The sequence below is a fragment of the Theropithecus gelada genome, chromosome 10 (assembly GCF_003255815.1).
Source record: "Theropithecus gelada isolate Dixy chromosome 10, Tgel_1.0, whole genome shotgun sequence".
In the NCBI taxonomy this organism is placed as follows: domain Eukaryota; kingdom Metazoa; phylum Chordata; class Mammalia; order Primates; family Cercopithecidae; genus Theropithecus; species Theropithecus gelada.
Genome location: NC_037678.1, coordinates 77,149,600 through 77,406,470, shown reverse-complemented (window position 1 = coordinate 77,406,470; position 256,871 = coordinate 77,149,600). Strand labels below are relative to the sequence as shown.

Sequence of the window (256,871 nt, the reverse complement as noted above, 5' to 3'; positions counted from 1 at the left end):
GCCAGGATGGTCTCGATCTCCTGACCTCGTGATCCGCCCGTCTCGGCCTCCCAAAGTGCTGGGATTACAGGCTTGAGCCACCGCGCCCGGCTCAACTCTCATTATTGTGGCAATCAGAGAATTCCTTCTGCTTTGATTTAAAGTTCATATACATAATTTTTTCCATGAGTTTGGAGAGCCAACATTAACCTGAAAATGAGCTAAATTGACTTTTTGATTTAAGAAAACCATAAAAGAAAAGCATTTTTCTTTATCTGTTAATTGTTCATAAGATTTATCTAGTTATCCATTAATTAATGTTATCAGCGTGCTCCTCCATTTTTCAAAACCGAACCAAATCTGAGGGGCTTATATTCAAAGTCTTTATTTCAGATACACACCTGATGTTTATCTAACAGATGCCTCAGAACTCAGTTTTTTCCCTGATCTTTGTCCTTCAGGCTGCGAAGTTGTGCCCGATGTAAATGTAGCAGGGAGAAAATTTGGAATCAAGTTACTAATCCCTGTTGCCGATGGTATGAATGAAATGTATTTGAGATGTGACCATGTGAGTAAAACCCGAAGAATGTTAAGTCACTTCACCTCTACTAAGCCTAAGAGCAAAACCTAAAAATGTTTTCACAAATTTAGAGCACTATTGTGTCAGTCAGCTACTGCTTTATAACAAACAATCACAATGTAACAAAATCACAATGACATTCAACAGTAAACATTCGCCATGCAGTGGCTCATGCCTGTAGTCTCAGCACTTTGAGAGGCCAAGGCGGGCAGATCACCTGTGGTCAGGAGTTCGAGACCAGCCTGGCCAACATGGTGAAACCCCATCTCTACTAAAAATACAAAAATTAGCCGGGCATGGTGGCAGATGCCTGTAATCCCAGCTACTTGGGAGGCTGAGGCAGGAGAATTGCTTGAACCTGGGAGGCAGAAGTTCCAGTGGTAGCTGGGTATGGCAGCATGCATCTGTAGTCCCAGCTGTTTGGGAGGCTGAGGCAGGAGAATCACTTGAACCCAGGATGCAGAGTTTGCAGTGAGCCAAGATGGCACCACTACACTCCAGCCTGGGTGACAGAGCGAGACTCTGTCCCCCCCAAAAAATAAAAACAATAAACATTGTTTTCTGAAAGATGTGCTGAAAGGTAGGCTGGGGATTGGATGATCCAGGGTGGTGTCAGCTCGTCATATGGGTTTGGAGACACAGGTTTGGCAGGACTGTGCCTCTGGTTGAGCTGATTTTATTTATTCTGGGTCCCAGGTTGCCTGGGGAAGATCTCCTCTTGATGAGGGCAGATGTGTGAGAGGGCACATGGCAACACATGCACCTCCTAAAGCTTAGGCGTGAAGTTGGCACACTGTCACTTCCACCCACATTCCATTAGCCAAAGCAGAGGACATGACTAGCCGGCAGTCAAGGGATGGGAATTGCACTGTCCCTGGTGGGAGGAACTGTAAAATTATATAGCGAAGGTTGTGGATGGCAGTGCAGGTGTGTATTAGTCCATTCTCACATTGCCATAAAGAACTAACTGAGACTGGGGGAGAAAAGAGGTTTAATTGAGTCCTAGTTCCACAGGCTATACAGGAGGCATGGCTGGGGATGCCTCAGGAAACTTACAATCTTAGAAGGTGAAGGGGAAGCAAGCACATCTTCACATTGTGACAGGAGAGGGAGAGAGTGAAGGGGGAAGTGCCACACACTTTGAAACCATCAGATCTCATGAGAACTCATTCAATATCACGAGAACAGCAAGAGGTAAATCCGCCCCCATGATCCAATCACTTCCCACCAGGTCCCTCCCCCAAAACTGGGAATTACAATTCAACATGAGATTTGGATGGGGACACAGAACCAAACCATATCAGCGGCAGTAAAGATTGAGGCCAGTAATTCAATGTTCCTCACCCACTGTCGCACTGAAGAACGCCCGTCTTTAACTGCATCCCCTGCACTTCTGAGGACCACTCCTGTTTACTCCCTGAAGTCAGAAATAAAACACAGACATTAAACAACAATAGAAGCCACCACTGACTTGTTAAGATCCCATAATGGCCATGATTCTAACCTTAGACTCTAACCTTAGAGTTAGAGTCTTTACCAAGGACAGACAAGGGTACAAATAATATAGGAAATCAGCTAATTTTTTTCATCATTTTCTTTTGTCATAGAGATCAGATGTGATATGAAAATGGAAATACATATCAAGGAAAGTTCTCTGATAGTTTACAGTTTCACCACCTATCTGTGCCCCATGGCACTTCTTTGTGTCCTTGGATCTTTTTTTTTTTTTCTTTTTTTTTTTTTGAGATGGAGTCTCGCTCTGAAACCAGGCTGGAGTGCAGTGGTGCGATCTCGGCTCACTGCAACCTCCACCTCCTGGGTTCAAGCGATTCTCCTGCCTCAGCCTCTCGAGTAGCTGGGACTACAAGTGCCCACCACCACGCCTGGCTAATTTTTTGTATTTTTTAGTAGTGACGGGGTTTCACCATGTTAACCAGGATGGTCTTGATCTCCTGATGTCGTGATCCACCTGCCTTGGCCTCCCAAAGTGCTGGAATTACAAGTGTAAGCCACCACGCCCAGCATTTTTTTTTTTTTTTTTTTGAAGACAAACTATTGTTCTGTCGCCCAGGCTTGATTGCATTGGTGCAATCTCTGCTAACTGCAACCTCCATCCCCTGAGTTCAAGGGATTCTCCTGCTTCAGCCTCCTGAGTAGCTGGGATTACAAGCATCTGTCACTACGCACAGCTAATTTTTGTATTTTTACTAGACACAGGGTTTCACCATGTTGGCCAGGCTGGTCTCAAACTCCTGACCTCAAGTGATCCACCTACCTCAACCTCCCAAAGTTCTAGGATTACAGGCATGAACCACCACACCCGGCCCTTGGATCATCTTTAAGTGCAAAATTCCCTGCATGCAATTTATCAGAGTTGACATTCCTATCCTCTAGCCTCCCAGCATCTAGAAACTCAAGGCAGGACTCAAAAGCTACTGTCAGGTGTTACATTAGGTGATGAGCAGTCACTCAAAACGTGTGCCACTTCACTTCTTGCTTGGAAGGTGATGGTTTTGCAATGTAACGGGGAAGAAAGCCCAAGTCCGCCTCTGTGTGCAGCAGGGGGCTTTGCACTTGAGCGTGCTTCTCAACCTTCTGCTGTTTGCTGCAGGAGAATCAATACGCCCAATGGATGGCTGCCTGCATGTTGGCATCAAAGGGCAAAACCATGGCAGACAGCTCCTACCAGCCAGAGGTCCTCAACATCCTTTCCTTTCTGAGGATGAAAAACAGGAACTCTGCATCTCAGGTGGCTTCCAGTCTCGAAAACATGGATATGAACCCAGAATGTTTTGTGTCACCACGATGTGCAAAAAAACACAAATCTAAACAGGTACTGTTCATCGTGTTAGGGCAATTGTTTGCAGTAAATTCTTTATGCCAACAAAAATAAAAGGAGGATTTCCGGCTGGGCATGGTGGCTCACGCCTGTAATCCCAGCACTTGGGAGGCCAAGTTGGGTGGATCACTTGAAGTCAGGAGTTTGAGACCAGCCTGGCCAACATGGTAAAATCTCTATCCTGAACATACAAAATTAGTGAGATGTGGTGGTGCACACCTGTATTCCCAGCTACTTGGGAGGCTAAGGCAGGAGAATTGCTCTAGCCCAGGAGGTGGAGGCTGCAGTGAGCTGGGATTGCACCACTGCACTCTAGCCAGGGTGACAAAGTAAGACTCTGTCTCCAAAAAAAAAAAAAAAAAAAGAGTAATTCCATCTGATTAAGAGTATCATCATGAAAAAAATCAGTTGATGGTGACATTTGACTACGTCCAGAATATTAGATGATGTTATGAAATTATTGTTAATTTTGTTAGAGGTGACTGTACTGCTGACTAAACATGCAGGTATTCCCAGATTGAACTTAATGCTTTAGTTCTCACAAATTAATAATTAAAATTATGCTTCTATAGGAGTGGGTGAAAAGTTGCACAGATGAGCTGATTCATGTAGAACCATTGTCTGTGGCCACTCCATGGACCTCAGAAAGAGGGACCCCAGAGCTCTCCAACTGCACCAACTTTAGAAGTTTATGTGTCGGGTGATCCTTTTCCTGCTTCTCCCATTGATTGTTGTATCTTGTAGAAAAAGGGAGAGAACGAATGGATGAGAATGGATTGTCTTTGTAGAGCCGCAGTCGGGCCTTAGTGTATTGTTCTTACGGGGTATCCGGAGCTAACAGGGTGATTACAGAGCAGTCGGTGCCTGTGAGGAGAGGCTGATGTCTGTTTCTGTTCAGCTGGCTGCCCGGATCCTGGAGGCGCACCAGAACGTGGCCCAGATGCCCCTGGTCGAAGCCAAGTTGCGGTTCATCCAGGCGTGGCAGTCACTGCCTGAGTTCGGCCTCACCTACTACCTTGTCAGGTGATTACAATGTTCACTTGTTTCTCACACTTTCCATTCAATTTTAAGTGGCTTTTGGGGAGCCCCAGTTTTCTCATTTAGTGTAGAATACAGAACGCTTTTTATTTGAGAATATTGCCCTTTTACAAATAGCCCTGATACTTTGGGCTGCTCATAAACATTTTCCATACCTTCTAAGTGCCAACACCCCTGAAACTCAGCTAGATGTGGGAAAGGAAATTTTAAAAGTAGGTTCTTTTAGGATAACTACATTTCCAAAACCAGACGGTAAACATCACATATTGGTTTTATAAAATCTGTAACTTTTCTTTTCTTTTCCCCCAAGAGATCAGGGTTGGGGGTGTCTCACTTTGCCGCCCAGGCTGGTCTCGAACTCCTGATCTCAATCAGTCCTCCCACCTCAGCCTCCCAAAGCGCTGAGTTTACAGGCATGAGCCACCACACCTGGCTCTGACTTTCTTTCATGTCAGCTTTCTCATTTTTGTGTCTCATACTGTGTCTCGTAGTGTGGCTTTGCAGAATTTTTAGGTTTTTAGAGAGGCCCCAGCAAGCTCTGTCTTATTTCTACCCAGCTTTATCAGGTAGCAACCCTGTTCCCCCTGGTCTCTGAAGATTTCTGGATCTGAAGGATGCATACGAGGCCCATCTATTGCCCCCAGAAAGATAGCTTAAGTGACTTGTCCAAGTTCACCCCCTAGTCCAGGGCACACCTTGGCATAAAGCCCTGTGTCCTCATTTGTTATCCCTGCCCAGCACTACGGCTCTGCCCCACTGTATACAATGCATGGTTTCCCAAAACATATCCACCAGCATGCTTGTAAATCAGATTACATTTTTCAGTTCAGTAAAGAAGACAGATGCTTAAGCAAAATCTACACCCAATCCTGCAGTACAGCAAATACCGTCACTTTCTCGTCTTATAATTTGCGGGTGGGAAAATTGGTTTGTATTTTTAAGTGTTGACAGTTTTTGTTTTCTTGACCCTTTCCAAAGACTCCATTTCTCCATTACTTCTAACAGGGGAGTCTATTCAGAATTTCCAGCCGGGCGCGGCAGCTCACGCCTGTAATCCTAGCACTTTGGGAGGCCAAAGTGAGCAGATTGCCTGAGCTCAAGAGTTCAAGACCACCCGGGGCAACATGGCGAAACCCCATCTCTACTAAAAACACAAACAAATTAGCTGGGCGTGGTGGTGTGCAGCTGTAGTCCCAGCTACTCAGGAGGCTGAGGCACTAGAATGACTTGAACCTGGGAGGTGGAGGTTGCAGTAAGCTGAGATCGTGCCACTGTACTCCAGCCTAGGTGACACAGTGAGACTGTCTCTAAAACAAAAACAAAACAACAAAAAAAAATGGACTTTCCTATTCACTGAAATATCTCATTTAACATCAGTCCCCAATGTTTGTCCCAAACAAGCAACTCCTTCTGCTTTACTTACTCCAACAAAGGAGTGAGGACTGGCAGAGTTATACTGGATCCCCACTATGTGTGTGCATACATGTCCATGTGCAGACACACACACACACACACACACACACCCCTACCTGTAACCCTGAAGTCAAGCCCGCATAGTGAAAACCACAAAAATACTTAAACTGACCAGGCCCAGCTTTCAGTCGCACCTCTGCCTTTGCTAGTTCTGTGGCCTAGGCATTTTTGTTGCCCTCCCCAAGCCGCAGCTTCTCCATGTGTTCGATGGGCATTCCGAACCTACTGTGTTGAGAGAATCCAGTGCAGCCTGCAAGCAAAGTGCCTGATACGTGGTGAAGCGTGGTGTGGGCCTGAACAAGTTTCTGGTGACAACTCCTCCTTTACCAGCTATTTCCCCTCTGCGCCTCCCTCTATCTCTAACACCTGTTTATGGAGGTGAGGCTTTGAGGCAGCAGCCCCGGGTATGGCAAAGATCTGCTTTTTCCAAGGCCAGAGTCAAAGGCTGGAGCAGCCCTGCTATGTATAAGATGGCTGGCAGAATCAGGATCTGCTGACACCCGAGAGACCTAGGTCTTTGCTTCACCGCTCCCTGGATAATGGAGAGCAGCCCAGGGAATTCCCATAGGTTAGAGAGAAGCAGGTGGAGTAAGAAGTGGGTTAACTTCTGATATTAAGCATTAAGGTGGTGAAATGAAGGAAAAAAGTGGAGTAAATTTTAATCAAGGGTGACATGCAGAAGATAAGAATGGTGTGAAAAGTGACATATTCAGCTAGGATTTTTTTTAATTATGCTTTTCTGTCTCCTGCAACATCAATTTTCACATCAGTATCCCCTTCTTGCATCCCCCTCCAGCTGCCGTCCCCATTCACTGCCCTACTTTACAGTAAAACTTCTTGAATGTATTGTACTTACCCACTACCTCCAATTCCTTTCTTCCATTCTCTCAATCATGGCTCACTATAACCTCAAACTCCTGGGCTCACGTGATCCTCTCACCTCAGCCTCCCAAGCAGCTGTGACTTGTGAGCCACCACACCTAGCTAACTTTCTTTTAGGAGATGGGATCTCACTGTGTTCCCCAGGCTGCTCTCAATCTCTCGGCCTCAAGTAATCCTCTTGCCTCGGCCTCCCAGAGTGCTGGGATCTCAGGTGTGAACCACCGCACCCAGCCAGGCCTCAGTTCTTAAAGCATTCTTGGTCTTCCTGCCTCGACCCTGGTTCCCCTAAGTTTTCAAGTTAGCAGCCACAGGGATCCTTTTAAAATCTTAAATCAGATTTTGTGAAGTCTCTGCTCAAAACCATCTGGGACAGGTGTGGTGCCTCATGCCTGTAATCCCAGCACTTTGGGAGGCAAAGGCAGGAGGACTGCCTGAATTCAGGAGTTCAAGACTACCCTGGGCAACATAACAAGACCCTGTCTCTAAAACACACACACACACACACACACACACACACGAAATCCGAAGGATTTCTTATCTCACTCAGAGTAAAAGCCAGATCCTTACAGTGGCTTACAAGACCTTTGCTCTTGAACTCACATTTCTCTCCCCTCCTTCACTGTGTCAGCCACATGGGCCTCCTGGCTGGTCCTTAAGCACATTAAAAAAAAAATTTTTTTTTTAAGTGGCTGTGCCCTCTGCCTGGAATACTCTTTCCCCAGATATCCACGTGTCTCACATTCTCATGCATATCCATTTTTTGATCAAATGTCACCTTTTCACGGACCTTGCTGTTTTAAACTGTAGCCACCTCATTGCCAGTATTCCCTGTAGCCCTTCCAACTTTATTTTCCTTCATCTTATCTGGCATATGTACCTCCTACTTATGATCTTCTCCCTCCCACAGTCAGAAATTTTCCATCCATTTAGTTCACTACGATATCTCCCATGCCTAGAAGAGTGCCCCACACAGAGTCAGTAACCAGTAATCATTTTGAATGAATGTATTTGATTCCGTCTTATTTTATTTTTCTCTGATGTCAGTTTTACTTAAAGACCATCTGCAGGATAGCCTTCATTCTTTTTTCATGTTCTCTATGTCCCAATAAAAATGCCCCCCTGCAGAAAGTTAATTCTTCATTTTCCATTCCTCTGAAATGATTTAGAAACACTGGTAGTATTTTTAAGAAGTTACATGTGAATGAACATTGTATTATAGGAAGCAGTTGCTTCTCTTAACTAATATTATGATTCTTTTCAGATTTAAAGGAAGCAAAAAAGATGACATTCTGGGAGTTTCTTATAACAGGTTGATTAAAATTGATGCAGCCACCGGTATTCCAGTGACAACGTGGAGATTCACAAATATCAAACAGTGGAATGTAAACTGGGAAACCCGTCAGGTAAAGTGAAAGTTTTTGCTCTTCAGTGTTGAGCCTATAAATGTGTGTTCCCTCAGAATTGCAGATTATTCTGATTTTTGAAAGGTATTCTTCTATTTCAGCTAAGAAACCACAAGCATGTGGTAATTGTCTGCTAAAATAACCATATGCAATTCTGGGCAGCTTCCTAACAAGCACAGGCCAAATGCTCTTGCATTAGCACTGCAAGTTGGTGTAGTCTCCACGCAGACTGTCAATACAGACAGGTTCTAAAATTACTGAGCAGTTTCATTAATTTTCATTGACTCAGCGTAGGATTATATAGGATTTACGTTGATAATTACTTACCAGAAACTACTGGAGATGTAACTGCTACGCAAAATAAATCCAAAAAAGCCCTCATCTGACTGGCTGCCAAGAAACCCGATTGAGGACTTGAAGATTCAATTGCTCACCTGGAGAGCATTCCAGGCTCAAAAGGGAAAAACTGCTGAAGAAGCAAATGAGGTCCATAGTGATGACTGAGAAAAGCTTCACCTCTTAAAACCAGGAGCCCTCAAACCCTTAGCCTGTGTTACAGCCTCCCATCATCTCCCATCCTAGGAGCTAAGTTCAGGAGCTATCGTGGAAAATTCTAGATGAAGTTAGAGGCACCTTAGCATCCTGCCGCTAATTTAAAACATTCTGCCCAGTGCTTTGGGAGGCCAAGGTGGGAGGATCACTTGAGGCCGGGAGTTCAAGACCAGCCTGGGCAACATATTGAGACCCTGTCTCTACAGAAAATTAAAAAATAAAAAATAAAAAAGGCGAACTAGCCAGGTGTGACGGCGTGCACCTGTAGTTTCAGCTACTCAGCCAGGGAGGATCACTTGAGGTTCGAGGTTACAGTGAGCTATGATTGTGCCATTGCACTCCAGCCTGGGTAACAAAGCGAGACCCTGTTTCATTCATTCTTGAATTAATTAAAACATTCCAATGGTGCTGATATAGACTCAATCTTCCCTCATTCCTTTGGCATTCTTGTTTTCCAATAGAAAGTAGAGGGATGGTAAGAGACTCACACATTTGTTAAGAACCCTGACTTCCTCTCAGCAGTATTGATAACCATCTGGGTGCTTATTTGTAAAATCAAGTTCAGAGATTAGATGACCTCTAAGGCAGTAGCTCTAAAGCCTTGATGCAAATAAGGATCACCTGGGGAGCTTTAAAATACCACTGCCCAGAACACACCCAAGGCCAGTTAAATCTGAATCTCTGGGAGGAGGAGCGAGGTATTAATAATTTTTAAAGGTCCACAGGTGATTTCAATGGGCAGCCAAGGTTGAGAACCAGCAAAGTCTCTAAGTCTTTCTTCTAGTGCTTAGAGTTTATGACTTTCAGCTAGGGAAGGGTTCAGGGCAGTGGCTATAAGAAAATTCAGGCAGACTTTTATTATTCATTAAAGAGCCTGCAGGCCGGTGCAGTGGCTCACGCCTGTAATCCCAACACTTTGGGAGTCTGAGGCGTGGATCACTTGAGGTCAGGAGTTCAAGACCAGCCTGGCCAACATGGTGAAACTGAGTCTCTACTGAAAATGCAAAAATTAGCCAGGAGTGGTGGCACACACCTGTAATCCCAACTACTTGGGAGGCTGAGGCATGAGAATCACTTGAACCTGGAAGGCAGAGGTTGCAGTGGCCTGAGATCGTGCCACTGTACTCCAGCCTACGTGACAGAGAGAGACTCCGTCTCAAAAATAAATAAATAAAAATAAAGTGCCTGCGAAGCACCCTGCTCCCCAACATAGGGAGTGCTTGGGCAAAATCCTTATATCTAAACTGTAGACAGAAAATGTGTTGGGAGTTTTTTAAACCAGATGTGCAGCAAAGTCGATGCCACCAGAGGGCGCAAAGAGAGCAAAGATGTTTTCTGGAAGTGTTTAATGGAAGTGATGGTTTTCTGTGCGTTTTAGGGGGATAGCCATCTGTCATCCACCTCAGCAGCCCTCAGCTCCAGGGGCCAGTCCAACAAAGCGCCTCTTTCTTATCATTCCTTGTCAGAGTTTAAGCTTCTCTGTGCCTTCCTCTTCCAGGTGGTCATCGAGTTTGACCAAAACGTCTTTACTGCATTCACCTGCCTGAGTGCAGATTGCAAGATTGTGCATGAGTACATTGGCGGCTACATTTTCTTGTCTACCCGCTCCAAGGACCAGAATGAAACACTCGACGAGGACTTGTTCCACAAATTGACCGGCGGTCAGGATTGAAGCAAGCATGCGTGCTCGGCTCACACCAACAGGGCAAGCCAAAGGCGCCCCTCCCCAGAGGGATGGGATCCATAACTTGCCCAGCATGTAGATACTGGACTAACAGACAACATACGTTCGCCACTGGTCACCCAGGTCCTCACCTCATTCAAACCCACTGCTGGCACATCCCTTTCCTTACTTTGCCCTGTGCTACCAGCCATGGAAGGAGCCTCTCTTGTTTTTTCTAGAAAATGGGTGAGCAGGAGAAAAGGAGGTGCCCTAAGGTTGCTCTAAGGCCCAGTATGGGGTTACAGTTCTGTGACTTGCAGAACCTGCCAGGTGGATGGCTACAAGTATCCTTGTCCTGATCTGTCTCATTACTAAGTCAGTGGAGAAGACAGAAAGGTAAAAATCACGTGAAGAAAGAACAACTCTTATTTCACAAACTCAGGTATGAAACTAAATGCCTGTCCTTCATGAAACTGCTTTTAGCTCTTGTCTTTTCAAAATGGCAAAGGGAGTTCCTACACACACTTTTTCCCTGGAGGCGAAGGTCTAGGGGTAGAAAGGGGAGGGGTGGGGCTACCAGGTAGCAGTTGACGACCCAAGGTCAGAGCAGTGGCCCTCAGTGTCGTCTGTCCACAGTGATACCTGCCAGGATGACCGCTGACCCACATCTGGTCTTAGTCATTGGTCTCCTCAGGTTTCTTGGGCCACCTGCAATCCCCATTCCATTCCTACAGATCTCTCAGCCACCTGTAAGTCCTTTGTGAAGACGTGGGTGACACAGGGGGACAGGAAAACCTATTTCTCAACCCAGATCCATGTCTCAACTGCTTCTACTCTGGGTTGGGATTCAGGAAGACAGGCACAGTCCTCTCTGTCCATAGAAACACCTGTCAGCGTCAAGGATTCCAGTCAGGTCTCTATCCCAACTGGTCAGGGAGAGAAGGGCAGACCTATTCTCAAAGACCACCATGTCCAAGGTCTGACGGGAAGCGTCCCTCCTACTGCTGGTCTGTGTTCTCCTGGATTTGGGATCTGTGTTGGTATGACTCCTGGCCTTTTCTCTAAAGGCCTTTGGCTTTTGTAAATCATGAGCCAATAATAGACTTTTTTCTCCCCCTCTGTGTTTTGCTGTGTCATTTCTGCCTTGAGACAGCGCTTGCCTTAAGCGAGTGAGCCAATTAACAGCTGCCTGAATTGTCATTTTCCATTTTGGTTTGTTAGAGGTGGGAGGGGTGGGTTTTGAGGTTAAAAGCAATACCAGAAGTACAGGGAAATATCAGACAATATTTGATTATTTTTTCATAGATGTTCAGCCACACAAAGAACTTGGGTTGCAAGGATAAGGCAAAAGCTCCAATCCCATTTTTCAGTTCTCCAGAGTTCCGAGGCCCACGAGCGTCAGTTGTTGCTTTATTTTCCAGCAAAGCCCTCTGAGAAATGAGACCTCAGCAATTCCGGGAGCCACATAGAGACAGACTTGGCAAGGGACCCTCTGGTTCTGAGCCAGTAGCTGCCATCTGGAAATTCCTCTTTTAGCCTCTCCTTAGAGGTGAATGTGAATGAAGCCTCCCAGGAACCCGCTGAATTTCTGAGGCCTTGCTTAAAGCTCGGAAGTGGTTTAGGCATTTGGAAAATCTGGTTCACATCATAAAGAACTTGATTTGAAATGTTTTCTATAGAAACAAGTGCTGAGTGTACTGTGTTATACTTGGTGTTGGTCATTTCTCAGTCCTATTTCTCAGTTCTATTATTTTAGAACCTAGTCAGTTCTTTAAGATTATAACCGGCCCTACATTAAAATAATGCTTCTTGATGTCAGATTTTACCTGTTTGCTGCTGAGAACATCTCTGCCTAATTTACCAAAGCCAGACCTTCCATTCAACGCGCTTCCTTAGCTTTCATAGTTGTCTGACATTTCCATGAAAACAAAGGAACTAACTGGTTTTAACCAAACTTTGTTTGGTTACAATTTTCAGGGGAGCATTTCTTCTGTGACACATAGCAACATCCCAAAGAAATAAACAAGCGTGACAAAAAAAAAAAAAAAAAAAACAACCCTCAATGCTACTGTTCCAAAGAGCAACTTAACGGTTTTTTTAATATTGAGTGCAAAAGGTCACCCAGCTTCCTATGATGAAATTTTAAATTAATGGGCACCTTTCAACATCATTTGCTTCCTTATCTACACTTGACTCAGAAATCTACATTTTTTAATTCTTTTATATGACTTTTAAGTAAAAGATTTATATGGACTTGAGTACGGTCCTGTTGTGTCCTCTCCAACCTACTGTCTCCAAAAAGGTGACTGTTTCCTCTATTATGAAAAGGGATTGCAACTCTGAGGTCTAACATGTGTCTCTCCTCACAGCGCCAAGATTCCAGGTCATTCCCTCCCGTGGTGTGGGGAGTGGCAGATTCCGGGGGTCCTCAGAGGGCCACTTAGAAACCTCACTTACCCGCTGGTTTCAACTCCTTTCTCACTGACTTGGTCACAGATTTCCTGGCATATCTTGCCTTATCGTGAGCGCTTTTGTCTCCTTCCAGATCCATATTAAAACACACACACACACACACACACACACACACCAGCAAGCAAAGAAATATCCCCAGCAGCAATAGAACAGCAGAAGCCTCTGATTCTGATGGCTGAATGTTGAGGGCACTTTGCTTTAGTGACATGCAGTTTATAGATATCCCTTTGTGCAATTCTCATGTCAGCCCATAGAGGGTAGAAATGGCTTCCTTTACAAAGGAGAAAGGCTCAGAAGGTGAACTTGCCCAGGGTCACACCGCCTCATAATGAGCAGTGTTTGTCTTGACTCCAGAAGCTACTAAGCTTAACCCGGCAAACCCCACCCTTCCTTCCCCAGCCTTGCCCAGCCTTGAAATGCCCCTTACCCCAGCTCCAGAGCAGGCGTTCCCAAGCTCAGGCTCACACCGGTAAAAGAGAACCAAGGGCATTAACAGCAGTTAGCTGTGGGAGGAGAGGCTAGACCGAAAATGTCTGGGAGCCAGAGAAATGAGGTGCTTAGAGTGTTGGGGGTTTTTTCTTTGTTTTGTTTTTTGTTTTCATTTTTTGAGATGGAGTTTCGCTCTTGTTGCCCAGGCTGGAGAGCAGTGGCATGATCTTGGCTCACTGCAACCTCCACCTCCCGGGTTCAAGCGATTCTCCTGCCTCAGCCTCCCAAATAGCTGGAACTATAGGCATGCACCACCACACCTGGCTAATTTTGTATATTTTTTAGTAGAGGCGGGATTTCTCCATGTTGGTCAGGCTAGTCTCAAACTCCTGACCCCAGGTGATCCGCCCACCTCAGCCTCCCAAAGTGCTGTGATTACAAGGCGTGAGCCACCACACTTAATTCTGGGAAAGTTTCATTTTTAGTCCCAAGGTCAGAAAAGTAAGCAAATGAGGAAGCTTTAATTTGAAAACTCATTTAATACAGGAAGTCAAGATATTTTGTAATATCTGTCTTTTAAAATCACTTAAAAATTTTTTTTTAACTCACAAGGTTTCCTTTTTTGGGACTGGGCATAGTGGCTCACCTTGTAATCCCAGCACTTTGGGAGACCAAGACAGAGGCTCACCTGAGCCCAGGAGTTCAAGAACAGCTTGGGCAACATGGCAAGACCACATCTCTACAAAGACTTTAAAATTAGCTGGGCATGGTGGCACATGCCTGTAGCCCCAGCTACTTGGGACGCTGAGATGAGAGGATCCCTTGAGCCCCAGGAGTTCAAGGTGGCAGTGAGCTATGATCATGCCATCACACTCCAGCCTCAGTGACCCTGTCTCAAAAAAAAAAAAAAAAAAAATTGGCGTCTACATTTAATATCTCTATATTCATTTTTATTATTTTCTCACATAGCGTGACTTTCCTGCCTCCTCCTCTTCCATCCCTGTCACCCCAGAATCTCTCAGTGGTAGGAGAAAGAAGGGGAGCATTCCTCTTTGTTATTTCACCCATCTTTCCTTCTCATGCACCCTACATCCAAGGACTCTTGAAGTCCGGGAAATCATAACTGGAAAATCTGAAAAGGTGAAGCCCTTGGCCCTCACTTGCATTAAAGTTTTTCCAATTCCTTGAACCTCACTGGAGTTGTGTGGAAATATTGAGTGCTATCAGAAAGAGGGGAGGCCGGGCGCAGTGGTTCATGCCTGTAATCCCAGCACTTTAGGAGGCTGAGGCGAGCGGATCACCTGAGGTCAGGAGTTCTAGACCAGCCTGACCAACATGGAGAAACCCCGTCTCTACTAAAAATACAAAATTAGCCAGGCATGCCCATAATCCCAGCTACTCGGGAGGCTGAGGCAGGAGAATCACTTGAACCCGGGAGGCAGAGGTTACAGTGAGCCGAGATCGCACCATCGCACTCCAGCCTGGGTAAAAGAGCAAGACTCCATCTCAAAAAATAAAATAAAAATAAATAAATAAATAAATATAGAAAAGAAAAAGCTACCCTGACATTTGCCCACATATTTCATGTTGCATCAAGACTCAGTGATTGGCCGGGTGGGGTGGCTCACATCTGTAATCCCAGCATTTGGGGAAGCCAAGGCGGGAGGATTGCTTGAGCCTAGGAGTTCAAGACCAGCCTGGGCAAAACCAAGACCCTGTCTCTATTTAAAATAATCATGATAATTTTTGTAAAGGCTCAGTTATCTCAGAGGAGTCCCAATTTTTTAAAAACCTGAATGAGAATGCTCCCGACACCTGTGGGGAAGATACTTTCCGCTATAACCATTTACCCCCTTTCTCCAACTCACTGTGTGAGTTCCAAAAACACCCATAATTCCCCATGTGCCTCAGTATCTTCAGTCATTACAGAGGAAAAAATCCTATAACCACTTCTCCCCAGCCACTGCAAATGACATACGCTGTGTGGGGTCTTAACAGGAGAGTGTCTCTCTTCTTCACCCCTGGAAGTTGGGCAGGGAGGCCTCTGGCTGCTCTCTGACATACCTCGGATGGAAAAGTGGACCGTGGAGAGAAGGCAGAGACCTGTGTAAGAGAAGCAGAGGACCTGGAGGAGGGAGGGCCCAATGCCCCAAGCCTGTGCCCTCTGACTCAAGAGATGTGTTGATGGACATAAATGGGTCCAGTAACAGGGAAGGCAAATGAGGTTCAAAAATATAGACACCTATGACTGCACCACTGGACTCCAGCCTGGGCAACAAAGCACGACTCTGTCTCTAAAAATAAAACTTTTAAATAAGTATATAAATATATACTTATAAAGATTTATATATATATGTCTTTAAGGAATATATACTTATAAAGATATATATATATGTCTTTAAGGAATATATACTTATAAAGATATATATATATATGTCTTTAAGGAAAGAGTAAGACTTGCAACAAGGCCTGGGGTCAGGGCTCAGTGCATAGGCTCTATAGGCTCTATTGCTGGTGATGGGGTAGCTGGTTTGGGCCCAGCCCCTGGCTGGTAGGGGAGGCTATTGGAAGAGACCAAAGACCACTTCCAGGCAGTGCTACAGAGGTCAGGAGGCAGAACTAACGGTGAGATATTCTGGGAACCCAGGAGGGTTGGGGATGAAGGTCTGACCAGGTGCTTACAAAGGGGCCCTGAATCTCTGTGCTACCAACTTAATTTCCTGAAATGCTACTACAGAACCAACATTACTGGTATCTAGCCCAGCCCATGTGATCCAATGTTATTTTTTTTTAAAAAAAAAAGAAAAATGTAGCAGAACCACTGCTTCCTTTCTAGGAGTTACAGACATCCAACTTCAAAATGGAAACACCCTCATTACTACTGAGGGTGAGACACCAAGCATTAAACCCACGCGGACTGCAACTCAAAGTGTGGTCCTTGGCCCTGCAGCACTTGTTAGAAACGCAGAATCTCACAGGGCCAGGACTAGGGTGGCACAGGTGAGCACCCCAGGCACAGCATTTAAAGAGGCCCTCACTGTCAGAGTCATACAGGGCACCTCCTCAGCTCACCCTAGTCCTAGCACCAAGGTCCACCCAGACCTTTCTGAGTCAGAGTCTGCGTTTTAACAAGACTCTCAGCGATATGTATGCCCAGAGAAGTTTAAGAAGCTCTGGCCTTAGAGATGTAGCATGGATTTGGCAGGGAGGATGCCAGACACCAGAGGAATTGTCAAGAAAGAGTATAGATGCCATAAATTCTGCCAGCCAGTGTACTGAGTTAATGGTGTCCCCCCAAATTCACATCTACACAAAACCTGTGAATGTGACCTTATTTGAAAATAGGGTCTTTGCAGATGTAATCAAGTAAAGATAAGGTCATACTGGATCAGGGTGAGTCCTAAATTCAATATGACTGGCTTCCTTAAAAAAAGGAAAAGATAGGCTGGGCGCGGTGGCTCACGCCTATAATCCCAGCACTTTGGGAGGCCGAGGTACGCGGAGCACCTGAGGTCAGGAGTTCGAGGCCAGCCTGATCAACATGGTGAAACCCCATCTCTACTAAAAATACAAAAATTAGCCAGGCGTGGTGTTGGGCGCCTGTAATCCCAGCTACTGGGAGGCTGAGGCAGGGGAATCGCTTGAACCTGGGAGGCAGAGGTTGCAGTGAGCCAAGACCGTGCCATTGCACTCCAGCCTGGGTGACAAGAGCAAAACTCCGTCTAAAAAAAAAAAAAAAAAGGAAAAGAGGTACAGAGCAGGAAAGGCCATGTGATGATGGAGACAGAGACGGGGTGATGCAGGTGCAGGTCAAGGAGTCCCAAAGACTGCCAGCAAACACCAGAAGCCAGGAAGAGGCAAGGAAGAATTCCTCCCTGCGCCCTTCAGAGACAGCATGGCCCTGCCGCCATCTTGATTTTGGACTTCTAGGCTCCAGAACTGTGAGAGAATAAATGTCTGTTTCAAGCCACAAGGCTTATGGGAATTTGTTACACCAGTTCTAGGAAAATAATGCAGCCAGAATCTTCACATCTTTAAAAATGGGGATGCCGCCTTTCCACTCTGTCACTGGAAGGAATATGTGAGAGAATGATGCAAATATGCTTTTAAAACCATAATATGCAATACAAATGTAAAGTGTTATTTTTAACAACATATTTTTAATTAGAAAAGTACTTTATCAGCTTATTTTCAAATAAGTGTGATGGTTTGTGTGACAGTTTGGATCGCTGTTGAGCAAATATTTGCTCCCCTCTCCTCTTCCACTGTGGGTAGCATGTACTACCTGCCCGCTTGCTGTTGGGCTTGGCTGTTTGACTTCCTTTGGCCAATGGGATGTTAGTGGGCGTGATGTGAGCAGGGGCCTCCACTGTGCTTTTGCAATCTTTTCGTACTCCTGCCTCCACTGTGAGAACAGCATTCCCCAGGTCATCGCCTGAGCCACTGAATGGAATCCATGCAGCAGATCTAAATGGAGTCCACAGCCTGGAGCCAAGCCAAGCTAGATCAGTTGGCCCACAGACAATTTGTGTGGGAACAAATTCTCGTTATTGTAAGCCACTGAGTTCTGGAGTAGTGTGTTAAGCAGCATCATTGTGGAATAGCTGACTAATGCAGGATGAGATATCCCCAAAAAGGAGAATAAGAAATCGATCCCATTCTAGCATAGCAGTATCCTAAGACACAGGTGATGGCATTTCAGAGGATGTCTTTCTCATCTTTATACCATCCTGTCTCCTATTTTTGTGTTTGTATTTGAATAAGCTATGTATTAAGCCATTTGAAATTCATGGAAATTGGCCAGGCACAGTGGCGCACACCTGTAATACCAGCACTTTGGGAGGCCAAGGCAGGTGGATCACTTGAGGTCAGGAGTTCGAGACCAGCCTGACCAACATGGAGAAACCCCATCTCTACTAAAAATACAAAAATTAGCCGGGTGAGGTAGAGCGTGCCTGTGATCCCAGCTACTTAGGAGGCTGAAACAGGAGAATCACTTGAACCCGGGAGGCAGAGGTTGCAGTGAGCTGAGATCACGCCATTGTACTTCTCCATCAATTACCGTCCATCTGCACCACAATCAGGTCAAGATATATCCCCCACTCAGGTGTAATAATCTGGGACCTTTGTACCATGCATGTGTTTTCTTCAGAGACTCCGGTGTCTCTCTGCCAACACAACCCCATTATTCCGGCCAGGCCATGAAGTTAAGTAATTTGCCAAATTTCAGCGTGGGTTGACAGATTGCCATAGCAGTCAAATAGGCCCCAGGAGCAACAGGGATACCAAAAGGGTAAGCGGCTTTGCAAACCAATGATAGAGCAAGTGAAATTAGCTCCCACCTCTCCAAAAAGCAGTCTCAACAATAATATAGCAAACATTTACATGGCTAAAAGAATTAGAAAGCTCATGTGTATTAAGGGCTACCACTTTTTTCTCCTATGAGTTCTCTCAATTCATCCCCTAGGTGAGGTAAGTATTATCAGCCCACTGTACAAAGTAGGAAACATGCAGTGGTACACCAGTAAATGTTTACAACTCTGTGGGCTGGGGGAACACTGATTTGCCAATTCCCATGGTGTAAAGATTCCCACCACAGCCAACATGATGTCAGTGGACACAGAGTTGGGAAGAGATGCAAACATCCGTCTCTCCAGTGGGGATAAACCAGCTCCAGCACACATTGGAACTGTGCACAGAGAGGTCAAGCAATTTGTCAAAGTCACTCAGCTAGTATGTGGGAATCAAGGATTTGTATGAAAATCTTCTGACTTGAGCGTGCTCCTCAGCACTACTCTTAATTTCCCATGAGAATGGCAAGGCCTCCCAAGCCAAGGACCCTAGATAACCTTTACTCGTGACAATGTCCTTGAGTTGGTTTTTCTCAGAACATGTTTGAGAAAGACCTACAGAACTCCACAGACACTTTTTTCTTCCAATTACTTTACACTAGGTTTCAAATGCCAAAATAGTGAAAATTTCTGCCAAAAATTTCTCCGATTCCCACTGGGTTGGTCCTCTCTGACATTTGCTTGCAAATCTGGGTGAAAGGTGGAGTTAAGAAGGGGAGGGACGAGTTCTGCCTTTTACCCGACAGAGACAACAGACAACACCAAACCAGAGACCTTTCCACCCCTACAACTGGTTGGCCCAACTCTTACTCGTGCATGGCAATCGTTGGTGCCAAGGCCCACCAGAGAGAGGTGACTTTTCCTTAGGGACTGAGATCTGCTTCCAGAGGCTGCATGAAATGCTTTTACCCTGACCTTTTCCTCCTTTTATAAGGTTCTTTTAATCAGGTAGACATCAGGAGAGCAAACAGGCAGCCAACACTTGGCAAGAAGCTGCTGAATCCATTGCATGTAACTCAAGCAAAGTTCACCCTTTTAAGATAAGGGGCTGCACACGTTACTGTGTGTGGGGGTAAGAAACATACGTGGGCACAGTTGGTCAGATATGAGACCACAGGGATTTGTGAGGCCCGCCCTTAGTATTTGTGATTTTGGTTTTTGTTTTTTTTTGTTTTGTTTGAGATGGAGTCTCACTCTGTCACCCAGGCTGGAGTGGAGTAGTGCCATCTCAGCTCACTGCAACCTCCACCTCCTAGGCTCAAGCGATCCTCCCACCTCAGCCTCCCAAGTAACTGAGACCACAGGCACTCACCACCACACCCGGCTAATTTTTTGTATTTTTGGTAGAGACAGGGTTTTGCCATGTTACCCAGGCTGGTCTTGAACTCCTGAGCTCAGGCGATCCACTGGCCTCAGCCTCCCAAGGTGCTAGGATTACAGGCATGAGCCACCACACCTGGCCATTTATATACGGCATGAGCCAATATGCCATACCTAAAATCAGCTGCCTCAGAACTAAAATGAGCAGATTGCAATTGTGGCCAACACCATTTTTACCCAAAACCATCTTCCCATCTTCCTTGCTAACAGAACTTGATTTGGGCTGAATCAATGTGTCCAGATCAGTGATCTATACTGGTCTATACCAATTATCACAATCGTATTCCCTAACTTATCAGTTTCCTTTGCAGGTTGGTGGGGCCGGGGAGGGGCCGTGGGATCCAATTCTGACCAATGAGGCCTAAGGGGAAGTACACTGTGGAGATTTCTTGGAAAGCTTTTTCTATTCTAACAAAAGGGAAAGTCAGCTGGCTTCACCCTTCACCTTCCTGTTCTTCCTGCCTTGAATGTGGATGTGACTTTTTGTTATGTAAGAAAAATAAACGAATGTATTTAAGCCATTGTTAGGTGGGGTTTCTGTACCTTATAGCTGAGTCGTCATGCTATTTCTAACTGGTCGTCATGAGCAATGAAACAAATGAATTTTAGAGTAATGGAGCAGAGATTGACCCTACANGTCATGAGCAATGAAACAAATGAATTTTAGAGTAATGGAGCAGAGATTGACCCTACAATCTTTAGTTTGACTAATTGAATGAATGGAAACCCAATTGGTAGATAAATATAAAGAGTGTCAGAAGGAGGAGAGGTCAGAGGACATAAATAAGTTTTATTTGGGTGACTCTAAGACCTCAGTCATGCCTGACGTAATGGGATTCTGTGACGTATGTGTGGACCTTTGCAATGGAGCTGCTCAGAACATCCTTGGAACCCCTCTTTGGAAATTCTCAGCAAAGCCTGATTCACCTTCTCTATAATTTCCTCACTGTTAATGATTTTTCAGTACTTTCATAAGGGTTTGATTTTTTGAAATATCTGAGACTAAGTAAGGTGAATTGTGAGATTAGGATAAATAAAATATTTGGGTGAGTGATTTAACAAATAAACATAATCCTGATAATTGTGGAGTGTGTGTGTGCGTGCGTGTATCAGAAACTCCTCCTGAAAGCAATTCCGGAACACGAATTACAAACATGTTTTTAACACTGGAGGCATCATGTGCAAGAAGATTTCACCTACTAAGCAATTTTGCTGAACACTAACTTTTGCCAGATAATCTTTTTTATCTCCCTTAAGAGTTGGCAATCCAAACATTCTCTCAAGTAAAACAAGCAAGTATTCTCCATGTTCTCAATACTCCTCCCTCAAAAATGGTCTCAGAGTTCTAATCTTGGGTCCTTTATCAGATTTGCTTTATGAAATTGAATATAATTTCTGCAGCAATAAAATGGAAATAATAGCATTTGCCTCCCTCCTAAAAGAAGTGTGGTGAACAAGAGTTGGTCAGCAACACCTAGAATGTGGAGTATGTCTCATGGGTTCCATAAATACTTGACATAATTAATAATTGCTAGTAAAGAGATTGTGTTAATATATTATTAAGGATTAATAATCATGTATTATAATCATTTCAGAAATGACAAAATGTCATCACTATTAAAATCTGCTTCAAAAAAATACCTAATGTTCCAATTCTCCGAGATTACTGTCCTACCCTCTTTTCTTCTCAACCCTTCACATCCACCCATCAGCTGTTGAGCTCACCTGCACAGTATCGAGCAGCGTGAAGTCATCCTATGGGAACAGCCTCATCTTTTCACAGTGCACCTGTCCTCACCATATCTTATTTCCTCCTGTCCCAGTGAGGAGTGCCTTCGGAGTATTGTCCCCTTGTGGCCTCTGAAGGACTTTATTTCTGCAGCTTCCTCTTCTCTCTTCTGCATCATTCACCTCTCCCCGCTCCCTGGTGCCTTCTTATCTAATTTGTAAACATGTTCTGTATCTGTGGGGGGTTTAAGCACAGCTGCAAATTCCTTGACAGTCTTCTCATCAAGAGGGAGGATCTGGCCAGGCACGGTGGCTCACTCCTGTAAAGCCAGCACTTTGGGAAGCCGAGGTGGGTGGATCACTTGAGTTCAGGAGTTCGAGACCAGCCTCGCCAACATGGCAAAACCCTGTCTCTACTAAAAATACAAAAAATTAGTTGGGCATGGTGGCGTGCACGTGTAATCCCAGCTACTAGGAAGGTTTAGGTGGGAGAATCATTTGAACCCGGGAAGCGGAGGTTGCAGTGAGCTGAGATTGCATCCCCATTAAGGTGCTAGGCATGTGAGTGAAGCCACCTTGAGCCCTCAAAACCAGCCCTTTCAACAGCTGAATACCACCAATGACCCCAGTCCATGCCGCATGGAGCAAAACGATGCACTCCAGCCTGGGTGACAAAGCAAGACTTTGTCAAAAAAAAAAAAAAAAAAGGCGGTATCTATGTCCCCACTAATTAAATCTGGGTGGGTTTGTGGCGAGAATGACCAACAGAGTACAGCACAAGGGATACTATGTGACCTCCACCCATAGGTCATGAAAGGCCAAGCAGCGTCTGTCCCGTTTGCTGGAGCTCCCTTGCAGAGCCCTGAGGCCACTTTGCAAGAACTTCAGTTACCCTGGGGCCACCATGCTAGAGAAGTCACATGTCTGCACTCCAGTCAATAGTCCTGGTGGAGCCTAGCCTTCTGGTCATCCCCATCAAGGTGCCAGGCATGTGAGTGAAGCCACCTTGAGCCCTCAAAACCAGCCCTTTCAACAGCTGACTACCACCAATGACCCCAGTCCATGCTGCATGGAGCAAAACAATCATCTAGGGGGTCGCTAACCAAATTCCTAACCCACAAAATCATGGAATCGAACACAGCAGGTCCTCAAATCATATTGTTTTATTCAATATCATTTTCTTATAATGTCGATGAGAAAACAAAATTGGTCCACTGTCTCTGTGAAGTTTGCAGGTTGTCCCCAGGTCTACCTGGATTTTCTCCAGACATTCTGGTTTCCTTCCACATCTCAAAGCTGTGCATATTGAGTTCATTGGTGTGTCTACATGGTTCAAGGTTGAGTGAGCATGTATGTGTGTGTGAGTGCACCCTGCAATGGGATGGCATCCTGCCCAGGGCTGGTTCCAGCCTTGCACCCTGAGTTGCTAGGATAGGCTCCGGCCACCTGCTACCCTGAACTGGAATAAGCAGGTAAATAATTATCTTACTTGTTTTTATTAATCTTTCTTAAATATAAAATATATGTATAACTCACATTTATTTTATTTTATTTATTATTTTGAAATGGAGTCTCGCCCTGTCACCCGGGCTGGAGTGCAATGGCACAATCTTGGCTCACTGCAACCTCCGCCTCCCAGGTTCAAGTGATTCTCCTGCCTCAGCCTCCCAAGTAGCCAGGATTACAGGTGCATGCCACCACGCCCAGGTAATTTCTTGTATTTTTAGTAGAGACGGAGTTTCACTATGTTGACCGGGCTGGTCTCAAACTCCTGACCTCGTGATCTGCCCGCCTCGGCCTCCCAAAGTGCTGGAATTACAGGCGTGAGCCACCACACCGGGCCATTTATTTGAATATTTAACATTAGAAGTGTTTTGGTCTTTATTTATACATTTGGTGACCACAGGAACTTAACTCTTGTTTATATCAATTCACCTATAGTAAAATTGGTTTCATTACACACGGCTTCATTTAAAGTCACAGTTTCCAAGAACCTATCAACAACGTTAAGTGACGACGTACTGAATAATGACTTGTTTAAAGCCACTACGTTTTGGGATACTTGTTAGCAAGAAATAACCACAACAATGTCCCCCACCTTAAGCAGTTTTTAAACTCTACCATGTCCTATTTTTCTGCTCCATCTCACCGCAGAACTTCTCCAGGGAGTTAAGAAGGCTAACACACTTTCCCGTGTTCTAACTCACTCCCCTCCTGCTTCAGTCTCAACCCCTCAGGAGACCCTGCCCTTGTCCAGGTCATAAATGTCTCCTCTTATTTAGTCTCTAAAAACCTGATCAGCTATGCTCTCCTCAGTGAAACACAGGCCTCTCCCCTTTCACGATACCAAACTCTCCTGAGTTTTCTTCCACCTCCCTGACTGCTCCTTCTCATCCCCCTCAGCTCATTCCTCCCCCTCTGCCCACCTTTAAAGGATAGAATGATAGCTTAATCTCCTTCTCTTCTGTCTCTATTCACGTTCCCTAGATGACCTCAACCCGTCTATTGGCTCTAAGCACCACCTCACGCTGATGCCTCCCAAATGTAGTCCCAGCTCTCCCCTGAATTCCAGAACTGGAAGGCCGATTGTCTCTTCAACATTTCCTTTGGAGACCTGACAGACATCTCAAAACTTCACATGGCCAAAACGAGCCTGTGGCTTCCCTACCCCTCATAGGTTGCTCTCTCGGATTCCTCTATCCCAGGAAATGGCATCTCAATCCAGCCAGTTCTCAGCCAAAAGCCCGAGGATCCTCCTTCATGCCTTCTTTCCTCTCATCCCTCATGTATTAGTTTCTTGCAGCTGCTTTAACAAATTATCACAAATTTGGTGGCTGAAACCAACCCACAATATTTGATATGGTTTGGATTTGTGTCCCCATCCGAATCCCATGTTAAGTTGTAATCCTCAATATTGGAGGTGGGACCTGGTGGGAGGTGATTGGATCATGGGGGCGGATTTCCCCCTTTGGTGCTGTTCTCACGATCGAGTTCTCACGAGATCTGGTTGTTTGGACGTGTGCGGCACCTCCACACTCTCTCGCGTCCTCCTTCTCCAGCTTTGTGAAGATGCTTGCTCCGCCTTTGCCTTCCGCTTTGAGTAAAAGCTCCCTGAGGCCTCTTCAGTCATGCTTCCTGTACAGCCTGTGGAACCATAAGCCAACTAAACCTCTTTTCTTTGTAAATTACCCAGTCTCAGGTATGTCTTTATAGCAGTGTGAGAATGAACCAACACAATACTGTTCAGCCGTAAAAAGGAATAACATCTTGATACGTGCTGCAACATGGATCAACCCTGAAAATTATGCTTAGTCAAGCCAGAGACCAAAGGACAAATATTGTATGATACTACTTATAGGAGGTACTTAGAATAGGCAAATATAGAGACAGAAAGTAGAACAGAGGTTACCATGGGTTGGGGGAAAGAAGGAGTTATTTTTTCATGGGTACAGAGTTTTTGTTGGGGCTGATGAAAATGTTTCAGGTATAGATAGTGGTGATGGTTACCTAATATCATGATGAATATATTTAATGCCACTGGAGTGCACACCTGGCAGATGGTTTAAATAATAAATATTATGTCATATACATTTTACCACAATAAAAGTAACAACAACATACACATTCATCGTCTCAAAGTTCTGGAGGGGAGAATCCTGAAATCAGTTTCACTGGGCCAAAGTCAACGTGTCACCAGGGCCACACATCCTCCAGAGGACCCCATCCACTTCCTTGCTTTTTCCAGTTTGAGAACGGCATTCCTTGCATTCCGTGGTCCCTTTCTCTATCTTCAAAGTCATCCATGTAGCGTCTTCCTTTGATTTTTGTTGTTGTTGTTGTTTTACTTTTCTGAGAAAGGGTCTCGCACCATCACCCAGGCTGGGAGTGCAGTGCAATCACAGTTTGCTGCAGCCTCAACCTCCCACCTCAGCCTCCCAAGTAGCTGGAACCACAGGCATTTACCACCATGCCTGGCTAATTTTTGAATTTTTTATACAGACAGGGTCTCTCTCTGTTACCCAGGCTGGTCTTAAACTCCTGGACTCAAGCGATCCTCCCACCTTAGCCTCCCAAAGTATTGGGATTGCAGGCATGAGCCACCATGCCCGGCCTTCCTTCTGTCTTCACATTGCCTTCTCTTGTAGTAAGATCTCCCTCTTCCTCCCTCTTATAAGAATAGTAGTGATTACAGGACAGACGGGGTGGCTCACACCTATAATCCCAGCACTTTGGGAGGCTGATACGGGCGGATCACCTGAGGTCTCGACACCAGCCTGATCAACATGGAGAAACCCTGTCTCTATTAAAAATACAAAATTAGCTGGGCGTGGTGGTGCATGCCTGTAATCCCAGCCACTCCGGAGGCTGAGGCAGGAGAATCGCTTGAACCTGGAAGGTGGAGGTTATGGTGAGCCGAGATTGCACCGTTGCACTCCAGCCTGGGCAACAAGAGCAAAATATTGTCTCAAAAAAAAAAAAAAAAGAAGAGGACAGTAGTGATTACATTCAGGGCCCACAGGGATAATCCAGGATAATCACCTCATTCAGGGTCTTTAATCATATATGCAAAGTTCCTTTTGCTATATAACATTTACATGTTCCAGGGGCTAACACATGGATATCTTTGGGGATTATTTATTCAGCCTAACATACCTCACTTCCAATTCACCAATGGATCCTATTGGTTCTACTTTCAAACTGTATTTCATATCTGTGTACTTGTCTTCGCTGTTACTGTTATTACTCTCAGGGCAACATCACCACCTCCCCATGGGCATTTTCAGCAACCTAAAACCACTAAGGTTTATTTCTCATACTATATATGCATTGTGATCAGCCCTGGGGGAGCTCGGGTCTTCCTTGGGATCCAGGCTGATGGAGCAGCCACCATCAAATAGTGGCGACTGGCATGCCAGTGAGGCACAAAGAGCTCTGGAGGGCCTCATACTAACAACTGGATGGCATTGTCTGGAAGTGACACACATCGCTTCCTGTTGCAAATCATTGGCTAGAACAAAACATGGAAACGTGGCCCCACCCAACCACAAAGGGCCAGGCAATACAATCCTACCAGTAGCCAAAACAGGGAAAACCTGAACTATATGCTCAATAGCCTTAATGACTACCACAGAGCCTTTCACAAAATGATCCCAAATAACCTTTCCAATCTCTCCTCCCTACACTCCTCCTCCATGGCCCCTACCATCCTTCCGCCCTCCCACCATATTGAGCTACCTGTTTGCTCAACACACCATGCCTTGTCAAGCCTCCATTTCTTTCACATACTGAGCCCTCTGCCTGGGATGCTGTTAAGACGTAACCATTATTCTGACCATTGATTTGTTTTGCCTGTTCTTGAATGTCATAAAAATAAACCCGAATAGTATGTACTCTTTTGTGTTTGGCTATGAGAGTCATCTGTGTTGTTAAGTATGGCAGAGTTCATTCTTTTTTGTGGCTGCATAGTAACCCGTTGTATGGCTATACCATGATTTACGTATCAGTTTTTCTATTGATAGCCTTTTGGGTTGTTTCCATTTTGGAACATTTACAAAGTTGCTATAGACATTCTTTTGGTAGCTATACACACTCATTTCTCTTGAGTGTAAACCCAGGAGTGTAATTGCTGAGTAATCGGTTAGACATATGCTTAGCATTCGTGGAATCTGCCAAGCAGTTTTCCAAAGTAGCTATACCATTTGACATTCCCACCAGCAGTGTATGAGTTCTAGCCAGGCATCATTTGAGCCTAGGAGTTTGAGCTTAGCCTGGACAGCATAGTGAGCCCCCACCTCAAAAAAAAGTTACATTTGCTCCACACTCTTGGCAACACTGGATATTGTCAATCTTTTGAATTTTGGCCATTCTGGTGGGTGTACAATAGTATCTCATTGTGGTTTAAATTTGCATTTCCATGATAAATATGATGTTGAGCACATGCTCCTATACTTATTGAACAGCATGTATTTTTTCATTCAACAAATGTTACTGAACATCATGCTGCATCTGCACGTTTCTATAGCAATGGGGAATAAATAACACTCGAGCTCCACAAGATTCCAAATCATTGCTTTGTTTGTCAAGCACTTTTATTTTTGAAAGAATTTTCCTTAACATATTAGAAATCTAAATAAATGCACAGATAAACCCTGACTGCTTTTCTGAGGAAAATTCCAAATAAGGGAATGTAACTGATCAGAAACAGGAGAAGGACAGGGCACAGTCACAGTCATTCATTCAGTAAATATATATTTCTCTCTCTCTCTCTCTCTCTCTTTATTCCTGTATGAGATGGAGTTTCGCTCCTGTTTCCCAGGCTGGAGTGCAACAGTGCAATCTCAGCTCACTGCAACCTCTGCCTCCTGGGTTCAAGCAATTCTCCTTCCTCAGCCTCCTGAGTAGCTGGGATTACAGGCACATGCCACCACACCCAGCTAATTGTTTATATTTTAGTAGAGATGAGGTTTCACCATGTTGGCCAGGCTGGTCTCCAACTCCTGGCCTCAGGTGATCTGCCTGCCTTGGCCTCCCAAAGTGCTAGGATTGCAGGTGTGAGTCACCATGCCCAGCCCAGTAAATCTCTCTTAAGCATCTGTTACATGCAGGTGCTGCCAGATACTCAGATACAGCAGTGAACAAGCTGGACACACTTCCAGGACGAACAGAGCTCACAATTCAACTTTTTGTGATGTGATAGCGTGCTCACACTCTGCACAATTTCTTTCTCTCTTCCACCCCTTCTAGGCTGGGAACTGCTTGAGGGCAGGGTCCAAGCCTTGTTCATCTCTGAGCCCCCGTGTTATATAGTGAGCACCTGGGTGACTTATTAGCATGGTCTCAAGATACATGTGCTGAACTGCTAAGCCAATTCATTTACTTTACAAATGAAAAATATGAGATAGACAGAAGCTTAAGAACATAGACACTGTACCCAGAAAGATGGTAGTGGTGTTGGAATGAGAATCCAGCATCTTGTGTCCCAGTTAAGGTCCTTTTCCCTTAGTATGCTGCCTCTGGCTGTGGTAAATTCCAGAATATAATTTGTAAATGTTCCTATCCACTGTCCCATCCCACTTCCTACAGTCACATGCAAAATAAAGTGGCAGGTTAGAGTCTGACCTCACATTTCTGTTTGAATCTTTTCCACTATGGATTTTAAAAGGATCTCAAAGGGTATTTTCTAAAATTCTAAGCATTCTATCCATCCTCATGCTGAAACCTGACTTGGTGAGTGACGCTTCAAAAAGAAAAGAAACATGAGTCTCAACCCATTACTACTTTATTTCCTCCGGATCATTTCCTCACAGGCAGGTCAGCCACGTCAGTGAGCCCACTCAGATGTCTTGGTTTCTACCCCTTGGAAGCTTCTTCTCTACATTCCATTTCGGGAGAGCTGGCTCTTCCCGGAGACTTGACAACCTGGTACCGTCTCCTCCCACAATCACCCTCCCATTCTTCTGGCTTATCTCTGGTGTCAGAGAAGAATGTAATCTTTAGGCTTGTACATTCTGACTCCCGTATTTTGAGGAAAACCTCTCAGCGTAGCTGACTGGCATCTGGAGGGCAGGGCAAGGCAGGGGCAGCTGGCCGAGCAGTCACCTGTCACCTGGGTCAGCCCTCATCACCCCATTGCAGGCTGCAAGAGTTGTAAAGAGAGCTGGACAGGACCCACTCAGAAGATACCAATTCTGGGTCTCTGGGGCAGTCTGTATTGGGAGTATTTATTCCTGGAGTTCTGAGGGTAGGATGGGAACAGCTGGAGTCAGAGCCCTTGAAACTACTCAGTGGCTTGATGCTTACCAGGTGTGTTTACTTAGCCATACCTTCAGGGAAAGACTCACATTGCTAATATCAGGGCAGGTGAGACCTGGTCAGCTGTGCAAATAAGCCCAGAGCCAGAGTGGAACAGTGAGAATTAGATCACCCTTCCTTTTCACTGGGTGATTAGGAACTCAACACTGTGTGACCTCAGACAAGCCAATTTCCCCCTCTGGGGCTCATTTTCTCCTGAAATGGACACGGAGGGAAGGGACCAGACAAGTTCTAAAGTTCCTTCTAAGGCCAAAGATCCATGACTCTGATTTTTATCTAAAACCATAAAAGTGTGGCCAAGTATATAATTACTGGCTCTTTCCCGCCCTCCCCCCACCCCCAGCCCCGGCTGCTGTAGGTTTACTGTCAGTCTAACCTTGTAATCTTCTTCCAAGAGATTTTTTTTCTCTCAAAGATCCTAACAGTGTAGGGAATCTGAATTGGAAGGTTTTCTGGGACTCAGTTTTCTTCCTCCACTTCTGCTCACTCCTCCGTCTCAACTCTCACCTTCGCCCTTCTCAATGCTGGGATGCTGGAGGACTTGAGCTGCGAATTTCAGGAACTTGAATTTGATTTTTACTGTTTTGAGTCCTGCCCCATCCACTCCTGGGCGCTGTGGAGAACACCATGATCCTCCATGTACACTGTCGTGCCTTTTCCCATTCATTGGTCAGAACATTTCACCTGTGTGCCAGACGCCACCCTAGGAACCGGGGCTAGGAAATAAATCATGTGACCCAGTTATCAGGAAGTTTAGTCCTAAATTACAGAAAAGCCATGTCACTCTGCTTGATGGCAGGTAGCCAGTGTTCCCTAGGAAAAAACACCAAGGCAGGCACTTAATTTGCTTGGGGGCATCCGCTTGGGTGAAATCTTGAAGGGTGCTATAGCAGGTGCTGTCAGTGCCCTGCCTATTCCCTTAGCTCTCCGTGGAGTTGCTTGATCTGTGTGCCAGGAAGTTAAAGCCACAGGAAGATCCCTCAAACCAACAAAAAGCAGAAGCTGGCGGAAAGAGATCCCCTCTTCCTTGTTGCCACTTGATGGAACAATCCTGAGGTATACTCTGTACAGTCTCGCAGAGGCCCCCAACAAGATGGAGCCCCAGCAGTCCACAGCAGTCTCTGCTCATCAACACATCATCAGCACCTTTCCTTCCCTGTCTCATGTCCTTATTCCATCTCCGTACTCCTTGAGATGGGCTCCCAAATAAATTACCTGCATGGCACCCGGGTCTGTATCTTAGGGTCTCCTTTCAAGGGGACCCACACTAGTAATCAAATAAATTAGCTGAAATGGAGACTAAGGCAATCTAGGGGGGCATCCAGGCAGAGGAACAGCTACAGTAAAGCCAGGGAGGGCAAGCATGGCACAGCACTTGGTGCGGCAATTGAAGGATGCATATTTGTTGGTTCACAGGATTGTGATGCAAGACCTTAGCATTCTTCTCTGGAGAGGACAAACACTTTAGTCCTCTTGTCCTGACCTCCAAGAAGTGCTAGAAGAGGAGAAAAGGCTGGAAAAGAGGGCTGAGCTTCCCTGAGAGGTGCCTGGTGGGCCCTACCCAGTCATCCTCCTCAGTCTTGGGTCCACAGTGACCCAAGAAGTCAGCTCTGTGTATTTTGAGAATGAGCTGCTCAACTATGGAAGGAAATTTCCCAGTGTCTTGGCTTCTCACACAATTTGGGTCTAAGTATTTGGAAAAGATTCTCTTGTGCTTAAGGGCATATTATAGTATCAGATGCTGAGGTCTATGGACGGCAATATAAGACAGTGGTTTGGCTGGGCACGGTGGTTCATGCCTGTAATCCCAGCACTTTGGGAGGCCAAGGTGGGTGGATCACTTGAGGCCAGGAGTTCAAGACCAGCCTGGTCAACATGGTGAACTCCTGTCCCTACTAAAAATACCCCCCAAAAATTAGGCAGGCATGATGACGCATGCCTGCAATCCCAGCTACTTGGGAGGCTGAGGCATGAGAATCGGTTGAACCTGGGAGGTGGAGGTTGCAGTGAGCCACGACTGTGCCACTGCACTCCAGCCTGGGTGACAGAGGGAGACTGTCTCAAAAAAAAAAAAAAAAAAAAAAGACAGTGGTTCAATCACATAGCTCACTCTATATGTTCTCCAGAATCTAGAGCACAAAAACCTTTGCGAGCCTCAGTTTCTTCACCTGTAATATAAGTATAATAGTAAGTCCCTGGGGAGGATTAGATGAGACCATGCATATGGCATTAGGCTCTGACTACAGTAAGTGCTCAATTTTTAAAAAGGGGATGATGATGCACACAGAGGGTACTACCTACTGAGGCAAGGTCAACCCTCTGTCCCAGAAAGACCGATAAGCAAACCCTGGCATGCAGGCTCTGCCATCAGCCTCCCCAGCTCAGAAGCTGAACGGGGCAGCCTGCCAAGGATGGGTGTGCTAGGGTTGGGTACAACCAGGGCAACAGGGCAGTCCAGAGGGCCAACCTCAGGTCAGCCTGGCCAGGCCAGGCCCTTGCCACCAGTGGCAAACTGGCCAGCAAGCAGCAGTGGCAAGAAGTTGGCTCAGAGGGCCTGGGCCACACAGATTGGGCCACTCCAGGCAACCACAGGATGATGCCTTCAGGGGGATTCCTCAGCCAGGGCCACTCCAGAACCCTCGCCTATTGGTACACAGAGGAGTAACACCCTGACATGGCTCCCCAAGGTCCTGTTTTATAGGCCTCCGTGGTGAACCAGCTTCCTTCCTCCTCAGGGTCTCTGTTCAATCCAGGCATGTTTCCATGGATTAGGCTCCCTCTCATCTGGGAAAGCCCTGCCTGGACTCCCCAAACCCCTGCTGGCCTCAGCGTGGTCAATCACCTTACATGGGTGGACCTGGCTGGTTTAACTCTGAGGGAAACATGATGTTCTAATTCTTTTTGTTTGTTTGTTTGTTTGATAGAAACAAGGTCTTGCTATCGCCCTGACCTGTCTTGAACTCCTGCCCTCCTCCCTCAGTCTCCCAACATGCTGGGATTACAGACGTAAGCCGCCATGCCTAGCTTAATGTTTTAATTCTTGGGCATGGAGCTCTCCATGCAAAGGCAAAGAGGAAGCAGGCTGCCCACTGGTCTGCATGCTGACTCCACCTCTAAGTTGAACCCACTTCTTCCTGACTTCTTCCTACCTGGCCTCCTGTGTCTCCATGGCATGTATTTCTACCTCTGGGGCCTGGGCCCAGGCTCCCTGGGAGGTGACTGCATGAGCCTCAGGCTGGGGAGCACAGAGCGGCCTCTGCCTGCCCTGCGGAGGAGCAATGCTTCTGAGCAGCAGGGTCCTAGCTGGCACTGAGACCGAAGGATCTTCTTCAGGCTGTGGGTGGAGAAGGCCTCAATGGAGATCCTCAGGAACTTCCAATTAACCAATCAACCCTAATAGGCAAGTTTCTGAGGTATCCTGGAGTTCCTCAGGGCTGTCCAGATAAGGACTGACAGGAGGAAAAATACGTAAAGTTCTGGTCTCAGTGTCTGTCACACAAAGCTGCGGCTCGTAAACCCTGATGAACTCTCAGACCCGGCTAGGGGGGTTTGGGGGAGGATGCAGATCGAAGGCCCTCAGAGGAAATGACCAGGCTCTGCCTTGGGACTTTGGGGGAGAGAAGTGCTGTCTGCTCTAAACAAAAGTGCTCTAAACAAAGCTCACTCAAGCATCACATCTTTGGGAGACCTGGGGCTGGTAATCAGGACCCAACCCCCCAGGCATGGAGCGGGAATGTTCTTTCTGGGTTTCCGCCCTCTGTTTATTCTCATTCCTTGTAAGAGACAAACGTCCACACTGTCACTGAGTGAGGTCCCAGAGCCACCAAACAGACTGTCCGCGGGGCCTCCTGGGTCTGGTTTGAGCCTGCTCCTGCCCCAGACCCTTCTGAGGATCCTCTCTTCTGTCACTTTTTCCTGGAAATCCCTGCAAGCTTCCTCTAGACTCGGATGCCTTCCCTCTGGGAGAAGTGGCTTGCTCCCCTCGCTGGCTCGCCATTTAGCCTCCAGCCATCCCAGGAAATGGGAGCCACCAGCAGGAAGGATCAAATTCCTGAGAGGTGACAGCGCTGCTCTGCCTCACTGCACTCCACTAGCCCTCATCGCTGACTCTTTTCATTTCTCCAGCCTGGGAAAGGTGGTGTTCGGAGAGGTGAAGATGGGGAGGGCTAGGGGGAGGTGCCAGGCCTGGAAAGGGGCAGGCGCGGGCCCTAGCGGGAGAGGAGGGAGCTGAGCAATGAGGGTGTTGGCTAAAAACAACAGTGTCTTGATGGGAAAGGAGGAGCAATGGGGAAGACTGGAGTGTCTCAGGCCCTCTCAGTGGATGGGTGTTGTGGGAGAGAGGAGGCTGGGAGACAGATCTCCCTCTGGAGTTCAGCGCTGAGTTGCTGTCCAAATCAGTGGTCCTTGGAATCTATAAAACAAAACTGAGGACTTCAGAGGTGCATCCAGAGGAGCCACACTCCAAAAGGACCACTTCCAGGTAAGCATGACACACTGCTGGATGCACACGCTCCTGGCTTCAGGTTCCAGGATCTTTCTCACCGCCTTCATCCCCAGCTAGCAATAGGGAGACCCTTCCCCTGGCCCCTGCGTGGTGGCTGGGAGATCTACTGGTCAGCACAGAGAGCTGGGAAAGGAATACACATCTGCAGTCATGAGGGATATCGAGCAGTGACCTCATGGCCAGGGCCTGGTTAACAGTATCTTTGCCACTCCCAAGCTAGCCCATGGCTGCTGGATCTTCCTCCAGCTTGATCTCCTAGCTGACCTGTGCAACCCTAAGTACTCCAGAAATTCCACAACTAGCAGCTGTCAGCCATTCCTCCTGGGCAGGGCTAATACTGGGGCGTCTGGTTTTGTTGGAACCCACATGGGACCAGGAAATGTTTGACTCCAGGGTTCACAGGGCTTTGTTCTGCTGCTGAAGGCAACCCCGGGCATGCCCCCAAGAAACGCACTCCAGGACTTATTTTAGGCAAACTAGGATTCCCCTGTGGCTGGGCAGGTCTAACGGGGAAAAGCGGGGTAACCGAGAGTCGTGGAACTGACAAAATCTTCCTAGAGTACCTGTTTCTATCCCAGCAGAGGTTCTTTCTAACTGAGGGCATTCACGTGTATGGAGCAGTGACTGTTTACCTGGGGAGAGTCTGCAGCAATAAAGGGGACATCCCTTTCCTGTAGAAGCTCACAGGATGGGGGTACAAAAACGGAGGGAGTTATTGAGAGATTCAGGCCCAGACTGGACAGATGAGGAAGGCGTCCCTCTCACAAGAAGAGGGAAAGGCGTCCCTGAGGGGAGGAAGAACAGGGGGTACCACGGTGCTCCTGGGGGAGACGATAGGGCAAAAGCAGATAGGGGCGAGGTCACTGCACACCAGGCGACTCTGGGAACGTCTCCCTGCCCTTCAGGGAACATCCAGGGCCTGTGCGTCTCCTCAGAGCCCTGCAGGTGGGTTTGGGACGCGCATCTGCCCCTTTGTTCGGAGGTTCCTGTGGATTTGATGGGCATCCTGCTGTTCTCTCTCCAGACGCCATGCGGCAAACCCTGCTGCTGCTGCTGCTGATGGTGCTGCGCCCCAGCTGGGCAGATCTTCTCCAGAAGGTCCCGCTCTTCCGGGTCACTCAGCAGGGCCCCTGGGGGAGCAGTGGCAGCAACGCCACCGACTCGCCCTGCGAGGGGCTGCCCGCCGCGGGTGCGACGGCCTTGACCCTGGCAAACCGCAACCTGGAGCGCCTGCCCGGCTGCCTACCGCGCACACTGCGCAGCCTCAACGCCAGCCACAACCTGCTGCGCGCACTGAGCGCATCCGAACTCGGCCACCTGGAGCAGCTGCAGGTGCTGACCCTGAGCCACAACCGCATCGCCGAGCTGCGCTGGGGCCCGGGCGGGCCGGCGGGGCTGCACACCCTGGACCTCAACTACAACCAGCTGGCCGCTCTGACGCCGTGTGCCGGTCCCGCACTGAGCAGCCTCCGCGCCCTGGCGCTCGCCGGGAATCCGCTGCAGGCGCTACAGCCCCGGGCCTTCGCCTGCTTCCCTGCGCTGCAGCTCCTCAACCTCTCCTGCACCGCGCTGGGTCGCGGCGCACAGGGAGGCATCGCCGAGGCGGCGTTCGCTGGAGAGGATGGCGCGCCCCTGGCCACGCTCGAAGTCCTGGATCTCAGCGGCACGTTCCTCGAGCGGGGTGAGTCCGGGCGCCCCGCATTTTCAGGAGACCTGAGCGCAGAGCCAGGCTGCGCGTGCGCTCCTGAGGGCAGGGCTGCATTCTTCCTCGAGGGGTGACCCAGGTGCCCAGCTCGCAGCAGGGTTCAAAAAAACACCAGTTACATTTTTCGAGCAAGCGGGCCCAGTTTGAAGCGCCACACAGGAGTCACTTTCTTGAATCCTAAGAGATGGGAACTGTTACCATCTTCGTTTTACATATGAGGGAACCAAAGCACAGAAAGGTGAAACTTGGTCACACATTAAGCAAATCTGAACTCAGGCATTCTGGGTCCAGAGCCCAAAACTTTAACCACTCTGTTCTACTGCTTCCCAGCATGACTGGATAAGTGTTTGTGGAATGGGGAAGTGAGTGCATGCTTTGGGGCTGATGAATGGAAAAACTGAGCCGCAAACATGCAGTTAGCTGAAGTGACTGAGGCTTCCGGGATGAATTCACTGATTTCTCTACCTGGTTGGGCAAAATAGTTTCTGTGAATGTTGAATCACTCAAACAAGCCACAGGAGAGTGGCGAGGATAACCGGTCTCCTGTTCCTGGTGTTCTTTGATTCACAAGGTTGGTTTTACTATTTTTTAAAAAACACTTCACTTATCTACAACCACCTGTTTCATCAAAGACAAAGAGGAAAAACAGCTAGAATGGGGAATACCGAAGGGAAGGGGCACGTTCTCCATGTATCGGGAGAGCCGCAAAATTAGGTTTCTGGGGCCGCCTCGCCTCCTTAATTACATTCCACAGAAGTTCCCCCACTCCTGACAGACATCAGAGCAAAGTCTGGTTATTTTTTGTGTGGACTTTAATGAGAAGGTGAGGCAGCAACAGACTTGGAGACAGTGTCCTGGGTTCAACCTTGTCTCTGCCCCTTTCCAGCTATGTGGCCTTAGGCCAATCAATCCCCTCTCTGGCCTTGGCCGACTCAGATTGGAAGAAAGGAAGGACTGGTTATCCCCGAGCACCCTTCCAGCTCAAATGGCCACAATTCTGAGATTCCCAGAGCTGCTAACTGTGCCCATGCTCAGCAATGACCTTCACCATTCACCTTGCCACTCTCGTTCTTTCCTTCATGCCGTGCTGGCCTCCTGGGTTGGTGCGTTCTGGAGTGGTGGGCAGTTTCCCTTCTGTGTTTCAGTTGAGTCAGGGTGGATCAGAGACCTGCCGAAGCTCACATCCCTCTACCTGAGGAAGATGCCTCGGCTGACGACCCTGGAGGGGGACATTTTCAAGATGACTCCCAACCTGCAGCAGCTGGACTGTCAGGACTCCCCAGCACTTGCTTCTGTCGCCACGCACATCTTTCAAGACACTCCACATCTACAGGTCCTTCTGTTCCAGAAGTAAGTGCTTCTGAGGCACATCTTAATCACATGACTGATTTTTGCCCATTACGCTATGTTGAATTTTATAGAACAAACCAGACCATAATTTTTCTTCCACTGCTCTTCCGAATCTTCTCTGGGGCTTTGTTTTCCCCCACCCTTTGGGTGATATCTTGGGTAGGTCCCAGATAGTCCACCCGCCCATCTAACCTTGCAACTCAGTCCGGTTCAGAGTAGTATTAGAATGCCAAACTCCTATGCCTTTAAAGTTTATTTTAAGCCCACACTTAGAAATGTACAGTGGGAAGAGGTGAGGAGGACCTCAGGTCTACTCTCTGTCTGGATCTGCTTTCTTCCCCACATGTCATGCAAGTTCAGTCCCTTCCAGAATTTGAGTGGGTCTGGGGATGAAAGTATTGATATTGTTAGAAAATCCCTTGGAAGTCTAGGGGCAGGCCCTGTTAGTCCTGTTTTACTCAATGCAGTCACTAAAGATGGAATTATTCTTCTAAAAGGATGAACAACTTTTCAAAGCAAAGGCAGAACCATTCACTCATTCTTTCCTTTATTCAATAAATAGCTATTGAGCACACAATGTTGTGAGGGGAAATGCTTTGTATCTCTGGCTCAGACTCCTTTGAGCTCGATAAAAACCCAAGAACTGTGTAAAGTGCCAGGATACAAATATCAAGTAGTTTCTTTATCTGTAAAATAGAGCTATGACAATAAAACCTCGCTTTGGGGTTTTTCATGAGAAAAAAGCGTATGGTTTATGTAGACCACTTAGCTCAGTGCCTGGCTTATGATATTTGTCCTCTAAAATTAGTGAAGATAATGGTGGTGGTGATAATGGAGATGCTGATGGTGATGACAGTGATGGTGATGGTGTTGATGCTGATTGATGTCAGTGATGGGGATGACATTGGTAGTGATGGTGATGGTGATGATGATGGGTGATGGTGCTAATTATAATGGTGAGGATAGTGATGATTGTATGATAAAATAGTGGTGGTGAGGCCAGGCATGATGGCTCATGCCTGTAACCCCAGCACGTTGGGAGGCCGAGGTGGGTGGATCACCTGAGGTCAGGAGTTTGAGACCAGCCTGGCCAACATGGTGAAACCCCATCTCTACTAAAAGAAATACAAAATTAGCTGGGCGTAGTGGCACGTGCCTGTAGTCCCAGCTACTTGGGAGGCTGAGGCAGGATAATCGCTTGAACCTGGGAAGTGGAGGTTGCAGTGAGCTGAGATTGCACCATTGCACTCCAGCCTGGGCTTGGCCTTGTGATTTGCTTGGGCCAGTGGGTCATTAGTAAATGTGATGTAAGAAGCTAGGAAAGCAATTGAGCACTGAGACCCACCCTCTCCTGCTGTTGGGGATCCCTCCACTACCGTGTGGATAAGCCCAGGTTAGCCTCCTGGGTGACGACAGACACATAGAGAGCAGTCCCAGCACACCTGGTTGAGCCTTATCCATGAGGCCATCCTAGATCATCTGGCCCCAGCTGAGCTAATCCAGACCACATGAACCACTGAGCTAACCCACAGAATCATGCCAAAGAATAAATATTTATTGTTTTAAGTTACTAAGTTTGGGGGTTATTCTCTACTTATCAAGAGTTCACTGATGCACTTAAATGAGGCATCTTCCAAAGGACTGGCGTTGAGTGTCACCAGCCATAGTGCAATAACACTGGTCCATAATAACAATATCTGCTTGTATTTAGAGATTTGCATTTACAAACACTTTTATCATCATGTACTCTTTTTTGTTTCTGTTTGTTTGTTTGTTTTGTTTTGTTTTTTGAGACAGGGTCTCACTCTCCTGCCTATCCTGGAGGGTAATGGTGTGATCTTGGCTCACCGCAACCTCTGCCTCCCAGGCTCAAGTGATTCTCCTGCCTCAGCCTCCCGAGTAGCTGCGATTATAGGTCCACCACTACTGCCCGACTAATTTTTGTATTTGTGGTACAGACAGAGTTTCACCATGTTGGCCAGGCTGGTCTCGAACTCCTAACCTCAAATAATCCACCTGCCTCGGCCTCCCGAAGTGCTAGGATTACAGGTGTGAGCCACCGTGCCCAGCCAACACACACTCTTTTTGATACAACCATCGGTCATGGGAATATTGTCCCCAGTTGATATGAAGTATAATATTTCCTGTTAGGCTGGTATCTCCGTTTTACAACAGAGGACAAAAAAATGAAGTTCGAGGTCATTAAGAGTTTTGCCCAAAGCAGTATTCTCCAACCCCTATCAGAATGCTTCTGATACCGTGGGCATGGTTCTGACACCATGCCTCTCTGGGAATATCTTTGATCCAATTGTAAAAACCTGACTTAATTCATTTTTTTGTGTGTATTTCAGCTGCAACTTGAGTTCCTTCCCTCCTTGGACCCTGGATTCCTCCCAGGTCCTATCGATCAACCTTTTTGGCAACCCCCTCACTTGTAGCTGTGACTTGTCTTGGCTCCTCATGGATGCAAAGAGAACTGTCCTAAGCAGGTAACACATTTACAAAGCAGATGGCTGAGGGGTGAGGCTCAGCCTTCAGGAGCTGAAGTTCTCCAGCTTAAATCTTGCTCACGTGACTGTGCTTGGCACTTTGGCCATGTTGGGCTGGGCAGCCTTCCCCATGTAGTCACACTCAGGGATCCAGGTGATGGAAGCTACCTCCATTCCAGCCAGCCAGAAGGGGCAAAGAACATGGAGGAGCAGACATGGGAGGTTTTTAGTGAGCCAGGCTGGGAGGTGATACTCCTCACTTCCACTCACATTCATTGGCCAGGAGCCACACCTACCTGCAAGGGAGGCTGGGAAGTGTGGTCTGGTTTAACCACTGGGTTCTACTGAATCCGCAAGATGGAACCTGGCCTCCTGCTCCCGGGTTATCCAGTCCTAGGCCCATGGGCTTACAGAGCTCTTCTGGGAAATTCCTATGAAGGCTATTGGCTAGAAGAGCTGTTTTTGCAGTGGGGAGTCACATTTAGGCTGGCCACCAGGAGACAGTGGGAGCTGGGGGGCTGGGAACACCCCCAGTCCTGAGCACTTTCAAACCAGTTCCACCAGGTAAACACTACACCTTGGGAGGCAACCCTCCATCACCACCATTCTGCAGAATTATTTCTGTTTGTTTGGAGACAGGGTCTTGCTCTTTTGTCCAGGCTGGAGTGCAGTGGTACGATCATGTCTCATTACAGCCTCAACCTCCTGGGCTCAGCAATCATCCTACCTCAGCTTCTAGAGTAGCTGGGACCCCAGGTGCAAGCCACCACACCAGGCTAATTTTTTAAAATCTTTTTGTAGAGATGGAGTCTCATCATGTTACCCAGGCTGGTCTCAAACTCCCGGACTCAAGGGATCCTCCCATCTGGGCCTCCCAAAGAGTTGGGATTCCAGGCATGAACCACCAGGCCCAGCCAATATTCTTTTCTCATCTCCCACCTAAGCTGAGCTGTGAAGTGGGGCTCAGTCTGCCCCCCAACCCCACATTCCCTCCAAAGAAAAGCACTTAGGCCCTTTGCAGTCGAGGGTCTCATCACGGTATTAATGATGAAGCTGAGAGTACAGGCTCTGAAGCCAGAGAGTCCAGCTTCATCCTACTTACTACTATTTTATTACATTTTTTTTAGAGACAAGGTCTTGCTCTATAACCCAAGCTGGAGTGCAGTGGCATGATCACGGCTCACTGCAGCCTCAGACTCCTGGGCTCAAGCAATCCTCCTGCCTCACCCTCCCAAGTAGCTGGGACCACAGCCATGCACCACCATACCTGGCTAAGTTTTTGTTTGTTTGTTTTGTTTTGTTTGTTTTGGTAGAGACGAGGTCTCACTATGTTGACCAGGCTGGTCTCCAACTCCTAGCCTTAAGTAATCCTCCTACCTGGGCCTCCCAAAGTGTTGGGACTCCAGGCATGAGCCACTGTACCTGGCCTACTTACTACTGTTGATGTGAGCTGAGTTATTTCATCTCTCTGAGTTACTTCGGCCTCTACCTTCTCATCTGTAAAATGGGGTAATAGAGTCTACTGCATAAGTAGTGCAGACTAAATTAGTTGACACAGTAGAGTGTGAAGAATAGCCCCTAGCACGTGGGAAGCATCAGAAATGGTAGCTAGTATGAGTACTTTTTTTTTTTGTTTTGAGACAGTCTCCCTCTGTTGCCAAGGCTGGAGTGCAGTGGCACAATCTCTGCTCACTGCAGCCTCCGCCTCCCAGGTTCAAGCGATTCTCCTGCCTCAGCCTCCAGAGTAGCTGGAACTACAGACATCCGCCACCATGCCCGGCTAATTTTTGTATTTTTAGTAGAGACAGGGTTTCATCTTGTCAGCCAGGATGGTCTCGATCTCCTGACCTTGTGATCCGCCCACCTCAGCCTCCCAAAGTGCTGAGATTACAAGCCTGAGCCACCACGCCAGGCCCGAATGTTTTTTGTTGTTGTTGTTGTTGTTTTAGACGGAGTCTCGCTCTGTCACCCAGGCTGGAGTGCAGTGGTGTGATCTTGGCTCACTGCAAGCTCTGCCTCCCGGGTTCACGCCATTCTCCTGCCTCAGCCTCCTGAGTAGCTGGGACTACAGGTGCCCGCCACCACGCTTGGCTAATTTTTTGTATTTTTAGTAGAGATGGGGTTTCACCGTGTTAGCCAGGATAGTCTCGGTCTCCTGACCTCATGATCGGCTCGCCTCGGCCTCCCAAAGTGCTGGGATTACAGGCGTGAGCCATCGCACCCGGCCGACTATGGTTTTTATTACTAGTGCTCTCTTGCCAGGAAGCAGACAGGTGAGAACAAAATGGCAAATGACAGTCAGAGAATCTGGACTCCTTCTCACAGTGCTTGCCTGGGGATAGGCTCTGCCATTGCTAGCTATGGTGTCTTGGCCAATTAGTTCCTCCTTCTACACTTCAGTTTCCTTCTCTGCCCAATGGGAGTGAGGACAGGAGCTTCCTCCAAAGTTTCCCCAGAATCAATTAGGTGATGTGTGCAGCGTGTGTGCCCTGGGGTGCCTGGCAGAGATGCGTTGATGGGCTTGGCAGGGGGTGACGTTGGCAGTGAGGATTCAAAGCTCTGCCCAGAAGCGTCCCTGAAGCCAGACGTCTTCTAACTGGTTGGCCTCCCCTCCAGGGCAGCAGACACTGTGTGCACGCCAGCTGCGGGATCCAGCGGCCCCTTCTCAGCCTCCCTGTCACTCTCCCAGCTGCCTGGAGTGTGCCAGTCCGACCAAAGCACTACTCTCCGAGCTTCACACCCACCCGGCTTCAACCACTCCACCTACGCACAAGGTCCCACCGTGGCGCCCAGCGCCGCCCCTGCTACCCGGCCTGAGGGAGACCAGCAGAGTGTCTCCAAGGCCCCTAACGTGGGCTCCCGCACGAGAGCTGCATGGCCGCACAGCGATGCACAGGAGGGAACTGCCTCTTCCACGACCAACTCTGTAGCAGGTCACAGCAACTCCAGCGTTTTCCCCAGGGCTGCCAGCGCCACCACATCCCAGCACAGAGGAGAACATGCCCCCGGGCTTGTCGTTGAGCCTAGTATCTCAGCTGCCTCCACCCCACTGGAGAGCAAGCTCCTGGACCCCTTCCCTACCTCGTGGACCCGCATAAGCTCGCCTCAGCCCGGCCAGAGGACACACGCCACACCCCAAACCCCCAACCCTAGTCCTTCTGAGGGCGGGATTCCAGTCTTGCTGCTGGACGACTACAGTGAGGAGGAGGAGGGGAGGAAGGAGGAGGTTGGAATGCCTCACCAGGATGTCCCCTGTGATTACCATCCCTGCAAGCACCTACAGACCCCGTGCGCTGAGCTGCAGAGGCAGTCGCGGTGCCGTTGCCCTGGCCTCAGTGGAGAAGACACCATCCCAGACCCTCCCAGGCTGCAGGGGGTGACGGAGACTACGGACACGTCGGCGCTGGTCCACTGGTGTGCCCCCAACTCGGTAGTGCACGGGTACCAGATCCGCTACTCTGCGGAGGGCTGGGTGGGGAACCAGTCAGTGGTGGGGGTCATCTACGCCACGGCCCGGCAGCACCCTCTGTACGGGCTGTCGCCGGGCACCACCTACCGCGTGTGCGTGCTGGCGGCCAACAGGGCAGGCCTGAGCCAGCCGCGGTCCTCGGGCTGGAGGAGCCCATGCGCCGCCTTCACCACCAAGCCCAGCTTCGCGCTCCTGCTCTCCGGGCTGTGCGCAGCCAGCGGCCTGCTGCTTGCCAGCACCTTAGTGCTGTCCGCGTGTCTCTGCAGGCGGGGCCAGACGCTACGCCTGCAGCGCTGCGACACGCACCTAGTGGCCTGCAAAAACCCGGCCTTTGATTACCCGCTGGAGCTCCAGACCGTCAGTTAGCCCAGCTTCTGGGCAAACGCCTCTAACCGAACTGGATCTGAGAGCAGAAAGGTACAGAAGGTCAAAAACGACCCCATCTGCTCCTAGGGTTTCTAATTCCCGTGAAGCCAGAATGCCTTGGGCACACACGGAACTTGCCACACTGAGTGTCTCAGTCCAAGGAACAACTGCCCTCCCTTCCTTCTACTTTACTCTCTGTTCCCAGACACCTGATGGTCAATGCCAGATCGCTCCCCACTGCCGTCACACCTTCTTGTGTGTTGTTTCGTTTGGGGTTTTCAGCAGTCAGTGCCCTTCTATACAGTAGAATAGTGTATGGAAGTAGGAAGGGATGAAACAGGGAAATTGCATAACCCAGACTCTTTGATCGTTAGAAATCACATCCTCAGGTCTTTCCAGCGGAAGCTCCTTCATGGTCAAGCTCTAAGGCATAATGAGCTCTGTTATTCAAGAAATCAATTCCAGTGGATTTCCAGTTCCAATTCCTGAGAACCGGGGTTAGGGGGAGAGCTAATTAATGGTTGCTTCGTAAGGCCTTCTGGGTTTATTAGTTCCATTTCAGGACACGACAAGAAAATACACTTCCAGCTTTACAGTTAAAACCAGTTTTCTGGGAACATTTGTCAAACACAGGGAAAAGCTGTCCTTTTTAGTGTTTACTTATTTCACCTAAGACTAAGTGGACAAATGAATTATAAATTCATTTTTTAGGAAGCATAATAAACTTTGGAAATCTTTTTTCTTAATTAGAGGGGAGAAATGAGCTAAAGAGAACCCAAGACTCTAGCTAGAAGCCCAAGTGTTTCTCTGCCCTAAGTGCATCAAACAACGCCTTAAAATCTGTCTTCATGTGGGAGGCATCTACTCTGCCCTCTACTTTTTCACTTTTATACAAACTCAGGGGAAAAAATGATTCTATGAAATTATAATTAGAGCCATATTTCTAGATTTTAATTTTCAACATTAGCATTTATTAATTTCCTGCAGCTGCCATAACAAGTTAGTAAAACTGGCTTAAAAGAACATAAATTTATTTTCCTACAGTCCAAGTCAGAAATCCCAAATCAAAGCATCAGTGGAGTTGGTTCTTCTTGCAGGCTCCAAGGGATTTGTTCCATCTTCTCTCCCAGCTTTGGATGGTTGGCAGCAATCCTCAGTATTCCTTAGCTTGTAGACATCATTCCAATCTATCCCTCCATCATCTCACGGCATTCTCTGTCTCTCTGTTCATATTTCCTTTTTTTTTTTTTTTTTTTTTTAACCAAAAAAACTAGTTATTGGGTTAAGGCCCACTGTAATCCAGTATGACCTAATTCTAACTTGATTGCATCTAAAAAGACCCTATTTCCAAATAAGGTTACATGTACAGTACTGGGGGTTTGAATGTGAACATATCTTCCTTGGAAGATGCAATTCAACCCACAAGAGCATTTACTTCTACTGTAAGAAGAAAACAAATCAAGTTTAAATCCCATGTATCTTTTGTTTCCAAACTATGCTGCAGAAACTAAAACTGAATTGCACTATATATTTCTAGGTGTTTGAAGTTTTGAAAGAGCTTCCCCAAATTTTAAGGTAGATCCCTAGTTTCATCATAAATGTAACTAAGAGAATTGGATTAAATGGTTTCAAAGATCTCCACCAGCTCCTGGTTAAAAACTGCAAAGCTATGATGTGTGTGCTTGTAAAAAAAAAAAAAAAATACACACACACACACACGAAACTGCAAAGCACGGTTGGTGTGCACCTATAATCCCAGCTACTCAGGAAGCTGAGGTGAAAGGGTCACTTGGGCTCAGGAATGAGGCCCCAACTAAAATGCATTGCAAAAGCCCAAAATCTAATTAGCATAAAATCCTCAGACATGTACCTAAATGACACTAATGCTTTATTTTTAAGCTTACTGTCAAGGTTAAGCCTATTCTGTGAAGACACTGAAATGAATTTTCATCATGTTTTGAGTCTATAAACAAGTATGTACTCGGACATGTCAATACAATTCCAATGTTTTATAAACTGGCAGAATTGATGTGTTTTATAACAATTCAGTATCCAAAAGCCTGAGGAGACTTGGATCATTTTTCTAACGGTTGAAGTGGAAAAAGTTTATTAACGAGAGCCAGATTGAGACCTTAATAATAAAAAGATTATGGGTCCAAGCCCTAAGTCACTCCAAATGGCATCAACATTAAACCATAAATAAGCATAACAAGGTGCAAAGTTCTAAATTTTCCCATAGCTACTTCAAGTCCTCCCTTTTTTTAAACATTATTCTTATGTGGCTCACCCATTACTAATGCAGAGACTCACTCACTGTGCCTCTTGGGTGGTTCAGCAGTGGGAAGTCCACCTTCAGCCTTACTCCTAACAATGAAGCTGTTCTCCAGAGAGCAAGAATAGCCAGCCACATGCCCCCTTCTCTGCCTCTTCAACCCCCTCCATCTGATTCAATGGTGTTGTCCCTGGCTGCAGGCTTCAGTATGCTCCAAGCCAAGTGCAGCTCAGCCACCGGTCTGAGAACAAAGAAGCCAGGACCAGCAAGCCACAGAGGGACACACTGGTGCAGAATGCCTGGCCAAGAGGCATGAGTTTTACTTACAGCCTCCCATTCTAATTTAATGCAGCTCAATAGGCTGAGAATGGATAATCTCACTGCAGTATTCTGTAATAGGCTTGGATTAAAACCAGGGACAATGGGCAACAATAGGCCTCTACTGTTAAGCAGCAGCAACCGGTTACCCCTGGACTGTCGTCTTCTCCCATTCCCCATATCCCGCATTCTCCTAAATATGATGTATTTGTAGCAAGACTCTTTTAAAGTCAGATGATCAGACTAATTATTTTTACAATTTAAGTGTAAGTGATGTACATGAATGGACTTTGTGAACTGGAAAACTTATGTAACAGCAGAGAATAAGTATGTTATATGGAACAACCCGAGTTGAAGGTACAATTTTTTTTCCAGCTCTTTTATTCCTTTAACTTCTTAACAAAAGAAGAGTCTCCAAAGTTTAAAAAACCTTTGAAAAATATACAGCTTGATATTATTTACATAATACATGAATCCAGGTTCCGATAGCAAACATTGCTATGTCAGAAACACAGTGGAAGGCAGGAATGTAACTCACTGCCTTTTAGACGCAAAGACTAATAGACACGTTCTCGTATCTCGACTATCTTTGTCACCTGTTATCCTCATACATAAATTATTAGGCACCTGAGAGGTTGGAAGACTACCGAAAATGAACTTCATACCTTCTATTCTGTTTGATTATTATCTTAAAAACTTACTGCATTTTAAATCTCTAACTTTACTTCATCTACAACTAACTTCACTTTCATTATCCCAAATGATCAGGTATTAACTACATGAACTGTTAATGTATACACAGACCTAAAAATCAAACAAAAATGTATTGCCCAGTTGTGTAGGATATATATTTGAACCCCACGACATTTCCTAGTGCTTTGTGAGCAATCCAAATTTGACTTAAGAGAGGTGTCAACTCTGCCCATGCTCTGGACTATGTTTGTAGAAAACATATAAAAAAGACTGACAATAATTGATCTCTTATAAATTAATCAAGAAACCTAAGATTAAAAATTCTAAATTATAGTTTTATTTGTATTTAAAAATACATTGGAAATTCTGCATATTCCCATGATCAACCTTATTTTCAATGCACATTACTTAAATTTTGATGACATGGTTGGTTCTGACAAGTCCTTTTTCAAGCTGAACACCAAAATAGGGAAACTCCTGTAGATTTCCACGGGCCCTGTTCCCATTGATGTATACTGCTTCCTTACTAACGGTGATAGATGGCTTTCATCAGTCTTTTATCACCTGAACAGTCTTCCGACCATAATGATAGTAACTGTAAGCTGATGCAGCTGTGGTGAAAGCTGTAAAACACCTTTTATGGAAGAAAAGAAATAAAATTTAGTTGTCAAGTCTAAAAAACGGTAGCAATGGGAATCATAATGAATACATGCAAAAGATCTATTTAAAAAGCAAAAAGGCTGGGTGCAGTGGCTCATGCCTGTAATCCCAGCACTTTGGGAGGCCAAGGCGAGCGGATCACGAGGTCAGGAGATAGAGACCATCCTGGCTAATACGGTAAAACCCCATCTCTACTAAAAAAATACAAAAAATTAGCCGGGCGTGGTGGCGGGCGCCTCTAGTCTCAGCTACACAGGAGGCTGAGGCAGGAGAATGGCGTGAACCGGGAGGCGGAGCCTGCAGTCAGCCAAGATGTGCCACTGCACTCCAGCCTGGGCGACGGAGCGAGACTCCGTCTAAAAAAAAAAAGTAAAAAGGGCTCTGTGGTGTAATTTTTCTCAACTACAAGAGTCTAAATACACTGCTTTTCTTTAAGACTTCATTTTAATTAGTAATGTCAAACAAAATTATTCTAGGTAATGAGCCCTACAAATAACTACTACTAGCAACTGTCATTTTTTACTCAGGCATCCTCTAGGTGTCTTACATTCTCATTTTATTCTTACAACAAACTCATCCTCCAGAAGGGGGAAATGGAAGACCCGGAGAACTTGCTCAGGGCTTATCAAAGAACTATGTTTGAGCCTGACTTGGTTTCAGCTCTAAAGCCCACATGCTCCTTCTACTGCTCCATGCTGCTCAGGGTACCAGACTCTATTTCCTGTAGCTTTTGAGAATTCTAAAGTTATCTGAGTAATTTTAAATAGATTTCAGCTTTCTTTACCAAATTACCCTTAACTGGATTCTCCTTGAAATGACATCAACTGATGCCCGTGGCATGCTGAATGCCCACAGCTAGGAGATTACTTTTTAGTGCACCCACGCACTTCTGCTTTTATTAGGTGAGGCAGAATCAAGATTCCCTTTTGTTGGATCTTGAATCTGTTCATGCCACTTTGATATACTAAATTCAGAAACCAATGAAATCTATGTGTTAGAAAAATTGCTATTTCTAGCTGGACGCAGAGGCTCATGACTATAATCCTACCACTTTGGGAGGCTGAGGCAGGAGGATTGCTCGAAGCCAAGAGTTTGAGACCAGCTTGGGCAACATAGTGAGACCCTGTTTCTACAAAAAATAATAATATAAAAAATTAGTGGCTGGGCGCAGTGGCTCACACCTGTAATCCTAGCACTTTGAGGCCGAGGCAGGTGGATCGAGGCCAGGTGTGCGAGACCGGCCTGACCAACATGGTGAAATCCTGCCTCTACTATATAAAAATTGGCCAGGTATGGTGGTGGGTGCCTGTAATCCCAGCTACTCAGGAAGTTGAGGCAGGAGAATGACTTGAACCCGTGAGGTAGAGGCTGCAGTGAGCTGAGATCAGGCCATTGCACTCCAGCCTGGGCAACAGAGTGAGAACCCGTCTCAAAAAAAAAAAAAGAAAAAAAAAATTAATTAAATTAAAAAAAACCAAAATAGCTAGGTGTGGTGGCACATGCCTGTAATCCCAGTTACTCAGGAGGCTGAAGTGGGAGGATCGCTTGAGGCCAGCAATTCAAGGTTACTGTGAGCTATGATCATGCCACTGCACTATAGCCTGGGTGACAGAGCAAGACCCTGTCTCCAAAAAAAAAACAAACAAAATTTTTTTTTTAAATTGCTATTTCTGAAAACTACATTGGATGCTTTACAAAAGACTCAATAAAGGTGAGTTGATTAAAAAAAAATACTGTCTCTGTTTTCATGGGTATCTAGGGAAAAAAAGTACTGTCAAAATAAATAGGCAAGATGATTGTGAAAAGACTAGGGAAAAAATCTAAACAGTTCTTAGACTGCTTTGTAAATGTTTTAAGTTCTTGCATCACCTTAAAGAAGTAGAAAATGAAAATTAGAGAGGTTGTATTATGGATGTAGTTTATCCAAGAAAGAAAACTCCCACTGATGGACCTACATTCAAAAAGTCTTCATCCTATATCAGAAGGTATAAGATGAATTGGGATAAATGTACACTTAAATATTTTCAATTAAAAAGTTTAGAGTAGTTGTCATTTTTTAAAAGCGTGCCTGGCTTAACTGACTGTGATTAGTCACCACTTTCTGGTCCAGACTGTACCAAGCAAGATAATTTTAATTCTAGTTAAAATTGTGCCAAAATATAATACTCCAATATCAATGTGACATATTTTGAACTCTGAAAGCATGAATTTGACACACTTTTAAGATGATAAATAAGCAATTAGTATAATAAAATTCAAACTCCTTTCTCCAGTTTTCCCTCCTACAACAACCCTTTCAACAGGCTGGACTCAGCTTCCCTACCCTCTCTCCAACACTCTGTCTCTTGGCTTAGGCCCTGTCTTTCACCTAGTGGCCTCCTCTGAGTCCTACACAATCCACCTATACTTCATGCATCAAACACCACCTCCTCCCTGAAACCGTCCCTCTTATTCCTATGAAGTTATCTCTTCCTCCAAAACCCTAACACATTATCAGTACCGTTTATCCCTTTTAATTTGTATGAAAGCTAACTTCTACATCTCATACTTCACAGGAAGTGTCTTAACAATGGTATCAATCACAAAATATAGCCACAGCTTTATCCAGTCAGTGCTCGATAAATGCTGTAAGAACAAGGTCATTCTAGGGCTATCACAATAAGTCATTCTGTTGACATTCTAAGACAGTGATTCTAAATTTAGCTTACCACAGTATCTGAAGATAAATGCTGTCAGCATAGTTGAAAACTGGAGCTGCCAAAGAAGCTGCCACCAAGATTAACTGGACTGCTGTATTTACCTAAATAAAAAAAGAAAGAGTTCTAAGTGAATAGTGCTAACTGGATCCTATTTCAAGCGTTCAAGACAAAAGCACAGCCCATTATACTATAACACGACATACCCTCAGCATGCTTGCGGTTCATCTACACTGTCCCTGCCCAAGAAGCTTGCATTCACAGGTGAGCACACACAAAAGGGTCAACTTCACTAACTGACCCATCTGTCTGCACAGCTGCCCTTAAGAGTGAGAGTAATGACAACTGTCAGAAAATACCACTACCTTGAATTCCCACAGCAACTCAAAAATGTTACAAAATTATTTGCCTTTTTTCCAACTGCCCATTAAAATAGAATATGAAAATAACTAGGCTACCTCCTCATGGGTAAAAGAGTAAGGAGTTAGGTGACTTGCCTGCAGTCACAGCAGACAACAGAACCAAAGCTGGAACCTAGATTTCCTAGGGCCTTATCTGATGTTCCTCTCTTGCCTACCTGTCAAACCTTGTGAGGTTAGAAAATTAAAATGCACGCATCTCAGGACAGATGCAGTAGTTCATGCCTGCAATCCCAACACTTTTGGAGGCTGAGGCAGAAGGACTACTTGAGCACAGGAGTTCAAGACCAGCTAGTTAAAAACCAGTCAAGCATGGTGGCGTGCACCTGTACTCTCAGCTACTTGGGAGGCTGATGTGGGAGGATATTTTGAGCCTGGGAAGTCAAGGCTGCAGTGAGCTATGATTGCATCACTGCGCTCAAGGCTGGGCGGACAGAGCAAGACCCTATTTCAAAGACAAAGCACTCATCTCCATAAAAGAACCTCTCTAAAGGAGGAAATGAGTAGGCTTCCCTACACTAAAAGACAGCACTGGGGAGAAAAGAAAATAGAACAAGAAACACACTGGACACTCCCTCTATCATCATGAGAAGCATTCCATGGAAGAGTCTGTAAAGTATGAAAACGGGAGTGAAGCAGACAAGCACCTCTGTTCTATCACCCGTTCTCCAGCCAAATGACACTTCATTTTAAAAAATAATAGCCGGGCGCAGTGGCTCACGCCTGTAATCCCAGCACTTTGGGAGGCCGAGGTGGGTGGATCACCTGAGGTTAGGAGTTTGAGACCAGCCTGACCAACATGGTGAAACCCCATCTCTACTAAAGAATACAAAAAAATTAGCTGGGCATGGTGGCGCACGCCGGTAATCGCAGCTACTTGGGAGACTGAGGCAGGAGAATTGCTTGAACCCGGCAGGTGGAGACTGCAGTGAGCCGAGATCGCATCACTGCACTCCAGCCTGGGCAACAAGAGCAAAAAATCCATCTTAAAAATAAAATAAAATAAAATAAAAAATAAATTTTATCTGAAGGACTTCCTATAAGGGTTTAAGGCACTTGTCCCTGTACCTCTTTAAGCCACTTTCCATGTAGTGCTACACTCAAATACAATATAAATACAAGTCACTTGAAGCCAAACAAACAAACAAAAAACAACAAAAAAACCCAAACCCTATGCATGTAGGTAGAAGTCCACCCCAGGGAGTTCTGTACAAAAGCCACTACCCTTCTCTCCCAAAAAGGATGGGCATTCTTAACTTGTTAAATCCTTGACATTAAATATGGGACAAAAGAATTAACAGGGAAAACTTATCAAAACTACTAGAAAAACAAATATGGTTTGAGAGGCATTAACAGTATCCTTTTTGTGTGCAGACTGGCATATACTTACTGTCCTGAATGCTCAGGAAAACAGAATGGACAACTAAGAGTAGCAGTTGTTTATCAGTGAACAAAACTTTTTCCTACTCTCCTACGCCTTTCCACTTAACTGTCAATCCTGAAAATGAACGGCCATTTGGTGTTTTCACCACAGGGAGGAGGGGAGTGAAACCACAAGGGACTCTTCATAATCTGTGAAACTCAATCAAGAAGCAATTACAGCCAAGCTTGGTGGCTCACTCCTGTAATCCCAATAATTTGGGAGCCCAAGGCAGGAGGACTGCTTGAAGCCAGGAGTTCCATACCAGCCTGGGCAACAAAGTAAGACCTTGTCTCAAAAAAAAAAAAAAAGGAACAACTACATTTCAATTCCCTTTACCTGAACAGTGGCCCAATTACGTCATTCAGAGCTTAAATTCTCAGACCACCAACTCAAGGCACAACATGTAAAGGATGATCCAAAAAAAATGGAGGACAAAAGAACTGGGTTAAAGTTGCCTGCCTAACGCCACTCTCTAGCCTCTATACTCTATGCATTTAAATTTGTCTCATTTTCAGCTGTTCTTGACTGACGTTTATATCCCATATAATAAAAATTTACAAAGGGATAACTTAAAAGAACATTGCATTCTCTTACCTTGCTGATGAATGTTGGTTTTAACCTAGCTGTGGCATAGCAAGGATTGAAATACTTGGCAAGTGTTCGCTGGCAGAGGACCAAAAAAGATAATTAATTTATTGTTTAAAATAGACATTTTAATTTAAAATAGACATTTTGTTATTATAGTCAGGTAACAACATAATTTTATAAATCATACATTCAATATATACTGAAAATTGAGTTTTAAAAAATTTATAGATTTCTCAATTGCTGTAAAATTCAAACACAATACCTATAAAGTTGCTTTATAAAATTTTACTAAACTCAAAATTCCCTTATTCACTATTTTCTTTTTTGAATTAAAAAATAAAATGAACAAAATACCGCTCTATTTTCAGTAGACTGGGAGCCAAAAGAGGTTAATTGCCACACGTCTGTGCTCAAATATTTATAGAGCTCATGAATAAACATGCAAACAAATCGTTCCATGTTCATACAACTGTGATTTTTAAAACCAATTCTAGACTATCCATGGTAGAGGTTAGACAATATGTCTCGGACCTATGTGAAACACCTTTAAAGAATTTGCTTCTAGGGATATGGGCTGGCTGGTCTGGGTTTCACGTGCCATCAATTGAAAAGAGGTTGACTTTAAAAAATATCTTTTTGTTTTTTCCTTAAATCATATGCAATGCTAAAAGAATACTTTTTGGAAACAAACTCACTGGTGTTGGAAGAGTTCGGTATCTGACATAAAAAACAGCAGCAATCAACATTACATCTCTTGAAATGATCATATAAGTAAGCGGAACTGAAAATCAAACATAAAATAATTTTAACTGGGATTCTGAAAATTACTAACATATATTATGAATATAATAACATGTCATTCAGCCTTACCACAAACTGCTGTTTTCACAAATAGTTTTATAATGAACACCTATTGATGGTTTAGGGTTCCCTATAGCAAACTACTGATTTTTATATTCTTCTTTAACCCGCCCTCAAAACGAAGTGAAGTACAGACTATAACTTTGAAGTCTGTATCTGCGTTTCAGTATGCCGATCTTCTCATCCGATTATGTTTTTTTCTTGCATGTTTTTAAGCTATTGGTCTGAAGTTGTCAGCATCAGCTGTACTCAGCACTCTCTCCTCCTTTGCTACTTCTTAGCTCTGTACATTTGAAAAAAAGATCACCATACTCAGAATTACACGGAAAGAGATGATAAAGGGGTGGCGAAGGATGTGGGAGGCCTCAAACTCTTCTGGAATCTCAGGAGCTTTGATTGCTTGTTCTGCATTTTAGACTATTCTCTGAAGAGTAAAATTTGCTGTTATGTGCAACTAGTAGAGAAACAGAATTTTTTTTGTATTTGTTTTGTTTTTTTTTTGACAGGGCCTTGCTTTGTTGCCTAGGCTGGAGTGCAGTGGCACGGTAACGACTCACTGCAGCCTTGACCTCCTGGGCTCAAGGCAATCCTCTCACCTCACCCTCCCAAGTAGCTGGGAACACAGGTACATGCCACCATGCCTAATTTTTTTTTTTTTTTGGTAGAGAAGGGATTTCACCATGTTATCCCAGCTGGTCTAAAACTCCTGAGTTGAAGCGATCTGCCCGCCTCAGCCTCCCAAAATGCAAGGATTACATGCATGAGCCACCGTGCCCAGCCTGAAATATTTTATACTTATCCAGCCAGTTCCTTCCTAGGGATTGCTGTTTTTCTCCTTGTCCACTCAATGAATTCAACTTGTCAATAGTTCCGTCATCATTCCTCAGATTTTACACTATGGTCCCAGAGCCATAGCCAACAGAAGGATATCTTCAAATAAATACCCAAGGAACCCCTATTTCCTTATTGAATGGGAATGAGATGGCAAAGAACTTGCTTCACTTTATATCCTTCTGCACCACAGAAAGTTTTTAACTGTGAATATATCTTTTATAAGAAAAAAATTATTTTTAAAAAGGGTAGGAAAAAAACCCTGAGTTCACTCGGTTCAAACACTATTCAAACTATTTCAAATAAATAAAGATAAAAATAAAAAGGATCATGAATATCCCTTCCGTAATACTTTCAGACAAATCTTTTATGAATTATTGGAGGCTGTACTTATGGTCCTCTCCAGTTTTGACATTCAACTGGCTCTGCAATTTGAAGAAAATCTCTAATTAATTACAGATTTAAAATTTAAATCTCTGCTGGTTATAGCTATGATGTAAGTGTTGATCCTTGGCCGAGTCCTTGATGGATAACACTATTCCAAAGAAAAAGTGCTTATCCACTCAAGTCATAGCATTTGGAGCAAACAAGATATGGCTATATGAGCCAAGCATAAAAACAGTAAGTCATAATTTTTAGGAACATTTTTGTACCTGTAAAACAAACTTTTCTGTAGCAATCATTAGCTGGCAAAATCTAACAACAATCATACTTTCAAAATGCAGCAAACCTGTGCAGTGGCTCACGCCTGTAATCCCAGCACTTTGGGAGGCCGAGGCAGGCAGATCACCTGAGGTCAGGAGTTCGAGACCAACCTGACCAACAAGGAGAAGCCCCATCTCTACTAAAAATACAAAATTAGCCAGGCGTGGTGGCGCATGCCTGTAATCCCAGCTACTCAGGAGTCTGAGGCAGGAGAATCACTTGAACCCAGGAGGAGGAGGTTGCAGCGAGCCAAGATCGCGCCATTGCACTCCAGCCTGGGCAACAAGAGCGAAACTCTGTCTCAAAAAAAAAAAAAAAAAAAAGCAGCAAATCCATGCAAATTAAAATCTATGTATGCATGGAAGAACATGCAAGATTGCATTCAACCAGGAATGCAGGCCTATGGAATTCAGACTATGCTTGGTGCAGCGCATTAGGTTCCAACCCAACAGTGTGACCTAACAATTAGCATCTCTGGACTCAGTTTACCATCTGTAACCATCTGGTAGGGGAAAGACCTATTAAAAAAAAAAAAAAAAAAAACAAAAAAAAACAAGGGTTCCCCAAACTGACTGCCCATCCAAAAGTCACTTTGAGAGAGTTCAGTAAAAGCCCAGATGAAAGCTCTCTTCCGGGTGAAAGCTCTCCTCTGGGTGACTCCTATGCAGAGCAAGGCTGGAACGTTTCTACATCAGATGGTCTCGAAGGCCTCAGCCAACTGAAAGATACAGGCTCCTACTGTGGTTAAAAAATTTTATCCTATTTCCTGGCTTTCCCTCTTGGCCTCCTCTTCTCTTCTACAGTTAAAACAGCTTTCATTTTGCCTACTAGAGTAAGAAAGTGATGGGTAGGACAGTGTAAAATGTGTCAAGGATTTCTCCAGGTTTTTTCTCCCTACTTGCTAACTCTGAAACATGGGTAATATTTGCAACGATATTTCCAGTGTCTGTAAGTAAAATGTTATTAGAACACATTCTATACTCACTAATTTAAATATTTTCTGTGGCTGCTTTCACACTACAACAGCAGAGCTGAGTAGCTGTGACAGAGATCACATAGCCCACACAAAGCCAGACATCATGGTCAAGTTTTACTAGCATTAAAGGGAAATATTTCATAAAATCGTTTACATCTTAAAAATGGTTAACATCTACACCATAGGTTTTTACACTGAAAACAATAAATTTAACAGAATATTCTAGAAATTGACTTAAGCCAGAAATAATTTAACATACGGTAAATCAGAAACAATATAATAATACAAAAATACGGCAGAACAAATACACGCAGACCTAAGTTCAGTGGACATAAATCTAGGTAGAAATTAACTTGGATTTGCCTTCCACTCTCTAATCAACATATAAGCCAAAGAATTTGTTTTCATCCTTCTCCCCCTCCCAAAAAAAAACCAAAAAGAATAGCAGAATGATTTATTATTCTAGCAAAAAAGGAAAGCAAAAAGTTTCTTGACCTCTAATCCTGCAGAAGATATTTCTTACTCTTAGAGAAACAAAGGTATTAAAATGAAGGTAGATGTGACTTTTAAAAAATGCAGCATAAAAGTAGGAACATGCAAGACTGCATACATGCATCATTCTACTTTCCAAAACTCTCCTAAAATGACAGTAAAGAAATGAAAGGATATAAAAACACAAAGAGAATGAGTAGAGGAGACAGATTTCAAAGTTTTAACCAAGCTTATTAGTAATAAGGTGGGAAGAGCTGAAACCTAAGTTCTTCAGAAAGGAATTCCCACGAGAAGCAACTCCACAAGAGAAACTCAAGAAGTCCATATAAAGAGCAGTCAGATCCCTGCCCCAAGCCTTCCCTAACACCTTACTGCTAGGGCTGTGGCCAACAGTGATTTTTACATTTTTTAATGGTTGGGGGAAAAAAGTCAGAAGACCAGTATTTCAAGACACATGAAAATGCTATGAAATTCAATTTCTAGGCTGGGTGGGGTGGCTCACGCCTATAATCCTAGCACTTTGGGAGGCTGAGACAGGCAGATCACTTGAGGCCAAGAGTTTAAGACCAGCCTGGCCAACATGGCAAAACCCCATCTCTACTAAAAACACAAAAATTAGCTGGGCCTTGTGGTGCATGCCTGTAATCCCAGCTACTCAGGAGGTTGAAGCACAAGAATCACTTCTTGAAAGTGACTGGGAGGCAGAGGTTGTAGTGAGCCAAGATTGTGCCACTGCATTCCAGCCTAAGTGACAGAGCGAGACCCTGTCTAAAAAACAAACAAACGAAAAACAAAAACAAACAAAAAAACAGGCATGGTGACCCATGCCTGTAATCCCAGCACTTTGGGAGGCCGAAGCAGGTGAATCACCTGAGGTCAGGAGTTCGAGACCAGCCTGGTCAACATAGTAAAACCCTGCCTCTACTAAAAATACAAACAATTAGCTGGGCATGGTGGTGGGTGGCTGTAATCCCAGGTACTCGCGAAAATGAAGCAGGAGAATCACTTGAACCCGGGAGGCGGGGGTTGCAGTGAGCCGAGATAGTGCCACTGCAAGCCAGCCTAGGCGACAGAGCAAGACTCCGTCTCAAAAATAAATAAATAAAATAAAATAAAATCAATTTCCAGTGTCCATAAGTAAAATTTTATTGGAATTCATTCACATTCACTCATCTATATATTTTCTATGGCTGCTTTCACGCTACAATAGCAAAGCTGAGTGGTTGTGACAGAGATCACATTACCCACAAAGCAGGAAATATTTATTATCTGTTCCTTTGCAGGAAAAGTTACCAACCCCCACTCCACGTTACTCTGTGAACCAAGGGGCACTGGAGTGCAGTAGGGTTCAAGCGAAGGTCTACATACTGAACAATGAGACCCCAGCCTCCTCCCACAGCTTAGCTCCCAAAACCCTGGTGGGAAGGCCTTTATAATTCCCAAGCAGCAGATGGAGAGCTAGGATCTACAGAATAGGCTTAAAGATACTGAGAATTCAGGCCCTGCACCCCAGTGCCTAGTGAGCTCCCAATGAACTTTTCATGCCTCATTCAAATATAAGTTAGCAGCCAAGGATCACCACACATTTCAATAAAGTCTCCACCATAAAAGAGAGGCCAAAACAAACAAAAACTAGAATCTGAAGGAAAGAGAGCCAATACAGAGGTTTTTTTAAAAATAAATAAATAAATAAATAAATACAAGTATACCTCAGAGATATTGAAGGCTCTGTTCCAGACCACTGCAACAAAGCTAATACTGCAGTAAAGTGAGTCGCATGAATTTTTCAGTTTCCCAGTGCACATGAAAGTTATGTCTACACTACAATCCATTTTGTGTACGGTAGTAGCACTAAATATATATATATATACACACACACACCCACACACACACACACAAACACACACACCTTAATTTAAAAATACTTTACTGCTAAATCATGCTAATGATCATCTGAGCCTTTAACGAGTCATCATCTTTTGGCTAGTAGAGGGTCTTACCTCAGTGTTGACAGCTGCTGACTGATCAGAGTGGTGGTTGCTGAAAGCTGGGGTGGCTGTGGCAATTTCTTAAAATAAGACAACAATCAAGTTTGCCACATAAATTGACTCTGCCTTTCACAAAAGATTTATCTGTACCATGCAATGCTATTTGATAGCATTTTGCCCACAGAACTTCCTTCAAAATTGAAGTTAAGGCCAGGCGCAGTGGCTCACACCTATAATCCTAGCACTTTGGGAGGCCAAGGAGGGTGGATCACGAGGTCAGGAGATCGAGACCACCCTAGCTAACATGGTGAAATCCCGTCTCTACTAAAAATACAAAAAAATTAGCCGGGCGTGGTGGTGGGCGCCTGTAGTCCCAGGTACTCGGGAGGCTGAGGCAGGAGAATGGCGTGAACCCAGGAGGCGGAGCTTGCAGTGAGCTGAGATCATGCCACTGCACTCCAGCCTGGGTGACAGAGCAAGACTCTGTCTCAAAAAAAAAAAAGTTGAAGTTAATTCTCCCAAGTCCTGCAGTGGCCTTATCCACTAAGTCTGTATAATATTTTAAATCCTTTGTTGTCATTTCAACAGTGTTCACAACATCTTCACCAGAAGTATATTTCATCTCTAAAAACCTCTTTGTTTAAGAAGCAACTCAGGAAATTTTTATCATGAGATTGCAGCAATTTCACTCATCCTCAGGCTCTACTCTAATTCTAGCTATCTTGCTATTTCTACCACATCTGCAGTGACTTCCTCCACTAGTCTTGAACCCCTCAAATCATCCATGTGGGTTGGAATCAACTTCTTCCAAAAATCCAGTTAATGGTGATATTTTGACTTTCTCCCAAGAATCATCAATATTCTTAATGGCATCTAGAATGGTGAATCCCTTCTAGAAGGTTTTCAATTTACTTTGCCCAGATCCATCAGAGGAATCACTATCTATGGCACCTACAGCCTTGGGGAATGTATTTCTTAAATAATAAGACTTGAAAGTCAAAATAACAAGGACTGAAGAATGGATGTGTCAGTAGGTATGAAAACAACATTAATTTTCTTGTTTATCTCCATCAGAGCTCTTGGGTGACCAGGTGTGTTGTCAATGAGCAGTAACATTTTAAACTGAATCTTTTTTTTTCTGAGCAGTAGGTCTCAACTGTAGGCTTAAAATATTCAGTACATCATGTTATAAACATATGCTGTCATTCATGCTTTGCTATTCCATTTCTAGAGCACAGGTAGAATAGATTTAGCATAATGCCTAAGGGCCCTACCATATTCAGAATGATAATGAGCACTGGCTTCAACTTAAACTCACTGGCTTCACTGGCCTCTAGCAAGAGAATCAGCCTGTTCTTTGAAGCCCATGCACTGACCTCTCTCTAGCTATAAAAGCTTTAGATGGCATCTTCTTCCAATAGAAGGGTGTTTTGTCTCCATTGAAAATCTGTTGTTTATCGTATCCACCCTCATCATTAGCCAGATTTTTTGGATAACTTGCTGCAGCTTCCCCACTAGTGCTTGCTGCTTCACCTTGCACTTCCATGTTATGGAGATGGCTTTTTTCCTTAAACTGCACAAACCAAGGTCAGCTAGCTTCCAACTTTTCTGCTGCAACTTCTTCACCTCTCTGTGCCTTCACAGAATTGAAGAGAGTTAGGGCCTTGATCTATTATAGATTAGGCTTTGGCTTAAGGGCATGTTTTGGCTGACTTGATCTTCTTTTCAGACCATTCAGACTTTCTTTCCATAAGCAATAAGGCTGTTTTGCTTACTTAACATTTATGTGTTCACTGGAGTAACAATTTTAATTTCTTTCAAGAACTTTTCCTATGCATTCACAACTTGGCTAGCTATTTGGCACAAGAGGCCTAGCTTTCAGCCTCTCTCAGCTTTTGAAATGCCCTCCTCACTAAGCTTAATAATTTTTAGCTTTTGATTTAAAGTGAGAGACATGTAACCTCTTCCTTTCACATTGTAGGGTTATTAATTGGTCTATTCTCAATATTATTGTGTCTCAGAGAATAGGGAGGCCTGAGGAGAGGGAGAGAGATAGGGGACCCACAGATTGGTGGAGCAGTCAGAACATACACAACATTAGTCGATTAAGTTCACTCTTGATTAACAGGATTTTGGAAAGAGTTGATTCCAACCCTCATGGATGACTCTCACGGGTTCACTGCATCCCAAAGCAATTAGACAATAACATCAGGGATCACTGATCACAGATCACCATAACAGATTTAATAATGACAAAGTCTGGAATATTGGCAGAATTATTATAATGTGACAGAGACCAGGTGCTGTGGCTCATGCCTGTAATCCCAGCATTTTGAAAGGCTGAGGTGGGAGGATCACTTAAGCCCAGGAGTTCGAGAGCAGCTTGGGCAACATAGGGAAACCCCATCTCTATAAAAAATTTAAAAATTAGCTGGGTGTGTGGTGGCACACATCTGCAGTCTCAGCTACTCAAGAAACTGAGACAAGAGGATCCCTTGAGCCCAAGAGGTCAAGGCCGCAGTGAGGCATAATTATACCACTGCATTCCAGCCTGGGTGACAGAGCAAGACCCTGTCTCAGGAGAAAAAAAAAAAGTGACAGAGAGGCAAAATGGGCACATATGTTAGAAAAATGGTGCTGATAGACTTGTGGACATAGGGTTGCCAAACTCTGAATTTGTAAAAAATGTCACTTTGCAAAGTGCAATAAAGTGAAATGCAATAAAAATGAGGTATGCGCATGTATGTATAGATATCCTGAATGACATTCATCCACGATATAAGAATTTTTTTTTTAAACGAAGATAGAGAACATGAACTCTTGAAAATTCAAAATGAGAGCCAAAAAGTCAACAGAAGAGGGGAATGGTAATGTTGGGGAATCTTTCAGAAGAAAAAAAAAAGACAAAGATTTTTAAAAGAAAATCTGAAAGAAAAGAATCAATCCATGAAGCTCAGTTATGATGGGGTGACAGTAGCCAAAGTCCAGAGCCCTCGAGGTTGGGCTCTGATAAACCATCTCCTAGCTTGCAGCTAGGATCTGAATGACTATTCCTACAGGGTTGGGAGAAAAGATGGCCCAAAGTAAAACAGGACTCCCAGGATTGTCTCATCACCTGGTGGTCTATGTGGTCCCAGACTGTTAGCATTCCTAGGCACCTGGTAGAACAAAAAAATCTTCTCTGGTGAGTAATGCCATGTTCATAAGAATCAAATATTCCTCCAAATTATTTTTCAAAGAATGTATCTAAACAGAAAAAAAAAAAAATAACAAATAATTAAAATACCATGAGTAAGAATCAACAGAAACAGTGGACAAATGAAAGAGACTACCAAAAGATGTAAGATTTTTGAATCACCAGAGTCTATAAAAACAACTAAGCTTAGCACGTACAAGGGGATAAAAGTCAATATTGAAAACTTCAGCATGGAACTGAAAACCATAAAAGATGACTTAGCAAGTCCAAAAAAGAATAAAATAGGAGTTCTATAGTTAGAGAATACAATAGAAGTTAAGATTAAATAGATTTGGCATGGTTAAAGAGAGGTAATGAAATGAAAAATAGTAAACCTATTAGTACAGCCAGAATGGAGCTCAAAAAGATAAAATGAGCGAACACAGAAAAAACCCACTGAGATGTAATGGATACAAAGAGAACGTCTAACATAGGTATATTGCAGTCCCAAAAGAAAAGAAAGAATACACAATATTTAAAGAGATTGTGGCTGAGAATTTTCTAGCACTAACTTCAAGATATAATCCACAGACTTAAAAGTCCAATAAATCCCAAGCAGAATAAAAAAGAAACTTGTAACAAGAAATATTATTGTGAAACTGAGAAAAACAAAAGACAAAGAAAATCTTAAAAACAGCCACAAGAAAACAAAATTGCCTTCAAAAAAAGCAATACGGCCAGGTGCAGTGGCTCTTGCCTGTAATCATAGCTCTTTGGAAGGCCAAGGTGGGTAGATTGCTTGAGCTCAAAAGTTCAGCCTGGGCAACAGGCGAAACTCCATCTCTAAAAACCATATAAAAATGAGATGGGCACACACCTGTAGTCCCAGCTACTCAGGAGGCTGAGGTAGGAGGACTGCTTGAGCCCAGGAAGCAGAGAATGCAGTGAGCTAAGATCATACCACTGCACTCCAGCCTGGGTGACAGAGCGAGACCTTGCCTTGGAAAAAAAAAAAAAATGGATTAACAGCTGATTTCTTATTATCAACAATGGAAGAGGATGACTGAGTAACATCTTAAACATGCTAAGAAAAACTAACACCAACCTGGAATTCTATATACAACAAAAATATTCTTCAAGAATAAAGACAAAATGAAAACATTTTCAGAGAAAAAGAATTTACCAGTAAACCTACATTAAAAAGAATTCCAAAAGAACATACTTCAGACAAAAGGAAAATGATCTCAGATGGGAGGTCTGAAATACATCAAACAATACAGACTAACAAAAAGTAATAAATACGAAGATAAATTTAAATGAACATTATATAAACGTATCTGTGAGTTTAAGAAACATATAAAAGTATGACAACAGTAACCTAAGCTGAGAGAATAGTTGGAGTTCAAGTATTCTAAGGTGCCTCCCATGCCCAGAATGAGTACAGAATTATTAAGATCATATTTTTATAAAGATAAATGTTTTAATTTGGAGGAAAACTGAATGGAAACCGTGTAAAACTTTCAAACTAGTAGAGTGAAAGAAAATACAATTTAAAAATACTAAAAAGGACAAAACATATGTGTCAAATAAAATACTTCAAGTAAAATAAAAGACTGAATGAAACATCTATCAATCACAATAAATATTAATGGGTTAAATGCTTCTGTTAAAAGACTATATGGGTTAAGAGAAAATGGGTTCTTTTTTAAATATGTTATTTACATATATATTTACATAAATATATGTTATTTACAAGTGATATCTAAAAAGATGCAGAACTGTAGAAGGTAAAATATTTATCATGCAAACACTACCAAAAGCAAGCCAGCTGAGCTTAAGTAATAGCCCACAAAATATATTTTAAGGTAAAAATCATTACTAGAGCTATAGAGGGTCACTTCATAATAAAACATTCAATTCACCAAGAAGACATAACAATTTCTAATTCATACTCACTTTAACAACATCACTTCAAGACATACAAAGCAGGCCAGGTGTGGAGGCTCACACCCGTAATTCTAGCACTTTGGGAGGCTGAGGTGGGCAGATCACTTGAGGTCTGGAGTTCAAGACCAGTGTGGCCAACATGGTGAAACCCCGTCACTACTAAAAATACAAAAACTAGCAGGGCATGGTGGCATGCACCTGTAATTCCAGCTAGTGAGGAGGCTGAGGTAGGAGAATAGCTTGGACCCAGGTGGCGGAGGCTGCAGTGAGCCGAGATGGTGCCATTACACACTAGCCTGAGGGACAGAGCGAGACTCCGTCTCAAAAAAAAAAAAAAAAAAGATACAAAACAAAATCACAACTACAAGACAAATACTGGAAAACTAGGCACACAGTAGGAAACTCTAACTGCCGAACAAACCAAAAGCAAAAGAACATTCAGTGAAGAAACAGAAGACTTAAAGAGCAGGATTAAAAACTTGATCTAATAGACCTATGAAGAACATCATACCCAAGAACTGTAGAATATACATTCATTTCAAGTATTCAAGGAATATTTATAAAATCTGACTGTACTGGGCTGAAAGGCTGAAATCACAGAGCATGTTCTCTGAACACAAGGTTATTACGATTGAAATTGTAACAAAAAGATAACTAAAAAAATCCCCCCCAAAATGGCAACAAATTAAGATATATTTATTTTTAACCTAACAGGTCAATGAAAGAATAATAATAGAAATAGGAAAATATTGTATACTGGACAATGACACACTAAAACCAACATAGGAGATGCAATGAAAGTGGTAATTAGAGGAAAATATATAGTCTTATATGCAATCTTTAGAAAAGCTGAATAACAAGTAGCCACCTATAGCTGCACAGTTCAAAATACACACTAGACTTTGAAGGTGTGATAGGAAAAAATTCTCATTAATTTATTGATTACAAGTTAAAATGATAATATTTTTGATAGTGGATTACATAAAATATATCAATTTTCATGTTTCCGCCGGGCGCGGTGGCTCAAGCCTGTAATCCCAGCACTTTGGGAGGCCGAGGCGGGTGGATCACGAGGTCAGGAGATCGAGACCATCCTGGCTAACATGGTGAAACCCCGTCTCTACTAAAAATACAAAAAACTAGCCGGGCGTGGTGGCGGGCGCCTGTAGTCCCAGCTACTCGGAGGCTGAGGCAGGAGAATGGCGTGAACCTGGGAGGCAGAGCTTGCAGTGAGCCGAGACGCGCCACTGCACTCCAGCCTGGGTCACACAGCGCGAGACTCCGTCTCAAAAAAAAAGAAAAAAAAAAAAAAAAAAAAAAAAAAAAAAATTTTCATGTTTCCTTTTTTAAAAAAAGCTACTAAAAATTTTTAATTATATAAGAATCTCCATTTTATTTCTAGACAGAATCGATTAAAAGAATTTAGAGCCAGGCATGGTGGCTCACACCTGTAATCCCAGCACTTTGAGAGGCAGAGGCACCTGAAGTCAGGATCACTTCAGGATCACCTGAGGTCAGGAGTTTGAGGCCAGCCTGGCCAACATGGTGAAACCCCATCTCTACTAAAAATACAAAAAAACTAGCCGAGTATGGTGGCACAGGACTGTAATCGTAGCTACTCATGAGGCTGAGGTGGGAGAATAGCATGAACCCAGAAGGCAGAGGTTGCAGTGAGCTGAGATCAGGCCACTGCACTAAAAAAAAAAAAAAAAAAAAAAAAAAAAAAAAAAAAAAAAAAAAAAGAAAAAAAATTAGAAAAGGAACAGCAAAGAAAACCTGAAGAAGAAAAAATAAAACGGCAAGATTTAATGAAGTAGTAAACAGCATATCAGAGAGGCTTGACAAAACCCAAACTTGGTTCTTTTTAAAGATTCATAAAACTGACAAACCTCTGGCAAAAAAAGATTAAAAAAAAAAAAAGGGATAAAAAATAATCAAGAGGAAAAGAAGGACATTACTACATATCCTATAGACATCAAAAGGTTAATGAGAGCTATTCTGGGCACACTGCCTATGGGGTAGCCCTGCTCCACAAGGAGTAGAAAGTCAATAAAGTTAATGAGGATACCATAAATACCATATGACAAATTTTTTATAATGTAGATCAAATGGACAAATTCTGAGAAAAACACCACAACTTAAAAACTGGTCAAAAGATACAATATGGAGTGAGTTGGCTGAAGGTTAAAAAAAAAAAAAAAAGATATACTTTAAACCTGAATCATCCCGTTAACAATTAAAGAAAATGAATTATCTATTTTAAAATTCTTCCCTAAAGAAAACTCCAGGCCTCAATGGCTTTAACAAATTCTACCAAACTTTTAAGTAGAAATATTCATAATGAAACATCTTTCAAGAACGGAAGAAAAAAAAAAGTTCCCAGTTTATTTTATGAGGCTAATTATAAATCTGATATGAAAACTTAACAAGAATATATGAAGAATTCCAAGCCAATCTCATGAATTAAAATTTGAAATCTTCCACAAAATATTAGCAAGACAAATCCAGCAATTTTTTCATAATATATCATGGCAATGTTGGATTTATAACAGGAATTGCAGGTTGTTTTAACATTAGAACTAATATTGCATTAACATGTGTAATTCACCACACATGAACAGCTAAAGGGAAAAACAATACGACCATAGTAATACACAAAAGGAGTTTGACAAAATTTATATCCAGGCCAGGGGTGGTGGCTTATGCCTATAATCCCAGAACTCTGGGAGGCCAAGAGTTCAAGATCAGCATGAGCAACATAGCAAAACCGCATCTCTGCAAAAAACACAAAAAAATTCAGTACTCAATTGTGAGAAAAACTCTTAAACTCCCAACAGAAGTGAACGTCTTAACTTGAAAAAGGATACTTACAAAAACCAACAGCAAACATCATATTTAATAGTGAAACACTAAAGGCTTTTCTATGAGATTGGGAACAAGACATTGACACTACTCCTTGCCAACACTGTACCACTCAATGCAGTAAGGCAAGTAAAAGAAAAAGTAAAAGGATTGGAAAAGAAGAAATACATTGTCATTAATTACATATAAGACATAATTAAGCATGTAAAAAATCCAAGCAAATTTATATGTATATTGTTAGAACACGAGTTAGCAAGTTTCACTAGACACAACAATCAACATTAGAAATAGTACTGACTTTTTCATATGAACATGGAGTTATCAGAAAATAAATTTTTTTTTTTTTTTTTTTTGAGGACAGAGTCTCACTTTGTCACTCAGGCTGGAGTGCAGACATGTTAGCTCATTGCAACCTCTGCCTCCCAGGTTCAAGACATTCTCGTGCCTCACCCTCCTGAGTAGCTGGGATTACAGGCACATGCCACTACACACGGCTAATTTTTGTATTTTTAGTAGACGGGGTTTCGCCATGCTGGCCAGGCTACTCTTGAAGTCCTGATCTCCGCCTACCTCAGCCCCACAAAGTGCTGGCTTACAAGGTGGGTAAGCCATTGTGCCTGGCCAGAAAATGAAATTTAAAAGCTACCACTTATAAAAGCACCAAGAACTATCATGTACTTAGGAGTAAGTCTAACAAAAATGTTTATTATCTTTCTGGAGAGAACTATAAAACTTTGACAGATACTAAAGAAGACCTAAATAGAGTAGATACAGCATGTCTGTGGACTGGAAGACTTAAAATTGTAAAGATGCAAATTCCTCCAAACAGATAAGTTCATTGCAATCTCAATCAAAATCCGAACAGATTTTTCTCTGGAAAATTGCTGATTCTTGGAAAAGTTGATTCTAAAATTTATAACAAATGGAAAGGGCTAAGAATATCCAAAGTGGAAAGGACTTCCTCTACCAGATAGCAAGATTTTTAGCAAAGCAATAAGAAGGGCACCACTGATGCAAAGACAGACAAATCAATGGAGAAGAAAACAATTTAGAAATGACCTTGCTCTGAGTCTGAAAATACCTATTTTTCTATAAAACGTGCTGGGATAACTAGGTAGCCATATAAGCATTAGAAAATGAATTAAGAGAGATAACTTTTTAAAGAAAACATCAATTAGGAATCACATTTTCTTAAAATCCTAAAAGCTTTCCAATATAAAACACAATCACATGTAAAGGAAAACGTGTCAGAATGATAAGAGACTGCTCCATAGCAAGTTGGAATCTCCAAGTCTATGGAAGAGGGTCTTCACAATTCCAAATTAAAATCATCTGCAATTTAAAAATTATGCCTCCAGCCTGGGCAACGTGGCAAAACCCTCTCTCTACAAAAAATAGAAAAATTAGTCAGGCATGGTGGTGCATGTGGTGGTAAGTTCTTGGGAGGCTGAAGTGGGAGGATTGCTTGAGCTGGGAGGTCAAGGCTGCAATGAGCTGAGACTGTGCCACTGCACTCCAGCCTGGGTCACAGAGTGAGACCCTGTCTCAAAAAGAAAGAAAAGAAAGAAAAAAGATTTAAAAAAGTAATGTCTAGACTTCAACTGTCAATCATGTATGGAAGACAAAATACAGACATTGAGATGTTTAAGACCTCTAAAAATCTGGCTGCCACACTCCATCCTTCTACAGAGTAACTTAATGCAAAGGAAGACAAGGGAGTCTGGAAAAATAGACTCAATACAGAAGAAAGAAAATGGAAACTCTAAGATTGCCAGTGAAGGGAAGTCTCAGCTTGGAAAGCAACCTACACCAATTATATAAGTAAAACTCACAGCAACGTTGGTCATAATTCCAAAAAACCTGGAAACAATTTCTATGTTCAATAGCAAAATAACTGGCCAATCTTTGTAAAATAATACATCAAAATACAACGTAACTATGAAAAAATGGGAGGGGCCAAGCAAGGTGATTCAAGCCTGTAATCCAGTCACTTTGGGAGGCCGAGGTGGGAGGATCGCTTGAGCCCAGAAGTTCAAGACCAGCCGAGGCAAGAAAACTTACACACACCCCAATCACGTACACACTTCAATCTAACTTTCAAAGAAGCACATAAAAGTAAACATTAGTCCAATTTATTTTTTATTTTGGTACGAGAACTTAGAAGACTAAAAGCAAGAAAGAAAAATAATTTCTAGTTGGAGGAGACTACACTAGACTGAAACGCCACCATACTTCTTTCTACCAAGTGTCAATCATAACATGATACCGAGGGACCATGTGGCAGCTTCTTTGTTCTAAGATACGATTTCTTTCTTTCTTCCTTTTTTTTCTTTTCCTAAACCTCAAAAATGCAAACTCTTAGACTGACAGTGAAGGGAAGTCCCAGTGTGATCAGATATGATTCCTAGCTCTTGGGAAAAAAAACAGTTTAACATCGTCTGAGGGACAACAACTGAGAAATACAACTGAAGTAGAAAATGAACAATCAGAAAAGCACATGCAAAATGCAAAGCAAAAAATCATAAAATCTTATGAGAAAAAGTATTCATATAATGTACAAACTATATGTATGATTTAAAAATTGCCTAATAGGGTCTACATTTTATAGACATCTTCAGGATTTCAGAGTTCTCACTTATTATGATTAAATGATATTAATAAAGATAATAAACATAAGAAAACTAAATTGCTTTCAAAAAGCTAGGCACTAAAAATATATAATATAGCACCAAAAAATTTCAGAGTAATATGAATTGGCACTGTGAAATATTTGTTCGATTTTAATTTTAAACAATCTTACTAGGAAAGCAACTGATTTTACTAGTAAAACAAGGACATAAATTCTAAAATCCATAAGTAGTTTGACAAATAAAACAGTTCAACAGTTTAAAATTAGGAAAACAGTTTAAAGTTGAAAACTATATTTTTGGAACAAAAATTATTTGTGTCTCAAGAGAAATCCTAAGCTGACTAATGTCATTCTTCCCTGTGCTATTCAAAAGTACGCATGACGCGTTCTTACCTGGAATAAGATCTGCATAGGTCAAGCTAACATATAAGATACTGATAAGTATTTTATCAGCAAGTGGATCAAGAGCACTTCCCAAAGCTGATTTTTGATTGGCCCAGTTTCGAGCAATAAATCCATCCAACTGAAAATAGAAGTGTTTTTTTTTTTATATAAATGTCATAACAGGAACAGAGTAGATATTCTGAAGCTTAAGATATACCAGAATAACAATTATAACCTCATAAAATGTTAACAAAATCTCTTCTGTTTCTTACCCCCAAACATTCTCATTCTTTCACTGGTATACATTTTGCTTTTAAATTAGCAACTGGTCTTAAAAGAAATGCACATTTATTTTCTTTCCCCTTCAAGGCCTTCTGGTTATTTCTCAGTATTTTCACAAGGCCCCTTTGGTGGATGAACCCAAACACACATTTAAAGATATGGTTAGTGATGTATTTAAAGCTATAAAGAACCCAAAGAAAACTCAAAGAAAGCATGCATGGCAGAGCCCGGACTAGGATAATATAATTCAACTCTGTTAAAACTTACCATTTTTCTGTTTTTCAATTTATTTTGCTCAATACCACTGTTTATTCCCTATTTTGACTGTATCAGCACTACCCATATTTGAGTAGAAAACTCAATCCTCTCTACCTGACCTAGTTAAAATTCTGATACTTAAATTATTTATTTTTATATTATTGTGATAAAAATAAACTATATTTAAAGGATAAGTCACATCTAGTTGCTAGTGGGCCAAATGGGGCCTGCAAGCTGGTTCTGTTTGACCTATCAGAGCTTTTAAAAACTGTAATTAGTTATCTACATTTAAGTATTCAATTCTTCCCATAAAAACCCAGATCTCCATCCTAACTTGAGAAGGGAGGAGTCTGGCCACTCTGGGGCCACAAAATGGACTGAAAAGTATTGTCTACCCACATTAAACAAGGCACGTATTTTCTGGTTTATCCAAGTCCCTTCCTGGCTTTTACTCATTTAACTTCAAGTTTCAACAAATGTTTGAGTTCCCTAATACTATTTCTAAGGGGGAAAAAAGATTAATTTAGACATAATTAATCATGGTTCATTTTAAAGAACAAATAAGTTGTCCATATCTCAAGTACTCCAATGAGTTGGAGGAGACAGCAGGAGTCCAGGACCGTGGTAAAAAAAATGTGTTCTTTGTAGCAGAACAAAAGCTGTTCAAGTCCTGGCTCTGCCACTTACTAGCTGTGTGATCTTGGATAAGTTATTTGACCTGACTAAGCCTTAGTTTCCTCATCTGTAAAACAGAGATAAATTACCTACCTCAAAAGGGTGGTTGTCTTCAGCACATAATGTGATTAATACTTGTTCAGCACTCAACGCTTAGTAAATCCTCAAAAAAAGCAGTTACTAGCTATTACCATCGCAACTGAAAAAAATCTATTTTCTTCTTAAGCATATGAACAGAAAAGTACCTAGCCTGGGGAGCTGGGACCTTGGAAGATCAGGTTTAGTTCAGTTTCTGACCTCAGGGAACTTAACCTTTCACTTTTTCACCATCATCACCCTCTCATCTTCACTATTCCTCTAACCCACACTAGATTACAAGGACATCAACATCATTCCTTTACAAACATCTGTAACTCCCCTTCACCCCACTCTCCTTCAACCCTGCTTAAAAACAACTCTCCATGTACTCTGGGCCTGCACCTAAGAGCTGAACAGTGCTTAAGGAAAACACACAAATGGGAAGACTGGTCTCACTTCAAACTGGGGACCACAAATCTCCCATGGGCACCCAATACTGCCTAGCAATCCCACACTTGCTTACTATATTTACCCTCTCTTTTCACATTGTCTCTTTCGCACTGTCTCTGCTCTCACCTCAGACCTAACTCCATCTCTTTCGCACAAGGTCATGTCTATATTTTCCTTAAGAAAAAAGAAAAATTTAGTCAGCCCGTCCTCATATTCCCATCATCAAATCCTCCACCTACCTGCCTCCATTCATTCTCTCTGCTTTCCTTCATCCGTTACCATGCCCTGTCACGTTCTGTGACCTGCCTCCCTTCTTCCCCATCTCGCCTTGCCTCATCAATCTCTCCCTTTCATTTAATCTCTCTACCTGATCATTTAATCACTTAACTAACAACAAAAATTCACTGGGCACAGTGGCACACCTATAGTCCCAGCTACTTGGAAGGCTAAGGTGGGAGGATTGTTTGAAGCCAGGAGTTCAAGGCCAACCTGGGCAACACAACGAGATTGATCTCAAAAAAAAAAAAAAAAAAAGACCAAAGAAAAATTTCCCAGTATATACATATACTCCAACATATATATTTTTACATATAGGATTAGATAGACAGACAGACAGATAGATAGATAGATAGATAGATAGATAGATAGATAGATAGATAAATAGATAGATAGATAGATAGAATTCCCCAATACATATCTTTTTAAAAGACCCTTCTGTGATCCTATTTCTGTACTCCCCTACAAAGCAAAACTGCTTCAGAGGAACATCCAATGTCATTACCATCTCACATCTGTTCATCAACCCACTCCAATAGTCCCCACCCCTCCAGAGGTGAGGCTCATAAAGGTCACCAACGAATTCCGCATTTTTAGAGTACCTGACCTCAACACAACTGAAGCACTTTCTCCACTTCCTGGGAAACCTCACTGCCTAATTTTATTCCTTCCTCGCCAGCTATTCCTTCCCAAGGTTCCTGACTGGCTTCTTTTCTGGTGCTCTACTTGTTGCTCATTTCTCTGACCCTTCATTTCTGTTACCTCAGTCTGGATGACTTTACCCAGATCCAACCATCTATATCTGACAGCTCCCAAATTTCTCTCTATAACGATGACTTCCTCCAACTCCAAACTACTAAACTGCCCAAATGATACTTCTATGTGGATAAGCAACAGAATTCTTAGTATTTTCCCTTAAACTCTGCCCTATTCCAGTGTTGCCCATCACAGAAAATGGCATTTCCATGAACCTGGTTTTAGAAGAGAATTTTTTTTAAAGTAACACCCTAGTATTCATATTTGACTCTTCCTACTCTCACTCCATATCTAATCCATCAACATATTACCTCCGTCTTTAAAATATATCTCAAACCCACATACTTCTCTCCAACTCCAAACTCCAACCACAGTCTAAGTTCCTACCACTGCTGCCATGGATCACGGTCAGCCCCTAACCAGTTACTTTCCTTCCACTCTTGCAAGATCACGGTCAGCCCCTAACCAGTTACTCTGCTTCCACTCTTGCTAGACCACAGTGAGCCCCTAACCAGTTACTCTGCTTCTACTCTTACCTGTCTATAATCCATTTTCCACGCACAATGCAATCAGACTTTGTCACTCCCTGGCTTAAATTGATGAGTCTGGCCACCTCCCAGTGGCCAATCGAAAGGCACTAAAATCTCCATGGAACCAATGTGAAATGTGGCACTAGTTAACTCAGGTTTCCATAAACATCATGTTATATATTTAGAAAAATGTTAATGGGGCCTCTCTAACACTCCATTAATACTGCGATCTCATGTGGCAGCTTAAAAGAAAAAAAAAAAACAGTAGCAGACAAAAAAGGAGACTACAGTAACTGAAAAACATCTTGTCTGTTATGTTAAAAAAAAAAAAAAAACTGTTACCAGTATAACGGCCTTTGACAGACTTGGAGACAATATTGACAATGAGTGGAGGATTTGAGAGAAAAGAAGGGACAGGCCGGGTGCGGTGGCTCATGCCTGTAATCCCAGCACTTTGGGAGGCCGAGGCAGGTGGATCACCTGAGGTCAGGAGCTTGAGACCAGCCTGGCCAACATGGTGAAACCCCGTCTCTACTAAAAATACAAAAATTAGCCGGGCGTGGTAGTGCGTGCCTGTAATCCCAGCTACCCGGGAGGCTGAGGCAGAACTGCTGGAACCTGAGAGGCAGGGGCTGCAGTGAGACAAAATCAGGCCACTGCACTCCAGCCTGGGCGACAGAGTGAGACGCCCGTCTCCAAAAAAAAAAAAAAAAAAAAAAAAAAAAAAAAGGCAGAGACAAAATAAAAGGAGAAAGATTGTGAGAATGGGAAGAGGCGGTGACAAATATTAGTAGAAGCTAAACTCTGGAAAAAGAGAGGTAAAGCCAATTTGAGAGACTACATTTGAAGCAGGTTTGGAAATGCCATGTAACAGTGCAAATGCTCTCTTCTGTCTGCACTCCAAAATCTTCAGTTAATTCTATGTTGCCTACCAATACTTCTGCTACTAGGCACGTGGAATTTTGTTTCTATGAACCTCAAAGACAACAGCTGATGTTACAAAGAAAGATGCCATGCAACTTTTATTAATATAAAACTAGTTTTTCTCAAATCTCACTCAATAAATATTGAGCAAAATTGATCAAAGCTTTTCAAACATAAATTAGTTTGAAGAGGCACCAAAGCACCACCTGTCTGCATGCTCATATAGATCTCAGACCAACCTTGTACCTGAATATAATGTATCTATTTCTCCTGCTAACTTTGCCCTGGTTTAAAATTATTCCCTCATCTTTTCCTCACTTCCCTCAACTACATTTTTATACAGCATGAAGTTTTCCCTTTTTTCTTGTTTTTTTAAGAGATAAGGTCCTGCTCTGTCACCCAGACGACAGCACAGTGGTGAGATCACAGCTCATTGCAGCCTTGAACTCCTGAGCTCAAGCAATCCTCCTGCCTCAGCCTCCTGAGTACCTAGGGCTGCAGGCATGTGCAACCATGCCAATTTTTAAATTTTTTGTAGAGATAGGCTCTTGCTATGTTGTGCAGGTTGGTCTCAAACTCCTGACCTCTCAAAGTACTGGAATTACAAGTGTAAGCCACTGTGTCCAGCCAGTTTTATAAGGCATTTCAAAACTTTCATGAAATAAAGTTGGTAATACAAATAATGTCATACATGATGATGGCTAGCCAGTCCACAAAAGCCTATTTAACGTAGCCTTTTGTTATAAAATTATTTTCCAGTTCTAATTTGAGATCATTTGAATAAATTCTCCTCTCCTCTATCAAAACTAACATTGTAGTATCAAGGAGAGTTTCTCTTCTTTGTCCATCTGCTGAGGGAGGAGAAGAAGGAAGGATGTTCAATTGTCAGCCCAGAGCATTCTGCAAGGCAGCCAGAGGGGTGTAGAGCAGAGATCAGAAAATAAATCTGTGGGGGTACCTACAGCCTCCTGCTAGCATGAAACCTGAGCAAAGCTATGAGTTCTACATGCTCCCTGGTTACATCCTAGTTCCCTGTGTCCTAACAACTGGTCCAGTTTCCCTCTCCGCTAGGAAAACCAATTGCAGATCAGAGTACTCCTCTTTATCACAATACATAGAAAAGTCATCTCAGATCTCCTCTCCCTTATTTCTATCCCTAAAGCAAGCACTCAGCTCTTCGGAAATTTCTAAGGGTGTTTCTTTCACTCTTAAAAACCAAGAGTGCAAAGTATCTCCTCCTTTACTTCCCTACAACCTTCGCTTCCTCCCTGAAATCATATACAAAAAAAAAAAAATCCCATATAGATGCTAAAGACAAAGTCCTCACAAAAAGTACTACGTCAAATTCATCTTGAGGGTTTCCTCCCAAGGAAAAGCAAGCTAAGGCTATGCTATTTCAACTTAGTAGTACAGATGAGCATTTGGAAGGAGAGCAAACTGGGAGTGCATTTACAACTTACCAAATCTGTTAGCCCAGCTAAAGCAAAAACTCCTAGTGCAATATTAAAATCTTCTTCAATAATCAAATAGCCCAGAACTGGGGCCAAGCCAATTCTCGTCATTGACAACATGTTTGGGATTGTCCATGGGTTTTCATACTGAAACACAAAGACAACAAAATTTAAATAAAATACTATGAATTCATACTTTGAATAACTATGTACATTAGAAAAATATACTTCATCAGCTTCAGTCAGAAGCTGCATAAACTTTAAATTTAGTACATTAAATTGAATTTTAAAATCCATTCAGTTCTTTTTACAGATATCTCCCTAAAATCTTCTTTCAAGAATACAGAAGATGGCTGGGCATGGTGGCTGATGCCTGTAATCCCAGCACTTCAGGAGGCCAAGGCAGGAGGATCCCTTGAGCCTAGGAATTACAGACCAGCCTGGAAAACATGGAGAGAATCCCATCTCAATTTTTTTTTAAAAAAAAGAAAAAAAAAGAATACAAAAGATGAAGATGTATTATGTACCCAAACACGGAGTAAGGCATTTTACATATTACAGGTTTCCTTTTCTCTTTTCTTTTTTTTGAGACGAAGTCTAGTTCTGTCGCCCAGGCTGTAGTGCAGGGGCATGATCTCGGCTCACTGCAACCTCCACCTCCCGGGTTCAAGTGATTCTCGTGCCTCAGCCTCCCGAGTAGCTGGGATTACAGGCACCTGCCACCACGCCCAGCTAATTTTTGTATTTTTAGTAGAGACGGAGTTTCACTGTGTTGGCCAGGCTGGTCTCGAACTCCTGACCTTGTGATCCGCCAGCCTCGGCCGACCAAAGTGCTAGGATTACAGGCGTGAGCCACCACGCCTGGCCTATTATAGGTTTTCTTAAGAGAGGGAAGACAGAACACATGCATTATCTGCCATATAAGCTAAGCTTTTCACATATAACTTCATTGTAAGAACTCGGAACTTTTAATACTCTGCTTTTAATGGTGAAACTTCAGGAAGATCTTCTAAGTAGACAAATAGTGTCTATTTACAAGTAAAAGTATCAGGAAAAAAAGCCAAATTATCAACTCCAGGCATTCACCTTTGAAATATTTACTGCAAAGAATCTCCCTTACTCCCTTACACATATCTAAAGAACGGTAATACAGTGTATGGAGGTATGAACGAAGAGAACAAAAGAAGATTGAATTCTATAACCTCATCACTAAGTCAGAAAACCGCTAGAAGAAAATGGAGATAGGAATAGAGATTGTGATATTTGGAAATGGAGAAATTTTGTAAATTTGTTCAAAACAGTCATGGAAATGTTAAGATCCTCAACTAAAAACCAACGGCTTTCTTTTTTTTTTTTTTTTTTTTTTTGAGACGGAGTCTCGCTGTGTCGCCCAGGCTGGAGTGCAGTGGCGCGATCTCGGCTCACTGCAAGCTCCGCCTCCCGGGTTCACGCCATTCTCCCGCCTCAGCCTCCGAGTAGCTGGGACTACAGGCGCCCGCCACCACGCCCGGCTAGTTTTTTGTATTTTTAGTAGAGACGGGGTTTCACCATGTTAGCCAGGATGGTCTCGATCTCCTGACCTCGTCATCCACCCGCCTCGGCCTCCCAAAGTGCTGGGATTACAGGCTTGAGCCACCGCGCCCGGCCCCAACGGCTTTCACAGTTCCCATCTGGGGGCTTTGCGATTCCTTGACACTTCATTTGGAGCCAAGCTGGCTGAAGCTGGCACTAACAAAAGAGCTCTTCGGCAGCTGTCTGAAGAACATCCCCTTCTTGCCAAACAGAATCTGACTCATGAGAGGGTATTTCAGCTTTGAAAAGCGTCGGCCCCGCGGAGCTAAGACAACCTGCACAACAGGGTACAGAAATAAAGACGAGAAAACGCCTTTCCCTAAAGCCTAGATTTTTTTTCTCCACTGAGTCAAGACTGCCAATTCTACCCCATGGGATTTTCTCTTCACTAGAACCCCATTTAACCTCTTTCTTAATCAGTACTAGCCAACTTGCCTGAATCTTAATTTTGGTTGTAAAACAGGTGGCAAAGTCCATTTCTAAAGATATCTTTTAAAATTCTATGAACTATCCTGTTAAAAAAAAAAAAAAAGGATTCTCTAAAGACACTATGTCTGTGTTTATAAAAGAAACCCAGCAATAAAGCACCTCAGCTTGGAGGGATAATTAAATAGTTATCGCTGGGGCCAGGTGGCAGAATACTGTCATTGAAAGCTATAGAAAAACTTCAAATTATCAGAAGAGCAATCATAAAACAAGAAGCAATACAAACCTCTATTGAGATCTTTTACTGAAAGTAATCCACATTATATAATGAAAACATTCTTGGAATACATCCCAAATTCAAGTTCAAATATCAGAGTCCAGAGAAAAAAGATAAGTCTGTTGACCATACTATGGTAGAGAATAAGTCAAATACTGATCAAAGGTTACAGCAACTCAAAGGGAAGAGTGGGAGGGGAGAAGGTTGCACATGGTTGCGAAAAAGCAGTAAGCAAAAGATCAGAAAAAAGGGCCCCAAATTAACTTCAGATATTATCCACAGGGCAAAATTAAAAACAAAGTTGTAAACAGAAACATCATTTCATTTGGCGAATTAACAAACAGAACTGAATGTTGCTGGAACAGCGGAGTTCTTTTTAGCTCCACATAGAATATTTCAGTTAAAGTGTCTCATTAATTTGTAATCATTAAATTTGTAAAAGTTTCAAAGTTAACATTAGGAGAGCTAATCTCAGATTACTCAACCAGATAACCTGTGGCATACTCGACCAACTACTGCCGTTCTGGGAAGGTCTTCAGTCAGGATATGGCAACTTCAAAGTATCCAGCATTCAAACCCCAACATGCTTTAGCTATTAGTGGAGTTGAGACCCCTGCCAGGATCTGGCCACCTCAACCCATGCTGTACAACTGATGAAAGCAGTACAGGGGCCACTGAAGACATAACAATTGAAGATGTAATAATTGCATGAGTCTTGCTAACATGACATCAAAAGCTCTCCCACACTCATGCTCGGGTGTCTTCTGTCTGGGCAGCATATCAACAGGTAAGTGGACAAATACTTCCCTCCGTTACCTCAAGAATAGTTTAAATCTTTTTCTATAATTAAAGGTTAAAAGATCTTTTAATTACGACCTAAATTGTTTAATTAGCCTTCATCCTATAATGTGTAAGGTTACCAAAAGGTCAAATGATGGTGAACGAAACTTGCACAAGCAAACAGAAGGGCCTGTATACCTTCCTAAAGATTCCCAGAGACTTGGCCTAAACACTGGGGATTCACTTCAAAAGAATTAAAAATAGGCTTTTTAATAAGACAAGCGAAGGCTACCTTTACCAATGCAATATGCAGAGGCGGCCCTTCCAGCAACGGGTGCAGACAGAAGGGGGATGAGAGATGATTTCTAACTTGGCCACAGAGACCGTAGGTGGACCCCGCTGGTGACCCTGAAATTCATCCCGACCGAATGACCTGCCAGTAACTTCTCTTCAGGGAACAGTCTAAAAGTTAGGAAACGGAAGCGTCCGAGCTGCACCACCCAGAGCATGTTACTCGAGTTCAGGGGCGGCGACCCCAGCCCAGGGCCGGCCCGCCGCCGCCTCATCGGTACGTACCAGGCTGGGGGTGCTCGCCGGGCCCCACTGGCCGCCCGGGGCTTCGGCGGCGGCGCCCGCTCCGGCCGCTGGCCTGGGGGCCGCCTTCCCCGCGCCCGAGCAGTGGTTCCGCTGGCCGATCCCGGGCAGCCGCAAGCCAAGCGCGGCCGGACGCAGCCTCCAGCGTTCGGCCAGGCAGCCCAAGCAGCATGGCACGGGCGGCAGCAGGGCCCAGCAGGCGCGCCCCTTACTCGGCCGCGTCCCCGGAGCCCAAGCGGCGCCGCGCAGGGCCCCCCACGAGCCGCGCGCCACGCGCAAAGCTAGCATGGCCCTGCGGCCGCGCCGCGGGGACTCGGGCGGCGAGAGCTCAGCAGCCTGGGACACTGGCGAGCCGCTTCTCCATGGAGACCCAGCAACCACACAGAAACTCGACCACCGCTGCCTCCATACTACTTTTCACACCCCAGCACGCTCCACTTATACAGGTGGCAGGGAGCCGCCAAGGGCGGACGCCTTCGCGACGCTTTTACGACACCGTCGCCGTCGGGCTTCCCGGCGCCCCTGGCAAGCCAAGGCCAGCGGGGAGGGAGGGAGAGAAACGAACAAGGTGGGATGATTGCGCAGCCGACGAAGCCGCGAGGAGGCATGAGCCACATCAGGCCCTGGCCTGAAACCCTCCGGGGCGGGTGGCCGGCAGAAGGGCCCCCTCCAAGGTGCGTGCGGCGCCCTACCGTTCTTGTGGGTGGTTTACAGTATCTGGTACAGAAGAAATGATTAATAAATATTGGTTCCAAAATCCTCTCCTTTTTGAGCATTGAAGGAAGATGCATATGCCAAAAATATAAGCATTAGAAAATGTTAATAGCAATGGCTAATTGTTTTGCTGAAAACAGTAATATATTATCCAGAATCAATGTTAACCTATGAGAATTGTGTTTTTAAATAGTTTTTAAATTATCTTAAATGTTTACATTGCTAGTACAAAAGTTTCGATTATACTATATAACCAGGCTATAGTGCATCATCAGGTTTAATCCTCCCAACCACTGCAAGGTGAGGGTTCCATTATTACTTTACAGATAAGGAAACTTAGGTGTAGAAAGGTTAAGAAACTTGCCTATAATACTCGAGATAGTTATGAATCAGTTCACCATTAATTAGCTGATTAATATATTCAGATTAGTATATTAAATATATTGATATATCAATATTAATTTGCAATGTTACAGTTTTTTCTTGTTCAGTGTTGAACTGAATTTGAATGGTTCTTGCCGCCTCTCCACTATCCCCCCCACTAACCCCATCTATGATGGCTGAACTACCTTACAGTTGAGTTTAAAGTCTTAACTCGGGTAGTTAGGAAAGGGAAAGGCCAACTGAAAGTGAGCAACATGGTAGATGAAGCAGCGGGTATTTATCCAAAAATCATTTTATCAAAAAAAAAAAATCTATTTCTTACATTGAAATCCTGACATTGACAGAAAAATTGAAACTTTTGTACCAGCAATGTAAAAATTTTTTAAAATTTAAAAACTATTTAAAAACACAATTCTCATAGGTAAACATTGATTCTGGATAACCCTGGCAAGAGGGAGTGGGCAGGATTACAGTTTCTCCCTTCCTTTCATGAGATTGCCTTTATTCACTCTCCGCTTCCTGATATAAGACACTCATTGTCTCTTGGGACTTCTTAGTATTCCCTATATTCAGTCTGTACTTCATCTGCCTCTAATCCTTGGCACTGAGGACACAAACTTGCTTTTGTGTGTTTTTTCCGTTTGTTGCTCTGATAGGTTTTATTTCTATTACTTATGGTATATGTCCAAACTTTCCTTAATTTTTTCTAAATTAATTCTAGTCCTACTGTGTTGATTTCTTCAACTTCTATACTATTTATGGTAATCTAGTTTTATCCAGGCTTTGTGTCCTCAAGAATAACACCATTACCTGAGCTCTTCACTAATTTCCCTTATTGTTTGGAGCGAGCACTCATAGGTTTCTGTTTTAGATACCATTTTAGTTGTATATATTTTTGTATATTTCAAAATATGGAATTAAATTATACTGTTATCAATGTTTAAAATAGAACATCTCCAAAATTATCTATGTAGCAAATTTTATGTTCTTCCTATTTTTCACTTCAATATAAAATTAGAGAAAAACACTCCAAGATACAATAGAGCCTGCCAATTAAAATATAATAAACTGTTTTGTATTAAGAAAGCCAGCTCTACTACAAACTGCTGATGGCTAATTAAGTCTTTAAAAAGTAGGGGAATAAAGTGGCTGGCATTTTGGCCTGAAGGACAATGACTGCTCAATACTTAGGACTAAAGAGTAACATGCTTTTAACAAACTGTTTCCCTAACATTTTAAGATGGGAGAACATCCAGCTATCAGTCTTTGATCTTATTTTCTAGAACTTGACAGAAGTCAATAAATGAACAGGTTAATCTGGGAAAAAGGATGGAGAAAATGCAGAAACCCAGTGAAGTAGGGTTTAGAGCAGGGCGGGGGGCAGAGGAAACCAAAATATTCTACAGTTAGTAACTGGTTTATAATGCTCATTTCCTGTTTTATGAATTCTGTAATAATTTCTATCCAAGCAGATAAACTAAACACACAGGCACCTCATATGTGTGAAGGGACTGGGAATATCTGTCATTGAACTTTTTTCCCAAAATGGGGAAAAAATTAGAATAGTAAGTCTGTAATAAAAATAGAAATAAAAATCCATATATAAATTCTAAGTTTTATGAAGTTCATTTCAAATTTTTCTCTCTCCACCCTTGTATCAGAATTATTTTCATAAGTAACCAAAATGTACTGGTCAGGTGTCTTATCCCAACTTCTGTAGTCAATCATGTAAGTGCTTACACCAAGAGAATGTGAAAAGAGAAAGGATTGTTCAATCTTGAATAATTAGCCTGCTATTAACTGTTTAGTTCATCCTTTCATTCATCCTTTGCTGAGAAGTTGTGAAAATAAAAATTCTGCCCCTAGAGGGTAGTATTGTCTTGCCACGTTTAACGTTTTCCTTGGTAAGTTGCAAAGTGCTGTGTATGACTGTGCTGTATATTGGAACAAATTACCTCTTTGCTACAACTTCTTGGAATCTGTTTTTAGGCTTTCTGGTTTTTTTTGTTTTGTTTTGTTTGAGATGAAGTCTCGCCCCGTTCTCACCCAGGCTGGAGTGCAGTGGTGCTATCTCGGCTTATTGCAACTTCCGCCTCCCAGGTTCAAGCGATTCTCCTGCCTCAGCCTCCCAAGTAGCTGGGATTACAGGCAGATGCCACCACGCCCGGCTAGTTATTGTGTTTTTAGTAGAGACAAGGTTTCACCATGTTGGTCAGGCTAGTCTCGAACTCCCAACCTCAAGTGATCTGTCCACCTCTGGCCCCCAAAGTGCTGGGATTACAGGTGTGAGCCACCATGCCCGGGCTCTTTTTAGGCTTTTGAAAATTCTGCAACCCAATCATTCTCTCTCATTTATCACTTCTATTTGAAGTTTAAGCTTTTTGAGAAGGAAATTTTATTCCAAATCTATTATGAATATTTTCTGCCTAGGGATAAATGAACAAAGTCTAGAAATATGTGTACTGCGTTTTTATATCAGATATGCAGTGTAATGTAGTGTTAGCTACTTGTGTTATTTAGTCTAGGACACAATAAACTTGAGCTACTTTTTGTTTCCTAAAACCAAAAGAAGATAATGTAAAGAAGGTTGTTTTGCAAATGGGTCTTATGTAAATATTAATGATTGGAAGTTAAATCAAGTTAAAACAGCTGGATATGGTGGCTCATCCCTGTAATTCCAGCACTTTGGGAGGCCAAGGTGCGTGGACTGCTTGAGCTCAGGAGTTCAAGACCAGCCTGGGCACTGTGAGGACACTCCCCCCGCTGACCCCCGTACCCCACCTGCTCCCCCTGTCCCCCCCAAGCACCCCGCCATCTCTACCAAAAATACAAAAAAAATAGCTGGGCATGATGGTGGGTGCCTGTGGTACCAGCTACTCAGGAGGCTGAGGTGGGAGGATTGCTTGAGCCCGGCGGGGGGCAGAAGTTGCAGTGAGCCGAGATTGTGCCTCTGCACTCCATCCAGCCTGGGTGACAGACCAAGGCCGTATCAAAAACAATTCTCTAGGAATCAATGAGAGTTAAGTCTTACAGGAGTACGCTGTAATTACCGGGCACTAAACCCAAAAGTGTGTTTTGAATAACTAGTAATTCAAATAAGGCACAGGTTTCAATCATTGTAATAAACACACCGTCCCACAGCCTAAATAGGAAAAAACTAAATGATGGGATTTAGATTTGAAACACATGTAAGCAAGAGTGCATTCCTGGTAGGGCCAAGCACCTTGGGTATAGAGCCTCAGGACTTGCAGAGATTAACTCCACCTAAACCCTATAATTTAGATTACTGTTTAAATTATCAAGAGATCTAAACTAATTCTCTTTTTCATTTTTATTATTTTATTTTTTATGTGAGACAGGGTCTTACTATGTTGCCCAGGCTAGAGTGCTGTGGCTCTTCACAGGGGCGATAACACTACTGACCAGGACGGGAATTTTGACCTGCTCCATTTCTGGCCTGAGCAGGTCCACCACTCCCAGGAGATCAACATGTTGACACCGAACTTAGTGTGGACACCCAATCAGCAGAGCACACTATAATAGCCCAGAATTCCTGGCTTCAAGCAATCCTCCTGCCTCAGCCTCCTGTGAGCTGGGACTACAGGCATGTGCCACTGCACCTGGCTAAACTAATTCTTATGTCAACTTCTAGTGCCAACCTTTCCACATTACTTCCTGAAAAAGTACTGATATCACTAGAATATGTGAACAATTAAGTCATTACTAAGTTTTTATATGGTTCTTTTGGAATCTTTTGAAAAGAAACAACATTCTCATAAGGCAGGCATTATCTACAAATAAGAAAGTAAAATGGTTGGTTTTAATATTTTTTTCCTCTCTGCTTGCAATATTTTAAAGGTGACAAAGGGATTTTTAACATCATTTAGTATACAACTTGCTTTATTTTCCATTCCATTCCCCCTTCCTGTAAAGATTTAAGAATCTTGTTTTCCTTTTGTTACAGGGGTCCCCAAACCCTGGGCTGTGGACCAGTACCAATCCATGGCCTGTTAGGAACCAGGCCACACAGCAGGAGGCGAGCGGCAGGCAAGTGAGCATCACCACCTGAGCTCTGCCTCCTGCCAGGTCAGCAGCGCATTAGATTATCATAGGAGTGTGAACCCTATTGTGAACTGCACATGCAAGGATGTGCATTCCTTATGAGAATCTTAACTAATGATGACTTGAGGTGGAAGTTTCATCCCGAAACATCCCCCCACCCAAGTCCGTGGAAAATTGTCTCCCTTGAAACCAGTCTCTGATGCCAAAAAGGCTGGGAATTACTGCTTCAGAAAGCCTTGTTTTAATGTCACATGCAACTGTCCTTTCTATTCAGAACATGTGACTGAATTTTGAAAGGTGGTAGACCACCTGTTTCCCTCTGTCCCTACCAGAAAAAAATTAAACCAGTACTGTGATCTTTTTAAATGGTTTATTTCTGAGAGGAACCTTCAAATGTGAGCACGAGATAATTTTTCCCTCCAAATCCTAGGCATTTTAGTTAATTTAAAATGGGTTTATGTAATACCTGCAAATGGAATGCAAACATACCATTTTTTTCTTCTCTCAGCCACATGAAGAATTTTGTTTTTGAACATGGTAAAATATTCTTCAGGTATTAATTTCCTATACATACCTCATAGTCCTTACTGTTTATATTTTGGGTTTTTTGTTTTGTTTTAGAGACACTGCACTCCAGATAGACTCGCTGTTACCCAGTCTGGAATGCAGTGGTGTGATCATAGCTCAGTGCAGCCTCAAACTCCTGGACTCAAGTAATTCTACTGCCTCAGCCTCCTGAGTAGCTGGAACTACAGGCACATGCCACCATGCCCAGGTATTTTTTTTTTAGAGATAGGGTCTCCCTGTATATTCCCTGGGCTGGTTGGTCTCCAATTCCAGACCTTAAACAGTTCTCTTGCCTCGGCTTCCCAAAGTGCTAAGATTACAGATGTGAGCCACCATGCCCAGCCCTGTTTACATGTTTACAAACCATGTCACCACACAACCCAGCATTTTGTATTCAGTTAAATCAGATTGTTTAATAACCTTAACTGTGAGGCCGGGCAAAGTGGCTCACATCTGTAATCCTAGCACTTTGGGAGGCCGAGGTGGGCAGATCACCTGAGGTCAGCAGTTCGAGACCAGCCTGATCAATATGGTAAAACCTCGTCTCTACTAAAGATACAAAAATTAGCCGGGGGTGGTGGCACACACCTGTCGTCTCAGCTACTCAGGCTGAGACGGGAGAATTGCTTGAACCCAGGTGGCAGAAGTTGCAGTGAGTCGAGATCTCACCATTGCACTCCAGCCTGGATGACAGAGCGCAACTCCATCTCAAAAATAAAAAAACAAAAACAAAAACCTTAACTGTGGTGTACATACTGAGATGTAAAAAAAGACTCTAGAGCCACCCACAGTCCTTGGCCTAAGGCCTCCTTCCGTCATCTGCAAAGCCAGTAATGCTGCATCTGTGCCTTCTGTAGTCACATCTTCCTCTGGCTCTCTTTGGCCTCCCTCTTCCACTTTAAAGGTTCTTTCTAATTATATTAGACCCATGCAGATAATACAAAATAATCTCCCTGTTTTAAGGTCATCTGATTAGCAATCTTAATTTCCCTTTGCTATGTAACCTAAGACATTCACAAGTTCTGGGCATTAGGATGTGATGTCTTGCAGGATGGGTACTATTCTGCCTAGCAAACATGTGAATGCATGAATGCAGTGTTCTGAGGTGCTTCTCAGGACTTAGAAGAGTCATTTTAATACTAAAGATAATACACATTCTCTAAGGAAGAGGAGTTTGCAGACTATCCAGTGTTTTCAATATATCTAGATGTTTCAACCTGAGGAAGCTGATTACTATATACTATATATAGTGCATAGTGTATATACTATATACAATATATAGTGTATATATAGTGTATATACTATATACATAGTGTATATATAGTGTATATGCTATATACATTGTATATATAGTATAGTATATACATAGTATATATAGTATACTGTATAGTGTATAGAGTATACTGTATAGTATATATACTCTCTATACTACATAGAGTATATATAGAGTGTATATAGTTATACTCTATATAGAGTATACATACTATAAAGTATATATAGATATATACTATATCTGTGTATATATATCTGTATAACTATAAAGTTATATATACACTATATATATCAGTGGAACCCAATTCACATCTGGAAATCTACCTGCAAAGGGAGTCTGGGAATTGTGGTTATTTTCTCACCTTCCAGCCCCTGCATTATAGGAAGGCACACTGGAGAGCAGAATGAACCCTGAATACCAAATCACCGTATCATTGTATCTACATTTATCTACCTCTTTAGCTAGTCAGTATCCATACAATTGTTTATGAATTCAATGCATTCATAAACAATATACGAATATTATTTAATATTCTTCTGTATAACAACAGCAACTATAACATGTTAATGGAAGTACAATATTTCCCTTCTTTATCAAAGGGGAGCTATAAAGATCCATCAGTCACAGGGTGGTGTTTATTCCTCTCCTTGTTCAGTTATACTCTCACCTTGATATCCTCTATCCTAAAAATGAAATGATCAAGTTGATTACCACCAGTACAATTTACTTAACACAATATTGGAAAAGAGAGGAGGCTGGGCGTGGTGGCTCATACCTGTAGTCTCAGCTACTCCGGAAGCCCTGGAGTTTGAGATCAGCTTGGGCAACAAAGGAAGACCTCATCTCTCCTAAAAATCAAAATTAGCTGGGTATGGTGTTGCATTCCTGTAGTTCTAGCTACTCAGGAGGCTGAGGTAGGAGGATTGCTTGAGCCCAGGAGATCAAGGCTTCATCATGTCACTGCACTCCAGCCTTGGCGACAGAACAAGACCCCCATCTCTTAAAATTTCATCTCGCAGCTAGGCGTAGTGGTGCATGCCTGTAGTCTCAGCTATTCAAGAGGCTGAGGTGGGAGGGCTGCTTGGGTTGAGGAGTTCAAGTACATCCTGGACAACATGGCAAGACCACCGTCTCTTAAAAAAGAAACTTTCGGCCCGGCACGATGGCTCATGCCTGTAATCCCAGCACTTTGGGAGGCCGCGGCAGGCAGATCACCTGAGGTCAGGAGTTCAAGACCAGCCTGACCAACATGGAGAAACCCTGTCTCTACTAAAAATACAAAATTAGCTGGGCATGGTAGCACATGCCTGTAATCCCAGCTACTTGGGAGGCAGAGGCAGGAGAAACACTTGAACCCAGGAGGCGGAGGTTGCGGTGAGCCGAGATCGCGCCACTGTACTCCAGCCCGAGCAAAAAGAGTGAAACTCTGTCTCAAAAAAAAAAACACACAAGAAAAAGAAACTTTCATGATGTCATGTTTTCTTGCTTTGCATGTTTCTGTTCTGACATTTGTACTTAGGATTTGTTTTAATCAGCAATGGTGATACAGAAACAACTGCCTATAGAAAATTACTTTCGTCTCCCAAGAGGGCATGCCACACCACACCAGGCCACATTAGGAAACACCACAGTCAGGCAGTACAGAACCAAGTGAAAAGCCTAGGCCAGAGCTTTGTTGCTACAGTGGTTGAAAGGTGTGGGGACACCCCCTATCGCGCAGGAAGTGAAATACTATATATTGGGGTTCGTGGTTGGAGGGACTGTAATGTGATGTTTGCATACCCACAAAAGCTGGATGGTAAGGGAAAGCTAAACAGCATTTGTTAGTTTGGCCCTGTGATTAATGGATGCTAAATACAGAATCTAAGGAAACATGGAACAATTTCTTCTGAAAATGTACGTTTATGTCTTTTAAAAAATAAATGTATATAATATCCTTAACCTTTGAGACTTATTTTCCTCTTTGAACAATAAATTAGTACATTTCCTCTTCTGTCTACCACTTTATTTTGGGTGATATTATTTATGTGTTGACTTTCATGAAATGTTTTAAATTCTATTAATAGATTTTTTTTAGCTTTAAGTATCTCTTATTTAGTTTGGAGAAAGAGTCTTACTCTGTTGCCCAGGCTGGAGTACAGCGGTGTGATCTTGGCTCACTGCAACCTCTGCCTCCCGGGTTCAAGCGATTCTCCTGCCTCAGCCTCCCTAGTAGCTGGGACTACAGGCGCGTGCCACCATGCCTGAGTTATTTGCTTTAAATATCTTTTAACCCCTAGCTTTTAAAGACTTCACTATATTTATGCTACTATCTACTTTCTCCTTTTTTTTTTTTTTTTTTTCCCTATAAGAGACAAGGTCTTGCTCTTGCCCAGGCTGGAGTACAGTAGTATACTCATAGCTCACTGTAACCTCAAACTCTTGGGCTCAAGTGATTCTCCTACTTCAGCCTGCACAGTAGCTAGGATAATAGGCATGCACCACCATGCCCAGCTAATCTATTTTTTGTAGAGATAGGGTCTCAATGTGTTGCACAGGCTGTTCTCAAAACTGGCTTCAAGTGATCCTCCTGCCTCAACCTCCCAAAGCTCTGGGATTATAGATGTGAGCCACTGCGCCTAGCCCCTCTTTTTATTCCTGATTTCTTCTTCCTCACTTAAAAAAAAAATTACATTGTGGTCTGTAACAATAGTCTCCACATCTTAGTTTTGGTCCTACAGTTAAACATCTGATATATACTGCCAGTTCTTTTTATTTACATTTTCCATTCATCTTCTGGTTTGCTGGAAGCTGTATTTCAGTAGATTCTCCAACAATGGTTATTTCCTGAGTTCTTGTATGTTACAAAGTGTTGGTTGGATTTATAAATGATTGATAGTTTGGCTGGCAACCCTGTAACATCTGAATCCTCTAACAACATATGAGAAATTCTGGTCTTATTGATCCCACCACCCAAAAGTAGAACCAGGAAAACTCCCTAGCAGCCTATGAAAGGGGAATATAACATAACCTTTTTCAATCAGATGTCTTTGGATGAGATTTCTTTTTTGAATTCAGCAATTTAGGGAGGCGCCTCATGGAGAATCCTTTTGTTGCTGTTCTGGTGTGGGTGGGGGCATTCTTCTACCTATTGTTGCTGCAGAAGTGGCAAAGGTAGGGCATGGTGGCAGTACCACTTTCTTCCAGTGCCCTGTGTGTCAGCAGTGTCAGCAGCTTCTTCCTTGGTCTAATTCTAAGGCATGGTTTTACAAATTGCTGCTGTAAGCTTACCCTCCCGGTTCACCTGCCTTCTAATAATTCCGTGAGCTAACCAAAATTCTTTCAAAAAACTTCTCCTGCTTAATCAGTCTGTTTCTATTGTTTGCAAGCAAGACTCTATTATAAACTACAGCCTGTAGAATAAATGAGGCCTATTACTAAATGGCTAAAATCAAAAATTGGGGATTTTGTATTTTGACATGGGAAAACTATGAAATTCAAATTTTAGTGTCCATAAATATTTATTGGAACGCAGAATATGTAAATGTTCATTGGTTTATATATTTGTCTGAATGCCTACATTTGATATGCAAAACTATGAAATACACATATAAAAGGCAGGTCAAAAATATAACTATAAAAAATTTATAAGTAATTTTAGCCTTTTGGAGAATTTATTTAACAATTAACACATGGCTACCACTACAATTTTTTTTTATTTTTTTGAGTCAAGAGTTACTCTATTGCCCAGGCTGGAGTGCAGTGAATGGTGTGTTCGTGGCTCACTGTAAGCTCAAACTCCTGGGCTCAAATAATCCTCCTGCCTCAGCCTCACAAGTAGCTGAGACCACAGGGATGTGCCACCACACCCAGCTAAGTTTAACTTTTTTTTTTTTTTTTTTTTTTAAAGAAATGGGGTCTTGCTATGTTGCCCAAGGTTGGTCTCAAACCCTGGTCTTGAGCAATCCTCTCACCTCAGCCTCCTGAATCGCCGTGATTACAGTGTGAGCTACTGCATCTGGAGACTTTATCACTTCTTAAATTAGTTTATTATATTTAATGCTTTTTTCTTATAATACTTTTGGGACATCATTTTTCAGAGAACAGTATTTGAGTGTGTGTGTGTGTGTGTATGTGTGTGTCTGTGCACGCACACATATTTTCACTGAGATGGCTTTAATATGCTAATAAACCCAGAAGGCCCTAACTTGGTGAAGTCCTTTTACATAGTTTGAAGCTGGTAAACTTTTGGGCCTTTTTTCAAGAGGTAACCCTGGTCATTTAGTGATCCAATAAAGTTTTCAAAATCAGCAACCTGGAAGAAAACATCAAAAGGTTTAGCCCATTAAGTAACATGTCAAAATATTACTTTTAAAATAAATCTCTCAAACAATAATATGTAACTGTAAAGTTTTGTTGCCAAATAAAATTGTGTTTACTTCTTACAGAGCAAACTGCCTATATTTGAGCTCTGGATTCTATAAAGCCTAGATGAATAAAAAATAAAAATTCCAATAGGCAGAGAATATTTTACATTTGTTTCAGGTTAGCTGAAAAACAAAAATCAAACTAACTTTTGAAATTAAGAAGTTAATTTTCCATAATGTGTAATAGCACGTTTGAAGTGCTATTATGTTGATTTTCACAAGAACTTTGAAGTAGGAATAGCAGGTATAATCATGTCCATTTAACAGATGAGGGAACTGAGGTTAAAAGATACTAAGATGACTTATCCACAAGAAACTTTCAAAAAAACATACAGACTGTGTCTTACTACAATGTTTCCCTCTATCAAGATGCTGAAAAGCCTTTGAGAAGAAGCAGGTATGAATTTTAAATAAGTAAAAACTGTTTCTGTTCTACTATATATTAATAAGGACCTCCTGAAATTATTACAAAAGAGATTAACTAGTTTAACATACCTGAATGTTTAGTTCTTTGGCAATCTGCCGAAGTTGATGAAATTGAAATATATTATTATAAGTTCTTTCAGCAATGTTGTTGAGAGCAGAAATAAATCTTTTTGCTGTTGACCTGTTGCTCATTCCAGAACCATGCTGGGATCGCTCAAAATCTAGGTTCCCAAATTCATCAGAGTAAGTTCCTAGCATGCTTAAAAAGAAAGGAAGAAAAAAATTACCCAATGTGGCACTGCCATAGAAATTGTTGTCCTGGGCTTTGAGGTTACAGAAGAAAAATTTGGAAGTAGCCACTAGGCTCACTTAGTAAACATTTCAACATGTGTTTATTGAGTGGCCACTTTGAAATTCACTATGATAAGGATTGATAAGGAATAAAAATATTTTGGACACAATTACTGCTTTTAAGAAACTTCTAAATTTGAAGAGAGAAATGCATAAAAACACAAAATTGATAAACTACAATATAAATACCTGGGACATTCTTTTTGATTCATGAAGAAAAGAAATTCTAAATATAATAAATTTAGACTTTACTGAATAAAAATGCGTCCTATCTCCTGGAGCAGCATCTGGCGGCACCAGTATTTTAAAAAAAAGGTATTTAAAATACTATAGGAATGAACTAGAAAGGTTATGGTGAGTTGCAGTGATAATGGTTAGATATTAAAGGATGCACCTGTTACCGCCAGATTTCTTCTGCTTCGTCTTATTTTCCCAATATCACCAAGGAAAGAAATACGTACTTGATAGTGAATTTTAGCTAGAAGTCTGAAAACACCAGTTAGAAACACAATTAACCATCCTGTTTAATCCAACTCTATTGCTGATTCCCTGCTTGAACAATGGGATAGCTGTATTTCACAGCCAGAATAACTGGCAAAACTGTTATTTAACCAGGAATTAATTAATTAGTCAAATACATACTGGTCACCTGCTGGGCAATAGGCTTATAGTGGTGAACAAAACAGGTATAATCCCTCCCCTTAAGGAGCATGCAGGAATGATTTTAATGGGTTATAAACAATAAAGCTTCCTTTTGTTCTTTGAGTAGTTAAAAGCCTACGTTATACATAAAAGCCTACATAGGAATGAGTCATTCAAATAAGACTATTAAAAATGATAAAACAGCAAGATGGTGTTTTCCTCTGAAATACAGCATAATCTCTTTTATGATGAACCTCCCATATGCTTGTTTCTCATAAGAAAGTTGTTAAAAATGTTTTCGGTTAATAATAATAAGTAACATTTATCTTTTTTTTTTTTTTTTTTTTTTTTTTTTTTGAGACGGAGTCTTGCTCTGTCGCCCAGGCTGGAGTACAGTGGCCGGACCTCAGCTCACTGCAAGCTCCGCCTCCCGGGCTCACGCCATTCTCCTGCCTCAGCCTCCCGAGTAGCTGGGACTACAGGCGCCCGCCACCTCGCCCAGCTAGTTTTTTGTATTTTTTAGTAGAGACGGGGTTTCACCGGGTTAGCCAGGATGGTCTCGATCTCCTGACCTTGTGATCCGCCCGTCTCGGCCTCCCAAAGAGCTGGGATTACAGGCTTGAGCCACCGCGCCCGGCCTACATTTATCTTAATTATATTTATTTACCATAGGCTATCCCACTTAATCCTCCCAGCAATCCTGTGATTTAGGAACTATTTTTATTCCCATTTTATAGATGAAAAAACATTCTTATTAGGTTGGCGCAAGAGTAATAGTGGTTTTTGAAATTTTTTTTTTCTTATGGCAAAAACTGCAACTACTTTTGCACCAATCTACACTAAGATTAAAGTGACTCGCCAGAAGTCACTTTATTAGTAAGTGGCATATCTCAGATTTGAATCTGCTACACTGCTTCAGATTTTAAAAAGCTATGTAAAATATTTGGGCTAGTTTCCTGAAACAGAAAAAAACTCACAGTGATCTCTCACCTTTGAAGGTGGCTCTGTTCTCTTCTGCTACCTCGTGTATTTTCAATTTTAGGAGAAAGCTTATGTCAACTGTTTACTAAATATAAGCATTTAGTTTTTAAAATAAAGCTAAGTGCTCTGGTAACTCAGACAAGCTATGTCACAGTTTAAGAACTTTCTTATTCAACTGTCGGCTTCCCAGTTAAAATGTAATCTTAAAAGGTTTAAAACCACATTAAGGGCAAAAATTGAACAAAGCTGAAGAGATGAAAACCCTGAAATGGAAGATTTAATGAATGAATGAATGATTACTAAGGTCAATTTTACCATCAATGCAGGACATTTACTGAGGGCCTACTTTATGGCAGGCTTGATTCTGGGCCCTGGGAATATACTGGTAAATGAGTCAGATAAGGTCCCTGGCTCTCATGAACTAAGGACAGAATGCATGTTAAGCATAACAAACAGGTAATTCATAATCTAATTTCATTGTGTTTCACTGGATCTTGATCTCTACCATGGAAGTAGTGTCAGGTAATTCCAATCAAACTATTTTCTTTTTCCTGAAAATTTTTATGAATGCCAGTAAACACACTAAGACAATTCAGGGAAACAATCTGGTAATGTCATGTGGGTACTGTTTACACTTAATAATAAGACCTCTTTTTTTCAGGGGCCCAGATGTAAACTGATCTGAAACTTGTTCAAATTTACCACCAAAGCAACTCTGGGAAGCAGTACGAATACAGAGTTCCATGAGACAACACTTAAGAGTTCCTCTTGGACAGGAAAGCACATGCAAACACTGTCCAACATGAGTATTCAGACACGCAGAGAAATCTTATACCAAGTATAAGCCAACCACAAATGGGCAACATAGCATTTTTATTGAAAAGGTAATTATAGCCTAATTTACTCTGCTTAAGCATGATGCTCAGGAGAACTAATCTACCGTGTCCACAGATCAGTGAATTTATTGTGGAGAGACACTAGACAGTTGAGGTGATGTCTGTGGTCTAAGGCCTGCAGAAACTGAGCATTGGTAAAGCCTCAAAAGGAGAATGTTAATTCTGGTTAAGAGAGAAAAGCAGCACGGTAGTGTACCCCTTAATTTGCTCAACAGATGAACAGTCTACAAAGTAGAAACATGATATTCAGGAGAGCCAGGCACCAGAAGACCCAGAGGTCATTAAAAGGAAAAGGAAATCAGGAGTGGGAATCTCAGCCACACTCCCAAAGGTGGAGTGTTCAAGTGCAGGAAGCAGAGAAAGCAAGATGCACACATCCTACACTGTAATCACCTTCTCATCATTAAATAAGAAGTACCTATTTTTAGTCTTTGTTTTTGTTATAGGAAAAAAAGTTAAAATAAAAAAAATTCTGAAATTTTGGTTGGGTTGTGACTTACTTTCCTAATGGGAAAAAATATCTCTGCTAGGTCAGTCTCTAGTCTGGTCTCTCAGAAAGCCATACCCACAAGAAGTCAGGCAGACTACTAGATTTTGTGGCCATTTTTTTACTTCATATGCTAGCATGCCATGCCCCTAGCAGCAAGTTGTATGAGAAAGTCTAGTAAATTTCTAGACTATCTGGTTGCTTATTAAATGGCAACTGGAGGGTCTCCAACATATATTGAGATCAACTGGAGAGGGACTAAAGCCAGGCTGGCAAAATTTCCAGCTACAAGATCCCTCAAACCCTAGTACTGAATCACATAAAGAGAAAATTGATGGATCAAGCACTGTGTGATGCCAGGCGCAGTGGCTCCCACCTGTAATCCCAGCATTTTGGGAGGCCAAGGTGGGCAGATCACCTGAGGTCAGGAGTTCAAGACTAGCCTGGCCAACTTGGCAAAACCCCATCTCTACTGAAAATACAAAAAAATTAGCTGGGCATGGTGGCAGATGCCTATAATCCCCGTTACTCAGGAGGCTGAGGCAGAAGTTGCAGTAAGCTGAGATCACGCCACTGTACTCTCTAGCCTGGATGACAGAGCGAGACTCTGTCTTAAATTTAAAAAAAAAAAAAAAAAGCACTGTGTGATGCCATACCAACAGGATACTTAGACACAGAAGGTGAGTTGTTAGAAATTAGCTGAAAGGGGTCGGGAGTCAATAATTATTAATTTTTCTTATTATGAGGCAGTTACTTTGGTGCCACCAATAAAAAATTAAGAGCTGTCAATTCTAGAATCTTTAAAGCTTTCAAAGACAGCCAGTAGAACCTCACTGCTGCTTACAAACTGAGACTGAATTAAGGAGAAAGGTTCCTCTTCTTCCATGGACTTCCTATAAGGGCAGGAAACAAGCTACAGATGATTGCACCTTCAGGAGGTGACATGGGTGCCCTTCTACCCATATGCATACTTCCAGAGGCAGCAGAGAGAAGACAGCAGCCTCCAGGGATGGGCCAGTACCAGGCTGGGGTCAAAGAGACAACTAGGTAAAGTGTCTCCCTATGAGGAAAAGACAAGAAGAAAAGGATCTGCAGCTAAGACATACTGCACAATTTAGATGGAGGGCATTGAGGACTAGAACATAAAAATTCTTTGAAAAGGGTAATTTTAGAAACTTCTTATCTAGGATGAGATCTGCCAGTTTTTGAGGCCTTCAGTTTATGGTATAACTCAGAGAAAAGGGGATCTGCTCAGCCTCATCTGAATATCAACAAAACTTGCACTATCAGGTCAGGTGTGGTGGCTCACACCTGTAATCCCTGCACTTTGGGAGGACGAGGCAGGCAGATCACTTAAGGCCAGGAGATGGAGACCATCCTGGTCAACATGGTGTAACCCCGTCTCTACTAAAAATACAAAAATCCGCCAGGTGTGGTGGCATGCACCTGTAGTCCCAGATACTTGGGAGGCTCAGGTAGGAGAATCACTTGAACCCAGGAGGCGCAGGTTGCAGTGAGCCAACATGCACTCCAGCCTGGGCCACAGAGCCAGACTCTGTTTCAAAAAAAAAAAAAAAAGACTTGCGCTATTGATAGTAAACAGTGTTTATTGAGTGTCCTCTAATGTATCAGAACCCTATTTATCACTTTATAGAGCATCACTGCATGACACCTCAGAGCACAATCCTTTGTGGTGTGTTTTACAGCAGAGGAAACTGAGAAGCAGTGTGTAACTTGCCATGGCAGCTCCAGGTTGGACTCCAGAGCCCTTGCTCTTCCAGCTATGCTGCACTTTTGTTCACAGCCAAAGGGGAATAGCTGGGCAAAACCACCTGGTTCTGACATGACGCAAGCCCCAGAATCAGCAGCTACTAGGACAAAAGAATTCATCTACCTTAGAAGAATCAGAAATTACTTAACAAAGTAAGATAAATAATTTCATCTTCAATATATTTTTTGGTCTTGGAAAAGTAGATTCCTAACAGATATGTATTTTCATTGCTATGAGAGGATATTAAAAATGCATTTTAAATGAAAAGAACAAGGTATAGTATGTATATGGTATGTTGTTATAGTTACCATTTGTCTACAAAGAGGAAAAAAGAATATATAGATACATAGTCACACAAAAAACTGCTAATAATTGCCACTGGCTAGCAGGAAGAACGGGATAGCTATTAAATAAGCAGAGTAGGAGGAAACTTTTTCCACTATATACTTTTTTTTTTTTGCTCAGTCACCTAGGCTCGAGTACAGTGGCACAATCTCAGCTCACTGCAACCTCCGCCTCCCAGGTTCAAGCAATTCTCCTGCCTCAGCCTCCCAAGTAATTGGGATTACAGGCGCTCACCACCATGCCTGGCTAATTTTTTGTATTTTTAGTAGAGACGGGGTTTCACCATGTTGCCCAGGCTGTTCTCGAACTCCTGACCTCAGGTGATCCACCTGCCTCAGCCTCCCAAAGTGCTGGGATTACAGGTGTGAGCCACTGTGTCCGACCTATACTTTTTGAACTTTGGAATTTTGAAGCTTATGAAAGTATGGACCTATTAAAAATTTTTTTAGCTGGAATAAAAAACCTACCTAAAATAGTATTTCTGATTTTTAAAAGTCTATGTCTAAGGTAAACATATATGCTCAATTAATTTTTCTTTTCTACCTTCTAGGAATCATTATCTACTAAATGATGTAAAATGCAAAGGATACAATTTACCAATATTTATCAAAAACCTATAGTATTTACTGTTGAACCCAGAAATATCACTTCTGAGAATTTATCATGTAGGTGTACAACTTACCCACATATATAGTATCTTACATAGAACATTACTCACTGTAGCATTATTTAAAAGCACAAGAATGGAAAATATCTATGTGTCAATAGGGAACTGATCAAATATACTATATAGTATATCTACACTATAGAATACTCTGTAGCTATAAAAAAAGAATCTCTAATAAGAAAAGATCTCTGAATATATTGTTAAAATTCAAAACTGATACAGAAGAGTGTAATCGGTAGACTATTTATGGAAAAGCAGTGGGTTTCTGGGTGAAGGGCGAGTAGGTGGTAAATAGCACAGGAGCTAGCTCTTCTCCAATAGGTTTTGGAACTGATTATAGCACTATGTAAATGTATTACTCATTCAAAAAAATTTTAAAGATTATTTACACAGTGAGAAATATTTTAAACTAAGAAACGATACTCTGTTCAGGAGGAAAATAAGTGACCCAATGGGCTAAATAAAAGCAGCCTTGGCCTATTGCCTAATTTGAGATGGGAAGATAACTGGTATTTCATTTAAAACTATTTGATATTTTTATCTTACCTATATTTCATAATTTCCACTATATCCTCAGCATCTTCTTTCGTTGCTTCCTCTCTCAATTCCAACCTTGCTCGTGCCTTTAAAAGAAAACACCATTTTCAGATGACAAAAGATGAATATATTTACCATAGTATGTCTAAGCTTTACTTCATTTACTAATTTTACACAAAAACTGACCTTTAGGTGAGGAAGGTCATAACATCAGAAGTCAAAATATGAAAATAACTCTCTGGGCTGGCGGTGGTGGCTCACGCCTATAATCCCAGCACTTTGGGAGGCCAAGGTGGAAAGATCACTTGAGCCCAGGAGCTCGAGACCAGCCTGGGCAACAAAGTGAGGACCTGTCTCTACAAAAAAATTTTAAAATTAGCTGGGTGCGGTGGTGTATGCCTGTAGTCCCAGCTACTTGGGAGGCTGAGGTGGGAGGATCGCTTGAGTCTGGGAGGAGAGGCTGCAATTAGCCTTGATCATGCCACTGCACTCCAGCCTAGGTGACAGAGGGAGACCCTGACTCAGGGCAAAAAAAATAAAATAAAATCTGAAACCTTGACTATGAAATTACAACTCACTTAAAATAAGGATAAAACTCGTTTTTACTTATTAATGTATCTTTCTCAGTATTCATTTCAGGAGATTGGATGATAAAATACACTTGGTTTTCCCTTGCCTTTTACTTTTAGGAAATCATGCCTAACCAATATGGTAAAACAACAAAGAGGAGTTAATCAGATTTTAGGAGCTAAAAGTCCAAACTTTAAACTAGCTAATCTTAACTGCTGGAGTTCTCTTAGTATTTCACAACTGTGAATAGATATTACTACTGTTAAAAACACAGGCACTATCCTTGTGAACCTGTCATGTAATAAAATAAAATACTCAAGATACCTGACACATTCCGTGTTCCCATATACTCAACTTGGGATCTCAGAATCCTAGTTAACCTAACCACTTTTCAGACATTCCAGGAGTCTCCTAAGAGTCAGTCAAAGAAAAACAAAAGTTGCATGCTAAGTAATTGATTGTATGACTAGAAAGAAGTAGCTATACTTTGATATGTTACAGACATGACAAAACCTTTTTTAAAACTTTCATCCATCCATTTCTAACGTCTCTCAATAGAAAGAAAAACGGAGTCAGTTATGCAGACAATACTTCAAAAGAGAAGTCAAGGCACACCCTTCCCCTTTAAGCCAAAAAAGCATGACCATAAAAAGAAACAAACCTCTGTCAGACGAATCAAAGATTCCAGCTGCCTGGTAGTGATTGGTGAGCTATTTAACCTCTGGCTCTGTTTCCGGAGCTCAAGGTAAAAATCTTGAAGAACTTGAGCAGCTTCTTTGGATAGCCTTGGGTACACATACTGTCGAGCATAGCCAATGTACTTTCTCAATAGCTGGTGGGGAATGGGATCTATTGTTTCTCCAGGAACCACCTGAAGCATGATTAAAAGGCCCAAGATAACAAAGATAAGTGGCAAATAAAATCTTTCTGCTAAAATAACTTGTTTAGGCCAGGTGCAGTGGCTCACGCCTGTAGTCCCTGCACTTTGGGAGGCCAAGGAAGACACATCACCTGAGGTCAGGAGTTCAAGACCAGCCTGGCCAACACAGCAAAACCCCATCTCTACTAAAAATACAAAAATTAGCCAGGTATAGTGGCACGTGCCTGCAGTCCCAGCTACTTGGGAGACTGAGGCAGGAGAATCTCTTGAACCTGGGAGATGGATGTTGCAGTGAGCCGAGATCACACCACTGCACTCCAGCCTGGGCGACAGAGTAAGACTATGTCTCAAAATACATAAGTAACTTGTTTAGACAAATACACAATTCTAAAAGACTCTCCAAATCAACCAAACACTTTATCTGACTTAGATTCCTTTTTTTTTTTTTTTTTTTTTTGAGACGGAGTCTCTCTCTGTCACTGAGGCTGGAGTACAGTGGTGTGATCTCAGCTCACTGCAACCTCTGCCTACCAGGTTCAAGCAATTCTCCTGCCTCAGCCTCCTGAGTAGCTGGGATTACAGGCACACACCACTACACCCAGCTGATTTTTGTGTTTTTAGTAGAGACAGGGTTTCATCATGTTGGCCAGGACGGTCTTGATCTCTTGACCTCGTGATCTGCCTGCCTCGGCCTCCCACAGTGCTGGGATTACAGGTATGAGCCACCGCGCCAGGCTGACTTAGATTATTTCAAATGAAGTTTACATAAACTCTAGTATTGAAATATCAAAAAGTTCTGATTAAAAAAGTTTATATCCTGCTCTACAATAAGCCACACACTGAACTTTGACTTTCAAACAGAACCAAACTGAATAAGGAGAAGAAACATTTATACCTTTAGTCTTTCTAATAATGGTTTCTCAGAAACTACTTCAAGTACCGAAGTATTTGAATCTTGACTATTCGTACGAGCTACTGTGACACTGCTAATGGTTCTCTGCTTTCCAGCTCTTATTGCAATCACATGTTCAGAGAGTAAGTGATCATGATGCTCATTTGGAGTATCTAACAGGATAAAGACCAAATCAAATCTGGATAGTAGTGCACTCCCCATTCTACGAAGCATGAAAGAAAGAAGAAACAATGATTGGAATCAAAAGGAAAAACAAGAAAATTGTTTACTCACTTGTTTACTACTCAAGTTCCATGCAGAACTTGAAAAACCAAGATTTAGGTTAAAGAAATAAGCAAATAGCTTCCTGGATTTGATGTATCCACCCACTGCAACATGGGCACAAGAATTACATGTATCTACCCTGGGTAGATTGAGGACATGGCCCTTTCTCACACCACCAAACCCACTGAATTCTTCTTTATGTCCTATTATCACTAATTAGCAATACTGCTACATGACATATCAGAGGTTAGCTAGTTCAGTATTTTGTTCATGATACCATTAAAAAACAAAATCTAAGTCCCCTGGATTTTTGTTCAATAGATCTGATTTTTCTAATATAGCACTTTGTCATTTTACTAAAGAAAAACTACTAGTAGGTCGACTTTTTTGGTGGTGGTGGTAAATACCCTAAATCTCCAAGTACAAATTGTGTATTTCACTATGTATCAAACACTGTTTCTATATTGATATATTATTAAACAACAGGAAATTAACTCCACTCCCACTAGGCTTAAGGCTCTAATTTTTTAGGAGGCACTCTTTTGTCTTTTTCTCACTTTTGTATCACTTATTTTTCCTTTTCCACACATTTTGTCCAAGGGGTACAGAATGAATTAGAAGAGAAAACACAGATATAAACATTGTTTTTGAAAAAAGTGGGATCACATCACATATTTAAGTATGTTAATGTGCTCTTCTCACTTAATAGTACAGCACAGACATGTTCCCCCATTAGTACATACAAAGCCATTTTTGTTCTCATAATCACTACAGTCTTACTATAGTTTTAAGGTGTTTCCAATTTTTGGCAGCAATAATGCTGCAATACCATGCTATAAACCTATCATTGTGCACTTGTATGACTATTTCTGTGAACAGTAGTCCTAAAAGTAGAGTGGCTATAACAAACAGAATGTGCATTTAGAATTGTGATTAACATACCAAAGGGTCCTTCAAAATAATAAATTGTGTATGTGAGAAACAATTTCTTTTTTTTTCTTTGACATGGAGTCTCACTCTTGTCACCCAGGCTGGAGTGTGGTAGCACAATCTCAGCTCACTGCAACCTCCACCTCCCGGGTTCAAGCAATTCTGCCTCAGCCTCCGAAGTAGCTGAGATTACAGGCGGCTGCTATCACGACTGGCTAATTTTTGTATTTTTACTAGAGACGGGTTTTTGCCATGTTGGCCAGGCTGGTCCCAAACTTCTGACTTCAGGTGATCCAACCGCCTCAGCCTCCCAAAGTGCTGGAATTACAGGCGTGAGTCACCCGCCCAGCCAGTGAGAAACCATTTCCACACTACTTTGCCAATAATGATTAATATTTAAAATGTTTGCCAATCTGGTGGATCTCACTGGTACTTCATTGTTTTCCAGCCTCCCAAAGTGCTAGGATTACAGGCGTGAGCCACTCGCCCAGCCATAGAGAAACCATTTCCACACTACTTTGCCAATAATGATTAATATTTAAAATGTTTGCCGGCCGGGCGCGGTGGCTCAAGCCTGTAATCCCAGCACTTTGGGAGGCCGAGACGGGCGGATCACGAGGTCAGGAGATCGAGACCATCCTGACTAACACGGTGAAACCCCATCTCTACTAAAAAATACAAAAAACTAGCCGGGCGTGGTGGCGGGCGCCTATAGTCCCAGCTACTCGGGAGGCTGAGGCAGGAGAATGGCGTCAACCCGGGAGGCGGAGCTTGCAGTGAGCTGAGATCCGGCCACTGCACTCCAGCCTGAACGGCAGAGCGAGACTCCGTCTCAAAAAAAAAAAAAAAAAAAAAAAAAAAATGTTTGCCAATCTGGTGGATCTCACTGGTACTTCATTGTTTTACTTTGCAGTGTTTAAGCACATTTTTGTGCATTTATTGGACATCTGTAACTACTGTGAACTATCCATGTATTTCCCATATAGTTCTGTGAACTATTTCTTTTTCTTATTGAATTAGAGTGATTCAATATATTAAAGGTCTAAATATTTGAAGAGACTTACTTTAAATTCTCAGAAACTGTTTTGGCTTTATTGTAATGTCCTCCAACTGGATTTGCAGCAGCAATAATGGAAGTTCTTGCAGGAAGGCTACAAACCACACCAGCCTTAGCCAGACTAATACTTTGCTGCTCCATGGCTTCCAACAAGGCTTGATGTTGATTCCCCATCTTATCAAATTCATCGATTCCACAAATACCTACAATCAAAGTAGAATAATGCAGACAAAAACATTTTTTCTTTGGTTGAGTTCCAAATTTTATAGGATAGAAATTGTTTGACAATAATTATTGCCATTGGTTTCAGCAGTTAAAATTATAAAATGTCATACAATGGAGAATTACTGTTTGTTTCACCACAAGTAACACATTTGTCTTATTTAACTAAGTTTTCTGTAATAGTTATTCCTTTAGCATTTTTCATACGCAAGGCACTGTGTTGTGAGGATTACAAAAATGAAGAGGAGGTAAGAGTAACCCTCAAAACGTTTAAGTACTTAAATTCAAACGGGTGAGATTTTACACACACACACACACACTTTATTAAGTATACTTCAAAACACATATAATAAGTTTATTATGTTTAATAAGTATATTTCAAAACCTATACCAGGTATTGTCTATACACTTCTATGCACTTCTAGGGAAATCACCTAACCTCTTTAAACATAATACAATGCACCACTACTAACTAAAGGCACTGTATGTACCAGGAATGTCATGTCTATTGCATTAAGTTATTGGAGATTCTCTAACATTACCTTGTAATATTTGTCTTCCTTTCTCCCCATACCAGTTAGGTTAGTATCTGGGGGTCACATCTGAAGGGCTTTGCTGTGGTTAAACCCCTCCGTATCTACTCTACACCCAAGTAAGCCTTGCTAGCACAGAGGAGTATATGGAAAATAACTGCTGATTAGTCTTTTTGACCCCCAGCTGCTAACCTAACTGGTATGGGGAGCAGGGAAGACAAATAATACAAGATAATGTTAGAGAGTCCCCAATAACTTGTGTAATAGACATGACATTCTTGGTACATTCAGTGCCTTTAGTTTATTTCAACAGATTTTATTCTATCCTTGAATCCATTTCTGGTTTCATGTTTGGGTTTTCTACTTCACAGAACCAATTATGTTGAATTTCCTTTGTTCTCTCTGTTACTTCCCCTCTAATTGCATTAAGCTTTGTTCTTTTGCATTCACTGTGATTATCTCAAGCCTCTCCTCTTTATAATTTCTCATTCAGCAGTGTCAATTTTACATATTAGTTTAATAACATTGTTAGTCATCAATTTGTCTCTCACATCCTTATCTTTTTGTTTTGAGCTATTTCATTAAATTTATGTTCTTATCAAACATGAAACACGGGAAATTTTCATTTGTTCCTTAGATTATAATTTTGTCTAGAGTGAGGTCTTTTATTGGGCATATTAAATGTCTTTCTTTCTTCCTACGTTATTTCTTCATAGCTGCTATGCTGTCTCTTTATCTTGCTCATGTATAACAATGGCTGCTCTGTCCAAACCTATTTTTTCCAACACAGTATACATGAATTCTTGTCAATACTCTTTTCCCAATGTAATTTCATCCCATTTTTTCCTTTCCAGCTACAGTTTGCACTTTTCGGTAACCTAAATGATTTAGGAGGGGGAAGCAAGGGGGGGCTTTGTTGAACTTTGTGCAACTTTTCTTGCTGATCTCTCTTCTGAGGGTTTACCCCCCTCTGTTGGGAATGTGTCCCATATTCATGGCAGGGGATCCCAGTGCATTAGCCTGTTCCTGCTGTTCAATGTGGAGCTCTGGGACATAGTGAGCCTTCCCTGCCTGTGCTAAGATCCTAGCAGTGGTATACTCATAGGCTTTATCTCCACCTTTCCCTGGGCTGTCTATTGCTCTGTCTGCCTATACCTCTCTGGATTCATGGTATTACTGGAAATTATCAAGATTGCTAATACAGTTCCTCAGAGATGGGGATGGGGTAGGAACAAAGTCAAGCTACTCCCTACTCTGGCTGTCACTGTTCAAAGTGGAAAGCAGGAGCTGGCAAGCCTTTTCTGCAAAGATGCAGAAGTACATATTTTAAGTTTCACAGGCCATGCACAATCTTACATATTCTTGGGCTTTTCTGTTTGTTTGTTTGTACTTTACAATCTTTTAAAAATATAAAAGCCAGTTTTAGCTTGTGGACTATACTAAAACAGGCTGCTGGCTGGTTTGACCTATAGACCAAAGTTTACTGACCCCTTGTTTTAAAGCATAAAACATAAACTTTGAACTTTTTTTTTTCTTTTGAGAGACAGAGTTTCGTTCTGTTACCAAGGCTGGAGTACAGTGGCACCATCATGTCTCACTGCAACCTCCATGTCCTTGGTTCAAGCGATTCTTGTGCCTCAGCTACCTGAGCAGCAGGGATTATAGGCATGTACCACTTCACCCAGCTAATTTTTGTATTTTTAGTAGAGATGGGATTTTGCCATGTTGGCCAGGCTGGTCTCAAACTCATGGTCTCAAGTGCTCCGCCCGCCTTGGCCTCCCAAAGTACTGGCATTAAAATTTTTTAAAAAAACCTCCAAATCACCTTCTACTTCTAGTTAATGAAAAGTTGCATGGTTTCATGAGTATCATCTTTTTATTACCATATTTTACCTGGTACTTAGCAAAGATATTCTCACTTCTGATGAGCTATATAATAACCAGATACATGTTTTTGGTATTTATTTATTCAGCAAATATTTACTGGATATAAATGCAATAAACGTATAAATTCAATAAACTGAATGCCTTCTATATAAAAGTACTATGTTCTAGACATGCCGGGTATGGCAGTGAAAAGACAAAATTCCCTGCTCCTGTGAAGCTTACGTTCTACTCAGTCAATACAGGGGGTAGGCAATTAAAAAGTAAATAATATAGAAGGTAAAAAGTGCTATGGAAGGAAAAAGTAGATTAGGGTAAGGAAAATAAGGTCTGCTAAGGTGGCAGCAGGGCAGGAGAGGTTATAAGTTAAAATACAGTATTTAGGGAAGGCCTCACTGGGATCAGGACAGTTGAGCAAAACATGAAGGGGGAAAGAAAACAAGCCTTTGCAGCTCTATCTGGGGTAAGAACATTCCAGGCAAACGGAACAGCAAGTACAAAGGCCCTTATGAGGAAATGTGACCTGCCTGGTGTGCTGGTGGTGTCCAAGGTAGAGCCGCCAGTGGAGCTAGAGAAGACGAAACATGGGAAGCAGCAGATAAGGAGGCAAAAGAGGTGAAACGCCAGAACATGAATGGCCCTGGACCACTCTCAAGACTTTGGCTTTCACTCTGAGCGAGATGAGCAGTTACTGGAGGGTTGTGAGCAAAAGAGTAACATAATCTAATTTTTAATGAGATTACTGTATTAAAAATAACAGGAAGGGGTAAGGGTGGTTGCAGGTATGCCAATTAGGAGATTACAGTAATAATCTACGTGAGACATGATGGTGCCATGGACCAGGGACAGATTAATATGGGGTATGAGAAAAAGTCAAGGATGGCTCCATGTTCTCTGATTTGAGCAATTAGAATGAGAGAGTTGTCATTTACTGAGATGAGGAAGACTGTGAAAATAGATTTGAAAGGCGAAATCAGGATTTTAATTTTAGACATGTTAAGTTTGAGAAATCTGTGGAGATACTGTGTAGACAATAAGAAGTATGTGCCTGATATTTAAGGGAAAAGAGATTATAAATTTAGAATTTTTCACAGATAGGTAGGTAAAGCCAATGAAACAATACAAGATCACCAAGAAGGTAAATGCAGATCTAGAAGACAAAAGGTCCAAGAACTACACCTAAGTTAACAAGTAAGAGGGTGTGGAGATGAAGAACCAGTAAAGACTGTGAAAGAAGTAAAGAATGAAGTAAAGTGGCCTGGAAACCAACGAGAGTTAAGGGTCTCAAGTAGGAGGGAGTGATTAACTGTGTCAAATGTGGCTACTAGGTCCTGGGTTCAGAAAAGTGGAAGTCACTGGAAAACCAGGAGTGAACAACCTTAACTTGACTGGAATCTGGGCACTGCCTGACAGGAACATGTTTTTCCAGTGAGGTGAAGGCATCACAAAGAGAAACCTACGTGGCAAAGCCCAGTGTAGAGGTTTCTTCTTGCTGGGCCCTATGCCTGGATTTCTTATTACCTATCACTCAAATCCTCAAAAAAAACAATGAGTTGGTTTACAATACGGCAAAACTATTCATTCTAAAGTAGGCCAGGTGCGGTGGCTCATGCCTGTAGCCTGTAATCTCAGCACTTTGGGTGGTGAGGTGGGTGGATCACTTGAGGCCAGGAGTTCAAGACCAGCCTGGCCAACATGGTGAAACCCCGTCTCTACTAAAAATACAAAAATTAGCTGGATGTGGTCATGCACACCTGTAATCCCAGCTACTCAGGAGGCTGAGGCACTAGAATGGCTTGAACCTGGAAGGCAGAGGTTGCAGAAAGCTGAGATTGCACCATTGCACTCCAGCCTGGGTGACAGAGTGAGACTCTGTCTCATAAAAAGAACAAAACATCTAAAGTAACAGCTCTTAATCTTTTTTTTTTTTGAGACGAGTCTCGCTCTGTCTCCCAGGTTGGAGTGCAGCAGCCCAATCTCGGCTCACTGCAAGCTTCGCCTCCTGGGTTCATGCCATTCTCCTGCCTCAACCTCCCGAGTAGCTGGGACTACAGGCGCCTGCCACCACGCCCGGCTAATTTTTTTGTATTTTTAGTAGAGACGGGGTTTCACCGTGTTAGCCAGGATGGTCTCAATCTCCTGACCTCGTGATCCGCCCGCCTCGGCCTCCCAAAGTGCTGGGATTACAGGCGTAAGCCACCGCGCCTGGCCGCTAACAGCTCTAATCTCTTACTGCAAGTCCTCTGTGAGCCAGGGATGACATCCACCTTTTTGTCAGTGCCAAGATTTTTAAACTATTTAGAGCTAAATAATAGTAATGCATTCAACAAGTATTTACTATGCCCCTATGTACTAGGTAATGGGAACATGGCAGTCAACAAGACATCCAAATCCCATCCTACAGGGAGCTTACTATAAAGCTTCAAAACAGGCTTTAGAAAAAAAGATCACAAACGTGACAAGTGGTATGAAATGGGATGGGTAGGGAACTATACATATTTATTTGATTTTTACATATACTTGTATCTGCTATAAGATTCTGAAAATGAATGACATTAAGTACAGTTTCAATTCTGTAGTATAAAAATGATGATACTGCATTTCCAATGATTATTTGTGACAGTGTCAACTTACTGGTTAGGACTGTGCTATCTAAATGTCTCTTAAACAGAATGTAAAGAAATTAACTGAAAAGGAAAAGGCTTTTTAAGAAGTACCAGAATCACTAGTTATTCCCTTTGGTTTCTCACCTTGATCACCAAGTACCAGGGCACCAGCTTCCAAAGCAAAATCTCCAGAGGAACTATCTTTTGAAAGAGTTACTGTCAGACCAGAGGTGGTCGTGGTGTTACCACAAACATACACACCACGTGGAGCAACATTGCATGCTGCCTAAGGAAACAAAAAGTTTAAGGGAATCATCCAAAGTAAAAGGGAAGTAATAGCTAACAGCAGGTGCTCACAAACGTTAGGTACATGCTAGGTATTCTTTTAAGAGCTTTACTGTACAAGGTGCACCATCACCATCAGAGGAAGGTATTATTATATCCTGATTTACTGATGTCAAAACCAAGGCCAACAAAGAGTGAATGAGGAACTACACAGCTATGAAAGTGGGAAGTCAGGATTCAATCAAACCCAGGCAGTCAGATTCTGAAATCTGTGGTCATATAAATACTCAACACAATTCTAATTTATCCTTCATTTTCTAGTTCAAAAAGCAAAAACATGAGTACCAATTTTAATTTTGAAGGTTCCAATGCTTCTTTAAACATCAGGTAATAAAATGGCTTAATACATGCTCACCTTCTGAGCAAACATGCTATAACAGGCCAGAAAAGTAAACAGCACAAGAGTTAAAAGCATAGCTCTCTGCAGTCAGGCAGATGTGTTTAAATCGTGGCTCCACCATGCACCAGCTGTGTGGCTCTCAGACCTCTCTGAGCCTCAGCTTCCTTATGTTTTATCACAGCATTGCCCTGAACAATAAATGAAATCATGTATGCAAGGCACTTGATTTGGTACCTGGCACATAAGGCTTGAACGGCTTGAACCTGGAAGGCAGAGGTTGCAGAAAGCTGAGATAGTATTCACATCTCAAACACCCACTGTTATCTTATGCTGCTGGCTCAATAAATAGTAATTACCATTATTTTTGTTACTTACATAGTCTTTCTGAGAAACCTTATAACACACAGAGTATGATGATTTACTAGGTAGTCAGAAAAAAACACAATTAAAAATACACAGTAAATGGTTCACAACGGTTGGTGTTAGCCTAATTTTTATTTTGTTTTGTTATATTTATTTATTTATTTATTTATTTATTATTTCTGAGACAGGGTCTTACTCTGTTGTCCAGGCTGGAGTGCAGTGGCACAATCCTAACTCACAGCAACCTTGAACTCCGGGGCTCAAGTGATCGTCCTGCCTCAACTTCCCTAGTAGCTGGGACTACAGGGGCATGCCACCGTGACTGACTAATTAATTTTTTGTAGAAACAAGGTCTCACTATGTTGCCCAGGCTGGTCTAAAACTTCTAGGCTCAAGTAATTCTCCCACTTCAGCCTCCTGAGTAGCTGGGACTATAGGCACATGCCATCACACCTAATTTTTTAAAATTGTTTTTAGAGACGGGATCTCACTATATTGTCCAGCTTGGTCCTCCTGCCTCAGCCTCCCAAAGTGTTGGGATTACAGGCATGAGCCACTGCACCCAGCCTGTTAGTCTCGTTTTTAAAAACCCTGGCTTAGTGTGGCTTAGATGTCATACTCTATGCTATTCAGAATGTTTAATTTCCACTAATATTACAGATTCTATTTTTAAATGGAGCCAAAAGCATTATTCCAGGTCTGAAAAACAAGGAAAACTGCCAGTGTAACTTCTTGGTATTAACACTTTCAATACCACTACATATATTTTGGAACAACTATCTGCCAAGAAACATTGGAAAAAAAAAAAAAAAAGCAAAAAAAGGAAGTTTTATATACTGCAAGCAATATGTATAAATTATGAGATGTGTACAGATAAGACACTCCAGGGGTTAAAGCAGGCTCCCACCTATAATTCACGAATTCCAAAGTTACACACACACACGTGTACACCACCACAAAAGACAGAAAAAAAAGTTGTAACAATTCAGATCCCCACATGCATCTTTTCCGACATATTCTAAATATACTGTTTTCTTTCCTTTTCTTTTTTTTTTTTTGAGACGGAGTCTTGCTCTGTTTCCCAGGCTGGAGTACAGTGGCACAGTCTGGGCTCACTGCAACCTCCACCTCTCGGGTTCAAGTGATTCTCCTGCCTCAGCCTCCTGAGAAGCTGGGATTACAGGCGCCCGCCACCACGCCCAGCTAGTTTTTGTGTTTTTAGTAGAGACGGGATTTCACCATGTTGGTCAGGCTGGTCTCGAACTCCTGACCTTGTGATCCACTCCCCCCTCTTTTTTTTTTAAGACAAGGTCTTGCTCTATTGCCCAGGCTGGGGTGCAGTTGCACAACCATGGCTCCCGGCATTCTCCAACTCCTAGGCTCAAGCAATCCTCCTGCTGCAGCCTCCGGAGGAGCAGGGACTACAGGTGTGCGCTACCATGCCCAGCTAATTATTTTATTTTTTGTAGAGATAGGGTCTCACTTTGTTGCCCAGGCTGGTCTTGAACTCCAGGCCTCGAGTAATCCTTCCGACTCGGCCTCCCAAAGTGTTAGGATTACAGGCGTAAGCCACTGCACCCAGATTCTTGTTCATTATGAGCTTTGTTTCACCTATAAGGGGTACCCTGAGCCTCTGTTGTCAGGCTACATTGTAGCGAGGTCTCAGAGCAGAATTTATTTTTTAAAAAGTAGCCCCAGCTGGCCAAAAGGAACCAAACATAGATGAAATGTCATAGTAGGAATTAAAATGACTGGTTTAACACTCAACCACAGGCAATAAAGGATAACTCAGATATGAAGGACAGTGGGTTTATAGTGTAATAACAAGATCAAAGCAGTTCGCAAGCCTGGCTTTGTGGACTGTTGTACACATATAGACACTAGGACTCTAACATGGAAATTCTGAACTCAATTGGCTTGTAGTGGGCTATGGTATTTTCAAAGAGCTCCAAAGGTAATTAAGATGTACAGCCAGGTCCCAATCCTTGGACAAAGATTTAGGAGACACACTACTACAACTTACAAAAGGGCCAGAGAAGCCCTGGTCAATTTTCCACATCGAGTGAAGAAGGGGGTCACAGGCATTTTTAGAAAGTACACTGGCTGAGCGCAGTGGCTCACATCTGTAATCCCAGCACTTTGGAAGGCTGAGGCAGGCGGATCTGCTTGAGCCCAGGAGTTCGAGACCAGCCTGGGCAACATGGCAAAACCCCATCTCTACAAAAAAAGCATTAGCCAGGCATGGTGTCGCATGCCTGTAGTCCCAGCTACTTGAGAGGCTGAGTTGGAAGGATTGCCTAAGCCCAAGGTGGAGGCTGCGGTAAGCAAAACTACACCACTGCACTTCAGTCTGGGCAAAAGAGGGAGCCCTTGTCTCAAAAAAATAAAAGTAGAAAGCACATTACAGCTGGCTTACTGGGAGTCACTTTAAGGAAACTACAAACATACCAATAAGCAGCACCTTCTAGAGCCATCATAAAACCCAGCAAAGGAAAACCACTAGGCTCTGACTGGCAGAGGCAGAATCTTCTTGGGGATCTACAAATGACTGGTCACAGCAGTTGCCTTGCTTTGGGCTGGGCGTGGTGGCTCACACCTATAATCCCAGCACTTTGGGAGGTTGAGGTGGGTGGATCACTTGACCAGCTCAAGACCAGCCTGGCCAACACAGCAAAACCCCGTCTCTTCTGAAAATACAAAAATTAGCTGGGCGTGGTGGTGCACACCTATAATCCCAGCTACTCAGGAGGCTGTGGCACAGGGATTGCTTGAAAGTGGGAGGCGGAGGTTGCAGTGAGCCCAGATCACACCACCGCACTCCAGCCTGGGCAACAGAGTATGACTCTGTCTCCAAAAAAAAAAAAAAAAAAAGTTGCCTTAGCAGACTGTTCTTAAAGCCCAATACAGTGTTTATGTACTTGTACGAGGGAGAATAGGTGACCCTGTTTTAACTCCCTTGAACTATTCTGTTCATAGGTGAGGTCACATAACAACGACAAAGACTAGCAAAACAATGGTTAGAGAAATGGTTAATATTTCCTAATAGTTGATGTCTCAACAGACCAGGATGTTTGTACAGCCTATGTAACAGGAGACTGGCTCAATTCAAAAATATGGTCAGATATAAGTTACATATTACTCACACAAACTCCAATTCACTTATGCCACCTAACCATGTCCTCTGGAACACACACAGTACACGCTTTGAGAAAATTCACTTGTGAATTATTAATGCATTTTACAAGCAAAAGAACAAACACTAAATGACTGATTTTCTACCTGTAGCATCTGACTTTTTCCTAGGCCTGGATCTCCAACAACAAGGATGTGTGGGTCTCCTCGAATTGGAATTCTGTTTTTGTCATCTGCAAATTTCTGGCTTCCTCCAAAGAGTGCTAATGCCAAACCTGCTTTAACAAGCTCAAGTGCGAAAAAAAGAACAAAAAACAAAAGTAAGGAAAACATAAAGATGACTAGTAAAGAAGGTACTCCCCTCCTTCTATAACATTGATTTGTTTGGGGATTGCTTTAAAAGCCTGATTGAATGTTAATTTTTTTCTAAGAAAAGGAAGTCTAAAAACAAACTTCTATCATGTAAATGATTAAAAAGTAAAAACTTGAAAGCATACAAAATCAGAGAGGTATCTTAGAAATTACTAAGACCTACCTTGCAAGGCATAAATCCATTCCACAAAAACGAGAAATATTTTTTTTTCTGCTTTAATACTGGCAGTGTCTAGTCACTTTAAAAGCCCATGTCTTACCAAAAGTAGCTGGGTGTGGTGGCACGTGCCTGTAGTCTCAGTTACTTGGCAGGCTGAGGTGGGAGAACTGTTTGAACTTGGGAGATGGAGGTTGCAGTGAGCCGAGATCGCACCACTGCACTCCAGCCTGGGCAACAGAGCAAGACTCCGTCTCAAAATAAATAAATAAATAAAATAAAAGTCCATTTATATTTACTCTAGTTGGTAAAAGTTTTTTCTTAAAAGGAGCTATACGGCTGACACCTATAATCCCAGTACTTTGGAGGCTAAATTGGGTGGATCATTTGAGGCCAGGACTTAAGAGACCAGCCTGGGCAACATGGCAAAACCCCATCTCTACAAAAAATACAAAAAAAGTAGCTGCACATGGTGGAGGATGCCTGTAGTCCCAGCTACTAAGGAGGCTGAGGTCAGGAGGATGACCTGAGCCCCAAAGCTCGAGGCTGCAGTGAGCTACGACTGCGCCATCACACTCTAGCCTGGGTCACAAAGCGAAACCCTGTCTCAAAAAATAAAAAAATAAAAATAAAGGAGCTATAGTTTGCTTGCCTCCCATATTATTAGTTTACAAATAAAGATTCATGTTAAAATATAAGTAACTGGCCAATAGAAATTTGCTATTTTCTGGAAAGTCTTTATATGTTATTTTTGCTAACTTTGTGTACTTTTTGAGTAAAGACGAAGTAAAATACTTACTTCATGACCAAAAATGACAGGGCAAAGCGAGCTGAAAAACAGAACACAACTTATAAATTCTAATTTATACTTCATTGATCCATTAGATCTCCTTTACAATTTGTTTAACTTGCTTAATATCAACAAAGACAAATGTAAAAAATTTACATCCCCTCAACTCAAATTTTATTCTTACAGTAAATTTCTCAAAATTCTTGGTTAATCTATAAAGGTTAGAATGTTTTAAAAAAACTCTGCCTGGATAAGGAAAAGAGGATACTTGCAAAGCATCTTAAAGTAACCAAATACAATGTTGCTCTTCTTGTACAACTGGCCTTAAAATGCATCACAATCATGGTCTTCCATTTTAGGATACAGGATTATATTGTATTTTATGTGAATAGACATCTTGAGACTGTGAAGCCAAGACATTGACAGGAGACTAAGAAGTGAACTCCGTATATAATAGTGTAAGATGCGGTAAAATTTCCTTTTTTTCAGTTCAAGTCAAAAGGTCAAATTAAATAAGAAAATGAGGTGGGGTGCAGTGATTTGTAGAACCAGAAAGTTCAGAAAGGTGGGATAACTCAAAGCATGGGCCTCCAGGCTACAGGTAAATCTAAACATTTTCTGGTTGACAATTGGTTGAGTTTGTCTAAAGACCTGGGATCAACAGAAAGGAATGTTTGGGTTGCAAGAGGTTGTAGAGACCAAAGTTTTATCATGCAGATGAAGCTTTTAGCTAGCAGGTTTGAGAGAGAACAGGCTGTAAAATGTTTCTTATCAGACTTAAAATCTGTGTTGATGTTAATGCCAGAGAGGTATAAGGCATGTCTGACCCCCACTTCCCTTCGTGGTCTGAATCAGTCTTTCAGGTTATATCTTGAAAGCCCTGGCTGAGGAGGAAGTCTGTTGAAATGGGTGGGAGGGCCTTAGAATTTTATTTTTGGTTTACAGGTTCATGCCTGTAATCCCAGCATGCACTCTGGGAGGCCAAGGTGGGAGGACTGCTTCAGCCCAAAAGTGCAAAACTAGCCTGTGCAACAAAGTGAGACCTCAATATCTACAAAAAAAAAATTAAAAATTAGCCAGGCGTGGTGGCACACACCTTTAGTCCCAGCTACTTGTGAGGCTGAGGTGGGAGAATAACTTGAGGCCAGGAGTTTGAAGCTACAGTGAGCTATGATTGTGCCACTGCAATCCAGCCTAGGCAACACAGCAAGACCGTCTCTAAAAAAAAATTTAAAAAAGAAAAAGAGTATAAAGCAGTACATTTATATTTGTCAATTTATAAACAAGGAACAAACAAAAATAGGGTGGGAGAGAAAACCAGGAGTAAAATGTGAGTCTTTATTCCCTTTTAATATATGTAAACACAGAAGGAAGTGGTAGTGTGCTCGTATCCCCTTGGCACTCACTGTTCAGTATGTTCCGACTTCCTACTGGCACCTGCACCTGTCTGCCAAAGACCTTTCTATGGCCACACAAGCATCATCAGCAGGCAGGATGGACAGGCCAGAAGTGCTGAGGTGTTTAATACTCCTGGGGGCAGTCCCAAATGTAGGCCCTTAAATGGAAAAATATTGAGGCTGGCTTTCCACAGTGGAGTGTTCCACTGGCCCAGGAGGATTATGTCCCAGATGCTAGTGGGTCACCTGTTCGTTAAGGCACCTACACTAGCTGCAATCACTTCCCCATTTCCCTACCAGTAACTCCAGAATCACCTCCCAAGTAAACTATGTTGACCCAAATCATTGCTTCTGAAGGAATCTAAACTAAAACATAAACTTCCACTGTCACCTAGGCTGGGTTGACAAACTTTTTCTTAAAGGGCCAGGAAGTATTTTCAGCTTCGCAGGCTATACTGTCTCAGTCACAACTACTCAACTTGTAAACCTGCAAGCAACTATGAACAGTAAGGTAAGTAAACAGGGTGGGGCTGTATTTTAATAAAACTTGACTTACAAAAACAGGCAGCCTGCCTAGTTTGCCAATCTCTGCTAGACTGATAATGGAGGACCATGAAAAATTCTAGTTTTGATGCTGAAATCACAAACATGGGGGGGGGAAGCAAACTGTGGGAAGAAAACTAAAGTTTTCCATACTTTTCTATAAATATGGGAGAAGAGGGACCACTAAAAACATTCAGTTTTAATTTAATTTATAACCATTAAGAGGAACCAAAGATGTTTGGATTCTCAACCAGGTTGCTTCCTTGGCCACCTGCTCAAAGGACTCACTCCCAGACTACCCCAGCAACCCTAGATTAGAGCAGCCTCTCTTCCAGGGTGGGTCTGGATGGCTATTTATTCAGAGGGAAGTAGGATTTAGGGACAAAAAGCCCCTGTGGAGCACTATTCTTTACTCAGTCGGCTAATTAACATATTAAAGCCAGAAAGAAAAAGCATCAACTCCTCTTACAGACCTGAGCCTACTGAACAGCAAAGCATGACAAAATCACTATTTTTTAATTTAATTTTATTTTATGAGACAGAGTCTTGCTCTGTCACTAGGCTGGAGTGCAGTGGCACAATCTCAGATCACTGCAACCTCCACCTCTCAGGTTCAAGAGATTCTCCTGTCTCAGCCTCCCAAAAAGCTAGGATTACAGGTGCCCGCCATCATGCCCAGCTAATTTTTCCATTTTCAGTAGAGACAGGGTTTCACCATATTGGTCCGGTTGGTCTCAAACTCCTTGACCTCAGGTGATCCACCCGCCTCAGCCTACCAAAGTGCTGGGAATACAGGCGTGAGCCACCGTGCCTGGCTAAGATCCCTTTTTATAATACAATGTATTTCAAAACATTCTCAGTTCTTCACCTCTCTTAGATATATCTATTATTCAGTCTCTCTCATTTTCTCCGATTTCTTCAAAATTACCCCACAATTGTCAAAAAATTATCAAAAGTAACAGTATGTTGCAGTAATTAAGTACATTATAAAATCCCACTTAATCTTTAGAACAACCTTCTGAGGTAAGTCTTACTATTTCCATTTTAAGGTGATACAAATAAAGGGGAAATTAAGTAATGTATCCCAGATCACACTGGAAGTAAATGCCCAAAGCAGGAGTCTAACTTAGGTTTGTCTCCAAAGAAAAGCTCTTAACTACTAAAGCAAAAAATGCCTATACTTTGCTTCTTCTCCACGGCATGGCAATAGCATGGAAATAAAATTATCAAATATTTATTGAATATATATTACTTCTATTTGAATCTCTATGAACAACACCCTACATAGAACTAATTGAAGTGGCTTTGGAATTCACTGTCACCTCACTCTTCTGTTGAGCAACAAACTTCTTGTGTAAGATAGTAAACACTCCGTATTGTTTAAACTAGAGATCAGCAAATTTTTTCTATAAAAGGACAATGCAAAAATATGTGAGCCATGTATATGTTCTCTGTCACAACTATTCAACTCTGCCACTGCCGCACAAAAGCAGCACACTATGTAAATCAATGAGTGTGGCTGTGTTCCAATAAAACTTTATTTATGGACACTGAAATCTGATTTTCCTTTTTTTTAAAGACAGAGTTTCACTCTTGTTGCCCAGGCTGAAGTGCAATGGTGCGATCTTGGCTCACTGCAATCTCCATCTCCCAGGTTTAAGTGATTCTCCTGCTTCAGCCTCTCAAGCAGCTGGGATTACAGGCGCCTGCCTGCCACCACGTCCGGCCAATTTTTGTATTTTTAGTAAAGACAGGGTTTCACCATGTTGGCCAGCTGGTCTCAAACTCCTGGCCTCAAGTGATCCGCCCACCTCGGCCTCCCAAAGTGCTGGGATTACAAGCATGAGCCACCACATTTGGATGAAATCTGAATTTCATATAAGTTCACGTGTTGTGAAATACTTTTAAATTTTTTCAACCATTAAAAAATATAAAAACCATTCTTAGTTCATAGGCCACACTCACGTGGATGGTGCACTGGATTTGGTACATAGACTGTAGTTTGCCAACCATTTTGACTAGTTTTTTGTTACCTGTAGCCAAGAGAACCCCCAACATGCATGTATGTAGTAAAATTTTAAATGACAGCGTACATACTTGACAATGAGTTTAAACAGGTTTTCTTCAGCTTGAATCTCTTGGATGGCATAAAGGTCTTTAAGTGAGAACTCCATCAACATTCCATGCTTACACCCATCCTCAGAACTCTTTGTTTTCTGTCCTTTGCTATTACTAATAGAATTTGCTTCAATGTACAAAAGGAACATACACTTGTCATTCTTATTTCGAGAACCTGTAAATTAAAAGTTTTAAATACAATAGTTGGTATTTTCATTTTCCCTACAATGACTCAACTAGAATATAAAACAAAGTCATAGTGAGCTACAAATAAATGTTTTTTTTTAAAGGGAATGTTTCATCTTATGTAAGCAAAAGAAATTCCTCAAATTATTTGAGATTCAGGAGCATCTTAGAAAAGATGAATGTTGACAAATCATTATTGAGAGACAAATAATGAAAAGAGTTGTACCATACCTTCTTCTGCATTTGAGACTTTGACAATTCCAGTAACAGTCACTGTGTCTCCCGGGACACAGCTATCCACAAGATCGTGAACAAGCTCACATTCTATTGTTCGTGGAATCCGACCTGCTTCTCTCTGATCATCAGACATCAACTCCTGAATTCTAAAAAGTTTAAATGGTTTTCAGTTAGAATACTTACTTTGGATGGTTTCTGCAAGACATTAACTATTCAGAGTTCACATGATGCTGAGCAAGATAAAGGCAGATTTGTTTATTAACAGTTTAATGGTGTATCTAAAATTACTTCAGCAGTTTCCAATTCAAGATAGCGGAATGAGTGTATGTATTTGCCTAGCCTTCCTCTAAAATGTCCATCAAAATGAGTCACTAAAAATTTGGGGGTATGTAGAGGTATCATCAGAAAATGAGATATTAATGAAATTTTTGAAAACAGCAAATGGTAAAGTATTGACGGATAAAACAAAATGAAGTCCGGAATACACATAGGCAAAAGCTACAAGTGTACAAGAAAAGTGGGACCCAATGTTCTTAGCAGAGCCCCAGAGGAGCTTCCAAGTTGGATGTGGCAGGAATGGAGAGCAGGAGTGGATGGCTGGAAGAAAACAGGGTTATCAATTGAAAGACAATAGTTGTTGAGAATTTTTGGAGAAGGTGAGTGGACAGTGGGTAGGGGAAGAATGAGTACTTTATCATTTGGCAAAAACCAGAGCACTGTTCTAAGGAAACAAACCCATCTCCTCTGTGAAGGGAGCTAAAGTGTGCAGTGAGAATATCAGAGCTTCAGAACAAAGACTCTTCATTCTACCATTTGAGAAACCCAATTCCAATTCAAAAACACATTCATAAAGCAAAATCTGACAGCCCAAACCCCTATCTTTGTATTCAGAGGTGAAGTCTTGTGAGAAAAAACTACTACCTCAAAAATTGCAAAGGAAACCTATCCTACCTACTTCAAATACTTTCTCATTCCTCATCAGATATTTGAAAACTAAATGGCAATAATTCAGGAGCATTAAAACCAAAAAACTGCCTAAGAGTTTTGAGAAAATATTGCCATCGCAAAACAGGAATAAGCCGCTATAAAAAGGGAACTATGGGAATACAAGTACGAAATCAAGAAAATTTAAAGTATGTATATAAAAATCAAACATTTGTAGAGAAGATATAAGAAAAAGCCAAAGAAATCTAGAAAACAGCACAAAGCAAATGAAAGAATGAGGAACAATTTAAAACAGATGAATAATCCAAGGACTGCCTCTGATAGGAAGATGAGAAAACAGTCAGATATTCTAGAGTTGAAGACAAAAGACCTTGCCAATCAAGCAGGATAGAGACAACTAGATACACTTTCACTGTTTCAGAGCACAACAGATAAAATGGTTACAAAGAGGAGGAAAAGTCCAGTCCTCAAAGGAATGAGAATCAGACCAGCACCAGACCTCTCATAAACAGCAGAGAAAATTAAAACCAAATAGACTTCGATAGCTGGCAAACTCTTAGCCAGACTAAGATCCAAATAAAGACATTTTCAGACATGCAAGGGCTTAGAACTTTTTACCTGTCATGTATACTTTCTGAAAATTTACTGAGAACACTCCTTAGAAAAACAAAATGTGCAATGAAGCAACATCCCAGGATGAAGCAGGAATGCAGGTCTGGAGAACTACTGATCCAGACTCAAGCAGAAGGAAAGTGTGTTTTTTTGTTTTTGTTTTTTAAGAATAAAAGGTGGATTCCATGTATTCCATAGTATATTTAAGAGAGAATGGAAAATTATGATGAAATGGCAGAGGCATACTCTAAGAAGTAAAACCAGCACTCAGAGACCTTAGGAAAAATAAAGTACTAAACAGCAAAGTTACAGTCCAAATATGATGCACACTAAAATGTGGGATAATTCCAAATAACTAGCAGAGTATAAGAAAAGATAATTTGATGCTTGGGTTATTTTCATTTAAGGGGTAAAAACCAACAAAACAAAACTACAAAACCCAGGGACATAAATTACATCTCCTTTGCTTGGCATTTGATCACTTCACTTGGTTCTTTGTTGAGCTGTATTTACATTTTTTATGTTAATAAAATGGCAAGGGAAAGGAGTAGAAGGACCGCCATAATGAGGACTTATCAGACGAAAAGGGGTGTTCCGTATTGGGACAAAGCTGGAGGTTTTATGTTAATTATTGTGGTAATAAAGTTATTGGCCCCTAAAATGGAAGAGACACCTGCCAAGTGGAGCGTGAAGATGGTCAGATCCACAGACACTTCTGCATGTGCTAGGTTTCTTGCTAAAGGGTTAACTGTACAGCCAGATTCAGCACCGGCTTCGACTACTGAGGATGCAAGTAGGAATAGAAAAGATAGTGGGAGAAGTCAGAAGCTCATATTATTTATCTGTGGGAATGCCATATCAGGCATTTTTATTAACATAAAAATGCAAATGCCTGCTTTATTGTTGTTGTTAGACATGACCTATAAATAAAGTCTGGAAGACAATTAGAAGACAAAAGATAAACCTTGACAATTTAAAGTAATGTCAAAACTGAGAAAGTCTAGAAGTGGAAGATAAAAGAACAAGTATGTTTCTAAAGTCCTCAGCTCACATAGAATGAATGCAGTAAAGCGAAGGATGAAAGACACGCAAGAATGGTATCTAAAGTTATGTATAATGTAACAGCAAGTTGTGGGGACTGTGCCTTTCCACACTGATTGAATTTTTAAAAACATGTACATGTTATTACATTAAAGCATTTTTTACTTAATAATTAATGTAAGTACAATCATTGAACATTAAAATAATAACTTTGGAATACATTCATCATACATCTAGATTACCTCTCAATGTTTTTCAGGTCATGGGCCAGGTGCTGGCATCCACCTAACCTGCATGACTTCAAACCCTGCTCAAGTTCACTCACCACTTCACCATCAATTCACCCCCCCAGACCCACTTTTTAAAGATAAGTCACATGCAGTAGTGAGAAGGAAGGAAAGAGTAGAACAAGGAGTTTGATCTGTAAGTGACTCTGAATAATCAATGGAAATAACTCACTACCTCGACTAACCCTTTGTCCCTCTTAAGTGGTAAAAGTCCCACAGACTGGGTTGGAAATTAGGCTTTACTATACTCATAGGCTACACGATCATACTCAAGAGTCTTAAACTTTTCCTCTTATAAAACGGGGTGTTTGTAAAGATCTCACTATAGTACAATTATTACACATGTTGGTCTTAATTTTTCAGGGAAGAAGGGGGTGAAGCAGTTAGTAGCAGACCATCTTATCTTTTCCCTAGGTTCTTAGTTTTTAGGACCATCTCATTTCAGCCAGGTTTCCTAGAGAGCACTGACTTCAAAACCATTCGTTATTTTATATTTAGGGATGAGCTACAGGTCTACAGCTAGAAAAAACTGAATCAATTACAGGATGAAAAATACATACACAAAGAAAACTCTGACTTGCAAAAAAAAAAAAAAAAAAACCTATAGTAAAATGCCCCATTGCAACATTGAGAACATAAAATGAAACATGCCATTTCAAAGGAAGTCTTTATCTGAAAACTTCAAAACAATATTATTTCTATCACAGCTTATTATGGAATGAATCATACAACTTTGCTTATGGCCTATATCCAGTTCAATTAATCACATAATTGAGATATAAAATCAACTATTTCTCAGTAGGACATAATATTTGCATAATTAATCCTTTCTGGAATCTGACAGACAATAAATTTCAAATAAAGACAATTATTTCAGCCAGGAGTGGTGGCTCATGCCTGTAATCCTAGCACTTTGGGAGGCTAAGGCGGACGGATCACAAGGTCAGGAGATCAAGACCATCCTGGCTAACACGGTGAAACCTCTAAACTAAATCTCTACTAAAAATACAAAAAAATTAGCCAGGTGTGGTGGCGGGCGCCTGTAGTCCCAGCTACTCGGGAGGCTGAGGCAGGAGAACGGTGTGAACCCGGGAGGTGGAGCTTGCAGTGAGCCAAGATCGTGCCACTGCACTGCAGCCTGGGCGACAGAGCAAGACTCCTTCTTAAAAAAAAAAAAAAAGACAATTATTTTAACATACAAACTCTTCATCAAATAAACCGTCTACTATACACTATTATACACTTTGTCATTGTTTAGATAAAACGTACAATATAATACAGCAAAATTAAGGATTTACTCAACAGTGTGACATCTAAAGCCTGCCTTTTATGTAACAGATTGCTTACTTGATTGACTGCCAGTCCATTGTAACTGTGAGAGGAGAGCTGCGGAGAGCAGTAAATGACCTGCCTCGACATGCAGGCACAGGACACTGAATGAAACAAAAGTAATTCACATTCAGATTTTGATAAACTATAATCACACCTCAGGAAAATTCAGTTAAAACATTTCATTTAACATTGTTTTAAAAGTTGGTCTCACGATGCTAGTAAAGCAAAATCCAAGGACTATTTTCTCCTGCAACAATTTAGTATCAAGAGCTTTTGAGGCACTTTCCAACTGATCCTTCTCGCTTACTGTTCTTACCCTGCTATGGGTATGCAAGGTGCTTTCCTTGCCTCCCACAGGAAGCACTTACTGCTCCTCTGTGCTCGTGCCACCTCTCGCTCCTTGAACGCCCCCTCTCATTCTGTCCCACATGCCCAGTGCCAATCCTCTCCTTTTCAAAAGGCTTTCCAGAGTTTTCTTTAATCCCCAGCTTTCTCATCTAGGCTCCTTTTGCACTTTCTGTATAGTGTAATATTTATTACACCACACAGGCACTTGTTTGGTGTTTGGATCTCAAGACGCATTTATAAATTCAGACTGTGGCAGACTGTACTTACCAAATATGATTGCAACAATATTTCTCTTTGACCTTTTTAGAATCTTGTTACTCCTCCATTAAGAAACGGAGGCTAATTCCTTCTCCTGGAATTTGAGAAGGCTTGTGACTCACTCTGTAACCAACAGAATGTGACAGAGTGATGTTGCACAACTTCTGAGATTAGCTCACAAAAGGCAAGGCCATTTCTGCCTACCAACTGGACTTCTTGCCTTGAAGCTGTCAGCAGCCATATAAGCAGACTGAGCACCCTGAGCTGCTATACCGTGTGCAAGAAGCCCAAACTAGCCCACACAGCCACATGGAGAAGAGGATGCCTGGCCAGTCCCCAGCCACCTTGCTGTACTCCAGCCACAATCTGACTACAACTCCATGAGAGGCCTGGAGCTAGAACTAGCCAGTTGAGTAGTTCTTCCAAACTCCTGACCCACAGGAATCATAAGAATAAAATGATTGGCTTTATTTTCAGCCATTGAGTTTTGGGGTGATGTGTTATGCAGCAATAGCGGCTGGAAAAGAGATCAACTGAAACAGCCATCTTTCTGTCACTTCAAATCCCTACAGTTCAGACAAATGAAGGACCTCTTCACGACATCACTCATGAGTCAATGCTACTACCTACTTTATTAGAGAGCATGAAAATACCCTGTACAAATACTGTCTAGAAAATATCTGATTTAAGGAGGTCGAGGCTGCAGTGGGCTGTATTCATGTCACTGTACTCCAGCTTGGGTGACAGAGTGAGAGCCCGTCTTCAAAATAAAAGGAAGAAAATACCTGGTTTAAATCAGGATTTGAATTCTGGCCTCTGAGCTCAAGGCTGTACCTTGAACCTTAAGCCAAGACAAACACCACATGAAACCCATCTGTCAACACCACTGATTATTCAGAACCAATAGCTGAATCTCATATACCCTCTTCTTCCAGTAAGAGCAAGAAGCCTTAGGAATTTCAAACATCTTACATTTCCCTTTTTAATTCTTCAAGGGATTATTTACCTCACTAAGGATTCAAACCTTTACATGAGCAAAAATTTAGCAAATGTTAAATTTATTAAAGCCCAATGGTGATAAAGATGACTCTGGGTACCACCGAGGAAACATTATACATCCATGGTAATGAGGGCTTAATTAATAAATGGTGTCAGGACAAATAGCTTTTCACCTAAAAATTAGATCACTAGCTTGTTTTTTTAAGAGATGGGGGTCTCACTATGCTGCACAGGCTAGTCTCAAACTCCAGGGCTCAAGCGATCCTCCTGCCTCAGACTACTGAGTAGTTGGGACTACAGGTGCATGCCACCATGCCCAGCTTAAATTCCTAGTTTTATGCCATTCACCAATGCCTTAAATTCCAGATGGACAAAAGATCTAAAGATAAAAAACAAAACTTAGGATTATTAGAAGCAAATGCAGGAAATATGTTTATAATGCTTGAGTGAAAAGGGCTTCTTATTTATTTATTTATTTATTTATGTATTTATTGAGGCAGAGTTTCGCTCTTGTTGCCCAGGCTGGAGTGCAATGGCGTGATCTCGGCTCACTGCAACCTCCACCCCCCGGGTTCAAGCGATTCTCCTGCCTCAGCCTCCCGAGTAGCTGGGATTACAGGCATGCGCCACCACGCCTGGCTAATTTTGTATTTTTAGTAGAGATGGGGTTTCTCCATGTTGGTCAGGCTGGTCTCGAACTCCCAACCTCAGGTGATCCGCCCGCCCCGGCCTCCCAAAGTGCTGAGATTACAGGCATGAGCCACCACGCCCAGCCGAAGAACGGCTTCTTAAGCAGGGCATAAAATGTACAAGTTATGGAAGAAAAGATAACAATTTGATGTCAAAATGTAAAACTGTACAACAAAAAAACCCACAAAGTTAAAAGACAAACCAAAGACAGGCAGAAAATATCTAATGTACATAATCAACAATAATTAGTATCTAGAATGTATAAAGAACTCCTATCAATAAACTAATAGAACCAGGCACAGTGGCTGGCACCTGTAGTCCCAACTACTTGGGAAGCTGAGATGGGAGGATCACTTGAGCCCAGGAGTTCAAGGTTGCTATGAGCTATGATCATGTCACTACACTCCAGCCTGGGCAACAGAATGAGACACCATCTCTAAAACACAAAATTAAAGAATAAACCAATAAACAGGAAAATGAACATTAGATATAAATAGAAAACTCAATAAAGAAAGAAACTGAATGGCCAGTAAAGATATGAAAAGATGCTCAACCACAACAGAAATCAGAAAAATTCACATTATAAATGCAGTATTATTTACACCTACCAAACTGTCAAAAATGTACAAGTCTAACAATACCAAGTGTTACTGAAAGTATGGAGAAATGGTAACTGCTTAACACTACCAGCAGGGATTTAAGTTGGGAACAATACCCTGGAAAGTAATTTGGTAACACCTAATGCAGTTAAAAATAAGTACAGCCGGCCAATCCCAGCACTTTGGGAGGCTGAGGCAGGCGGATCACGAGGTCAGGAGTTTGAGACCAGCCTGGCCAACACAGTAAAACCCTGTCTCTACTAAAAATAGAAAAATTAGCCAGGCATGGTGGCGCGTGCCTGTAGTCCCAGCTACTCGGGAGGCTGAGGCAGAAGAATTGCTTGAACCCGGGAGGCGGAGGTTGCGGTGAGCCGAGATCTCATCACTGCACTCCAGCCTGGGCAACAGAGCAAGACTCCGTCTCAAAAAAAAAAAAAAAGTGCAGCCTACAACTTAGTGTTCCTCTGCTAAGGAAACATGTACAAGAATGTTCTCTGTAGTATCATTTGTAATTATAAAAAACTGGAAAGAGCACAATTGTCTACCTCCAGGAAAATGGATGAATAGTGGCTATTTATTTAAAGCAACACTCCACAACAGTAAAAATAAAAGAATTCGATATGTATTAAAATAGGTAGAACTTCAAAATAACCAAGTAAAAAAACAGCTGCATGTTACATTCAGTATACCATTTACGTAAACGCAATACAAAAAACTAACTCTACATACATAGTCAAGAATAAAAATGTAAACTTGAAGAACACACGCAAATTTCAGAATAGTGGTTGCATCTGGGGAGCAAATAAAGGGAATAAAACTGAGAACAGAGAGACTTCAACTTTAACTATGTAACCATATTTTTGTTACAAAATAAACTAAAACAACAAATCATTAATATTTGCCAAATCATAGAGTAGATAAATGTTAATTACACTATTCTCTGCACTTTTCCATAGTTTTAAAATCTAGTTTAATAAAGGCTAATAAAGATTTTAAAAAACCCATCACTTCTAAATAGTAGAAGAAATAAAGGGAAAAAAAAAAACTTGGTGTGTATACCTAGAAGTCAACAGAAATATGAATGGAAGAGATGCATATGATAATAACTTCAGGATAATGATCATCCCTGGGAATGGTACAGGTAAAGGGTAAAACACAGACACTAATTGTGCCAGTAATGCTTTATATCACTAAAAAATGTATTTGGAGCTGAAAAACGTAAATTCGGGGTTACGAGTAGTGGAATGTTTTATTTATTTCTATATTTTTCTTACCCTGAAGTATTTCATAATATAAAAGCAGAAAATCAAAAGTAAAAAATAAAAATAAGCTCTGTGTTCAGGAACACTGGGAAATGTTTTCTGTATTCTGATTTGCCTTCTTTACCAAGATAAACAAAGAAGCAGTTCAAGAACATATTACCTTTGTGGGAAGACTGTATTTTCCATCTGGAAGAGGAAAACTCTGAACTTCTCCACATGCAGCACAAAGAAAAGCCATCTTGGTGCAAAGAGGCTTTATATTACTGACACGAACCACTGTCCCTCTTAGAGCAATGTATTTTCCATAGTAATTTGCTCGGACATTCTTGAGCTGTGTCAAAGGCTCATAGTTGTACACCCTAAAGACAAAACAGAAACTTGATGTTTTTTATATTTTCACAAGTTTCTTTTAGGAGTAACTATGGAATTCTCAAACCAAATCATCCTTTCGATATATCAGAAATCTCACAAGAATTAAACCATTCTTGTTTTGTTTTGTTTTCTCGAGACAGAGTCTCGCTCTGTCACCAGGGTGGAGTGCAGTGGTGCGACCTCGGCTCACTGCAACCTCTGCCTCCCAGGTTCAAGCGATTCTCCTGCCTCAGTCTCCCGAGTAGCTGTGATTACAGGTGCGTGCCATCACACCCAGCTAATTTTTGTATTTTTAGTAGAGATGGGGTTTCACTATGTTGGCCAGGATGGTCTCGATCTCTTGACCTAGTGATCCGCCTGCCTCAGACTCCCAGTGCTGGGATTACAGGCGTGAGCCACCGTGCCCAGCCAAACCATTCTTAGAAAGACACAACACTAAATCTTCCTTTTTCTTTTTATCTCACAGGCTGTTCTCAAGGAAAAAAGAAAAAAAAAATTTAAGGAAAAAAATAATGCCAAAAGGAAAATCTAGATTTAAAAACCTTTGGGTTTCTAAGTTCTTTTTAAAGAACTGCTAGGAAATTGCCTTCTATAAATTCTGGAAAAGAAATACAAAACTCCGATGATTAACTTATAATGAATTCTTCTAATGAATTTAAAATCTTAAGGATGAATTCAAGAAAAACAAAATAATTTCATTTATTCTCTTGTATCTAATAGAAACCTAATAATTGAACAAAATACACACCACTTTGTATATTACAGACTGAGTATATCCCTTATCCAAAATGTGTGGGACCAGAAGTATTTTGGATTTTTTGGACTTTCAAATATTGGCAATATTACTAGTTGAGTATCCCTAATTCAAAAATCTGAAATGCTCCAATGAACCTTTCCTTTCAGTGTCGTGTCAGGGCTCAAAGTTTTGAATTCTGGAGCATTTCAGATTTCAGATTTTCAGATTAGGGATACTCAACCCATACATGGATTATTAAACTTACACAGCAGGGTCTTGATAAGTTCACATCCAAAATCAATGTTTACAAAAATTTGCAGGTTAGAAAATCAACATTTTCTTCCTTATTTAGGAAGTATCTGTCATGATGTCTTTGAATAATTTTCAATGAGTTTACTTCAGTGTGATGATCAGTGAGATGGCAAGGAACTCATGTCCTTTTTACCGATTTCCTTGTTCTTATAAAATGAGGGTTCTCATTCTTAAACGGCCTTCAAGGTCCCATTCTAAGTAATAGTAATTTAATATGTCAAATTCCTCACCTTGCATGAACATGTGGCACATTTACCATTGTTTCTCCATCACTAGACAATCCTTCCTGGGCTTGTAACTCAGCTGCATGCCTTTCAAGGTCCTTAGTTAATACCTAAACAGGACAGATGTTTACTCTGAAGTTGGAAAACAAAATATCCTCTTTATACAGAACTCCATTTTTATAGAGAATATAAAGTTTATGGACAGAAACAGAATAAAAACAGAAAACTTTAACAGTCCTTTAAAAATCTAATATTTAATTATGACTACTTACTTTATAGTGGATCTTTTACTTTGGATTTTGCTGTCCCTGGACTGAAAAACTCCAGCATCCCAGTCTGCTACTTTCTGTCCCAACTAAACCTAACATTAAAAGCCCTTATAGTAGTCCTAAAAACCATCACCTCTTGATTCTAATTAAAAAAAAAAAAAAAAGCATTCCTGTTTCTCTATATTCACTGATCAGTCAAGACAGAGAAAATAAAAATGACCTTTAAAATACCTAATACTCACTCCCTTGGCATTTAACATTAAATAATATAAACAGGCTGGGCACGGTGGCTCACACCTGTTATCCCAGCACTTTGGGAGGCCAAAGTGGGTGGATCACCTGAGGTCAGGTGTTGAGACCAGCCCGACCAACATGGTGAAACCCCATCTCTACTAAAAATACAAAAATCAACTGAGCGTGGTGGTGCATGCCTATAATCCCAGCTACTTGGGAGGTTGAGGCAGGAGAATCGCTTAAACCCAGGAGGCAGAGGTTGCAGTGAGCCAAGATGACACCATTGCACTCCAGCCTGGGCAACAAGAACAAAACTCCATTTCAAAATAAATAAACAAATAAACAAACATTTAATACCACTTGTGTACCGCAGTTTGCTGACAACCTAAGAGGCAAAATAAGATGCACATATATAGCTGTTAATTGTTATAAGGACCATAAAGATGTACAGACAAAATACCATGCAAGTTTCGAAAAGTTGTCACGAGAAAGGTTTTACAGAGAGACAACTGAGCTAGGCCCAAATAATCTATGTGAGGGGAAGGGGATTCTACGTTGAATGAATAGCACATGTAAGAGGTAGGAGAATGCCCCTCTGAATGCCCCAGCACTTTGTGTATGCCTGTCCTGAGATTTACTACACATTACCTTGAAGCATTTATCTGCTTGCTAGCCTCAAAAATGTTTTTGGCCGGGCACGGTGGCTCATGCCTGTAATCCTAGCACTCTGGGAAGCCAAGGCGGGTGGATCACAAGGTCAAGAGATCAAGACCATCCCTGGTCAACATGGTGAAACCCCATCTCTATTAAAAATCCAAAACTTAGCTGGGCATGGTGGTGCACACCTGTAGTCCCAGCTACTTGGGAGGCTGAGGCAAGAGAATCACTTGAACCCGGGAGGCAGAGGTTGCAGTGAGCCGAGATCGTGCCACTGTACTCCAGCCTGGCAACACAGCGAGACTCCACCTCAAAAAAATAAATAAAAAATAAATTTAAAAAATTTAAAAAATTTAAAGTGTTTTCATATATGTTGTATTACCTGACCCTGAAAAAAACTCAGGCAGGCACAGTACAAATTGTTATTCACATTTGACATACAGGGACACTCAGTGGTTTGCCTCATGCCACAGAACCTAAATCTAAGGTTGCTCTTTTTTGCTCTAAGATCGTAACTGATAACACCATGATTCCTTGTCTTATCTTCCCTATGAGACTGTATAACTTCTTGAAAGGAAGGTTTAATTTCTGCACAATCTTTAGCAAGATTAAGCAAATCCAAATGAGTTAGAAGTAAATATTTCATTACATAAGCTGTTGTATATAGAATGAATGGTATCTTTCAGAATGGTATTGCAACCTCTCAATTCTAGCCAACATCTTTTTGTAAAAGCTAAGTATCTCTTATAGAAGGTACAGTCACTGTAAAATCTTCCTTTAAACTTAGACAAGGTGTGCATGTGTGTGCAAATGTTAAAAAAGTTTAGACAAAAGTATGCATAAGACATATAGTTACCTGATGTATTGCCAAACCCATGCAAGCCAAAGTTTTCTCAGGTGCATCTCTTAGTTCATTTGCTGTATCTGGTATCAAGTTAGTTACTTCATCGTCTTTTATCAGTTCTTTAAAATCCACCAAAATACTTCCCTTTCTTTCTATTTCATCCTATAAAATAGAAAGTATGAAAACAATAATTGCTTTTCTGTAGTCAATTACCATTAACTGAGCATTCTGTTATACACTTTGAGAAAGCATACAATGTTTATATGTGATAATGGTAAGTACCACATAAGTATAAGCTTTGTGCCAAGCATGGTTCTGATATTTCAAATATATTAATGTATTGATGCCTCTCAACAATCCTTTAAGGTAGGTATCTATACCTCTATCTCCAAATGAAAGAAAACCGAGGCACAGAGAAGTAATTGATTTAATCAAAGTCCAGACTGCCAGTAAGTGGCAGAACTGAGGTCTGAACCAACACAGTCTGACTCCAGTGCCTGTGACCATAATCACAAGTACCTCAAATACATTGATAAGATGGCACACGACTGGCAGCTTTGCTGTAGAGGAATCTTACCTTGTCATACAAATAAATATGCCTTGTGAAAAATTTTTCAAATGCTTGAATCTTCTCAATCAAAGGAGAGCTATCGCTGTAAACTAATCCAACAAACATGGCATTAGCACTATAATCACACATGTACATGCATATTTTTCATGAGACAAAAGCAGCACTATATACATGGCAGATGATTTTTTTCTAATTGCTTTGTATTTTGATTGCATTCATATAAAAACTGGTATAGAATGTAAACTTAAGATTCTAAAACAAATTTAGGTTTGCATAATGTGAAATGCAGACAGAAACTCTTCTCTCTCTAAAAGCCCCACTATCTGGGAAACTTTGTTTTGCATCTTTGACACCTAACAGGACATGTTAGTTCAAATAATTTAGACAATAAGCTTAAACCAAAAATTACAATAAAGTCAAAGCCAGACACATAAATTAAGCTCTTATTCTGAAACAGAACTGAAGACAATCACAGTCTTTCCTGAGATCAGGAGACAGACCAACAACGCTTGACCGTGGTGGCCAAACTGAAAAGCATTTTTTTTTTTTTACACTTTAAAGTTCTACATTTTCAAATATGTCTCTCACAGAAGAACAGTACAATAAAGTAGTTTGAAAGAACAGATGGTGAAGGCTAAGGCCCCGCTTGAACTCCATCTTTAGGACTGTCCAAAAATCACTTATAGTGTTCTGAGCTACCTGCCAGGGGAACAATGTGAGTGCCGGTGCCTAATACATCCTAAGGAACAAAAGATCATTCATGAAACAGATTCTACTGAAGGAAAAAAGCGAACAGGTTTCCAATAAAGAAAACACTTGTAAAGTATTCTATTCATTCACAAAATGACTACTGAGTGCCTGGTACGGGAGGGTCCTGGACCTCAACAATCTAGTGATTAAAAAAAAAGTATACACACACACACCCCTTATGAGACCTAAGAAACAAATGGGTATTTTTTTTTTTTTTTTTTTTTTTTTTTGAGACGGAGTCTCGCTCTGTCGCCCAGGCTGGAGTGCAGTGGCCGGATCTCAGCTCACTGCAAGCTCCGCCTCCCGGGTTCACGCCATTCTCCTGCCTCAGCCTCCAGAGTAGCTGGGACTACAGGCGCCCGCCACCTCGCCCGGCTAGTTTTTCGTATTTTTTAGTAGAGACGGGGTTTCACCGGGTTAGCCAGGATGGTCTCGATCTCCTGACCTTGTGATCCGCCCATCTCGGCCTCCCAAAGTGCTGGGATTACAGGCTTGAGCCACCGCGCCCGGCAACAAATGGGTATTTTAAGAGCACAGAAAAGACAGTTCCCTGCACCTATACACACTGATGTAGGTTAACTGGTATTCTTAATTATCAAAGGGAGATTCCTTACCTGTGTTTCTACACAAAGCTCTATTTGTTATTGTTCCTTGATTTCAAGCCCAGTTCTTTCTGCTCTGTGATGCTATAATTCAGATCTGTACCCTACATGTCTCAGATTCTCTTTAAATTCTGCCAGTTGAAGGCACTTTAGAGTGTAGAAGGTGGCAGTAAGAGAGAAAGGAATTTATTATTGTTTGCAATTTTTTTCAGCATCTCTGCAGCTGCATAACGATAGTGCTAGCCTCCAGTTCCAAGCACCACTGAGTCATGCCCCCTCAGTTACCAGTGGCAAGCAGCTTCATTTGCCTTGTGGTCTGAGTACAGCTCTGTAAGGTAGCCTTCAGAAGTCTAAGCATAGGTTTGTAGGGTGCCCCTCAAAAGTCAAAATAACAGCTATGCTGTGACCTCTCCAACCTTTGAATTCCCACATTCTGGTAACCTCAGAACTTCTTTTATTCTCTTAGCTATAAGGATGGTTGCTGCTTCCTCAAGTTACTACTTTCTGGGGGGTTACCTCAGTATTTCCTTTCTACTCTTTCAGTCTTCCATTTTTGTATCCAATTTCTTGTATTAAGTCCCCTTTTTGAAATATCCGTATGGTCTCTGCTTTCCTGACTGATACAAAGTCTAAAATGCTTTTGAAACATAAACATCATTTAATTGTTTGGGTGAACTAAGATTAAAGCAGGTATATGTTAGTAAGTGAATTATACTAATACAAGATATAGCATCCAAAGACAAGTTAAGAAAATATGATTTATGGTGCTTTTTAGCACTTTTTTAACCCTACCTTCAGAGAAATAAAGCTTCCAGCCTTTATATGGTATGAGCTGATCCAATGTTGACTGCATTGACTGTGGGGTCTTTGTTGAAAGCAAAGACTGTGGGGTTTGTTCTGAAAAAAATAAAATACTAGGTTGGTAGAAACAGAGTCAACATTTTCCCAATGTGCTTCTCTTTCCAAATGAGACTCTCATTAATAGAATATCCAAATTAGAGGTTCGAGTAAGAATCTGGGACATCGATGTTCAAATACTTACTAAGGAGTAGCATGAAATAAAAGACAAACCGAAGCATGAGATAAACCGCCTTGTATGATAGACACGAATTGCTTCCTTCATTAAGTGAAAAAAATTCATCAATCATTGACCTCACCTACCAGAAGTATGTTTTCCTGTGGTTTGACTCAGATCAGGTCTGTGTCCTCTTTCTCTCCATTTTCCTGAGAAGTTCCCGCCACCTCTTCCTCTTTTCCAGCTTTGAAATCTTCCTCGTCCAAATCCTCTGCCTCTATACTCTCTATTCATTTCTCCTAAAAGACAGATATTAAAAAGGTCTTCACCAAAACTATAAGGAAAAGTGCTCCTAAAAATGTATTAATGTAATAAAAAAGGAAAAATTAATGTATTCTAGGTTCAAGACTAGCAAACAGGCTTGCAAAGTTGTGCACCTGTGATACAAGACCCAAGTTAAGTTTCTAATCTCTATCACTTTTTAAGGTATACCATAATAGTTTAATAACTATTAAATATGGTTTAAGTATACTAGACGCTCATAGGTTAAAAATAAGGACAGGTACTGTACCTGTTTACAAGAAGTACCCATCACAGACATGAAAATAGGACAGGTAATTAACTCTACGAAAACTTATTCGCAGTATTTGAGACTTATTATTATAGGGCAGGACAGGATGAACATAATTCTGGCCTGTGAGACACTAGGGATACATCATCATAGCTTCTTACAGTCAATCCTGCAGTGTCACATCCACTTTTTGTGCAATTTTTCTGTAAATCCAAAATCGTTCTTTTAAAATACAAATCTACTTAAAAATGATTCATACCCTAAGTATACAATAAAGATATACCTGTACACTGCACTGCAATTCATTATAAAATAACCTATCCAAATCCTTACTTAAAAGGGGTTTAGTTAATAAAACAAGTTAGTAACGACGAAGTTAACGATTTAACGGCATGACAGGGCTCCGATAATTAACTAGGCATTACGCATTATGAAACTGATGCTCAAAAAATTAAGCAAACCGATCAAGATCAAAGTTGTTTGTTGACAATACAGAGATAAAACTCTTTCAGGCTCCCAAGCTGAGGCGCTCCTTCAACAACGCTGTGTGCCATACCCTTCTTAAACGAGACAATACGCTGAGAATTGTAACAAATTCAAAAGACGTAAGAGGTAGGACCGGAGAACGAGTAAAAAATAACAGTTGGGTAGTTGTGCTTCTTTACTACTTTATTTACGTCTCCTAAGGCTAAGTTCTTACTTGCTTGGGTCAGAGGTCCCAAACTTCTCCTAGTTCACAACTGGGCCGGCTCCAGGATACGCGCAGATCTGTCCGGCTGGATTCTCCCTTCCCCCGTCCCGTAAAGAAGCACAACGGGACTAAGAGTCTCCGAGATCTGAGCTCCTCAGGCGGCTCCTGCCAAGTCCGCGGTTCTCTTCAGCCGCAGCTTTCCTGTGGTCCCTGCGCGGTGCTGAATCCCATCTTTCTCAACGGCTCGGGAAACTCAGTTTCCCCACCGCAGCTTCCAGAAAGTATCTGTAGCGTACAGCGCCGCAATCGTGCCTCAAAGAAAATCAGGTGTTCCCCTAAATTCTTTTTTGGCGCTTCAATGATCCAACTTCCGCTCAAAGAAGCGGCAAGACGGGAGGGGAGGGGCGGAGTGCAGCCAATCAAGGAATTTGGCCCGACGGAAGCCGAGAGGCTCCCGGAAGCGGCCTTGAGGTCTGGACCGGAAAGCGGAAGCGGCGTGTAACACGTGGGGGCGGTGCCGGTCGGCGGGCTCCTAGTGCGCCAGGCTGTGGGAAGTGAGGCTAGCGGTGGCTACAACCGAGGAGGAGGGGCGAGACGCCGTGGAGCACGGCGACCGGCTGAGCGTCATGGAGGGCTCAGGGGAGCAGCCGGGCCCACAGCCACAGCATCCCGGAGACCACCGCATCCGCGACGGCGACTTCGTGGTGCTGAAACGTGAAGATGTGTTTAAAGCAGTACAAGTCCAGCGGAGAAAGTAAGTCAGATTGCTGACTTTAGGGGTCTCCCGCCCCCACCTTGTAGATACCCCTTCCCTCCAGGTCTCTCCACAGACCTCTCCCGCCAGGGTGCAGTTCTTGGCTCTCTCGGTCCCCATTCCCCGCCCTCGTCTCCTCGGATCTTTCTGTCACAGAAGGCTTTTCCACCAGGATCCCGTCCTCGAACCTCATAATCTCCCCTAACCTTCCTGTTTTCCCAGAGCCCCCTCCATGGTTTCATATCTGGCTGTCCATCTTCAGCATCCTTTTCAGTCTTTCCACAGGGTTCCTTCCCCAGAATTCCATTCTTGGCCCTAGGGTGCCAAGGCCTCCCTCTCCACACCCCTAATCACCTGTCCTGAAGTTCTTTCCCTAAGACCTTGGGATCTTCACTGTCTTTCCACAGACACTCCCTCCTTTCTTCACTCTGGGATCTCATCCTTGTCTCCCAGAGTCTCCTAAAGGTTCCCCTTTTTTTCCCACCATAGATCCTCCTTCCTCCTTAATCCTTCAGTCAGGGTCTATCCCACAAAAAAATGAAACCTCTCCTACCTAGTCTGGCTTTCCATCCTCTTCTCAACCCAGACAGGATACACAGAATACATGAAAGAGACAGTTCACCATAGAGTGTGGAATTGCTTTGAGTTTCCCTCGTTTTACTCACCAAAGGATTCAAAGCTGGGAAAATTGCTAAAAAGCAATTTGCTCAAGGCCTCAGAACTCGAAATTAGGTTTGGTTTGTGCACCCGCTGACTAGTATCACTGTTTTATAATAGTAGAGAAGTGGGATTTTGAAAACTTTCTGAAAGGGCTGGTGAGGTTGCTGAGTCCTAAGAGCTTATTAATGGTGAAAATTTATTGGGATATTTGGATTAATTTATCTGAGAAATATAACCACAGTTTTTTTTTGTTTTTGAGACGGAGTCTCGCTCTGTCACGCAGGCTGGAGTGCAGTAGTGCAGTCTCAGCTCATTGCAGCCTCTGCCTCCTGGGTTCAAGCGATTCTCCTGCCTCAGCCTCCCTAGTGGCTGGGACTCGGGCACCATCACGCCCGGCTAATTTTTGTATTTTTAGTAGAGACAGAGTTTCACCATGTTAGCCATGCTGGTCTCGAACTCCTGACCTGAAGTGATCCGCTCACCCTCCCAAAGTGCTGGGATTATAGGCAGGAGCCACAGCACCTGGCTAACCACAGTTTCTTCTTTTTTTTTCTTTTCTTTTTTTTTTTTGGAGAAGGAATTTCGCTGTTGTCACCCGGGCTGGAATGCAATGGTGCGATCTCGCTTCACTGCAACCTCTGCCTCCTGGGTTCAAGCGATTCTCCTGCTTCAGCCTCCCAGGTAGCTGGGATTACAGGCTCCCACCACCATGCCCGGCTAATTTTTTTTTTTTTTTTGTATTTTTAGTAGAGATGGAGTTTCACCATGTTGGCCAGGCCGATCTCGAACTCCTGACCTCAGGTGATCCACCTGCCTCGGCCTCCCAAAGTCCTGGGATTACAGATGTGAGCCACAATGCCCGGCCACAGTTTCTTTTGAGCTAGGTTATTGTATTACTTTTGACAGAGATAAGTTGAGTGCAATGTCAGGAGAACAGCTTTCTGCAGACTAGGAAGTATGAGATTTGGAATTTCTGATAAGTACTTACTTCAGATGAACTCATTTACTCCTGGTTTAAGCAAACCGTTAATTGGTATTTAAGGTGAAACAGGCATCATAAAATAGTGAAGAAACAAGTCTCCAGAGCACTAAGCTGGTGATAACCAAGCTTTTTGCACAGGCACAAATTTAGTAAAGAAAAAAAGTTTCTTTTATGAGGGGTGTGGTTTTTTTTTTTAGTCCGGAAATGTAATTCCTGCACCAACCTTTAACTATTTTTAAATTCTTCTTCTTTTTTTTCTTTTTTAAACTAAATTAATTTTGTTTGTAGAGACAGAGTTTCACTATGTTATCTAGGCTAGTCTCCAGTTCCTGGGCTCAAGTAATTCCGGCCACCTCGGCCTCCCAGAATGCTGGGATTACAGGCATGAACCAGTGCGTCTGACCTTCCCCTTTTGCGGTGCCAAAAGGGTTGGGGACCACTGCCCTAAACATTTATTTGGAAATACTTTTCATCAGGCCCTCTTCTTCACAGAAGTCATAGTGGCAGTTTCCATTTTATTTAGAAAATGACTCTGTAAGTTCAACTGCATCCCAGGTCAGACTCCCTCATCACCCTTGGGGCTACACTCATCTGGTTGGGCAAAAAACAGTCCAGGCTCTCAGAAAAGTAGACTCTGCAAATCCTACTCCTTCCCAGTGAAGACGTGGCCTCCTCATCCCTCTTACTGGGCCGCACATTACTGACCAGGGGCAGTGACCTGACCTGTCAAACCAGCCAGTTTTAAGTGACACTCATCACCCTCTCTGTATATCACATAGGCTTGCAGAGAGGTAAACCCACCTATCTCAGATCCAGTATTTTTGTTTGGTTTGTTTGTTTGTTTCTTTTTTGAGACGGGATCTCACTCGGTCACCCAGGCTAGAGTGTAGTGCTGTGATCTTGGCTCACTGCAACCGCTGCCTCTTGGGCTCAAGCAATCCTTCCACCTCAAGTAATCCTTCCACCTCAGCCTCCTCAGTAACTAATTTGTGTACTTTTTGTAGAGAAACTCCTGAACCCAAGTGACACTCCTGCCTCAGCCTCCTAAGTAGCTGGGATTACAAGTGTCTGCCACTACACCCAGCTGATTTTTGCATTTTTTGTAGAGACGGAGTTTTTCCTGTCAGCCAGGCTGGTCTCAAACTCCTGGACTCAAGTGACCCACCCGCCTCAGCCTCCCACAGTTCTGGGATTACAAGTGTGACCCACCACTCCTGGCCAGATCCGGTGTTTCAGTAGCACCTGGGTGACTGAAGGATGAGGGTGGGGGTGCACATCTGGGCTGAGCTGAATTGCAACATCTGAGGAGATTTACGTTAGCAAATATTTTGAGTGTCTGTTACATTCTGTCGTATGTAAGTATCTAGGGACCCAGCAAATAACAAGAATTGGCCGTATCTGAATCACTTATGATCTTACAGGATTTCCCTCAGATGGTTTGAGTAAGCTTTAATGAAGATGTGACGCAAAAGTGTGGCAGGATTTAGGGAACCAATAAAGGTGATACACCCAGAGACCAGCAATGGTGGTAAGCCTCTGACACGGAAGTGTGGGTGATGTGGCAGTATATTCTGTCATAGCTTCCTGGTGGCACAGAGAGAGGAAGAGAAGGAGTGGGATGGGGCACAAACAGAATTAACCACTACATGATTCCCAGAATTCAGTGTTCTGTGCACATGGGCCATGTCCTGAAGCTAGATGGGCTTTCTAAGGTCCTTAGGTCTTTGCTGGAGTAGACCGTGTGGTATAGTGGAAAGAGTGAGGCTTGGGTTTAGACACAGATTTGGATTTGAATCCCAGCTCCAACAACACCTTGCAACTATGAATCTTGGACAAGATACTTCTCCCTGGGCCTCGGATTGCTCTTCTGGAAAGAGCTATGTCCCAGAATTACCATGAGAATTAAATCAAAAAGTGTGAATCACACGTAGCACACACTGCCTAGCCCCTGATTGACACTCAGCAGATGTTAGTTTTCTTCTTTTGAGAAGAAAAGATTGTGTTCCTGTGGGATTTCCCTTTTAAATTGCAATAAGATAAAAAATCTGTGTCATAGGAAAACCTCAAGTTGCCTGGTCCTCAGTAGAGCATTGTCTGTGTTAGGCTCCATTTCCAAGTGTGTAGATTGTCAGTGTTAATTTGCAAGTATAATTTGCTTTTATTAGATAATTTTCAAATAAAATGGCCAATCAGACCAAGCCCAGGAAATTTGTTAAATCCTTGTTACTTCAATGATTGTTCAGTTTTGAGATTTTCAGGGGTAAGTTGCAAGAGTTGTCACAGTGTATGTCCAGGCCTGGCAATCTTGGGGATCCTGTCTACCATTCAGGCTATCTGCAGAGCCGGCGAGTTTGGACATTCTGGTAGACATGCAAACTGGGGTCAGCCCAGTGTACCAGAAGAGGAATGTCTTCTGTCTTTGCTTCCCCTTTCCAAAATTCAGTGTTCTTGTGGCTTATTCATTAATTGTATGTCTCTATCCCAACCAGGTTCTCCCTAGTTCCTTTGTTGCTTTATGTTCAGAGATAATGCTGCTGAGCCTCCATTGTGGAGACCACTTTTGAAATAAACTGTAGTGAACACGTCTTTTCTGTACTGAATACAAAAGATATTCAGTTAATTGATTGCTTTTTTTCCCTAGAAAAGTAACTTTCGAAAAACAGTGGTTCTACCTGGATAACGTCATTGGCCATAGTTATGGAACCACATTTGAAGTGACCAGTGGAGGAAGTCTACAGCCCAAGAAGAAGAGGGAAGAGCCTACTGCAGGTGCACATTTTGGATACGTGAAATAGATGCTGTCCAACTGACTAGTCAGAAACATCTCAACCTCCACCTAATTCCCAAGTGCTAGACAATGCTACCCCAAAAGAAATCTTAACTCATAATCTAAGAACTGCAGCTTAGTGGAGTGAAGCAAGTACTACCTTTGGCCCTGAGATAACCTGGATTCTGTCTCCAGGCCACCATTAAATGGTTCTCTGCTCTTAGGCCAGGCATTTAATCCTATGAGTCGTTGCTGCGTCATTGCAAGAACATATGTGGAGTTCTCTGACCTTGGACCAGGCATTTAATCCTATGAGTCGTTTCTGTGTCATTGCAAGAACATATGTAAAGTTCTTTCAGTGCCCAGAAGTTATGTAACAGCTGTAAGGTGGTTAGTGTATGGTGTAGAGGTTAAGAGGTCGGTTTTGGATCCAACTAAGTTCAATTTCTCCCTTCATCACTTGCCTTGTACCATTGGGCAACTTACTTGAGTTCTGTGAGTCTTACATCCTTATATATGTAAAATTGGGTCATAAACATATTTAATGCCTAGGTTATATTGAGTGCTCAATGATATGGCTCATAGGAAGTTCTCCATAGTGTCTTGCTTTTAGTAAGGGCCCATAATTTTAGCTATTACTATTATTATTTCTTAACAACCTCTTGTCCAAAAGCTGTTATTAATTAAAATTAAATATTTATTAAAATGAACATTGAGAATATCTTATTAATTAAAACACAAGTAATTATTTGAAGTTAAATAAATACTATTAAAGTTTTTTGAGGCCGGGCGCGGTGGCTCAAGCCTGTAATCCCAGCACTTTGGGAGGCTGAGACGGGCGGATCACGAGGTCAGGAGATCGAGACCATCCTGGCTAACACGGTGAAACCCCGTCTCTACTAAAAATACAAAAAACTAGCCGGGTGAGGTGGCGGGCGCCTGTAGTCCCAGCTACTCGGGAGGCTGAGGCAGGAGAATGGCGTAAACCCGGGAGGCGGAGTTTGCAGTGAGCTGAGATCCGGCCACTGCACTCCAGCCTGGGCGACAGAGCAAGACTCTGTCTCAAAAAAATAAAAATAAAAAAATAAAGTTTTTTGAGTCAAACCAGTTATTTAGATACATTTAAATTAATATCCATATTTTTACTAAGCACCAAATATATGCCAGGTGTAATTTGGCACTGCAGTTATAGCAGTTCGTAAGATAGACTGTCGTATAAAATGTACTTACCAGTTGGAACACCAAAAATAATCAAGTAGACAAGCAAACAGCATGATTTCTTATGGTGAAGTGACACATGCTATGAAGATAATAAAGCAGGGGCGTGTGCTAATTTGGTAAAGCAAGAGAATGAGCTCAGCTTCAAGTGAGAGAAAGGATCCAGCCACTCAGACATCTGTCATAGAACCTTCCAGGCAGAGGAAGCAGCAGGTGCCAAAAGCCTGCTGTGGAACCTTGCTGGGTGTGTTCAAGGAACAGAAAGAAGGCCATTGTGACTGAAGCTAAGGTGTCAAGAGATCAGGCCAGGAACAATAGGCAGGGACCAGATCAATTATGGCCTTGCAAGTCATCTTTGGAATGTATTCCATTGCTATGGGAAGCCACTGTATGGTTTTAAACATGGGATAGTTAAGTCAAATTGCATTTAAACAGAGAGCACTCTGGCATCCAGGTGGATAGTAGCGGGGCAAGGCTGGGAGTCGGAAGATGACTTAGAGGCTTGGAGTAGTTTTGGCAGGAAAGGATGGTGTGATGGGAGCAGTGCAGCCGGGAGGCCAGACTTCAGTGGCTGATGGACTGGATGTGGATATGAACTCAAAAAAGAAAGTGTCAAATAATTTCAGACCATAAATGTCAATAGAGCAATTTCTTTCCTTAGAGACTAAAGAAGCGGGCACTGATAATCGAAATATAGTTGATGATGGGAAATCTCAGAAACTTACTCAAGATGACATAAAAGCTTTGAAGGACAAGGGCATTAAAGGAGAGGTAATATTCAAAGGATTTTTAGTTTTGTTTTTGTCTGTTTGGCATTTAGGAAACTGGTTTTTAAAGCAGACTGTACCTAAGTTAAAAAAAAAAAAAAGTTATAGCTTTGATAGAAACAGGTTGAAATGTACATGTAACTCAACATTTCAAAGATTTTATGTCTTACATACAGGAATATAAGTGAATGACATTACTAATATTAGTGGTAGAGAATGTAATAACAGTGCATATCAGGATTTAACTTTGTTCATTTTCGGTAATGTTTTCAGCCAGTGTCTTCAGAAATTAGTTTCCTTTACCTCTCTTCTCCCTTTATTGGATATCTCTGTTCTTTTACGTTGGTTTAAATGGAGTTATAAAGTACTTGTATTTTATTATAAATTCCAAATAGAGTATAGAAATACAAAGTTCATCTATTTGGACTTCTGTGGAAAAGGGATTGGAGAATCAGACCATTGGATCCATTCTTGGGTAAGAAGCCTTTGGAAGTTACTTGTTTTGTGAAAGTAAAGTTTCAGAAAATCTACTTGCTCCTTTTCTTATAGGAAATAGTTCAGCAGTTAATTGAAAATAGTACAACGTTCCGAGACAAGACAGAATTTGCTCAAGATAAATATATTAAAAAGAAGAAAAAAAAGTAAGTAGTTTTTATTTTTAAAGGCTGATAATATTAAACTTTTTTTTATGTTTATAAAACATATATCTTATTACAAATAAAATATTTTAAGTCATTTTTTCAAGTCAGTGTTCTGTTTTTTCTTCCCCCAGATATGAAGCCATCATTACTGTTGTGAAGCCATCCACCCGTATTCTTTCAATTATGTATTATGCAAGAGAACCTGGAAAAATTAAGTACGCTTTGTTTCCTTTCAAAAGTATAAGTGGGGGAACTATGTCTTTAAGAAAGTCATGATTTTAAGTAAAATGAAAAAACTTGCTCACCTCCTCCTACCTCATAAATTGTAAGTCCTTTTACTGTCGCCTCCAAAGCAATCAATAATCTTATCAACATAATTTTCATAAAGCAAACAAAACTTGAAAAATGATGATTAAAATAGTAGGCTTCACTTAGCTAAAAATGAATGAATTATTGTTTTTACTTTAGCCACATGAGATATGATACACTAGCCCAGATGTTGACGTTGGGAAATATCCGTGCTGGCAACAAAATGATTGTGATGGAAACGTGTGCAGGCTTGGTGCTGGGTGCAATGATGGAACGAATGGGAGGTGAGACTTAATATTTCCATTTTCAACAAAACTCCACCCTGATGTGAGTAAAGGCGGTCCAAAAATGTAAACTCATGGAAAGCCAGATTGAATTACTTCAGGGTTAACGAAGTGACTTGGGTGAACCTGCACAGCTCCTAGCCTGGGGACCTTCTTACGCAGTCTCCATCACCCAGCACCCCACCCATGGGTACCCCTGACCCATGGCGATTGTCCTTTCTAGCTTCACTGTCAGTGGGCGTGATGCTGGAGCCTGTGGCTTGCTAGGGCTTTCAGGACAGTGATTTTAGTAAACTGGGTAGATGGTGCTCATTTCATTGGGCCTAAATTGAAGGGAGTGAGTGGGAAGATTACTAAGCATGTATTCTCTCTGGAAGAATACAGCACAGTCTGATTTGTCTGTTTCTTTTCTGACCACATAGAAGATAACCTGTAACTGCTCCATATGAGGATTGGAGTGAGGGGAAGCAGAGTCAATCACCAATCATGTAACAACCAAATTTGCAGACACAGGGTTTTACAGTAGTATCAAGTGGGGGATAAGCTTCTTTGAGACTTCCTGCTATCTGCTTTAGAATTATATTACCTCCACTGGTAATACTCATAGACTCCAAACAGACTCCCTGAGGAGCTGCACCATTCTTCAGCCTGTGAATAAAGTATTAATAGAAAGACCTTCAGTCTCATTACTGTGGAGGACTCACTGAGGGTTTGCATAGTCTAGCGTCACTCCACGGGCAGATGTTTGTTTCTTTTATCTGTTCAGGTTTTGGCTCCATTATTCAGCTATACCCTGGAGGTGGACCTGTTCGGGCAGCAACAACATGTTTTGGATTTCCCAAATCTTTTCTCAATGGTCTTTATGAATTCCCCCTCAACAAAGTGGACAGTCTTCTACATGGAACATTTTCTGCCGAGATGTTATCTTCAGAGCCAAAAGACAGTGCTTTGGTTGAAGAAAGTAATGGCACACTGGAGGAAAAACAGGCTTCTGAACAAGAGAATGAAGACAGTATGGCAGAGGCCCCAGAGAGCAACCACCCAGAAGACCAGGAAACAATGGAAACCATTTCTCAAGATCCAGAACATAAGGGGCCTAAAGAGAGAGGAAGCAAAAAAGATTATGTAAGGATGCCAAGAGTCCCCACCACCCCCGTAATCTCAGGCCCTCAGTTAACTTCACTTAAATCATGAGATTTGGTTTGGCTTTAGTGTATTAGCTCCCAAGATGATAACTATCGAAACAGAATGAGTGTGTGTACATGTACACAAGTGTGTGATTTCCGTCTTTGGGGTGCAGCTTTAGGTTACAGAAGCATTGCATAGATAGCTTAATAATGGTTTTTATAGTATATAGGCTTTCTTGTGTTTTTTCAGCTTCCTTATAAACAATCTCCCTCTATTGGTTTAGTCCAGGTTGATAAATATTGTTGAAATGTTTTGACAGACCAGAGCATTTCCATAAATTTGACTGACCCCAGTACATTGGTTTCTTCTTTTTCTTTTTGAAGATTCAGGAAAAACAGAGGAGACAAGAAGAGCAGAGGAAAAGACATTTAGAGGCTGCCGCTCTGCTGAGTGAAAGAAACGCGGATGGGTGCGTTGATGGAAGTAGCAGGAGACTCCTCCGCGCGTGTGGGCTCTGCTTCAGACAGATTGGCATTCCCTTCTTGTCTGCTTTGATTCTAGTGGGACCCGAGATGAGGATTTTGTCTTGGGGGTTTTTTAAAGAAAGGAGGCTGAGGCTGGCAGGGGTGGGGAATTGATGATGCTGGTTTCAGGATTTCAGAAGAAATTGAACCTTCTCCATCACAGTGCATCAAAACAGGCTTTGTGGTCCTACTGGGCGCAGGGGATGGGGCACTCAAATGCTGCGACACAGGCTATAACAAATGTCCACAAAGCAGCATATGCAGTGTTGGATTTGTTTCCAGGTGATTTTTTTTAAAAAATCAAGAATGTCATTAAATGCCACTTAGAGTTGCCAAGCACCGCAAGAGTTTCTAATCCAGTTTGTGTTTCCTAGAAAGAAATAGCTCATGATTGTATTCTGTTTTGGATTTCTAGAATGTTATATTTAAATCTCTTCTTTGTGTGAGTCATGCAAATTAAATACATGATCATTTTAAATGCATTTTAAAACCCATGCTCCACTTTGGGAGAGAAATAATTTGTCTGACATTTTCCTTACAGTTTAATTGTAGCTAGTCGTTTCCACCCCACTCCCCTGCTGCTGTCTTTGCTGGACTTTGTGGCCCCTTCAAGGCCATTTGTGGTCTACTGTCAGTACAAAGAGGTAATACTGGAATGGAATGGGCAGGAATTCTTACGTCTGAATGTTGATTCCTAAACTGCATCCCAGGAAGTAGCTCTTAACCGAATTCTGTTTTTGCCTGCAGCCTCTGTTGGAATGCTACACAAAGCTGCGGGAGAGGGGAGGGGTCATCAACCTCAGGCTGTCTGAGACCTGGCTCAGAAATTACCAGGTACGTGTTCTTACAGCCAGTCAAGAGCTGCCCTCCCAAGACTTGACTGTCCTTGCAGTAGTACTAGAAGTCATTAAATAGAGTTATCTCAGCCAGGCACAGTGGCTGATGCCTGTAATCCCAGCACTTTGGGAGGCTAAGGCAGGCAGATCGCTTGAGTCCAGGAGTTCAATACCAGCCTGGGCAACATGGTGAAACCCTATCTCTATGAAAAATATATATAAATTGTCTGGGCATGACCCTGTATCTACAAAAAATACAAAAATTAGTCGAGCATGGTGGCAGGTGCCTGTAGTCCCAGCTGCTCAGGAGCTGAGGTGGAAAGATTGCTTGAACCGGGGAGGTCGAGGCTGCAGTGAGCCGAGATCCCACCACTGCACTCCAGCCTGGGTAACAGAGTAAGACCCTGTCTCAAAAACAAAATAAAAATAGAGATATTTCTGCTTCTGTCTACAGAGATGAAGATGTCTCGTGGCTGTTACTCAGAGAATGTGCCCCTTACTTTTTCTGACCCTTTTTTTCTCTTGTTATGTCAGAATATATTACTCTGTAACTCTGCCCTGAAGGCATTTAAAATGCAAACCGCTATGGTTCTTATTTCCCCAAGGCCTCGATATCACTGTGGATGATGTAATTGACAATAGCAAAATTCCCAAGTGGATGAGAAACTGTCCCTTTCCTCTCTGCCAGGATGTTTTTGTGGCAAGTTTTCAGGATTTACTGGTGGCCTTGGTGTCAGTTCAGGTCTTCTGGAAGACATATGCTAAGATGGAAGTCGAAGTGTAAGAGATGTGTTGAGGGAAATGCCTTAGAGACATAAGGGGAGAGGGAGCAAGATCGGTGGTGCAGGTTGATGCCTGGGCAAGGAGCTGGTAGAGAAAGGAGGACGGGAGGAAGAGCCTGCAGTGCTGCTCTGAGAAAGTTTCCATGAGGCTGATGGCGAGCTCAGGTGCAAAGGTCGCCATTCAAGGAGCCCTGTGTTAAGCAGAAAGGCTCCAGCCCTGGTACCCATGCTCAGTTACTGACTGGGAGCAACCCATGGCCTCCCTCAGCATGAATGCTGTAGTGGATCCCAAAGGCAGCTGGAAGCGTTCTACTGCCTGAATGCCTTGCAGCCAGTTCCCTCATGAAGGGAGATCTGAGGGGAGCACCTCCATGCTGCCATAGGCCCCGTCTCATTGCTTGGTGTCTTATCCTAATGTAGTGGGGATGCTATTGAGCCTTAGGTGGTAACCCTACCCTTTGTAGAGGTTGTCTTACTTAGCTAAGGTTACAGGAGAAAGAGGAGAGAAGTTGCCTTGGCAAAGTTAACAGGGTAGCGGGGGAGGGAGGTTTGGAGTGTAGTACATTCAGTAGCAACTTCTCCATAGACCCAGGCCCCATTATTGGCCATGAAGCTTCCTGAAGCCAAGAGAAAGAAAGCTCTATGCACAGTTCTAGAGTACTGCCCAGACCATTACCCATTCTCCACCAGAAACATGCTTCAGTTTCTAGAGAAACCTGGGCTGAACTGAAAACTGCTTCAGTTTTTTTTTTTTTTGGAAACAGTCTCACTGTGTCGCCCAGGCTGGAGTACAGTGGCACTATCTTGGCTCACTGCAACCTCTGCCTTCCGGGTTCAAGCAATTCTCCTGCCTCAGCCTCCTGAGTAGCTGGCATTACAGGTGTGTGCCACCACGCCTGGCTACTTTTTGTATTTTTAGAAGAGACAGGGTTTCATCATGTTGACCAGGCTGATCTCAAACTCCTGACCTTGTTATCCGCCTGCCTCGGCCTCCCAAAGTGCTGGGATTACAGGCGTGAGCCACCATGCCTGGCCAGTTTTATTTTTCAAAAGCAAATCAATTAAACCAATTTCTGCACTTTTCTCTGCATTGTAATGTGAAGAAATGAGTTCCTTAGAAGTTGGTCCATTTAAAACCTGGTGCCGTGGCTCATGTCTGTAATCCCAGCACTTTGGAAAGCCAAGGAGGGAGGTTCACTTGAGGCCAGGAGTTCAAGGTTACAGTGAGCCAAAATCTCGCTACTGCACTCCAGCCTGAGGAACAGAGTGAGACCCTGCCTCTTAAAAAAAAAAAGAAAAAAAAAAAAAGAAAGAAACTGGTCCATTTAAATTATCAAGAGAACCTGTGTTGTTTGAATTCTGATTTTTGGTATATTGTGTTGTTCGGATGGACTTTGTTGTCTTGGGAAAGCTTGGATGTCTTTTCTGTCTTGATTAGGTTTTGCCAGATCGAAGTCATCCTAAACTGCTGATGAGTGGAGGTGGGGGTTACCTTCTCTCCGGCTTCACCGTTGCCATGGACAACCTTAAAGCAGACACCAGACTCAAATCTAATGCCAGCACTTTAGAATCACAGGAGACTGAGGAGCCTGCAGCTAAAAAACGGAAATGCCCGGAGTCTGACTCTTAACCCTTTGAGAATTGCTCTGAATTTTGTTCTCAGGCATTATACAGTTAGTAATTAAACTTTAAATGCCATTACTACTTGTTTTTTCATATCCCAAGAATAAGAACATGTCTATATACCCGTTTCTGGGAAGGAGGAGTAAGCCTTTTGTCTGTTTCTGACACAGATGCGCTTGGTCTGTCGAACCTGCGACTGTGGTGTATGTAGTATGACCAACTGCATTTAACAAAACTCCTCTAAGTACTTCTAAATATTCTGTGCAAATATCTTGAGAACTTCAACATCCTAAAAATGTGTTTCTACAAGACTTTATATTTTAAGCTAAGTGGAATAATACAACATAACTAAAACATGGCGGGTACCGAAAGGAGGGTAATTCATGGAAGAAATTTCCTCTGTTCATTCCGTTCTCTTCAACCTAAGCAATATGGATGTGTGAGTGTGTGATTTATTATGGTACCAAAAATGTCCACCCTTTTTCCTGCAGTGGAATAAGCTTTTTTGAAATGCTAAGGTTTTATTTTAATAGTTGACAACCTGGGAAAGTTCTGAGTATTTATTTTACTGCTCTTTTTTGTGCATAGAAAGGTTTAGTAGGGTACTTTTTTGCATTAGTTTGCCAATACTCTTATTCTTTGTTCTAAATAAAGTGACTAGAATTTTTGTGTACTATTCAATTAAAGGAAACAAATGTCTTTTCCCCCTCTGTGGTTTTATGGATACACATTTGCACACACACACATATATGTATATAGATGTTGGTATATATACCCACATATATTTGTATATACATAGATATATACATACACATACATGTGGAGACATAGATTGTACCACCTGTATGAAAGTATATGTACACGTGGAGACAGAGCATGCAATCTATTTGAACTATATCAGAGTTATGTGCAGAACGTAGACCAGTTCTCATCGTATTAGTGTCATTCCTTGTCAAATGTCCCTAAAGTGCCTTTCTTGATGATTACTAATGCTGAAGAACTCTGGCATGATTAGATGGTTACCCTTTCTATGCTCTGAAAAACTCGAATCATTTGATCATATGCTGTAGGAAAGAAAGTGTTTAGAATCAGCCGAGGCTCTTGTTCATTTGAGAGATTGAGTCTTGCTCACTGGAACATGGTCATCGTTTGTGTTGCTCCTGTCATCATAGAATAGGTGTATATCATACAGCAAGCAACATCTCAGAAAAAAAGAATTTTTTTTCCAAATAGCATGTGCTATTTTGATAATGGCCAATGTGATTACCAAGTACAATTTTGAGTCCTTTATCCTAATTGCTAGTAAATAAAAATGTTGGCCGGGCACAGCAGCTAATACCTGTAATCCTAACACTTTGGAAGGCCCAGGCAGGCGGATCACCCAAGGTCAGGAGTTCAAGACCAGCCAGACAAACATGTTGAAACCCCATCTCTACTAAAAATTCAAAAATTAGCCATGCATGGTGGCTAATGCCTGTCATCCCAGCTACTTGGGAGGCTGCGGCAGGAGAACCGCTTGAACCCAGGAGACGGAGGTTGCAGTGAGCCGAGATCACGCCATTGCACTCCAGCCTGGGCAACAAGAGCAAAACTCTGTCTCAAAAAATAAATAAAAATAAAAATGTTTCCTACTGTGATTCGTCTGACTAACAGTGATGCAGTCAGTGATGCCATGTTGGCTTTCAGCTGATTGTGACATATGGTCTGTCTATTGTGGAGGACATGCCTGGATTGGCACCTCACGGAACATGTTGCAAGCTGTTGTCACACACATATAGTCAAGTTTGGACAAGGAGAACAGAAAACCGTGTGCATAGATTAGAATCAGTAGTGGCCGGTCTCCTGGTTACTGGTTTGCAAGTTGCATTCAACTCCCTAAATCTTTTCTCTGAGTTCCCTGAGTAAGGGGTCTGGGGTCTGAGCTACCAAGGCCCTGCATTCTCATGTTACCTTGTGAACTGATTTTACCAATGCCAACAGCATAATCTGTGTTTTTTTTTTTCATTCTTATAGTTTACTTCATCTGAGTACAGATGATTTAATTCTGTGGTTTGCAAACTTAGCATTGGAAAACTTAGAATCCCCTGGAGGGCTTTGTTAAGCAGAGACCGTTGAACCCTCCAGCCCACAGAATAAGATTTCAGTACTTGTGGAGTGGGCAGAGTATTTGCATTTCAAGTAGTTTCCAGGTGATGTTGGTGCTGTCGGTCCAGGAGCGGCCCATTGGGAACCACTACTGTGTGCACGCACATCATGGGTACAGCTAAATACAGGATGTTTTTGTCTTGTGTTTAAAATGGACATTCACCTTTGGAGCAGATGAATGGATCATTTTATGATTTTTGGACATCCAGCCACCAGCAGAGTTATGTAGAATAGCCCTTGAATGGCAATCAAAAAGTCAAAGACAAAAGTCATTTTGTAACATCCATCTTGTTCCTCCATTGGACTAGGGTACTTGGCAATATAGCATGGCACCCATCACAGGGCTGTGTTTAGCTTAAAGGTACACTAAAATTGTATGAAGCAAATACCGAGCAATCATTCATGCACTGGTTGTATATTGAAAAGCCCAAACTACAGGCTTTTCTCAATACATAGTGAAGCTTCGAAAAAGTAATGGAGTGCTTGCATGTTGTTTTAAAGTGTTGATTGTAAATATTGCAAGAACTATACTAAATACTAAAACGCATGTCCTAAAAATCCATAATCAAGATTCGCTTTATCTGGGTTTTGTAATGCATTTAGATGCAGTGCTGGAAAGGAACAGAGTATATCTAATAACTTTACTTGAAATATAACGTTGCCTCTAGGCTAGTATTAATTTTTGTAAAAAGGATTATAGATTTTCTTTGAACTTAGCTATGTCGCACAGGTCAGATGGCGAGAGAGGTAAGTCCCTGAACAGATACTTAAAAAGCAACTAGGAACTTTTTAACTACCTTATTAACATTTACTAGACACCCACAGCTATTTGAGTTTTTATGAGGAAGGGCAAAATCTTTGAAGCATCGGAAATGAACATACTCTACCCACTCCTTTTGGGAGGCCTGTTTTCCCACCCCCCCCCCATTTTTCTTAGTTTATTTTCTTCATGTTTATCAGAGTACATGGACCCAGAACATTCACTCTATTATGAATAGTTCAGCATCTTACAAGTCACCCTCCAAGCAGGACAGATTAAGGCAGCCTGGTGTGGACATAATCGCATCTATGGCTATAAGGAATACACAACAGAAAATCAGATTCCAACCAAGCAAAAGGCTGCTCAGGTGTTTTTGTTTTTGTTTTTGTTTTTGTTTTTTTTCAAACAGAGTCTCACTCTGTCACCAAGGCTGGAGTGCGGTACGCGATTTCAGCTCACTGCAACCTCCGCCTCCCAGGTTCAAGCTACTCTCCTGCCTCAGCCTCCCGAGCAGCTGGGACCACAGGTGCACACCACACCTGGCTAATTTTTTGTTTGTTTGTTTGTTTGTTTGTTTGTTTTTTGAGACAGAGTCTCACTCTGTCACCCAAGCTGGAGTGCAGTGGCCGGATCTCAGCTCACTGCAAGCTCCGCCTCCCGGGTTTAGGCCATCCTCCTGCCTCAGCCTCCCAAGTAGCTGGGACTACAGGCCCCCCCCACCTCGCCTGGCTAGTTTTTTGTATTTTTTAGTAGAGACGGGGTTTCACCGTGTTAGCCAGGATGATCTCGATCTTCTGACCTCATGATCCGCCTGCTTCGGCCTCCCAAAGTGCTGGGATTACAGGTGTGAGCCACCGTGCCTGGCCTGCTTGGTTAGCTTTATTCTTCCAACTTTACCAGCTGCACTCTCAGTCATTTAAAGGATATAGGAATGGAGGCCAAAATAGACCATTTGGGGGTCAGGGATGCCATGTTTTCTATTGGGGCAATTTCATGGGGCACTGTGCCTTGTGAATGACAGTGGGTGGAAGACAAAGGATTCTCCGTATTATTCCAGGATGGGAGTCCATTCGACTGGAACACTGTGCACTTTGAAAGACCTGAAACTATTCCCTAATGCTGAGACTCAGCCGACAACCCAAGGGAGCGCTGTTCATCTGCCACCCAGGCTTGGTGTTAGGACAGGAGAAAGCAGGCCTGTGGGCTGGAGGCAGTCACAGGTCTGTCAATGCAGACAAAGTGATGATCTCTCGAGCCTTCACTGAGCCACATATGGGGACCACACATCACAGTCTTCACTCCTGCAAGGTCCACAGTCCTGTCCTTCTGGAGTACCTCCTTATCCCTCCTGTTCTAAAAGCCTCTGACGTGTTTCCATCACAATCTCCTCCATTATTTCTGGCTTTCAGATGTCTTTGATCTGACGTGGAAGGGATGCTTCATAGCAGTACAGGATGCTGGTATCATACAGCATCGTCCTCTGAGTTACCAGCGAGACGATGCAGTTCCGAAGCCAGGATATCACCTCTCCATCAGCAAGAGAGACAGGCTCCAGGTTTGCAGTGAAGCCCCCTGCTTCCTCTTCTTTGTGCTCAGGTGTTGGGTAAATCTAGATGAAGCTGTTGTTACCAAGAATCACTGAGGCATCACATGGCAAATCATGAAAGTGGATCTTCTGCCGTTTCACCAGGGATGGGGACACCTGGACCAAAACCCCCTGACCTAGTTTTCCATATTTCAGGCTCTTCATGTGCAGAGAGACAGCTCCGTCAGAGAACACTGTCTGGACCTCAGCACTGATAAGTTCCCCTTCCTGTAAGAAACCTGTCATTGCAAGCTCATCTTCTGTAGATCTTCTCTTCAGCTCCCCTCCAGGAAGGTTCATGGGCGAGAACAGCAGGACCGAATCCAGCCCGGAGTTGGTCTCCACCTTCCACCTCTTCTGTTGAACCTCTGTGATTCTTCCCACTACAATGTCTCCTGCTTCACCAATGTATCTGGTTTTCAAAGCTTTCACACAGATCAACTTATCGCCACAGAGCCGGCAACAGATACAATGAGCTTCTCTTCTTCCATATACATTCCATGGCCACGCATGAATCCCGTGTCCATAGTGATTGTGTCCCCTGGCACCACTAGATGTTTCTTAGTGTCTTGACCCAGTCTCTTGCTAAGAGGCTTGCAAGCCACCGGAAGCCTCATCTCCATCACCATCTTGGCGCCAATCTTGGGAGGCCTTTTTACAGGTCTATTAATAACCTGGGTTTTTTGGCCGGGCGCGGTGGCTCATGCCTGTAATCCCAGCACTTTGGGAGGCCGAGACGGGTGGATCACGAGGTCAGGAGATCGAGACCATCCTGGCTAACACGGTGAAACCCCGTCTCTACTAAAAAATACAAAAACCTAGCCGGGTGAGGTGGCGGGCACCTGTAGTCCCAGCTACTCAGGAGGCTGAGGCAGGAGAATGGCGTGAACCCGGGAGGCAGAGCTTGCAGTGAGCTGAGATCTGGCCACTACGCTCCAGCCTGGGCGACAGAGCGAGACTCCGTCTCAAAAAATAAAAAAATAAATAAATAACCTGGGTTTTTTGTTTTTTGTTTTTACTTTTAGCTGAGATGTCATTAAAACAAGACTGGAGAGATTTTGATATTTCATTTTTGCTTTGACAGGTAACAAGGTGCTATGGATACTTTGTTTTGAAAGAGAGGTAGGTCAATCTGTTGAATGTTTGGTCTACATAGTGTTATAATTCTAAGCCAACAAACTTCAAAAAGTGGAGAAATTAATCCAGAGGAAATGATAGCAGGCGTTCTTTTGCCTTTTGGGAATACTTTTCCTCAATCAAATGCTCAAGTGGGTAAAGTGACCTCTTTAGTTCTTTCCTGTCACCTGTGAGTGACACAAAATAGGGGCTATAAATTAGATTAAATTAAATAATTAAATTATATAAACCAGACTTGGTGGCTCACGCCTGTATTCCCAGCCCTTTGGGAGGCCAAGGGGGGTGGATCACTTGAGGTCAGGAGTTTGAGACCAGCCTGGCCAACATGGTGAAACCCCATCTCTAATAAAAATACAAAAATTAGCCAGGCCTGGTGGTGGGCACCTGTAATCCCAGCTACTTGGGAGGCTGAGGCAGGAGAATCGCTTGAACCTAGGAGGTGGAGGTTGCAGTGAGCCGAGATCACGCCACTGCATTCCAGCCTGGGCATCAGAGTGAGACTCTGTCATTCATAAATAAATAAATAAAAGTCATATAGTGACAGATTCAAGAAAGGAGATAAAAATAAGAGAGAACATGATTAATTTAAATCAGGACGCAGCAAATCTGGCCCACTACAAATTTTTTTGTATAGCCTGTAACAAAAGATTTTTACATTTTTAAGTGGTTGAAGCAGAAAAGTAAAAAAATAAAATAAATTTGTGACTTGGGAAAATTACATGAAATCCAAACTGAAATTTTATTGGAACGCAACCACTCTTAATTTGTTTATATATTGTTGATGGCTGCTTTCATACTGTGGCAAAGTTGAATAATTGTGATAGAGCCCATATGGTCTCAAAGCCTAAAATATACGCTCTCTGGTCCTTTGTGAAAAACTTTGCCGATCACTGATTTCAGTGGCGTGATGAGACGGATTGCGGCACAGGTGGAAACAGGAGAGCAGTACTTTGGAGCAGCCACAGTGGGAAGCAGATTTGGTGTGAGCAGCAAGCAATGATGGACAGTAGTGTGACATCCAGAGCTCCTTCTCCGTCCGCTGAACCCATCTGCAGTGTCTGACACTGTCCATCCCTGTCCTTGCCAGGCTTTTCCTCACTTGGCTTCTAGAATACCAATTTCTCCTGGTTTCCCTCCTACCTCTCCGGACTTTCTTTCTATATCTCTCTTACTGGTTCCTCCTCATCTCTGAAACGTCTAAACGTTGGCATGCCTCAGGACTCAGCACTTGCACTTCTTCCTTTTCTTGTCTACGCTCACCCCCTAGGGTGTTCAAGGGATTTGGGGACTAATCAAAGAGTGACCATGAGATGGCAGTAGCGCACACATATTTTATTGGGTGATGGTGACACTCTGACAGTTTTGTATAGGGGTAGAGGGATGTCCCTTACAGCAAGAGTCTGTCCAAAGACCACACTACACGTATTGCTACTCAGAAGGAGAGGAGGAAAGGCAAGGATACCCCCGAGGGAGGGGAGGTTCAGAAACAAGGCTTTTGTGTCTAGGTGATGTTGCACAGCAGCACAGCGGGGAGTCTCTGAGTCGGACAGCTTGAGGTTTGTGTTTTTGTTTTTGGCTTTATTTTTCTGAGACAAGGTCTCACTCTGTCACCCAGGCTGGAGATCAGTGGCAGGATCTCAGCTCACTGCAGCCTCCACCTCCCAGGCTCAAGTGATCCTCCCACCTCAGTCTCCCATGTAGCTGGGATTACAGGTGCATGCCACCACACATAGCTAATTTTTGTATTTTTAGTAGAGACGGGGTTTCGTTATGTTGCCCAGGCTGGTCTCGAACTCCTGAGCTCAAGCGATCTGCCTGCCTCAGCCTCCCAAAGTGCTGGGATTACAGGTGTGAGCCACCACACTTGAGGTCTTATAACCACAAGCCTCTATGTTATCAATGGCCAACAGATGCTGGGTATAGTTTCACTGCGTAGGTAGCAGGAAGGCCCTGACTGGCTAAAAATTGGCTTAAAATTTGTTTAAAATAATTGGATGTGTAAAAATTTGAGTTTGGCTTTTGCAGTAATCAGCGTTAGCCTACAATGAAGAAATAATAAACAATCTATGAGCCAATACACAGAGGCCATCTTTGACTCATTTATATAACTCTAGGTGATCTCACCCAGTTTTAAGTCTTTAAATACCATCTCTAGGATGATGACTCCCACGTGCAATCTTCAACTCAGGCCTTTTCCTCCAGCACTGGCTCATATACCCAGCTCAACACCTCTGCTGGGTATCTATTCACGTCTCAAAACTTAACAAGTTCATATCTGAGCTCCCCATCTCTCTCCTCCCAAAACAGTCCCTCCTGCAGTCTCCCCATCTGTTTTCCCAGGTGCTCAGGCCTAAAGCTTTGGTATTCTCCTCTTGTTCCCTCATGCCACACCAAAACCAGTAGCCCTACCTGTCAGCTCTGTTTCCAGAACAGATCTAGAATTCTACCACTTCTCCCCATTCCCAGTGCCACCATCTTGGACCCTGCCATCACAATGACCCACTAGGGTCATTACAGTGCCCTCCTTATTGGTTTTGTGTTTCTGCCTTCACTTCCCCTACAGCCATCTCTCAACCCAGAAGCCAGTGTTATTATAAACATAAAGCAAATCCTATCAGTCATCCATTGAGAACTCTCCAATTGCAAAAGCAAAAGTCCTTACCGGGACCTACAGAGAGCCTTGTGTGACTTGGCCCCTGCTGCCTCTCAAAGCTCACCTCCTACAACAGTCTCCTACTCTGGCCTCTTGTTCTTCTTCAAACATGCCAATCACATTCCCAAACCAGGGCCTTTGCACCTACTATTCCCTCTGCCTGAAATGTCCTTCCCCCAGGTGTCCATATGGCTCACATCCTTTCTTTAGGTCTTGCATCAACAGATACTTTCTCACTGAGGCCTGTCATGTATGTGAGTGTCAGGATCCTGGACTGCAGAATTGTAATTACTGCAATTAATTAATTATTTCAGCACCTGAAATCTCCTGATTATATTATGTGTTTGTTTGTTTGTGTGTTTGAGATGGAGTTTCACTCTTGCTGCCCAGGCTGGAGTGCAGTGGCGTGATCTTGGCTCACTGCAACCTCCACCTCCTGGGTTCAAGTGATTCTCCTGCCTCAGTCTCCCGAGTAGCTGAGATTCCAGGCAACTGCCACCGTGCTGGCTATTTTTTTGTATTTTTAGTAGAGACAGGGTTTCACCATGTTGACCAGGCTGGTCTCCAACTCCTGACCTCAGGTGATCTGCGCGCCTCAGCCTCCCAAATTGCTGGGATTACAGTGGTGAGCCACCCAACCGGCCTCCTGATTATACTATGTTTTACAGTGGCATGGTGTGTATTTTCATTATGTAATAATAGGACCCTTTCTCTCCTGTCCCGTCTCTGCGTTATAACTCCTTCTCCGTAAACTTGTCATGATATTAGAAATCATGACAATTAATAATTCAAATAAGAAAAGAAATCTAAAATTTAAATTACAGGTGGCTGCATCTGCACAAGGATTTGGAGGATGGGGCACTGAGGCCATTGTTTCTCATTGTATTAGATACCTAGGGCTGCCATAACAACGTACCACAAGCTGAGTGGCTTAAAACAACAGAAAAGTATTCTATTGGATATATGGAGGCCAGAAGTCTGAAATCGAGTTGTTGGCAGAGGCAGTGTTCCCTCTGACAGTTCTAGGGCAGAATCCTTCCTTAACCCTTCCAGTGTCTGATAATCCAGGCATTTCTTGGCTTGAAGAGGCATAGCTCCAATCTTTGCCTCTCTCTCCACATGGTATTCTCCTCTGTGTGTGTTTTTGTCTCTGAATTTCCATCTTCTTGTAAGGACACCAATGATACTATAAACGGGCCCAGTCTAATGACCCCATGTTAACTGCGGAGACCCTCTTTCCAAATAAGGTCAGATTTGTGGGTGCCAGCAGTTAAGACTTCTTCATTTTGGGGACAAAATTCAACCCATAATCCTCACTATAAGCCTTTCAGGACTACTTAATGTTTTTACAATGAACATAAATTATTTTGATTAGAAGTGGGAAAAGCAGTGGCCTATATAGTTCTTGACTTCTTCCTGAAGAAATGGTGGCACCCCCAGAGATCCTAATTGCACCATCTGAGCAGCACATATTGGGTGGGATTCTCTTGGATGTTTCCTTCATCCTTAATAGATCATCTACACCTTCATGTTTCCCTCCCCTGGGGTGTTTGCAAACTAAAATGAAAAGATGTTCTAATGTGCAATGCCTCAACAAGGCGGATGCCAGGGGAAGCTGGGGGGTGCCATACTGCATTGCACTCCAACTTCCAGCAGCTTTCCTCGTGAGCAGTGCCCATTGTGTGTGTGTGTGTATGATTTGCCAGGCTGGCATTTGGTGCATTGCTGGGTTTTGTTTTCTCTCCTCGAGTGACTAAATCACTTTTCACCTTGGGCCCCCCAATCTCTCTTTAGGAAAGTATTTTGTTTTCTGCTGGGCTGCAATAGGAAAAAAGGCAGAGACATTGTACTCTGTGCCTGTGAGTACATGTTGAGCATTTCCCAGTATCTTGTATCAGGATATATTAAGACAAGGGGTTGCAACTGCAGGTATATTATTTGTCATAATATAAACCTTGACTTTGGATGGTTTCTTAGATCATGGTCCCCCAGAAGCAAACCCTGAGACAAGTATTTGAGAAGCAGTATATGTGAGAGGTGATCCCAGGAAACACCAGTAGGGTCACCAGTGGGCAGTGGAAAAGGTAAAGGCAGCCAATAAAGGCTGCATTATCACGCAGGTCACTGCTGTGGCACCTGGGCATGATCCACGGAGGAAGTCTGGGAGGCAGTGCAGAATATGTGCCTCAGGGTCTGACCACCTGAGGGGAGTGGGTGCTGGCCTGCTTTATTGTGAGTTGAATTGTGTCCCCAGAAAAAAATATGTTGAAGTCTCAACCCCTAATACATGTAAATGTGACCTGATTGGAAAACAGGGTGGTTGCAGATGTAATTAGTTAAGACGAGGTCATACTGGAGTAGGATGGGTCCTTATTTCAGTATGACTGGTGTCCTGGTGAAGAACACCAGGTTAAGAGACAGACTCACAGGGAGAGAGCACCCAAGTGCAGACGGAGGTGGCAGTGGGAGATCTGCTGCTACCAGCCAAGGAAGGCCTGGAAGAAGCAAGGAAGGAAGAAGCAAGGATGAGGCAAGAAACCAGGAAGAAGCAAGGAATGATCCTCCTTTACAGGCTTTGAAGGGAGCACGGCCTTGCTAACACCTTGATTTTGGACTTCTGGCCTCCAGAATTGTAAGAGAATAAATTTCTGTTGTATTAGGCCATCCGGTTTGTGGTGATTTGTTATGGCAGCCCCAGAAAACTAGTACGATAGGTATTTACCGACCTCCCTTGTCTGCTATAAAAGCTACCTCCTCCAGCAGCCTTCCCCTCCTCGCACCCCCATCACCCACCCAAATCATTGTCCTTTGCAAACAGGCAGTCACGATCCAAGGGCCAGAAAAAAAAACAAAAACAAAAACAAAAAACTGCAGGCAGAGAGAAACCTGTGTGCCCAGGTTTAGGAAAATTTGCCATCAGATTTATAGCACTGATGGGCTCCCCATATGACGAAGCAGCAATGCTCCTGGAAAAGTATGTCACAGAGGATTCATCTAAAAAGAATCTGGTTAAGTAGCACAGGCAGTTCTTCACTTAGCCAAGAGGAGGAGAACCAGGCCTTCCTTGACGGATAAAAGTCCTATGTGATTTTAAGTCTTATTTTTGCCATGGCTGGGGCTCAGTACACACCATCCCAAAATATGACTGGAGGAGACCACAATGTGTCACCCAAAAATATATCTCTTTGGCATATTTTGAGCTGGTTATTCAGAGAAACTGCAGACACAGGAATGGCTCTAAAAAGCTGTCCTTTTTTACACGGAAATTTACATCTAGAAAGGAAATCTACATTAGTAAAGTGTCTGCATCAGGAAGAAGGCTGCTCAGAGGTGAGGATCTCAGAAGGAAAGCTAATCAGCAGCCAGGGCGCCTTCCCCGCTCAGGAAAGCACACGGTCTCTAGTGAACCTGACAGACGACCAGATGGCCGCTGGCCTCTGTACGCACAAACAATGAAAGTACACGAAAGCCCATCATGAAGAAGGAAGACGGTAACAAAGATTCAAACGGCATGAAAAAGAATCTTCAGTTTGTTGGCATTAATGGAGGGTATGCAACAACTTCAAGCGATGATGTCAGCACAGATGAAAGCTATTCCTCTGAGTCAGATGATGAGTGTGATGTCACTGAGTAATATCCTCTTGAAGAAGAGGAGGTTGAAGACACTTGGGGAATGGCCGAAGGGCACCATGCCATTAACATTGAAGGTTTCAAGTCTGCCAGGGTGGAAGATGAAATGTAGTTTCAAGAACGCGAACCTGAGAAGGTGAAAATCAGAGAGAGGCATACATTAAGTGAAAAGATGTTGTCTGCTTGCAACTTACTGAAAAATAATATAAATGATCCCAGAGCTTTGACCAGCAAAGATATGAGGTTCTGTCTGAACACCCTCCAGCACAAGTGGTTCTGCGTGTCCCGTCAGAAGTCAGCCATTGCAGCCACTCTGGGAGACTACAGAGCTGCTTTTGAGGCTACCTCCCTGGATGTCCTCTACTAGGTCATCAACTTGGCAGATGGAAACGGCAACACAGTCCTCTATTATAGCGTGTCCCACTCCAATTTTGAGATTGTGAAGCTGCTCTTGGACACCCGCATGTGTAACGTGGATCACCAGAACAAGGGACTATACCTTCATCATGCTGGCGGCCCTCGCGGCTGTGGAAGCAGAGGACATGCAGGTTGGGGAAGAACTCTGGCTGAAAGGATGTGAGCCCCAAAGCCAGTCAGCTGGGGCAGATGGCCTTCATGCTGGCAGTCAGTTACTGGGCAGATCGGCATGGTGTAGGGTCTGCTGGCCTGTGAGGCTGAGGTCAACCTCCAGGATGACAAGGGCTCCCTGGCCCTCATTGTACCAGCAAGCACGGGCACATGGAGATCATCAAGCTGCTGCTGGCCCAGCTGGGCTGCAATGTCCACCTGGAGGACAACGATGGCAGCGCCATGCTCTGGATCGCTCTGGAAATGGGGCACAAGGGCATCACCATTCTTCTGTATGCTCACATCAGCTTTGCAAAAGCCGCTGGGCATCCCCTAGGCTTGGAATGAAGCCACAGAGTTTCATTTGATTGATTGTATGCAAATAGCCCTCCATTTTCATGCCACCATTAAGCTGCTAACTGTTCCTGTTGGGGTGGCAGACGCTGAATGTATAGGTATTGTGCCTGAGCTCACCAGCAAACAGAAGCATAAAGCCCAGGGCTAACAGCTGAAGCTTTCGCAGTGCAGAGACTGCCAGCCTGGGCACACATGCCTCCTTTCTGGCCATCTTCTCTCTGTGTAGGGTGCACTTAAACCTACTCTGTGTTGCTGTTGAGTCTCTGCTCTGTTATATACAGTCATAGGGAATTGTGAGCTGACCTTACCCAAAAGTGCACCTTCTATTCCGTCTCTCCACTCCCAGACCACTACCACAGAGAAGTGTCAGGTTCTCATTGGCATCATGTTTTAAAATGTTTCCGCAAATATTTACATTTACCAAATGTGGCACCATTAGAAAGCTCTTCCAAAATTCCATCCCAGCACAGCTTTGTTGATTTTTCTTTTGTCTCTTATTATTTTAAAGTAAGAAAGTTGATCATCAGTCACTTCAGCCAGGGCTAGATAGAACTCTCAAAAAGTATGAAACTTACAAAAGAAAATATTTTCATTTGGTTTTATCTAGGTAGATGTAAATATGACTTTTTTTAAAAAAAAGATTATATGAAATTGGCACAGTATTTTCAACTTTTGTATTTCATACTAATTGAAGACATGAAGAACTACATGTAACATTATCATATTTTTGTTAATAATTGCACAATTCTGTTTCTAATGATAAAGGTTGAATTGTGCTAGAGGAGTTGGCTATTTGCCTCTAGAGAAATATAGCATAGTTCTCCGTATTCATGGATTCCTTTATACTATGTCACATTTACTTTGGTCCTACATGTATTTAAATGTTTGAAGTGCCTTAGACTTTTGTCATATTTTCAGAATAAAATTTCATTAAGATCTAAAAAAAAAAAAAAAGAAAGCTGCTGGATCACTTTGATTACCTAAGAGATTTTATCTGCATAACAACACAACCTTTATTTATCATACAGTTCCTCCTGCTACCTTCCCATAACTGTGTCCCCCAGGAGCCACAAGCCCCCTATTCTCTTCTGTAGCTCGGGATGCTATAAAAACTTCAATCATCTGGCCCTTCTGAGTGTTATATTTTGTGGGACTTCTGGGCCTATGCATGTAATTAAAATGTTTTTTTCTCCTGTTCATCTGCCTACTGTCAGTTTATTTCATAGACTTAATTATCCCACCTTCAGAGGGTAAAGAGGAGGTCTTACTCTCCTCTGCACCACCTTACAGAGAATAACTCTTTACCAAACTGTCAAAACAGTAGAAATCAACCAAGAAGAAGCCACCAAGGGTGAGGAATTAAATGACGGGTAAAAAAAGGAAGAAGGGGAATTGTCCAACTGTCTTGTCGTAACAAGCTGCAGGAATGATTTACAGCAGCAGCAAACATTTCCTGTGCCACTGATATATACCAGGCACTGCTCTGTTTTGCATCAACTCTGTCATCCTTGTAGCAACTCAATGAGACAAATATCTTATTTTATTGATGATCTTGATGTTCAGAGAGGAAAAGTAACTTGCCCAAAGTCAGAGCTACTTAGTAACAGAGTCAGCAGAGTAAGAGCTCTATCTTTCTTTTTTTTCTTTTTTCTTTTCTTTTTTTTTTTTTTTGAGACAGGACCTTACTCTGTCACCTAGGCTGGAGTGCAGTGGCACGATCTCGGCTCACTGCAGCCTCAACTTCCAGGGCTCAAGTGATCCTCCCTCCTCGGCCTCCTGAGTAGGGAGGGACTATAGGCACACAATACCATGCCTGGCTAATTTTTAAGTTTTTTGTAGAGATACGGTTTCGCCATGTTGCCCAGGCTGGTCTCGAACTCCTGAGCTCAAGAAAACCACCCTCCTTGGCCTCCCAAAGTACGGGGATTGTAAGTGTGAACCACCATGCCTACCCTCTATTTTCTGAGAGAGAGTCTCACCCTGTCACCCAGGCTGGAGTGCAATGCCTGATCTCGGCTCACTGCAACCCAAGTAGCTGGGACTGCCACCATGCCCGGCTTTTTTTTTTTTTTTTTTTGTATCTTTATTAGAGACGGAGTTTCACCATGTTAGCCAGGCTGGTCTCAAACTCCTGACCTCGTGATCTGCCTGCCTCAGCCTCCCAAAGTGCTGGGATTACAGGTGTGAGCCACCGTGCCCAGCCGCCTCTATCTTCTTAAGGAGTAGAAATCCAACAAGGCCTGAGGGGCCAGAGATCTGTCTGGACAGGCCAGATGTTTTCACTTCCACCTTGGAATTCTTCCCCTCATCCAAGCTTTCTTCTAAGCCCTGAAAAATGAACTTCGGCTGGCTACTTCTAGAGCTCTTTACATAAAGGAAATTTTTAAGTAATACCGTATGATTGTTTTTGAAACAGGTTCTTCAAGCCCCTGTAATCTCCCTCAGCATGGGGGAGTAGATATCTTTTTCTAATCTATTTCTCTTTATATCCTGCACATTGCTTCAAAAGGTTTGCTTTTTTATTCTATTATGCATCCAAAACCCAACAAATCCTAGGGCCATCTTCTGCAATTTACTTCAAAGAATAGATTTGAAAAGTCACACTCCTCCCTCTTTGCCCAAAAGAAGCTGAGAACAATGAAGCTTTTGGTCTCAGGTGAATCTTTTATTATTTCCAACTGAGACAAACATTTTTCCAAAGACAGTAGCACAGTCATTGTCACAAGCATGTTACTATGTCTATTTTGCGGAAAAGAATATGCTACAAGTCATGCAATTCACATTTTCAATAGCATTCTGGCAAAAATTAAAGACATTTCCAATTGTGTCAAACATTTAACGAATAGTAAGTTCTACTTTCTGTCCTTGGATAGATAAATGGTGTCTTCTCGGTGAAGTGGTGAAAAACAGATCATGTGAGGGCTGCTTCTTAACAGTGCCCTCTGCTCCAATGACAGTCAGCCCCTTTGGCTGAATTTCTCAGCTATCTTCTGTAGTTCCAAATCCATTGCAGCCAAGTTTTCAAGTTCTTTTTTCTGGAAAATACAGAAAAGTGGAGGCATGAGGTCCCGAACCAATTTATTTTGCTATAGTTGGATGGAGTACGAATGGAAAGGGGAATTTTAGGCATGTTGGAAGCTACATTAGTCAACCTACATCAGTAACTCTCGAAGTGTGGTCCCCTGACCGGTCTGCATCAGTCAGAAATGCAGACTTTGGGGTCTCACCTGCGACCTACTAAATGAGAAACTCTGGGGGCTAGGAATCCCTCATGATCCCGATGCACATTCAACTTTGAGAAGCACCAACCTACATAATCAATATTAGGAAAAAAACATTGTTTGGGTAGGTACAGCTCCAACAGTGTTACCTCTCCCAGATATAAATTTCTGACGGCAGTAGGGCATGAAATAATAAAGATAGCAAACTAAATAGCCAAGCAAGTAAACTTCTCTATCACCTATTCTCCCTCCCTCAGGGAGAGAGTGATGAACAGACAGATGACCAAGGGAAAGATACCAGAACAGTAGTTGTCAACCTTGGCTGAATGCTGCAATCATCTGGAAGCTTTAAAATATTCTAATGATCAGGCAGCACTCCAGGCACTAAGTAGACAGAATCTCTAACAGTAATTTTTCATGCTCTCCAGGTGACCCCAGTGTGCAGACAAGGTTGAGAAGCAAGGCAACCGAGTGAGGTGGGCAAGGATGTGGACGATGGCTAAAGGTAGGTGGAAACCGACCCCCAAGGTGGCCTCCACTCTGTTACTAGGTCACCATTTTCATAGTGATTAATTCCCACCAATTTCTCCCCGTTAATATCGGATAGTCTTGAACATAATGTGCTAACATTGACCAAAGTAAGTAATTTTAAACAGAAGCCCCACACTGTACCTCGTCCTCTGTCAGGACTGGCTGGTCAGCCCTGTCCTTTTCATTTTCTGCCTCCTGGCGGGTGCTTATCGGCTCCTCAGAATCATAAAAGTCTGGAAACTCGGCTGACTTCTTCCTGTAGTGAAGGAGCTGGTCCAGTTGGGCCACCCTGTCATACTGCCTTTTCAGGTCCAGCTTGGGGACCCTGGCGAGGTTTCTCTTCTCATACCCCCAGTTCACATCCTCCGAGAAGGGCTTCTTCTCCCACCAGTCATAGTTGTATTCTGGGAAGAAATTCTTCTCATTCAAGGCCAGCTCATTTTCCTCTTCACCCTCGAGAAAATTGTCATCCATGTTGTCTCTTCTTTCAAAATGGCTGCTCTTCCACTGGAGAGGGTCATAGTATGGGTTAAACAGTTCCCCTAATCTCTTCCTCTTTTCAGCTGTGTGATGGGAGCCATATTGTTTATCTTGAAACCTTGCTTCCTCCCTGTTTTCTTTAGTGTCCTGCAGGTCTCCCTGCTGCTGCCACTTCCCTTGGGCTCCTTCCTCACCATAGTTGAGGTAATTTCTGTCCAGCTCTTTCCACGCACCTTGTGGACGCCTCCTTGCCTTGTCCATCTGGCTTTCTTGGACACGGTGGTGTCCTTCACCCAAGAATCTTTTCTCTTCTCTGGCGTCAGACATGAAATAGGCACGTGGCTCCCCTCCCCTGCCTCTGTGATGGCGTCCCTTTCCCCGCTCATGGCCCCTCTCTTCCTCACTTTCTTCACCATATCCATGTGCCATCTTATCAAGCTCTAAGCTGGGGTAGTTTCTCTTGTCCTCCTCATCCCAACTCTCCTCACTCTGAGGTCTTGGAGCCCTGTATTCCTCACTTCCTCTGCCCCTATAGCGCTCCCCCTCCAGGTCCTCGGGGGCCTGGACGCCTGGATAACTCTTTATTTCTTCTCCATATTCAGGTTCTTCCTCTGAAGCCCTGTAGTGGGTTGAATGGTGGTCCCTCTTTTCCCCTAAACTGGCCATGCCGACGTTTGACTCCTCAGATTCCTCCAGGGAGTGTCCGTTTTCCTCAGAGGGAAGACTCCCTCCTTGAGAGGACCTGTCAGGCCTGGTCCTCCCGTGGTGGTGTCTGGGCCTCGTGCGTCGTTTGTCCACCTCAGAGGTGGCATCTTCCTCACCTTCCTCAGATTCTTCCTGACTTCGGGGATGGCCTTTAGACTCCTGGGGGTGTTTCTCCTGGCTCCTTGCCTCCTCTCCACTCTCCTGGCTATTCTTCTCCCGGCTATGCGTCTTCTCCTCAGCGTGCCCGGCAGCATGTGTTTCAGATCTGGCCACTAACTCCTCTTTTTTTATAGCTGAAGCCTGATTTCTTTCGTTGAGGAAAGCGTTTTGTGTCTCTCCTGGCTCTTCAAGGTGTTTCTCTTCACTGCCATCTTCCCCTTGCTCCCCTTTTTGATAGTTCTCTCCCTCCTCCTCCTCCTCCTTATCCTCTCTCTCGCTCTTCTCAGAATGGCGTGTCTTTGCTTCTTCTGAGACTTGGCTGTTGGAGGGATAGAGGCTCCGCTGGGGCTCATCTGCTCGCTCTCGGCTGTGCCCGCCTCCCTCTGCCCACTCCTCTGTGTCTGCCTTTGTTGGGCCTTGGGCGTCCTCCTCCTCTGGGGCTCCTGCCTCCTCCCTGCTGGAGGACCCGTGGGCTTCCGAGGCATCATCTGGGTCTCTTAACAATCTTACTTCAAACTTTGTGTTTTCATTTTCAGTTGTCTCTTTGTCTTTGACGTCTTTTCTACCTATAATGAAAATGAAGAGGAGGTATAACTTCAGAATTGCTTGTGGTTCGACAAGCACCAGCCTCAGTAATCACTACAAATCCTGATGACACTGAAAATTGCTTGGATAATTATTTAAATTAATGAAGAATCTACTCAGATTCCTTTTGAAAGTAAAGGCTATGAAAGCTCCTTGACTGTGTTTAAATTTAGTAATAAACTGTCTATATTTTTATGTCTTCATAATACCCAGCCAGCTTCTCTCATTGGTACTGCCAATGATCAAACTGAAATCCAGATATGGATTTATGAAATATTAGAATTTAGAAGCAGAAAACATCTTAGAATTCATCTAATCCAGTCCAACCTCTTCTTTTTGCAGACATTGAGACTCAGCATGGTATAATCCAAGACCATTCTTTCCATATTTTCTTCACATAGGAGGTAAAAAGTTGGCAGTATGTGAATAGCTCTAACAATTATCCAGCTAGATAGCTAACTAGCCAAAATAAGAAATATCAAGATTCAAAGGAGGATTTAAACATTTGAAATGATTAGTTTATATCAGACTTTTATTATCCAATCAACTGTAGACTCAACCTAGCAGTATGTGATCTATAACTTAGTAGCTGGTGATAAGGGTGTACATTTCTTGCCTGACAAAACTACACATCAGTGGAAAGGGCCATTTCTTTTTTCACTCAGGTTCCATGTACCCAACATGCTCTCAGATGTTGGGAAGAAACTTCAGCACAATGAGTTATCTTTGTGTTTCCTGAGTCAGAGTACATGGTATAACTGATATTTTAATTGAATGCTGTTCTTGTCCACCTTTTCCAAATATCAATAGCTCTTTTACTAAACCCTCCTTAACTCAAGGACACCCCAGGAAAGGAGATAGGCAGTTAGCACTGTCTCAGTTGTTAGCTGGGAGGGCTTGGATTTCAACCTATGTCACAGAGTTCAGATAAAATGCCTGAAGCCAAGGCCACTGACAGCTTTGGGTCTACACTGCAGGCACTGTATGCCCAAGTGCTGTTGAGCACTTCAAATGTGGCTGGTTTGATCTGAGACATGCTATATATGTAAGATACACATCAGACTTCTGAGAATAAAGAATAATGTGAAATAATCTCAACAATTTTTATATCATTATATGTTGAAATAATATTTTGGATGTATTGGATAATATATATTTCAAATAGATCAGATATATAAAATTATATATCAGAAAAAAATTGGATAAAAATAAAATATATTACTGAAATTAATTCCACCTGTCTCTTTTTACTTTTTAAATGTGGCTACTATAAAATTTGAAATTATATTTGTGGCTCACATTATATTTCTATTGGGTGGCACTGATAAGTCATTTTGAAATGATATTTGCAAAGTGGAAAAAAATTATTTGTTTTGTAAAAATGTCCAAGAAATAGTGGACTCTCCGTACCTCTCTGCTTAAAGCCCAGTCTGGCACGATAATAATATTCTCATGTTTATGAGGCAATGAAAATGTCCCTGGCCTTTTCCAGACATCTGAGGGAAGGCCCATCTGTCACCAGTCTCTTTGCCTCTTAAAAGCCAGTGGTGGTGTGTATGGCATTGGGGCATGGCTAGCCAGATGGGCACAGGGAAGCATGTGGTTCTGGGCAGTGCTATTGACTAAATGTTTGTGTGATTCCAAAATGTTGAAGCCCTCATCCTCAATGTGACAGCATGTGGAGGTGGGGCCTCTGACAGGTAATTAGGTCATCAGGGTACAGCCCTTACAATGGGATTAGTGCCCTAAGAAAGGAGATATGAGAAAGAGATGATTTCTGTCTCCACCAGATGAGGATACAGTGACAGAAGGCAGCCGTCTATAAGCCAGGAAGTGGGCCCTCATCAGACACTCTGACCTTGGACTTCAAACCACTATAACTGTGAAAAATAAATGTTGGTTGTTTAAGCCATCCAATCTATGGTATTTGATATAGCAGCCCGAGCTGACTAAGACAGACAGATACTGATGTCATTCTGAGCGTCGGTTGAAATAGAGCTGATCAGACAAGATCTCAGCCTCCAGGGGCAGAGTCACTGTGGCCCCTTTCCTACTGCCTACTGGTTTGTGAACCTTAAGTGTCAGGAACAGAAGTATTTTTATTTTTTTCCCAATTAAATATGTACTGCCTGAGCAGCCCGTGCCTGAGGCTTGGCTCTTCCTACTAAATTTAGCTTTAAGTCCCCGCAGGTGAGCCTGGAAGAGGGCTGTGATTAGCAGCACACACTCACTGTCAATCTGTAAAATCAAGGTGTGAAGCTCACGCTTACTTTCAAACAAAAACAGGGAAATGCATCTGTCATGCTGTAAGGATGACCAGATCAACCCTAGTCAAAGAGATTCTTGTACCTGTTAAGAAATTAGACTGCGTGCTCCCTGAGGTCTCTTAAATCCATGAAACAATGATTCTGTCCTACTCCCCAAATACTCATTTGCTTAGTGAGTATATGCTGACTCAGAGACATGCAAGTAGGAGTGGGAGTGGAGATGGGCGTGGGGTGGAACAGAGGCTGTATAAAGGCATTCATGTAACCAGTCGGGCAAAAGCTCCTCCAGTCTTCTGATCAGTTTAGGACACACCAACAAGAGAGAGAAAACTAGAATAGGATAAAAGTTGCCAACTGGTGCCTCAGAGGTGAATTCTGTTTGACCTAGACAGCAGTTTTAGTACATTTGAATTCAGAGGCGATACAAAAATACCAGGAGATGTCTTTTAAAAATCAAAATTTTAACTTCTTTTGAAAAATCCCAAGATCTGACTACACAGTCTGTATTTCTCCATAATGGGATTAGAGCTGAGAATTATCTGCTCCCTCTCAGAAAAGGCAGGTGCCCTCCAGTCTGTGCGTCACTTCCTGTTCTGCCTTACTCCTTTGTGTTATTTGTCCGTCTAGCCCTGGCTGGTGTTTAAGGGTCAACCACAGAGGAGCTCTTAAACCCTCCCCATCTCAGCATTCTGTCACTCTCTGGGTATAACATCTCCAGGATCCTTAGATACATGGGTCATTTGATTTTTCCCAGTTTCCCTACGTCTCTCTCAACAGACATCAAAAGACCTCAGGGCATAATCAGGGCTGGAGCAGAGGCTAGAGTTACTATGCGGTAATCTAAGGGCTAAGATCTTAGCAGGCAGGCATAGGCAACTTTTCCTAAGCAATTGTGGTTCTTTGGTGACCTGATAGGACAGATCCCTCACTTTTGCATTGGTCTAGTAAACAAAGGAAGGGAAAGGGAGATACCAAGATGGGTTTGCCAAAAGGAGGGGCCTTTACTCTCTGCCTAGTGACCCACTCTGCTCTTACTCACTTCCTGTAACTTCTGGAAAAAAGAAGTTGGAAAGAAACTCAGAAAGAGGTATGTGGGATGGAAGTGGTAGGAAAGCTTCCATCCACTGTTTCTGCGGTCCCTAAAGGCTCAGGCCCCTATAGCTACCATTGTTACCCTGAAGCCCCCAAAAGCAGATTGAGTTAATTCAGGTTACTCTTCTTCCTCTTTTTTTTAGACAGAATCTCTCTCTGTCACCCAGGCTGGAGTGCAGTGGGGTGATCTCGTCTCACTGCAACCTCCACCTCCCAGGTTCAAGCGATTCTCCTGCCTCAGCCTCCTGAGTAGCTGGGACTACAGGCGCATGTCACCACACCCGGCTAATTTTTTGTATTTTTAGTAGAGACAGGGTTTCACTGTGTTAGCCAGGATGGTCTCGATCTCCTGACCTCATGATTTGCCTGCCACAGCCTCCCAAAGTGCTGGGATTACAGGTGTGAGCCACTGCACCCGGCCTCAGGTTACTCTTCTGGCCAATCGCTATTTGCTTTTTCACCATTTCATGCATGAGGGTTCATGTGTAGCTATAGCAAGAGAGTCTTGTCTGGCAATGAAAGGTGTTTTTTTTCGTTTTTGTTTTATGTTTGTTTATTTCTGATGGAGTCTCACTCTGCCACCCAGGCTGCACCCAGGTTGGAGTGCAATGCTATGATCTCAGTTCACTGCAACCTCTGCTTCCCAGGTTCTAGCGATTCTCCTTCCTCAGCCTCCTGAGTAGCTGGGATTACAGGTACCCGCCACCACACATGGCTAGTTGTTGTATTTTTAGTAGAGATGGGGTTTCACCATGTTGGCCAGGCTGGTGGCAATGAGACACTTTTTTCTTTTTTCTTTTTTTTTTTAGACCGAGCCTTACTCTTGTTGCCCGGGCTGGAGTTCAATGGCGCAATCTTGGCTCACTGCAATCTCTGCCTCCCGGGTTCAAGCGATTATCCTGTCTTGGCCTCCCGAGTAGTGGGATTACAGGCACCTGCCACTATACCTAGTTTATTTATTTAATTATTTATTTATTTGCTTATTTATTTGCATTTTTAGTAGAGACGGGGTTTCACTATGTTGGCCAGGCTGGTCTCAAACTCCTGACCTCAGATGATCCACCTGCCTCAGCCTCCCAAAGTGCTGGGATTACAGGCGTGAGCCACTGCGCCCACCTGAAAGATTTTTAAAGGTGAAAAAATAAGATAAAATCTACTGTTTACAGCCTGACTTAAAGTTTAAAAGCAGAGGACAGTGTTGAAGAGGACAGTGTTTTCCGGATTTGTTTGAATCAGTTTGGCTGCATGCATAATAGAGACTGCACAGTCTTGTAAAATTGACCTCATAATGTCCATTTCCAATGGATACTGCTTATATCACTGTTCAAATTTTATTTTCAGCAGAAATGGTTTCATATTGAGAACACTTCACAGGCTGGACTCAGAAAGCCATTAGTCTGCCTCACTGGAATGCACTGCCTCTACCTGAAACCCTTCCAGTTCTCAGGCCTGGAACTTCTGGTACCATTTGGTGGTACCTTCTATTCTGGTAAGCTGTGCATTAAAATATCTTAGCTAATTTGTTGTGTAAATAGGCCAGAAGTTTTAAGTCACCTTTCTAAGATTCCTGCTTCTCAGCTTGTGCTTCTCAGTGTCAGAAGAGTAAAAGGCAAAGAGAAGAATGATTTTTAAATCTCCTTCTATCATCTTCCAACACTTCCAGAAACCCCCTCCTCATCTAATCACAAACCAGCATTTCCCACACTCCCTGCACACAAATGAAGTCCTGTTCTAAAAATCCAAACTATGGAACTAAGGAATTTAAGAATGGATAGACATCTGAAAGACTATCATTGAGTTCAACTCCTTCATTTTACTTTGAGGAAATATACCTAGAGAGACAAAGCGTCTTTCCCATAGTCACACAGCTGCGAAGTGGTAAAGCAGGAACTAGGAGTCATATCTTCTGTCTCCCAGATACTGGCCCAGTCAATCAACACTCTTCCTAGTGCATTATGCCCCCAGGCCATTTGTAGATAAAGAGGAAGGTGATGTGGAGGGAGTAGGAACAAGGAGCACTGCAGCAACAAAGATCTGTCTGCAGTGCGGGACACTTACTCTTCTTCAGGACTTGGCGGCACTCAGGGGTGATGGGTGGAGCGCTGGACTTCGACAAGGCATTTGAGAGGACCTCAATGATGCAACGGGTCACCTGGGGGAAAACGCGAAAGCAGGTTGGAGAAGCTGGTGTCACTGGATGACAGACTACTCAACCCAGAGCTGCTGTCAAGGAAGGCTTGACTACGTGACCTGCGCTGATGCAGTATTCTTAGGGCAGAGATACAGATTTACAGGAACAGAGTGAAATCTTCCAAACCTCTACACAGAACAATGCAAGAAGGCACTGATTAGGGATTATCTGGAGAAGGGAAATAAGCATCCATTTCTGAACCAATGGCACAGCTATCCTCAGGGGCGCTAAACCATCCTGACAGGAGATAGGAGCTCAGTGCAGGAGGGGCATCCCTTGCCCACATTCTGTCAGCGATGATAACTTGGCTTTGTAAGATTATGTCATGCGTGTGTTTGGTTTGGTATAATAGGGACTGGGAGAATCTAGAGTCTAGATACAAGTCTCGATTCTAAGATTGACATTGCAACTTACCATTTCTTCATTGTGGTTCCTGTTATCCACTGGCATGGAATTGACAGCTTTCAAGGACAAAAAGGATGGAAAATGACTTGAGTTGGGTTTTGGAAGCTGTGTGACCCCAAACCCACAAAATCACCCCACATTAGTTGTTGCTCTTCCCCTGGCAATGTCTTAAATATATTTGGAAACAAATGTTATTTTAGATCCAGTATAAATCAAATCTAGACCACAGACAAGGAGGGGTCTTCTTGGGTACCAGAAATGTCCCTTTTTAAAATCTCAATGCTGGTTACATAGATGTGCTTATTAAGCTGTATACTCATGATCTGTTCAATTTTCTATATATTTTACTTCAATTAAAAGTTTAAACTAGGGCCAGGTGCGGTGGCTCACGCCTGTAATCCCAGCACTTTGGGAGGCCAAGGTCGGTGGATCACGAGGTCAGGAGATCGAGGCCATCCTGGCTAACATGGTGAAACCCCGTCTCTACTAAAAATACAAAAAATTAGCCAGGCATGGTGGCATGCGCCTGTAGTCCCAGCTACTCGGGAAACTGAGGCAGGAGAATTGCATGAACCCAGGAGGCGGAGGTTGCAGTGACCCAAGATCGTGCCACTGCACTCCAGCCTGGGTGACAGGGCGAGACTCCGTTTCAAAAAGAAAAAAAAAGTTTAAACCAAACTAAGTCTAATAAAACAAGAATGCCCTCCTCGATCTTCTCTGCCTACTCCAAATGGGTAAAGATCTGTGGCTCTCTCTCCCTATCTCTGTTTCCAAAAATATATCCTCCCAAAACTTCCTTGACAAAAACATGGTTATGGGTGTCTTCCATAATTAATTACCTCATTTTTTACCTGCAAGGCCTTTGCCTGAACGAGCTCGTTTGTGCATCCATATCAACATTGTGTTTCTCTTCCTCCACACTGTTTGCAACCATGTAAAGAACACGGCAGATATCTAACCCTCCTAGTTTAGCATCAAGTCCATAATATTATATGCAAATTGGTGTTTAACCATTGGTTTATAAGAATATTTTAAAAGAAAAATTTTAATTTATTTCAATAAAATGTCATGGGATTCTGCCTATCTTACAACAGTGTTTGAAGTTGCTTTGTCTTCTTAGAAAATGCTTCAGGTAATTTTAATTTTTCAGTGCCATTTTTTTCTCTCTCAAAGCTGCTTTGATTATTTTTTCACTTTGACTTTGTTCTAAGCCCTTTCTATTAGAACAGCCCAAAGCATTTACATATAAGTCCATCTCCATAGTTCTCCTGGCATGACCTGTAGCAGGCAACTGAGCAGGAGAAGCTCAGTGCAGAAAATTATTTTAAGTCCCTGAGAAGAGAGTAGAGCTTGCTGGGGCAAGTTCTCAGACATCAGACATGAAAGCTATTCAAATGCAGCAACCCGACCTTTCCTTGCAGAATGCAAGGAAAGCCTCTTTAAACATTCCCCACCCCCTATCAATTACATATCATGGGGCTCAACCTGGAAATAAAACACCTATTCATTTACTTTACTAAATTTCTCTTTTCAAAGGATGATCTGGGATCACTTCAATTGTTTCAGGAAGCCCAAAGTTATACAGTCCATTAGAATCATTAAAAAATATTTGAGAAGTAGCTAACGAGCTAAGAAGACCCCAAGTTTTTCCTGAAATGCTTATCAGGCAAGATCCAGTTGACCACTTTTGGTACCCAAGGTCCAATATACTCAACTGTTCTTTCATCCTCCAAATGGCTATTTGAGAACACACCCACTTCAGCACTTTCTCTTTCCACCGGAAATCTGTAATTTCCTCTGGAAATAAATGACTATGAGAGAATAACTCCCCTAATAAATCAGATGCTTTTAAAAAATCCTGCTTTACTAAGCCTTCTTGATAATGCAGTTTCTTGCTAATACTTTCCCTTTTTTTTTTTTTTTTACAAATGTAAAATAGATGTTTTTATTAACTACTAGTATTGCCAAAGTATTAATAGTTACCAGATTTGGGGGCAGAGAAAGATTTTTCTTTTATTACTCTAGACAACTTGTAGCTTAGGTTTGTATTTATGAAACCGTTGTTTCTCTGACTGAGGCTCTTCAGATCCTTTTTGATGGAAAAAAAAAACTAGGGTCTGCTTTGGAACATACATTATACATCTTGGTGAGATATCTAGGTGCTTCTGTATTTTTCCAGTAAAATTTGTGACAACAAGGTAATAGCCGAAGGCGTGTTGTTATCCTTAAAGTAGTTCAGCTTACTTTTGTATGTAGTAAGATTCAGGTGGCACAACAGAAAACCTAATGCTCTCTGTCTGTAGGGATATAAGAAAAAAAAAGAAAACCTAATGCTCGTGTTAAAAGTAAAGCAATCAAATGGTACAAAAATTATCAAATAATGTGGTAAATCTGAGAGTAACTTCTGATGTATTAATATCTAAGACTATTACAGTTTGATACCAGATTGAAAATACAGCTGTAAAATAAGTTCAACATGCTCTTCTGAATTTAGAAATCATTTTCCCGGCCAGGTGCAGTGGCTTGTGCCTGTAATCCCAACACTTTGGGAATCCGAGGCGGGCGGATTACCTGAGGTCAGGAGTTCGAGATCAGCCTGGCCAACATGGTGAAACCCCATCTCTACTGCATATACAAAAAGCTGGGTGTGGTGACACACACCTGTAATCCCAGCTACTCAGGAGGCTGAGGCAGGAGAACTGCTTGAGCCTGGGAGATGGAGGTTGCAGTGAGCTGAGATGGCACCATCGCACTCTAGCCTGGCCAACAGAACAAGACTCTGTCTAAAAATAATAATAATAATAATAATAAAATAAAATTAAAAAGATAAGGAAAGCATTTTACCTAGAATAATATGGATATCATTTTACTACTTCCCTTATATTAATTTTTAGAGTGCACAATAGCTTCCATAGGAAGTTGTGCATCTCCTTTCAGAAGTTCTTAAGGATAAGTGAATGAGCTAGATGGTTTCTTGAGGCTTCCCCCAGCCCTGTAATTTTGCAAATAACCAGCTCTACTTGAAGGCTAACATGTCTCATTGCCAGAGGCTGCGGGGAGGTGGGAATGGAGAGGTACTTGCCAATGGGTTTGTGGTATCTTTCTGGGGTGATAAAAATGTTCTGAAATTTGATAGTGGTAATAGTTGCACAATCTGCAAATATACCAAAAACCACTGAATTATATACTTTAAAAGGGTGGATTATATGATATACAAATTATAGCTCAATTTTTAAAAAGATTATGTCTTCATTTTAGCTGCTATTAAAATATAAACTTTTATTTAAAATATTCTGTTACATAAGAGATCTGTAAGTATTGTACCACAATAGTTAAATCATTCCCACAAATGTCACTGTTTTTGTGATCTACAGCCTCCCAAGCAAAGCAATTCTCTTCTAAAAGTATTTTGACCAGAAATAATTCTAAATATTCATTTGATTTTCTTTAATGAAATTGAGAACATTTATTGACAATTTGTAAGAATGACAAGAATTTTAGCAAATTCTGAATGTATATAATTATGACTGGCTTTCATTTTGTCTCTGCCTTTTGGATCTAGTAATTGCTGCCAATAAAAGCTTCATATTCATGGATGGCAATAATCTCAATTCTAGGTAGGAGTCTCAACCTCAGATATGAACAATTTTCTAAATCATTAAAACACCTGAAGAAAACCTGTAGTTTAATTTGGTGCTAGTATACTTACTTCTCAATAGTCTCAATATCTCAATACCCATAGGTGACTCTACTTCAACACACACACACGCACACACACACACTTCAGATTTTCAGAGATCATTTGTTTGAGATTCAGGGTAGTTTGAAAGATTAAGCCTACAATCTTCCATACAAAAAGGGAAACAGTCAAGTATCTACTACTTAAAATTCTATCCTCCTAAATTGACAAAGACATTTTGTTTTTTTTACTACTCCAAAGGTACTTTTGTGGTTATTTTGTACTCTAATAATTTTCCTGGAGTACAGAAGTCAAAATACTGCGGTTTCCATTCATAACTAAAAAATTAAGGGCACATGTTCTCAGGAATGCTGAGGCTTTCACAGGTTAAAAAAAAAAATTCCTTTGAGTGTGAAATTAGAAATTACCTGTCCCTAGAGATGGAAATACAAAATAGAGAAACATATTAAACTTGTACATACATGAGCACACATACACACACACATTATATATGGACATGTTAAGAAAAGGGATATTTCTTACATACATATGGGACTCACTTTTATCTCATCATACTTACATGACAATAACAAAAATAAGGGAAATTATGCAGGCACTAAATAACATCATACATGTATTCCGGCCTCTCCGTAGTCGCCTGGCTTTAAAAAGCCAAACAGATACAGAATCAGACAACAGGGTCTCTCTAGACGGGCAGAGAGAGTGTGACATCTTAGAAGCGAATACAAAATGTGGGGTTTCCTTGGAGGTATGGCACGTTTTCTTCCTTCCTATCTAGAGGAAAACTCAGATATAAAAAGAACGAGGCTCCCTTGGTTGGGCTAAGAAGCCCTCTAGCTTTTTCCAAGTCAAACGGGTGGGAGGAGTTGAAGGAAAACACCCAGGGAGGAGAAGAAACGAAGCAAGAGATAAACCTTCCCCTCAACCCCCCCTCTCTCCCGGGATCCGCCAGCCTGGCTGCGGGAGCGGCGGGGAAGAGCGAGGCTGGCGCTGTCCGCGGTGCTGACCGGCCCGCCGCGCCCACTCACCCGCCAGCCCCACGGCTCCCAGGAGGCTGAGAAGCAGCGCTGGCTGCATGGCCCCGCTCGCCGGCCCCTGTGCGGAGAGGAAGATGGCGGCTGGACCGGAGAAGCGAGGCGCAGGAGGAAGGCGCGATGGAGCAGCCCCGGGAAACTAGCGTGCCTCCTGGTCCCCGCGGTGTGGCGCGGCTGGCGCAGGCCCCGCTCTTTTAAAGGGCAGGCGGGGGCCGCAGGGCCGGGAGGGGCGGGCAGCCAGGAGCGGGCGCCCCCTAGCTCAGCCCTGACGTCACGAAGCAGCACCCCCAGGCGGCGACGCAAATGGACGGAAATTTACGCCAGTCCAGTCGCCTGGTGGGCAGGGTCTGGAGCGGGGGTGGGGGGAAAGGCGAGCCAAAGAATGGAGGGGCGAGGGGAGCAGTGCAGATCTGAGACGGTGGGGGAGGCGGGAGGTCCCGCTTAGATTGCCTCAGCCTACTCCCCATCTTCCTCCACACACCGTCAAATCTAAAACCGTGTGTTTGAGACTGTATGCATGTGTGTGGTTGTGCTGAGATGTGTTCTTGACGAAGTCTGTTTGTGTCTCCTCGACCTAGCTGAGGAAAAGACTCCTGCTAACGAGAGAGAACGAAACGGTTGGTCAGGGAAAATGGAAAAGACAGTGATAGTTTTAAAAGTTAAAAGTGCAGCCGGAGAATATGGGACCTGCTGTTTCCTCAAACTTTTCTTTTTGTCTTTATATCTATCTACCTATCCATGATTCTATCTCCTATTCATGACTCTCTGTCTTTCTTCCTCCTCCCTCTCTGAATACATAACATATACACGGTTAAAAAAAAAAAAAAATCAGACGGTACAAAAGGATTTACTATACAAGTCTCCCTTCCCTCTTTATTTCCAGTTCTCAGGTTCCTCAATTCCTCTTTCCGTCAACACAACTTTACTACTCTCTATAATTTAGGTTTGACTTATTTTGGAACATATACAGTTGCATCTTCTTTTGAATGATGTATTACATTGAATGGATACAATAGAATGTATTTAAACAGCTCCTTTTCTAATGAGTATTTATTCAGGTTGTTACCCTTTGGTCTTTAATCACTCCTTTACAACACAGACTTAGTCTCATGGGTGCGTCTTGTAATAACCTGCTGGTAAGAAATAGCCAATACTACAAACCCTATGTGCATCCTCTCTTGCTTTCAAATTGAGACAGTAAAGTATTTTTGTTATTATGTGTGAGAAAAAGGTGAAAGCATCTTCCAGAATATTTTTGATGTGGGTTCCCTCAGCCTAATGAGCAGTCGGGAAGAAGCAGCAGGCAGGTGACCTGCACAGAAGAGGAATAACACAGGCTTTGTGGAACGGAGTGAGACTTCACTGGGCTCTCTTCATTCAGGGAATGAAGATGTCTGCATGCACAGCTCAAGCGAGGTATCAGTTTAGTTTTCTTGAAAATTAATGAGGTTCAAATTCTTTTTGTATGTGCTGGGTGAATGGCTACATCTTCCTGAAAAAGCTGGAAAGTGTTTCACCAAGATCACAGCCACAGAATAATTAAAAGAATAGTCTTAAAAAGGATATTAGTGGAACAATGGATAAATGTCGAATAAGATCTATAGGTTACTGTATTGTATTGTGTTGTGTTGTGTTGTGTTGTATTGTATTGTATTAATGTTAATTTCCTGATTTTGAAAATTGTACTGTGGGCCAGGTGTGGAAGCTCACGCCTGTAATCCCAACACTTTGGGAGACCGAGGCGGGTGGATCACCTGAGCTCAGGAGTTCAAGACCAGCCTGGGAAACGTGGTGAAACCACATCTCTACCAAAAATACAAAAAAAAAAAAAAAAAGAAAGAAATAGAGAGAGAAAGAAAATTGTACTGTGATTATGTAAGAAAATAAGAAAATATCCCTGTTTTTAGGAAACACACCTTGAAGTATCTAGAGGTAAAATGGTATCGTATGTACAACTTCCTTTCACATTTTTAGAAAAAAATATAAAGATAGAGAAAAAGAGAATGCTAAGGTAAGTATGGCAAAATGTTAGCATTCAGGGAATTGAGGAGAAAGGTATATGGGAATTTTTGTACTTTTTTGCATTTTTCTGAAATCTGAAATACTTTTAAAATTGAAAAAACAATATTTGGGGCACAAAAGAGTCCATTTAAAACCTCTGTAGACCAGTAGGTACAGAAAAATAAGCTGTTGAGTGAGGGCCGTTCCTTGGCTGCAGATCTGCAGCAATTTTTCCTCTAGAGTTGAAATTATATAAGGGTTCTAATACTCTTTAAGATGCACTGATGGCCAACAATTCTCTACAGTTACCACCTTCCAGGAGCATCTGCATCTCGATTTTCCAGTGATTTCCTTCTCTTCTTGCTCCCTTGAAAAGCATGGAGTTAAACAATGTTAACGTCATTTTGTGGCTTCTCAGGCTAGAGGCTTGGTCTGAGTTCATTACTCATCAAGTCCTGACGTAGGAAAGATCTCTTCATTATTGTCAATTGGAATGAAGAAAAAAAAAGGCAACCCTGGCCTACAGCCAGTTCCCACATTCAGACTTAGCTTTCTTTTTAAATTTTTCATCATTGTACAAACTTTTTATGATTTTTGCCTTTCACATTTAGATCTCTATGTACAAGAGGAAAAAACAGCCATAAGGAGAAGCTTTTTTTTTTTTTTTTTTTTTTTTTGAGACGGAGTCTGGCTCTGTCGCCCGGGCTGGAGTGCAGTGGCCGGATCTCAGCTCACTGCAAGCTCCGCCTCCCGGGTTTTACGCCATTCTCCTGCCTCAGCCTCCCGAGTAGCTGGGACTACAGGCGCCCGCCACCTTGCCCGGCTAGTTTTTTGTATTTTTTAGTAGAGACGGGGTTTCACCGTGTTAGCCAGGATGGTCTCGATCTTCTGACCTCGTGATCCGCCCGTCTCGGCCTCCCAAAGTGCTGGGATTACAGGCTTGAGCCACCGCGCCCGGCCTTTTTTTTTTTTTTTTGATACGGGGAGTCTCACTCTGTCACCCAGGCTGGAGTGCAGTGGCGTGATCTCGGCTTACTGCAAGCGCCGCCTCCCGGGTTCATGCCATTCTTCTGCCTGAGCCTCCCGAGTAGCTGGGACTATAGGCGCCCGCCACCACGCCCGGCTAATTTTTCTATTTTTAGTAGAGATGGGTTTTCAACGTGTTAGCCAGGATTGTCTCGATCTCCTGACCTCATGATCCACCTGCCTCAGCCTCCCAAAGTACTGGGATTACAGGCGTGAGCCACTGCGCCCAGCCAAGGAGAAGCATTTTTAAAGAATTCTCTCAAAAACAGGATGAAGGAGGAAAACCAAATTTTTTCTTAGGGACTAGGCCTTAGAATAAACATGGCATGAGACAGGGGTATAGTCTTTTTGTTTGTTTGTTTTTGTTTTTGTTTTTGAGACAAGGTCTTGATCTGTCACCAGGCTGGAGTACAGTGGCATGATCATGGCTCACAGCAGCCTCCAACTTCTGGCCTCAAGCAATCCTTCCACCTCAACCTCCTGAGGAGGATTACAGGTGTTTGCCACCACACTTTGCCAATTTCTATTTTTTTGTAGAGATGGGTTGCCCAGGCTGGTCTTAAACTCCTGACTTCAAGCGATCCTCTTGCCTTGGCCTCCTAAAGTGCTAGGATTATAGGCATGAACAACTTTCCCCAGCCACATGTTTTAGCATATTATCACCCAGTTGTCCTGGAAATTTGTATTGAAGTGACCATCCTTTCCCATCTGCTCTGCAATGTCACTTAGAAAAAAATATCTACAGTCCATAGGTGTGTTGCCAGACTCTTCCAGAACATTGGTCCATTCCGTATCACTGAACTATTTGTTCCTTGAAGCAGCACCACACTTTCTCTATCATCATATCTTCTTAATTTTAAATAAGTCTTCTTTTTTTTTTTTTTTTTGGAGACAGGATCTCACTCTGTCACCCAGGCTGCAGTGCGGTGGCCCAATCTCAGCTCACTGCAACCTCTGCCTCCCAGGCTCAAGTGATCCTCTCACCTCAGCTTCCAGAGTAGCTGGAACTACCAGCATCTGTCACTGTGCCTGGCTAATTTTTTCTATTTTTTGCAAAGACAAGGTTTCATCATATTGCCCAGGCTGGTCTTGAATTCCTGTGCTCAAACAATCAGCCTGCCTCGGCCTCCTAAAGTGCTGGAATTGCAGGTGTGAGCCACTGTGTCCTGATGTCTGATGAAAAAGGTCTTCCCACCTTGTTTTTCCTTAGGATAGTACGGGCCGTTTTGGCCGTTTGCATTTTCATACGAATCTTGTAATCAACTGTCTATTTTCATGAAAAAAAAAAACTGTTAGGATTTTGACAGGATAGATCAATTTAGGAACAGTTGGTGTCTCTCCAATATTGGGCAGTCTTTGTTTTTTTTTCTTTTTTCTTTTTTCTTTCTTTTTCTTTAACATGGATTAAGTGATCCTCCTGCCTCACTTCCAATTGTGTTGTGATTACAGTTGTGAGCCACTGTGCCTGGCCTAGATTTAGCTTTTTGATTGCTGTTAATGTTCTGAATATAATCTTACCTCAAATAGTACAAAATACCAGGAAAATAAGACATAGGAAAGAATATCTTTCAGAAAGACTCTCAAATAATTAAGGAGGAAAGCAAACATACCTCCTCTAGGAACTAGGGCTTAGAATAAATCATGGTTTTGTACACGGCTCCTGAAATAGATTTTCCATCAGAGTCCAGCTGGGAAAATGAAACCAACAGAGGGAATTTGATACAGGAAACAATACACAGAAAAGTTGAAAAAGTGAAGAAAAGAAGAAAGGGAGAAAACCCAAAGATTAGCAACTGCAGGCAGCTGCTATGCCCCTAGGGATGGAAGGATAAAGAAAGGATGTGCCTCCCTGGAGCCCAGAAACATTAGCCACTTAGTAGGAACCTCTGCCAGCTAGGTAGGTGGGATTTGGGGCCATGGGAAGGAGGGGCTGTATGATGGGAGCTGGAAGTACAGAAGAGAAGCAGCCACGGCTAGAGGCTAGAGATGCATCCCCTTCCTCCTAATAAGAGAAAAGGGCAGAAATACGTTGGCTTCTTCTTTTTAGTGCTAGTGCCTTTTAGTGGCTGAACCTACCTGGGAACAATTGACAGGGAAGCCCGGGGAATACAGTGGGCAAAAGCCAGTCCCCTCAGTGATACAGAAAAGAGCAGGGGATGGAATTGAAAAGCAAACTGACAAATAAATGCCATGTAGATCAAAACCACCCAGGAGTAGAGGTATTGAATTTAGATTTTCTCTTAATATTCACAAAGTCATTTTGTTTGCATATGTGAATGCTGATTAGGTGTCAAGCACTGTAGTAAATACATATTTCTTTGGTCATAAGAAACTACATGATCAATCACAACATTAATGGTGCTCTACCTACTCTAGGAGAGTTCACCAGCCAGTCAGGGAGTAAAGCTGAGAGAGGTGTAGGTTGGATTCCTGCTCCAGAAATGGAGGGCAAGAGAGCAATGCAATGAAATGACATGCAATGAAACTGACACCACTCTGGAAACTGCTGACCTGCAAATGGACTTTTACAGAATGCCATGGGTTTGTGGCCAACAGGATAAATATTTATCTCTTGTGAATTTAAGTGTTTTCCTAATAAAGAGCACTATGTCAACAAGTAGTTTTTCTCGGGTAGTTAGGTCCTAGAATACATTTAGTACCTGGTTTCTTAGGTCAGATTCCTGGTGCACTTGAACATAATCAAGAAATCAGAAACCAAACTTTCATCCTAAGAGAGGATAGAAATCATTTTTTTAAATCTACCAAATTATGGGTAAGATAACTCCATACGACTTGCATGCAGATACATATTAGTAAAAATTCACATTTCTCAAGGGAAGGCAACAGGTAGAGCCACAACCATTCAAGTGTGACAAAACAGGAGATGTTCCTCTAAAAGTCTGGAGTTTATATATAGTGGGATGGTCAGATGAACAGTCTCACTTCTTATAATTGGAGAAAAGTCAAGCCACTAAAATTGAGAAGTAGGATAAGTATGCTTTGGTTCTGACAAATTGATAAGACCCAAATCTCTTGACAAATCTGTAGTTTGCCACATATCACTTGGAAAGGATCTAGAACGAAGGGTGCCTGCAGGTCTTTTTTATGTCCCTCCCCGAAACTCACACTCAGTTCGTAGAACAATTTAAAGTCTCCAAAGCACTTCACAGATGCTGCACATTGGATTTTTTTTTAAAAAAATGTTATGAAACTGACTGCTTAGGCCTCTTAACACCCTCTTTACAAGTGAAGGATATGAGGTTAAAATTTAAAACTTGGAAGTATTTTGTTTATGATCAAAACATTTGGTGGAAAGAAGCAGGCTGAGATTTGTTTTTGGTTCACTTCTTAAAATTAATTTTAAGACAATTTTTTTTCAAAAATTGAATGTGTTAACATAGAGTCAAGTGATGAAGTGCACACACCTGAAGTATATAGATCATTAGAGTTTTCCCCATGTATATACCCATGTAGTCAACACCCTGATCCAGAACATTCCCAGCACTCCAGAAAGCTCCCTTGTGCCTTCAGTCAACACTCCCTCCAGAGATAACCACTCCTCTGAAGTCTACCACCATAGATTATTTTGGCCTGTTTTAAAACTTTGTATAGGTGGAATCATGTATTAATAGTATATGCTCCTTTGTATCTGACTACTTTCACTCAGTATTACATCTGTTGTGTGTAGCAATAATTCATTCCTTTTCATTGCTGTGTAGTATTCCATAGTATGAATGGTGAAACAATATATTTACATTCTATCATTGGTAGATATTTAAATTGTGTTCAGTTTGGAAATATGAATAAATATGCTATGAACACTTGTGTACTTGTGTCTTGGCAGACATAAGCACTTGTTTCTAATACACTCATTAGATGTGTATTAGATGTGTATGTGAAATTGTTGGGTCAGCTCTAGTAGATACTGTGTTTTTGTTTGTTTGTTTGTTTGTTCTTTTGTGACAGAATCTCACTCTGTTGCCCAGGCTGAAGTGCAGTGGCATGAATACAGCTCACTGCAGCCTCGACCTCCTGGAATCAAGCAATCCACCTCAGCTTCCTGTGTAACTGGCGCCACAGGCACATACCACCATGCCCAGCTAATTTTATTTTTTCTGTAGAAATGGGAGTCTCACTTTGTTGCTCAGGCTAGTCTCCCGGGCCCAAGCAATCCTCTCACCTTCACCTCCCAAAGTGCTGAGATTACACGTGTGAGCCACTATGCCCAGCAGATACTATCAGGTTTCTGAAATGGTCATACCAGGGACTGGGATTTGAATTTGGATTGTTTGGATGTTGATGCTCTCGTGACATAACACTTCCTCCTAGTGCAACCCCCACGGCAGAGTTGGAGGGAGAATGGGCATCTTGATGCCAGGATGCTTTGGGTGGACGGCTGCTAGAAAAATACCAAACCATGCTTCACTTACTTCACACATTTGCTCAAGCGTTGGACCTAGGGCCAAAGGTTATTCTTACTTACTCAGTGGTAATGCACAGGTAAGGCAGAGAGAAAGAGTCTGAAACCCACTGGGAGAACACTTTATTCATTTTACTCATTTGCATAATCATTTGATTTAATATCTATTTATTAAATTAATAGCAGAAAGACTATGTTAGTATGGCAGGATGAGAGCATGCTCCAGTATCCTTTGATTTCAGGTTCCAGAAGAGACTACAGAGATATTTCACACACATGTTCTCACACATGTGCATGTGAGCGTGCACACACACACACACACACACACACCCTGCAGCAGATGCTGCTGGTTCCTTGCCCATTTCCCTCATCCATACCACTTGGATAGGACTAATGAAAAAGATTGGGGGAGCTTTGGGGTTCCTCTGATCCTGAAAGCAGAAGGGAATCTGGGGGTAACCGAGGAGGAAACTGATGGGGCATCTGGTGGGAGTCCAGGCAGTGTGGCCCCTTCCTCCTCCAGCACTTGTGCAAAGCAGTGGGTCACTGACATGTCAGGCCTGCATCCTTTTCTGTTGGGATTCTTTCCACCTCTTAGTAGCAACTTCTTTGCACCTCTGGTGCCTTGATATTCACAACTTTTTCCTCCTCTTCCCCTGAAAAAGCCTTCTTCATATGGCACTCCTTCTAGGGACTTTTGAAGTTTGGTCTTATTATAAAATATGTACATAAATATGTATAATTTCCAGCACCAAGCCAGACATGGTGGCCATGACCCTGAAATCACACCACTTTCAGGCCAGAAAGGCTGATATTGAGAACCCAGAAACAGTCCTGTGCTGTGTTTTGAGCTCTCCCTCCCCTTCTCTGCCTGCTGCATCTCCCTGGCCCTTCTCTCTGTGCTGATCCTCAGGAGTCATGAAATGTAAGTTGGTTCTGCTTCTGCGATTCTGAGAGATTTGGCTGACTTTGCTCTGAGAGGAGGCACTGTTCTGCAGATGCTGAATTTTTAATTATTTATGGTGAATATTAGAGCGTACCAACTCCCAGGCAGACCTCTCCTCAACAAAAATGTATTCTATAGATGTAGACTCCAGGAAAACTTTATGTAGGTTAATTTCAGTTTTACAACGATGAATATTTTATTTTTCAGCAATTCATAATGACTCTTGAGGAGCCATTATTTTTATATAAATATGCGTATTCTAAAACCTCCCAAGATGTCATTGCCCGTATTTTTGGTCTGGGTAACAAAGATATAACTCTATAGTGAACTACTTCTCATAAGTCCTATTAAAGGATTGTTCTCCCTCTCTTTTTCTTTCTAGTTTAATTAAATTATTTTAGAGACAGGGTCTTACTCCATTGCCCAGGCCAGAGTGCAGTGGTGTGATCATGGCTCACTATAGCACTGACCTCCTGGGCTCAAGCCATCCTCCCACTCAGCCTCTTGAGTAGCTGGGACTACAAGTGTGTGCCCCCATGCCCAGCTAATTTTTAAAATTTTCTGTAGGGATGGAATCTCACTGTGTTGCTCAGGCTGATCTCAAACTCCTAGCCTCAAGCAATCCTCTGGCCTCGGCCTCTCAAAGTGCTGGGATTACAGGTGTGAGCCACTGTGCCCGGCTCTGCTCTCCCTCTCTTTCTCCCACTCCTCCAGCTGACTTTCCTTCCATTTATATTCACTCAGTAACTCAGAAAGAGCACCAAATAATTTTATATTGCCATATAAACATGGTACTGTCTGAAACTGTAAACTACTAATGGATGAGCCAGTCTCACCTTAATCTTTTTGTCTTTTAGAAGGCATTTTATCCTACCAGGTATGAAAATAAATATTAGAAAACTTACTGGATTTGGTCTCACCCCTCGAAGTACAGTGGAGGCAGAATACACAGTTAATTTTGGAAAAGACAAAGAACCTTTGCAGAAATATGACCCAAGGGGCAACGTGGTATTCCAGGTCCTACAGACAAAAGTAGAAACCTCAGGTACTATTAGGCCCCAGTCTACTGGAACATGGACCAGTTTCCAGCCTAGAGGTAAAAGAGGAAGTAAAGAGGCATCCAGAAGATCTACCCAATTACAGCCCAATGAGAGAGTGAAGAATGGTCAGGTTGGCTGGGCACGTGGCTCATGCCTGTAATCCCAGCACTTTGGGAGGTGGGTAGATCACATGAGGCCAAGAGTTCAAGACTAGCCTGGCCAACATGGCGAAACCCCATCTCTACTAAAAATACAAAAATTAGCCGGGCATGGTGGTGCACATCTGTAATACCAGCTACTAGGGAGGCTGAGGCAGGAGAATCGCTTGAACCTGGGAGGTGGAGATTGCAGTGAGCCAAGATCACCCCACTTTACTCCAGCCTGAGTGACAGAGTGAGATTCTGTCTTAGAAAAAAAAAAAAAAAGAGAATGGTTAGGGCATCATGAAGGATGGGAGCTGCCTCCAGAGAAACAGCTTAGTCATTGCAAAGTGAAACTGAACCCTTTGATTCTTGAACTTACCCAAAGACTTCATGAAATTGATAGACAGCATTCTTCAAAAGCTAGAGTGGTGGTTTGTTTACATAATAATGTGGTGTTTTTATTGAAATGCTTAAACACAGTTTTGGCAGTGGGGCTGTGGAAGGAGAAAGAAACAGGGAGAGTACGTAAGAGGCAGAGTGTAACATGCAAGCTCCTGCCCTCTGCTCTGGGTAAACCCACATAGTGGTATTCATGGATGCTGCTGCTTCTTGCTTTGAGGAAAAAGGGTACATAGATGGTTATGCAAAGCTCAAAGCAGGCATTGAAATACCAAGTCAGACAGTGGCCCCCAGTGCTTCCTTTCCATAACCTCTTTTATACTTCTCCTGGTCCCTCTGGATGAAAGGAAGACACGAGAAAAACTTTGGGAGATAAGGAAGTAACTCAGAGACCATGCTCTGTCTCCTTGTCATCCTGCTGTAAGCATCCAAATGACCCAGATTACATAATCTGCCTGCCCCATGAGTACCTAATCAACATCCTACCATACCAGATCCAAAAGTGAAAAGGTAGTTTGCACAAAATGTGCTATTACAAAGTGCTAATGATGCTAGGAGGCTCCAAACCAATATTATTCCTGGAACCATTTCATAACAACTTGTTCCTGAAGACATCCAAGGGAACAGAGTCCATGATTAGAATTTCAGACCCAGTGCAGAGGTTCACCCAGGGACACTGTTTAATTAAGAACCTTCTCAAGATCCCTTAGTTTATAACCTGTGGGTTGTGGCCCCTAGTGGGCCAGTTCTGCTCTGGCTCCATCCGGAAACAACACCTCCCATGATAACACCGAAGTGGGCATTTCTGTGAGCACTGCAAATTGTGGGGGTGGGTGGGTGGGTGGAAGGCCTTCCAGAGCCCCTGGGAGGGGTCTTGTTTATCTCTGGACCCTGGCAACATCTTGCCCAACCTCCATGATGATTCCCTGCATCAGGATGTCTGCATTTCAGCTGGTTAAGGATCTTGTGGCATCATTTGACTGCCTCTACAGTTCTCATCTGTCCAAAACTAACATGTTTTACCTCATTCCGATGGGCTCAGCCTTTGCCTGAGTCTCAGAACCTCCCTTTGGCTCTGTTAAGGGAGATACACAGAGTTCAGCATCAGGTCACATTTGTAGGTGGTCTGGCCGAGTCTGGAGTCTGAGTTCTTGTAACTAGTCTTGTTTCTGATTCATTTCTGACCTGTCCCCAGCCACCTCCACTGTAGTCCTAGATTTGTTTGAGATCTCAGATCAAATCCCATTTAGGCCACTTACCAACCGTATGATTGTGGAACAAGTGACTTAACTATGAAACTTGCCTTCCTCATCTATAAAAGAAGGATAACAACATCATCCTCAGAGGCCTGGCCTGTGCAGCAAATGAGCTAGTTTTTGTAACCCCCTACGACTGTGCCTGGCACGCAGTGGCATTCAAGACATGGCAGCTGCTATTGCAATTTCAAAAAATAGCAGCTTTATTTAGACATAATTTATACACAATGAAATTCTTCCCTTTAAAATGTAAAATTCAGTACTTTAGTATCTACATAGAATTATACAACCATAGTCACTGTCTAATTTCAAAAAGTTTTTCATCACCCCAACAAGAAACTCCATATTTACTAGTAGTTACTCCCTATTCCTCCTCCCTCAGCCCCTGACAACCGCTGATGAATTTCTGTCTCTATTGATTTGCCAATTCTGGACATTTTATATAAATAGAATCATATAATATGTGACTGTTTGTGTCTGGCTTCTTTCACTTAAAACAGTGTTTTCGATGTTCATGCCAGTCGTAGCCCCTGTCAGTACTTTATCATTTCTTTTCATAGCTGAGTACTATTTCATTATGTGGATATACCACATTTTGCTTACCCATTCATCTGTTGATGGACATTTGGGTTGTTTCTACTTTTGGGCTATTTTGAATGATGCTGCTAAAAATGTTTGTGTACAACTTTTGGGGCAACGTATGTTTTCATTTCTCTTGAGTGTATACTTGGGAGTGGAATTGCCAGGTCATATGCCAACTTGTATGTTTCTCTTGAGTGTATACTTGCGAGTGGAATTGCCAGGTCATATGCTAACTTGTATGTTTAACTTTTTAAGGAACTGCCAAGTGTTTATTACAGTGGTTACACCATTTTACAGTCCCATTGGCAATATATGAGGGTTCCAATTTCATTGTATCCTCACTAATTATTCTTGTCTGACTTTTTGATTATAGCCATTCTAATGGATATGAAATTATACCTCATGGTGATTTGTAATTTCCTAATAACTAATAAATTTTGCATCTTTTCACATGCTTATTGGCCATTAGTATATCTTCTCTAAAAAAAATTCAAATCGATTTTTAAATTGAGTTATTTGTCTTTTTATTGCTAAGTTGTAAATTTTTTTATATCTTTTGTATATGTCTCTAATCTGATATACGATTTGCAAATATTTTCTCCCATTTTCTGGTTGTCTTTTCAATTTTTTGATGGTGTACTTTGAAGCACAAAGGTTTTAAATTTTGATGCCATCCAATTTATCTGCTTTTTCTTTGGTTGCTTTTGCTTTAGGTATTATATCTAAGAAATCATTTCTTAGTCTCAGGCTCAAGATTTTCTCCTATGTTTCCTTCTAAGGTTTTACACTTTGAGGTCTTACATTTATGCCTATGATCCATTTTGAGTTCATTTTGTATGTGATGTCAGGTAGGAATACAACTTCGTTCTCTTGCATATGGATATCCAGGTGAGTCAGCATTATTGTTGAAAAGAATATTCTTTCCCCCTTGAATTGTCTTGGCACCTTTGTGCCAATTTTACATAAATATGTGTTTTTATTTTTATATTCCAATTCTATTCTATTGACCTACATGTCTATTCTTATGCCAGTACCACACAATCTTAATTACGGTAGCTTTGTAGTAAGTTTTGAAATCAAGAAGTGTGAGTCATTCAACTTTGTTCTTTTTTTTTTTTAAGACTGTTTTGGCTATTCTGGGCCCTTTGAATCTCCATAAAAATTTTAGAATCAGTTTGCATATTACTGAAAAAAAAAAGGCAGCTGGGATTTTAATACTGATTGCATTGGAACTGTAGATCAGTTTGGGGAAGACTGTCATCTAAACTATATTAAGTCATATGATACATGAACACAGGATGTCTTTCCACTTATTTAGGTGTCATCTAATTTGACAATGTTTTGTAGTTTTCAGTGTAGAAGTCTTGCACTTCTTTTGTTAAATTTATTTTTAAGATTTTTTTTGATGTTATTGTAAATGAAGTTGTTTTCTTAATTTCCTTTCATTGCTAGTATGTAGAAATGCAATTGACTTTTGTGTATTCTTCTTGTATCTTGCAACCTTTCTGAACTAGAACTTGTTTATCAGTTCTGATAGTTGCGTGTGTGTGTGTGTGTGTTTGCATTTCTTAGGATTTTCTATATACACAATTGTGTCATATGCAAATAGGTATATTTTTACTTCTTTCTTTCCAACCTGGATGCCTTTCATTTATTTTTCTGGTCTAATTAGCCTACCTAGTACTGCCAGTAAAATGCGTAATAAAAATGGCGAGAGTGGATATTTTTCTCTTATTTTTGTTTTGTTCCTGATCTTAGGGGGAAAACTTTTAGTCTTTTACCATTAAGTATGATGTTAGCCATGGGCTTTTTATAGACGTCCTTTGTCAGGTCAGGAAAATATCCTTAGATTTCTAGTTTGTTGACTTTTTGTTTTAATCACAAAAGACTGTTAGATTTTGTCAAATGCTTTTTCAGTATCTATGAGATGATCATGTGGTAGTTTTTTTCCTTTTATTCTCTTAATAAGGTATATTATGCTGATAGATTTTTGAATAGTGAATGAGCCCTGCATATCTTGGATAAATCCCACTTGTTAGTGACATCTAATGCCTTTTATATATTGTTGGCTTCAGTTTGCTAGTACTTTGCTTAAGATTTTTGCGTGTGTCTCATAAGGTACACTGGCATTGTCTGGTTTGGTATTAGGTTATCACTGGCCTGCCAGGGTTGGGAAGTGTTCCTCTTCCTCTTCGCTGCTTCGTCTTCTTCTTTTTTTTTTTTTTTTGAAAGAGTTTGTAAAGGATTCATCTTAATTTTACTTTAAATGTTTGATAGAATTCACCAATGAAGCTATCTGAAACTAGGCTTTTCTTTGGGGAAAGTTTTAAAATTACTAAATGAGTATTCTTTAATTGGTATAGATCTGTTCAGATTTTCTATTTCTTCTTCTTTCTTTTTTCCCAAGACGGAGTCTCGCTCTGTTTGCTGCCCAGGCTGTAGTGCAGTGGCGCAGTCTCGGCTCACTGCAAGCTCCACCTCCCAGGTTCACGCCATTCTCCTGCCTCAGCCTCCCGAGTAGCTGGGACTACAGGTGCCTGCCACCACACTCGGCTAGCTTTTTGTTTTTTTAGTAGAGACGGGGTTTCACTGTGTTAGCCAGGATGATCTCGATCTCCTGACCTCTTGATCCGCCGGCCTCAGCCTCCCAAAGTGCTGGGATTACAGGCTTGAGCCACCACGCCCTGCCCCTCTGCCCTTTTGTTTGTTTGTTTGTTTTTTAAGATGGGGTCTCACTCTGTCACTCAGGTTGGAGTACAGTGGTGTGATCACGGCTCACTGTGGTCTCAACCTCCTGGCCTCAAGTGATTCTCTCATCTCAACATCCCAAGTAGCTGGGACCACAGGCATGCACCACCATGCCCGGCTAATGTTTACTTTTTTTTTTTTTTTGTAGAGACATGGTTTTGCTTCTTGTCCAGGCTGATCTCGAACTATTCAGCTCAAGGGATCTGCCCACCTCAGCCTCCCAAAGTGCTGATATTACAGGCATGAGCCACCATGCACTACCTAGGTTTTCTATTTCTTCTTGAGTCCAGTTAAGTAGTTTGTGTTTTTCTTTGAATGTGTCCATTTCATCCATGTTTTCCTATTTGTTGGCATACATTTGCTCAAAATATTGCCCTGTAGTCATCTCGCTTGACCTTTATTAGTAGCCTATGACACAGCTGAACATTCTCTCCACCTTGAAATCCTTTTCTTACCTAGTTCCTGAAACACTGCACTCACCTGTTTCTCTGAGCTCTTCATCTCAGGTTCTTTTGTTGGCTCCTCATTCCCTCAATCTCTAAACATCAGAGTGTCCCAAGCCTCAGCACTGGACTTCTTCTCTTCTCTATCCATTCTTCCTTCTTGGTGCACTCATCCAATCTCTTGATTTTAAGTATCATCATTAATTAGGTGACATCTTCAAGATTTATAACTCCAATTCCAATTTCTCTTCTGAATTCTGGCTCAACTATGCAATTGCCTATCTGACACCTATAATTAGATGTTGCATATCCATTTCAGACCTCACCTGTCCAACACTAAACTTTTGATATTCCCATGTGAATGTGCTGCTCCCTTAGGCTTCCTCATCCCAGTAAATGGTGTCTCCATAATTTCAGGTGCTTAGCCACAAACCTTGGAGTCATTCTTAACTCCTCTGTCCTCTCATATCCAATAGCTAATCTTTTTAAGAATCCTGTAGACTCAACCTTTAAAATATGTCCAGAATCTGGTCACTGATTTCCACCTCCATTGACTACCACCACTGCCACAAGTCATCATCGACCCTCACCTACACAATGAATGGCTTCCTCATTGGTCTCCCTACTTCTGTCCTTGTCTCTTTGCAATCCGTCCTTCATATAATATCTAAACAGAGTACACTAACATCTTTAGTCACGTCATTCCTCTACTGAAAATGTCCTCAACAGCTCTCATGTCACTCATGAGACAGAGTCCTTACAGTGGCTACCGACCCTTTACAATTTGGCTGTCAGTATGTCTCTCATGTCTCTTGCTTTCCCCCTCATGCACTCTTCTCCAGCAACACTGGCCTCTGTGCTGTTCCTCAGACATGCCAAGCATTCTTCTGCCTCAGGTCCTTTGCACTTACTGTGACCTCATACAAGGCCAGAGATTCTCATGCTTCCTCCCTCCCTCCCTACTTCAGGAATTTGCTTCAATTCCACCTTTCAGTGTGGTCTTCTGAGATTTTCTCCCTTTCCCTTTGCCAGCATGCTCTATCCTTTCTTCTGTTCCGTTGTTCTCCAAAGCACTTACCACAACCAGTAGAACACCACGTATGTTTTGCTTGTTTGTTTCCTATCTCTCCCACTAGAATCTAAGCTCCATGAGGGGAGGAGTTTTCGCCTGTTTCATTGTGTACTCTATTCCAAGCACCTAGAACAGTACCTGGCTCATGGTGGCTGTTATGATGGTTCCCATATCTGGTTGTGCTTCTTTCATTCATTCAACAGTATGCATATTGCATGTGCATGAATGAATAATGCACAACCAGGTATGGAAACCACTATTAGGGAGGGCATTCAAACAGCATGAGAGTGGGAGATCTACTCTTGGGGCCAAAATTATGATATTGTGTGATTTGGGGAAAGGTGTACTGAATGTCTACTATGTGCATGACACTGTGGGAGACAAAACAAGACATTGACTGGACCCTGATCCTTTCGATCAATTCAATTTGACAAGTGAGCTCCTGCAGAGAGTCTGACATTGTGCAAGTTGTTGGGATTCAGGGACAATTAGGACACACAGTAACTGCCCTCAGTGAGCCTGTCAAGAATTCAAAGAAGTGAACACATTATTATAATACAGGATTATGAGTGCTTCTTTGGAGGAAAATAGAAAATATAAAATTGGGCCACTGAAGATTTCAAAGGTTGGCAGGGGCCCTCAAGGCTTCCACTGGAGATGATTTTGAGCTGGCTCTTAAGTAAATATATGTCAGAGAAACTTATTATTTCATAGGATGATGAGTAACATTAGAGACAAAACAGTAGTTACAAGGCAGTGTGCCACTCATCTTTGAGTTACCTCATACCAGCTTGAGAGAGCTGATGGCTAAATTTTCAGAAATTTCAAAAGTTGATTAACAGCATGTTGATAGCTTGAACTTGGCCGTGGTGGGAGAATATAGCAGATAAACCAGCTGCATATATATCAGGATTTCCCTGCCTGCACCTACCCGATGGGGCTGTTTGCTAAACATTTACCAGCGCACCCCTGGGCACAGGACAGATGTGTTCCCGTGGTTTATGCCATGGGATGGTCATAGGAGCTGTCAGTTAGGGACAATACACCTAGGCGATGGAATCTGAGCTGGGCCTTCCTGGTGGGCAAGACTTGAACATCCCAAAGTGAAGATACTGGGTGGAATAGCATCCCCCCAAAATTCATGTTAATCTGGACCCTCAGAATGTGATCTCATGTTAGAAATAGAGTCTTTGCAGAGATGACTAGTTAAGGTGAGGTTATATTGAATCAGGACCTTAAATTCAACAACTGGTGTTTTTATACGAAGAGGGAGATTTGGATACAGAGACACAGAGGAAACCCAGGAAAGAATGTTATGGGAAGAGGGACACATGGAGAGATGTAGCGATTAGCTTGGTACAAAACCAATTGCCATTACTTTTAATGGCAACAACCGCAATTGGTTTTGCACCAACCTAATACAAGCCAAGGAATGCAGAGAATTGCTGTCAACCATCCAAAACTGGGAAGAAGCGAGGAAGGATGCTTCCCTGTAGGATTCAGAGGGAACACAGTCCTGCTGAAACCTCGATTCTTGATTTCAGACTTCTAGCTTCAGAACTGTGAGAGAATAAGTTTTAAGCCACCAAGTTTGTGGTAGTTTGTTACTGCAGCCCAAGGAAACCGACACAGAATTGGATGAATAAGGAAAAAGAGGTGGGGATATAGAAGGGATGCCTAAAGCATGGGGAAGAATAAGAACCGATGCCATGTATTGAGGGCTTCTATAAGCCTCCTCTGTTCTAAGATGTGTTTCCTGCATCTTAAACGTCATTTCTGTGAATCCTTAAAATACTCCTATGAGGCAGATAAAAACAGCACAATTAAGAGAATTTAAGCAGACTGGGCATGGTGGCTCATACCTGTAATCCCAGCACTTTGGGAGCTGAGACGGGTAGATAACCTGAGGTCAGGAGTTTGAGACCAACCTGGCCAACATGGTGGAACCCTGTCTCTGCAAAAAAAAAAAGTAGCTGGGTATGGCAGTGGGTGCCTGTAATCCCAGCTACTTGGGAGGCTGAACTTGAACTTGGGAGGCAGAGGTTGCAGTGAGCTGAGATTGTGCCATTGCACTTCAGCCTGGGCAACAAGAGCAACACTCCATCTAAAAAAAAAGAAACAGAGAGAGAAGTCCAGCAATTTGCTCAAGGTAACGCAGCTATTTATGACAGAACTCTGATTTGAAACAGCCTTGTTGGCTTTTAATGCTCACATTCCTTCCTCTGTGAGCTGGCTGATGTTCTCTCCCAGGTGGGCCTGGCTGATGTTCTCTCCCAGGTGGGCAAGAACCTGGCTGATGTTCTCTGCCTGGCTGATGTTCTCTCCCAGGTGGGCAAGAGCCATCTCAACAATCTCAAGTGATGGAGATGAAAATGAGATATTAAAATCTTCAATATCTACATCAAGGAAGAAGGACAATGAGATTTTAGGGCCCAAGTAGAGTTCAGTATCTTTCACATTGCAAAGATCACCTCAGCCTGGTAGAAAGATTCGGAAGTCATTAAAGAATAACACTTCAAGTAATCACAGACATGCTAAGAAAAATTCTACAGGGGAACTGAGACCCTTTGTATTGGAGGAAACCCACCATCATGTTAAGAAGACATAGAGCAGCTGAAGTATATGTTGATTAAAATCTTTTCCCCCCCCAAATGGTGCCTTTTATGCGGCATCACAGTCAAACATCACAGTTAAGGGAATAAAGATCTGGCTACTAGAACAGCAGGCCACAGTGAGACAACATTGTGCACATTTGTACACGTAAGACAAACTTCGACTGTGAAAATGTTTCCAACAGAGTTAAAAGGGAAGAATCACATCAAGCAACTGTGGTGAGTGTTGCACTGCATTCAAGATATATTTAATGGATAAAAAGCCAATGGCTAGCCAGGCAAAGTGGTGCATGCCTATGTATAGTACCAGCTACTCAGGAGGCTGAGGCAGAATGATGGCTTGGCCCAGGAGTTCAAGGTTGTAGTGCAGTAAGCTATGATCTCATTTAACCGTTAGGATTGCATTTGAATTTGTATATGGATAAAGGTGATCAACCAATTATGTAATATAAGGGAACATTCCTAACATAGGTGCACTGGTTAAATGGAAGGAGCATGTAGTTATAAGTTTCCGAATTCCTCACCTTACCTTGTTTGCAAATACGTAGTCTACATATGGGATATGATTTTTCTCATCTGACTACTAAATTTATTGAAAGTCTAACATTAAAAATAATGACATTTTACCTATTTTTTTTAACCATGGTGGTTAGAATGTTTTAATCTGTGATTCTAACTCTCTGGGGTGTGAAGTTGGCTTAGCAACAAGAATTGGCTTCCATTAGGCCCATATCTCACTGGAGTATTCAACAGAGAGATCAAAAACACGTAGCCTGAGTGGCCGTCACTGAAGTGAGTTACGTTTGGCTCTTACTGGTTGGTTGTTTTAAACATTTGAATTCAAGTGCCTTTAGTTGAAGTTTGACCACACTCTGTCTCCACCACTCTTTATGGTCTCACGTCCAGCCCAGTTCCCATCATCTAGGTGGCCCTTGAAAGCATTTTCTTCTGCTATCATTGAAGGGAATGCTGTGTCAGACTATTTTTCCCACACTTGCAAAAATATTTCCATTATTTTGATTATGCTTCTAATTCCTACAGAAGGCATATTAGTTATTCATACTTCAGGGTGAAATAGTTCAGTCGGATTGCTGTTCTCTTCAAGTCTGAAGTCCAGCTGGGAGAACCCTGGAGTTTTTCTGGTAGGGAGTGTGTATCCTTGAAGCTTAAATGACGAAGGGAAAAGGGTAAGCTGAGAGGGACCAGGTAGAAGGAAACTTCGGGCGGTCAGAGCACCAGGCCAGGGAAGAGGGAGTCCCCACTGATGACCTGATGAGTAGCGTGGCCATGAGAAAATTCCTTCCCAGCATTTCGTAGACAATTTATATACTTTTCCACATCCCCAATTCTGAGACAGATTAGTTGAGAAAATGGAAGAAAGGTATTGCAATTCTGTGAGAATTAAAGCTTAAAAATCAGCAGAGGCCTCAGTGGTATTAGGGATTCATTGAGGGATCCATTGAAGGCAAGATCAGCTGACGCAGCAGTTGAAGGTTGAGGTCAGCATTTCTGAGAGCAAGGAGGGGAGCACATGTAGAGCAGGTGCCATGGGCTGATCAGTCTGCCTTGCTTATAATTAATACCATGTTACAAGCCTGTGTTCCTGGCTCTATCTGCTGCTAATTGGGAGGCATTCTTGCAAATAAAATAAATATTAAGAACTTTACACTTTTTAGGTCAGGTGTGGTGGCTCATGCCCATATTCCAAGCACTTTGGGAGGCTGAGGCAGGTGGAGCACCTGAGGCCGGGAGTTTGAGACCAGCCTGGCCAATATGATGAAACCCCGTCTCTACTAAAAGTATAAAAATTAGCTGGGCATGATGGCGGGTGCCTGTAGTCCCAGCCACTCAGGAGGCCGAGGCAGGAGAATCACTTGAATACGGGAGGCAGAGGTTGCAGTGAGCCAAGATTGTGCCACTGCACTCCAGCCTGGGTGACAGAAAGAGACTCCATCTCAAAAAACAGAAAAAGAGAGAAAGTTTTAAAAATAAAATTAAAAAAAGAACTTTGCACTTTTTATAGCACACTTTACACAGACCCAGAGAGTGATGTTCCAAGAAATAACAACTTTTGGAAGCAAAAAAATCTATAAATTGACGATTTTGAATTGTGATTTCTATGTAATTCTGTTAACTTTGCTGGGCTAGATTTGAATGTTAGATTATTCAAAAACTATTTAGTAATGTTTGCTAGCCTTTGACAAGGTTCGGATATTTGTTTATAGTTCCTTCTAAATACTACTAGACAGAATATTTCTTATTTATTAAAATATGTTAAATCTAGCAGGCGCGGTGGCTCATGCCTGTAATCTCAGCACTTTGGGAGGGCGAGGTGAGTGGATCACTGGAGGTCAGGAGTTCGAGACCAGCCTGGTCAACATGGTGAAACCCTGTCTCTACTAAAAATACAAAAATTAGCCGGGTGTGGTAGGGGGCATCTGTAATCCCAGCTACTTGGGAGGCTGAGGCATAAGAATCGCTTGAATCTGGGAGATGGAGGTTGCAGTGAGCGAGATCGTGCCACTGCACTCCAGCCTAGGCTACTGAGCCAGACTCAGTCTCAAAACAAACAAACAAACAAAAATGTTAAATCCGTAATAATGAGTAAATAACTTCTGATTTCTCATTTCCAAGTTCTAAGTATTAATATTTATTGAGAATTTGAAAACACTACAAAGAATGAGAATATAAAAAGGTGAGAAAGAGTCTGTTTTGAAACTTTGCCTCAGGCCAATCTTGTTCCTGGAGGAAAAATATTGGTCTCCAGGAGGCAAGGGTTTCTACCAGGAAGCAAAGTTATTGAGTAAATGTCACAGGCTAAAGAAGCCACAGGGATTTGCTCTTGTTTGTCTATCCCCCGTGTTCTCAATTTCATCTAGAAACATCACTTGACTTTTGTCTTGGCTGACAAATCAGCTCATGTACCTAAGGAAGCTTAACTGAATGTGGCAACCCGAGCTGCTGTTTTGGTCATGGAATCAGATGTCTTTTGCTATTCTGAGACCCAAAGAGCCCAGCCTGAAATAACAGTATCTGCGGCTTCCCATGTGTCAAATGCATGTTTTCCAGCCCAGACCAGTTCCGGTGGAACAAGATGTGATCAACCATATCAGGTTCTCCAAGTGCAGTGATTGCTCTTTTGAGAAGAAACTATTCCTTATCACCATTGTGATGAATTGTGAGACAAGTGTCTCTGCATCTGATGCCCTCTCATCCTGAGAGGCTGGCAAGCAAAGACAGAGCAGGAATGAAATTTATCAGACACATGTTTCACTTCTCACTTCAACCCAGATCAAAATGGAAGCCTCCTTGGTTGCTTATCAAAGCCCATAAGCCAACAATATTGAAGTGTTTGCAAGCAATAACAGAGTCGGAAAAGAGCTCGTGCCTCTTATACTTCAGGGAGTATAATAGACAATGATTGGCCTCTGTTCTACTCCCTTTTTTAAAAAAACAGGGAATAGTGAGAACATAGTTCCCACTGCCACAAATTTTGCAATTGAGTTTCCCACATTTGGGGAAATCACAGGGTCAGCACGTCTAGAGTGCAATGGATAAACCTCACCATGGGAAAACCACCTTCATGATCATGGTATCTCCCCTGCCAGGTAAGGATCTGTTCCACTTACATTTTATGTGTGAGGCCACGGGAGGGAAAAATTAAAATTAAAATTTCCTTCTAGTCTAAAAGGACCACTCATTTTGATATAACAAACATGTGTTGATTGTCATATCATGTATATAATTAGATATAGATGTGCATGCAAAGTTTAGATCCTGTAGATGTGGATGATGTAGGTAGAGTGGATGATGTCAGTGTAGTTAACATAGATATTGTAGATGCTGTCGAGGTAGCCGTCAATTACGTAGATGCCAATGTAGAGTGGATGGTGTAGATATACACACAGATATAGATAGAGTAGATGCAAATATAGATGCAGATGTGCATGGCATAACTGTAAATATGGATGCAGATGAGGAAGGTGATGTAGATTAGGGTTTCTCAACCTCAGCACTATTGATATTTTAGGCTGAATATATCTTTGTTGTCAAAGACTATCCTGTGCATTGCAGGATTTAGCAGCGTCCCTGGGATTTAGCAGCATCCCTGGCCTAGATGCTGCGGGCATTTCTCCCCCCAACCCTGAGCTGTAACAATAAGAAGTCTTTCTGGAAGTTGCCAAATGTCCCTGGGCAAAGCTGCCCCAGTTGAGAACCACTGGTACAGATGGTGTAGATCAAAATGTTGATGTAGATATTGATGTAATGTAAGCATAGGTATAGGTGATGCAGATAGTAAAGATGAAAATGGGGCTGGAGATGATAAAGTTGTGAACACAGATGTAGGTGGAGTATGTGTAAATATAGAGGCAAATGATGTTATAAGATATAGCCTATAGATAAATGATATAGCTGTAAACATAGATGTAGATGACATTTTTGATATAAATAAGATAGATGCTATAACTTTATGATCTGGGCAGAAAAATATAGGTGCTGATAATGCAAATGGCATTTCTTTGACCCCTCTTTTGTTTTGTTTTGTTTTGAGATGAAGTCTCGTTCTGTCACCCAGGCTGGAGTGCAGTGGCGCGATCTCAGCTCACTGCAACCGCTGCCTCCCGGGTTCAAGCAATTCTCCTGCCTCAGCCTCCCGAGTAGCTGGGATTACAGGTGTGTGCCACCATGCCTGGCTAATTTTTGTATTTTTAGTAGAGATAGGGTTTCACCATGTTGGCCAGGCTGGTCTGGCATGAGCCACTGCACCCAGCCTGACCCCACTTTTGGAAAAATGTCCAGACTGTGGATAAGCAGTGTCCTGTTAGGAATAGTTTAAGCATGGTGTAGCCTGGAGACTGAGGGGCTACCCAGGTGACCTATTAAAGTCCTTTGTGATGAAACCACCTGATCCTGAGCTATCACAATTTCTATTAAAGGCTGATACTCAGGGTGAAAAAGAAAAAAAAAATGAATGATGAAAACCAGCAAGACATGAGACTCAAATATATCCCTTCATTAATATAAGATCACATGGCAAACCCCAGATGGTCTTTCAATTCCTTCAATAAATCTTAGTAGGATGTTCATACACCAGACAAAACTAAGTAAGTGTTTCTGCTTTCACCAACGACCCAGCCTCTCACAGACACCCCCAAGTTGCAACTCACAGCTAGCTGACCCACAGTTTAAGCAAATTCTATCCATAGTGCTGAAGGAACCCGACCTATGTCCCAGAGAAGAGAAACGTTCTATTCTCCCAAAGTCATGGTTCTCTACCAATCCCAGACTCAACACATTTAGCAAATTGTAAACCTCTCCAAATCATTTTTCAGGACCTGTTGAAAGTGCATTGGCTGTGAACTGTGGCATTTCCAAATATCCAGGACATTTACTGAATGGAAGGACATGAGAGTGAGTCAATCGGTCAGCATTTGTTCAGTTATGCCAGGGCTGTGGTCAGGGTCTGTGGGCTGCTGATGAGTTTTCTGGTAGGGCTGAAAGAAGATTAAACCCGAGTGACTCTGTAACACGGGTGGAGAGTTACTGAGCAGCAAATAGTGAGATAAGCAACCTGTACCAATTAGAAATCTGGTTTTGTGGATCCTGGAGGATGTGCACCTCCCGACTGATTCTGGGAAGAATTTTTTTTTTTTTGAGACAGAGTTTGTTGCCCAGGCTGAAGTGCGATGGTACGATATTGGCTTACTGTAACATCCGCCTCCCAAGTTCAAGCGATTCTCCTGCCTCAGCCTCCAGAGTAGCTGGAATCAGGCATGCACCACCAAGCCAGGCTAATTTTGTGTTTTTAGTAGAGACAGATTTTCTTCATGTTGATCAGGCTGGTCTCGAACTCCTGACCTCAGGTGATCCATCCACCTCGGCCTCCCAACGTGCTGGGATTACAGGCGTGAGCTACCATGCCTGGATGATTCTGGGAAGATTTATGCTGCACTTTGAATGAGTGATGAACAGGAAGTTTGTCCACAGTCTGGAGGATGAGAGTGGACACAGTACAGCAGATGCTTTGGGTGCCCTGCCCATGCCCCCTCGGGCCTTAGCATTTTGTGGCACAGCTGACTTATAACAGCCGGCATCTGCCTCTTTGCCCGAGGGCTTTGTCTGGTGACCAGAGCTTGCTTTGCCCATTCACACAGCAAGCTGGAAGTGCTGGGAAATTAGTGCCCTCCCAGTCTCAGCCTTCAACCAAAGACGGATGGGGACCGGTGTTTAAATACCCCAGCTGCCTTACTCCTTGTACAGGATAACCTTGAGGCTTCCAGTCTGCGCTGGCTCCAGTAGGATTAAGTTCCAGGTGCCCACAGTGGTAAGTTGCTTGATAACGTACCTTTCACTGCTTTTTTTCCCTCTCCTGTCTCAGTTCCTTGCTTTCCCACTCAAATAAACTCCTTGCACTTGAATTTGTGCCTGAGAGTCTATTTCCGGAGAGAACCTAAGACACACAGGCCGTGGATAGATTCTCTGAAGGTCCTTCTGGCTCCTTATTTTCTATCTTGTAATCCATTAAGGCAATCAGAAAGCAGAGAAGGCAGGATCTGCCAAACTTTCTTACCTCAGCCCAGAAAATTCAAGGGCATCTTTTCCTGGCAACAAAGAAAACTCTGTGCCTTTGGGAGCAGCTGCCACAGTGTCAGCTCTGGCTTCATGTTACTTAACCACACACATCAACACCTCCCCTTGTGGAATTTGAGAGGCATCAGAAGTACCCTGAAAGAACAATGGCAGAATCCTGGCTGTCACCTCAACACATCTCTCATGTTCCAGTTCATCTCTGTCCCAGTCTGATACGTGGCAGCATGACATACTTTAAAGTGCGCGTCTAATCACTAATGGAACCCTTGGAGAAGAAGTTTCAATGCCCCTGGAAGCTAATGTGCTGCACACTAAGCATCTGAGCAAAAGTCAAGTGGACAGATGGATCTTTAGTTTTCCCCCAGATATTGGGCCAGAAGGAGGCAATCAGTGAACTAGTGAGACAGAAGAAATTCTTTCCCCTTCAGTGAGGTGAAAGCCTTTGCAAACTCAGCACTTAGAACAGTGCTTTTTGTGGGGGGTGTAACTCATTTGAGGAGTGACAGGAAATGCCTCCATATTTTGTAGAAATAAAGTAACTGCCGTGCACAGTGGCTCATGCCTCTAATCCTAGAATTTTGGGAGGCCGAGGTAGGAGAATTGCTTGAGCCCAGGAGTCCAAGACCAGGCTGGGCAACATCACAAGAGCTCGTCTCTACGGGAAATTAAAAAAAATAAAAAACTAGCCAAGCATAATGGCTCATGCCTGTAGTCCCAGGTACTCAGGAGGCTGAGGCTGGAGGATTGCTTGTTCCCAGGAGGCCAGAGGCTGCAGTGAGCCATGATAATGCCACTGCACTCCAGCCTGGGTGACAGAGTGAGACCCTGTCTCAAGAAAAACAAAGCAAAGACAAAACCGTTGGTGATGTCTATATGCTCACAGAAGTCCAAATGGGGAGGTGAAATAGTCATTTGCGGTTGTGGGGGTTACTTAGCATCCTAATGCCCTTCCCTCTGTGATGTGATCATGAAGGCCGGCAGGATCTACTTCTTACTATAGAAAGGAGCCAAGCCAGATGCCCTTTCCCTGGTCCCTGGTCACTAGAGGACACTCATATTATCTAGCCTCGGCCAATCAAATGCTCCCACCCAGGATGAAGGGGTGGTCTGCCCCTCCACACCTGTGGGTATATCTCGTCAGGTGGGACAAGAGACGGAGAAAAGAAATAAGACACAGAGCCAAAGTATACAGAAAGGACAGTGGGCCCAGGGGACTGGTGCTCAGCATATGGAGGACCTGCACCGGCACTGGTCTCTGAGTTCCCTCAGGTTTTATTGATTACTCTTTCCACTATCTCAGCAAGAGGAATGTGATAGGAGAGCAGGGTGATAATAGGGAGAAGGTCAGCAAGAAAATATGTGAGCAAAGGAATCTGTGTCACAAATAAGTTCAAGGGGAGGTCCTATGCCTGGATGTGCATGTAGGCCAGATTTATGCTTTTCTCCCCCCAAACATCTCAGTGGAGTAAAGAATAACAAAGCAGCATTGCTGCCAACATGTCTCGCCTCCCGCCACAGGGCAGTTTTTCTCCTATCTCAGAACAGAACAAATGTACAATCGGGTTTTATACCGAGACATTCAGTTTCCAGGGGCAGGCAGGAGACTGTGGCCTTCCTCTGTCTCAACTGCAAGAGGCTTTCCTCTTTCACTAATCCTTCTCAGCACAGACCCTTTACGGGTGTCAGGCTGGGGGACAGTCAGGTCTTTCCCATCCCACGAGGCCATATTTCAGACTATCACATGGGGGGAAACCTTGGACAATATCCGGCTTTCCAGGGCAGAGGTCCCTGCGGCTTTCCGCAGTGCATTGTGCCCCTGGTTTACTGAGACTGGAGAATGGCAATGACTTTTACCAAGCACACTGCCTGTAAACATGTTGTTAACAAGGCACATCCTGCACAGCCCTAGATCCCTTAAACCTTGATTCCATACAACACATGTTCCTGTGAGCTCAAGGTTGGGGCAAAGTTACAGATTAACAGCATCGCAGGGCAAAACAATTGTTCAGGGTACAGGTCAGAATGCAGTTTCTTATGTCTTCCCTTTCTACATAGACACAGTAACAGTCTGATCTCTCTTTCTTTTTTTTTTTTTTTTTGAGACGGAGTCTTGCTCTGTAGCCCGGGCTGGAGTGCAGTGGCCGGATCTCAGCTCACTGCAAGCTCCGCCTCCCAGGTTTATGCCATTCTCCTGCCTCAGCCTCCGGAGTAGCTGGGACTACAGGCGCCCGCTACCTCGCCCGGCTAGTGTTTTTGTATTTTTAGTAGAGACGGGGTTTCACCATGTTAGCCAGGATGGTCTCGATCTCCTGACCTCGTGATCCGCCCGTCTCGGCCTCCCAAAGTGCTGGGATTACAGGCTTGAGCCACCGCGCCCGGCCCTCTCTTTCTTTTCCGTACACCAGGAGTTTTAATTTAGACTCAGGGACAGTTTAGAATTTCAAGCAGCAGTGGCATCTGACTCTGGTGTTCAGCTGTGTTGATGTCCAGCAGCCAGAGTGGCAGCAGAGCCACAGTTAGGGGACATCCTACCCAGACTGCCCCTGAAGCATGGCCTAGGCTGTGTCCTTGCTGCCCAGCCTCCCTCAGAGCCTGCCCAATTTCAAAACCTGGTTACCCATCCTGTCAATTCTGCTAGCCACCTACTATCCTCCTATTAAAGTCAGCCAGAATCGTTTTCTGTTACGTGCAACTGAGAACCCTGAGTGGCATAGAAATTGATATCCCATATACACAGAGCCTCCTCTGGAGGCCAGAGACCAGGGCTCTTGTCCAGGAGGCATCTAGATAGCTGTGGGGGCCTTTGTCTCCATCCCTTCAGGGGACTTGACTTCATAGTTGCTCAGATTATTTTTCTGTTCTGTGATTTTTCTATGATTCTTCCTGAAGTGTTGGCCAACGAAGACCCAAAGCTACCTGAGCTTCTGTAGCCTTAGTGGTGAGGGGTATGGAAAAAGATGTCATTGTGTGACAGCCACAGATGGATCTGGTCCAAATCAAATCACTTGAGTATCTCAAGTCATATTAAGCTCCTCACTTTCCCACTAGGCCCACTATATGTCTGCATAGGTCCCCAAAGAAATGAATGTACCTGGTAAACACTGCTTTGGCACATCAAGGGCAAGAATACCCATGGTTCATTTAATAACATTCACAGTATCTGCTGTATGAATGGACCCATTGGAGACAAAGAGAACCAGAGATGATAAGACAGCGAGAGTGACCGGCACTTTTTTAATATATGGCAATCTAAATCATTCTGGTGCCCTGGCGAAAAGTCTGGGGAATGTGAATGTGCCTCTAATAGGCATAGATAATGGGTATCTTTAGGGGGAGGAAGTAATTTGTTTTTAAGCCACAGCAAATGCATGGAAAACCACTGGAAGCATGATGGGTCAGGAAATTTTTATAGTTAATGGTAAACCAATCTATTTGGAGAATGGCTTAAAAACAGCTTTTAAAGGAGAGAGAGACTACTATAGTTTGGCTTAAAAGGTATGTCAACCAAATGCAAAGTCCTTGTTTGAATCCTGATTCCAACAAACCAACTGTAAGAAGGCATTTTTGAGACAATTGGGGAAAATTGAACATGTTCTAAATATTAGGTGATGTTCAGGAATTATTGATTGTTTTCTTGGGAGTACTATATTCTGGTTGTTTTTAAAAAGTGCAAGGCCGGGCACCGTGGCTCATGCCTATAATCCCAGCACTTTGGGAGGCCGAGGCAGGCGGATCACTTGAGCTCATGAGTTCAAGACCAGCTTGGGTAACAAGGTGAAATGCTTTCTCCACCAAAAATACAAAAAATTAGCTGGGCGTGGTGTTGCATAACCTATAGTCTCAGCTACTCAGGAGGCTGAGGTGGGAGGATCACTTGAGCCCGGGAGGCAGAGGTTACAGTGAGCCAAGATCGCACCACTGCACTCCAGCCTGGGTGACACAGCAACAACAACAAAAACATACTTATCCATTAGAGATACATGCTGAATTTACAGATGCAATAAAATAATGCCTTAGATTTGATTTTAAAATACTCTAGTGCAGTACTACTCAAAGTCTGAGGATTGGGGCTATTTTGCAAATTGTGTGCTCTTGGTCTAATAAATGCAGAAATTGACAACAAGTATTTAGAAATGGCTATAGTACATTGACATTGCCAGGGCATCCAAGTAGTGATTGGTGGACTCTAATGAGAATAGAACTTAGTTTGGGTGTTGTTGAACCTGCTTGGTGTGTTATGTGTGGCTTGGGTGTGAGCTGTGTGCTGGTATTGGTCCATGGTGGAATGGAGATCTAACAAAAGAGTCCTTAGCTTGAGGAGTAGTGTCTTGGCACACACATACACACACACACACACACACACACACACACACACACAGAGGTGATGCTGGGATTTGCTGAAAAAGAATAGCAGAAAGCTGATGGCTGTTGAAGGTAAGTGATCAGTACATGGAGTTCATAATACAATTCTCTCTTTTTGTGTATATTTGAAAATTTACATTATTTGGTATATTGAAAAGTTTTAAAAATCAGCCTGTTGATGGAGATATTTAAAATATATACATTTTAAATGCATCTATTTACATTGAAACATACCGTGTGTGTATTTCAAATAAAATAACATTGAAACGACACATAGAACACACAGCTCCCGGGGGGATTATACGTAATGATTCAAGTAAAACTTTCTTATTTTACAAAAGAAGCCTTAGGTAAACAAACAATGCCATTTGCTGGATCATGAGCTTAGTGAGCTTTTATTATATAATAAACTCTAATTACATAATAAACTTTTTGAAGCTATGGATCCGGTGAGATACAACTTCTGTGTCTCCATAGCACTCCACCTGTGATACTGCAGAATAAATAGTGCCTATTAAACATTGGTTGATAAACTCAGGAAATGAACTGTTGTGGACAGCAGTTTAATTCTCCATGCAATAACTCCACACTGCTCAATTAATTTGAAAATTAGTTTCCCAAATCCACCCTCTTAGAGATTTGTCACAGAATGTTTAAGCCTGAGGAGGACTGGGAGCTTTGTTAATGTCCTCATTTGCAGACACGGAAATGAGATTCAGAGGAGGTAGCTGAGCCTCACTGTACATCCTGCTTGTTAATGGAGGTGCTTTAGCCTCTCACACCTGCAACTGGACTCTTCCTTCCACCATGATGTCTTTCAGAAGGTACAAACTCATCTCCCACACTGGCCCCTTGTTCTTGGTTTTACAATTATAGTTTCAGTTGTAGGAAAGAGAAAGATGTTGTCAAGCTGGCTCCACCGGGAAGCTGAAAAGGAAGTGTGAATACAGGAAAACATTATGTCTTGGTTAGTATTTACCCAGCACTAGTCTGTGCCTGGTATGGGTGGTATAAGCTCTCCAGCCTTCAAGAACTTTCTGTCTATTCAAGGAAGACAGATGTATACATGTTAACAGTTAAAGGGCAGTCCTGCTAGGCAGCAGTTAAAGTGCAAATGAGCAGTTGGGTAAAGCTGTGGGAGCTAGAGAAGGAATGGAATGGTTTGGCGGGTCCAGTCTCAGAAATGTGGAGAGGGCAGAACATCTGGGTTTGATCAGTGTGGACCTGTGGTGGGGCTTCCTTTTGTTGGCATTAAGGAGCTTTCTGTCGGGGATGAGATAGGATCCCCTCAGTGATTTGGGGAAATCAACGTGGTAGCAACAATGCGTAGAAGAGGCTGAAAAGGGGAGAACCGGCAGCAGGGAGAACCTTGAGGAGGTCCTTAAGGAGATGAAAATGATACAGGTGATGGTGTTGGGAAGAAAAAGAAAAGGCAGGTGTAAGAGGTTGTGAATCATGGCTCACTGCAACCTTTATCTCCCAGGTTCAGGTGATTCTCCTACCTCAGCCTCCCAAATAGCTTGAACTATAGGCACGCACCTCCATGCCCAGCTAATTTTTGTAGTAGGATTCAAACCGGCTGGGTGGGGTAGCTCACACCTGTAATCCCCGCACTTTGGGAGGCTGAGGTGGGCAGATCACCTGAGGTCAGGAGTTCAAGACCAGCCTGACCAACATGGAGAAACCCCGTTACTACTTAAAATACAAAATTAGCTGGGCATGCTGGCGCATGCCTGTAATCCCAGCTACTCGGGAGGCTGAGGCAGGAGAATCGCTTGAACCCGGGAGGCGGAGGTTGCAGTGAGCCGAGATTGTGCCATTGCACTCCAGCCTGGGCAATAAGAGCAAAACTTCATCTCAAAACAAACAAACAAACAAACCAATTTTAAAAAACAACACTATATGCTAGGTGCTGTTCTGAATACTATGTAGATGTTCCTTGATTTAACATGAGGTTATATCCCGATAAACCCATCATAAATTGAAAATGTCTTAAGTCACTTGATTTAGAATATTTTCAATTTATGATAGGTTTATGATTGTAATCCCATCAATGTTGAGGAGTGTACTGAATGATTTTATGCCATTGTTAAGATAAAAAACCTTAAGTTGAGCCATATGTCAGGAACCGTCTGTACAAATCTGAACTCATTTATGCCTCCTGAACTAAGCATTATTGATACTCCTGTTTTACAATTGAGGAAACTGAGACACAGTAAGGTTAAATAACAGGCCCAAGAACATCTCTAATGAATGTCCAAGTCAAAATTCACACCCAGGCAGGCTGCCTCCTGTGTCGCAGCTCTTAACCGCCACTTCTTGCTGTATACAGTGAGACATTTCGAAGTAAAAGTCATAATGAATCCACACTTCGTCAAGCCTGAGTGGCTTAGAAAATGTTAGTGCCGTGGATAGATTAGAGACATCAAATGAGAATATTAACTTGTGGGAAAGAGGATACATTTGATTTTCTATACATTTTCTTTAAAGTGACAAGGACATATATGAGTAGAATGTTCCATGGGAAATTATATAGGATAGAGACTTGGTAAAGACTTGAAAACTGGCAGATGGATAATAGTTGAAGTTTTGAGAAAAGATAAATTCAAAAGAATGATGATATGGTTTGGCTGTGTCCCCACCCAAATCTTGAATTGTAGCTCCCACAATTACCATGTGTAGTGAGAGGGACCAGGTTGAGATAATTTATTAATAGGGGCAGTTTCCCCCTTACTGTTCTCATGGTAGTGAATAAGTCTCTTGAGATCTGATGGTTTTACAAATGGGAGTTCCCCTGCACAAGCTCTCTTGCCTGTCACCATGTAAGATGTGACTTTGCTCCTCATTTGCCTTCTGCCATGATTGTGAGGTCTCACCAACCATGTGGAACTGTGAGTCAATTAAGCCTCTTTTCTTTATAAATTACCCAGTCTCAGGTATGTCTTCATTAGCAGATTGAGAACAGACTAATACAAACGGCAAGTGTGAAGTTGAAGACTATGGAATTGCTAGTTCTTGGCTATTTTGACCAACAAAAATAGTGGTTTCATATGGATCAAGCAGGGCTCAAGATTGTGCTTCAGGGGAAAATGAGAGGTTGAGGTCAGGAGGGAGAGGGACTGCTTGAGAGACAGACATTAAACAGGGATTGGGGAAGATTTAGATCACACCCTTTTACATCATTCATTTTTAAATTACATTCTTGTTTATTTTGAATAGGCAAGACCAACATATAACTGATAATTCAAAAAGAGATTTTTATCCACCAGCATTACCACCTGCAGACAACAGAATCCACTGTAAGGATGAAGGGAATTTTTCTTCCCCTTGCTTCTGAAGGCTCAATAATTTGGGTCTATAAAACAAATGGACAATAGACAGATTAATAGGAGAAAAAGCATATAAATTTATTTACATGCCAATGCACAGAAGCCATACAAAATATGATACTCAAAGAAGAGCCAGATGACTGAAGTTCTTATACCATATGGAAAGAAATAGGAGTTTGGGGCTCCTGGGGGTAGGTGGTAACAGGCTATAGGAGGGTGAGGGGAAGAAAGGCAAGTCAAGCAAAGCCTGTCTTACTATGCAGATGAAATCTCTCAGGTAGCAGTCCTGAGAACAAAATAGATGGCAGCCTGTGGTAAAGGTTTCTCTGTCAGACCTTTAAAAGTATCAGGCTGGGCATGGGGGCTCACACCTGTAATCCCAGTGCTTTGAGAGACTGAGGTGGGAGGATTGCTTGGGGCCAGATGTTCAAGACCAGCCTGGGCAACATAGCAAGACTCCATCTCTAAAAAATTTAAAAGAAAATTAGCTGGGTTTGGTGCTGTGTGCCTATGATCCAAGCTTCTCAGGAGGCTGAGGTGGAAGGATCACTTGAGCCTAGGAGTTCAAGGTTGCAGGGAGCCATGATCATGCCACTGCACTCTAGCCTGGATGAGAAAGTGAGACCCTAATTAAATAAATAAATAAACAAAAATAAAAGTGTCAGACCATCAGTCTCATTTTCCTGTGAGTTACTCTTTCCTACATATAGATAAGAGAACCTTAGAGAAAGCCTGTGCCTGCATCTCCTGTTTGCTTTACTAATGTAGATAGATGTAAATTTCTTTTATAAGAGAATAGCTTTTTCAGAGCTCTTCCCATCTGCAGCTTTTCTGAATAACCAACCTGAAGTATGCCAAAGAAGTATATTTTGGGATGGCATATTTTGGTTTCCCACACCACTCTAGATAATTTAAGGAAGAGGGGTTTGCTAGAAATGCACCAAAATGTTGAAAGGGCTAGAAGAAAAAGCTGTAGGCTGGGATTATAGCAACAACTTTCCAGCTCACACCACAGAACTAGAATGGCAAGGGAGATATGGCTGCCTTTGACTTCTGTACTAGGCTTCCTTCACCCTGGTCAGGAAACCACCCTCGCCCTCACCGAGCCCTGAATCACACTGCCTCTGCCACAGTCAAGAAGCTGTTGTTGCCACTCGTCCAGATATATGCTATTTCCAATGCCTCAGCTTCAACAAAATGGATGCCCAGATGCCCTGCCTGTTTCTTCACAGGTCATCTCTGAGCCTCACCCTTGTGTCTGGTTGGCAGAGCCAAGTCCTGTGTGTGCAGCACATTGACAAGGGAAGCTGGGAAAGGTGTATTCCCAAGGCTGGGAAATATCTAAACGTGGAAAGGTGTTTAAAAATATGTGAGCAGGCTGGGCGCAATGGCCTGTAATCCCAGCACTTTGGGAGGCCGAGGCCAGCAGATCACCTGTGGTCAGGAGTTCAAGACCAGTCTGGCCAACATGGCGAAACCCTGTCTCTACTAAAAAATACAAAAATTAGCTGGGCATGGTGGCGGGCACCTGCAATCCCAGCTACTCAGCAGGCTAAGGTAGGGAGAATTGCTCGAACCTGGGAGGTGGAGGTTGCAGTGAGCCAAGATTGCGCCACTGCACTCCAGCCTGGGTGACAGAAAAAAACTTCGTCTCCCAAAAAAAAAAGAATAAATAAAAAAACAGAAAAAAGAAAAATATGTGAGCAGATCCAAGTGATAGATATCCGTGAAGAAATATGATTGAAAAATATTCTCGGCCAGGCATGGTGGCTCATGTCTGTAATCCCAGCACTTTGGGAGGCCGAGGTGGGTAGATCACCTGAGGTCAGAAGGGAGGCCGAGCTGGGCAGATCACCTGAGGTCAGAAGTTCAAGACCAGCCTGACCAACATGGAGAAACCCTGTCTCTACTAAACATACAAAATTAGCTGGGAGTGCTGGTGCATGGCTGTAATCCCAGCTACTCGGGAGGCTGAGGCAGGAGAATCACTTGAACTGGGAGGCGGAGGTTGCAGTGAGCCGAGATTGAGCCATTGCGCTCCAGCCTGGGCAACAAGACCAAAACTCTGTTTTAAAAAAAAAAAGAAAAAAGAAAGAAAGAAAAGCATTCTCACCCTTTGTGGGAGATCATTTTAGAAATGGCTGCTGATGAATCATGTCTCTTGTGTTACGTGCCTGTGTGTAGTGATTTCCCATAATGACTCTGAGTATGGCCATGTGACTTGCTTTGGCCAATGGGGCATGTGATGTAAGTAGAGTCTTGAAGAGTGCTTGTGTGGTGGGATGTGCCCTCTAGGAACACTACCTCCATGTAATGCCCCAGTCAACACCAGCCCTAACTACCGGAAATGCAAACAAGGCCATCTTGGAGCATTCAGCACAAGGTGATACACCAGATGACTGAAGCTACATGAGTGACCCCAACTGCTCAGATGAAACTGACCCAACTTGTTGACCCCCAACATTTTAAAATTAAACTTTTTATTTTGAGATAAATGTTGATAAATGTGCAGTTGTAAAAACTGGCAGAGATCCTCTTTATCCTTTACCCAGTTTCCTTCAATGATATCATTATGCAAAACTGTAGTATAATGTCTACAACCATGATATTGCCATTGATACTGATAGATCTTATGCCAGTTTCTCCATTTTGACTCGTACTCGTTTGTGCATATTTAGTTCTATGCAATTTTGTCACATGTGTTAGTTTATGCATTCACTATCATACAGAATAGTGATATCGGTGATTTTTAGTTTCTCTGTTTTTGAAGAACCACCTTTTGGTTTCATTGATTTTCTTTTCTTTTTTCTTCTTCTTCTTCTTCTTTTTTTTTTTTTTTTTTTTTGAGACAGAGTCTCACACTGTCAGCCAGGCTGGAGTATAGTGGTGCACATGTGGCTCACTGTAGCCTTGACCTCCTGAGTTCAAGCAATCCTCCCTCCTCCGCCTCTTACAGTGCTGAGATTACAGGTGTGAGCCCTTTTGCCCTGCCTGATTTCCTGTATTGTTTTCTTTTTCTCACATTTGTTGATTTCTGCTCTTATTTTTATTATTTCCTGCTTTCTGCTTACTTCGGATCTATTTTGCTCTGCTTTTTCTAATTTCTTGAACTAAGAACTTAAATTTGAATTTGTTTTCCTAATTTCTAATACAAGCATTTAGTGTTATAAATTTCCCACTCAGCACTACTTTAGCTGCACCCTTCTTTAATATGATGCATTTTTTCATTTCAATTCATTTCTGTGTGTCTCCCCTACAACCCTTTCAGACTTCACCTTTGACTCTTGGGTTTAGAAGTTTGTTCATTTGTTTAGAAGTGTGTTATTTAATTTCCAAGTGTTTGAAGACATTCCTGTTATATTCTGTCATTGATTTCTATTTTGATTCCGTTATGGTTGAAGAAAATCGCTGTATGATTTCAACTATTTTAAATTTATTGAGGTTTGTTTTATCATTCAGGTTATTGTCTATCTTGCTGAATGCTTTTTGGAGACTTGTACAGAATGTATATTCTGCTACTGCTGGATAGAATAGTCTATAAATATCAGTTAAATCTTGTTGATTGATGGTGTTGTTCATTTCTTCTATATATTTGCTAATTTTATGTCAAGTAGTTATATTAATTGCTGAGAGTGGGGTGCTGAAGTTCCCAAACTGTAATTGTGGAGTGCTGTTGTTTGGCACATACACATTTAAGATTGCTTTGTCAGATTGATTGTTTCTTAATTGTATAATATGTTTTCTTTGCTTTGAAGTTCATTGTATATGATATCAATATAGCCACTCCTGCTTTTTAATTAATTATTTATTTATTTAGAAATAGGGTCTCACTCTGCCACTTAGGCTGGATTGCGGTGGTGCAATCATAGCTCACTGTAGCCTTGAACTCGTGGGCCCAAACAACCTTTCACCTCAGCCTCCCTAGTAGCTAGGACTAACAGGCATATGCCACTATGCCCAGCTGATTAAAAAAAGAATATTTTTTAAGAGAGAGTCTGGCTATGTTGCCCAGGCTAGTCTCAAACTCCTGGCTCCAAGCGAATCTCTCATCTTGGCCCCCCAAAGCACTGGGGTTACAGGCACCACTCCCACTTTTTCACAGTGAGCCACTACTCCCATTTTTTTTTACAATTAATTAATGTTAGTATAATATATATTTTTCCATTACCTTAATTTAAACCATCCTGTTGTTATATTTGAAGTCAGTTTCTTTTAGACAGTATATAGTAGGGTCATGGTTTTTTGTTTTTTGCGGGAGGGGAGTATTCTGACAATATCTATACCGTAATTTACGTATTTGGACTGTATACATTTAATGTGATTATTGATATGTCAGGGCTTAAGTCTGCCATTTTAGTATTTCTTTAATCTGTTTTCTTTATTTGCCTTTCTAGAAGTCACTTGAACATTTTTAAGGGTGTCACCTTGGTGTTTTATTTATACATGTTTGAATAAATCATTTTGTATAGTTTTTTTTTTAAGTTGTTGCTCTAGGTGTTAAAATATACACACGTATCTTATTGCAGCCTACTATTTGACATTTTATCACTCAGTGACATACTGAAACACTACTTCCATTTAGGTCCCTTTACCTGTGTGTTTGGGAGGAAAAAATAAACTGACTGCTTTCTCTTACTCTACTCTCATACTCAACACACTACACACTTCTGTGATCAGATACGAGAATGTTTTTCCTTATACCAAGCAATTCTCCAGCAGACACCGAGTATGCTACAATTTAACTCAATTCTGACACTATTTACCTAGAGATAGCATCAGATCCCATAGGTTAAGGGCCCAGTCACACAACACTGACCCCCACTTTAGACACCAATCTCATGCCCCACGTTGTCACCTATACTTCTGGCTATGAATTGGGATTTCCAAAACCCCCTCTCTAGGTTTGATAATTCGGCAGCATTGCTCACAGAACTCAAGGAAACACTTTTATCTACTGGTTTATTATAAAGTATATGATAGACCGGATGCAGGGGCTCATGCCTGTAAGTCCCAGCACTTTGGGAGGCCGAGGTGGGTGGATCACTTGAGGTCAGGAGTTTGAGACCAGCCTGGCCAACATGGTGAAACGCTGTCTTTACTAAAAATACAAAAATTGGCCAGGCGTGGTGGTGCGTGCCTGTAATCCCAGCGACTTGAGAGGCTGAGGCAGGACAATCGCTTGAATCCAGGAGGCAGAGGCTGCAGTGAGCTGGAATCATGCCACTGTACTCCAGCCTGAGCAACAGAGCGATACTCCATCTCAAAAAATAAAACAAAATAATATTAAATTAAATTAAAATAAAGTATATGATAAAGAATATAGATCAGCAGCCAGATAAGAGAATAACAGGGCGAAGTCTGTGAAAAGGGGTGCAGAGCTTCCCTGACTGCTCTGGGTACATCATTTTCCTTGCACCACCATGGGTTTGGCAGCCCAGAAACTCTCTGAACCCTGTAGTTCAGGGATTTTTATGGAAGCTGCATCATGTCTACACGATCTATTATTAACCCAATCTCCAGTTCCCCTCTCCTTCCCGGAGAATGGGAGGTGGGACTGAAAGTTTCAAGCTTCTACTTATAGCTCTGTCTTGCTGGTCACCAGCCTCCATCTAGGAATCCACCAAGAGTTGCCTCAATAGAACAAAGGACCCTCCCATCCCCCAGGAAACTCCAAGGTATTAGGAGATCTGTATCAGGACCTGGGTTTAAAGACCAAATATTAGAACAAAAGATGCACTTAGCATCCCTTTTGCTCAGGACTTTACAATGGTTTTAGCAGCTCTGTGCAAGAAACTAGAGCCAGAGACAAAATACGTATTTTTTATTACATCTCCATATCATAACCTGCCTCTCATTTTAAGTATAATTGCCTCGAGTATTTCCTCTGCATCTATTAAGCACCACAATTGATGTTATAATTTTTGCCTCAACTGTTAAATATGAGTTAAGAAACTCATAAGGAAAAGAATAGTTTATTATATATTCTTTTGTGCCTTGTGTTGTTCTTTCTTTTCTGAACTTCCAACCTTCTTTTAGCATTTCTTTTCGGTTTGGAGAGCTTCCTTTAGGCATTCTTTAAGCGTAGGACTGCCGGCCACACATTCTCTTATTTCTCCTTCATTCTTAAAATACGGTTTCACTGTATGTAGAATTCGTGGTTGACAGTTCTTCTCTTCCAGCACTTGAGAAATGTTGAGCCACTTCATTCTGGCCTCCCTGGTTTCAGATGAAAAATCTGTTCTCATTCAAATTGGTGTTTGCCTATAGATAATGTATTCCTCCTTGGTTGCTCTTAAGATTTTTTTCTTTCAGCTTCAGAAGTTTAATTATAATGTGTTTTGGTGAGGATTTCTTTTGATCGGTCCTATTTTGGGTTCACTCAGCTTTGTGAATCTGTAGGTTTCTGTCTTTCACCAAATTTGGGAAGTTTTCAGGCCTTATATTTTGAATACCTGTTTAGCCCTCAAATCTTTCTGGAGTCTTTCTGGGGCTCTGAATGTTAGGTCTTCTGTTATTGTCTCGTAGTTCCTTTCTTCTCACCCTCCCCCTCATCTCTCTTCTCCCTGTTGACCAAATTGAATAAAATTCAGTGGAATTGTCCTCAAGGTCAGTGACTTTATCTTTTGTCATCTCCACGCTACCATTGAGCCCGCCCAGTGAGTTTTTAAATTTTGTTGCTGCACGTTTCAATTCTGTGATTCCCATTTGGTTTTTTTTTGTAACTTCTATTTCTTTGCTGAGGTTTTCTATTTTTTCATATGTTTCAAAGGATTTTATAATAACTTACTGAAACTATGTTATGGTAGTTGTTTTAAAATCTTTGCCAGATAGTTCCACCATCTGATTCATCTCACTGTCAATGTCAGCTGATTGCCTTTTCTCACTCCAGTTGTGATTTTCCTGGTTCTTGCTATGACAAGTCATTTTCAGTTGTATCCTGGACATTTTGCACGTTATGTTACAAGACTCTTGATTCTATATAAAGCTTCTATTTTAGCAGGTAGCCGCCCTGTTTAGGTTTATTGTGTCAGTTTTGCCTCGTTTTGTGGGCTATAGTTTTAATGTCAGTTGCGTTTTCTGAGCCTTCGCAATGCTATTCTGGTCTGCCTTGTTCTTGTGGCTCTGCTTAAGCTCCTACTGGGTTGCTACATATGGTGCCTACAGAGACAGAAGGCACTTCTCTAGGTTGACTGGTGTCATTATGTGGGTGTGGGGGATGCCCTAGGTCACCTTCTGCCTCTGCATGAACGGCTGAAAGATACCAGACCTGCTGGCACCGCTTGTGCAAGTGAAGGAGCCTACTGCTGTCACCTGGTGTGGAGCAGTAGATGACCTGGCCTGCATGCGTTTCACTGTTACCACTGATACGGGCAGATTGAGCTCACTGCTGCTGGTGGGGATGGGATGTGAAGTGGGTTGGCCCGTTTGGATTCTTCTGTTGCCACTGCTGCAGGCATACTGGCCTGCTGCTGTCTGTGGCTGTGGAGTAGGGGAGTGGTTGGAAACTCATTTCTGCTGGTGCTAGTGCTGTGAGCAGATTGGGTCCACCATGCCACTGGGTGTGGATCTCCCCACTGAGTTCTCCCTTCCTGGTCCCTTAGCCAAAGGGAGAAGACCTCTCTCTCTCTCTCTCTCTCCCCTCTCTCTCTCCCTCTGTGTGTGTGTGCGCACGCGTGCGTGTCTGTCTCTCTCTCTTGCCTGCCTGCCTTCCTCCCTTCCTTCCTTCTTTCTTTCCCCCTTCTTCCTCTCCTCTCCCCCCCTCCTCCCCTCCTCTCCTCTCCTCTCCTCTCCTCTCTTTCTCTCTCCTGTACCTGTCTGTGGTTTCAAGCTGGCTGGTGCCCAGGATATATGGAAGATAAAGAAAATCCAGAAAACCAACTGTTGTGTTATTCTTCGAGTCCTGAGTCCCTAGTCCGTCTATCTTCTTTGTGCTGTTCAGAGTCGTTTTATGATTGCTGAATTCTTTCCATAGTACTTGGTTGTGTTTAAAGAGAAGAAGCCAGCAAAAGTGAGTCTATATCATCTTCTCTTGAAACTGGAAGTTGCCTCGCATTTTTACCAAATGCTTGTTGGTTTAAGCCAGAGATTCCCAACCTAGGTCTTCCCTGTCTCCAAATTCCAGCAGCTTCTTGTGTCTTAGCTGTGGGCCTAGAAGATGGGACCAAAGGGGACAGGAGAAGCTGAACAGAAGTAAACCATGATTAAATCAAGTTTTTGTAAGTGCATGGATATGTGTGTGTGTGTGTATACAATTTTTTTTTTTTTTTTTTTTTTTAAATAATAGGCTGGGCGTAGTGGCTCAAGCCTGTAATCCCAGCACTTTGGGAGGCCGAGACGGGCGGATCACGAGGTCAGGAGATCGAGACCATCCTGGCTAACACGGTGAAACCCCGTCTCTACTAAAAAGTACAAAAAACTAGCCGGGCGAGGTGGCGGGCGCCTGTAGTCCCTGCTACTCGGGAGGCTGAGGCAGGAGAATGGTGTGAACCCGGGAGGTGGAGCTTGCAGTGAGCTGAGATCCGGCCACTGCACTCCAGCCTGGGTGACAGAGCGAGACTCCGTCTCAAAAAAATAAATAAATAAATAAAATAAAATAAAATAATGAAGACCTTTAGATATATGGTGAAAAAGAGAGAGGAAAAAGGAGAGGGCTTGAGGATATAAGACAGTGGGAAAATAATGTCAAAATCAGGACAGGGTTAGGCATTTTTGCAACCAGAGCAACTGACAGTTGCACACCTGACATCCTAATGGTCCTCACGCCTTCTGGAGAAACAATGTGACAATAATTAATCAGGATCCCAGGAGGAGCTTGTAAGGGCAACCAGAAAAGTCCCACAGTTTGAATACACATGAATTACCTTCTCATGAAATAATAATGTGTGCTTAAGGCATCTGACATTCAGCTGCAAATGCTGAAGGAAGAAGAGGAGAAAATAACAGAGAGCAGGAATGCTAAACCGTGTGCCTTCGTCAATGCACTGCCTACTGAGACAGCAGATGGAAAGGATTCACTTGGGAGGATTTGGAGAACTCTTGGTTCAGTTGCTGGTAAAACTGCTATCTCTGATGCACAGCTTTCAGGGATTTAAGAAAAAGGCAATGAGAGAATAAGGCCTTTGGGTGTTAAACAAGCAAACGGGCCTGGTCTGGTCCACAAGCACATTTGCAGACAGAGTCATCTATCCCAAAGGGGCCATCATTCAGATGGCCTTAATATGTTCTTTCTCTGACTGTGACCTAGCTCATGAGGACTGAGTTCTCAGATACACAGGGAGGGCGATTTTCCACTAGAGAAAGAAAGCAAAGTGAGAGAGAGCCATGCACTGTGAATTGACCTGAGAGAATGGAAATGGAGAGGGGAAAAGGAATAAACAAGTATTTTGAGACAAAAGGCACATGCCTATAATCCCAGCACTGTGGGAGACCAAAGCAGGATGATCACTTGAGGCCAGGAGTTCAAGATGAGCCAAGGCAACAAAGCTAGACCCTGTCTCTATTTAAAAAAAAAAAAAAAAATTAAAAAATTAGCAGGGTATGGTCGCATGCAGCTGTGGTCCCAGCTACTTGGGAGGCTGAGGCAGGAGGATTGCTTGGACCTGAGATCAAGGCTGTAGTGAGCTGTGATCATGCCACTGCATTCCAGTCTGGGCAACAGAGTGAGACCTTGTCTCTAAATAAATAGTTTGAAAATTTCATACGTAGAAAAGTGGAAAGAATAGTGACCCTTCATATACTCGTCATCTGGATGTGATAACTTGTTAACATTTTGTCATATCTGCTTTATCTTGTTTCTGTTGAAATATATTTAAAGTAATTTACAGATGTTATTTTGCTCTAAATATTTCAGTATACATTTCTAAGAAATAAGGATATCTTCTCACAAAACCACAATGCTATTATCACATATTTATGATATCTTTCACTCTAAATTTCACATTTGGCCAGGTGCAGTGGCTCAGACCTATAATCCCAACACTTGGGAGGCTGAGGCAGGAGAATCACTTGAGCCCAGGAGTTCAAGACCAGCCTGAGCAACACAGTGAAACCCTGATCTATTTAAAAAAATAAGTCTAAAATTTTTATGTAGTTAAAACTGTTGGCCGGGCACAGTGGCTCACGCTTGTGCAACCCCAGCATGTTGGGAGGTCGAGGCGGGTGAATCACCTGAGGTCAGGAGTTCAAGACCAGCCTGACCAATATGAGGAAACCCTGTCTCTACTAAAAAAAAAAAAAAAAAAAAAAAGCAAAAATTAGCCAGATGTGGTGGTATGCGCCTGTAATCCCGACTACTCAGGAGGCTGAGACAGGAGAATCAATTGAACCTGGGGAGGCAGAGGTTGCAGTGAGCTGAGATCTCACCACTGCACTCCAGCCTGGGCAGCAAGAGCGAAACTCCTTCTCAAAAAACAAAAAACTGTCAATCTTTTATTATTTTGCATTGCCATCTGTTTTAGGAAGGCCTTTCTCATGCAGGGCTATAAAAACACTTAGGTATATTGTTATCTGTAACTTTTATGGTGTTTTTTACTTTTACATATATATTCTTAACCACCTGTTCATGTCCTTTGTCAATGTTTCCATTAGTTGTTTTTCTAATAATTTGTACAACTTGTTTCTTGAAAAAGTTCTCTCTGTTAGATGTGTTCTAAGTATTTTTCCTAGTTTTGATCTTGCATATGGCTAGGCAGTCATTTTCATCAAATTTGTCCTTTATGATTTTTAGGTTTTGTGTCAGTCTTAGAAAAATCTTCCCTGTTCCAATGTATCTATACATAAATATCTCCATTTATATATCCGTATCACCTGTGTTTTATTCTAGCATTTTTGTGATTTTTATCTTATTTTGAGTCTTTAATCCATCTAATATTCATTTTGATATGAAAAATAAGGTGGGGAATCCAGCTTTTTTCACTCTCCCTCCCCCAATGCGGGGAGCCAGTGTCTAAGAGCAATTGCTAAAACCTCTACCTTTTCCTTATGGGTTTGCAATGTCACCTTCGCCATATACTCAATTTCCATAGGCATTTATATCTATTTATGGACTATATGCTTTTCTTTTGATTTGTCTATGCCTTTTTTGCTGCTTTAATTACTATAGAAATAAAAATGTTTTCACATTTGAGAACACTACTTCCTTCTTTTAAATTTTTTGGCTATTCATGCATGTTTAGCTTTTTAAAAGAATTTGCTTTATGGTTCCAGGGTAAAGAGAGGCAAAGGTAGATATGGATTGACCAGAAGGAAGTTTCTTGCAGTATTCCAGGAGAGCAATGGTGGAGACTAATGGGGTATGATGGATCACCTATCCCACTTGATGTGGTTTGGCTGTGTATCCACTCACATCTCATCTTGAATTGTGGCTCCCATAATTCCCATGTGTCATGGGAGGATCCATGTGGGAGGTAATTGAATCACAGGGATGGGTCTTTCTCATGCTGTTCTCATGATAGTGAATAAGTCTCGCAAGATCTGATGGTTTTGTAAAGGTGAGTTCCTACACAAGCTCTCTTGCCTGCCACCATGTAAGACGTGACTTTGCTTCTCATTTGTTTTCAGCCATGATTATGAGGCCTCCCAGTCATGTGGAACTGTGAGTCAATTAAACATCTTTCCTTTATAAATTGCCCAGTCTCGGGTATGTCTTTATAAGCAACATGAGAACAGATTAATACACCACTTAATTCCAAACCTCAGTCATTTTCAGGTATACCACTTTTATACATTTGGACATATATGTTACCTGCACTATTATTAATTTTTAAATTAATTCAGTCCAGTTTTAAATTTCAAATACTTGTATTAGATTTGTTCTATGCAATACATCTGAAAGCATGGACCAGATGTAGTAGTTCTATTTTTCTAACATTTTAAACTGAATAGATCACCAATTAAAATAAACATTGTTTTTCCTTGTAGTATCTAAAACTATTTGTGCTACCAGCAGTTTGAGAAACACTGGTCAGAGCAAACTGTTCTCATCAGTTCTCTACTTAAAAGGGGTTCTGGGCTGGTTGGTAATGTCTGTTGCTTGATCAGGATGCTGGCTACACAGGTCGGTTGTTTGTGAAAATCATCAAGGTGTTCACTTGTATGATATATGCATGTTTCTGTGTAATTATTATTATCCAATAAAAAGTTTTAAAAGCTTTAAAAAGCTAAAAAAACTGGCCGGGCACAGTGGCTCACACCTGTAATCCTAGCACTTCGGGAGGCCGATGTGGGAGGACTGCTTGAGGTCAAGAACTCAAGATCAACCTGGCCACCATAGCAAGATCCCATCTCTATTTTTTAAAATAAATTATTTAAAAATAAAAAAAGTATAGCTCTATTGTTTTGTGCTAATTACTGGTAATAAGATTTGTTACATGGGCTCTTACATAGGTTATGCAAAGAAATAGGCTAATGAAATGAGAAATAGCACACTAATTTAAGACATTGGTAGCAGTTCTCTTCTTTAGGGTTCTGATGTTTCTGCACTCTTAGTTCTGATGTCTCACAAAGACCTGAAAAGGGCCCCAGGTCTGAAACAGACCACAGATGATATCACAGGCCAGTCATGACATTCATGAGATGGTATAATGTTGGTGAATTTATCTGTAGGGCAGAATTAGACAATAATGCCAAAGGCCAAAGCCTCAATATCCTTATCTGTTAGTCTTTATTAAAGGTTCACAGAAATAAATGGAAAATGCCATCCTAACCTCACAGAGATCAAATTAAGCAGTGAGTTTGCAGGGAATCAAATATCTTGTATTGACCTGTCACAAACACTTATTCAGACGCAAGTAAACACATACCACACTCTTTTTAAACCTAAGGTGATTCTGGCTTTGAGACTTCTAAATTCTCTACTTTTGGGGTTAAACTCTCACTGGGCACCCTTGGCACACATATTAATAAAGGTTACGAAATGTTTGACACTAAAATCTCATTGCCAAATAGAAGCTGCTGCTTCCCAACATGAAGATTCAAACGGCTTGTATTTTTTGTCCTTTTAAAAACAACATAAAATAATCCAGTTTCCTCCTGCAGGTAGCCATGGAGACTAAGTGCAAACATTGCAGTGACTGAGTCATACTAAAAGTGATAGCATTCATCAAGGACATCTATTAATATGCTTCTCATTAAAAAACAATAAAGCTAACTACCTTAAAATTTAATTGTCAGGTTTTCAAGTATAAGTCCCCTTGGCTTCATGATTATTTGAGGGCCAGTTGAATAGGAAACGCCCACGGAGAAAGAAGCAGATGATTGCTTGTCAGAGGAAAACCTGAAGTCTTGTTTCCTCCAGTGTCTCTCAAAGACCTATTCATTTCCTGTTTCTACCATTTGGGTCTCCTTCCGGGGGATGCCCCTACGCTTCAATCTGGAGCACTGTTTCTTACACTGAATCTTCCCAGCACTGGAAGTCTGAGTGTGAGTGTGTCATTCCTAACCTTTAAAAGGCTTCTCTCTCCATTCAGGAGTCCCCGGGAGACCTTCCTGAGATGGCACACTCACTCTCAATGTATACTTTTAGGCCAACCCATTCGCATAATCTGCTTTCTGGAAAGCTTTTGGAATCTTAGGCCAATTAAATTGCACCTCAAGTGTCTCAAAATCTAATTGCTCAGGGTTGCTAGTTTCTTTTGTTGTTTCCCCCCACCCAAAAGCAATATAACCCTTTCTACCAATGCAATTTGCTGAAAGCACTGCTGAGGTAGGGATTAGCATGAGGCTTCCAATTGCAGCTTCAGAGATCCCGGTGCCAGGTGATGTAATTCTACCAACTGAGTCTCAAATGGGGGTTCAGGACATGACCTGCAGAGTGGAGCATCTGCCAGTGCAAACCTGCACTGGCTATTTAAAGAGCTCCCTGGTGAGGAAGGGCTCAGGCCTGGAGGACAGGGACAAGGTGGCCAAGAAGTCCTGCTCTGGACAAGCCTTTGCAAATGGAGCTCAGGGTATTGGAGGCAAGGACAGGGCAAGGGTGAGGGGCCAATCGTTCACAAGGCGACAGAGGGTGCAGGCAGGCAGAATACAAGAGGAAGTAGGGCCCCACCTGGGCAAAGGATTATTTATTCTCTTCAACTACAACTTGACAAGGCCACATGGCATCAGCCTAGCATATCATAATAGTGCTTACATATACTGTGGTGGGTGGTGCACGTTTGTTATCTTCTCACCTTTCACATTTGCAATCTAAGAGACAAAGAGATTTTTTTTTAAATTGTGAATTTTAGCTGTTATTTTAGATTGTCCAAATGTTCCCTCCACACCCAGTTAGTATGATAAAACACGGATTTCTAGCTTTGGAGAGGAGGCAAGGGTGTGATCAAGATGTGATATGCTTTTCTAAACTGTATTTCAATCTTTATATTATTTTAGGACATGTATTCTCACTTACATGGTCTCAGTTTCACAACTTGATATAATTTCTTATACCTGATTCAGTGTAGAGCTTTGTATCCTTCTAAAACCTCATCTCACAGAAGCATGTTCTCTCAGGTTGAATTCTCCCAGAAGTAGACTCTGAGTCAAGGATTCAGATATAAGAGGTTTATTCAGGAAAGGCTCCCAGAGACACCAGTAAATAAATGGGAGGAGGATAGGGAAAGGGATTAAGCCCAGCAAGGGTGTGATTTCATGTAATGTCCCAGCCTCAGGCTGATCTCAAGGAAAGGGAGCTCTAGAGCATAAATTATGCCTCAGAGAATGTCCTTCCTTGAGGCAAGGGAGCTGGGCTTTTGACTCATAGCCCAGTCAGTCAGTGGCCTTGGCCAAGGGGAGTGGGGGGTGGGGTGACCATGGGGACAGAGAACTCCCAGACCCTGCTGGCTCTCCATATGGGCTGACTGGCTCCAATACCAGGTCACAGGTGCCAGCCTTTAATCACAAAGCACTTAATTGGGATTGGGCACACAGAGCTGGCCAGAGACCCTAGGGGATCTGGGTGGCCACCAACAGTGCTGGCCATGGTGCAGCACCTCCATTACTAGCCTGCACACTGCCCGGCACCAGTTACAGGTCTTTCATTACATTCTGCTGCAAGAGGAAATGAATAATATCTTTTGACAGTCCTGGGTTTGGCTTTTCATCATTCAAAGATGTACTTCCTTCCTCCAGTGGGTAGAAATGGGTGTCCTTGGAATGCCTCTGTAAGACTGAGCAGCCGTCCCGGTTGAAGATGACCCGGGCCATTTGAAAACTGCGGAGAGCATACTTTTGGCTCTCCTGGCCTCTTAGTTGAGTGATTTTCTGAGACAGGCACTTGCAGACAGACGCAGAGACTGGGTTCGCAGAGCCTGGCTGTGGATGGCCAAACATTTCATAGAATCTATCCAGGGATTTCCGAAGCTCATCATCCTCTTCCTTCTCTGACTGGCCTTTCACAGCAGGGTCAAGCCAGAAGTTCTCGGAGGTCCAGGAGTTATTTTGTTCTGTATTTAGGTTACTGGTATCTGCAAGACAAAACATATTCCAATACTCAAACACACAATCAAAAATATCAGAAAGCAAGCCAGGAGCAGATGATGTCTATTTTCAGTTCCACATGCTTACTGCTCCTGAGTAACTGGCAATGGGAAGAATCAGCTGATTTCAAAACCTGTTCTCACCATCCGGAGGTTATGCCACTTGCTTGCTCGCAACAAGAACATATTACTTGTGTGGACCAAGGATTGTTAGCCCGATGTCCCTGTATAGAAATTCAGGGTGCTGGTGAACTTGGATGGAAAAAATATACAAATGTATGTAGTTACTTTCACTAACCACAACCTGAAATGAAGCATTTCCTCCCATGATGAATGTAGGCAGCAAATCACAGTATTAATAGTAGTACCTGTAACTTTGTCACCAATAGATCTCAGCTGTTACAGGAAAAACTTGGGACTGTAGTGCCCACGCCCAAACTGGGAAGGTGCTGAAAGACCAAAGAATAACATGGACAAGTCCAGCTTGATGAGTAGATGAGTTTATTAGGACTTATAAACAGGGCACTCCTGGATGGCAGCAGGATAGCTCCAGAGATCCGTGCGTGTGCACGATGGGACTGTTTTCCTTGGTAGGTTCTCAGATTCTCTCCGGGATATCTGAGTTTTCAAGGACGCCTACTCCTCAGCTGGGCACCATGGCCTTGGTTCACTGCCCAGCCTTCAGGGTTCAAGCAGCAGACATATACTCTTAAGTAACCTGGTGGGGGATCCGTCACACTACAAAAACTATTTTCATATTATATAGTATGTCGAAGGTGTTTAAAAATATTTACACTATCACTATGCTATGGACTGAATTGTGTCCCCACAAAATTCACGTGTTGAAGCTGTAACCCCTACCATGACTATATTTGGAGAGAGGGCTTTTTAGGAGGTAATTAAAGTTAAATGAGGCCTATAGGTAGGATCCTAATCTGATAGGATTGGTAACCTTATAAAAGGAGGAAGGGAGGAGGAGATTTCTTTTTTATTTCTATTTGCAAGCACTAAGGAAGAGCCATGTGAGCACACAGTGAGAAGGTGGCTGTCTGCAAGCCAGGAAAGGAGCCCTCACCAGAAGCTGACCATGACAAACCCTGATATAAGCTTTTGGACCTCCTGCTCTTGGACCTCCATGACAGACCCTGATATAAGCTTTTATGCATCACTAGCTTTGACATTTCCCTGCCCCTACGAACTCAATCAGTAGCTATAATACACATATCTGTACTTGCCAATGCTGAAGGAAGGTGCATGGTGCAGTGGGTGGAGCTTTAGGAAAGTAGGTAGGATTTTGGTTTGGGTGCTAATTTTGCTACTAGCTGGAAATGATACCTTGGACAAGTCATACAACCTTTCTGGGCTCCAACTTTCTGAACTTTAAAATGAGGATTTCACTAAAAAATCTTTCTTCTAGAATGTCTATGGTAATATAAAGATCAGAGAAATAGATTATCCGAAAGTATCAGCACATTCTAAAAGAATATGGACATGTATTCTTTGAGTCACATGCAGGCCTACACATGGACAAGCATTCAACCATTCAACACATATTTACAGAAAGCTGATATTAACGCAACTCATTACAAGTTGTTGAAGATATACAGATGGATGCCGAAGACCATGTCCCTCATCTAAGGTACTTGGAACCTAAGTAGGAAGAAGAGACATTGTTACAGACATTACACAACTGAAATACAGTCACAGCATGTACATAGATATGAAATGATGTAGTGACATTAACTGGGACACTGTGGACTCAGTGGAGACATGCAGTGCAAGGGTACCAGAATGAGTGCATGCTCCCTGTTCGGAGGTGTCCTGCAATCTTATTCTGAAAGGACCATGGCAATAGAGAAGCAGGGTTGATGAACACAGGCCAAGTGGCAAGAAGAAATAGAAACTAAATTTCTCCATGGCTGCTTCCAGTTCTCCTCCTCTGCCAGCTGGCCTTTCTTCAGCAGCCTGAGACCCAGCCTAGAGGTTCAAGGAAAGAGAGAACTCTGAGTGGCCAGGGGGGACCCAAAACAGAGACTACACTTTGTAAAGAATTCGATAGCAGGGGTAGTATTCCGCTACACTAGTTTCCAGAAAGCTTAAAGCTATGTCCCAGGCCCCTCTTTTTTTTTTTTTTTTTTTTTTTTTAAGGAATAGTAAAGAAACTTTTCTTGACCTTGCTATGCCCAGAGCTTCTGCCCAAGTTCTTCCCAACAACCGTATCACTAGACTGAAGCCTCCAGGATGGGTGGAAGGGGAGGGAGGCAGATGCTGGTCTCTTTCCGGTCCTGATGGCATAGAAGCAGCAGGAGAGGAGTTCTTGGCCTGTTCTCTTTAGAACTGCTAAGTTTGTGAAAACCAAGGAAGGACTGAGCTACTGTCCCAGACTGAAGTAGGCTAAAAACAGCCATGACAGCCAAACGCAAAAAAAATTTTTTTAAACTGCATCTTTTCATTGTAAAGCACATTACTGGGGCAACTGGAGAGCTGTGAATGGGGTCTAAGGATTAGACGGTAGTAACACATCACTGTTAATTTCTTGGTTTTGATGATTTTATTGTATTTTAGAAGAGAATGTCCTTGTTTGTAGAAAAATCAGGAGTGGTGGCCTTCAGGTGAGCAAATCTCAAATAATTCATGAAAAGGGGCTCTTTGTCTTAAAAAATTGTTGTAAAAAAATTAAAACAAACCTCTGTGGGGACAGATGTTAAAACTTCCTTTGGTGGCCTACTTTAATATCAAGCAACCAAATAAGAAGCCTTAGCTCGGGTAGTTGCCTAACAAATCATGTTGCTATTAGAAAGCTGAAGGGAGAAGGATAGGGAATGGGGTCCCGTGATGGCAGGATGACGGGTCCCTTCCTCCCTTCCTCCCTTCTTCCCCGTAGATGACCTTGTCCTGGGTAGGGGTTGGGGGGTAGTGGCTGGAAGACAGAAACTGGGAAGGGCCAATGGGGTGGGTGGGAGAGAGCAGGGGATCCCCGCAGCAACACTGGGAAAGTTGAACCCCCGAAACTGTCCACTTATACAGAAAACGCCAAGCAACATGGCACATACTTGTGAAGTAAATGGTCTTAAGTAACTCCATTACTTACTTAATGACTTACTAAGTAAGCCATTACTTAAATGACCATTAAGTAAATGGTCAGTGTGCTTTGATATGCAGGATTTTAAATTTTCATCTGTGTTTCATTTAATTTTAAAATTTTGAAATCCAGTGTCCACAAAAGAGCCTAAAAGCTACCTGTCTCCTATATTTTTCATGCACATGTCAGGCAGTCTGCCAGAGAAACAACGCTTCCCCTTCAGAAGACCAATGACATACAGGTTGAGTCATTTACTATGTCAGCTCTTTTGAACACTGACTGAAGTCCATTTCAGTCTTTGATTTCCTTTTAAAATTTGCTTTACTACCAACTATAAAGCCTCCTCTCTAATCATGAGGCTGTTGTAGCTTTTTGGATGTCACCTTTTCTTTGCCAGCAAATAGAGCTAATTGCTCTTCCTTTCCTGATGTGCCCATGTGTGGAAAGAAAGATGGGTACTAGTCAGTTCCTGCTCAGTGATGCATCCTCACAGCTACATTCAAACCCCACCTTCTTCTCTCTGTTGGTGCATTCCAACCTTGCAGAGCTGTCAAAGGGGGATAGCAGTGTCTTCAGGGAGAGTCTAGGGATGCTTTTGTGTCAGGGATTGCAAAGTGCTACTTGCATTTAGTGAGTGGGGTCAAGGATGTAAACATTCCACAGTGCACAGGACAAAGAATGGTCCTTCTCTCAAATACCAATAATGTCCCCCCACCCCTCTTCCCTCCCCTGGCTCAAAGCATGGATCTTGAAAGGAGTGGGAACTCAATGTTGAATCCTGCTGCACTATAATATTTGATTTGCCTTGAGCTCCCTAAGAGATTTTGCTGTTCCCATTCCCTGCACAGCACCCTTCTTGCTGGTACCTATTCGAGTTACGCATTTACCCTTCTCAAACCTTGAGATGGCTTTTTTACCCCACAATGGTTGAGGGGAAAAACCACTGGCCCTGGTCCTAATAATTCCAGTATTATTTAAATTGAATGGAACTTCCCTTTTTATTTCAATATATTTTCCATCATGAGTAGGATTTCTTTAGAAATTAGAAGAAGAAAAAGAGGAGGGCAGGGCTTGGTATCACAATGCTTTTGCATGCATCCAATTGTTAAATTTTCTCTTTGCCAACAAGAAAATAGATAACATATACACACTTCAGATTCCTTTTGAGGTGAAGTCTTACTCTGTTACCCAAGATGGAGTGCAGTGGCATGATCTCAACTCACTGCAGCCTCTACCTCCTGGGCTCAAATGATCTTGTCACCTCAGCCTCCTGAGTAGCTGGGACCACAGGTGCATGCCACTATGCCTGGCTAATTTTTTGTATTTTTGGTAGAGATGGGGTTTTGCCATGTTGGTCAGGCTGGTCTCGAACTCCTGGCCTCCAGTGATTTGCCCACCTTGGCCTCCCAAAGTGCTAGGATTATAGGCATGAGCCACCACGCTCAGCCTGATACTTGAGATTGTTATACACCTAAAAATATTTTTACATCTTTAGGAGTTGTAGGTGCTTATTTGAATTCAGAAGACAGTCAACTGGCATGGAGCACTTGAGATTAATGGTTGTGTTCTGCGAGAGACGCCATTAGCCTTTGGAAACCCAGATATCTAATGAGGGATTCTTCCAGAGAACTTTCCATGGCTATTTCTGTGGTTCATAAATGCACAGCAGGGTTTCATCTCTGTGAAACATTTTTGCTTTCAACTGTAACAGATTTCTACTAAATAGATTTGATACTTAGAATTCTGCCTTCTGCATGCATCTGAATCAATAGCCACCCACCCACGCTGCTTGATTTGTCCAGAGTTTCTTTTACTAGCAACTGCTGATTAAGAGGCCATATGTATGGTTTTAAGGATATTACAGAGCTGAAAGGAATCCAAGGCTTTTTTTTGTTTTGTTTTGTTTTGTTTTGAGACGGAATCTCACTCTGTCGCCTAGGCTGGAGTGCAGTGGTGCGATCTTGGCTCACTGCAACCTCTGCCTCCGGGGTTCAAGCGATTCTCCTGCCTCAGCCTCCTGGCTAGCTGGGACTACAGGCGCCTGCCACCAAGCCTGGCTAATTTTTTGTATTTTCAGTAGAGACGGGGTTTCACTGTGTTAGCCAGGATGGTCTCGATCTCATGACCTTGTGATCCACCTGCCTTGGCCTCCCAAAGTGTTAGAATTACAGGCGTGAGCCAGGGCACCTGGATTTTTATTTTATTTTTTAATTTTTTTTTAGATAGGGTTTTGCTCGTTGCCCCCAGGTTGGAGTGCCATGGCGCAACCAGAACTCACCGCCTGAGCCCGCCTCCTGGGCTCAGGCGGTCCTCCCACCTCAGTCTAGAGTAGCTGGGTCTACAGGTGCACGCCACCACATCCGGCTAACTTTTTTGTATTTTTTGTGGAGAGGGTTTCGCCACGTTGCCCAGGCTGGTCTGGTCTCGAACTCCTTAGCTCAAGTAATCTGCCCGCCTCAGCCTCCTGAAGTGCTGGGATTATAGGTGTGAGACACAGCACCTGGCCAAGACTTAAGTTTTTAAAAATGAAAAAGTATCAGGATTTAAGGAAAGAAGGAGTATGTGGCTTATTCGGTTTCCTTCTATGCTGCTTGGATGGGAAGCTGTCCCTTTTTCAGGGCCCTGCATGACACAATCCTAAATTCCCAGGCCCCGCTTCCTTGGTGGGTCTGTTGGAGGCTCCCTGGGCTTGTGTGGCTCTAAAAATAGTCATGAGTCCCCTTTAAACTAATGTTCATAATTGACTTATATGTTTAAAACATTTTAATTTGGCCGGGTGTGGTGGCTCAGCACTTTGGGAGGCCAAAGCGGGTGGATCACCTGAGGTCAGGAGTTAAGAGACCAGCCTGGCCAACATGGCGAAACCCTGTCTCTACTAAAAATACAAAAATCAGCTGGGTGTGGTGGTGGGCGCCTGTAGTCCCAGCTACTTGGGAGGCAGGAGAATCACTTGAACCCAGGAGGCAGAGGTTGCAGTGAGCCAAGATTGCACCACTGCACTCCAGCCTGGGTGACAGATGTCTCAAAAGAAACAAAACAAAAACAAAAAAACAAAACAAAACAAAACAAACAAAAACAAAAACAAAAAAAGCAAAAACAAACAAAACTTTAATTTACAAATTAAATTGCAAATGGGAACATAAGATTTGGTTTACACTTAGGTGAGTAGCAATACCAGTAAACTTAAATTACGTAACTTTTTGCAACCACAAATCCTGTAATACACTCTACTGGCATTATCAGTTGAACTGTAAATATAAAATGCTTTTTCCAATTAAAAAATAAAATTAAAAGAAAAATTTTCTTTAAATCCCAGGCATTTGAAAAGAACAAGGTGAACAGGAAGTAGCGGGGGATGTCCTGGTCATCAATGATCACTTATCAGCAACTCTTGATGCACTATTCATCTTATGACAGAAGTCAGACTTCAGAAGCCTCACCATGCCCTGGATAAGGTGGCTTCATGGGTGACACTACCATTTTAAGTATACGAGGGGCCACGGGCCATGGATCTGGGCTAGGCTGCATCTTCCTGCTCCACACCTCACTTTTTTCTCCTTCATTCCTTCTTCTACCCCTTCACTACAGCCACCCATTTCACTCTCCATGGAGGAAAGGAGGAGGGAACAGAATCATTGGGCAAACAAAATTCAGTCCCACCTCCAGCCCAGCCCTAAGGGCTGCATGTAAGTCTGACTAGCACCTACCACTCTGTCTGTTTCACTGCCTCCTTCATAAATCTGGCTTCTTTCCTGAGCCTTGAAACAAACTTCTCTTTAGAATCTTTGCACTTGCTGTTGCTCTGCCATCGAACATGCTTGCTCCACATATCACCTCCTCTAGGTCTCTGCTCAGATGTTACTTTCTCAGTGAGGGCTTCTCAGTCAGAATGGGCCAGGTTATGCTGCCTAACAAGTAAGCCCCAAATCTCAAGGGCATTAAACAGCAAAGGGTTACTTCTCAATACCCAGAGATCTGTGTCATACTACAAGTATACACATATATAAGTAGATCTGTTCATCCTCACCCTCACTCCAGAACCCAGACCAACAGAGCAGCTACTATCTCAACATTGCCTAGTGACTGTAGCAGAGGAAAGAGTATGGGGAAGCCAGCAGTGATTGGGAAAGCTCTATTACTTCTGTTCATATTTCACTGGCTAACGTGAAGTCATATGGCCAAGCCTGATTTCAAAAGGATGAGGATGAAAGATTATCCTGTAGGGAGAGGCAGAGAATATTGGTGAACAATAATTCAGTCTACCACACCTTTCCTGGGCACACTGTTTCAAATTGCATTTCTCATATTCACACTAGCCAAGAGTTAGAAGCAACCCAGCTATCAACAGATAAATGGATAAATAAAATGCGGTTGGCAGGCCAGGTGCGGTGGCTCATGTCTATAATCTCAGCACTTTGAGGGGCCAAGGAAAGTGGATCTCTTGAGCCCAGGAGTTCAAGACCAGCCTGGGCAACATGGTGAAACCCTGTATCTACTAAAAATATAAAAATTAGCCAGGCGTGGTGACATGCACCTGTAGTCCCAGTTACTCAGGTGGCTGAGGCACAAGAATCTCTTGAATGTGGGAGGTGGAGGTTGCTGTGAGCCAAGATCATCCCCCTGTACTCCAGCCTAGGTGACAGAGCGAGACTCTGTCTCAAAAATAAAATAAAATGTGTATGTAGGTGCACACAATGAAGTATTATTCAGCCTTAAAAAGAAAGGATACTCTGACACATGCTACAACATGAATGAACCCTGAGGACATTATGCTAAGTGAAATAAGTCAGTCACAATAGGAAAATACTGTATGATTCCACTTAGATGAGATACCTAAAGTGGTCAGATTCATAGAGACAGGGTTGGGTGCCGTGGCTCACACCTGTAATCCCAGCACTTTAGGAGGCCAAGGCAGGAGGATCACTTGAAGCCAGGAGTTTGAGACCAACCTGGGCAACATAGCAAGATCCTGCCTCTACAAAAAAAATAAAAAATTTAGCTGTCATGGTGGTGAATGCCTGTAGTCCTAGCTACTTGGGAGGCTGAGCTGGGAGGATCACTTGAGTCCAGGAAATCAAGGCAGCAATGGACTGTGATCACGCCACTGCCACTGGACTCCAGCCTGGGTGGCTGCACAAGACCTGTCTCTTAAAAAGAAAAAAAAAAAAGTCATAGAGACAGAAAGTAAAATGGTGGTTACCAGAAGCTGGGGAGAGGGGAAAAGGTGAAAATGCAGATTTAGTGTTTAATGGGTATAGAGTTTCAGTTTTACATGATGAGTTCTGGAGACTGGCTGACAACAATACAAATGAACTTAGTACTACAGAACTATATGCTTCAAAATGATTAAGACGTCACGTTATGTGCATTTCATCACAATTTTTAAAAATTACCTTTCTCCCACTCCCCTGAGTCTTGGCTATCGCGATCTCCCTTCCCTGCCTAATATTTCTCACAAAGCTAATATCTAGAGTCCCACTCATAGTTTGATTGCCTTTCTTGGGTTTCTGTGTTCTGTTAGTTTAGAAGCCTTAGTAACTTAAGGAGGAATGCTTCTACCAAGGAACGCAATTTTATCATAGCAGAAGTGGAGGCTGGGCACTGTGGCTCACACCCGTAATCCCAGAACTTTGGGAGGCCAAGGTGGACAATCACTTGAGCTCAGGAGTTTGAGACCAGCTTGGGCAACATGGTAAAACCCTGTCTCTATCAAAAAAATACCAAAAAATATAAGGCCGGGCACGGTGACTTGTGCCTGTAATCCCCACACTTTGGGAGGCCGAGGTGGGCAGATCACTGGAAGTCAGCAGTTTGACACAAGCCTGACCAACATGGTGAAACCCCGTCTCTACTAAAAATACAAAAATTAGCCGGGTGTGTTGGAATATGCCTGTAATCTCAGTTTCTTGGGAGGCTGAGGTAGGAGAATCGCTTGAACCCGGGAGGCAGAGGTTGCCGTGAGCTGAGATCACGCCATTGCAATACAGACTGGGTGACAGAGCCAGAACTTATCTCAAAAAAAAAAAAAAAAAAAAAGGAAGTAGAAGTGAAGACTTTGCTACTATGAACAGGCAAATAAAAGGAAATAAAAGGTGGTTGCAGTGCCGTGCCAGCTAGGGTGTTTATCAAAGATCACCCTGAGCAACAGAGGCAGGGGACATAGTCCAGGGAATCCCCAGGCAAACTTTCTGACACTAAGGGGCAGGTTAGTAGATGACAGCAGCCCAACCCTGGCCACACTACTGAGGGTATACTTTACATGAGTAATAAAAGTTTGGATCACTCTGCCACCTAAACAACCCAATCAGTCAAAGCTTTAGATTAAGGAAAAAACAGATAACCATGGCCTTGTGACTATTCTAATAAAAAGTCTTGAATGAAAAACAACAAACCTAATACCACCTAAATACACACACACACACGATTTGTTTATTATTTATTTATTTAGTTTTGAGATGGAGTCTCGCTCTGTTGTTTAGGCTGGAGTGCAGTGGCTCCATCTCAGCTTGCTGCAAGCTCCGCCTCCCAGGTTCACGCCATTCTCCTGCCTCAGCCTCCTGAGTAGCTGGGACTACAGGCGCCCAGCACCACACCTGGCTAATTTTTTGTATTTTTAGTAAAGACGGGGTTTCGCCATGTTGGCCAGGCTGGTCTCGAACTCCTGACCTCAAGTGATCCACCTGCCTCAGCCTCCCAAAGTGCTGGGATTACAGGCATGAGCCACTGTGCCCGGCCAATTTGTTTATTTTCTAACTTCTCCTACTCAAGGATTTTTGTCTCTCTTGTTACCTGCTGTTTCCCCAGGGCCTAACACAGTGTCTGGTATATTTGGCCTAACACAGATACCCAGCATATTAAAAAATTTGGATGTTTTTATTTGATGAGTTTTATTTTCATAGGCATAATAAACCTCTAATACACAATAGACCTCTTTCCTGTATGTTTAATAATTCCAGAGCCCAGGAACTTGGTACATTTGTGGAATGAATAAACAAATGAATGAATGAAACAAAGGTTAACCACTTCCGAATGAGAGAAACATAAGCAACAAAAGTTAAAAGTATGAGTAGCCAAACTCCTCTCTAGTCCCAACACACATACTACTCGGGGATATTTCCTAAAGACTGACATAGTTCAAGGATTAAAAAAAAGAACTTTATAATAGCAATAAAAGTAAGGAAGTCTACACAGTCTAACGAAAGTGATTTGAGGCCAAATGCAGTGGTTCACACCTATAATCCCAGCAGTTTGGGAGGCTGAGGCACGCAGATTACTTGAGATCAGGAGTTAGAGACTAGCCTGGCCAACATGGAAAAACCCCATCTCTACTAAAAATACAAAAGTTAGCTGGGCATGGTGGCATATACCTGTAATCCCAGCTACTCAGGAGGCTGAGGCAGGATACTCTCTTTAACCCAGGAGGTGGAGCTTGCAGATCACACCCCTGCACTCCAGCCTGGGTAGGGCAATACTCTGTCTCAAAAACAAAAGAAAGAAAGAAAGAAAGAAGGAAGGAAGGAAGGAAGGGAGGGAGGGAGGAAGGAGAGAGAGAGAGAGAAAGAGAAAGAAGAAAGAAAGAAAAAAGAAAGAAAGAAAGAAAAGAAAGAAAGAAAGAGTGATTTGAGCAACATAATGCATCTAGTGCATCTAGATCTGTACTCTCCACTACAGCAGTCAGCCACTAGCCATGTGTGGCATTGGGCACTTGGAATGTAGCCAGTCTGAATGGATCCATAAGCAGAAAATAACACCAGATTTCAAAAACTTAGGATGAAAAAATAATATTGTATTAGTCCGTTCTTGTGTTGCTATAAATAAATACCCGAGATTGAGTAATTTATACAGAAAAGAGGTTTAATCGGCTCATAGTTCTGCAGGCTGTACAAGTATGGCACTGGCATCTGCTAGGCTTCTAAGAAGGCCTCAGGGAGATTTTATGAATGGTGGAAGGTGAAGCTGGAGCAGGCATGTCACACAGCCAAAGTAGGAGCAAGAGAGAGAGTTCTACACACTTAAACAGCCAGATCTCGTGAGAACTCACTCCCTATTTCGAGGACAGCACCAAGCCATGAGGGATCCACCCTCATGGCCCAAACACAATACTACTCAGGGATATTTCCTAAAGACTGACATAGTTTAAGGATTTTTAAAAAAACTTTACAATAGCAATAAAAGTAACGAAGTCTACACAGTCAAATGAAAGTGATTTGAGGCTGGATGCGGTCCCAAATTAATTAATTTAATTTTAATTAAATTAAAAACGCCCCCCCCACCAGGCCCCACCTTCCAACACTGGGGATTACATTTCAACATGAGATTTAGGGGGGAAAGACATCCAAATGATATCAAATATTTATCTCAATAATTTAAAAATATCAATTACATGTTAAAATGAAAATATGTTGGATATATTGAGTTAGATAAAATATATTATTAAAATCAATAGTTTAGGTTCTTATTTTTTCTTCTTTGTTTTATGTTTTAAACTGTAGCTTCTAGAACATTTAAAATGACCTGTGTAACTCACATAATATTTTTATTGGACAATGGCTGGTGTAGACTTTTCTTTTCTTTCTTTCTTTTTTTTCTTTTTTTTATTTAAGGAGACAGGGGTCTCACTCTATTACTTAAGCTAGAGTGCAGTGGCATGATCATAGCTCACTGTAGCCTCGAAGCCTCGGTTCAAGGGTTCCTCCCACCTGAGCCTCCTGAGTAGCTAGAACTATAGACATGCACCACCATGGCGCCCGGCTAATTTTTAAATTTTTTGTGTAGAGATGGGGTCTCACTGTGTTGGTCAGGCTGGCCTCAAATTCCTGGGCTTAAGTGATCCTCTGGCCTCAGGCTCCCAAGTAGCTGAGATTACAAGTGTGAGCCACCATGCCTGGCTAGACATTCTTTATAGTTGTGGTTTAAGAAAGCTTTGGTTTCAATAATCTTTCCTGAAGGTTTATGTTGAAGCTCTCAGAAATCAGGTGGCATTCGGATGGCAGCCATGTTGATTTATGCTGTGCTACGATGTCCCTCACTGTTAGAGAAGCACGAGATGCCCATACTGGTTGGTCTGTGTGCTGTATTGTCCTCCTTGGCCAGCTGCCCCTGGAGACCATGTCTGCGAAGAAGCAAGGACCAGTCTTCCAAAGTGGCCCAGTTGTCCCTCCCTTTCATACTCAATAATTATGGAGCATCCACCAGCCAAGGCATAGGTTCAGCTCAGTGAAGGATGGCCAAGTTCCGGAAGGCAATGCAGAGTAAAGCCGAATGAGAGGTAAAGCTGGGACTGGGCTCCGGGCGCAGTGGCTCACGCCTGTAATCCCAGCACTTTGGGAGGCCCAGGCAAGCAGATCATGAGGTCAGCAGTTTGAGACCAGTCTGACCAACATGGTGAAACCCCTGTCTCTACTAAAAATACAAAAATTAGCTGGGTGTGGTGGCGCGTGCCTGTAATCCCAGCTACTTGGGAGGCTGAGGCAGGAGAATTGCTTGAACCCAGGAGGTGGAGGTTGCAGTGAGCCGAGATCTTGCCACTGCATTCCAACTTGGGCAACAGAGCAAGACTCCAACTCAAAAAAAAAAAAAAATTAAAATTAAAAAAAGCTGGGAGTGGGAAGGCAAGTCATCCTCACACAGACCAGGCCGAGGAAGAAAGCTACTTCAGGGAGGGGAAGCCCAGTACTAGGTGCAGACATGAGAATGCCCAAGAGCCTAGTGAGAGGTGGTCTGGAAGGTGCAGAGAATCCTTACAAGAGAGGAAGAAATGGGGTAGGCTCTGGAGGGCTTGGGGGCTAGGCTAAGAAGCCAGGTAAACAATTCTGCTAACCTTTTAACTTCAGGCATTCCTTTCTATAAAAGTGTGCTCTTACTAGAGGGACTGGTACTCACTAGAGTGACTGGAAAGTTTGCCCAGGACAGTCCTGGTTTAGGCCTGTTGTCTCAGTTAATTATTATTATTATTATTACTATGATTATAGAGGCGGGGTCTCACTACGTTGCCCAGGCGGGTCTTGAATTCCTGGGCTCAAGTGATCCTTCTGCTCCGGCCTCCTAAAGTGCTGGGATTACAGGCATGAGCCATCACCCCACCCTCAATGAATTATTAATAGCACCACTTTTCACTTTCTAGAGGGCCCTTGATCACACAATTCATTACATGTATACATGCATGATGACACATTACGCAACCTGGTGCTGGAGGAGTGGGGCTGATATACCTGGGTTAACAGTGGAAAGTTCCTACCACACAGTTATGTCCCGGAGGGCTGAGATTTGATGCTGGAAATCATCCCAGTCCATGTTATAAACAATAAGATGTCTACAGACTTTTGTTTTTGGCTAAACTTCCATGGATTTGTCCTATGACGCTCCAAGCCAATCCTCCTTTCCTTTTCCCTGTTTTCACTACTGGCATTTCTCCCACTTCCTAGCTGTACAAACCTTTTGGTTACTGTTCAGCAAGTGAGCTGGCCCTGATTCACTCCGACCCATCAGCACCTCGCTTGAGTTCTCTTTTTGGTTTAGTCTGGCTTTTCCCTACTGCGTAATAACACCAGGGCTGGAGTTCTAGGGCACCTTACATCCTATCTTATTAATCCCATAAAATTAGTGACAGAAAAACAATAAGCTTAAGCTTCCTTTTTCCTGATAGCAATCCTGCCATCCACGGTTCATATATTTTAGTATTTGTAACTGTTCCTCTAAAGGACAAAACCACATCCTCACAAAGTGAGAGTGTGTAGATATCACGATATTTAATCCAAATTAACATTTCAAAGGGATGGATGGTTTGGTCAGGTGCTTTTGAAACCATAGTTTCTGTGCTTGTTTATATCTGAAAGTTCAAACTGGATGAATCACCCAGAGGGCAAGTGGCATATGCTATCACCCTTCATCCTAATGACAAACAGATGCCATGAGCAGAGGACGGGGTCCTCTACGAGGCCACCACGGAGGAATAAAATGAATGCCGGAAAAAAAAAACAAAGACAGGTATGATTAGTAAATAGTTCTAAAAGTAGGTGCCAGGGCAATTTAATAAGACCAATGTCCTGATTTGTAAGCAATCTTCTACTTTGGCATTTTAAATTTTTCTTGAAAAATTCAAATGTTCTAAATACAGAGAACTATAACATCCAAGCTCACACCACCTCAAATTGGCAACTAACACATTGTCCTATTTGCTTCAAAACTTTCTTTTTATTAAACATTTAAATCAAAGTTGACTGCTTTTTCACAGATATTATAGGTTAGTGCAAAAGTAATTGTGGTTTTGGCATTGACCAAAACTACAATTACTTTTGCATCAACCTAATAATTTGATTGCTTCTAGCCCCTCCCCCGATTTTAAAAAATTAATCTTAGCTCATTGCAATCTCTGCCTCCCAAGTTCAAGTGATTCTTGTGCTTCAGCCACCCGAGTAGCTGGCACCCAGCTAATTTTTGTATTTAGTAGAGAGGGGGTTTTGCCATGTTGGCCAGGCTGTTCTCAAGCTCCTGGCCTCAAGTGACCTGCCTGCCTCAGCCTCCCAAAGTGCTGGGGTTATAGGCTTGAGCCACCGTGCCCAGCCCTCAGCCCATTTTTCATCATATAAATATATACACACATACACGCACATATATATGTATCCATATGCAAGAGTGTTGCTTTGTGTGTGGTAGTCATTTTAACTTTCAATATACAAAGTTTTGCATGCTACTTTATGATTTTTTTACTTTTAGCCCTTGTTGATTATGTAAAACTACTTTATAGTATTCTAATATAGGAACATGCTGCATTATTTTTCATCCATCCTCTTCCTGATAGATAGGTAGGCTGTATGTAATTTTTCACTATCACAAATAAGGCCTCAGTGAGCCTCCTGATACATACCGCCTTGTGCATATGTACCAGGAGGAGACTTTCTCCGGAAATACATCCAAAAGTAGAATTATGGAATCGAAGGGAATGGGCATTTTCAACTTGACTAGATCCTGCCAAATTGCTCTCCAAAGTGGTTGTACAATAACAATTACACCCCCACCAGCAGTGTTCGGGTTTTCCTGTTTCTCCACATCTTTGCCAAATTCTGATATTGTCAGACATTAAAGTTGTATCTCCAATTTGGGTTTGCATTTCCCTGGCAACTCGTATGGCGGGGATGCTTTTCATACAGTTACGGGCCACTTGCGTTTCCTTTTCTGTGAACTGCTTATTCATATTCTTCACCATTTTTCTACTTTGTTTTTTCACTATCTCTTTTTATCTTATTTCTTTTTTAATGGCATACAAAACGAATTACAAAGAAAACATTTTTGTCTGATTTCTCTTTGATTAATCTCACAATGAGATTATTCCCCTCTTTTTAATGACATACAAAATGAATTACAAAGAAAACATTTCTGTCTGATTTCTCTTTGATTAATGTCACAATTGGATTATTCCCATTTCTTACATGGAAAGCGATAAAAAGAAGGTAAGGGTGGAACAAGGACCTCCTGAGAAGCCACAGGGTTTGTTTTGTTTTCTCAAGCAAAACAACCCTCACAGCGTCGGCTTATCGTTACCAAAAGGTGATACTGTTTTTCTATTCTGTTTAATAAAGAAGTCACGTACCAAGCTGGATCCAAGAGCACGGAAAATATCCGGCTCTACTGTGTCTTATTTTCCAGATAAGAAAATTGAGACCAAGACTAAGTCTCCAGAATCACTGGGTGAAGGGGTTGGCAATTAGAACACAGAAAAAGTTTATCTGCTCATTAATTTTCTTCATTAATATGATCTTCATACCAAAATATGCAATAATTAACAAAAAAGAAAAAAAAACCCTAATGTGATCTTCATACGGCTATCATTTGACATCACTAGAACCAGTGCTAGTGATGATGGGCCAAGCAGGGGAGTTCGAGGGCTTCCCTAAAGGATTCAGATAGTAAAAATTTAGGAACTACTGGCTTACAGCATAAAAATGATTAATAATCCTCTGTCTTCTTTTCCATGAAATTGAGGCTTGCCCTGAGGCTTGTTTTAAAACAGTGTGGTTTTGTATTTTGCTTAGGAAAAACCAAGTTAAAGGATCACTTTATAGCTAGAAAAGCCAGGGAGGATTATCTGGGTCAACTCTCCCACTTCCTGGACCTTGCAGCTTGATCAGGAATAAAGCTATGATTCCCCTGATCCCGTCCATGTGTGGGGAACAGCTCTCAGGAGGCAAAGCTGTCAGACAAGAGAACCGGGGAGACAATTTCCTTCAGGAGCCATTTGGAGCCAGGAGCGTCACTGAAACACTTAAAACAATCATTCAAGAATGTTTTTCCCCAGCGGTTTTTAACTTTCATTTCACACAGGAGGTTTCAGCAGATTTGTTTCATATCCTTGCCTAGATGGTAAGCAGCACTTGTGAGCAGAGAGGAAAAGAAATTGAGTTGGATCTTGGTTGCTACGGCAACATCGCTATTTTGATTATGACTGTTTACTGCGGCCCAGTTACATTAAATGTGAGCAGCTAATTAAGATGATGCTTCAAACGTCAACCTTACCTGTAAGAAAAATATAAGCACTTTAAAAATGACACCAGAGTGTTGCTTGATGCATATTCAGCAGAGAGATAATTCCCCGTTTCCTGGGGAAGCAGAAACCTGATCCTTTTTCCTTCAAGAGGAGGCTGTGGGGCCTCCCACAATCTGTCCAAATCAACAAGTCAGTATTTGGTAGTTTTAAGATTTAAAGAGAAACAGAACAAGATTCCTATCAAAACAGAGCCAGTTTTAGTGTTGACATTTGCAATAAGCCTTTCCCAGAGAAGGCAACATCTGTAACAGATGAGGAAAGTCTGGCGCTTTTCTATATGCCATAGAATTTTTGTTAGATGTGGATTTTTGTAAACAGATTTCAATCCATATCAAGTCGACGTTTCAAGTCGACGTTAAGTATACCTATGAAGTCAGAGAATGGAGTGTATTTGTGTAAACAAATACGCTAGAATATACTGATACAGCCGAGCGCTTCCCCTTTAAAGTGATCACTTCAAGGGCTGAGCTCTTATTTGTAAAATGACTTCGCTCAGAACCTGTTGCAGCCCCTTAGGAATCATCTTCACTTCCTCTGGAAGCTCCTTCTGAATGTCCTCATTGCTGACAAATCTCCATCCTCAGGGGACAGAATTTTCTTTTTAGAAACTGTCAAGAGGCATGAGGAGTGAAATCTGTAAATAAGATAGATGATCAAGCAGGATAACACAGCCTGGGGTGAAAAGCAAGGTTTGTCTACAAAATAAAATTGATTTCCTTATATTACACATGCTGGTTCTCAAAGCAGTTCTGGCAAAGGTATTCTAACATCAGTTCTGTGCAATGCAGGCAACATAGTTTTACTTTCAAATATGTTACCTTGTAAGGTAGGTTTAAGTTCTGGCCTTTGCAAAAATTCATTGCCATAGATCAGAAATCTGGTTTTAGCCTAAGAGAAGAGATATCTGTGAGCATGGACTTGGGAAGAAGCCTTGAGTCTGAGTCCTAGCAAGCCCTTTACTGGCTATGTGATCCTGGGCAAGTTACTTTACATCTCCGAATCTCCATGTCCTCATCTATAAGATGGGGATAATAACAGCTCCTACCTCATAGGACTCTTGTAAGGATTAAATGATTTATTAGCATAAAGCCCAGCACATAGTAAGTGCTCCATAAATAAAAGATACTTTATAATTATTACCTTAGTAACAAGAATAGTACCCACAGCAGTGTTGTTACAGTATTAAAGTACTTGTTCTTTAACATCTGGGATTTTTCAAAGTGAATAGTGAATGCTTCTATTAATATATGTCTGGCCGGGCGCGGCAGCTCACGCCTGAAGCTCACCACTTTGGGAGGCCGAGGCTGGCGGATCTCCTGAGGTCAGGAGTTCGAGATCAGCCTGGCCAACATGGTGAAACCCCATCTCTACTAAAAATACAAAAAAAATTAGCCAGGCATGGTGGCGTGCATCTGTAGTCCCAGCTACTTGGGAGGCTGAGGCATGAGAATTGTTTGAACCCAGGAGGCGGAGGTTGCAGTGAGCTGAGATCGCACCACTACACTTCAGCTTAGGTGACAGAGTAAGACTCCATCTCAAATATATATATATATATGTCTACTACACAGTGATAGACATTGTATTAAAAGGAAACTCCAGACAAACAAGCATTTATTTGTAACTGGAAGGAACATCAGCCTTACCAATAGCTACTGCCCCATCCTGGCATTAGAGCTGAAGGGATGAATCATAGTGAACATTACCCATCTCAAAGCAGGAGGACTATGACTATACAGAGGTCCCTGGTGCACCCTCTGCAAAGTAAACATGATCCTAGTGTGGGCCGAAACAGCAGGTGCCTCAGTGTGTGGGAGTGTCAAACACAGAAGCCCAGGCTGGTGGAGCCCTCCAGCCATCCCCAAACACATTCCTCCAAGGGGGACCAGCACCAGGATGTGGGTGGGACTGAAATGACTCAACCTCCAGAGAGCCTGATGGTGGTGGTGGTTTTTGTAAGTTGATGACAGCTATAAATCAAGCAAAGAGCTTCAGGAAAAGTTTGAGTTAGTAAATACACCGAAGAAGGAGAAACAGGCAGCATTAAATATAAAACAAGACTGTGAAAATAGGCGGAGAAGATCTAGGGTTCACAGAATGACTGCTGGTTGAGTCAGAATCGCAGTGCTGAATCAAACAGGCAAGACGAGAAGGAAACACAATGAAATCAGTTATAGGAGATCATTCTCAACACCCATACCTCCCATTTACACTTGAGTTTAAGGAGAGCAAAGCTTTGAGCCTTCTCTCCTGAAGCACATAACATTGGAGAACACAGAAAACTCACAGAAACTGGAAAAAAGCCACAAAATTTAAAATTTGCATAATACAACTTATGCAGAAAAGGAATATAGACAGAAGAGAGTGAAAACTGAGGCTAAGTGACAGAGAAAGGCGGGTTTGGGATGCATTTGTGTTGGGAGATTTTCTAACATGAGTTATTAAGGGCTAGAAGTGAGGCACACAGGAATTGAATTTCCACCTTCGCGAGGATACCTCTAGTGTGGTCACGGAAATAGTTACTTATTTTTGACAAAATAATATGGTGGACAAGATATTCTGAAAATCTTTCCTGTTACCAAACATGTAAAAATGCTGGATAAAATATTTTTGAAAAATCTTTTAAAATGAATGACTGAGCTGGTAACAAAGCAAGGAAAACCCACAGAGACCAAAAGCAAAATGAGAATAGAAGTTCTGAGAGGTCAGCAAACCCTGAGCTGGTGTCTAGACCCAGCACGTCAGCTTCAATGTCCACAAAGGTTCAGGACACAGAGCATAGGGCCATGGCATGGTGGGGGTGCTTAACAAGAAAACACCCCATAAAGCCGAGAGCCCTGAAGTTACGCCCCCAGAGAAAAAGTGAACTAGGAAAAAAAAAAAAAAACACTTTGTAAAAGGTTATAGTAAAACAAAACAAAAAAAACTTGTCTTGGCCTTGGCTCTGGGTAGCGAGAGAGAAAAAAAGAAATATCTGCCCCAAGATTTAACCTGATAAAAGAAAATAAAAGGAAAAAAAGAAAAAGACAATTTATCATGAGCCAGAACTCACATGTGTTTGTGCTCAAATTGGAACTATTTTTGTGGTCTAAAAACCTCCAAGCCAGGTTATTTATTTTAATATGGTTCCAGACTGACACGCCCTCATATGTCTAGTGAAAGCAAGTGTAAACCTTAGAGGGATGTACTTTCAACCAAACAACAAAAGAAACCCTCCACACAGGGTTCCATTGAACATGAGCTCAAAATGCATAGGAGAAAAAAAAATCTACCGTTACTGAGTGGGAGTAAGCAAACAAGACCCATAGAGGCTTCAGATATCGGCGTTAACGCAATCAGGATATAAGGCAAATATGCTTAATATGTTAAGGAAATAAAATAGGAAGTTGAAAGTTTGAGTAAGGAACAAGAGACTACAAGAAATGAACAGGTAAATGAGAAAAACAAACAAAAAGCACAATGGAAAAATGTTAAATTACAGGAAAAGAAAAATTATAGTAATAGGCATTTATACCTCAGCAAACAGGTAAAACAGGACTAGAGTCCAGTGGAAAGATAATTAGAAAATGAAATCAGAGTTGAAGATATTACTTATAATTTAGCATAGAGAGAGAGATGGAGAAAAAAAATAAGAGATATGGAAGTCAAAGTGAGATGGTCCAACATGCATGCAATTGGAATTTCAGAAAGAGCTAACAGAGAGAACAAAGGAAAGACAATGCACAATGAGACAATGAGTTAATGGGTGGAATTTCTCCGAACTGATAAAGCACAAACCCTCAAATTTATTAATCACAATGTTCTGTAAGCAAGAAGGCAATGAAACAAGACCTTCAAATTTCCAAGAAAATAATTACCAACTTGGGGACATGCAGTGCAGGCAATGGTGAGGGAGTTAAGACATCAGTCTGGCCAGATCAACCAAAATAATAAATGTCATAGCCAGATTGCCCTTATATCCAAAGCTCATTTTCTAAAAGTGCTTGAAATAGACAATATTCATAGCACTTAGGCTGATGTACAGTAATTTTATCTGAAGGTAGAGGAAGGAGCTACATAAACTTTCAAGGTTTTCTATTCCTTTGGTGACACGTCTGTTTAATTCACCAAGGTAGTCCAGCTGTCCTTGAAACAGTATTCCAATGCTGGACTTTGATCTCAAATCAAATGTGATCATCTTAAAAGTACAGTTCACCTCGGTCGGGCATGGTGGCTCACGCCTGTAATCCCAGAACTTTGGGAGGCCGAGGCGGGCGGATCACGAGGTCAGGAGATCGAGACCATCCTGGCTAACACGGTGAAACCCCGTCTCTACTAAAAATACAAAAAATAAGCTGGGCGTGGTGGCAGGCGCCTGTGGTCCCAGCACTCAGGAGGCTGAGGCAGGAGAATGGCATGAACCCAGGAGGTGGAGCTTGCAGTGAGCCGAGATGGTGCCACTGCACTCCAGCCTGGGCTACAGAGCGAGACTCCATCTCAAAAAACAAAAAAAGTACAGTTCATTTCCATTCTACATTTTGTTTCTGAAAGTTTCATTCCATAATAAGCTAATTGTGCAAAGTCATTCAACTTCAAAGTTGTTCTAGGTTGGTTTTATAAAAATTGTAAAGGCTATTAATGTTTTGTAGACAATGTTCTCTTTCTCCAGTCAACTATTTCCATTGCTTTTTAAGTAACTTTATCTTCCTAACTCAGCTCATGCGTGCTGCTCTACTAGCCTCTGCACTGCAATACTGAGTGTTCTGCCACTGGCCCACAAACGAAGATGTCTATCTCTTTTGGAAAAAAGGGAAAATAATTATTTCTACTCTTTCATGATATTCACTCTTTGAAGAGATCATGAGGAAGAAGCTGTTTAAGCTTAAAGCAGTTAAATGTTCTTTTAGTCAATAAATTATGCCAATCATAAGATAAACAGAGGCAGAAATTATGAGTCATGGAGTTATTACTGATAACATTTACTGCCTTATTAACATTTTAGAATTTTCTGTTATCTAAGGTTCTCCTTAAATTTCATTTCACATATAAATGCATAAACCTAAAGAGGAATACAAATTTGAAGGATGCTATGAAGAAGAAAAAGAAACAGAAAAATAACCTAATTACACTGGTCTTTCTGGATGACTAAATTTTTTTGACGTCTAAGTGGCAAAACCTCAAATGTATTTGAAACTTTAGCTCCTAATGGGGCCCCCAAAACACCCATGCACACAATAAATCTTTCACGCAAATTTCTGTTTTTCTATATCTTCATCTAGGTAGCAGTTATGTGGGTATACACTCACATATGTGAAAATTCACCAAACTGTAACACATAAGATTTATGTACTTTACGTAAATTGTATTCCAATTAAAAATATATGTATGCACATGCACGTGCACACACACACACACATTCCCTGTTTTCAACAAGTTATGGATGTGGCATAGAAATTAAGTTTTTTCAAAAAGATTTCTAGATGGTTCTCAAGTCCAGCTAGGTTGGTAACCACTATCCTAAGGCCACTGAAGCATGCCTTGAATAGACATTCAGTAAATATTTGTTTCAGTTAATGGATAAATGAATGAATGAATGAATGAATGAACAAACTAATAAATATTTTTTATTTATGGTTGTAGGTGTTCCATTGACTGAAGCCAGAACAATCCCTAAGAATATTAAAAAAAAAAAAAAAAAAAAAAGAATAGCAATCCCGATAATGTTCTAAGCACTTTAAATGCCTTACCTTATTACATCTCACAAAAACCCTATTAGGTAAGTTGATTCTTCTGGGTTTTTAGTTACAAACAACATAAATCACTTTGGCTGCTTCAAGCAAAAAGACATATTAGGAAACATATAGTTGACATCATTGTTAGGAGGCTAAGAAGCGGACTTTAGGCCTAACTTTTAGGAATTACTCCTCAGGCTGGACGCGGTGGCTCACATCTGTAATCTCAGCACTTTGGGAGGCCTAGGCGGGTGGATTGCCTGAGGTTAGGAGTTTCAGACCACCCTGACCAATATGGTGAAACCGCCATCTCCACTAAAAATACAAAAATTAGCCAGGCATGGTGGCGTGCATCTGTAGTCCCAGCTACTTAAGAGGCTGAGGCAGGAGAATTACTTGAACCTGGGGGGCGGAGGTTGCTGTGAGCTGAGATTGTAGCCTGGGCAACAGAGTGACACTCCGACTCAGAAAAAAAAAAAAAAAAAAGAGGAATTACTCCTCAAACCACTCAGCAGAACTGAATGGCCAAAGGCGCTGTTGCCTTGATCACTATTAATAACCTAAAGAATTAGGAAGCTGCTGGTTCAGATATTGCTCCAAACTAACAATCTGGAAGCTTCCCAATAAAAAAGCTGACTGTTAAATCAGGACACTATCACTACAGTGACTAGTTCCAGAACCATGCTGCCTCTGCCACTATCCATACCAGCAAAAAATGAAGGTCCTATGTCCCATCTCTCATTCCCCACAATCTAGGTCTGAATTCAAAGGTTTATGGAAATGCATTTGGTTAACAAACCCTGAACACTAGCTTCAACGGATTCTGGAAATGGAAAATTTCTACTCTCTGTAAGATTAAAAAAAAAAAAAAAAAAAAAAAGTCATGCTAAAAGGGGATTAGAATAGGTATTGAGTGGACTAATCGATAGATTCACAAATTATGAAACTGAGGCACACAGATTAAGAAACTTGTTCAAAGACATGCAGCTAGCTAGTTAAGTGGCAGAACCAGGATTCAAACTCAAGAAGTATGGCTCCAAAGACTAATAAAGCATGTAAGAAAATAACAATATGGTGAACAGGCAAGCTCATGGGGATGAAGTCTCTAGTCATGCATACTTTTGCTCATAAATAGCAACTTCTAATTTACTGTACTCAATTATCCTGCTATCACCTCTAGGAATTAAAAGTCTCACAGTTTCTCATTTCAAAATGCAAACAGATGTCATTAATTTACTTGAGCATTTTATTCTGGTCTAGAAAGTGTTCTCAAGTATTGTGGGGGTACAGGGGCAACCTGAAAAAGGTTCTTCCACCAAACAGTGACTGGAGACATCCATTCCCAGGCTTCGATAACCACCTCCAACTCCCAGCTCCTCATGTTAGTTCCATGGCACAAATGAAAAGAATACTTAAAAGTATCCTGAAGTTATTTTAGGACATCTTACTGGAACATCTTAATGGAACATCTTACTAATCCTACATCAACAAAGTTTGGGAAGCTATGTTGGATGCAATAGAATGACAGTTATTTAGCCTCTGCTTTGGAAAGCTGACCATTCTGTAAGCTTTTATAGTCTAGGGAGCTTGAGACTAATGCTTGTAGTGTATTCTGTGTTATCTGAACCTGTACTTCCACACATCTGTGGTATACTTTGGTCTGCTTTTCTCTCTCTCTCTCTTTCTCTCTCTCTCTCTCATCTATCTAATTTATCCATTCATCCATTTCTCCATTTACCCATTCATCTCTCTATGACCTAGATATCAGAATAAAAACACTAAACTGTATCCAAAATAAATATATCAATATGTATAGGCTAAAGCTGGAGAGGAGTGAGAAGGGTCAGTTTCAATCACAGGATAGAAATGTTGAATGTTCCCCACAAAGGAGAATGTGACAGCTATTTTTTAAAAGATTATAATTTTCAGCAGAGATCCTTCTAGGGGCAAAGAAAAGAGAAGATATTTCATTTGACATGACAAGTTATAAAATGCAAATCTGCCAGTTTCGGAAGGGTAAATATTTGCTGAAGATTAAGTCCATGACAAAGGTACGTCATTAAATCTAAAGAAATTAAAAAGCTCAATTTAATATCACATGCATCTACTCCATTTTTAATAAGCATACAACCTCAGCAAGCATGAGCCACAGTCCAATCTATCTCCATGGTGTAGGAGGAAATGATAAATATCTTCAGCATGACTTCCAACAAGGTGAGTCTGAGTTAATTACTCCAGGAACAAGTTAAAACGGATTTAGTTAAACAAATGAGCCTGACAAGGACGTCGGCCACACGCTGGACAAAATTTAATATTAATCAAATGGACATCAAACTATCAGTGACATGTACACAGAAGCAGGGCTGCTTAAAATTTATCTTATTTATTTATTTATTTATTGAGATGGAGTCTCGCTCTGTTGCCCAGGCTGGAGTGCAGTGGCACCATCTCGGCTCACTGCAAGCTCTGTCTCACTGCAACCTCCAACTCACAGGTTCGAGCAATTCTCCTGCCTCAGCCTCCCAAGTAGCTGGGATTATAGGCCCTCGCCACCACGCCCAGCTAATTTTTGTATTTTTAGTAGAGATGGGGTTTTGCCATGTTGGCCAGGCTGTTCTTGAACTCCTGACCTCAGGTGATCCGCCTGCCTCAGCCTCCCAAAGTGTTGGGATTATAGGCATGAGCCACTGCACCCTGCCAAAATTTATCTTTTAATTCATAACTAATTTTTATTTTTATCTACATAATATATACTCACAGCTTTTAAAAGTCAGATGAGACTAAAAGTCTTACAGTGAAAAAAGAATAGTTTTCTATTCCTCCCATTCTCCTTTCCATTCCCCAGAATCTACCATTCCAACTTACTATTCCTTTTGGCTTTTAAAATCTTTATATGTCTAATTAATATGCTCATATATGATAATGTATCAGCTTTAGACATTATGTGTTGACATCCTATTACAACAGGTAAGAATTTAAGTCTCAGGCACACACATGCACACAAACTCATATACGCACAGATACACAGGTGCTTCCCTTGTCCCATTCTCTAAATATGCTCATATCCAATTTTCATTAGAGCAATATTCAGTGTTTATACTATTATAATGATACAAAGATTGATCACTACTAAATGTACTATGTTTCATTTATTGTACGACGTTATTATTTCTGTGGTAAATAGGTATTTCTTTTCAGCCTTTGCCTGCTTTGTTTTGTAACTACAGCTGATCCTTGAACAACGTGGGTTTGAACTGTGCAGGTCCACTTATATGAGAATTCTTTTCAATAAATATATTGAAAAATGTTTTGGAGATTTGCAACAATTTGAAAAAACTTGCAGACAAACTGCCTAAAAATATCAAAAAAATTAAGAAAAATTAGGTATGTCATGAATGTGTAAAATATATGTAGATACTACTCTTTATGTTGTTAATCCACTGTCATATTAGCTGTAAGGCCTCTGGTAAACAGTAGGCTATTAGTAGTTAAGGTTTCGGGGAGTCTATACAGCCATAAAAAGGAACGAGATCATGTCCTTTGCAGGGACATAGATAGAACTGGAAGCCATTATCCTCAGCGAACTAACGCAGGAACAGAAAACCAAAAACCGCATGTTCTCACTTACAAGTGGGAGCTGAATGATGAGAACACATGGGCACATGGAGGGGAGCAACACACAGCGGGGCCTGTCGGAGGTAGCGGGTGGGTTGGGGGAGGGAGAACATCAGGAAGAATAGCTAATGGATGCTGGGCTTAATTCCTGGGTGATGGGATGACCTGTGCAGCAAATCACCATGACATACGTTTACCTATGTAACAAACTTGTACATCCTGCACATGTAACCCTGAGCTTACAATAGAAGTTAAAGACAAAAAAAGGTTTTGAGGAGTCAAAAATTATTGCAGGTGGTGGGTGGAGGGGAAGCCAATACTCCTAATCCCTGTGTTGTTCAAGAGTCAACTGTATCCTAATTTTACCCATATCCTCCAATAGCCTCTCAATACAAATTTCTGCATGTCAGCCTGTTGGGATAGTTCCTCAGGACCCCAGCCCTCCTGGTAATGTCCCCCCGAGAATCTTGTCCTATTGCTTCAGTTGGCCTGGCTGCCCTCCAGGCCTGCTCCATAGCCGCTGACTTGGGCCCCACTTGGTTCCACTCCTACATTTCTTGTATGATTTCCAGGATGCTTTCCTCTGCCCCATTGCCCCATTTTCCATTTTATTTATTTATTTATTTATTTATTTATTTATTTATTTATTTTGCAGATTTCTCCTGCTCCATCCTTGTCTCTGTTTCTTTCAAGTTCTTTACTTATTAGTCTTGGTCTTTATATTTTTTAATAGAGGATTTCCTCAAATAGCTGGTGATTTTTGGCTGTGAGTTCAGATCTAAGGGTGAGGCATTAAAATGCTCATTGGAAGCTCTTGCTATGGGTAGGGCTTATGGTCTGGGGAGTTTCATATAGGATAACTGAAGTGTTTTTCCAGAGAGGGATCCTCCCACATCCTGACTGGCCAGTGACAAGTAAGGATGGTGTTTTAGACAGGAAGGTCCAGGAGGAGAAGGTAGCATTGAATCAGAGACATAAATGCAAGGAGGGAGCAGGCAATGTGAATATCTGGGGCAGGCAGGTTCCAGGCAGAGGAAATGGCAAAGGCCATGAGATGGGAACAGCTTTGCAAGGATGAGAGACCACTGTGGCTAGAGCCATGGGAGCAAGGGGAAGTGCAGGAGGGAGGACGTGCACTTCTGGTATATGGAAACAACTTTCACACAGACCTTGTCAGGGACATTAAAAAGCCAAATACTAAAATATTCCATGATATTTTGTAAAAATGAATTGGAATAATTTTTTTACAGTATTTGACATCAGACATGGAAAATCACTGCTGATTTGCCTTGGTTTGGTTAATCAGGCAGGCTAACAGTTTTGTGCAATTATCTACTCTGCTCAACACTGAAGATGCTGAAAAATAAAAAATCGGTATCTCATAAACATTTACACTAGAGACTCTCTGAATAAGACGTAAATCCATACACACGTCTCGGTTCAACCAAAGGAAGCAGCTCATGTTGTTGAGAAAAATCAAAAGCTTAAAAAAAAAAAAAAAAAGTTGTCAAGGCAACGAGAAAAAAAAAGACAGAAAATAGTTTCTATCTCAACTACTGTTACATAGAGAAGCTGAATAACTCCTGGCTCTGCTTTGGAAGTTTTATTTAACCTCTGATCATTTTAGTAGAGGAGGCATGAATGGAGAATCCAGGGGCCACTTGGTAGCGTGAAGCCACTTAGGAAAATGTGAGTTCTATGGTTTACAGGTGAAGACAGGAGAATGATTTTCTTTCTCTAACAATTTTCCTGCAACTTTTCCTGTATGACACAATTTTGCAGAGAATTTCCATTTATCAGCTAGATACCAAATGGTTATTGAGAGACCAGAAGGTCAAATAACTTGTTGGAGGATTTCCAGATCCTTCTCTTTGAATTTCTGTAATTTCAGAGAGTGACTCAGAGTTGACTTTAAAGGCCATCTGTGCTCCTCCACCAGCCCCCCTGCTGAAAGCCCTGGCACTCACATGCTGCCAAACACATTCTCAACTCTCCGTTTCCCTGTTTTCTTCACCTGGAGGACTCCACTGCTCCCTGCGGACGCTGTGCCCATCCCCTCCCCTAGGAAGCCTTCCCCAGTTCCCCAGGTAGAGCTGGCCAGCCCCCACCCCAGCTCCTGCAGTGCTCAGTAGATGGTACTTGGCAGGTCTTACCTCCCATTGAATATCTGTGTTTGTCTGGTTTCCTATGGCACTGGGACTTCCCAGAGGCAGGGACCCTGTTCTAGCTATGGTCTCCTGGCACAGTGTGATGGTAGGTATTTTTTAGTGATTGAGAATGAATGAATTAGTGTATAGCCCTAGCTTTGAATGGGAAAGAACAATCCCAAATCACCATCAACACAACTAGTGGGAAGAATCTGGAAAGCTAGATAGTACAAAGGGGAGGCAAATGTGTCTGTTCCCGCCTCAACTCCTAGCCAGCAGTGTAGAGCTAGACTTCTCTTATTTCCCAAACTGTGTCTGCAGAATACCACCTATGTCCTCAGAGACGGTTGTGGGGGTTCCATGAAAAAAAGGGATTCCATTTTCTAATAAGCTTGAGAAGGGTGGCCTGCTATCATCTGAATGTGTTCCCCCCATTCATATGTTGAAATCCTAACCGCCAAGGTGATGGTATTAAGAGGCAGGGCCACTGGGAGATGATTAGGTCACGACGGAGGAGCCCTCATGAATGGAACTCATAAAGGAGACCCCAGAAAGCCACCCTGCCCCTTCCACCATGTAAAGGCACAACTAGAAGGTGTCCTCTGTGAACCAGGAAGTGGTCTTCACCAGATGCTGAATCTGTTAGCACCTTGATCTTGGATTTTCCAGCCTCTAGAACTGTAAGAAATAATATTCTATTGCTTATAAGCCACGTCGTCTACAGTATTTTGTTATGGAAGCCCAAATAGATTAAGACACAGGGTGAAAAACATGGAACAGATCTTTATCAAAGACCTTTGCACAACAGTATCTAGCCCACAGAACTGTAAGAGGATGGGATGAAGCAATGCAGGCAAAGTGCTACTAAGCTTGAGTAATACTAACTACTGTTTTCATTACCATTACTCTTCTCCAACATCTATACTTCTGAAGATTGTTTTTTCACATTGAGGACAGAGTACTTTTAATTAAAAAAAACAAAAAAAGAATGTTACTTGACTCAGCTCATTCGTCAAATTAGAATGCAACCCAGCTGGATGAGTTTGTAACATTTTTTGCCTATATTATTATACGAATAATCTCTTTCCTAAGTTCCTCAGCATAAAAGTCACACATGCTAATTTCTCTATTGAAAAAATTAACTTGGAAAAGTTATACTGGAAGAGAAGGACTCACAGGATAGGAGAACCCACTCCCGGAGGCAGGAAGCCTCTTCCGCAAACCTTTCTCCCGGAGGCAGGGAGCTCTGTTTCCTGCTGCGTCCTGACACCCTCCCGGCCTCCAGGAGAAGGCTCGGACAGGAATGGTAGCTCCCAGTCTGCTTTCCCCAAAATTGAGCACTGTTCACTGACAATCAGCAGAACATAAATATCACATTTACAAACTAGGCAGATTATCTGGATCCTAAGGGTCACAAAGCTGAAGGGAATTAAATGTAAATACCACTTGAAGTTTCGTCTCCTCAGTGCCAATGACAGAAGTATCATCTGAGATGAATGGGGTTCCAGGAGAGAGGGTTATAGGACTACTTTAGGTAACTGAATGTAGGCCAAGCGTTAGACCAAACAGAAATGACAAAGATGTGAATGTAAATTATGTTTCTTTTCTCTTTTCTGGACAACTATTTCACCCCTCGCCTGCCCCCCCTCTCTCTCTCTCTCTTTTTCCCCCATCTCTGTCTAGACGTGAATCCAAATTATGTTTCTTTTCTCTTTTCTAGACAACTATTCTCTCTGTCTCTCTCTATTTCTTCCTGTCTCTGTCTCTCTGTCTCTCCCTCTCTCTGTTTCTCCCTGTCTCTGTCTCTCTCTATCTCCCTCTTCCTACAGGCAGCAGGACACTAAGTTAGATGGACTCTGTTCAGGACAGACAGTAATTTATAGCAACATAATTAAGCAGAGGCCTAGAGAGATAATGCAAATGTCACATTGCCCTCAACCAGAGCAGAGCAGAACAAACAAAACAATGTACCCATTAAGGTCTTTTAAAGGTCAGGGGAAACAGTCTGTCGGGGTTGCAGGAGTGATTTTTCTTCTTACCAATGAACAACCTCATCTAAATGAGTATTACTTCAATACTTCGGAAGTCCGAAATAATCTGTACACCAAACCCCTGAGTCATGAGTTTACCTATGTAACAAGCCTGCACGTGTACCCCTCAACCTAAAATACAAGTTAAGATATTAAAAAACGAATAAATATTTCAGGAGTCTAAAGCAAAACTGGGGACAAGCTCAGAGGAGTCTAGAGGAAAAAAAAGTCAAAAAGGAGAGAAGCCGAGGAGTCTATTTTAGGACTGTTTCAGGAGTCTATTTTTAGGAGGAAAGAACAAGAGTACTAGCACTGTATGGTGTCTGCACCAGGAGCAGAGGACACGTCAGCCATGCAACACTGGCCAGGCACCGCATGGTTCCAGAAACGTAAGCAACAGCAGAGCCTTGCACAATTGCTCAGATACCCTCTACCTGGAAAAGCAAATCTGTTATAATCTCAGGAGAGGACTAGGATTAATGGGATTTTTAGGTCTAAAATATGTTGGATACCAGCTTTTTCCCCCATTATTTATTTATTTATTTATTTATTATTTTGATTTCCAACTTCTACGTTCAGGGGTACACATGCAGGGTGAGCAGGTTTGTACGATTCCTGCTTTCATGATGAGACTGAGGATGATTATGTGAGTAAACTGCATGGTTTTACCCCAGAAGAATACTACTTTTCGTGATTTGGAGCATAATGTATATACCAGCCAAACTAATCTTAAAAATTTAAGCAGTAGCTGGGTGTGATGACACATGTCTACAGTCCCAGCTATTCAGGAGACTGAGGCAGGTGGATCACTTGAGCCCAGGAGTTTGAGACCAACCTGGGCGACAGAGCAAGATCCTGTCTCTAAAAAAGAAAATTAAATAAATAAAATTTAAGTGGTGAATAAGAGGAACTGAGTTACAAATTATGGCATACTATTTTTCAGCAAGACATGAAAGCCCCGATCTTAATCCAAGTTACACCTTTGTATTTGGAATAAAGAAAACCAAGGTGGCAACATGTGCAGTTCCACTCTGCACGAAGAGCTTTTAACAATGTGGAGAAGTTTGTTTCCTGGATTCACTTCCATTGTTCTCAAGAAATGAAGAGAGGCCCGGCGCGGAGGCTCGTGCCTGTAATCCCAGCACTTTGGGAAGCCAAGGCGGGCAGATCACTTGAGGCCAGGAGTTTGAGACCAGCCTGGCCAATATGGTGAAACCCTGTCTCTATTGAAAATACAAAAATTTGCCGGGCGTGGTGGTACACGCTTGTAATCCCAACTACTTGGGAGGCTGAGGTGGGAGGATCACTTGAACCAGGTAGGCGGAGGTTGCCAAGATAGCTCCACTGCATTCCAGCCTGGGCAAAAGAGCAAGGCTCCGTCTCCAAGAAAGAAATGAAAAGAAAGGGTGGGGAACAGGGGGCAGAGAGCATGAAAGCACATGTATTATAGGAAAAGCCGAAGAAGAAGAAGAAAAAATAATACAACAAAATAGTAAGACCTTCCCTCTGTAGAAGGATTATGAGTGTTTATCTTTTTCTTCTTTGTGCTTTTTTCACATTTCCTAATCTTCTACAATGAACATGTAAACAAGAAAATTGAGAGAGAGAGATCAAAGGGATTTGAAAAGTCGAATGGAGACAACTCCAGGGAAACAACACAACTACTGTCACTTAAAAGCAAATCTTTGCGGCTGCCTCAGGTAGGGCCTCTGTTCATTTTCCTATTTCTTCAAGGCCACAGTCCATCCCTTGTCCAGTATTTATTAAATGTTTGCCAAATGCTGGACCCTGAATGGAGATGTGAAAGGTGGGCTGTTGGCTTCAACAAACTTGCGGTCAAGGAATATTCAAAAGAAATACAATACCTAGAGCGCTATTAACTGCTAAACTAGGTACTTTTGATGATGGCTGTAAATCAGAGCTTACAGAGAACAGAAGCTAGAAGTGCTATAAAGACGTCACTGAGCCAGGAAACCCAAGTTGACCCCCAAAGGAGGTGGGGAGTTGGATAAATGCTTACGGTTCTTCACAAAAAGACCATGGCTAGGCTGAAGTATCTCAACAGTTTCTTTTGGTAGGTAGTAAAGTTCTGCTTAAAGACAATTAAATAGTGGTGTGACCTTTAACCTTGGATCACTGTCATTTTAAATGGTGCGCACTGCTATGGTGTTCTTTTTCTCATAAGTCAGCACAAAACACCCACCTAGGGGTGAAGCACAGAAGGATGATGACCAACTCTTCCTTAAATTATCGCAATGCCTTATTTTCGAACTGATTTTTTTTTTTACTTTTTATTAAATTATAACATGCATACATCAAAGTGCCTGATACATAAGGTAGTCTCTAAAAAATTCAATAAATAGGCCGGGCGCGGTGGCTCAAGCCTGTAATCCCAGCACTTTGGGAGGCCGAGACGGGCGGATCACGAGGTCAGGAGATCGAGACCATCCTGGCTAACACAGTGAAACCCCGTCTCTACTAAGAAATACAAAAAAAAAACTAGCCGGGCGAGGTGGCAGGCGCCTGTAGTCCCAGCTACTCGGGAGGCTGAGGCAGGAGAA

At 42.4% G+C, this 256,871-nt stretch overlaps 7 protein-coding genes, 1 long non-coding RNA gene, 1 other non-coding gene and 2 pseudogenes across 16 annotated transcripts in view; 5 read left to right on the top strand and 6 right to left on the bottom strand.

The window, feature by feature from the left end:
- FERMT1 (fermitin family member 1) overlaps nt 1-10,850 on the top strand; it is a 54,939-nt gene extending 44,089 nt beyond the window's left edge. Inside the window, exons 10-14 of the mRNA XM_025398149.1 lie at nt 373-547; nt 3,171-3,392; nt 4,297-4,421; nt 8,053-8,194; nt 10,245-10,850. Coding sequence (XP_025253934.1) covers nt 373-547; nt 3,171-3,392; nt 4,297-4,421; nt 8,053-8,194; nt 10,245-10,418 — 838 coding nt within the window. The 3' untranslated portion in view covers nt 10,419-10,850. The remainder of the gene's footprint in view (nt 1-372; nt 548-3,170; nt 3,393-4,296; nt 4,422-8,052; nt 8,195-10,244) is intronic.
- A 22,960-nt stretch (nt 10,851-33,810) lies between these two features.
- LRRN4 (leucine rich repeat neuronal 4) lies at nt 33,811-43,933 on the top strand. The gene is made up of 5 exons (XM_025399832.1): nt 33,811-34,061; nt 35,110-35,766; nt 36,936-37,140; nt 39,492-39,629; nt 42,246-43,933. Exons 2-5 carry the CDS (start codon nt 35,115-35,117, stop codon nt 43,462-43,464), a joined length of 2,214 nt encoding a protein of 737 aa, XP_025255617.1. The 5' UTR covers nt 33,811-34,061; nt 35,110-35,114; the 3' UTR covers nt 43,465-43,933.
- A 2,484-nt stretch (nt 43,934-46,417) lies between these two features.
- On the bottom strand, nt 46,418-79,157 carry CRLS1 (cardiolipin synthase 1). Of its 3 annotated transcripts, XM_025399418.1 has the most exons (8): nt 78,695-78,713; nt 78,411-78,580; nt 75,073-75,210; nt 69,393-69,522; nt 53,229-53,314; nt 52,540-52,608; nt 50,116-50,207; nt 47,062-47,381 (listed from the first exon to the last, which is right to left on the bottom strand). In XM_025399418.1, exons 3-8 carry the CDS (start codon nt 75,181-75,183, stop codon nt 47,297-47,299), a joined length of 573 nt encoding a protein of 190 aa, XP_025255203.1. In that variant the 5' UTR covers nt 75,184-75,210; nt 78,411-78,580; nt 78,695-78,713; the 3' UTR covers nt 47,062-47,296. The 3 variants fall into 3 exon arrangements, with proteins under 3 accessions (XP_025255202.1, XP_025255203.1, XP_025255204.1); XM_025399417.1 differs by lacking the exon at nt 78,411-78,580 and having other exon boundaries at nt 46,418-47,381; nt 78,695-79,157; XM_025399419.1 differs by lacking the exons at nt 78,411-78,580; nt 78,695-78,713 and adding an exon at nt 77,824-77,976.
- A 180-nt stretch (nt 79,158-79,337) lies between these two features.
- Nucleotides 79,338-93,886, top strand: LOC112633051. The gene is made up of 5 exons (XR_003121479.1): nt 79,338-79,386; nt 83,775-83,896; nt 84,494-84,647; nt 90,386-90,515; nt 93,180-93,886. It is a non-coding gene; the product is annotated as an uncharacterized LOC112633051 (long non-coding RNA).
- On the bottom strand, nt 89,194-133,692 carry MCM8 (minichromosome maintenance 8 homologous recombination repair factor). Of its 2 annotated transcripts, XM_025399415.1 has the most exons (19): nt 133,291-133,661; nt 132,166-132,318; nt 131,797-131,901; nt 129,659-129,741; nt 129,094-129,243; nt 127,084-127,187; nt 125,594-125,792; nt 121,293-121,378; nt 117,055-117,206; nt 116,617-116,812; nt 112,589-112,619; nt 111,408-111,548; nt 107,225-107,366; nt 101,843-102,038; nt 99,567-99,786; nt 98,453-98,662; nt 97,231-97,307; nt 90,614-90,803; nt 89,599-90,006 (listed from the first exon to the last, which is right to left on the bottom strand). In XM_025399415.1, exons 2-19 carry the CDS (start codon nt 132,311-132,313, stop codon nt 89,914-89,916), a joined length of 2,523 nt encoding a protein of 840 aa, XP_025255200.1. In that variant the 5' UTR covers nt 132,314-132,318; nt 133,291-133,661; the 3' UTR covers nt 89,599-89,913. The 2 variants fall into 2 exon arrangements, with proteins under 2 accessions (XP_025255201.1, XP_025255200.1); XM_025399416.1 differs by lacking the exon at nt 111,408-111,548 and having other exon boundaries at nt 89,194-90,006; nt 133,291-133,692.
- Nucleotides 133,693-133,754: 62 nt separating this feature from the next.
- On the top strand, nt 133,755-147,258 carry TRMT6 (tRNA methyltransferase 6). 2 transcript variants are annotated; one of them, XM_025400370.1, is made up of 11 exons: nt 133,755-134,035; nt 138,319-138,446; nt 140,324-140,433; nt 140,979-141,070; nt 141,202-141,285; nt 141,539-141,663; nt 142,430-142,788; nt 143,175-143,260; nt 143,857-143,959; nt 144,063-144,149; nt 146,372-147,258. In XM_025400370.1, the coding sequence occupies exons 1-11, from the start codon at nt 133,908-133,910 to the stop codon at nt 146,561-146,563; spliced, it is 1,494 nt and encodes a 497-aa protein (XP_025256155.1). In that variant the 5' UTR covers nt 133,755-133,907; the 3' UTR covers nt 146,564-147,258. The 2 variants fall into 2 exon arrangements, with proteins under 2 accessions (XP_025256155.1, XP_025256156.1); XM_025400371.1 differs by lacking the exon at nt 140,324-140,433.
- Nucleotides 147,259-150,270: 3,012 nt separating this feature from the next.
- Nucleotides 150,271-151,675, bottom strand: LOC112633613 (annotated as a pseudogene). The gene has a single exon (XR_003121558.1). The product of XR_003121558.1 is annotated as an exosome complex component RRP4 pseudogene (transcript).
- A 6,094-nt stretch (nt 151,676-157,769) lies between these two features.
- Nucleotides 157,770-159,381, top strand: LOC112632494 (annotated as a pseudogene).
- Nucleotides 159,382-162,034: 2,653 nt separating this feature from the next.
- CHGB (chromogranin B) lies at nt 162,035-176,299 on the bottom strand. Its single transcript, XM_025398907.1, has 5 exons — nt 175,755-176,299; nt 171,036-171,082; nt 170,489-170,582; nt 163,284-165,052; nt 162,035-162,425 (listed from the first exon to the last, which is right to left on the bottom strand). Exons 1-5 carry the CDS (start codon nt 175,801-175,803, stop codon nt 162,348-162,350), a joined length of 2,037 nt encoding a protein of 678 aa, XP_025254692.1. The 5' UTR covers nt 175,804-176,299; the 3' UTR covers nt 162,035-162,347.
- Nucleotides 176,300-197,903: 21,604 nt separating this feature from the next.
- On the bottom strand, nt 197,904-198,064 carry LOC112633918. The gene has a single exon (XR_003121675.1). It is a non-coding gene; the product is annotated as a U1 spliceosomal RNA (small nuclear RNA).
- Nucleotides 198,065-222,763: 24,699 nt separating this feature from the next.
- The window catches only part of SHLD1 (shieldin complex subunit 1), a 113,426-nt gene continuing 79,318 nt past the window's right edge, over nt 222,764-256,871 (bottom strand). For 2 of the 3 annotated variants that reach the window (XM_025400739.1, XM_025400737.1), the window contains one exon: nt 222,764-224,173. In XM_025400739.1, coding sequence (XP_025256524.1) covers nt 223,734-224,173 — 440 coding nt within the window. In that variant the 3' untranslated portion in view covers nt 222,764-223,733. The remainder of the gene's footprint in view (nt 224,174-256,871) is intronic. The other variant, XM_025400740.1, reaches the window with a different exon arrangement.

Coding starts and splice junctions, on each gene's coding strand:
- CHGB (XM_025398907.1), bottom strand. CDS start 175,803: ATGCAGCCAGCGCTGCTTCTCAGCCTCCTGGGAGCCGTGGGGCTGGCG. Junction 165,053..170,488: donor CCGCCAAGTCCTGAAGAAGA/GTAAGTGTCCCG, acceptor TTTTCATTATAG/GTAGAAAAGACGTCAAAGAC. Junction 162,426..163,283: donor CAGTCCTGACAGAGGACGAG/GTACAGTGTGGG, acceptor TGTATTTTCCAG/AAAAAAGAACTTGAAAACTT.
- MCM8 (XM_025399415.1), bottom strand. CDS start 132,313: ATGAATAGAGAGTATAGAGGCAGAGGATTTGGACGAGGAAGATTTCAA. Junction 127,188..129,093: donor TGGGTTTGGCAATACATCAG/GTAACTATATGT, acceptor TGTCCTGTTTAG/GTATTAACTAAGGACCTTGA. Junction 97,308..98,452: donor CTTTGATTCGTCTGACAGAG/GTTTGTTTCTTT, acceptor TTTCTTTTAAAG/GCACGAGCAAGGTTGGAATT.
- LRRN4 (XM_025399832.1), top strand. CDS start 35,115: ATGCGGCAAACCCTGCTGCTGCTGCTGCTGATGGTGCTGCGCCCCAGC. Junction 37,141..39,491: donor CAGGTCCTTCTGTTCCAGAA/GTAAGTGCTTCT, acceptor TGTGTATTTCAG/CTGCAACTTGAGTTCCTTCC. Junction 39,630..42,245: donor AAGAGAACTGTCCTAAGCAG/GTAACACATTTA, acceptor CCTCCCCTCCAG/GGCAGCAGACACTGTGTGCA.
- TRMT6 (XM_025400370.1), top strand. CDS start 133,908: ATGGAGGGCTCAGGGGAGCAGCCGGGCCCACAGCCACAGCATCCCGGA. Junction 134,036..138,318: donor GTACAAGTCCAGCGGAGAAA/GTAAGTCAGATT, acceptor TTTTTTCCCTAG/AAAAGTAACTTTCGAAAAAC. Junction 144,150..146,371: donor CCTGGCTCAGAAATTACCAG/GTACGTGTTCTT, acceptor TGTCTTGATTAG/GTTTTGCCAGATCGAAGTCA.
- CRLS1 (XM_025399417.1), bottom strand. CDS start 79,000: ATGCTAGCTTTGCGCGTGGCGCGCGGCTCGTGGGGGGCCCTGCGCGGC. Junction 69,523..75,072: donor TAGCTGGGCTAACAGATTTG/GTAAGTTGTAAA, acceptor TTCTATTTTCAG/TTGGATGGATTTATTGCTCG. Junction 52,609..53,228: donor ACCGAACTCTTCCAACACCA/GTGAGTTTGTTT, acceptor GTCCTCTGCCAG/CGAACACTTGCCAAGTATTT.